Source organism: Podarcis bocagei (assembly GCF_964188305.1).
Source record: "Podarcis bocagei genome assembly, chromosome: 4".
NCBI lineage: Eukaryota > Metazoa > Chordata > Lepidosauria > Squamata > Lacertidae > Podarcis > Podarcis bocagei.
In genome coordinates this window covers 37,540,454-37,781,096 of record NC_138128.1, presented here as the reverse complement: position 1 = coordinate 37,781,096, position 240,643 = coordinate 37,540,454, and the positions used below count along the sequence as shown (strand labels likewise).

Below are 240,643 nucleotides of genomic sequence, written 5' to 3'. Positions count from 1 at the left end.
ATATAAAATCAAACAATAATTACCTCCTAAAAACAAGTCAGGATCAAATTAAAATCTAATTAGATGGCTTTCTGCAGAGTTAGGGTTGAGAGTGAGAAATTGAGGGAACTGAGAGTTATTCTTCTTCATTACATATGAATTCAAGCTCTGTAGCATGTCTCAGATACTATACGTACTGAGTCCTAGCCTCTGCCTGCAACCTCCACCAAGGGTTAATCAAACATGTCAAGGGAAGACAGGCTACATTCTCATTTCAAGCAGGCCAGTCACTGGTTGTCCTCTATTGCCATGTGGACCGATGAGATAGGCATGAGAAATTCTTATCATTGAACGTCACACAGGATTTGATGGACACAATCTCCTTCATATCTGTAATGTGAGAAAACAAAACGGTGGATTATAAATTTACATCCTGCTTATTTACAGACTTGAGAAAGCCACACAAACTACAATGAAACATTTTTAGACATAAGTGCATTCAGTGTACCTTCCTCCTTCAGTTATTTGGCACATATAATAAGAAAATTTTAAAAGGCATGCTTAGAAAGAATTATACAGTTACAGTTATTCTTCTGTGTACTGTATAAGACTAGTTTCCCCCCCTAAAAAATAATGTCAAAAATTGGGGGGCATCTTATACATGGATAGTGCCAAGGGTGGATTTTCTTAAATCAGAGTCCCCCAAAATAGGGGGTATCTTATACATGGGGGCATCTTATAGACAGAAAAATACAGTAAATGTTGACCATGCAATACTAAGAATGCCTCAGTGAGGTACATGGTGTGGGCTTCTCCAGTGATATCTTCTTTTTTGGTCCGAAGTTGTTATTCACATCAATTTTGTAATGGCAAAATCATCAATATTTTCAGATGTTCATTGTACTTTTAAATTATATTCATGTAGTATCGGGATAGATGTGAATTTCATAAGCCCTTATGGTTGCTAAGAGACTTTTACTTTTGAGCCTGGAAAGATAAATACCCACCATCTATTACACAACATTCTGAGGATCTCATGGCACTGGCCACAATATTTCATATTGATGTCAATTTTTTGTGGATACCTTGCTGGATATTTGGAGGGCTTATTTTAGCTTATATGTTTAAAATGTAAGCACTGCTGGTTATTGTATTCAGAATGTGAACTGATTGTGGCTTATTTTTTTCTTCATTAAATTAGCAAATAAATAATAATAATAATAATAATAATAATAATAATAATAATAATAATAGGAAAAAAGAAAGGATTCTCAAATAGAAAGCCGCATTCACCCCTCTCTTGTTTCTCCTTCCTTCCTTCCTTCCTTCCTTCCTTCCTTCCTTCCCTCCCTCCCAGGAGACTGTGGTATAAGAGTCTCTCTTGCCAGAGATCTGAACCCCATCATCTTGCAGCAGGCCTTTGATATTAAGCCAAGGGCCACATTAAATTGAACTGAGGGCCACATGCAATGCTAGGCTAACGTATTGCCCACTCCTGATGTAAATAAAGAGAACCCTCACACAGAGACGCTGCCCTTTTGTTTATTATATCTTTTTAGAAGGACTGTTCACCATGACTGCTGAACACAGGGCCTCTGGCTCATCCTGTTGTATAACATAGTTCAACTACTCCCCATATTTCTTGTTGGAATTCAGGTCCTGAGGGGGAAACTTGGCCACCCACATGGTGCTTGCCCTCATAACCGTGCACAAAGCCCCCAGGATTCCTAAGAATGTGACTAGATCAGATGAATCAGCTTCTTCTTGGCTTCTCTCGCTACCTTTTAAAGGCACAGGAGTGCCCTGGTGAGTTAATAACACAAATGAATGGAAATAACATGGAAAAAGAATAGCAAAGAGGGATATTAATACATCTTTCCCCCCCTTTTGCTTAGGACTTGAGGAATGCTTTTGGAAGTTACGATTTTTCTCAGTTAAGTTATTCCAGCATTCCTCAACCTGGTGCTCTCTTGCTGGCTGGTCACAAAATATCTGGAGGATTCCATGTTGGGAAAGGCAGACATATCTTCTCTCATTTCATATTCATAGACACACCGACATTTTCAAAATTGCATCTTGTTTTAATGTTGGAAGAGCTGACCTGGGGGAAAAACACTTGAAGAAGAAGAAGAAGAAGAAGAAGAAGAAGAAGAAGAAGAAGACAACATAGCTAAACAGGACCTCCTGTATGTGAGAGCCCTTTATATTATTTCTTATGATATGTTGGTATAAGAAACAGACAATTATTATTGTGCATGGAGGGTTGTTTTGTAGCTATCTTAAAATACAACATGTAATATTCTCTGTCACAACAGGGGCTCACATCAGTGGTGAACCTTAGCATCTCAAATTTCAGTGGCGCTCTGTGCAATGCCCAAATCCACCCTCCCTCCTGCCTCTCACCTTCCGTTGGACTTCATAGCTGTGGCATTTGCTGCAGTGCCCCAGAAGCTCTGCTCCCGGTATATCCAAACCAGTCACACCCCTACCTGTGCCTTTGCCCACCGCTTGTGAGGAAGACATATTTGAAGTTGGCAAACCCCTTCATGAGCCTGTTGTTATAGTAGATAGTGCTTCTGACATAGATGTGCACACATGAGATCACACATGCATGCTCCTTGCTTTCCCCATTGATCCCTTTTGCAGCTTGTAAAACACTACAACTATCCCTGTTTACCAAGGCAGGGACAATCCTCATTTTTGTTACCTGTCCCTTGGAGAAGAAATGGTGCCTATTTTGTCCGTATTTTGCCTTTGGGAGGAAATTATTTGTTTATTATTTCCACCCTACCTGTCAGTCCTCAAAAGGGTCGTGAAGTGGCTTACATTTCAAAACGATGCAATGCTACGTTATATATTTGATGCATTAAAATAATAATAATAATAATAATAATAATAATAATAATAATAATAATAATTTATACACCAAATATATAAAATACATTAAAATACATTAAAAACACAAAATCAAATGATTAGTTTAAAATACAATTCAAATCACATTTAAAATCAAAATAAAATTAAGTGGGAACCCACGAATCATAACCGTAGGGGTAAGGAATTAAAATTTCACCAGGCCCGGCCGCTCGTGCTGGTCATTGAGGCCTGGGACCTCCAAAGCATTGTTGTTTGTGGACTGTAAGGTCCTCTACGGGGCATACCAGGAGAGGCAGTCCCGTAAGTACAAGGGTCCTAGGCTATGCAATAAACATAGAAAATAAATGTTGTGGAAACCATCCATGCAGTCTGTGGAGTATTTCAGGTTTCAGGCTCCTTCTTTGGGGTATCTAAGACTGCAATCCTGCACACACTTACCTGGCACTAAGTCCCACTGAAATCAACAGGACTTACTTTCGGATTGGAGTGTGAAGGATTATGGTGTAGAAGTTAAATTTCTGAATATGGAGATGATTCCATCTTGATTCTAGCATGCACACATGTAAATGCTTGTCCATGGACACAAAATACCAGTCTGCTGCTTTCCTTCTAAGTAACAACCCATAGCTGCTTATTCAGACAGTAAATGTTGCTCAACAGGTTGGAGTTTCAGCTGTTTTTTAATAGATAGTAAGTGTGGAAAGGTCCTGTTTGTATGTAGGTATTCATATTTATTTATTATTACCTTCATATTCTACCTTTCCTCCAAGGAGTTCAAGGTGGCATGCGTGGTTCCCTCCCTCTCCTTTTTATCTTCACAACTGCCCCTATGAGGTGGGTCAGGCTGAGAGACAGTGACTAGCCTAATACAGTTGCGGTTTATTCCCTGCAACTGGTATTCAGAGGTATACAACATTGTAAACTGCCTTGTGATCCTTGGGTGAAATAATAATAATGATAATAATACTGCTTCTGACAATGAAAGTAGAAGAACATAGCCACCACTGTAATATTAATTAAAATTTAATTATTTACAATTTTATATCCCACTTTTTAACCTGTAAACAGGTTCTCATGGCAGCTTATATAAATTTTAAAATGCACAAAAAAACAAATATCAAAGCTATTATTATTTTTTTAAAAGAGCAGTCAAAATACAGCCATCTACAGCAACAATAACCCAGCAACCATTTTATGTCAGATAGAACTGTCTAAACAGAAACCTCTTAATTAGTCCTTGGAAAACACTTCTGTCCCAAAACACATGTTCTTCCACCATCGAAATAGAAAGACTTTGGGGCAGAAATCCAGCAGAAAGAGGCCCTCAAATGCACCAGGTTTGACTTGCCACATTTTGGTAAACATGTGAAGTAAAACACATTGCCATCTAAAGAGCAGAAGCAACTGAAATACATTAAGTTTAAATTTTGCTAATTGCAGCCCTGAATACATAGCTTAAGCATCAGTCTGGCTATGGGAGTGTTTTTTTATTGGTGTGGCATCCAGAACAATTTTACTGAAATAATTGCCTTCCACTCCTTCATCTCTGCAACTGGTCTGCATGGAGACAGACAGAAAGACGAGCTTTGAAGTGTGTGAAACCACTTGCAGAGGTGGAGATGAGAACCGGCTTCAAACCCATTTCTCTCTCTCTCTCTTGTCTGCAGGGGCAGCAGCCTCAGGGCAAGGAGAGGCAGCAGCTTTCCTCACTTCATGTCCTGGGCTTCTTGGCAATGTGGAGACAGGTAATTACAGTATTAATTTTTTCTACGTGGGTAGATTGTGTCAGCTAGCACTCTGGGGCATTTTCAAAAGGTCACTGCACAGGTGTGCATCACTGCACTCAGCACTCAAGGCTTCAGTATGAGACAGGTAGGAAAGCCCATGACTGTGCTGTTAAATTCATAGTTAAATGATGATGGCATATTGCATAACCACATAAGAACGTAAGAGCCTGCAAGATGCCAATGGCCCATGGAGTTCAGCATTCTGTTCTTCACCACGCCCAAGCCAATACCTGTGGGAAACCTGCAAACAGGACCCAAGGAGGACAGCACTCTCCTCTCCTGCGGTTTCCAGTAACTGGTATTCAGAAGCATTCCTGCCTCTGACTGTAGTGGCAGAGCACAGCCAATCCCATTAATGGAAGAACAAAAAGGAAGAATGACCTTCCTAGGAAGCAGGGTGGGAGACTGAATTCTGTTATAGCAGACATGTTCAACTGGTCGAGCACGACCGACAGGCAGATTGGCAGTGTGCTCCAGGTCGATCGTGGGATTAAGAAAAGTGATCGCGTGTGTGCTCCTGATCGATCACGGTGTGCTGTGCTCCCTTGAAAGCTAGTATTTCCTGCATTGGCATCAGAGTGTTGTAAGGAGGGAGGACAGCGTACTGTGTTGTGATCGTTTTTATGTAATCTTCCCCCCAAAAAGCTCAACAACTCTAGGCAATAATGACAATGGGTAGACCACTGCCAGTTTTATTATACAGTACTGGGAGTAGACTCCTGCCAATCTAGCAGTTCAAAAGCACCTCAAAGTGCAAGTAGATAAATAGGTACCTCTCCGGCGGGAAGGTAAATGGCGTTTCCGTGTGCTGCTCTGGTTCACCAGAAGCAGCTTAGTCATGCTGGCCACATGACCCGGAAGCTGTACGCCGGCTCCCTTGGCCAATAAAGCGAGATGAGCGCACAACCCCAGAGTCGGCCATGACTGGACCTAATGGTCAGGGGTCCCTTTACTTTCTTACTGGGAGTAGATCACAGTCTCTAAAGAGTTGGATGTACCTGTTTTATAGCATTCACCATGGCTTCATTGTCCCCAAAAGGTAGAGTCATCAGGGCCACAATGCTTCATTCCCCATAGGTCATATGCTTGCATGGAGTTGCTATTTATTTAAAATACGTATCATCAAAAGATTCTAGGGTAACAAATAAAACTATTCAAATAAATACAGTAAAAAACAACTACAAACAAGCCAATAAACATAGCACAAAGAACGATATAATAGTCTGAAAAAGTTGTCGCCGTTGTCTTGCTTGCCAGGATGAAAGATACAAGTATTTGTGTATATAGAAACCTCTGATCTTTGTGTGGCTGGAAGGTAGCCTACAGTACAAAGGTAGGAGTCATATTCATTGCTCTGCCTTCTTTTGCCTCTGGCAGTGCCAATCATTGTGACCCCTGGAAGGTTCCCGACAAGGGAATGTGGCGCTCAGTCTGAAAAAGAGCCCCGACCCCTAAATTACATGGAACATCTTGGACTACTTTCACTAGTTTCATTGGGTCATACACAGAATAAGTCTGTAGTGGGTTATGTTTCCCCTTTGTATTCTTGGTTTCAAACACTTTTCTCTATGGGAAACCTTATTGTATATAACTCTAGTAAGCTGAGCTCTCAAGTGAGGCATGAAACACAGTGATATTCACAACTTTGATCTGTGGATGATTGAGATTTGGGGTGGTGCTGATGAGGGACTACTGCCACCTGGAGGCTAGACCCAACCCTAGCAAACACTTGCAACCCAAATTAGCTTTCCGTTTTGCTGTGGATGAGTGATACCCAAAGCGTCTGGAACATGATCTTTCAAAGCTCATCATTCATCCATCAAACTGAGCAGAGGACATTTCCTCTCACGCAAGTTTATTCCCCCAACTGTATCCATGTTGGTAATCAGGTCCGTTGTACTAAAGACTTAGGGCACTTTCCGGCTGTCACTATTTTTGAGTGGGGTTCAGTCATGCATCAGCAAAGTCAGGTTGTTCAATTACAGTTTATTGGGAGAACCTGCAAAACAAACCAACTCCCCCCAAATATCAGACTTCAGTGAGAAGCAAAGTGACAGGAAAATGCACTGGAAAGAGTGTTTGCCACAGGTACCATGTTCGAGACTCTTGCTTTTGATGCTACTCAGCAAGATGATAATACAGTATATGTAGACTATCAATAGTCTACCTCTGATACAAAGTGCATTGTACAATATTTAAGTATGAGCCATACCTAGCTCTTTAGGGTTTGGGTTTATTTTTAATCTGGTAATTTCTGTAAGAATAGAGTTTCAGTACAACCAAAGGGCAAAAATGTGTTGTACTGTGCGTGGGAAGCTAATGCATTGCCACAGCAACCACTTCAAGCAATTTTTAGCTTCACCAACCAGAAATTATGAGGTCAGGCTTCATAGTTGGAGTCTGGAAGATGAAGAACTAATTATTTAATTTGCTTCTCAATTTGTCTTTTTAACCACAAAGAGCTGCACAAATTTTTATTTATTTCAATAATAATAATAATAATAATAATAATAATAATAATAATAATAATAATAGAATTATAGAGTAGAGTTGGAAGGGACCCAAGGGTCATCCAGTCTAACTCCCTGCAATGCATGAATCTCAGCTAAAGTACCCATGACAATGGCCACCCAACCTCTGGGTTCGAGTCCCACCTTCCAGAACAGGAGAAAAGAGCTTTGTTCCATCTTCCATGTGAACAATAAATTAACCTATCACTCACAGAATCATAGAACCAATGCATTGTAGTTTTCGAAGGAACCCCAAGGTGCATTTTTATTTCCAGGCACAGGTTGAGCACACAAAGGTGTGCCTGGAGGCGGTTGGAGGATGGATGGCGGCTAATGGATTGAAGTTGAATCCTGACAAGACAGAAGTACTGTTTTGGGGGGATAGGGGGCGGGCTGGTGTGGGGGATTCCCTGGTCTTGAATGGGGTAACTGTGCCCCTGAAGGACCAGGTGCGCAGCCTGGGAGTCATTTTGGACTCACAGCTGTCCATGGAGGTGCAGGTCAATTCTGTGTCCAGGGCAGCTGTCTACCAACTCCACCTGGTACGCAGGCTGAGACCCTACCTGCCCGCGGACTGTCTCACCGGAGTGGTGCATACTCTGGTTATCTCCCGCTTGGGCTACTGCAATACGCTCTACGTGGGGCTACCTTTGAAGGTGACTCGGAAACTACAACTAATCCAGAATGCGGCAGCTAGACTGGTGACTGGGAGCGGCCGCCGAGGCCACGTAACACCGCTCTTGAAAGACCTACATTGGCTCCCAGTATGTTTCCGAGCACAATTCAAAGTGCTGGTGTTGACCTTTAAAGCCCTAAACGGCCTCGGCCCAGTATACCTGAAGGAGCGTCTCCACCCCCATCGTTCTGCCCAGATGCTGAGGTCCAGCACCAAGGGCCTTCTGGCAGTTCCCTCAATGCAAGAAGCAAAGCTACAGGGTACCAGGCAGAGGGCCTTCTCGGTAGTGGCACCCGCCCTGTGGAATGCCCTCCCATCAGATGTCAAAGCGATAAATAACTACCTGACATTCAGAAGACATCTTAAGGCAGCCCTGTTCAGGGAAGTTTTTAATGTGTGATATTTTAGTGCATTTTTGGTTTCTATGGAAGCCGTCCAGAGTGGCTGGGGAGGCCCAGCCAGATGGGCGGGGTACAAATAATAAATTATTATTATTATTATTATTATTATTATTATTATTATTATTATTATTATTATTATTTGCACATCTCTGTGTGTGTGTGCAGCAAGTTCATCCCATGTTCAGTATATCTCCAACCTGTCTGAATTCTGACTTTTTGAGTGGAAACAAACATTTAGTAGGGATGTTAGGATTCTGGAAAAGCCAAGAATTCAGTAGCAAATTTGCAATTCCACCTATATCAGAATTGCACTGGAGTATAATTAAGTTCCCTGGTTGTGGCTGCTGTCACATGCAGACATCTTCTAGGAGCCATTGGTGACTGCTGAGTGCTGCAGGGTGGGGACCAAAGTACCCTAGAAGGAGCACAACATGTCCCCCACCAGAGGTACTACCCCTCCTAGAACCCCGTGTTTTTCTCAGCTGTACATCCCACTGTGTTAACTGTGGCTTATTCCTAGTTGAGTGGGTAAGGGACTGCAGCCTAAGGCACCTTGCTTGGCACCCATTAAATAAAGACCAAGTCCCATTAGAGTCATTAGGAAATTCTTCTGGGTAAATATGCTTAAAGTAAAGGTAAAGGGACCCCTGACCATTAGGTCCAGTCGTAGCCGACTCTGAGGTTGCGGCACTCATCTCGCTTTATTGGCCGAGGGAGCCGGCGTACAGCTTCCGGGTCATGTGGCCAGCATGACTAAGCTGCTTCTGGTGAACCAGAGCAGCGCACGGAAATGCCGTTTACCTTCCCGCTGGAGCAGTACCTATTTATCTACTTGCACTTTGACGTGCTTTCGAACTGCTAGGTTGGCAGGAGCAGGGACCGAGCAACGGGAGCTCACCCCGTCACAGGGATTCGAACCGCCGACCTTCTGATTGGCAAGTCCTAGGCTCTGTGGTTTGACCCACAGCGCCACCCGCGTCCCTAAATATGCTTAATATCCCACTAATAATAATATCAGGCCAGAAGTCTTCAATCTTTTCACTCTGGAAACTCCTTTAACCCAAACATACATATGGGGACTCACTCAAGCTTTTACTATATATTTGGACCAGAGTCTAGGGCTTGCCGATCAGAAGGTCGGTGGTTCGAATCCCCGTGACAGGGTGAGCTCCCGTTGTTTGGTCCCAGCTCCTGCCCACCTAGCAGTCTGAAAGCACGTCAGGTGCAAGTAGATAAATAGGTACTGCTCTGGCGGGAAGGTAAACAGCTTTTCCGTGCGCTGCTCTGGTTCGCCAGAAGTGGCTTAGTCATGCTGGCCACAGGACCCAGAAGCTGTCTGTGGACAAATGCCAGCTCCCTCGGACTATAGAGCAAGATGAGCGTGCAACCCCCCGAGTCGTCCGTGACTGGACCTAACGGTCAGGGGTACCTTTACCTTTACTGTTGGTGTCATGCGACTGGAGTTTAGTTGTGACCCAGCAATGAGTCCCAGCTCACCAGATTGAAAGCGAATGAGGCTGCAATCTTATGTCTGCTTATCTGGGAATAAGCTCCATGGAACTCAATGAGACTTTCTTCTGAATAGACATGTGACTTAGACTGCAGAAGTAACCCCAATTGTCTGGAAGTAAGTCACCCTGAATTCAATAGGCGTTATTTCTGAGTAGACATGGTGAATACAGCATGTGCCCTCTCATGGTAACTATGAAAAATGACACTCCTCTGAGTAAGATAGCACAGTCTATTATTCTACATAAAAACTACAACACATATTTATTTTCTTGCATTTATACCCCACCTTCCTTTCACTGATCAGACCCAGACCTCAGTTTAACCAAGGTTACCCTCACTTATGTTTCTGTAAACCAATAGATAAGAAGCAGTTTTTAAGATATTGGACAGTGCTCATAGATTATTCCATGTATATTCTAGACTGGTAAAACTGAAGCAGAAGTAAGTTTAAAGGCCTTTAAAGTGACCACAAGATTATCCCATATAACTCATGTAAGAGTCATGCATTTTCCATCCTTCACTTGAGCAATGTGACTTGACCCTACCCTACTTCCTTCTTTAAACTGGGGACCAGCAAGACCTGCTAAAGCTGCCAGCCAGCTAGGCATACCAACCTGCCTACACTTTGTTTTATCTAAACCAAATTTAATGTGCAAAAGCTTTATCTTTTAAGGTGATACACAATTCCATATATAAAAACAGTTCCAATACAGATGCAGACTGGGATAAAGATGTTCCCTCTCCAAGCTTCGTCTCATTTGCAAATCTGATAAGCATCCCCTCTATTCCTTCATCCAAGCCATTTATAAAGAGAGAAGCTGCCCTGGGCATGTTAGTAAAGTGAGGTACAAGGGCCAAAAGCATTTTTCTTTTTTAATGCAGATGACCAGGGATCAACTGCAGTTCTGCCCAAGAGTTATGTGGGAGAATTAGCTCTTATCTTGGAAGTGAGGACTCGAAACAGCTGTTAGGTGTTTTTTTAAAAAAAAATAACAAAATTTATTTACATACTGCTTATTAGAACAAAAGCAATTTTAAAACACACATAAGTACTAAAAACACGTGCCAAATCAATATGATAACATAGGCAACTGTTCTACCAGTTATGAACTGCCTTATGATTGTCAAAGGAAACAACAGGTTTTTCCCTATTCTAGGCCCGTCAGGGACTTCCAGGATCTCTGTCAGAAATGTTTGCTTGAGATGCAAGTCAGCATTTGTAAGGACGAATGGGGCAGAATCGACGAAATGCTGTAGATCACAGCTGATCCATAGTAGGTAACGGAGTTGAGGGAGCCAAGGGAATCACCGCACAAAGCAAAAAGCCTCGGCTAAGGGATCGTCGTGTGACATTTTGCTTTAGGCGAAAGCTGCATGATTCAACCCCCGCGAGCAGAAGGCAGGAGGAAAAAGAACCGGGAGCGCGCAGACCGTAGGAATGTTCACAGCAAAGCTGAACAAACTACCTTTCCCGGAAGCCCTCGCTTTCCCGGCTGCTTGCCCCGCCTTCTCCGAGTGCATGCTGGTTAAGACAGTCCCTGGCTTAGCCGCTCCGTTGTGAGACCGGGCTGCAAAAACTACCCCTCCCAGCAGCCGAGGCGGCGAGGGAAGATTCCTGCGCATGGCTGTTGGCGCCCTCCTCCCTGCCTCTCCTGCAGTTGCTGTAACCGATTTGAGTATTCCGAGGTGGTTGCGCGCGGAGCCGCGATGGGTCAGCAGGGCGGGACGGACCCCCGGGGCGCAGGTGAGGCGCGGAGGACACCGGAGCGGGGCTGCTGTTCTGCGGGGAGGGAGCCAGGGCTGCTCGGAGCAATGCTGGCGGCGGCAGCCGTTGCCATGACAGTTGTGTCTGGAGGTTGGGTGGAGCTGCTGTGCCCGGGGGCAGCAGGGGAGGGGGCAGCCTGCCCACCCCCCGGGAACCTTCTATTGGACGCACACCTTAAGGCCGGGCCGGACCTGCAAACCCACAAGCCACTGAGTCAGGATTCGGCTCTCGTGTCTTTGCAAGACCATTCATAAATTCGTAGGAAAGAGGCTCCCCCCGCACCCCACCCCTTTTACGGTCGGGGAAGACGGGGAGGGGTTGCCTTGGGAGTTGCAGCCTGCGTCGCGCTTGCTATAAAGTTATTCTGCATGGAGATAGAGGTGGACGACCTCTCGTGCTCCAGAGGGATTGGTTGGTGTAATCTGTTTAGGTTTTGCTCTCTTAAGGGGCTTGGTCACGCTGAGCAGTAAACTCCTTCGCTTGGGCTTTACTCCCAGTGGCTAAGTTGCTCTAGAAACTGTAAAATCTGTTTTGGCCACCTGTTAAGTGTGCGTTCATAAAATAGGGTGATGGTGTGTTTATCCCACCTTCCCTCCAAAGAGCTCAGGGTGAGAAACCTGGATATGGGCTTACCCACCTCATCCTCACAACAACCCTGTGAAGTAGGCTAGGCAATAAGAGAAGAAAGCGGGGGAGTGGAGTAACTGGGCCCAGGTTACCTGTGGCACCTAATGTGTTGTCCATGATATAAGTAGGCCAAGTCTCTTTATCTCGAAGAGGGTAGGGCTGCCTGTGGAAACTATTATTTGGCATTTATGGTGCAGTGGAGTCATTTCACAGGGGCTTTACAATAATAACTGGTTGCATTTTTGTTTTTGTTTTTTTAAATAGTTTAAGTGACCCGTAGAAGAGAGCACGTTTTTAATTACTGTGTAAGAAGATTGGTGAATGGGTGTTGTGCTGATCTTCAGCCATGGCCCACCTGAGGGAATTTGCCAACCAGGTAAGTGAGAACTGGAGGCTCTTTTTGAATAAACTTAGGGCTTGTCTACACTCCCACTTGATCAGTGCCTAGAATGCATGGGTCCAAGTAATTTCTGCCTGTCTCTTCCTTTTTAGGCATGGGTGCAAGAGGTTTTGCCTTTACCATTTGTTTCTGGAAAACCCACAATTTAGCACTAAATCAGAACAAATGGCAATCCACAGAAAACCCAATTGCCATTTGTTCTAATTCAGTGCTAAAATGCCGGTTTTCCCAGAGGAAAGCCGTAGGGCAAACGGAAGTGTGGATGAACCCTAAATTAAACTAAAGCATACTCCCCATGAAAAAGCTACCATACTATATGAGAAATTGACTAAAGGGAAGGCATCTAAGGTCACTGTAGTGTTGAATGATTTGTCAGTTTTACTGATATCAAATCAATGAATCAATAGAAAGGCAATGCCTCCAAATGATACTGTGAATTTTATTTTCTGAACAGTTTTCCATGTAGCCAAAAGGATATGTTAAGGTTATTACTGTATACTGTTTTGTAAAAAACAAAATAACAGTACCACTTTCAGATGTTGCCTCTTTTTTGCTATTTGGTGCAGCAGCACAATTTGCTGATTTTGCCCAAGTGTAGAATTTAGTATAAAGCACCACACTTAGTATTCTTAAAATCTTCGCTTCCATTGCATATCTGGTCTTTCTGGCTTGGTAGCCCTGGAAATCTTTTGAAGCTGAAGGAAGGGAACAGGATTTTTCTTGACTTCTCCCTATGATTACATCACCTAACTTCAGGATCTGGTGAAACATATTCTGCCTTCCTCTGCACCAGAGTGGAGGGCAGGCCAAACACAGATACTGTAGCAGGATTATGGAGCCAGTACCAAGATCCTTCTGCTCAGCTGCATCTAGGAGGAGTTAGTGGTGTGAATGGAGTGAAAGGTTGTAGCTGCTGAGAGAGAGGAGGAGAGAGGAATAGAAGGCAAGAGTGGTGGAAAGGCCTGGAGACAAAAGGTGACAGAACAAACCCAGCAAAGAAGAGGGTGGGGAGGAGGGGCTTGGAGCAGTAACCCAACTCAGGAAAAGCAGGCAGATGAGCCAAACCTAGAGTAGAAAGAGAGTTGATGGAGATTAAAGGGCCTGACTGAGAGGCTAGGCTTGGAAAGAGGAATTGCCCTTGAGACTGTATAAGGCAGCACTCTGTGCTCCTAAACATTTGCATAATGACTTGTTCTCTTGAAGCACATTTGGTCATTTTTAAAATGGAACATATTGTTCTACCTGGGTCCAATGTTTGTTACAGTGGTATCTTGATTTAAGAACAGCTTAGTTTATGAACAACTTGGATTAAGAACACTGCAAACCTGGAAGTAGGTGTTTTGGTTTGTGAACTTTGCCTTGGAATAAGAAGATGTTTCGCTTCCTGTTGAGTGTGTTCCATTTGTAAATTGAGTCCCTTGCTGCTATGGGAAAGCACACTTTGGTTTAAGAACAGACTTCTGGAACGGATTAAGTTCGTAAACCAAGGTACCACTGTACGTGGCAACGATGAGAGGTCAGTAGCCAAGGAGTATATTTGAGGGAAAGCAGCTGAGCAGTGTCAAGACCTGACAGACAGGCAAGAAGGACCATTGAAGTCACTACTGAAGGCATAATTTTTCAAGGTTCTTGTTTCTATTATTCTGTGATCAGGATACATTCTTTGGGTGATTCATCCAATTTGTTGGCTTGGCTGCATCGTGCTGCATCCTCATAAGTGACCTATTTGATGAGTCTTTATTTGCCTGTTGTTTTTCATAACAGATCATAACAATTTCCTAGGATTCCTTCTCTGACGTCTTTTCTCTAGCTCATGAGATGTTGGCTTACTTCAGCCTTCCCCAAGCTGGTGCTCTGCAGATGTTTTGTACTACAACTGCCATCAATCCCAGCCTGACCAGTCGTAGTCCAAGATAACTGGAAGGTTGAGGAAGTATGGTTTATTTCCTCTCAGTCTCTTGTGCTCTAGCTCTCTCCTACCCCCTGTTGCTCACATTTCACTTCACTAAATTGCCAGCAGGCATTCTTTCAGAGGCCTGTGCTGTTTGGGTGTTGCTATGGAGACAGGAGGATGTTTGGTTGCCCTCTTCTGTTCTGTTGACTGAGAACCCTATTAGAGTGGGGCTGAACTCAAAGCATGAGGCCTGCTCATACTTTGAGCGGGTAACTGCCGTCCTTGAGTAGGAGAGGTTGTTTATCTCTCGTACCCCGTCCAAAGGTTTCTTAATGGCATCTTATCAGTTTAATTACTAAAGATAAGAGGCTGTTGCCTTTGCCTCAGATTGAAATCTTGGGAAGAAGGGGAACTGAAACAGGTGTGGTCCTTTTCGATGACAGATTTATAAGCGAGTGTACTATTTCTTCCCTAAACAGCGCATGTACATGTACACACACACACACACACACACACACACACACACACACAGTGTGGAAAATCCATTAACAGGGACAGCTTGTAATCCGTGCTTCAAAAAACAATTCTGCACTGAAAAAAAGGTACACTGGTATAAGCTAGTTTTCATCTTTGGTGTAATTACATTATTTTTTTCCATCAAAGGTACTCCTAAGCACCGTTTACTAGAGCTTATCTTGGTTATAGGGCAGAGAAGATAGGTGCTGGGGTGGGCATGACATTAAAGCCTCTCCCCAACTTTTCTAGTATTCTTGTGGTGTCTGAGGCAAACCCTGGAGAAATAGCAACCCTTCTTAACTGTCATTGTGGGGTGAGGCTTCTCAGATTGATTGTGGCTCACTCTCATTACCTTTGTGATGGGGCAGCTTTGTGTATATGTTTTGTAAATGAAATCCTCTCACCAACTTTCTGGTATCTCTGCTGCTGTCATCCCATATCAGGTAACCCTAACAAATTTATGATGGTATAAGCTTTTGTGGGCTGGAGTCCACTTCATCAGATCACTTCCACACTTATGCCATAAGAAATTTATGAGACATTTAGGTTGTGCAGAACTTGTGTTGTTTTTGCTATAGCAGGCTAACGCAGCTACCCCTCTAGATGTTATGAATGCTAAGTTATTTTTAGCTCTTCTGTTTAGTGTTTTCTAACCCTAACAGGAACCATGGTAATGTGGTTCAGTGTTATCTCCACATTGCAGAGAGATACTAGCTTGTTTAAGGTTACCTAGCTGAGTGTGTGGATTAGGCAGTATTTGAAGCAGGCTCTTCCTGGTTCATGATTCATTCTTGGATCCCTTTGACGCACTAGATACAGATGGACAGGCACACTCTGTAATAGTTTGATAGCGCTGGATTGCATATCTAAATGACTGTCTAGTTTCCAGTACTTGTCATGGACATTTCAGATGCTGGAAGCTGACCGTATTTCAGTGGTTGCAGAAGCTTCAGGTTCATCGTGCAAGAATGATATCAATATGTGTGTGGTGGGGGGTGAGGCCTACTAAATTCCTAAAGTCTTGTTGGTACCACAGTGGAAACCCATCAGATTTCAGCAGATCTTAATTATATTCCAGTGCAATTCTGATATAGGTGGAATTGCAAATTTGCTATTGAATTTTTGGGCTTTTCCAGAATCTTAACATCCCTACTAAATATTTTTTTTCCACTCATTAAGTCAGAATTCAGACAGGTTGGAGATATACTGAACATGGGACCAACTTGCTGCACATACACAGAGGTGCAGATGATAAGCCTTTAGGGTACTTCTATCATGAATAACCCTTGTGTCATGTTGGGAAAGGCATGGCTTTGGTGTTGTCCTGTCAGGTACACTAGGGCAGCAGTTCTAAGCAAGTCTACTAAGAGCAACTTCTAATGAACTCACTAGGACTTTTTTCATGATGGAATGAGTTCAAGAATGAAGAAAACCCCTGCTCAGTCAGATTAAACAACCAGACCACCGAGCCTGGAATCCTATACAAGAAGTGGTCAAGCAGCAGCTTTCAGGAAGCCCACAAGCAAGTGCTGAAGGGACTAACCACATTCTGTTGTCCCCACTTCCCAGTAACTGGCATTGGGAGACACATTGCCCTATGAACATGAAGGTTCTGTCCAGCTATTACTTTAGTTCATAGTTTTATCCTCCATTAACTAATCTACTCTTTTAAAGCCATCAGAGCTAGTGGCGATCACAAAGCCTTGTGTTAGTGAATGCCATAAGTTAACAATGCATTGTGTGAGGAAGTTATCTGTTTTCACTGTCTTAAATGTTTATACAGTAACTTTTATTTTATTTGGTGATCCTCAGTTGTCCTAGTATGGCAGAAAGAGCCAGATTTATCTATCTCCACATCATACACACATTTTTGGGCTGAGCTCCCGTTGCCTTTATAATGAGAAGTGAGCCCTATGCTAGATGATAGAATGGCTCTAACAGATGAATCATTAAATCCCTGCTATTTATGATGATTATGTTTATGAATTACCCACCCTTAACCCTAAAGTCCCAGGGCAGGTTAACATAAAGTGCTACAGATTATTTTTTTGACTATCTCTCTCTTCTTCTCTTCACCCACCACCCCATTTATTCCTACTGACTCAGCACTCTCGGGTTGATCCAGAGGAACTGTTCACAAAGCTGGAGAGGATCGGTAAAGGCTCATTTGGGGAAGTGTACAAAGGAATTGACAACCGTACCAAGGAAGTGGTAGCTATCAAGATAATTGACCTAGAGGAGGCAGAGGATGAGATTGAAGACATCCAGCAGGAGATAACAGTGCTCAGTCAGTGTGACAGTCCCTACATCACCCGCTATTATGGTTCCTACTTGAAGGTAACAGAAGCTACCAGGGCAAGCTGCATCACAGTGCTTGTGGGACAGCTACTAGCAAACAAGTCTGCAATTTGTGTACTTAAACAAGGGAAATAGGTTCAGTTCACCCACTAAATCCATTTCTCCCCCCCCCCCCACCATAAAGTGTTTTCAGTGAGTTTTGTGGCTGGGACATTAGTGTGGCAGTGGGTGTGGAGTGAGCATGATAAGAGAACTTCATCTTTGGAGGCTTTTCTCCTTGGTGCAATCTGAAATGTTTAACTAAAAATTCTTACAACTGGCATGTATTTGGTGACTTGGAAAATTTAACAAATCTAAGTAAAATTCAAACTCCAAGAATTAAAGAGAAAACCCCTTCCCTGCTTATGAGTTGCAGACTCTTTATTAGTGTTGTCATGAGGATGCCAGAGTGTCATGATAATCAGCTGTTAGCAAGATAAAGAAGCAAACTACAACATTGGGCAATCTCAATGCTTGCATAAGAGTCCTGCTGGATCAGACCAATGGCCCATCAAGTCCAGCATTCTGTTCTCGCAATGCCAGCCAGATTTTTATGGGAACCCTGCAAGCAGGACACAAGTGTAATAGCACTCTCCTGTTCCTGAGCAACCAGTTCTGAGGCATACTTTCTCTGATACTGGAGGGTAGAATATAGCAGTCATGTCACATTTGAATTCTTTCCCACTCAACTTTTTACAACAAGTGTAATGGAGAAAGCTGAGCCAGAACCATTCACCCTGACCTGCCACTCTTCTCAGGGTATTATATTATTATTATTTATTAAGAAGAAAAGGATTTACAGATGTCCTTTCACCACAACAATCTACAGGCTGAAATGGAACAGTCCACCAAAAGCTGCAGCTTCTGATGTAATTCAACTCTGAGAATGACAAAAAATATCACTAGATATGTCTAGATATGTGGATCATGATGCTACCGAGCACTTCAGGTCTCATTGTGACATGCGAGAACTGAATGAGGAATACAGGGCTGACATGTTTCTTCCGCTGTTTTTAAGGCAAAACCCAGGGTGGCCTTAATATTGAAATGACTGTCACTGCTTTCACACAACACCTTGTCTAATTTACAGGGCACCAAGCTTTGGATAATCATGGAGTACTTGGGAGGTGGCTCAGCACTGGATCTAGTGAGTACCTTTTTGTCATTCAGTTCAGATACCTTAACAAGATTCAGCCTGGAACATAGAATTAAAAGTAATTCCACATTGGTTGCATGAAGTACCATCTCAAATCCACATTCAGAACTGCCACACCCTGTAGACTCCCCATATCATTCAACAAAATACGTTTGTGCCAAGTGGTTATGAATGAACAGCTCAATACTTAATCAGTAATCAGAGCCCAGCTTGGAGGTGCTCTCTGATCCTGCTTTAGTTCATGTACAAGTTCATGTGTGCATAACTGCATTCTTCTTTTCTCTCTTTTTCTCTGATCTACATGCAAATGGTTGTTCCTGACATCTAAGTTAAAGTTTGTTAAGCATGGAAGACTGAGGGACTTCGGTTTGAATGTATTAAATGTACCTCACTCCTTTACCGTCATTCCTACACTTCTCCTGTAGCTCAAGCCTGGACCTTTGGAGGAGACCTACATTGCCACCATTCTCCGAGAAATTCTAAAGGGTTTGGACTATCTTCACTCTGAGAGGAAAATCCACAGAGACATCAAAGGTCAGGCTTGCAAAATACATGTCTTTGTTTTTTCTCATCAGTTCTCTTATGAGGCAATTGAAACCACACATACTTGCTTTCACCGACAATCTCAGGTGTCTATGTTAGAATCCCCCCCCCCCATTTGCATTTCTGTGACCACTCCTTAAATCAAGAAGTATGAATTCTGGCAGTAATTTGTGCACTTATCAGAATAGTCTGAAAACTATTGGGACCACTAAGGCAGATTTAGTTCTGTAGCCAGGCCTGAACTCAGACTGAGAAGGGTCTACATCAAAGGTGCAGAACAGATGGTGGGAATTACTCTTCTGTATGCAGAGGGCTACAGGTTCCCCACCTGTGGTCTAGATAGTAGGTATCCTCCAGGACTGCCTGCAGCTGCTCTGTCACTACTTTCTCCAGTAGCTTGGCTATAAAGGGTGGACTTCTTGAGGAGCGGCTGTACCATTAAGATATAGAAAAGGGACATAAGGCAGGAGAATTTAGAACAAGGTAGGGGTTAAACAAGCTTTGGTAGTTCATGCAGGGTGAGAATATAACCCTTCTACCCTATTTGCAAAGCCATAAGGCATTGGGCTTAGCAGTAGCAGGGAGGATCAAGCCCGTTTTCAAGATGTTCTGCCTTCCTTTGTGCAGTTGCTAAGGCACAGTTACTCTCTTCCCCTGTACTAAATAAGGAATTAACACAAAAGATGTTTACCGGGGCTTCAGAAAGGCATCATTTCTTACTGCAAGATAATTTATTGTATTCCCCTTTGATTCAGCTGCCTTTATTCTTATTTTTTCTATGAACAGCTGCTAACGTGCTACTTTCAGAGCAAGGCGATGTGAAACTAGCTGACTTTGGTGTGGCTGGCCAACTAACAGATACCCAAATCAAGAGGAATACCTTTGTTGGGACTCCTTTTTGGATGGCACCTGAAGTCATCAAGCAGTCAGCCTATGACTTCAAGGTGAGCTGAGAGGAGCAGGTGAAAGCCTACTGGAACCCTAGCTCATAATTTAGAATGCATGTTACATTGCCTTATCCTGTGTTCTGCCTACGTTAGAAAGAAAGGTCATATAGGTGGGTAAAGTTTGCATGTGCTTCCGAGTCTTGCTATACACATCATTGGCCACTTAGTGCCCCCTTCAGTTTTCTAGTGAAGGGTGTGCTTTCTAGGCGTGAATGTATGTTTATGCACACATTTGCACAACTTTAAAGAAATCTGTTCAATGGGTTCTCCTAACCTTCTGGATTAGATTTGGGGAGGGCACTGGTGCACATGGGGGGAGGAGAGGGGGGAAAGTGCTGTCGTGCAATCAGGAATCCTTGCGCTAAGAGAATGTGTTAGTTGGATCCCATCCTAAAAGTCCAATTCATGATTAGAAATGCAGCCTGCTTTGACAGTGAAAAATACCCAGAACTGTGGTGCAATCCATTAGGTTTAAAGCTGTATTAAAACAGTCAGTAATATGTATTTCTTTAAGACTTCGTACCTGCCTTTCACTACAAGATCCCAGGACAGGTTACAACAATATAATACACAGTGACAAAGAAACAAAGAAACTGTTTTGCTTCAACTAGTATTATCATAATTCCCTATATAATTTAAATGCTTGCTATTCACAAGTTGTGATCAGAGCTTAACTGCACTCCCTGTAAAGGCAGCCACCTTTGTATAAGAAAATGAAGAGCACAAAAAACTTCTTGCACTTTACAAGATTTCAAATCTAAGAGATAGTTAGCTTAATTATAGGACTGCTTAATAAAAGATAAAAAGAGAGATTTTAAATACATGTTTAATCTCCATGTCTTATTGCTGTCCAACCTACAGCAGTCTGACCTTCTGGATTATCTTGTAAATCGTAGGCTTAGTAAAAATGTTTTGCTCAGACACACCTATTCAAGAACTTCTAAATCTGTGTCAACCAGAAATAACTTTACCTTAGATGTCGTTTACTTTTAGACATATGTATCACATATAAGCACATGATAAGCACACCAAGTTGTCACTCACTCATTCACATACAGAAGTCGGGTAATTATGGGAGGCAAATGAATGATTTGAGTCTCTGGAGGAGTCCCCTTTTCCTGTGAATCAGCATCAAAGCTCAAGTCAGTGAGTGTTGGCTTCTCTGTGCCATGGTAACACTGAGTGTTCACAGATCGTTCTCATTTTTCTTCCAGGCAGATATATGGTCCCTTGGAATTACTGCTATTGAACTGGCAAAGGGAGAGCCTCCAAACTCTGACCTGCATCCTATGAGAGTTCTCTTCCTGATTCCCAAGAATAACCCCCCGACGCTGGAGGGACACCACAGTAAGCCCTTTAAGGAATTTGTGGAAGCCTGCCTTAACAAGGACCCCAGATTTGTAAGTGTTGCTCCAGCCTCTTCTCATAAGCAGAGCCTGAGTGTCAGGTCAGAAAACCTGGCAGCTGCTAGCTAGCAGAGCTCTGAAATGCTTGTCCTTGGAAATGAGCCCACCCATAGGAATGTGCAGAGTAGCCCTTAGTCCTGTTCAAATTGAAAAGACTCCTTGGAAAGTGGCAGTGGTAGCTGTCCACCTTTATGGTCTAGTCCCTGCCAGCTAAAACACCTTATCTCTTGTATTTGTGCAGAGACCCACTGCAAAGGAATTGCTAAAGCACAAGTTTATCACACGTTACACCAAGAAAACATCATTTCTCATGGAGCTCATTGACCGGTACAAACGCTGGAAGTCAGAGGGGCATGGTGAGGACTCAAGCTCAGATGACTCTGACATGTATGTATGTTTCCATTTTATTTTAAAAACATTTGTAACCTGCTTAATATTTTTTAAACCTCTGAGACATTTGTCCTACTTTGAAAATCTTTCCTTTCTTCCTTTCTCCACACCCAAATAATCAGGGTTGATTGCTCAGTTAAGTTTCTACAGATTTTGTATTTGTACCAATAAAGCCTGTAAGGTGGACCAGTAAGATTTTATGTAGCTTGTTGAGAAGTACAGATGGGCACAAAAAGCAACGTACGATTTGTCATGCTACTGCTTCCAGTCTTTAAATAATTGCATAGTGACATGGAATATATGAATACCCAGTTCTGGGCTATGAGTTTGGTATCTGTTGGTACCAAGTACATTCTAGCCCCTTGATAATGGTTGGAAAATGCAAACACTGAGTTTGCGTTTAAGTAAGATTAAGCTGGAAAAGCCTGCTGTTGGGGAAGCCCTGCCCTCCAAATCTTGGCACTCCTCTACCCAGTGTTCTTTGATTGAAATGCACTTTCACCCCTCTTGTTTCTAGTGATGGAGATGCAGATGAGAGAGATCAAGGGCCAATCTGGACTTTCCCACCAACCATTCGTCCCAATTCCTTGAATAAGCTGCACAAAGGGATGTCTCATCATGGGTCCCAAAAGGTCAGTGTGGTGTCCATTACCACTGGGGAGCAGAGCCCTGAGCCAGCAGTGGTCACTCTGAGGGACTGAACAGCCAGTGTGCGGGAATTGTAGTGTTTCGCCCATTAACCCTGATACTGTCAGAGCAGAACGTATCTTGCTTTAGATTTTGGAGTCTGCTTATTCTGTTCTGTTTTTTTGTTCACTCATGGAAGATTCCATTTAATGCAGTGGAGCTAGAATGGAGGTCAGGGTTGGGATACTTTTTGTGGACTGGTGGACCAGATCATTATCTGTCCCCACCCGATTGACAGATGAGTTGTCCCTCCCACCTATCCAAGTCCCTTGTACAGTGCTTCCTAACCACCCAGTAACCATCTGGTTTCTAGGTGCTTGGGAACTGTAATGCACAAAGCTTTGCCACCTGCCAAGTGCCAAGCATAGGGAAATTGCAAGAAATACGGTTGGCAAAGCTGCTTTCTGTAGAGATTGGCTGTGTGATTGAGTTCCCCACCCAAGCTGTGCTTCTACCTGCCCCACACCTGAAGTCACATCTGATGTCAGGCATGGGGCAGCTGGGCATGGTTTGAGGAAAATGGCATTGTTAAGACACATCGGGACATGTAGCAGGCCAAATTTGGCCCATGGGCTGGAGGTTCCCCATCCCTGATAAAGGAAGTTTGCTACGAATAGTAATCCTGCTGTTAGTTGCTGCTGCAAAATGGTGTAACGCCATACGCTTTGCATACAGGTTGCTACTCCTGCCTGTGCCATTTATCTGCCTTAGGCTTCTCCTAGGGACCATGTAGGAGCAGCAGCACAAACTGGAAGATTCTTAACGGATGCTATATCTACTTTGTTCTTTACTGTTCCTGCTGGTGATGGTAGATTAATGCTGCTTGTCAAAGCAAAGCATTTTCATAGACAGGTTGAAAGAACTGTTCAGAGTCATATTGAACAGCATCCTTCTTCTCCCTCCTCCTATTAGCCTGCTGAGCCTATCAAACGGCAACCACGGTCTCAGTGTCTCTCTACTCTTGTACGTCCTGTCTTCGGAGAGGTGAGGTGGCAGGGTCTGAATTTTTCCCAATTATTATCTGTAACATATGAAGTGTTTCTCTGAGGATGTTGGGTTAGAATAATGAGTAGGAGCTGACAACCAAGTGATGGTAAGAAATGAGACCTTTCACACTTGTATGGTGATTATTAGAATTACCGGTAATCTTTTGCCCTGTTCTGCATCCTTATGATGTGGGAGGCAGCTTGAACTCTGCAAAAGAGGTTGATCCCTGGATTATGAGCCAGGATCTGTGAGGACAGCTCAAAGCCACTTAATTTGCACAGCTGATGAAGGGGAGAGTTATTGAACCAGACACATGTTAGGTGGTATAAGAGAACAATATATGGTACAGTGAGTAGGGATCAGACAGGAAGTAATATGTACACAGGGCCAGAGTACTCTAAAGAAGGACACGACTGCAAAACATAGACACATTGCTATATCCACAATGGATAGAGTTGTCCTCTGGCTTTCTGGTCTAAATTTGGTAAAATTGGGTCAGCAATTATGTAGCTGCATGTATTAAGAAAGCAATGTGTTGTTTAGCTGGAGTTGCAAGCTTCCCAGGGACACTGGGCATCACATAGTGAGTGAAGCATCTGGGTGCAGTATAGTGTTGGGTGGTTGATTGCATACTCTCCCCAACAGCCACAAGGCTGTTGGGGAGATTTAGTTCCATATATATGGCTTTAGGAACAGGGTGCAAGTTTCCTGATATCTAGTGTGCTTAGTTATTACAGCAGTGGCCCGCTCCAGTGAGCCTCGTCCAGCTCCGAATCATTATGTGTCACTTGAGTTTGTCACTTACTGTAGCTTTAGGCAATTTTTACAGCTAGGCAACATTGCTGTAGCTGCAGCTGATTAATTCTGTATTCTGCTTGTTCAAAGTACTGTTTAAATTTGGCACCATTACCAGCCGTCAGCAATAGCATGCTAACCGAAACTGTCTTAGGCACCTTTCTGAGTTTCCCTCCTACAGGAGCTAAGTTGCAACTTTGTGTGTCCACTTAGCCTTGTCTAAAAGATTTCTGTGATGGGTGGTTGTATGTGTTTTGGGGAATCAGACCTATGCTCCGATAGGGAAAAGGCTGTTTGTGTGAGAGGTTATTTCTGTTTATTCCCATTTCTGCCTCAGGCCCCTCCCACCTATGGAATGCAACCTCCAAAGTTAGAATTCAGCCCTTGGCATGAAAGAGGTTCTCCACCCCTGTACTACTACGGCCATAGGGGCTGTGGAACTGGCCCATATTCTAGAGATGCCTATTGTACTTCTTTATACAGCAAATGTTTTTGCCTCCTATGAAAATTGGCATTAAGGATTTTGTGCTGCTACTTAGAGCTTTCTCTTGTTCCAAACATTTTGCTTTCCTCTAATGTCTTGGCAGCTCAAAGACAAGCACAAGCACACTGGAGGCAACGTGGGCGCCATGGAGGAACTGGAGAATGCCTTTAGCTTAGCTGAGGAGTCTTGTCCAGGAATCTCTGACAAACTAATTGCACACATGGTAGAGCGAGTGCAAAGGTAAAAGTTCTGAGCGTTGTTAACGTGAGGATATGGGCTAGAAGGAGTAAGAGAAGCCAATCCTACACCTTGCCCCTGTACACCTTTCTCTAGTGCTGCTGTTCTTAGTTTGGGCCCAAGATATAGCTGTTTGCTTAGGACAACATACTCTGCCCTAGGCAACTGTCTAGCATGCTGGTCCTTTGATTGGTGGTTGTGTGGAATGATGAAATCTAAATTATTATTATTATTAACAACTGTATTTTGCTACTGTCCTTCACCATAAGGTCCCAGGGTAGGTTACAACTACAGAAACAGAATACAGGCAACGACTGATTTACATGTGTCCAATTGATGTGTGCAACACAGCGACCCGAAAGTGACTGGAAAAGGGGCCGGGCTTATGCATGCTCCACCATCGCATGCCATGACCTGGAACACAATCCCCACGCAAATTGAGGGTTGCCTGTACAATGAAAACTTAACCCTCAAAATACAGTTATTCTGGGCCAATTAATTTGTTAGTACATGGCCTGGGGCAAACATCCGCACCACCTGCCTTTTAAATTAGGACAGATGAGTTTTTGACACGGTTGCTATTCCTTGTTTATGCTTGAATTTGAAGAAAGTTGGTGTGAGGCTGACAGCAAGAATTTACTATGAATAAGCCTGAAGCATATCCGTTGTTCGTTCTCTCTCCCTCAGGTTCTCACACAGCAGGAACCACCTGACTTCAGCACGCTGAGGCATCATCTTTGTTACTCATTGAAAGGAGGGTGACTTTTCCCACCCCAGCTCCATAAGAACTGCATATTGAATCCATCGCCATCTGCTGTTGGATGTTAACATTGTGCTATGGATTCCCAGACATTTCAGAGCCTTTGTGTGTGTTTCATGACCACCCTGGATGGGATTTACAACACAAATGAACATGGACTACTTTGCAGAGCCCTAGGAGGGTAATTTCTACAGTGTACTTCATGGAGGTTTTTAATTATATCCCAATTTCTCTCAGGTCAGACCTTGTTTCAAAGCAAAATCCTGACTGCTGGAAAATGGAAATTCAGATAAACACATTCCAAAAGGGAAAAGGTGAGACTGTGTAGCTCCCTGCTTTGGCAAGAGGTATGTGTGAACATTGTTCATCAGCAAGGAGGGATTATCACTACCCAGTTAGGTGGGCATATGCTGGTGCTACTCAACAAGATTTTTGTTTAAGAGTTTCTCAACTATTAGAACAAGAAGATTGGCCTAACAGTTGCTGAGACAGGTGAAGCTTGCCTTCTCCTTCTCCTGTCTTTCTACTTGCTCCTTTTGTGAGGTAGATTTGACTGCTGCTTGCATTCTGCACTTAGCCCACGTTTCACCAGCAACAGCTTGGAAAAGATGTGTTCCTACTCAATCAAGGCCTTTTGCTGCTACTTATTATCTTTGAGTGTGAACACTCAGTATCATGGATACATTCATATCCAATTCAAATAGTTTATCAAGAGTATTATGAACTTGCTAAAGAGGGAGAGAAGCTAAATGCTTAACTACACCTACAGTGTAAAAGGATTGTGGTATATAAGTCTTCAAACTTCATGGAAGTTTGCTGTTCTCTGAAATGTGACTGCAATTCAGTTAAATTTAAATACATGTGTGGTGCCAACAGCTGGAGGAAGTTCTAGGTGATGTTTCTAAAACTTATCCTGTCTCTTCTGAACTGTTCATTCTATTGTGGACTTGAACAGTACTTCTGCCCAATTTATTTATGGCTATTATCTCTGGTTCTGGCTGAGAAGTGGCCTATAAATACCATAAGTATTTCAGACTTCCAACTAGTTCTTCCTCTTCAAGAAATGAAGGTCTAGAGTAGTCACACAAATTGGCAGTAGTCATATTGAAAAGAGTCACTTCCTAAATGTGTAAAACCATTTAGTCACTGACAGTGGTATGGATCTATTCTTTTGATAGAGTTCAGGGGTGGAGATGGAATTGCCTTTTCTACATACCCTTGCAAGTAATGTTAGGGGGAAAGTAATGGAAATGCTCTTTTCTTGGTATTCATACTTTATGCTAGAACCGTGTCTTCAGAGCTGCAGTTGCTGCATTCTCAGTTTTGCTCATGGATAGCTGAGTTGAGAACATGGGCAGGAATATGAAGAATCCATTTTCCTTTACCATTATCCTCCAGGACTGCTTACGAAACATATGGGAATGATGTAGAAAGGAAAACAGGAAGCTGTGAAGCTGCTACTTTGTGCTGTTCATAAAAGGTACCTTGCATTTAACTCACAATAAATCACCAGTAAAGCTCTCACAGTGTCTCTAGTATTCAAAACAACAATGTCTTAGTTTTTCAAATGAGCAGTGAGAGGGATCTGCCACTTTCAATAAAACTAACTTGTCAAGTAAATGCTGACTATATGGTTATTTATGCATTGCTAGAAACTCCAAAGCTGGACTGGAGTTACTCCAGGGGAGTAAGGACTATTTTCCGTCTGATCTAATGCAGTGTGGGATTTCAGTTGTGCTACTGGGTTGTTAGGGGTTGTTTTGCTAGAGTGCATCTAGCCACACACTGGTTGGGAGAGTTTTAGGCACTGCAGTAAGATAAAGCAGAGCAGGTTTTTTTGGTGGTGGGGGCTGGGGAGCTAAGATTGAAAAAAATGGGTAAGTTTAACCTGGAGAAGATACCTGCAGGGAAGGAAAAGGTGCCCCAAAGGACAGGACTAAATTTCATCTGAGGGGAGCTTTCAGTTGACCATTAGCTGAAACACCTTGAACGTAACAGCAATTCAACAGTAAAATTATTTACCTAGGGGCGTGGTAGACTCTCCCTTCCCTGGAGCTCTTCTAGCAGATGCTGTACAGCCATCTGTTGTGAAGGCTGTAGGATTTCTTACGACAAGCAGGGGCTTGAAACAGATTGTCCACAAGGCCCCCTTCAACTCTCCGTTGTGTTTTTTGTTGTGGGCAATTTTGGTTAAGCCTTGATCAGGATTCAGTTGTAGGCTAGCCACAGCTCACTAGAGGTCTTAAGTTAATAAAATAGGGAAAACTATGCATTTGAAATGAGAATGTGGGCACTACTGATACAGGAGTAATTTTTATATTGAAAATTCTGAACGGAGTAAGAATTAGGTTATGACAAACTGCTTGTGAGCCATCTAGAGATCTACAATAGTTTATTTCCAAAAACAGACACTAATAAATAAAAAAATACATTAATGTATATTGAATGGCCATAATAGTAGAGAAGAATATTTAGCACTTTGTAGCTTCCTTATAAATGACAATGTCAAACAAAAAAACGTAACAAACCTTCCCTTTGCCCTCTAAGTGGGAAACCAACCCCAACCTTCTACCTAAAAGACTGACCTACATAGTTTTAAGGGTCAATATGAGGAGTAATAAAGACATCTGTATTTTTCCCATGTCCTGCCCCTCCTTTAATTGCCCATACTTCAAAATGCAGTGTTCAATATATATTTTTTTTACCTCAGTTTCTTCTAAAGCATACTACCCATCACCACATTGTTGCTCAACACAGTATAACGTGACAAGTAAAGACCGCCTTCAAACCAGCAGACTACTTTCTACTACTATCCAAGGGTAACGTGATAAACCTTATCTGTCCCATGAAAGAAATATATGAACTTAAAAAATAAAACGCGTAGGCTCTGCCTCCATGATCTCGGGACAATAGCACTATAGAGAAAGGGGGGGGGGTTTCAATTATCTTGCCATTGTGCAGTACTTGTTTCAACTGATCTGCCTTAATTCCTGAATATGCACTTTTAAAGATATGTCTGCACCAGTTCTCATACTAAGTCCCTGAGTATTCCCCCCACCCTGGCCTGTCACTGTTAAAGGATCTAAGGAGTAGAGGTGTGTCATTAATGAAGGAATAAACCCTTTAACAGTCACCCCCCAAACACTACTAGGCTTTTATTACTGCTGCACATGCGTGCTTATTGGACATCTGTTACAATAGATGTTTTGGCTGAGGTAATAAAAACAGGGACTGGTTATTGCTGAAGCTGCCTTTCCTTTCCAACTCTCTGTATACATATAACTTTTAAAAGAACTTAGCCAAAACATAACAAGCACCACTCTCAAGCCCAGAACAGAAAGAGAACTCAGAACATTATCTGCAGCGGTACAGACACACTAAAATATCCGCTATCCTCATCTTTGCATACTTCAGTATCTTCTGTATACTTTTCTACCCCTTCAAACTGAATGTGGAATCCTCTTTTCTCATGCCCACTACCCAAATAAAAACTAACAAGGGTGAAGTTGCTTCCTGGCAATTTTCTGAAGCACTCCGCTCTACCGTGAGGAGAAATTCCATCTTAACATTAATGTGAACATTGCTTGCTGTATGTGAGGCATGTATGGCTGGTAGGCTGAAAGAACAAGTTGCACACAGATTATTTAGTTGAGACTGAGCATTAACAAATAATAGAAAACCACTTGAAAGCCAGAGAACTAACATTGGCCAAACCCCAACAAAAGAAGCAAGTCATGTAAATCCAGCAGCCACATTTTTTTCATGAACTGAATTCCCCAGAGTCTTTGCAGTCCCTTTGGATGATAGAGCTTTCTATACTAGCAAAATTCACCATCTTCCACGAGGCAGCTAACTTGGCCACAGGAGGGAGCAGATGGGTTCCTTTTACTACTATCATGCTCAGGCTCCTTTCCCCCATACTGCAAATAATTAACTTACAACAGAGACCCAGCTCTGCTTTTATCAGTTTGTGTTCTTTTCCTTTTCATCTTTAGGAAGGCAGAGGCTGGATCTCCCTGGAGAACTTGTGGCTCTCTTTATTACTTCCATCCACCTGACGAGAGAAAAAAAGTCAACTGTCATGGCCCTAGTTCGTTACCTACTCACTATCATTCTTTGAATGTGCTACATAATAGTTTTTAGTAGGAATATTAATATTTCGCTTTCCATTTTGCAGAGGATTTTAGTAAGATTAACACTCAGACTAACACTTAAAAGTTAACTTACTGTAAAGAAGGAGCCACAGTATCACAACAGTAACCTGATAATTTGAACAAAGGTCTGTACAATTATGCTAGGTTTGTTACTATAGTGCAAAGGGAGAGTTATAGAAGGGAGTCCTAACCCACAAGGAAGGGGACTGGCAGTTAATGCCCCTCTTTTCCACTGCCTAGATGAGTACAATATGCACACCAAATCACTTTTATGAAGAGCACAGAAACTCAAAAGGAAGGGTCTCCCCAAGTTAAATTTTAATTTTTAAAAAAATTCCTCCTGGTTTTCCTGCTGCCAATGAGCAGTTTTACTGTCTCACCCAGCCCAGATGGTGAAGACTCAGTAGAGTCAGTGGTGCTATTCATTAGTGATTTTGCACAGTTGTATCTTTATGGAGAATGACCATCAAGTTTGGGACATTAAGCACATCTTCCTAAAGAATCTTTATTGTAAAGCCTAGACTGGTCCCATCACTGATCGCAGTGCACGTTGCCTGCAACCACACACAACGTCTCAGTCATCAACAAGTTTTGTTGTTGTTAGCCGCCCTGAGCTCGGCTTTGGCTGGGGAGGGCGGGATATAAATAAAATTTATAAAAAAACAAACAAAAACTTTTATCAGTAAGAACTGGTAAAACAAGGCTTCACTCAGGCTTATTCCACTAAACCATATGGTATGTGTGAACACAGCCAGAGTATCTCTTTAGCCAAACAGAAATGGATCTGAATTGTACATATTTACAATATAGAGGAATTGCAATTTCCTAATGCTGTAAATAGTCCTCCCCTTACTGGAAAAATGGGAAAGGCCTTGGGGGGGATGCTTTTCCATATATATAGTTTTAGGCCTTCACTTCTCTACCACCTGCTCCAGGTGGGTGGAGAGAGAGAGAGAGAGAGGATTTCTCAGGTGATGTGCAAACTTCCATATATGTACAACTTCAATCTGAGCTACTTTTGCACAGAGTTCTTTCACTGACAGATTTTGAAGTTAGCAGAACCCACCAAAAGTTATCTCATTCATTAATATAGGCAAGGCCACAGAAAGCATGACTTCTGTGTGAAATTCCAGCAGTTTCCTCAACTCATTACCAGGAGAGTTAGTAGAGAACATTAACGAATTAGTTTTGCAAATTATGTCTAGGAAGCACACTTACCTCTCAAAGGTGTACTTGCTCTCAGCCCTGAAGAAATATACATGGGACTTGAACTGCAGTTTGAAGACATAATCCTTCTGAATGCCATCGGCCTCTACGGGTGTGCTGACAGTGTAACCAAGAAGTGGTAAACTGGCCAATGGATAATCATCCTGAAAAAACAGCCAAGTTTTATTCTTTATTTAACAGATGTCCATTCCACTCTTCAACCACCGTTTTCAGGGCAGTTTACAAAGAAAATACAGGCAGCAACCATTCCGCATGCGCCCAATTGCCACGTGACCACTGACACACAGGTCCTTTCAGAGCCAGAAGAGAGCAGAATGGAGGCAGAGCAGGCTTTTGTGCGCTCCGCCCATAGACGCAGGGGTCAGGAATGGAACGCCTGCACAAAATGTTCATTGCCTGTACTAAAACCCACCATGTACCACTGAGTTAATACATGAAGTTACAAGTAAAAACAAAAACCCTCGGTTCCCAGCCAGCACAAATATACCAGTCAGAGAGAACTAGCTCTCCCAAGTTCTAGGTATTGTATGCCGGCTGGAAAGCATAACTAAAGCCATAATTGGGAACCCTGTCTGCAATTTTCTCCAACTAGGTGTTTTTAAAGAGCACCAGACATGCCATTCATATTACAATCAATTTTAGTTTACTGTGATCTGGCGATGCCTAGTGAATTGCCAGAAAGATGTGCCAATGACTACTGGCTGAAGCTGCGCTGGAGCATTCAACTCGTTGCTGACAGCAGCAACACTCACAAAATGTACCAAAGAATGAAGAAAGCCTTTAGGAATGGATTCACAAGGCATATTGCATCTCATTCCTATGTATGCCTAACACCATCTTGAAGTTGTGCCACATCCATCTTACCTGGTGCGTCTTGTAGAAGAACAAACAGAAGTTTGTAAAAACAACCCACAGCTTCTGCCAGCCGTTACTGTTTTTGAATTTCCTCAGTAGGTATCCCGATAGCTGGTTCTACATGGAAGAGAGGAACATATAGTGTAAGTGACTAGTAGTCATTCTCCACAATTGCTGAACAAAAACCTGCCGTTAAATTTGCATTGCAGATTCAAAAAACAAAACTTTTTCTAGGGGATGACTGAATTTGAGAAAGACTGCTTCAGAGCCTTTTTGTACGATTAGATATTTTGTGCAAGAAGTATACAAGTTACCTTTTTATGGTGGTGATATAATTTGCCAAGTGCAGTTAGAAAAGTTCCTTATTTTTTCCAGACAGCGCAATATTGGAGCATGGGTGTGTAACACAGACATTTATTGGCTATTCCCTGTGATGAAGTTAATGACTGAGCAATATAAAGCCACCACCCAACTCCATGGTTCTGTAATTTGGAGCCATTCAAAATTACAACCCCCCCCCCCAACAAATTATTTGGGATTCTTTGAAACTACAACACTGGAGTGCTTGTCAAGCATTGTGTATGTTATATTTATTTTACTGGCAGACCAGCAAAAACACCCCATTGCCCGAACAGTCCTTTTATTTATTACTTTTTTAGCATTTGACCCCCAGGTTTTTAAGGAGGTGGGAAGTGAGACAGCATTATTTTTTTATTCAGTTTGTAGCAGTGGTTTCGAAACTTGAAAACCACTTAACTGGTTTTTCCACTTGTAGTAACTGTAATGTGCCGTGCCAGATGCTGTATGGTTTTTAATTGCATTTTTCTTGCTTTTATTTCTTATATTCTAGTTTATTGTATTACAATTTGCATTCCATAGAATGTCTGTTTAATATAGCCATGCTGTGGAACACCTGCAAAAACCTCATGGACCACAGGTAGTCCACAGACGGCAGTTTAGGAACTCCTGCTCTATGGCAGAGCTACCTACTCCCCATTCAGATCCACTCAGTCCAGATAGGATATTTCACTGTTTCCACTAAAGGTTGTTTGAGTCAGGCTTTTCCTGATCATACCAAAAAGGCTCTAAGGCAGGTGAACCCAATGTGCCCTCCAGATGATGTTGGACTACAACTCCCATCACCCCTCACCATTGGTCAAAGTGGCTGCGGCTGAGGGGAGTTGGTGTCTAGCAACTTCTGAAGGGCATCCTGCACCAAGGTGTCTTCTCTCAGGTATGCCAGCTACTAATGTAATGTCCATTTGTGCACACACCCCTTTTTCACAGTGATAACTCTGCGTACTGCATTTCCTCCTCTGAAAGGGTAGAACAATTATGGATGCAACTGATTCATGTCCGTGCTGTGTTAACTGTGCGACTTTAAGTCCCGCTTTTTGTTGTCTACAACATGCTAAGAACCAGTAAGCAACACACAGAGCTTGCATTCTTAGTTAAGGAGACAATACAACTAGAAGACAGAAAATGTTGAGGGAAAGCACACAGTAAAAAGCCCTGCAGAGCACATGGCAGCAATGCCACTTTTAAGTTAACATGCTGGTAAAGTGAAGAGTAAGCCCCACAGGAGGGAGAAGGAACCTATCTTGCTGTTATCTAATCTACAGGATAAATGAAATGCATCAAAACAATGGCATCTGTATCCAGGGTTCTTCTTAATAAAGGGATTAATTTGGCTGATTTCTGCAAGAGACTTAAAGGATGTCTTACCATTCATTCCAATATTTTAGATCCTTGTTTCTGCACATTAGAACAGTGTTTAAGAGAGCTATAACGAGATGGTACAAGTAGAAAATGACCGTCTTCATAGATCCTATCAATACTGAGAGTGAGTGAAGCAGCTTTACCTGAATCATACACAAATAATCAGACAGGGATAGGCTCTGGTTCCGGTACCAGCAAACATGGGTGATTGTGTTGGGCCGCTGAGTCTGGCCCAGCAAATAGCGAGGAGGAAGCTCTGGAGAAACAGCAAGAGAGCAGAAAACTGAGCAGAGAGGGTGCAGGGCAAAGAGAAAAAGAGAGAAAAAGGTGATTTAGAACAAGAAAGGGCAGTACACGAAAAGGTCTGTTAAAAGAAATAGTATGAAAAAAGAAAAAAAATGTTATGAAGTTCATTATTTGTAAGTCCTAAGATCAGCAGTGCAAGGGGCCACGGTGCTTTGGGGAGAAATCAAAGATTTAACAAATTTACCTAAAACAGGGTTCTCAGTGGGCAAGATCTCAAACTTTTGGTTTCATAACCCCAAAGCCGATTTATTTCATTGGCTTTTTAGTGTGAATGGCAGCTGTTGATATATCAAGGAAGGCCCCCCCTTTTAATCTTTTTTCTTCTCCAAAGCACACCCTTGTTGAGAACATGATGGAAACATGCAGTCACACATACAAAGAACATCTTCAGACGTCTTGTGGTTACTCATTCATTTGCTCTCTCACACAAGACCACTGACGTTATTGAAGGAAATGGGGGTGTTAAAACCGCACACATGTATACAGTGCAGAGAAACCAGCAACCAAGACAGACAGAGTGGTAAGTGAAAGTGATAGTGATATGTGCTCTGCTGCTGGGTACCTCGACGGCCACACTGTGATCTGTCATGGAGACACTGGTGTTGCGGTACCAGCACACATGCATGGTAGTATTGGCACGGTGGTGGCTCTGCCTGTCCAGGGAGCTACGAGAAGAATGTATGTCCTCTTCGGACTCCTGTTCTAGAGATACCTCATCTGAGGATCCTGAGGGGGGAGAAGGGAGCAAACATTTAACAGGCTGTGGCCACAGGGGTGGTGATAGCGGCAAGGATTGCTGACGTATAATAGCATCATCCCCTCACAAAAGGAATTGGCATGCATGGGTTACTCTCCTTCTGACACCCACAACCTTCATAATCGATCATTTGAAGGATAGGACACCTCAAAGTTATTGCATAGGAAAAAGTCCCACTCTGTTACATAGGGAAAATATTGAAAAGTTTGCTCAGAAGCTAGAAGGGTTTGATTTGTAGCAGAAATATATAATTTCCACCTGAGGAATGCCACAGTGTGCTTCAGTGGCCCAGTGGTGGGGGAGGATCCATAGATGATGAGACATTCAGGAGTACACAGGATATTATTTCAATGACTTCCACAGATTGGTAAGTGAACTGTGGTTTAAAAGGATGAATACTTTCCTATGTAAGAGGGTGGTAAGGAAGGATTACACACTATAAACTTCATTATTATTGCTTTAACAGCTGGAAGTTCTTATTTACCAAGCCTGAAATATCTGGAGCATCAGAGAGGGTATGGAATGTTACTTCGTGAAAAAGACTGAAGGCTGCGTAATCTATACCATTTCCATCTCAGAAGCCTGAAGTGTGCACAACTAGCCAAGAATCACTAATCACAAGTGGCACGAAAGCTACTCACTGTTAGAACGATTGCACACTGAGTTTTCTAGAAACATCTCTGATTTCTCAGTGAATTTCTTGGCCATTTCAATTGCCATATTTAGATCTTCCATCCACTTCCCCATTTCCAGACGAGTGCTGAAAAATAGAGACAGGAATGATAGCTAAGCACGTTTTCAGAGCTCAGCTGCTGTTTGTGATTTATGGTTCAAGAAAAGCACTGCTTGACCCATACTTAGAGCAATTTCATGTTTCCATAAATTCCCACTGAAATAACAAAATTTGCAGTCAATGTTACCATTCTGGCAACTGCAGAAGCTTGCCTCAACAATTTTAAATTCCACACAAATTCAGGTTTGATAAAACCACAACACAGTTCGGGATCTTTTTCTATTCCTCCTGAAATCTGAAGTCTCATAAAGATGAGAGGAAGCAACATATTATTGCACTTTAATGTAAGCTTGGAGCACTACCCCATGGGGAAATCAGGTTTTGCCTCAACAGATGACTGCATAATGACTCAGGGAGTGTGTGGTCTCCCACATTGCGTAGCCTGGGGTATAGTAGCATATACACACACTGAAAGACGCCTATTTTACCAGTGCTTTAACACTCCTACCTTTTCACAACTGACCACTGAGAAAATGCTTACCTTGCTGCTACTACTATGGTTTTTTGAGCTGAATAAATGGTAAAGCAATGAGGGACAGACCATTCGTTTTCGCTCTCTTCCACCTACAATAAAGGAAATTTATTCATCACTCAGTGAGCAACAACACACACATCTACACTAGGAACTAAAAGAAATGGTCTGACAACAGCAACTAGCTACATTAAAAGTATTTTGTTTCTATTTTGTTTCTAATGGGAAAACTATCAGCTACAATTGCATTGTCACTTCAGCAGCTGCTAAGCATAGTAGTCACTGTCATATTACTCACCGGAGGATCGAGGACTATCAGCTGAAAATCAAACACAGACACATAAAAAAAGTTCCATTAAGGAGTGGAAGGGAATGTTGCATTTTGGTGTGGAAGCAACACCAATTAGGACATCCAGCTAGCCTTGAAAATAGCAAAAGCACAATCAAGAGTTGTCTCGTCTTCCCAGCTACTCCAATGCCAAAAAACTGGCAGTGCTTGTTCTTTTGACTACTTAAATCTAACCCAAAAATCTGTGTCTACTAATGACTGGAGAAAACTACAGTAACCAGAACTGTTAACATTTCGCAAGAGTCCCTTAAAAGTTCAGTATAAAGAGGAAGCCCAGGTTAACATGAAACACATTTTATTATTTTGATGTTTGATTGCTGTGTGATGTATCACTCACCAGCATCCCATGCAGAGGGAGATGGCCGTGAATTTTGAATTGATTGGTACCCGTGACTCCTTTGCTGGTGTAGAGCAACATATCTGAAAACTGAGGCATGGAAAAGTTTACAAAATCATTTAGGTACTAGGGAAAAAGGCAATTCTATCTTTTGTCACAATCCTTGGGTTACACCCAAAGAGTGCATAAGTAGAAAGCAGCTCAAGCAACTATTGTCTTTTTCTCTTCTCCTGCTCTAGAGCCCCTGAGCTCCTCTGAAAATCCTCTCCATTGAATTGGGGGTTCCTCTGGAACAGTGAGGCTGTGTTGTTTGGGGCTGCAGTAGGAATTTGAAATTGCCTGGAATCAGGCAGACAAACCATACACAATTTATCCCTCCTATTGCGGTACCAAACAATACAGCTCACACTGTTCAGAGGGCTCCCCAAACCTTTGCAGAGGCCACAGAGAGGGAAGAGAAAAATAGCGAAATTTGTTGGCAAGCTGCCCTCCACACATACAACCATTGGATAAACCCCTTTGTAGCTTTATTTGCAAACCAAATAAATTTGCAAGCCAATTTAAGTTTTCTCTTTAAATTGTGCTCCAAGTGATTCACAGTAAAGCATAACAGTAACAAAACCAACTATCACTGTCTGTTATATTTCTCTATAAAAGTATTTAACTTTTATCCACTCGAGATATCTGCATTACACTATGCTTACAGTTTCTCATTGTAATTATAGGGCACAAATTATTACCAACCGGTTTTCAGTTCATACATGATTACAAAGAGTCCTTCAACACCAAGGGAAAAAACCCTGTAGTTTTTCTGTGCAGAATTAGGATCAAGCAAAGAGACTGCCCAACTAACAGAAGCCACTTTCTTTCCTTTTGGGAGCCCTTTTAAGGAACGGATCCTGACATCATCAAAATCTGATGAGGAACAAGCACATACAGCACATACAAATTAGCTGCCCACAGGGCAAACTGAGAATATGAGAACCACCCTGCTGGATCAGATCGAAGATGTATCTCATCCCGCAAACTGTTCTTAGAGGCCAACTAGATACTCATGGGGAGCCCACATGCAGTAGATGAGCACAGTAACGCTCCCCCACTTGTGTTACCCAACAACTGGCATTCAGAGGCATTCTGCTTTCAATACTGGATGAAGTACACAGCCATCATAGACTCAAAAGAATCTTGGAGTTGGAAGGGACTCTGAGGGTCATCTAGTCCAACCCCCTGCAATGCAGGAATCTCAGCTAAAGCACCCATGACAGATGGCCATCCAACCTCTGCTTTAAAATCTCCAAGGAAGGAGGGTCCACAACTGTTCCATCATGACAAGCAGTTACTGATCAAGGGCCATTCTGCTATCTATCTCTTGAGGATCCAGCCCCATGAGGAGGCAAAGAATCTGAGCTTGGATAAAGTCAGGGTTTGGGAACCCACCTATGCAACTGCCTCACATTTCCTGAAAAGTTCCATGCTGTATACAAAGGCTTCTTTATATTTTGGCTGTGAAACAACCGAGGCTCAAATAACAAGGCCGTACTGCTCAGAATATGTACAGGAAACTTAAGTCTTGACCAATCCCAATCAAACTACTACAGGGGAATGGGCTCCAGAAACCTCATTACGAGTTGAAATTTTGATCAAAAGCATCAGCTCACCAGAAAGAACATCCTTTGCTGTAAACCCTTTTTGGTAAGCTTGTATAAGCAGCCTTCCCGGATAAATTCCTGTGGGGAAAAATACACAAAACTTTAGTACATTTGATGGCTCTTCTGTGAAATGCAGCACTCTCTACTTCAGGGGTGGGGCTGTTTTTGGCCCGAGGACTCTCTTACAGTCACCCACCTCTCCAAAGCCTACATGCCAGTGGTGGACATGGCCAATGTATATACATGTACTAAACATACAGATCCCACTCAGGACACATACAGTAAGCACAATGCCAGACATACAGGCACACACCATACTCTTCCCCCTCTCTCACACATACCACACACACACACACACACACACACACACACACACACACAGGCTGCCTGTTACTTTGCATAGATTGGTTTGTGCAAAGAAAAACACAGCATTTCTCCCCACTTCAGTGTGTGTGTGCGTGTGTGTATGCACATGTGCATGCATGCATGGTAATGCTGCCATTTACTCTTAAAGAACAACGAGCAGGCAAAGGCTTTGTCTTTATTCTTGGTGTGGTGGTGCTTAGCACTAAGATTGCAGCAGAGACTTGCTTTGCCTCCTGACCACACCAGGATATAAATCTGGCCACTTCCCATGGATTGGCTGGCCAGATCTGGGCTGTGGGTTCGTCACCTCTGCTCTGATTATTTCCCTCATCACCAGCAGCACCACTTCCAGTTCTCTGCTGGAAGTGTGCCACTAAGCTACAAAAGCCATTTAGGCCACCAGAGCAAGCTTATTTAAAACAGCTAGGCTATTACAACTTGGCCACTCAGTTAGTGTTCTATTAAAACTAAGAATGACCAGGCTCACCACAAATTATGTGACCACCTCTTCCATTTATAAAATGTAAGCATCCCCCAACTTATGCAGGGGTTATGTTCCAGGCCCCTGTGCGCATAAGTGAAATTGCGTAAAGTGGAGAGTACCTTCTAAAAAGCCTCTAAATCTCTCCCCACCCCAAAGCCTCTAAATCTCCCCCCACCCCAATTCTCCAGCACTCACTCTCACTCTCTCTCCATACAATTCTCTCTTCAACGTGAGTTTAAGCTCTGGGGCTGGCAGGAGGTAGGAGGATGCACTGGAATGTGGCTGCTGCTGCGCTACCCCAGGTATCAGCCATTTGGCGTAGAGGCTGAGCAGCCTACACAAAGCCCTGCTGTGCCTCCAGTCTCCCCAGGGTTTCCTCTGTGCTATCTGATGTCCTCTTTGGGCTCCGGGGAGGGTTTCTTTACAAGCGTCAAAAACTCTCCAGCTGACTCCCGCCATTTGAGTCTATTTATATTTATTTATATTCATTTATATGAGTCTATTTATCTATTTTTTGGCACTGCACATATATGCAATCGCACGTGAGTGGAACATGCGTAAGTGGGAGGATGTTTGTCCAGTTTCCAAAGCTCTTTATAGTGCTGTGGTACACAACTAAGAGTCCTCAAAATGTCTAAGGGGCAAGTACTATTTTCCCTAGGATTTGTCCATGATGAATGAATACATGAAGAGAGCCTGCACACCCATGCATGCATCATACTTGTGCTGGTCCCTGTTACCTCTGTGGATCAGAAATTACCGTATTTTGCGCCCCATAGGATGCTCCGGCCCATAAGACGCACCTAGTTTTTTGGGGGGGAAATAAAGAATTTTTTTTTAATTTCCCCCCCAGGTGCGGGGCTGGAAGAACCAGGTCGGGGAACAGCGGGAAGGCGTGCTCTGCCTCCCCGCTGTCCCCCAAGCTTGTGGGGCTGGCTATGGGAAGAAGTGCGCTGATCCCGGGACTGCAGGCAGCTCTGCGCGGCCATCGGGAGCGGGGCGGGACTTTTCGTCCGGCTCCCGGTGGCCGCGCAGAGCTGCGCTGAGCCGGGGACTGCAGGCAGCTCTGCGCGGCCATCCGGAGCTGGGCGGGACTTTGTGTCCCGCTCTCGGTGGCCGCGCAGAGCTGCGCTGATCCCGGGACTGCAGGCAGCTCTGCGCAACCCTCGGAGCCGGTCTCCCGAGGGTTGCGCAGAGCTTCCTGAAGCCTGGAGAGCCAGAGGGATTGGTGCGCAGCGACCCCTCTCGCTCTCCAGGCTTCAGCGAAAGCCTGCATTCGCCCCATAGGACGCACACACATTTCCCCTTCATTTTTGGAGGGGAAAAAGTGCGTCCTATAGGGCGAAAAATACGGTAATTGAAGGACTGGAAAACTGAAACAATGCCTATGATCCCTGAAATGAAGGCCCTTCAAAGGAGCCTCTTCTCACATTGTTTTGCCAACCTTTAAAACATCTCGGTAAGTACATGCAAATACAATTTTTGAATGGTTATTCATGAGAGTTTCAATATTGAGATATATTTTTTGGAAATAACATACTGGATTTCCCTAGTTCTGAAATAAACCAGTAAAACCTCTAAAGCCATCATCCCATAAAGGAAGAAAGCAAGAAGAAAGGTCAGAAACAATTGAAGTACACGGGTCTTAAAATATGGAAAGAACTACCTACTCTGCCAGCTGCTACAAGGTTATCAATGCCAAGCAGGTCGTGCTGTAACTCTGTTAGCTTCTGGAAATTCTCCAAACGGATGAGACTGTTTTGAAGCTGTGATGTAATTTCTGTTATTTCTTTCAGTGCACCTGCAGAAGGGAATTACAAAAGAAAAGGTCTAGTCCAAACCAAGCAATCAGAGAAGCACGGACAAAAGTACAGGCCAAACTGAAGTAGTGTATGAACATTGCTTTTTTCCAAAAGGAAAAAATGGAACGTTACATGTACTTATTTAAGAGAAGATGCAATCACAGAAATCTCCAAATGATTGGTAAGTGGACAGACTAGCCTAAACATACACGACCATGCCATTTTAATTAGACAGCTACTAGTCACAATGGCAGTATTTCCTGCAGTATCAGAGGCTGTATGCTGCTGAATGCCAGTTTCTGAGGAACAAGAGAGGGAAAGTTCTACTGCACTCAATTCCTCTCATGGGCTCTATATAGGTTGGTCATTGTGGGAAAGAAGGCTAGACTAGATAGGCCTCTGATCTGATCTTGCAGGGCTCCACTTACATTCTTCCCCAGTGAGAACCATAAAGAGCCACTTAGACTCCATTTTACCTAATTTTGTGCTCAAAATAAACTCTGCAAAATCAAACATGGTTGCACTTTCATAATTATTATACCTTACATCCAAGAAACAGGTGTTCAAAATGCAGTAATCTATTTTGCAGAAGATGGTGGAAAAGTAAGGAATGGAAGACAGAGATTTTGGAAGCAAGCACAGTATATAAGCCCAGGGACAGTAACGGAGATATGTGTAATAACTCTATTTTGGCTTCTGAGACTGTAACCCACATTTCTCAGCTGTCTTTAATTTATTATTTTTATTATTTTTAATTTATTATTTTTATTAAAATAAGGTGTAATTAAATCACACCTAAACATTAGGAAGAACTTCCTGACAGTAAGAGCTGTTCGACAGTGGAATTTGCTGCCAAGGAGTGTGGTGGAGTCTCCTTCTTTGGAGGTCTTTAAGCAGAGGCTTGACAACCATATGTCAGGAGTGCTCTGATGGTGTTTCCTGCTTGGCAGGGGGTTGGACTCGATGGCCCTTGTGGTCTCTTCCAACTCTATGATTCTATGATTATTATTTTTTATTATTATTATTATTATTATTATTATTATTATTATTATTATTATTATTATTATTTACAGAGATCCTCATGGTGGGCAGTTTTACTCATGTACTGGGCTTTTTGTGCAGATTTATTTGCTTACAACTTTCACTAGAACAACTCTTCAAAGGTTAAGGCTGAGACTGTTCCATTATTCTTAATTGCTATAGTACTCAATTTCACAATAATTCCTAGGAGGCAGAATATGTGTCATTCACACATATGAATGCCACATTTATGTTTGACAGCAATGAGCTGGTCGAATGTCACACATTATCCATGATATCCAATTTTGCCCTGTATATTATATCTGCAGAATGCACACAGCCCCACCTATAAGAACTATGGCAGATACTCTTCTCACTTGTATTTTAAATGGAGATGTATGATGCAAAGCCAATAAGGATGAGTTTGTACTTTTATGTTCACAACTTAACTACTGCAATAGTCACAGCATTCACATGACTCAGTATTTTCCAATGGAGACAGTTCACATGACTAAGTGCAAGTAAGATGATGGTGTGACTCAGTTCTTGGCTCAGTGTCACACTATTCACAGAAAGTAGAACAAAATAATAGGTAGTCTCCCCAGAAGAAGAAGAGTTTGGATTTGATATCCCGCCTTTCACTCCCTTTAAGGAGTCTCAAAGCGGCTAACATTCTCCTTTCCCTTCCTCCCCCACAACAAACACTCTGTGAGGTGAGTGGGGCTGAGAGACCTCAAAGAAGTGTGACTGGCTCAAGGTCACCCAGCAGCTGCATGTGGAGGAGTGGAGACGCGAACCCGGTTCCCCAGATTACGAGACTACCGCTCTTAACCACTACACCACACTACCCACCCAACAGGTGGGTAGGGATGCCCACCAGTCAATCACTGGGCATCACCATGACATTTGCCAACCCAGGTCCTTGGGGATGTAGGACAGGATACTTATTAAACACACACACAAACAAAATTAAGTGATTTAACTTCAAAAGGAAAGTGTTTGGTCCCAATACAGTGGTACCTCGGGTTAAGAACTTAATTCGTTCTGGAGGTCCGTTCTTAACCTGAAACTGTTCTTAACCTGAGGTACCACTTTAGCTAATGGGGCCTCCCGCTGCCGCCGCACGATTTCTATTCTCATCCTGAAGCAAAGTTCTTAACCTGAGGTACTATTTCTGGGTTAGCGGAGTCTGTAAGCTGAAGCGTCTGTAATGTGAGGTACCACTGTACTTCCTATACACCCACAGCCTAAATTGAAGCTAGGATGCAAAAGAAGTTTCAAGTCATGGCTTGAACTTGACTTCACCTGCTGTCATATATGCCTGGAAAAGGTTGACATAGGCTAGAGGTTAAAAATAACTGAAACCAGATGAACTCGTTTTGTAGCAATACAGTGGTACCTCGGAAGTCGTATGGAATCCATTTCGGAAGTCCATTCAACATCCAAAACATTCGGATACCAAGGTGCAGCTTCCAATTGGCTGCAAGAAGCTCTTGCAGCCAATCAGAACCCGCAGAAGTCACATCCGACGTTTGGGTTCCAAAGAACGTTCACAAACTGGGAACACTCACTTCCAGGTATGTGGCATTTGGGAGCCAAAACATTTGACTCGCAAAGCATTCAGGATCCAAGCTACGACTGTACTGTTTCTACCAAGACAACCAAATTTCTGTCAATCAGCAACATAAAATGAGAATACAGAATGTGTCGAGTATTGGCATTGCAGATATTTGTCTGATCTTTCACTCACTCCTGCAGTCAGTGTAGTCCCGATGATCTGGCACGTAGTGTTTGCAAAGTCTCCCCAGGATCAGCTTGTAGTGCATTAACCTCTGGATGGGTTTCAGCAGGAAAGTGTTGAGTGGCAAGTAACAAACCTTCTGGAGTTCGAACTCCTTATAAACCATTTCCAGTTTCTTTATGCGCTTAGTTGCTTTCTCTAACTCCGACAGGACTTCATCATGTTTCTTCAGGTAGGTGGTATATTCCTGTAGGATCACAAAAGATGTGGCCATGAGTACAGGCTCTGGCAGCATTTACTTTCAGTTTCACATAATAATGGGCTGTCATTGCACACAAACCAAATCTTGTGGTTTAAAGCAAACTCTGTTACCCAAACAAGACACTTTCATGACCCAGAATTTGAAAGCAGCTTGTTTTGAAACAGACTGGAATTTGTTTTAAACCACAATATCTGGCTCATAGGTAACAAATCAGGATTCTATGAAAATGGAAGTCAAGACTGCTGAAGAACTCAGTCCAGTCATGCAGGAGCAGCAGGCTAGAAGGCGCATGCAAGAATTTCGCCTGGGCTCCTTCCTTGAGTACACATCGCTAAACAATGATTTAATGTTATATATTAATCAGCCCACTGAACATGAAGGAACACACAGATTCTTGGGAGTTATTTTTCTACCTTTAGCATATGCATATTTTTCAGTAAGACATCACCAATCCGTTGATAATCTCCTTTCGCGGGAGCGTTGGAACGTCCCTCCCTGCAATGAGAGTGTGAGAAGATTGTGCTACTGCTCTTGGGAAATTGAATCTTACAATTATTTTCCAGTAGGAACTGTTTTCTAGAAACTAAAGCATACTAACAATAACTATAAAAGAGTTCCAAAACTGTTTCCATTCATTTCTCAGCAAACTAACCATGTTTCCTGTTTCAATTTGTAGCTCAAATTGGAGTCTCAATAATCAAATAATCATTTTAAAAACGGAAGAAAAGGGTTAACACTGTATGCTATCAACTAAACCTCTCTGAAGTTTATATGTATTTTGCAAAAATAGGCATGCCAGACCTGGAAATTTAAAACAAAGAAACCATATTTCTTCTCTTTTTGACCAGATTCAAATGTTTGCCTTCACAATGATGTTAACACTTACCATAGTGCTAGCCGCTGTTCAAGCTCTTTCAGAAAACCTCTGTGAAATTCATAGATGGGGTCTATGTTTGAGAACAGCAAGGTCATGAGACCTTCAGGCATGGCATTTTCCTTGACAACTGCACTGCGGAACCACTGCAGAGGAGAGATAAATAAGAAGCAGATGTTTGGCTTCCTGTTCTTGGTATCAGCAATGTAAAAAGTATCAAAGAACCCAGAAAAACAACAACATGCAAACAAATTTCAACAATATCAAACAAGTCCTCTGGCAGCAGACACATACTCTAAACAAGATGCACAAGAGACGTTTTGCAAATATTCCATCTGGGAAATTCCAGTTTATAACCAATTTTACCCTGAGGCTAAGGGACTGCAATAGCACACAATTTACAATTCACAATTTACACATACAACTATTAAAACAACTCTTTTTAGGGAAAAGTGGGTTTAAATCACTTACTACAGTTAGGACTTCCAAGTCTTTTAAATAAGTTCGTTCAGTAGCAAGAATTTCTTTTGCAATGAAATAGGCTTTGTCTGCTGGGTACCTCTGAAAGATAAAAGCAAATCCCAAATAAATGAAACAGAAAATGTTTCTTATTAAGAAACCTTGGCTGAGCTATATAAGAAGACTCCTTTGACCATCCAGATGTGCCAATATAAAAGGAGAGCCAAAACCAAAGCCTCCTGCTCTAAATGGTTTTGAAGTGTGTGGCTTTTAAAGGAAATATTTGAATCAAATATACCAAATGTATTCTTCAGATGAGTCAGTAGGAATCCTGAACCTGAGATGTGAATATGAGTTTCGTTAAGCCACACCTTGATCCTGATCTAGAGTTAGTTGCTTGAAACACACTGTTACCTGTGACCAAGCAGATACGGTAAGAACTAACCAGCAGTGGCCCTAATTCACAGATTGGATTCAACTAGTAGTGCACATTCCTGACATTGATGGTAACTGGCATTGTCACATTGAGCCTGATGGAAACAGAAACATGGGTACAGGAAGCCACAAATTTGCTTTTTAATATACCTCATCTAACCTCAGATAAGGCACCAAACCACAACCTTGAGGTTTACTGTATTATTTTCAACAGAAAAAGTCCTAGATTAGGATTATGGAACATACTCCAAACACAAAAAATGCCCAACCCCAAACTTTCCCAAATTCTTCTAAGTGTAAGATACAAAGGTGCAAAAATTTCATGATTTTTGCAGTGGGAAGATAGAACTCCTAATTGTATGGTTGATTTCCCTCCTGCTTAGACATGCAAAATAAGGGTTTTGCCTTTCGTTCTAGTTAATTTCACGTTTACCAAAATTGATTTACCAGCATGATTCACCAGCAGTAATCAATACGGTTGTTAAATAAGATAAACTGTCTATGGGTTGAACTGAGCTTGCTAAACAACAAAACCAGCTCATTCCCACCTGAAAAATGTGTTAAAGAGAAGGATTTGTTTTTGACAAGAAATAGTGGATTATTAGACTGCAGAAAAGCACTCAGAGAGTTGGAATTAATGTACTTTCTATAACTGTCTCTAATGTTTTACAGTACAACTATTCCCCACAAACAGAAAGGACAAAAATGGTGCTCTTGAGGTAAAGAAAAGCATTTAGTTCATATCTCACTTTGAAACAGCTGGAACAAAGGATTGTTCCTTCTAGCAGTTTTATAGTAGCAAAGTGTCGTGTATTTATTTTAACACAGGTCAAGAAAAACCATTGTGTGGGAAGTTTAATAGTACACAAGACAGTACGATAGTATAGCACTGGCAGATTTGCACATTGCTAATATCTAAGGGCTTATGTACGCTTACCTTTTGCCATGCTCTTTCTATGCAGAGGTCTGCACTTTAACGCTCTGTGTCCAAGTGGTTTATTTTGTTTTGTTTTGCCCCAAGCTTTCCCTGTGAAAACCCACTCTTCAAAGTTTTCTGTGGATTGATGTTTCCTCTGATTGAAATTTAAAGAGTGGGTTTTTACAGGGAAAGCTCTGGAGCAAAAAAAAAAAGGGGGAGGGGGCAACTTGGACACAGAGGTTTAAACCATGGACTGTGTGTGGAAAGAGTAGAGGAAAGGTAAATGTGAATAAGCCCCAACAAAGAAATCAGAAACTGAAGCAGAGGCTCATGAAACAAACAAACAAACACAAATCACCCTCCTTGTCCTTGCCTTACCTTACGCCTTGCCTCATCCTCTTCTTCTATCCTGGCACCACCAACATCGCTCAGGACAGGACTCAAAAGGGGAGATGAGCCCTGGCCAGGTGTGTTCATATTCACATGAAACGAGGGGTTCAGAGTCATTGGACTCTTCATTACAAAGGAAGACAGCTGAGGACCTAAGTGTCACATTAGGAAGGAAGTGGGGAGGAGAAAGAGGTTAAAAATTGGTTTTGCTTCAACAAAATACCACCAGGCACATCACCAAATCGACATAACACTTGCAAGTAGTTGTCTCCCCTGGTTTGCTTAATTATTATTATTTTTTTAATGAGCCCACAAATATTTTAAAGCAGTCTTTGAAAATGTTAGGTACAATTTCTTGGAGGTCAAACTGGAATTAGCTAGGAATTTAGACTTTTGAACAAAAGCAACCTACAACAACAACAATCCCATTTCCTCTGTTATGGCTAAACAGATCAAGACCACAATATACTGCTTCAACATATTCCTCGTGGAGAGTTCGAGTTCTTACTACTTTCTGCAAATAGAGCACAAGAGACACAATGGCCCTGAAAAACAGGGAACGGAAAGCAGGAGAACAAAAATGGGAAAGCTCCATGTTTTCAGAGTTCAGCATACATTTGATTTCAGAAACTGTGTATGTACGGATAGGAAATACGAAACTAGAAATAGGGAGAATGCAGATTGCATGCCCTTCCTGACTTTGTAACCACATAGCAGCTTTTAAACAGCTACCCATACTAAATACAGCTTCCTCTACAGTCTTTAAACCATGTTGCATCACTAACTGGGTGGAGATAAGTTATTTCATTTGTCAAGTAATGTTTGAGGGTGTGTCCGGACAGCCGCGGCACAACGTAATTGTTATGTAGCAAGGAATGAAAAAGAAGCTTATCAAAACAATGTTTTAGCATTGTGAACATTACCAAGCTAGAGTAAATTTTCCATTTCTTGTAGCTTTTCTTTAAAGCAAGCAAGCTATTTCACAAAATACTGTTCTCCACAGAGAAGGTCTCTCAATTTTAATGCAAGCAAATTCCATGATCAGTATCATGTAAGAATATCAGGTTAGATCAGGCTGAAGGCCTATCTAGTCCAGCACAGGAGCTTTGCACAAAATGGGAACTAAACGGCACAGATCCGAATTGCAATGTTAAGCATTCTGGAGCCCTAGCATTGCAATTTGCTACCTAGAGCACAAAACTTCAAAATTAGGCTGTTCATCCCATTGTCCCTCACTTTCACAGCAAAACAGCTTCTCTATTTATGCATTTTGAAAGTTTCTTGCATTTGAATTATGGCTGACATTTCCCCTGTTATAATTAATATATATTATCATTATTATTCCAATGCTAAAGCTGTTTTGGACAGGGTAATGCCAGAAAGGGCTCCTACGCTGACACCAGTAAGTGCTGCCCCAGATATGTCTGCCACTCCCACTCCAAATTCCATTCTGTACAGCCTCAGAAAGACAGCATGAAGCTTTGTGCTCCGGCCAACATTTATTCTTGATTCCACTGTAAACAGCAAAAAAAAGTTCCACTGAACTGCCCCAAAGTATCCACTCAAAGTGATATTAAGGCCCAGTAATAAACAGGCACGTAATACTTTTCAACACTTATTTGAAGCGGGATTAAGAAATTGGAGGGCAGCCAGCTGCAAGGCTTCTGCTACAGTGCTACACTACTGAAAGGAACTGACTGCTCTCTCGTTTGACTCAGGAAGCAAAGCCTTTTAAAAGTAATGAATGCCAAAAGAAAGGGGAGGCAATTCAAAAAGGAGAGGAAGTTTAAGTGCATGCATTCCCACTGGTTAACTCAGGAAGCTAAACAGTGTTACACTTAGGTCACCTGGAAGAGATTCAGAATATCAGGGAAGTTAACTATTAACATTCTTTGGCCAGTCTACTGTGTATTGTATCAGCTCATGCAGTCCCCTGCTCCTCCTCCTGACTTTTAGTATCGTATCTGTAAGATCCAGCGTATTTGTTGGCATTTGTTCCTTGCTGGGAAAGCAGTTTACGGGAAATCTGCTTGAACGTACAAGTCAAATACAAGCAAGAAGCAGCTTGGACTTCCCCCAGAGTCTTTAGTATTTCATTTCCTTTCCAAAAGAAACCGATCTTTAATGTGTTTTTCTCTTTCTTTCTTTCTTTCTTTCTTTCTCTCTCTCTCTCTCTTAAAAAAAAACACTATTTGAAAATGCTGCTCGGTTTCAAGGCTAATATTCTTTTCATTGTGTGTATGAGATTGTGAGCAGATGGCATCCAGTACATTATGACCACAATTATAGAAACAACCGTGGGGGTGAAATCTTTCCTTAAAACACACTAAGTAAAGAAAGCTCTGCCAGTGTCTCGCATTGCCCATTAGCAGTATTGCATTTTAACAGGTATATGATAAAGGAATACTGCTACAGCTTTTTTCTTTTCTTTTCTAAAGATGAATTTCTTTTGCCCCACCTCTCATCTTCTGCAGGAAGCAAAAGAATTGAAGAGAATCATGGGAGTGGGGTGGGGTGAGATTAAAGATGGGAGTGGTTTTGAAACAATGCAAATCAGCATGATTTTTACAGTCAGTGACTATTAAAAGGCCTCCCATTATACATGGGAGTCAACAGACAATTTTGCAGCCTGCCTGACAACTGACTGGTTATTTAGAAGGGATGCCGCATCTACTTTTGATAGTATCATTTCACAAAGAGGGAAAATGTGTGTTTAGAGTGTGAGTGAAAGTTGTGGATATGAAAAGCACAGAAGGAACTTTAGAAACAAGTCTTTCGCCTTATAATTAGTGGTGCCTTTTGTGTGTGTCTGTAGATGAGCCTGTCTGACCATGTGTAAAACTGCACTTTCTTTGCCACTGAATCCAACTTCCGTGTTTCCAGAGAGGTCTGCACTTTGAAACAGTAGTTTTATATAGTTTTTCAGCTGCAGGTTTAATTTTAGACGGATGCAAATCATGTCACAGAAGTGGGACTAAAGAGACCACATAACACCGGTCTTGAAAGACCTACATTAGCTCCCAGTACGTTTCCGAGCACAATTCAAAGTGTTGGTGCTGACCTTTAAAGCCCTAAATGGCCTCGGTCCAGTATACCTGAAGGAGCGTCTCCACCCCCATCGTTCTACCCGGACACTGAGGTCCAGCACCGAGGGCCTTCTGGCGGTTCCCTCACTGCGAGAAGCCAAGTTACAGGGAACCAGGTAAAGGGCCTTCTCGGTAGTGGCGCCTTCCCTGTGGAACGCCCTCCCACCAGATGTCAAAGAGAAAAACAACTACCAGACTTTTAGAAGACATCTGAAGGCAGCCCTGTTTAGTGAAGTTTTTAATGTTTGATGTATTATAGTATTTTAATATTTTTTTGGAAGCCGCCCAGAGTGGCTGGGGAAGCCCAGCCAGATGGGTGGGGTATAAATAAATTAATTATTATTATTATTATTATTATTATTATTATTATTAAGCTGTAGAGAAGCTAATACAATGCACAACACCTTCAATTTAACAGCAGTTAAAGGGGGGGGTGTCCTCAAGTGTTGTGTCTTTTGAAAATCTACATCCAACAAGCATTTCCTAATTTGAAAAATTAGAAGTCAAACTACTGCTAAGTAAACTGATTTTCTTGAAAGCAGGTGAGTTTCAGTAGTACCGCAGACAACTTACATTCTACATTTATTAATACATACATTAGTACAGGTCACAATAATGCATAAAAATCCATTTGTACTTCCACCCCCACCCCTCATTCTTCAGCAATCAGATGTTAAACTCCTCAAACTCTTATTTATGTATATTAAAAGTATGACTTCTACAAAAGGTTTGTAGCCATCAGCCTTTCTGTTGGACACTGATGCATTGACAAGTTGTATAAACACATTACAAGTTACAGTATGCCAGGCTTTGTTTTTAAAAAGACGCTATACACTTAGCTGATATTAGTATGCATGCAATAAAATGGCAGCAGACACTATGGATAAGATTTCATAATAGTTTCAGACCTGATCCTACTTATGTGAATGAATGAAGGATAGAACCTTCCAAGAGTGCACAACTTAGCAAAAGTAGATTTGTGATTTATTCAAAACGACTTCTGAAAACCGAGCAAGTCCCCAATGTGCTTACACTATGGCTCCATAAATGATGCACCCAGTCTACGTGCCTCTGAAAACTGAGGGTTGGGTAGCTGTCTATTGTATATATACAATATCTTCTTTCAAAAATAAATGTGACAGCTTCTCAAAAAATACAACAGGCTAGCATTCCAATCCCACACACGGTTTAATACCATTAAAAAAACCCCAAAAATGGCAGATATGAAAAAGTGACTCCTGAATATCCGAAGAGTCTGATTTTTAGGACATGTTTCTTGCACTATTTTGAACAGCAATCTATTTTCTACAAGCTGTTCAACCTTTTGACATGAGTAATCAAAATAGGATCCTATAACCCCTCTAAAACTGAATACCCCATTGAAAAAGACTCATTGCCATTATTCCTCCTCTCCATGACCCTATTGTAAGAACAGAATTTACTACTTCAAGCTGTAAATAAACCTTGATGCCGTAGCCCCTTCCTATAAGAGGCTGAGGCCTTTAAAGAAAAGCAATTCATTCTTTGCCTCATGTCTTCCTTTTCTATGACTGCTACAGGTATAGACAAGTACAAAGGAAGGAATTCATGGTTGCACAGAGACAAAAGTAAATAGCATATCTGAGCATATCTGCAAGTGCCACACAGATACCAAGTAAGGAAACACCCAGATCTTGCTGTCTTTAGCAAAAAAGAAAAAAGAGGAATTGTAACATCTCCTGCTCTCACCCCTAAGCAGTATATGCTCATTGAAGTGCTTGCACACTAGAAAACTGAAATAGCATTTTTACCCATGCCATGTGTTCTAAGATGCATATTTTACTTACCTGCAATGGTAGTTAAAGAACTGGTTCTGTGCATTCATATTTACAGAACCCAATTCTCTGTATGGTTCCATAGCACGATACCAAAAGCACACATAGATACTCTCAAAGAGGTTACTAACACTCCCAAATAGCATTTTAAAATGGAACTTAATATTATAATGAGACGGTAGGGTGTATTTCCTTTCCCAAAATATGATGAACCTCTTTTACATTCTGTGTCTGAAAATAAAAAGGGCCCTTGATAATACGATTGTCATTACAGTACAGTTGCATCCAGTGCATCAGGTTTACTCCTAAGGATTAACCTTCTGAGGAATCATATTTCCAGGTAGTATAGTAAGCACTATTTAAATAAGAAGTTCTACCACTGTGTCAATATACTGTTTCCTACATCAGGATGCATTTTACTTAAATTTGAACTGTCAGAAAAATGATCCTCTTCAACTACCAAACTGGTAGCTATATTTGGCTTGGGAATCATTGACGGAAAACAATGCTAATTCAAACTGAGGGCCGGTGCCTCCGAATAGCCAGTGGTGGGGAACTTGTGGCCCTCCAGATGTTGTGGGAATAAAATTTCCATCAACCTTGGTCACTGACCATGATGGGAGCTCTAACTCCAACAATATCTGGAGGAAAGCAGGTGCCCCAACCCCTACAAGTAGGCATTACCCGTATTATGAATTATTGTAATCTGCCCTCAGTGACACCAGCACAGAGGAAAAATTGACTGGCTATTTGAAGATATCAATATTGCTAGGAAAGAGGGAAATGTTAATACTGGTGTCAAAATTTCAGCCAACTGGGAATGTGCAGAGCTCACAACCAAGTGCCAACAGTGCTTGACTATCAAGTACTAAATAGCGGGACACAGGGCACTTGAATATGTGTTGTAGGAACTTTCTGTCTGTAGAATAGTACTAAAGTGTTACAGCCTGCGTTGTAAAACAAAGAAATGAGAAAGATATGAAAATGTCAAAATGGTTGAAGAAATACTTTTTTATAGCAAGTTTTGAGGATTTTTGATCCCAAATCCCAGGTGGTTTCTTGTACGTAAGGGGTCCAGCTGTATGTAGTTCACTGTGCAAATTAAAGCAATATTGTAAAACAAAAATGCTAATCAAGTATGGATAATGAAAGAGCAGCTTTAAACAAGAGAGGCCATAAAATATTTGGATACGCAGAACTCCTTAATCTGCATAGGCTACTTAGATATTTCGTGGCCTGTCCCGTAAGTTAAATGTTGGTGAGCTTCACAGACTAATCTGCCTGAAACAAGCTAAGTAGATTTTTACTTGTGTTTGTGTATATAATTTATACTATAGATATTCATAGAATATGTAAGACTAAAGCAACAACTTATGATCATGGCCAGTTTGTTTTAAAGAAAGAACAGAGTAAAAATGGTTCAAGATAAATTCGCTGTTGTATTCCAGAATAAATCGTTGCATTATCAAGAGCTACTACACTTCTAAAGTAAGGCAGCCTTACAAAATAAAGTAGTAAGCCTTTTTTAAAAACAAAACCATTAATGAAAGGTAAAAGCAAATTTATCATTCATATCAAAGACTTCCTCATTTTATTGCATAAACAATTTCAAATTAGTACAAATTTGTAGATATATCATCAATAATTTCAACAGAAAACAAAAAGTATAAAACAAACATCTGGAGTATAAAAATGATCATGATCAAAAAGTTGTAGTAAGAATTTCCAGTCCAATAAATGTATTTTTTCCTGAATATGTATCAATTGTACTAAGAAACGAATCATACTAAGGCACAAATCATTTGAAGCATAAAGCTTTACTATATGTATGTCCAGTATGTTCTGAACCTTTGCAGTCAGTTGCCAATACAGAGAGTCTGTATTTTTTATGTGCTCCACATACTAAAGCTATGACTTGGCCCTAAATATGCCAAACTGTTTCTTATGATCTCACTCATACCGATTTTAAGTACTGATGAACCATTGAAAATCAAATTCTTCATTAAGTGGATGAACCCCCTAAAATTTCACAAACAAGGAGTAAAATATCTAGCTGGAGCTGAAGTTAAGCATGAAGAGCTGCAAAAAACTCACAATATTAATTTATTTAGCATGTGCATACAAGTATGTATATATATACTGCATTAATTGGGTGGGGGGTTTGACTATTAAAGATAAGTGACCATTGTGAGAATCAGTACTGAGACATTTGCAATGAAAGCCTAACTATTGCATGTAATACCTGAAAGCTTAAGACTCGGCAAAATGACAATAATGGGAATGAATTACCAACAGATTTTTAATTAATGCTCTTCTAAAGGCTTAACACACACACACCATCCATAAGAATATATCTGATAGGAATTTCATTAGTCTTTTAAGGTTAGTAAACTGAATTTAAAAGTGAACCAGATTGCAAATAAGCATGTCACTACTCAAGTCAAGTGGTAAATAATTATTAGAAAAAGAAATTGCTTTAATAGCAAATTATATACTTAATTCTACAATGGATACAACATTATAAATTATGTGTGGACAGTTCTGCCAAAGCTTAACTGTATATGTTTGTCAAGCTACAGCATTCAACCATATTCCATCAATCAACTCATCCTTTATTTTTAATTGGGTCAAAATAAATATGTTTAAATGCAGAATGATTATAAACCTATAATAATGTCAGTAAAGAATGCTTTGAGTATATCTGATTAAAATCTGAAGTATTTAATACTACATACCCATGTACCATAAAGTGCAGTCAAATACTTTATCAGTGTACAATGGAGCAAACTCACTTGCATGGATGTTTCTGCAACTATGAAAAAAGCTACCTATTATGTACAGATTTTTGATTTTCCCTAATGTATCTTAATGTCAGAGGAACATTCACTTTGTGAATTTGCTCCCCACCTGCCAGTTGACCCTGAGGCAATCAGCTGCTACTTGCTATAATCTGCAACACACATGCACATTTATTTTAAAACTGGAATTCTAGGCAAGTTTTTCTACCAACAACTAGGTTTGTACTAACAGAAGCGGGAAATGAGCAAAAAGTAAAAATAATAATAAAACTAGTAAAATTAACGATATCACAAGATATGACTAGGGTGAACAAAAATGTTCATCTTCTGTAGCATAGATGGTTTAATACTGAACAAAACAGACTTGAACTATGACAAGTTTCTCAGAAGAAAGTAGAATACACTATGAGAACTAAGAAAGTGCAAGAGATCTCCCCATGGAGTATAATAAAAAGGGAAATCTTTCTATACACAAGCCCAAGGTCTTCCGTGAGGTCTGCAATCAAGAGGCAGAGCAAATCTCTGGTTCCTTACAACTTCTAGATCAGCCCTCCATTGTCTACATTCTGAATTCTTTAAAAAAAACCACCACACTACTGGAAACTAACCAGCTGATCCAACACCTTTCTTTTCTGCTATGCATATCAGTCCCAACTTCAATCAACATAACCTTGTCAGTCCATAACTTCACAGCTTGGAGATAAACAGAAGCTGAGTATGGTATTGCGAAATTTATTTTTAACTATATTTCACTAAGAATAAATAACAGGTTCAGACTTACCTAAAAAGTTTGAGAGTTCAGGAACAATCTCATATTGGGAATGAAGGCAATTTAATGTGTTTAAAACAGAAAAACTATGATGCTAAAAAATACTATTTTAAAAAAAAATGTTAGATGTTCATAGGGAAGTACCCTACAAGTACTTACAAAACAGAAGGGCATGGAATCCAAACAAATCCTGAATATTTTATTTAATTTCAAAACATGCAACATATTTAAGCACAACAGCTACTAGAAAAGCCTCTGTGGAAGTTAACAGACACATCTAGAAAATGCACCTGCATTTGACCAATCTTGCATTTAATTATGATGGTCTTGAATAAAATATGGGTGTTGTGCAATGCTCCAAATGGAAAGGAAAAGGTTGTTTGATTTTAGTAACTGAACTGACCTATTCAATAGGAAGCTTTAACAGGAAATTAGCTGTACTGTGCCAAGAGTTCAGAAGTGGATTGCCATAGATATGTTGTTTCTGAGAAGAAATACAATTACCTCTCATTACCATTTATTAACCGAAGTTATTTGTACAATCTCGGCATGTACCACCAGTCATTGATCACGACCAATATCTAATTTTAGAACTCCTAGCCTGTATTAGCAAAGGTGCATGTATTCTTAACTTTAAAATCTTACTTAAGCAAAGTCCTTTCTGAATTATGGTTGGCAAAAGTGGGGGAAAAACCCTTTAATCTAGTAATATAACTTTATGGCATCACCGACATAGCTTTAGAATAAGCAAAGCAATACTTAAAATCAAAGTTAAATATAGAATATTTGCAGATATTCTCCACATACCCACATGAAGCACAACCTGGCCCTACAGAGTCCTGGTACTTCTCTGAAAAAGTAGAGGGGCAGAGATGTCTGATTTTTAAAAAAAATCTGACATCTAAAGATTGCATTCCATGGTACAGTAAGCCAGCAACTTGTGCACATCCAGCTTTATGTGTTTGGCCAAAACAACAACAACACTTTTTTAAAAATGGAAGGGATGTCCTGGGGAAAAGACTTTGGCAATCCCACCCGCATTGGAACCCAGTGTGTTTTGCCTTTATGTGATTTGGCTTCAGGCGCGATCCTTGGAACGTAACCCCCGGGTTAAGTTGCAGGTTTACTATATGTATTATTTAATGTGCTACTACCACAACTAGTATAAATTCTTGCTGATTTAACCATTTCAGGCACATGGAGCATATCACTACAGGTATGATAAACTACTAGTGAAAGTGAATCTTGTATGTGGAACGACTCAGAACAAAAAGCAAACTAATTGGCAGCCCGAAGGCAATCGCTCCATTATGCTGAGCTGCACACTGATAAAATCAGTCTAATAAGAATTTGGTCAGGAGGATTATGAAAGTGGTTTTTTAAAGTATGATAGGAAATCCACAGTGAAAACACAATTATCACAGAGTATACAAACCAGATGTGCCTGGTTCTCCACCACCACCACCACAGAAAATCTGGTGAAGTTCATATATTGCACAATCTTCCCTTTCACACAGGCATAATTAGGAAATTATAATGGAAAGATACACAAGCCTATTTAATTAACTCAAGATATAATCCTTTCAGACACAGGCCTAACAGTATTTTAGTTTATTTCCTGTACAAGGTTTGCTTTCCTGCTTTGCAACTTAAATACATTCTTCAATGTCTATCAGGAGACCTGAGAGAACCAGGTTTGCCAACTCTCTTACCGCCATAATGTAGTCTTTCAATACCACTTGTATATTCATAGTCTAACAATAATAAGATCATTTCCTTGAAGTAGTACCATCTTCAAATAAAAGCTCAAGCAAACCTTTCATATTGATTCAGTTAAGTTACAGCAGGGGTGGGGAACCTGTGGTCCTCCAGATGATGTTCTACTCTATCTCCCATGGCCAATAGTCATGCATGATGTGATTTGTAGTCCAACAGCATATGGGGGACCACAGGTTCCCTATCCCTGTGTTATAGGCTTGTTTCTGCAGAGTAATGAGTTAAAATTCTAACAAAGCACCAACAAGGAAGAACAAAATATGCCAATGGCCTTTCAAGACATTTACTGCTCATCAGCAGCGATGCTTTGTAGAGGGTTTGTTATTTGCAAAGTGTACCTAAGTTCAAAATACAGTGATGCAGTGGCCTTCACCACAGATGGTTTAAACAACTGCTGGGTGATAAAAAAATGCATAGTACAATACATTAGAAAAATTATAATGGCTAGTCTGCACCACTGACATCTATACTTCAAAGTAGCAACTAATTTATGATGGCTTGAGAAAAATTGGGATAAGGATTTAAAAAAAGGACATGAATTTGAAATCCAATCACTAGAATGAACCTGGTCAGAAACAATCTACATTATCTTTTCTCTTTCAAAACCAGATTCCCGAAAGCATAAATTAACGTAATATCAACCAAAATATTAATGGCTTGTGTGTGTGTCTTCTGTTTTATCTTCCTGGGTGAGATTCTTAAGATTATTCTGAAAATCAAGAGTGAAATTCTCTCTAGTAGCCTCAGCAAAGGGGTTGTTGAAAAAGAGGTTTATGTCTAATGGGGCTGCAGTTTCTGAATCCCATGAGTCATCAGTGCTACTAGAGTCTTCTGTAGTGGTAGGTGGATAGCTCAGCTGTTCCAACTGGTCAATAATGTCAGTGAACTGAAAAGCTGAACTTGACTCAGAGCGAACTGAATATGCTGGAAAATTCACCATTGAACTAGCTTCAGAGTGATTAGCAGAGCTATAAGTGTGCAAAAATGGCATACCATTTAATGTCAAATTGTTGAGAGAACTACTTTCAGAACGGTTGTTAATTAGTGAACTAGTTTCAGAAGGACTCAGAAGACTTTGCATTCTGCTTGCCTGAGCTTTAACTTCAAACAATTCCGAGGTATCTGATGGCTGTTCATTCCCATTAAAATCACTCTCTCCTTCAAATTCAAACTCATGGTCCATGTTCATATCTACTGCTTCTATGGAGCACCTATCAGGACTTGACTGAGAAGACATCATATTTCTTTGCAGAATTTCTTTAGTTAAAGCAGGTGACTCTGAGAGACAATTAGTTAGATCTGACTCCTGCAAATCTAAACCATCATACAAATAGGAAAATGCTTCAGAACCTCCAGCAAAAAAGGACATTTCTGCTGGATCATCATCAATGAACTCTTCTGAAACCTGAAGCTGGGAGCTAACCAGTTTTACAAGTGAGGCACCCCTACCTTGAGGCAGATGCTGTTTAGCAGCAATGGCCATACCTGTGGTAAAGTCATCCACATAATTGTCATTTTTACAAGTAATCCTACCTTCTACTACTACACCTAAACCACAGCTACTCTCAACATCAGTACAAGTGGGGGTGCAGTTTTCTGCAACATGACAAAGCCCAACACCTTGGAATGACTGGAGTACTGGTGATCCAGGCTGCTGTATCACTTTCTTCCCAGTTTCTTCTGATGTCCCACTATTTGCTTCTGCGGCCAAGCTCCTTGTATGGGATATTCTGGGCTCCAAAAATAAAGGCTTGCTCTCTGTGAAAGTGGGCAAGCTGGCAATGTTTGTGGCTAACGCATTATCCGAATGAAAGGAGGCATATGTACATGCATTAGGCCCAGAGGTTCTTAATCCATCTGTAAATGAGGCACTCTGAGGAGAAAAACAAGAGAGGAAGCTATTAGACAATCTGTTTTAGGATACATCTAACCATGTCCACTTGAATTGACAGATAAACATGTTTATGTTCATGAATTTTACCGAGATGACTTGGCTGTGAAGACTGTGGGACTCATCCTTGCCCGTTTTCAGTGTGAGAGACACTACCACATGACAAAGGTGGGTGAATCAGTGCCCTCTGCTCTATCTATGGCATTTTAAATCTGGCTCAAATGTTCAGTCATCCATGATTTGTATTAATTTTAGAAAAAAGCATATTGTGCCAACTTTTTAAAGGTAACCATTTCATTGAGTCTTGAGCTTTGAAAGCCTATTTCTTCAGATATGGTGGAAGGATACATGCAGTATGTGACTATTAGACATAGGCAGATTGTATTGATCACTCACTGGTTTCTCTAGATTTTTCATGTCTGTTTTGCATTCATTCCTTTATTCTTTTATGTAGAAGTGGCCCTGTTAGGTCTTTATAAAATGGCAGAGGGAATTATTGTGAGGTGATGTATCTTTATTATATTAAATTGAGGATGAATGAACTCTTCATAGTATGACTAATGATGTTTTCCAGATATAATGTTCGGAGTAGGTGAATGGAGAAAACTGGCCCTGGGTTTCTTATAGATAACTCTTCCTCCTAAGGTCTACATGAGAGCACTATGTTGGTTTAGAATTCTGGATTTGGGACCAGAGAAAGTTGATTCATTATATGACTGTGTTAACTGTAACAGTAATTATGCATGAAATCTTGACACTCTGAAATGGCATCCATAGAAAAGTTTTTGTTATTGCAACAGTAAGGAGATTTATTTTCTATACACTGGTAAATCATATCGATAATGAACTACAGCTCCTGGCTGATAAAGATATATGAATTATTTAGGACCAAATATTGATCTGGATCCAAAGAACTACACTGTTCCATGTGCCCAAAATAAGATTCATGCTTTTAGAACGGCGCCCCCACCCACCCATATATATTCCATGTAGCAAATTTCCTTTGCAAGTAGGTTTTATATGCAGTTTGCGATATGGCACAGAGCTCTGCCATTCAAAAGAAAAAAGCTAAAAATTCCTCGGGCAAACACTCAGGAAAAATTGTTTTCCTGTACAAGCTGAAAAATTCTGAAGTTGATTCAACAGTACACACATATTTAACATTACTACCAGAATTGGACAAGGCTGAACAAAGCAATGATTGAAAATATATATAATTTTAAATGCAGACGTCATTCACGATTTAGAATGAAAAGGCTGAGTTTCATAATCTTTCTGATAATTCAAAACAGGTTAATATCAAGACTAACCTGTTTGGGTGTATCAGCATGCAAGGTGTGAGCAGACATTCTAGTTTTACTATGCCTCCTGTAAAGAAAGAATATGCTGTGATACCCTGATCACGTCATTAGCTATATACAGAAAGCAAACAGGGAGCCTTCAGTAAGAAGCTATCCCTGAAGCATAACCTACTTCATAAGGCTGCTAGGTGTGATAAAGATTAATAGTAATAAATCAACGAGCCTCAGAATTTTGTCATTCATGGATAATTGTATCTGTTAGACACAGTGACTGCAAATTATAACTTTAACTAGAGAAAGAGGAAAGCTGCAAAAATGTATTTCCATATTCTGCAAATTTCAACACAAATATCTAAAATACAAATCCAGGATAGGACACATTTTTAACATTCAAAAAAATGCTTAAAATGTTTGTTCATGTGGTCCAGATGCTCAAGATCTGGTACACCTCTCCAAACTCTGAATAGCCAATTTTGGGGTGTGCAGGGGGCTGCAGCATGGAAGAAGAATGACCAGAAATCACCTCCCTCCCTGTTCTGCTGACAGATGCTTTTTGTCAGCAGAAGGGAAGCTCTGGATACCATCCGGTAAGTATAACAATGAACAAATGCAAGATGGTTTACAACATTGGAACAAAAAAAGACTACATGTCTCCAGTTGGCACTATGTGAAGGAAAGTTAAATTTCAGCCAACATATATTCATGCCATTCAATCAAATCACTTTTCTGAATTTGAAACATGTTAAATGGTTTGTCAATTACAGCTCCTTCCTACTCAACATAATTCCCAATGTCAAGTATCTAAGCATTTTAATTAATTAAATTTGGAATATAAAAATGTCAAATTCTGAAGCTAACAAAACTCCAGAAAACAACAATACTTTAACAGTTTACAATCTCTAGGAAAAAAGGACTTTCATTATTGTAGACTAGACTAAGGAAGATACAAAATAAGAACATTAAAGACTCTTTGCTTATATAAAAGAGCTTGTTACCTTTCATATGGGATTTTTTTCAACCCACTTTCTTTAACATAATCCACCAATTGTTTCTGTGTACGCCCACTGTGAAGAAATAAATGTGAATGTTACAAAAAAATCTCCAGGAAAAGTACATAAAATTCTGGGCTTCTTGTACTCAAGAAATAAAGATCCTAAACCTTTAATTTAAAAGGAATTACTTCCAAAGTTTTTCTTGGTTCCATTTTCTTGGATCAAAATGAACTGGGTTATATCATACCTGTATCTGAAAGATGACCCTCTGCTGAAAAAGACTGCTTTTGACTTTGGTTTTGGCTGATCAAACAGCCTGAAGAAAGTGTGATATTCAACACATATTTTCCAGAAGTTCTTGCACTCATCTCTACTTCCCAAAAGAAACTCCAGAGTGTCTTGATATGGACCCTAGAAATGAAACACAATGGGACTTTATCATGCTACCTCTACTCATTTAAGGTTACAATGAGAAAATATTTAATAAAACTTTATTCAACAAAAATAGATAGAAGTGAAGAGAAAAACAAAAAATAACAACAAATAATATATATTCAAGACAAGGAGCTTTTGATAATAAAGTCAAAAGAAAAAGAAAAAATCAGGAGTGAATATAATGGATTCGATTATAAAATTGTAAATGGGGTAGAAAAACACCACTTACATTGTACAATGAAGGAAACGGGACTAAAGAAAAAGGTCTTGCCTGTCTATAGAAGCCACCCAATAAAATCTTATTTCAAAGGGATTTGCAACCCATGTGACTGGGATGTCAATAATAATAGTAATTCCTATACCCGCAGGTCTCGGGGAAGTTCACAGGATAATGTCACAATATAAAAACACAGAATACATAATCAAAATAAAAACAAGAACAACCCAATAACCTCCCTCCATAAATAACCTCCAGAGGTGAAATCAGAAGGATCAACATCACTCTCAATGGCTTAAATATCCCATCTTTTTTTTTTTGAGATGGCAATGAACGTTAACTTTCTTGAACCAGTTATCTAGGGTACATCATGAAGCATCTTTCCAGCCCTGTGTAATAACTAATCAAGTGGCTACAAATTATACAATTAACTGTTTACATATAAGATCCTGATCACCTTTCTCAAAAATAGGCAAAATACATAGTCTAGGGTCCAGGGGCATATTTTTTTAATATCATGGTTCAATGTAGGTCTCGAGAACATGCTCTAGATCAGTGATTCCCAACTTTTACAAGTGTGAGGACCCCTTTTAAACTCCCCCCCCCCCCCGCAGATGCCCACATGGGCTCCTTTGAAAGACAAGTCAGAATTCAGACTTTAATCAAATATGGGTTTTACTAACATGCTTTTATCATAGTGCTATTACCTATGAAGCTTGTATCCAGGCATTAACAGTACTGAATACTGCATAATTAAGTCATGCTTGAAACTGTAGAAATGACATTCTAATGGAAGTACTTACATGAACTTCTGGATGAAGCTTGATAAGGAATCGTTTTCTTTTGAAGCTTATTTTCCGGACTTTGGACCAGTTGAAAGTATTGATTTTTGTATTACCCTGTGTTCAATTCAATATAAAATAACTGAGGTATATTATACAGAGGATTTAAACAGAACATAAGTTATAGACTTATACTGTCAAACCTTTTTTCTATCTAAATCATATCGTCTGGATCAGATAACTGATAATTTAAAACAACAAGACTGTTAAAGGAACCTCTAGTTCTGAAAGCAGCCCTCCCTGACCTTGCTACTCTGGCCTTTGACATTTGAGATATGTATTTTCAGGATCCACACTATTCCTGTGATTGCAACCTGTTTTAACTGTTTTTAATTCTGAAAATTAAATTGTTGTAACCCACCCTAGGACCTGCTGGTGAAAGGTGGGTAACAGATTTATTACAACTACTACTACATTTGGACTACAACTCCCATCAGCCCAAGCCAGCATAATGAAGGCAATATTACAACCACTCCCATTAGTCTCAAAGAAGAAGCTGCTGCAATAGTGCCCTACTAATCCCATCTGGGTTTAATAAAGAGTGCTGCTGCCACAAAGGCATTTGCAAACATCACATTGTCTGTTGGGACTGCAAAGACTGTCATAGCAAGGATGTAGCCATTCGTTCAGAATCAATTGCTACATGCTCTAAAGCAGGCATATGGGTCTATCCTCTGGGTTTAAAGTCTTCTGTCTGCATAACTACAAAAAGTTTCTCATGTTAAATATTGCTTTCCTACCTGGAATACCAGTACGCCCATGTTTGATACAGCCAAATTAATTTTTGTTCCCTCACGGTCAGATGCCAGATGAAATCTCATGCCATACATCTCCAACTTCCGAGCTATTTCAAGCACCTGGAAATCTGATTCAGCTGGAGTTTGGCCCCTGTGTTACCAAAATTGAAAATATTATTAATTACTTATAACACTATCCAAAGCTATGAAACAGGAAAAAAGACTCTAATATAGTTCAACAAGTTTAGTGAGATTATATCCATATTAGTAAGCAGTCACTAAGCTTCAGAGTTATTCAGGTTTACTGTGCCAGACCAAAAGAGAAAAACCAACTAGCATAAAAATATGTTACAAATGGAAGAACACATGGCAATCTAGTTGAAGTCATAATCAAACTCAGAGACATTTAATTATTCTTTAAAACAAGTGTATCCTTAATATGCCCTGTATTTCATAATTTTAAATGCAAAATGCTACGTATTCCATAATTTTGTAAAAGATATGCCAACATCTAATCTCTCTTTGTTTGAAAACATGAGAGCAAGTCAGTAAGCAGGCAAGCCCAATTGGACCAAACAGCTTTGCAACGTTCAAGACAGATGCACTACAATAGCATCTGTCTTTTTGTATATAGACAACTGGCTCCTGGTGGTTCTCACACCCGCCCATTATCTGCAGTTGATAGGTGTCAATCCTTAACAGGTGAGCTTAAGTCTGCCTTCTGAATGAGAATGATTGTATTATCCTAGTACAAGGGCAGATCCCCATTATGAATTTAAAGAATATCTAACACACATTCAAAGCGCATGATTTCATCCAAAGAATCCTGGGAACTGTAGTTTCCCCCTCACATAGCTACAATTCCCAGCACCTTTAGCAAACTTTGATCCCCAGGATTCTTTGGGGGACATGATATGCTTTAAATGTGCACTGATTGTTTTTTAAATGTATAGTGTGGATGTGCTACAGTTGTGTGCAAGTGGTGTTAGGATCCTCTGCAACATGCTAGGTCAATTCACTAACACCTTGGGTAGTAGCAGTCCTGAAAATGCAAACAGTCCCCCCAAGCTGTGGTTCCTCTGCCTGTTTGGGGATCAACAGTCATGGCTGTTACAGATTGCTTGTTGCCTTCTACTCCTCGTATCTCCTCCATCACACAAAAATGGAGAAGGGGGCATGTAAGCCACAGGCTCATGCTCACAGATTATAGAGATATTTATTACAGATTAAAATGGTCAACATTTCTATGCTATTCTAGTGACCAGAAGAATTCCCTGAATAAATGTTTGCCTAAAAAAACTGATCAACGTTCTTAAATAACCTTTTCCACGTACAGAAGATACTTTATTTCTGAAGTGAGAAAAACCGGTAATTATGCCAAGTGATTTACCCTATGCAAGCAAATGTTTACAAGGGTAAAGCACAGTGAGTAATTATCTTCAGATGTTTTCAGTCGACTAAGCCTCACAGACTGGCCTGAAAACAATCTGGTCTAATTTTGTTATCTGCTAAGCAGATCAATCCGCTTAGCCATCCTACAACCAGTGAACAGCCAATTTACAGAGTTTTCTCAACAATAAATATATTCCTGCAGTTGTTTCTAGGATTTTTTTGTTTTTTTAAAAAAAGTTCTGACCTTGTATGGACAATAAATATTTCAACGTTACTGCAATATTCACCAATAAATTAGGGTCAAACTGACATAAATGTGGTAAGATACTGCACAGTACTTTGAAAAGGCCATTAGGCATTGTTAATTGGCCAATTCTGCTGCTTTTAACTTGAATAACTTTACATTAATTTGTAAACTGCATAAGTGAACATAGTATAATTACTACATTGGCATTCATAAGGCCCAAGCAAGATTGAAAAACATAGTTCCAATCATATACTTGCCAATGGCAGGTGAAATAGTGATGGAGTAGAGAACACTTTTAGAGAATTGGTAGAAGGGAGAGGTAGTTAACCCCTCACATGTACACTAATTATATGCTGCAAATGCTGTCTCACTGGGTTACTTTCCCCTTAGTTAGGACTCATTTATGGTTTTGAAACCTAGCCTTGTGGGGGATTTAATATCCAGTTTGTAGGAAAGAATCAACACACAGAGAACGCCACACACCTCTGATTGCTCAACCTTTGCATTAGCACTATAAGAGGAACATTAAGTTGGAAGTCTCCTGTTTACACAGAGAATTTTGCTGAGCTGTGTCCACAATAAAATATATTTTATGTTAAGCACAGAGAACAAAATACATTAAATTGCACTGATAATTGGATTAGGGTTTGTTTTCAATGACCATTATGATAATGTGGCAGCCTCATACCCATTGTTTGGGAATTCTAAGAAACAAAAAAATCAGTGCAGTTTTGAAACATGTGTTTAAAATCAGTGCTATTTTGAAAGGTTTATTCCACCATCTTGATTCAAAATGATATCCTATTAAAGGAGAAAACATTGAGGAAAACATTATGTTTAAACCCCATGAAATCGGTTCTTCTTAAATTTCATTTCTATTCAAGAAAGCTTCAAATACCATTGTAAGAATAAAAGAGCAGATTAAATGATTATGTGGTCAGTTTCAGAGTCACACATCTAATAGACTATACTGTACAATAAGGAAGAGTATTAAATAAATCTAACGATTCTATCCTTCTAAGTCATTCTCTGAGTAGACCCACTGAAAATCAATGGACCAACACCAAACTCCTACTTTGAGGGAAAGCTGCCCAGCTTATAGTCTTAACTTACAACTTCTGCTGCAAACCTACCCAGTGGAGTGAGATATATTTCACCTTTGGGACAAGACTCCACCCTGGAAAGTCTACCTGCCAATCAAGCATATACTGTACTGATTTGCTAGCACTTCCCCTTTCTGTTTCTGTACTCAAAAGCCCCATGGAGTATGTATTGGACAACCTCGCATTTACATTACTTTTTAAAAATAGAACTTAGAAACAAGGTTTTCAAAAGAAAAGTGAGGCGAAGACTTCTGTCTTTTCCTTGATTTTGTCACTGTCTAAGCAATCAAAAGAAAGAATTTAAGATGTTTGTTGCACTGAGCATGAACATGGTCAGAAATGTGGAACCTCTAAAAGCAACATTTTTAAAGATTTGTAGTCCTGACATTTGTCAATGGATTCTTCCCAAATTTGGGCATATTATACCACTCTGCAAGTAAATTATAAGAGTCAAATTTCATGCCACAGACAACTTTTCTTGCTTTTAGGACCAACAGGTCACCTAGCCAAATTCTCCTTCTAGAATTACTACGAAGGTATAGGTGAAATAACTTATGTTTAATGAGAGATATAGACAAGCTTATTTTGTTATCAATAACAGCAACAAATAGTGCTATGTTGAATACCAGAAATTAAACATTCATTTACACTTACATGTGCTTCCTGTGAAATTCAAGTATTTTTCCTTGCAGTCTTTCTTGGTTTGGAAAGTACCAGTTGTTTTTAAGATGCTCTCGGTCCCCAGATTCATCAAAATCTCCTAACTCAGCTGTGATAGAAGAGAAAAATATATTTGAAAGAAAATATTGCTTCACTATTGCAATTGTTCCATAAAGTTAGCAAATGGATCCTTGAAGGTATCTTCTTCTTACAATAACCATTGGTTCTCAATAGTATATATGGGATGCAAATGACGAGATTTGGTACCCCTTTATAAAGTTTTCAAATGATCACCCTGATGACTGGCACCCACCAGATTAACAAAATGGACTTTGGTAAGACCTAATAGACGGATCTGTTTCATGAGGGGAGGGGTGTCGGGAAAAGGGAAAATTCAATGTTCCTGTGCTATCAGAATCAACATATGTATGAGTAAAGTTCCCAAGCAGGTTCAACATAGGCACATTTAACTTTTTTTAAAAACTAAACTTCTAAAAGCAAGCTGATAAGACAGAAAAGGGGAACATTATTCAGAATGTATGAAGGCTTACTGAAAGCATGATAACAGATATTGAAACAGAATGTATGCCTCCTATATTTCCCCCCTCTTTGTAAATGGTATTTATATCAGATTCAAAAGAGCCCAAGAAAGTCCAAGTAGATGCTTGCATGGTTAATGAGCAACACAAGTGCAAATCAATTATGTTAATCAAAAATGGCTTCTGGGAGCAACTATAACAGAAGCAGGAAACTAACCAGGGAAGCTGTTGTAACTGCTGGATGACAAAGAAGCAAAATAATTACTGATGGAAGGAAACTGTAGAGAAGTTGAATGGATTCTTTGCATCTGTGTGCTCAATATATAAGTGACATTAGATACTAACATTGCAGAAGGTGAGAGATGAGGAGTGCTGCTGTATTGTCGTTGCAGGTAAGGCGTTCCTCAGCTAGATCTCTCTTGATTTGCAATGCAAATAGATACCTAAAGGGGGGGGGAAATCAATAGTATCATATTTTGTCCATTTTACTGGTTGTTTAGCAGCAGGAAATGAAAAATGGCCCATGCAGGAGTACTACAGGCCAGTTAGTAGCTGCATATATGCACAATGCTGACTTTGAAGAAAATGTCTGAGTGATAACTAAGAGTAGTAATATAGCATTGTCTCCTCCGCCCTCATACCGCCAACCTGCTTAGTGACAGCCATTTACTACTACCACATCAGATCACCAGCTGTTGCTAGCCAAGATATATGCTGTCACCAAGCAACATACAACTGCACTACCTCTAAGACTGGCAGGCTTTGTATCAAATGTGGCTAAGACTTGTTCAAATGTGAGGTTCAGCTATAGCTCTTGCTACTGTCACAACCCTCTCTACCTACTAGCTTCCCTGTGACTGACTCATGTCCTGAAGAACCCCCCCCCCGAAAAAAAGCTTTCTAGTTAAGCAACATATTTAAGTTTTTCAAAGTCTATTTTAATACTTTTGTAATGCTATTACGGTATTTCTTCAGGTACAATCCTCCACAGAGCATGATAGAACATGCATCCTCACCCATTTCCTATGACTTAGGATAAACTATGAAATAGATACTTTTTCAAATATAGCAACATATCCAGTATACCCTGCAGCCATCAACGGCAGTCATTTAGGAAAGGAGGAGTGCAAACAACAGAAAACGGCAGCAAGTAGTTTTAGCAGAAACTCAAAAATCACAGCTGAATAGAAAAACTGACAAGCACAGAATCACTGATGGAAAGGTATGTAGGTGGGTTGAAGTAGACAATATGGGAAACACAAATGGCAGAAAAACAGGTATGAAAGGGCTGGAGTTGAGTAGATCTGCAAGAGGAAGACTTCAATGAGACTCATTAAGAACAAAGGAGACACCATTCATATGTACTTTCAACTCAAAGCATGTACACAAGAGAACACAACCAAATGGCACAGCAGTTGGGAGCAGAATGAGAAATATCAGATAAACAATCCTGAAATTCATAACACCCAAAGGCAACTAACAGAAATATGACTTGCTACCCTGAAGAACCAGTCCCATAATTTGTAAACTACCATAGCAGTGTAATCTTATAAATGTTTATTCAGAAGTAGTCCTGTTGTGTTTAATGGGCTTTCCTCCCGTGTAAATATGCACAGGTCAGGATAACAGCCTGAAACCACTGCACCAAGCAGCCAAACAAGTTCTTTATCTCTTGAGACAATTTTTAAACATGGACATTTTGAACACATCCTTGGCAAGTATATCCTCTTTGCACACAGCTGAAGCCGCATCACTGCCACTTGATTAGATCATGTAAAACTTGCTGTCATTCAAGGCTACACACGCATACCAACTCTGACAGTGAATTCACAGGTCTTTTGAGTTTAAAGATAATTCATTAATCCTTCTTTCCTATTTCCATTGTAAATTACTGCGGAATTAATAGTGTCACATTGTTTACCTGGTGTACTCCTCTTGCAGCTGACCAGGGTCAGGAGGAAAGAACTTTACTGCTAGACGAAGCAATGCATTCTTTGGTCCTAAAATAAAACCAATGCATTCTATTAACTTTTACCTTTATAGTTGAAACATTGGATTTGAATACCAATTGCCAACTCTCAAAAGTGAGGTAATAGGAATTAGGCATTTATTGAATGGATCACGAACATTTCAACTTAAATACAGTAACCGAACCAACCAAGTATACCAACATAATTCTGAAACATGGTTGTAATATGCACCCTAAGCAAGTGATCTGAAATACAGGAGAGGAACCTATACTAGCTAAAGTGCCAGTGGTAGGTAGCTGTTAAAAACTACTAAATGGTGGAAGGAAAGGGGTTAAAAGGATTATGGCAAAACTGGGAGCAAAAATAATACAAGAACACCAAAGAACAGTAAAATGGGCTGAATGAATGTGGGAAGTTGGTATAATCAAAAACTGAAATAGGACCTCATGAAGCTCCTAAAGTGATCCAAATTCTAAGGAAATTGCACCCAGAAAACAAATGTTGATCTGTGGAACAGTGGAATAGGTGCATTCTCTGCTAATTAAAGCATTTTAAAATGTTTTGTTTACTTTTGTTGTATTTTTATTTTTGATACAAGTCATTTTATTATTCAAACAGAAAAGCAGGATAAAACTAATTAACAAAACCTTCTAAAAACAAAGCATTTGAATTGCTGAATGAGCCAGTGGGAATGTAATTTTGTAAAGTTGCTTTAAAAAACTTCATTTTTTGTGTTTTCCATATGAATGTTCTCCAATTCCATTGATTAAGTGAACCTGTGTGTCATGCAAAACAGATTATCTTCATTTGCTTCAAATCTCTAGAATGGTCTTCCCCAACATAGTGTCCTTCATATGTCTTGGACTAAAATTCCTATCATCTTCACCATTGACCATGATAGCTGGGAATGATGAGAGCTGTAGCCCAAAACGTCTGGAGGGTACCAGGATGTGGAAAGTCAGGCAATCAAATTCCGGCTTAATAAAGTAGCATAGGCATGAGCTGCATGCACCTTACCACAGTTAAAAGTATGCTCCGAAATCCTGGCTTATTGGGAGACATGAACCATAGTTCTCAGTTCAGACTTAACAGGAAGCTACAGTTAACTCTGGCTTACTGGATGGTTCCACTGCTTGCACAAAGAGGCAGCAAAGGGGCTGCATGTGGGTGCACACAGCTCATAGATATCCTGCCTTAATCTTCCAAATGTGGCCATGTTAAGAATAGCACCAAAAAGTTGCTAGAATTCTAGAAAGAAACACTAATAGAAATAGTATATATACTTACTTCGTATTTGTTTAATTATAGGTTTCATAGGCTCAAGCCAAATCTGAACAAGGAAAAAAGGGCTTAGGTGAATAATTAAGCAAACACTGCAGCAGTAAATAAAACCACACAGCTAAAATAATTCTAGCACCTGTAAACCAATACTTCCCTACACCCCCATTTCAGTTAAACAAATGTTTTAGCTAAAGGAATAAACCTCAAAATGTCTATACATAGACACTGAAAAATATAGTGGAAAAGGTAGCAGAAGGAAAAGCATTTCCTGAAGCGAATGAAGGAAAAGAACTGAGTTCTAGTTATGGCAGAGCACCTTTTGGAAGGATCACAGGAAAATTCATTTACACTAATGCTTGTGCAACAGAGTCCCTTGCCCAAGAAACTTATGGCAACTCTTTCTGGAGGTTTCAGTGAGGAAACTGAATGAAATCTGCCCAAAATAAGCTAGAGGGCAAAGATTAGAATGAATGACTTGAAATTCCTTTCAACTATATGAATGCATTTATTCATGCAAACTTCAAAAATAACATCAAAGATATATTTTTTATCCACTGAGAAAAAAAGTTTTTTGCAAAAGGTCTAGATAGAACTCAACAACTAAATATGCAAATTCTACCATCAAATGAAGTACATCAGGCAAGTGTTGTTTGAGTACATTGAATGTCTAGATCAATTCAATCAGGGTTCAGGCCTGGTTTCATGATTGAATCAGTCTTTGTCACCCTCAAAAGAGGGACAGCGAAAATGCAACCCTGTTACGATTACTTGATCTCTCAGTGGTTTTTGACCCCACTGACCATATCTTCCTACATCAACTGTTCAGGATCAGTATGGGAGGCAATGTATTACAGCAGCACTGTTCCTACCTGTGTGGGTGAGTTCAGAGTGTAACAGTGGGACAACACTGTTCTATGGCCTCCTGCACTTGTGTTATGTGATTCTGCAAGGCACAATTTGGTTCCCAGTGCTATTTAACATCTACATCTACTACTACTCCTTAACATCATGATTAGGGAAGGATGTGCAAGTCCTGGACCTATGCCTGAATGCAGTGGTTGACTGGATAAGGGCCAACAAACTGAGTTTGAAACCTGGTAAGAAAGAGGCTCTGTGGGTAGGTTCTTACCTCCTAAAGATACTGCACTCCCTCCGAACAATCAGGTATGTAGTTTAGACCTTTGTCATTAGAGGTCCAAGTGAACTCTGTGGCTAGCAGTGCCTTTCACCAGTTATGGCAGTATATGGATCAGGATAGCCAATGTAGTCCATGCAACTTCACCGACACACAACACGTGCAATGGTGCACTCCAGCACATGTCTAGTTGACTTCACATGAAGCCTTATGCCATTTGTGTCATAGGTATTGTCAGGCCTGTTTCATTGCTCAAGGTTATATTATTTGATCCCAGTCATGGACTTCCTAAACAGCTTTGTTTGATCTACGTTTTACTTTTATCCCTTGTAGCACAACATCTTGATTCTATGTCAAAAGATACAATACAAATGCTGCTCAGTAGAAATGAGATTCCAATTTATACAGCACTCCATTTCAACTCTAAAAATGCTAATCAAGTGGTTTGGTGTCTTTTCTTGAAGCACCGTTATTTTTGAATCATAGCAAAAACTATTAAAACTCATTGAAAAGGAACTAAACACTCAAATTAAGAGAGCTCCATAATAAGCAAAGTAGGTAGTGCTTGTTTTAAAAATGGAAGGACCAAAAAAGAGCATTCAACAAAACTGTGTAGGTTATTATTTGAAACAACTGCAGCTGCATCACTATGGTGCAGCTTTGCTTACCTGTAATATAAGCCTCTTTCTCCTACATTAAAGGAATTTTTGTGCAAATTTAACCAGAGTAGAACTACCAAATGTCTTCCTTTAAAAACAAAGCTGAAAACACATCTATTTAAAGATGTTTATATTCAGATAAAACATATTACATACCCAATATGACTGCATGTTCTGGAATTCAATTCCAAAGTAGTCTGATTCAACCAAATTCAACCGATTAAATACTTCTGTCAGCAGTTTCTGGCCATAACATTTTGACTGGAAAAAATAAAGTGAAAATGTAAAGTTGAGTTTACTTGAAAAGTAATGGCTAAAGTTGGTTTCAAAGCTTAACCTGGAAACAAAAAGATAAAAATAGTTCATGCCAATTTAATGCTACGTCTGCACATATATCAACACAATGCATTAGAATTCTTCTTTCTTTGCCACTTCCATGTGGCCTGCATTCAAAAAAATGAGCCACAACTGTTAAAATTTTCATGCCATATAAAAATACACAGCCTATTAATAGATACACTGTTCTGTAAAGTCTTAAAGGCAAGCTGAGAAACATTACATGAACAAAAATGAATACATATCAAAAAGACTGGGCAATATCCAATTAGTCAAAGTCAGAATAAATGAGTGTGGATCTCACTCATTATCCAGTTCCAGGGGAACCTATAACAAGAAGAGGTTTCTCACCTCAGGCTGTTTTAAAGTTTTTAGATCATCTTGGAGTAAATATATACTAGATTCTGACTATATACAGAAGAAAGATCTCTCTTAAGTCAATATCTTAAGACCTTGGTTCTATCAGCCATCTTCAATCCAATGCCTCTTTGAATTCAATGCTTTGTTTTGAAACAAGCTAAAAGTCAGTCAAAGACTGTGCTCCCTTGTGGAGAGGTTTCTGAGTGCTATAGAGAAGCGGTTCCTTTCAAAATTTCAATGGCTGTTAGCTGGAGTGAAAAACGTGTACAGCTCAGTTAAACTAAGGAACATGGGAATATCTTTGTAACTTTCTCTCTTAAAGATGGATACTTTTTCAGGGGTGAGTCTGAGATAATCACCCAATTATATATTAAGGTAAAGGTAAAGGTACCCCTGCCCGAACGGGCCAGTCTTGACAGACTCTGGGGTTTGTGCGCCCATCTCACATCTATTGGCCGGGGGCCAGCGCTGTCCGGAGACACTTCCGGGTCACGTGGCCAGCGTGACAAAGCTGCATCTGGCGAGCCAGCGCAGCACATGAAACGCCGTTTACCTTCCCGCTGGTAAGCGGTACCTATTTATCTACTTGCACCCGGGGGTGCTTTCGAACTGCTAGGTTGGCAGGCGCTGGGACCGAGCAGCGGGAGCGCACCCCGCCGCGGGGATTCGAACCGCCGACCTTTCGATCGGCAAGCCCTAGGCGCTGAGGCTTTAGCCCACAGCGCCACCCGCGTCCTACCCCAATTATATATTAGAAACTCATTAAATCCAATACGAAATTTTAAAGCCATCACTTGATTAAAACTGATTCCATGATCCTCTAGCACAGGCATGTCCAACAGGTAGATTGCAATCTACTGGTAGATTGTGGGGTGTTCCTGGTAGATCTCTGGTCCCTCAGGAATCTCCCCCCCCAAAAAAAATAAATAAATAAAAAAGAATTTAAAAAAAGCTCAACCACTCTGGCTTCCTAAGAAAAGCTGAACAACTTTGCCTTTCCAAAAAAAGCTCAGCAACTTTTGCTTCCTAGCAAAAAAAGTGGACCACCAGATTAAGGTCCACTATTTGACTGCAGATTCAGGACCCTCAGCTGTGTGTTTTATATAATCAACTTTTTATTATGTTCTATGTATATTGCAATGCTCATTCAGTTTCATTCATTCATATATTCAGTTCCATTCATTAATTTGCTCCCTAAAAAAAAAAAAGCTCAACAACATTGATCCATCAAACGACAATGGGTAGCTCACTGCCAGATTTTTATACTGTGAGTAGATCGCAGTCTATTGGGAGTTGGACGTCTCTGCTCTAGCACACGTAATGACCTTGCTTGAATACAACACTAAGCTATGGTTTACCTGTGTGAGCTGGTCAAATCTCAGGATTCCATAATCCCCATAGTCTACTCTTCCAGCATAGCCACAAAATCATCAGATTATTTTGCTTCAGTTTTCACTTAACCAGTTTAACATGTTGTACAAATGTTAAACCATGGTTAATCTTAACTATAGTTAGCGAAACGAAGCATCTTCAGAAATTATTGTTTGAAGTTTGTTTGGTTCAGAAAACCAATTTTACGATTGCCCATAGTTTTTCTGGCTCTGGATGTCACTACAACCTGTGGCTGATCTGATGCTAAAACTTGCAATTTCCTCCACTAAGGAGTAAACCCTAACCAAACCAAAGTGGAGTCCCTTGTACACCTTCCGGCAACTCCTGCAGCCAACATAACTGCAACATCATCTGATGGGCACCATGATGTCTATCCCAACTCTTAGTAAACATTAAATATGTATTTATAAACTGCTTTTACATTTCTACAATATTGCATCTTTTGCTTCATGTATATCAGTCTTTAATACTCTAAATGGAAAATGACATGATTGTAAGTTGTGTGAGTGAGGAATGAATCTTTAGCTTTGAGGAGAACATTCTGCTAACAAGAACAATATGTTTGGAAGAAAGCCTGGCATTTCAACACCACAATAACAAAATGCCTGAGATACCTAAAAACCCAGGAACAGCACCTGGTCAGACTCCTGTGAAACCTTAGTCCAGAACAGCACCCCAAGATCACCACACCAGTGTGACTATCTTTTCTCTGATCATGTGGCTATAGCCTGTGGTCACAATAAAAGAGTAAAGGGGTGGGGGAGAAAACTGAGCAACTGGTACCCAATAGCTGGGGGGGGGGGAGTGTAAGTGCCTGGGCAGAAGACAGTATATTTTGGCAAGAGCGGAGGCAAGAACTTCAACCTTCACCAGCCCCAGCATGGTATGTTTGATGCCATAGTCCTAATCCCTTCTTTCCTTCATCACTGCAGACTCCTAGACAGGCCATGTATCAACAATTAATGCACAACATAATTTTCAGTAATTTTTCCTAGCTCTTGGCTTCGTGATTTGATCAAGTTTCATAATGAGCAAGACACATCCTTTAATAGTCAACTGAAAAAATGTGCAACTCTCTAATATAAAAGATGACAGTGCAAATGTGAACATGAATACTGACAGCTTTTTGGACTATTTGAAGTATCTTCAGTGTTTAGAGAGGGAAAATTGTCTTCAAATATAAACAACCATTCAATTTTATTTTTAAAGTGTTATGATATTGTTAGAAGCTGCCTCTACAGACCACTTTTTGCAGTAGAACAAGGGTGGGGAACTCTGGCCCACAAGGGGTCCAAGTTGGCACACAAGTCCATTTTCCCCAACCTACACCCACCTGTCAATCAGCTGGCATTAACGAGTGATGTCAGCTGATGGACTGGGAGTGCAATTCAATCCTGCTGGGGACAAAGCATACCCCTTGCAACCAGCAGTTTTGAATCATTTGCTCATCAGTTGGTGAGCAGAGGATTCAATCCTACTGGGTGCTATTTTGTCCCACCCCCATCCATGCCCACCCACCTATCAGTCACTGGATATCATCATGACATCAGACAATTTACAGATGGGTGGCCCCACCCATCAGCCAAAGATACCTGGCTCACCAACCAACAAAGTTTCTCCACCCCTGCTGCAGAATATATATTTTAAATAGATTTCATAAGCCTAAGATAGGAGAGAAGTGACTGACACAATATGTTCTATAGAACTGTGGTATATGTGCTGTTACTAAAAATGCCAAATGCTTATCTCTACCTAGATATATATAGGTATATGAATACATGTGTGACAGTGTATGTGTGTTGTGCATGTGTACACACACACACACAAGGATCTGAGTATTCATACAAACACCCTAGGATCTTTACTCAACAACCCTGCCAGCCCTCCCCCCCCCCCCGCTTTCCACTAGCTCAGACCTCTCCATACCTCCATGGCTTGTCTGAACCAGCTAACTACCGCATCATCTGGATCCCTCCCCTCCTTGCTTCACCTGGGCCACTACCCTAATCACCTGCCTGCATCTCAATCCACTACTTCCCTCCTCACATCAGCGGGACCTGTATCACCTGGACCTGCATATATATCCTCTGGATCCCTTCTCCTTTCCTCGACCTCTCACTCAATGGCCCAAGAGCTCATCACTGTAGCTTGCAGTACCACCTGTCCGAGGCCAAACTATAGCATGACAACATGCTTATGAAATATATGTAAAGTGTGTGTGTGTGTGTGTGTGTGTGTGTGTGTATTTTAAGTTGCTGAAGTTATTTATAACTACTGTACTGTGTTTTGAATTCTGCTGCTTTAGCTTCGCGAGAGATGTCTCAGCTGTTGTACACTGCTCCAAAGAGATGTACTATTTTCCAACTATAATCGGAAGCAGCCAAATTAAAAACAAACATGAAGAACTTCAAATGAAGGTTTTTGAACCCTGCAGAAGCACTGCTGAATAAAATAGTGATAGGCATGCAGCCTTGCTTCTGCTGACAATGACTTTAGGGCAAAAGCACCCAAAAAACCACAATTAACACCATGACATTACAGTGGGGGGGACCCACAGGAGCAGTCAATAAAGAAATATAAAATTAAACAAATGAATTTGGGGGGTCTTGAGAAGCGTCAAATAAGTTTGGGGACCATATACATGGCCATGGATTTGTTACTCCTGGTTTAATGCCACATCTACTTGCATTCAAGCTACACAAAGCAAAATTCTGTACATTCTGTACTATGCAGTCTTGACAATGCAAAATTCCAAAACATTTATTAGGTCATAAATATTTCAATAGTAATATCCGAAACCTATGTTGCCAAGGTTTATTCATACAGTGCCACAATTGTATGGTTACAACATTATGCTAGTACCACCCTTAACATTCCATAAATTCTACTTTCAACTAACTAAGAAGAAACAAGATGTGCTTTTAAATTTCAAGCTCTCCAAAATCATTAGAATAGAAGGTTTGTTAGGGCAGGTTTTTTTTTTCTTTATCCACCTGTGCATTTCATTTTTACTATACACTCTCATGGTACACCCTCATGAGAGCAGTTTCCATCTTTCAGATAACAAATAATCAACCTACAGTTGTTAAAGATATGCTTTATCTTTAAGATATAGACTGGTGAAAATTAATTAATTCAAATCTTTATGAATTCAAACGCAGCCTCTCTGGCTGTGTTACTTCCTTGGGCCTAGAACACAAACATACAGGCTCCAAAGCTGCTAACAGCTGAATTTCTTCCTGTCTGTAGACCCTATATGCCCTTATATGTAGGAAGTGCTTTTATTCTAAAAAATGTTTAGGGGTACTCTCATTTTCCTACTCATATTGAAATATTGCCCCTCAATGAGGCCAAACTTAGATTCACAAAATGTTTATGGGTATGTGTACTCCTGTGTCCCCCCAGAAAAAAAGCACTGTATGTAGGCCCTATCTTAATTCTCGCAATAGCTTGTTTCTCCTTGGCTTCTCCTCCATGATGTCGTTGCCTTTATTTATTGAAAACTATTCCTGACTCAATTCATTCTTAAATCAGATCTTGACTTTTTTCACAGCTAGCAGGCACCTTTCTCCTAACTCTCTTAATTCTGGGGTCTCTTTTCAGCTTCCCACACACAGCCTCCTGTCTTTTAAATTCAATCGGAAGAGTTTTCAGAAGCTACATTATTTTTAACATTCTACTCTAGTCAATTTCACACAGCAATTCACTCATTAGTCAGAATAAGGAGTGGATGGAATTCAGGCAACAGGAAAGCAATATATCCATAATGGAGTGCCTTCTGAAGTAATGGCAAGGGCTTAACTGTTAAATCATACAGAATAACGGACTCATGTGTAATGACAACATGCTCGTGTACATTAACCGGTATCTAGTACTAAACATATGAAGATCTTTAAGACTTTCCCAAATGCATTCCAAGCACGGTTTGCATTCTTAAGCACTGACCCAAATATATCAACAACTGTTATCTGTTATCGCTCTAATACTAGAGGAATGCAATGTAGGGCTTGCGAATAAGAATTCAGTATGAACTAGCTGATTACATTCAATCCAAACTTTGAACATCTTGAACGGGTTATCTTCCATCACTTGCCTTTTTAAGTAACTGTATATTAATTATAAAAGGGACGCGGGTGCCGTTGTGGGTTAAACCACAAAGCCTAGGACTTGCTGATCAGAAGGTCAGCGGTTTGAATCCCCGCGATGGGGTGAGCTCCCAGAAATCTCTTGCCCTCCCCCAGAGCAGTTACCCGGGCAACCTCCCACCTGAGGCAGCGGGGGAGGAGTTCCCTTGTACTGTTAATGGCCCTCTACGAACCGTTGCTCTGTCCCAGCTCCTGCCAACCTAGCAGTTCGAAAGCACCTCAAATGTGCAAGTAGATAAATAGGTACCGCTCCGGCGGGAAGGTAAACGGCGTTTCCGTGCGCAGCTCTGGTTCACCAGAAGCAGCTTAGTCATGCTGGCCACATGACCCGGAAGTTGTACGCCGGCTCCCTCGGCCAGTAAAGTGAGATGAGGGCCGCAACCCCAGAGTCAGTCACGACTGGACCTAATGGTCAGGGGTCCCTTTACCTTTATATTAATTATGCCATTTCCGTCTAGTATATAGGTGGTATATTTCAAAATACATTTTCATTTATACACTATCATTATAAGCAAATTTTACTAAAATGGAAGTAGAAGGTTTCTACCAATTTCAACCACACTAGAACATAGCAGGAGTTTCTATTAAGTAATTTTAAACAAAAGCTGGATTGTACAGTGCCTTCCTAAGATCTTACAGTAGTGTTAGAGAGAAGTTAGCCTTGACATTTCATGACTCTTCCAACAATCAATTTCATTATAGGGTTGGGATTTTGATGCCAAATAAATTCTGAATGCTAGAAAACACACACATACACACAGTCAAAACTCTCCCAGAACAGTCTCCATCAGCAGCTATTCCCCAGATTACATGGGATGGAGAGATTACTGTATAAAGGAGATGAAGCAACACCCTAAGAGGAAAAGTTGAATCATTGGGGCTTTTTAATTTAGAGAAAATGCAAGTAAGAGATGACGTGATAGAAGTGCATACATGGAGAAAGTGGATGGAAAACAACATTTCTCCCTCTCTTGTAACACTAGAACTCACTGACATCCAATGAAGCTGAATGCTGGAGGATTCAGGACAAAGTACTTCTTTACATACCACATAGTTAAACCATGGAATTCAGTGGCTCCTAGCTATGATGGCTATGCTCTACTTCCACAGTCAGACACAGTCATGATTCTGAATACTAGTTGCTGGAAACCACAGGAAGGGAGAGTGCTCTTGTTCTCGGGTCCTGCTTGAGGTTTTCTAACAGGCATCTGATCAGCCAGCGAGAGGACAGGATGCTGGACAAAATGGGCCACTGACCTGATCCAGCAGGCTCTTATTATGTTCTTATTTTACAGTCAGACAAAATCATTGTATTTACTGATCTGGGCAGGAAGGTAATGAATGTTCTCAATCTCACTCACTAGCCATAACACCTGGCCATTAAAACAATTATGTAGCACTATGCAAGATTGGTACATGAACATTTTTCCTCTTTCTCTCATTTCTTTTTCTTTTTCTTTCATATCCATAAGATTGTATGCCACTATTTTGAATTACATATTATTTTGAGTACACTTGCAGAAAAGTGATATTATTTATTTATTGAATTTATATACCAACCTTCATCTGAGGATCACAGTATAAAAATACAAAAATATATAACACAATAATGAAACAATATAAATGTAGTAGGTAAATGCATTTCATGATGCACCGATAATTAGGAAGTTCTGTGACCCTCTAAAAGCTCTGATTTGTATCTGACTCTCATATTAAGATGATTAAAGCAGCTCTACTCATATGATTTTAGTCAGATACAATCCCCTTTCAGTCATTAAAAAACTGAAGCAAAATGTAATTGAATTAATGGTTGTTCTTTATTTTTAGAAAGTAAATGTCTTCAATGAAACATAACAAGCAAGATTAAGTCAGAAGTATAATAAAACTGTTAAGAAGCATGACTATACACAAGCTGGACATTCTGCACAGAGTTCAGTCAAAAACAATCTTCATTTGCTCTTTTAAATATTTTAATAATTATTTTAGTATTCTTCCTGACAAACTGAGGACATCAATATGACTGAAGAACAATTGTGACAGGTACGAGGAACACTGTTTCCAGTCACCTAAGCCCAGAAAACTATTATGACTAGTTTTGCATGACCAAGAGACATGTTTCCTCAACAGCATCCCCCCTACAAAATCTCCTCTGAAACTGAAGGGAGTCTGATAAGCAGTTTGTGATACAGAATAAGCCTTATTCATACAATCACAAAAATCATTTCCACTGGCATTTGAAGAAATAAATATTTCCAGGTTGTGTTAGCTCTACAAACACTATTAGAGGTCACTTTAGGGTCACTATTAGAGAGTAATGATATGACTTAGGTTCAGTTGTACAAAGGGGGGGGGGGGAGTCAGGAATTCCACTGGACATGCAGAGACCCCTCGGAAAACCCAAAGTACTTCTCTGGATTTCAGCTTCTGCCATCAAAATTACAACACACTACAGTAGATACAATGATATAAACCCTTGATCTGGCTATCCTGGCTTTTCACACAGAAGACTGAAGAGGCCACTGCCCACAAAACACTGTAGATTGATACCATGTTAATAGCAGGTAAACATGTCCACAGGAAGATTGGAATACATCAGCAGCCTTATTTAAACAATCCATCTTGGCCTTGCAAGCTATGCTAGAAACTCTCAGAAAATCTTTAAAACGGGACCAGCACACAAGACATAATGCTAAGTGCTTTACTGCCCCAGTTTCTTCAAGCTTTTCTGATAAACTTCAAAATCTGAAGACAGTGTCACTCACACATTTACATGTAATCCAAGAACATGCTACAGACCCATTAAAATCTCATGAGAAAAAAATACATACATACAAATACATATGAACTACCTGGATACACCAGTTTACTCAGGAATTCAAGTCATCAAACAAGTCAGCTACATGACAGATGGATATAAGATGATGTTTCCGCTCAGCAGTTCCAACAGCAGCTATTAAGTTAAACATTTCATTTTAAAGAGTAATTGCTTATTCTTCTATTCCCTTCTCACAGTAAACTCATTAAAGTGAAATTATCAGCTTCAAATTGTAGCCCTGCTCATATCTGCTGTTCACAGACCAAACTGGTAGGTCCCAACATCATTGATCCCATTTTTATGATGCTGTGACATTTTGATGTTGTTTTATTCGGTTATAAGTCACAGTGATGCTATTAGGCTAAACAGCAGGATAAAAATAATAGAAAGCAAGGACAAATATAATCCTGCAACTTTTGAGGATTATTTATATAATATTCCTTAATATAGCACAGATGTTGTGAATTTATTTTAGTGCTATGACAAACTCATATAGCTCTTCATAACTTTCAGTAATGTGGAATTACTATTTTAGAAGCGCTATAATTCACTACCAGACAGACAATGAAACAACTATAAAAATTACACCTGTACATAACAAATTGGGAAGTTCAGAACTCCAAGAAGGTGGAGTGTGTGTGAAACTATTTTGCATATTTTCATGCTAAACCTATGTGCATAGACTTTCCCCAAGGTGTTCTCACTAGGACTGCTAAAGGAAATGGGATGGCAAGTCCTTGACTTATGCAATGTAAGAATTATCTTAGAGCAGTGATGACATGGAATGGAGACAGGAGTTGCAAAAGTGCAGGGACAGAAATAGCTGGTGAGGAAAAGCAGTACATGCTAGGCTTAACATTTTGAGAAGCAAAACAAGGTAAAAAAGTTTAACAAACATTTTCTTGTGCAATTTTACATTGTATAGCAATGTATTCTTATTTTCAGAAAAACAAAGAAGATTCTTGTCCTGACCTTCACTGCTTGATGAATAACTTGAACTCTTAGTTCAGTTTCTGATGAGCTATTTAATCAATAATTCAGAATGGTAAAAGGCAAGGTGCGGGTTAGAAGGTACAACAGATGCATAAAAGGTATAGAAACACGGCTAAGTGTAAACCAAGACACATACCCTGCATCTTCCTGTTGAAGGACAGTGAGGGTATAGTACTTAGCATGATGACCAGCCTAGTCCTGGGATGGGGCAAGCAAACAGGTACTTCTTCAATAGGTTGGGCTTACAAAGTTTGGCAACAACAGTACCTCAACAGTGGGGATGGAGGTAGGGTTGGGTGCTGGCTCAGCATCAGTTGCCTCCTCCCTTGAAGGAGACAGTGCCAGGGCTGACTCCACAGCAAGAGGGATCTGACTAGAGGTCCTGGTGTCACAGGAGCGTAAAGCTCCTCTGCCAGACCACTTAGTTTCTCCCCTGGATGCAGCTCTCCAGTCCCTTGATTACCGGCCTCTGCCTGGGCTCAGACACTTTTTGGGGTTCACCTCCCCTATCCTCCCAGGACCCTCCCCAGGGTTATCCAGCTTGAACTCCCTGAATTCCTCCCCTGTTTCCTCATAATCTGACCATCTCCATGACACTTCCAAGGACTATGTGTAAATTCTGGGTAAATGCAAATAATTAGAACAAGGAACTACTGTGTTACAGACTAGCAAGTGACAAAGGCTGGCACAATGTGGTCCACAAAACACCACCAAGGTCTCTACTGCCAGCAGGCTCTTAAGGGGCAGTGGTAGCAGCATCTTTTCTGAGATAGTGTCAATGTCAACTGAGTACAGAAACTGCTAATCTCAACCAGTGCTTTTTTCTTAAAAAAATGTTTAGGGGTACTCTCACTTTCCTACTAATATTGAAATACTGTCCCTCAATGAAGCCAAACTTAGATTCACAAAATGTTTAGGGGTATGCATCCCCTCCAGAAAAAAGGCACTGATCTCATCTATGTTCTTTTTTAAAAATGATTAAATTTTCCATTTTAACAATCCAATAAAAACCACATTAAAACATTCCAAATTATCATACAATCAAAAAAGCTGAACAATCATGCCAAATTATATATCGTTGGGTGACTTCCCATGCTCTGAAGTTCAGGGAGTGATGATCTAATATTGTACTGCATTCCTTAATTTGTCAAATAGTCCCAATAAACATTTCCTATGTTGATCCTTCATAATCTCAACTATGTTCTTATGAGGTCTGGACATTTATTACAACTAAAAAATGAAAGTACTTAAATGTGAATTAGTAAAAGCAGTCTTTCCAGAAAAAAAGAAAAAACCCTCCAGCAACAGAAGAAATGGGTAGAGAATGAGATGCAATAGTGCCAAAGCAAGTAATGCTTACTAAACTCAAAGCATGACTTCATGGTACTGCATGCCAGTTATGGAACAAAAAATAAAAGTGCAATTGCAGAGAAAAATGAAAAGTGTTAAAGGTACAAAGTATGAATATTTCTTGGAGGAACAAAGGGGAAGGGTAACTGTTTGACACACCATCACTCTCACAGCCAACCAATGGAAAGGGAAATGAGGCAATGTCAGCAGTTGGGCACCACAAAGGTTTAGTGGATGTCAGGTTGAGACAGCTGAGGACAAGAAGTGGAATAGGAGGACAGAATATGCTGAAACAAATTACAGTTAGTTTGACTGACTGCAGATCATCATTTAACTTGAGCCTAGTTTGTTCAATAAACCATTGTTTAAATAAACCAGGATTTAATACTGGCTTAACATGACATGAGAAGCAGGCCAAAGAGCAGACAAGCTACTGGCCAATGTGGTTGCCAATTAGGGCACTATGTCTCTGTGCTAGATAACAATTTTAGTTACCCCCCAAACGACTCAAATATGTTCCACTGAAAAATCAGTTATAAGGAAATGCCATTACCAGGAACAAATGAGTTCTTTTGTCAAGGAAACACAATTTAACACAACTAAACCAAGTGCTAGCTGAAGCCCAATTCTTGCTACTGGCTTGTAGTTCATGGGAGGTAAAACAGTTGTTCTCAAAAACGGTTTCAAAAGAAAGTCAAGCCATTAACAAAATAACAGGCTTAACAATATAGCAGTCCAAATAACAGGGAGAATGGAAATTGAAAATTGTTTTTTAAGAAGAACCTGTAATATCCACAGCCATGAATTATAGGTCTCTTCTAAGGACAGATAAAAATAAGCTCAAGGCAGTTAACTGGCCATATTTAGAGTATTCAGAGTCATGACAAACATCTGGGAATGATTCTTTCTGGAATTTTGTCTATTTTTTTCCTACTCAACCAACAAGGCACTGACTATCCTAACATCTTTTTGATTCTTATAGCACAGTATTTAAAGGGATTTGAAAGAGTTCATCCTCCCCCATTTTGCACATTTAAAGTGGTTAACACTTTCATAGCATACAGCTTCATGAAATAAAACAAATGCATTATGAAAGAATGACCAAAAGAAAAATCAGAATAAGGAAAAGATTGTCTCTGCCAAGGGGGAAAAAACAACAACCTTTTGAGTTAAGTCTATTTCCTTCTTTGGGAGCAGTATGGAATACTGGGCATTTGCCAGATGCTGTCCTAAAAACTGCTACATGCTACATGTGCATATTGTCAAAAGTTCACAGCACAAACTCCTACAATGTGTTTACAAGTAGTCAGCTGATGAAATTATTTTAACATCTTTTTCTTTCCATCAGTCCTTCAAATCAACAAACCTTCTTTAGCCTAACTGGGGTTTTGTTTGTGTATTTATGCTTTTATATTTCCCTTTAGTTAGCAGCTGTTTTTTCCTGTATAACCACAGGAAATCACAGGCTCGTGTAAAAACTTCCAGATTACTTCCTGTATAGCTCAATAAACTTTCTGAGTTCCAAAAACAGTTCTTTATTTTAGACCTCAGAATGTAGTGAGTCATGGTCAACCATATACAGATTTGATTTTAAGTAAATCAAGACATTAAAATACTGATTTAGGACAACAAGAGCAAAGTGTGCCCATTTTTATACCATGCCTGTTGAAGTGGCACATAAACCACACATGATAAAATAATAGAATCTGACTTGTCTAGCCCCAACTTAATGAAAGTTTGAAAGCAGGCCATTTTCACTTGTGGGATTCAGACCTTACATAGATAACTTATTGCAACAAGCCGGGAAAACTTAAAATGACTCAAATACCAAACAGTAATTTAAGAAATCTAAAGAAAAAGTATCAGACAATTATTTTAAAAATAGCTAAAGAGAATATTCTAATACTCAATAGCTTTCAAAAGAATTTAAGAATTATTTTTCCACTCTCTTCGTGCAACTGGAAGATGTGCCCTGCAACTGGCTACGTGCATTAACTAACTGCACCCTGATGGCATGTTAATATATTTTGTTAAGCAGTCGCAGGATACTTAAGTCACCTCTGGAAAATCCCTTCTAGAAAATCCTCTCCCCTAGTTGTATGAAGGTGGATTACACTGAAATACTCAAAGGAACATACTTGGTTTTCTTTTAATCAGGGTCAGTGATGGTCACAGCATCAGTTAGTGCAGGAGGAGAATTCACACAAAACAGTTACAGAACACAAAATAAAGTACTCACTCTATTACAGTGCATCTGAAAGTGTGGGCAACTAGTCTGTATCAAGAAGTGGAAACATTATTTAGTATGATAGCCAATTCAAACAGCCTACACCAAATGACACATTTGGGAAGCTCCAGTTGTGGGAAAATATGATTACAAGAGACACACATTCAAGATAAAATCTGAAGAAGATTTTATCTTGAATGTGTATCTGAAGAAGTGTGCATGCACACGAAAGCTCATACCAAGAACTAACTTAGTTGGTCTTTAAGGTGCTACTGGAAGGAATTTTTTTAAAGATAAAATCTGTACTTCTTTGGCAATAAAACTATATATCAAACTACATTAGATTTTCTTTCAGAAACTTTAAGCAAGAACTTCATATCTGAATTATGCAAGAAAATTTCACCTAGCAATGTTCTGAAGCATTTATGACTAAAGGAATTGTACAACCATTTGTAATGAAATCGTATCCTACATTTATGAAGAAATACATTACCTAAAAGTATCAGGGGTAAACGGCATAAAGCATTTCCCCCACTAGTTGCTTAATGATAATCTAGAATGATAATCTAGTTTTGCCTCTCTCCTCCAAGTGAAACTACAGAAAAGATTAATTTAGAACACTCCTAAACAGGTGCTTCAGAATTCTTGTTTTCTATCAATATGAGCACAGGCATGACTGGGGTGGGGTGGGGGGTGGGAACAGAAAAAGCCAATTTGGCCCTAGCCAAGGTGTACATCAGCGGTATCCTCAAGACTATCCTGTTTATATATTTCTTCCTCCAGGTTTCACAATATTTAGACATTTTGGCTGGGGGCACTTCTTATCAGTCAAACACAGAAAATGGAAAAACCACTTCACTTCCCCCATTTGCTTCATATCATCCCTTCACCCCATTTAAGAACAGGGCACTAACAATAAACCAGTCCTCCAAAAAAACAGGACACCTGCTTACATGGCCACATACAGACTATATGGGGAGGTAAATACATTTTTACCATGGTGGTTTAACATTATTTTAAGTCCCATATGTAATGGGGTTTTAGTGAGAAAATAAATAAATTAAACCATGTGTTTGATTTGATCTTGAGATTCTTATATTTGTAACATTACATGTTGTTCCTATATGCCTCACCAGAATAGCTAAAGCCCTTTTGACCTCATTAAGTGCATTTTCTATGATTCACTCCCTTTCTCAAATGAATCCCTTTTCCATGTTGCATACAGACAAAAATCCAAAGCTATACTGAAAGTTTTACCTCAATATCAAGTATCTCCACAGTGTTGTCCAAATGCTTTATCCTTATTTGTAGAGACCTCTCATGTGTTTTAGCAGGTGTTGAGGCTATAGCAGAGGAGAGGTTCTGTCCTGGTTCCAGGGTGCTCACTCCAGAATTTTTCTGGACTCCCAAACGAGAACCTGGAGTCTGCAGCACTCTGTAAGTGCCTTCTATCTCGCCCATTTTCCACCATCAAGCAACAATCCAATGAACTAAGAGAGAAAAATACAAATAATTTATTTTAATAACTTTTAAAGTCAGTACACCATGAATTTGTGCAAAAATATAACAATTAGCTGTTGAAAGTTGTTCTACAGCTCTGTACACTCACTACCAACAACAAGATTTTGGGGGCAATTCCTCCTGTTCAGCATGCATGAGTGAGTAACATAACAACTCCTCTGAACACTGAGATACAAAAATTAAGTCGGTACACATATTCAGGATAGAATTCTGAATTCCAAATCCATCTCAAGGAAGACACAACACAATAATCTCCCATGAAGATTAAAACATCCAGATGAGAATTGGTGCACACATTCAGGACGTCACTCTGTATTTGGGGCTCAAACACCAAATCCATTTTCAAAGAAAGTTGTAAAATAGATTGAAATTCAATCTTTGAAGTAAGAATACTAGAATATGTTGCTTTACTAATTACCGTATTTTTCGCTCTATAACACGCACCTGACCATAACACGCACATCGTTTTTAGAGGAGGAAAACAAGGGAAAAAATATTCTGAATGAAACAGTGGACGTATCATTTTTGTGCTTCATGCTGTGGCCACAGACATGTGATCTGATGGTGAATTTGGGGTGACCCAATGCAAAAATCCTGAGAATCCCTGTGGATCCATGCTTTGTAACCACGTTTTTGCACCATTGCAGCCCCAGGCAACAGTGGGTGCGTGATTTTTTTTTGGGGGGACAGGCTGTAGTCATGGACATGCTATGTGCTCTGATGGGGAATTTTGGCTGACCCAATGCAAAGATCCTGAGAATCCCTGTGGATCCGTGCTTTGTAACCACGTTTTTGCACCATTGCAGCCCCAGGCAACAGTGGGTGCGTGATTTTTTTTGGGGGGGCAGGCTGTAGCCATGGACATGCTGTGTGCTCTGATGGTGAATTTGGGGTGACCCAATGCAAAGATCCTGAGGATCCATGTGGATCCATGCTTTGTAACCACATTTTAAGTGGGGAGGGAAGGAAAAACACAGAAGGCTAAGAATGCAGGAGAGGGCTATAACGTGAGGAAAGGAAGGCAAAAGTTTCCCCCCACCCACCCACACAAGCCAGCCAGCGTGCGCTCTCTCTCTCTCTCCCTCTTTAAATGGAAGAAAGCATATTTGAATGCTGTGTGTCTCCAAAAACAAAAAGCAGGAAGTCAAATCAGAATTTTAAGCCGAACCTGTAGTCTCTCTTCCCTTCACAAACATTGTTCCTCCGGAGCAGGGACAGGATAGAAGGACGGACGCTCTGCTTTCCCTCTCTACTTGCCTGGAGGGGAGGGGCTTTCCCTGCTCTTTGTTCCGTTTGAGCAAACACAGCAAGGAAACAGAGAGGGCGGGCAGTAAGACCCTGAGGCAGAATGCAGGAAAGCTGCCACTTCCTGTATCACGGAGCTCCCTTCTCCCTGAAGCGCGGTTTGATTTTTGCCTTATTTTTCCACACATTCGCTCCATAACACGCACAGACATTTCCCCTTCCTTTTTAGGAGAAAAAATCTGCGTGTTATAGAGCGAAAAATACGGTACTTGTTGAGGATTTGAAGTTGGCAAGAGCCTCAGAGTTATGTCATCCCTCTCACTACCAGTGGCGTAGCGTGGGGGGTGCAGGGGGGGCCGGCCGCACCGGGCGCAACATCTGGGGGTTAGGGTTAGGGGGCGCAAATCCACGGGTTAGGGGGCGCAAATTACTTGCCTTGCCCCGGGTGCTGACAACCCACGCTACGCCACTGCTCACTACTTCATCTTGGGGCAAAACACAAAAAAGTTAAGTGGGCTGTGCAAGATGGATTTGAAAGTGGAACCTTCCTAAACCTGTACTCCACCCCTGGACTGAAGTAGGGGCAAAGTAAGGAATCAGGGAGATTCAACCTGTCCATAATCCAGGATTAATATGGGTGCCAGAATGATGCAGCAAGTGGGTACGTACTAAAGAGGGAAAGACAGAAACAAAAAAATCTAAAACAGATAAAACCTTCCATTTTTAGTAGTGAGGCTGCATAGCAACTTGAATAAATATATGGAACTGTCAAAGCATGAAACATATTCATTACAGCATACTGCATTTTGTGTTAGCTTACACCAGATAGTAGCATAACAAGTTAATTATGCCGTCTAAACAACTAGCCAATAACTCATGAATATGGCATATTATGAGTACTTCCAAACCTCCCTCCCAATGAAACTCCCATCTTCCAAGCTTAAGTCAATCAATATCACAAACCCATAACATTTGCAAAGATTGCTCTGGGTATAGCTTTCCAGAATTGAAAGCCAAATATAAGCTCTCTCAACTGTGGCAAGTTTGCTACTTCACAGACAAAATCTCTAATTCTGATTAACTTAGAACAGTGTTTCCCAACCGGTGTTCCGCGGCACACTAGTGTGCCGCGAGACGTTGCCTGGTGTGCCGTGGGAGGGAGGCGGGTGAGTCGGGCGGCGAGAGGCGGGGTGGCGGCGGCGAGGAGAGGCCGCCCAGCGCGGGGCTCTCGCCGTCTGCCTGCCTGGCTGCCTGCGTGGTGCTGACGTCACGGGGCTGTAACGTGCCCCACATAGGCACACGCGGGGCGGCGAGCGAGCTCCCTCCCACATCCCATCGCCGCTCGCTTCGGCTGGCCTACTGGGCTGTCGCAGGCGGAAGGCCTGCGCATGCGCGAGGTTTTCGCGCCTTCGGGATTCCCTTCACGCCTTCCTCCTCCCGGGTCCTTGAGAGCGCGGGAAGCGGCAGCGCGAGACCGGCGTTGAGCCTGGTAGGTATTGCGCTTGCCAAGGCAGTCATTTGGGAAATGAAAACTTGCAAAGCAAGCAACCAGTTCAATCTGAAGTACGTGTATGCTTAATATCCTGTATCTGAAACCTGTTCTGCCCCCTCCCCCACACTTGGTGCCATTTTCATCTACACATGCAGCAGAGTAAGTTGACCCAGAATAGTACCAATTCAGATGGCAGATGGGAGAATGACAGTGCTGAATGCTTTCCCATGTAGAACAGTCCCTGCAAATAAAAACCTAGCATATTTGGAAGAGGGATGCTAGCCTAACCATTACCTTCTATGCTGTTACTATTTATTTATTTATTTTTACATAAGTAAAAAGTGACCTTTCCCCATCTGGCATGATACAAGCCCATTCTTACAACTCAGAATTTTTTCGACTATTTCAGCTACATATGTAGAATATGCCTTCATTGATTCCTATTAAAGAGAGTTACTTTATATATAGTCAATATAGGCACAGAGTTAATTTTTTAAACATTTTCTAATGGTGGTGTGCCTCGAGATTTTTTTCATGAAACAAGTGTGCCTTTGCCCAAAAAAGGTTGGGAAACACTGACTTAGAAGACCAGTAGCTTGCAACAGCCAAGTCAGGAATGCCAGTTTTAGTTGTCCATTCAGTATAACTGAAACAATAGAACAGTGAGTATATTGTAACCAATTAATGCAGTGTGAGTTCTGAAGCAAGCAGTAATATACACTAGGTTGATTCAGACATTGAGGTTTGTCCAGTCATAATTTCTGTGTTCAACTGTGAGCTATTTCTTGGTGGATGTGTAGAAAGGCACTTTCAGTAACTTATTTTTGTAAACCACTTAAAGGAAAAAAAAATTTACACTCAAGCGTCATATAAATTCTGTTAAACAAACCAACAAAAGCATTTCCTCGCCTTTATTAGTTCCCATCTTTCAGAGCTTTACTGAGAGACATCCAACACTGTGCAAGCGGACTTCCACTTATACAACAGGACTTCCTCTTCTCTTCCCCCCTGAAGTCTCCCTAGAGCCCCCCAAATCTGTTCCAGTTAATAAAACCCCCTAGAGCAGATTTTGGGGCTGAACTGGGGACTACCCATTAAGTTCGGGTATATCTTCTGGGAACACTCTAGAGCAGGTGGGGGCAGGGGTCTACAGGATGTGTGTGGAGAAGTAGGAAAATCCTATTGCACAATCAGGCAGGCTTCTTTGGATGTAATCCATTAAGTCCAGGTCTATCTTCTGGAAACAACAGACACATTTATTATTTGGACAAGGGGATTGCAAATGGAGTTGTGATGGGTGAGTTTTAGTGTCTCTTTTTCAAACAAACGTATTTTTAGTATGTGTATTTAACTACTACCTGCCCTAAACCTCCTAAGAAAGAACAGGCTAACACAACATTCCAAATCAATAGCTAGAATAGAATCAAAGTACTTTAGCTAAAATAAACTGTTAGATATAAATAGCACGGCATGCTTGTAAATTTCCATCCTCAGAAAAGTTAAGTGTTAACTGTTGCTGCCCAAACCTCAGCAATAACTGATATAAACCTTTTTGTGCCTGCCTTGCATGAGACTTGGGGATAAGCAGCAACACAAGAGGAGTACCCTAGATGGAAGATAACTTTTCAGGCATTGTATCAGAAATATGTGGCAAGACAGCAGTTGTAAATAAAAATGCATTCTTTATCAACAACAGAAAACCCAGAATGGGTTAAGAAAAATATTAATCCTCATACCCTCCATGGGGGGGGGGGACACACAATTGTTGCAAAACATTATCAAACACAAAAAGTTATCAAAGGATATTGCAACAAATACTGTATACAGAATCTACTATTCCCCCAAGCCTACAAGAAAAATCCATGTGTGCCGCTGATACAGCTGCAAATGCAAATTTGGACATACATAAGCTTTACCACAGCAGTGCTACCTAACTGAAATCCCAATTATACAAATGATGAAAGACTCCAGCTAAAAAGCAAAGCAAACCCACTAAATGGATGGAACACTAACTCCCCAATCCATAACCTTGAGGGGGTTAGAACTTCACAGAGATGCCTTCCTACCAGCAAAAGGCTTCACTAGTCAGCGAGAAACCTCCTCCACAGAGGCTTCTGGCACACCTGCTGAAAGCTCTGTGGGTGTAGTTCTACTGCTGGCAGTGTTCCTGCTGGCAGTAGCTGGCAATAGGCTCTGAAATGGGGCAGAGGTGGCCTTGGATCAACTGCATGAAGTCTACTACAATATAACTAAATGTCTACAAGAGATATAATTTACTAGACTAAAATAACTTGGCAGAAAGGGGATTTCCAAGTACAGTGGTACCTCGGGTTAAGTACTTAATTCATTCCGGAGGTCCGTACTTAACCTGAAACTGTTCTTAACCTGAAGCACCACTTTAGCTAATGGGGCCTCCTGCAGCCACCACGCCGCTGGAGTATGATTTCTGTTCTCATCCTGAAGCAAAGTTCTTAACCCGAGGTGCTATTTGTGGGTTAGCGGAGTCTGTAACCTGAAGCGTATGTAACCTGAGGTACCACTGTATCAGGCCATTTTGAGACACTTACAAGCCATACAGAGTATTGATCCAAACAGAATATTGACAAGATCAATGCAGCAAAACAGGAACTGGATCAGTACACCTATCATCTTATACTATTAGATATTTATTTTTGCAATATTTTCCTTTTAATTCCATTTTCACACTATGAAACTAGATGCCAGAGAAGCTGCAGCCTGAACAATCCTTTCAGGAAGTTTCACATACTGCAGATTTTCAGGAAGACATCTCCATATAGCTAAGACTTAACTCTGAAATTCACATGTAGAGAATCTAGTTAGTATAATGATTGCACATGTAAGTATTTATCATTGTGTGTCTGCACACTGGCCATAGCTGGAGTATAAATAATGGCGCACACAGTAAGGTACCAGGAGGTTTCATGGGAAAGCTTGTACCAAGCCTGTAGGGTGGGGTCTGCGAGCATTATTTTTTTTGCAAAACTCCAAAGCATAAAGCACGTAGGCTCCTCATTAGAGCCAAACGCTATCAAAGGCTGGGTTGCATAAATAATTAGAAACAACTATGTGAGCATATGGCCACCTAATTACTGTCCTTTGAAAGTAGTTGTAAGTAAGTACTCTACAAGCCTTCTAGAAGTGGGGGGGGGGGGAGGAACCCTCAAGTATACCCTTTGAAACCAACGTCTTGGAAAAACTGACGTTATTTGCACCAAATCAACCATAATGAGAGCAGCATGCGCCAGGTGGTGTTAAAAAAACGCGATCGGGGGGAAGAGCCGCGTCTCATATTTAAGAACAGAGCTCGAACTGGGACGGGAAGGCAACAAGAAGTTCTAAAAGCACGCAGAACTACAACACACTTAAGGATGCCCCCCTGCGTATCTCAGAATTGCGCAGCCCACTTGTAACACACCAGGTTTGAGTCGGGCGAGGCAACCGGACAGCAGCCACCGAAAGCCGTTCCTCCAACGTCTCTCGGAAAGGGACTCCGCGCTGCTCGTCCTTGCCCTGCCGCGCCCCGCGGGGGATGAGGGACGCGGCCGTGTTTCTCTCCCGAGCAAAGGTCGTGTTTTCTGCCGCTGAATTCACGCCCCTCCCGTCCCCGACGGACTGACCTCCCCCTACCCTGCAGCTTCCGAGTCCCCTCGGGCCACGAAGCCGCCGAGATAGGCTGGCGGCGGCAAACCGAAGCGGGAAAAGGGGGCTGCTGAGGTAGCGCCCCCCACTCCAAGCAACTCCGAGGGAGGGTAGGAGGCGCCCAGCCCCGACTTCGACGGCTCCCGGGCGAGGAATGCGCCCTTCCCTAGCTCGCTTCTTTTCCTCCCTTGCCCGCAGCCCCGCTCTCACCTCAGACCGACATCTCAGTCGACGACCACACCGCGAGACGCAGCCGCCTCAGCTGCGCGCCCACTTCCCCGCTCTCGCGTGCCTCCTCGGCTTCCCTCCGCCCCCCCATCCGCCCCTCAGGAGGCCGGCGCCATCGCCGCCACCCCCTCGCGCCAGAAGCGCCTCTCTCATTGGCTGCCGCGGAGTTCCTCAGGGAGGGCCGTCTTCCGCGAGCCCCGAGTCAGCAGCCTCGGCGGTGGGCGGGACCTGCTTACTGGGCGGGGCTCTTCACTCCCGGCTACGGGTGGCTCGAAGGAAGAAAAGCAAGCGAGGCGCGGCGACGGCGTTAACAGCCTTTACCGGAGGCTATTAAACTGCCACAAGCGCCACCATAATAAGGGCACTGAGGAGTAATGGGGCCAAGCGAAGGACCTCTCTCCTGACTGTCTCGGTCAGAGGCTGCCCCATAACCGCCTCCGCGCTCGACCCCACGGGAGCTCTTCTCCGGCCCAACTGCCATTTCTGTCTCCGCAACCACACCTCGCTCGTCAGTGCGAAGCTGGATCGGGTTGAACCGGTGAAAGCGACGAGATTTTCCTGCCAAGCTTCTTTACGTGTAAGGGAAAGTCACGGCAGCCACTCCCCAGATGCCTGCAGCTCTTGGGGATGTGGGGGGTGGGGGAGAATGAGGTGTGGAGTAAAACAAAAGTAAACTAAAAAAAAAAATCAGACACGACGCCTCTCCTCGCAGCTGAGGCAAAACAAATAAAATTCGGGGGATCTCAAACGTGTTTGTTGTAATGCGTGGCCCACCCATACGTTCAAAAACTTGAGAAGGCAAACGTATGTGAAGTTGCGCTTTTGTCTTTCACAAATGCACACTCAAAGCCGAAGAGAAGTTGAAAAGCATTGGCAGTTTTTATATAGTGTCAGTTGAGTTTTACATGCAACTTGCGGGAGGAATACAAAAACCGCTTTAAATTAAAATCGTGAACGTCATCGGAAATAATTGCCTTCCTTATTAGGTCAAGCAGGGTATGATGATCCTTATACCCAGTTTTCTTTCTCAGTATTTACAGGTGGTATAATGCTCCTGTAAATGGAAAATGCAAGGACCTTTCTGCACAATTATTTCATATTAAAAACGTGTTTGACATGCGACAAATGACAGCATGGATCAGCCCTTCAATTTAGTTGTAGAGGAAGATTAAGAGGAGGAGTTTGTGGAACAAGTGGATTTACAGGAGCCTAGCTTTGTAGTTTGATCCTAGGTAATGCATCAACCCATACCTAACTGATAAGCAAGGGAAAATAATACTTATCATTCAAAATAATGTGGAACATTCTTCCTGTTGTGGATGACTATCCCTTTCCCCTAAGTGTCTCTGACAACATGTTTCCATAATCCTATTGCATAAGCAATATGTACTTTTCAAGGGTGGTGGCTTGATAAATTTATTTAAAGCTTGCTCTATATGTTCCTGATAGTGCTAAAGAGTTATTATCATGTTTTGAAGAGTGTTGCTCAATGTGTGTTGGGGAAGAAGGGACAGAAATCCCAGATCTAATGAAACAAGTGTGTGTTGTACTATTTTTGTTCCTTTTCTGAAGAGGTACAATGATGAGCATTTTATCCAAACACTTAATATATAAAAATCCATTAAAAGCTGGGCTCTTTTTTAAATCAGAGAAAAACTTGGTGACCCATATTTACATATATAAATGGAAACAATCAGGTTCTATCAACACACTTCAGATATGATGGCAAGATTGCCATCTTTCACATGTATTATGTATGATTAAGAACACAATAATAAGTCCAGACCAAATAAGTTTGCAATTCAAATTATTCTTACAAGTGTATCTTATTTTAATTGTTAATTAGCCAGTAGGCACCCAAAAGCTTATATAAACCAATGCATGATGTTAACTTTTAGAGGCGTCTATCAGATGTTTAGGGCAGGTGTCCTCCATATATTTTAGTCTATAACATCTATCTTCCCTGACTTGGCTGTGGGAGATGAGGCCAGTGGAAGTTATAGTCCACAGCATCTGGAATGCACCATACTGGTACGAGTGGGTTAGGGTGCCAAAAAGACAGTGAACAACTTCTGAAACAATAGATGGCTTTGTTTAGAGGTTTTGTCTTCTTCCCACACTGGCCAACAAGATGCCTACAGGTAGCGCACAAGCAGGACATGAATAGCCCTCTAATTCTCTTGTTCTCATACAACTGGTATTTATAGCATGTGGTATCTAAACTTAGAGGAGATTGCTTATAGCTATCTATATAGAACCATTACTACTATATCCACTGTCAGTGAGCCTTTCTTTGCCCATTTGCAGGTACAGTTTGAATCCAAACTGCATCTGCAGATGGACTGCAAAAAGGCTTGCTGAAATTACTGATCAGCTGTTCAGCGGTTACAGGGAGTCCTTTTGAATTATGAATTTTTGACAAGAGTTCTAGTCAAAGCCTTTTGAAAGTCCAAGTATATAATTTTTACCAAATTTCCCCTCGCCACATGCTTGTGAAGACTTTCAAAGAGCTCTAAAAGGATAGTGAGACAGAGCTTTGTAGAAGCCATGCCATGTTGATTCTACAGCAAGTCTTACTATTAAGTATGATCAATGATTTTATCTTTAACAAATGTTCAGCTAATGGGCCTGTAACTTCATAGAACCAACCTCTTTTAAACACTGGTGCCACATAGATTGCTTTCAGTTCTCTGACGGATGCCAAGCTTTGGGGCGAGTTACAGATTTTTGTTAGAAGATTGACATTTTAATCCTTCAGTCTTTTTAGAATGCTCAGGTGGATTCCATCCAGATCCGGTGATTCGTTTTCATTCAAGGATCATAGGAGTTTGGTGGTTGCAGCAGATGGGATAATCCAGACTCACCCGTATATCATTACAGCTTCCATTTTTTAAAACAACAACAACCCTAAACTATCTAAACCTTTAACTTACAATAGAGTAAGGGAAAACATGCAAGCTCTGTTCTGTCCAATTGCTGAGTAAGACAATCTCACCTTAGCTCTCAGTGTCATTGCTAATGAATGTTAAAACACCAAGGTGATTAAAACACTAAGGTGACATTTATTTTTAATTATTTTCCTTGCCCATAATGAATTATAATTCTAGTATCAATTTAAGTGCTTGCTCCCACCTCCCACATCAAATAAACGAGACTCTCTTGCCTGGCTTTGTGTCTGCATTTCCTGACTGATACAGCAGCTAATGTAGTAAACCTTCTTAAGTGTCAAGGTCACTGTCTAGGGCAGGCCTGCATAGCTTGGGACACACCTAGCCAAATGCAGCCTATTTGATATGTACTGTGGCCTGCCAGGTTTGATAATGTCCCCTGTTTTTGCAGTAGCATACTTTTTCAGGCCCCTGGTGGGTCACAGTACATAAATTTAATGAGCTGTATTCAGCTTGGTGGGTCAATAATGTAGTGGGCCAAGTTTAATTTTACTTCAGTTTGTATCATGAATTTAGTATTGTTCCTTTTAAAACTGAAGTTTAGGATCTAAATTGTATTAGTGGGTGGAAAGACAACAGCAACCATTAGAAAGTGAGGGAGGAACATGAACATTTGAGAGAAGCAGAATTCCTTAGAAGTGCTAACACCCTGTCATTTGTGCTGTTGAGATAGACTGCCCTTTGGCCTTCTGCCCACATGAACCAATGTAGTTTTCTGAACTTAAAAGAGTATAATCAAAAATTACTGAGGTTTATGTTACTTGCACTCAAAATGTCCAATTTAGCATTTTCTAAGGACCCATGTGCAGATGTCCTACTTGTGGTAAAAGCTTCCTCTCCCCATCACAGCAGCTCTATGTTCTTGATGAATGGCCAAGAACAAAAGTCTAAATTTTGCACACCACATGGGCCACCACCTCATGGTCCACACTGAGGAAGGGTGTGGTGGTATTTAAAGCAACACCCTTGTGTGTCTCTCTCTGTCTGTCTGTCTGTTTGTCTATCTAGCATGAGAGGGAAAGATTTATGCCCGAATTTGCTTAGTCTGTCTATGACTTGAGGACTCTTTGATACAGGGCACAGAGAATGAACTGAGGACCTATGGCACCCACACAACTGTGCTACTAACCACAACAGCCTTCTGTGGCAAAGGTGCAATTGGCTAAAGTGGCAAGTGTTCACTCTGTATACAAGAAGCATCAGTGCCTGCAGTGGTTCTCTGTAGTTCTGAAGATGCCGTGGAGCAATGCCTGCCAGTATTTGAATAATTTGCTTATCAAGAAGTGCCACTCTTCCTTGTGTGAGGCAGGGGCTTGATGCCTGTACTCTCAGCTTGATGTTGGGATGTCTTCTGTCCTTTTTCAGTTTGCTTTGACCTGAAAGAGAAATAAAGAGAAATATTAGAACCTGGGATCATTCAATGAAGCTGAATAATGGGAGATTCAGGACAGACAAGAGGAAGGATTTTTCTGCACAGTGTATTTTCTTTTTTAAAAAAAAAACAACCAGTGGAATTATCTACTGCAAGATGTAATAATGGCAATTCACTTTGGCTTTAGACAAATTCATAGAGGAAAAGGCTATCAGTGATTTGTAGCATGAACCAACTCCTACACACTCTAGTGGCACAGCCAGTCTTACTAGCTTAGGCTACCCCATTTCAGACGAGCTTTCAAATAAATGAATGGAAAATTTGTAGAAACTTCTGTAAACTTGTTGTTCCATTAGTCAGGGAGAAGTTTGCACAAGCAGAGCTGGGAGGGTCAAATTACTGAAGCTTGAATAACTAACATTTTTGCAGGGCACCAGCAGCCACTGGTTTTGAAAAACAAGAAATATGTCTATTCTAAAAACAAGTTCCCATTCTTTGGAGCAGGGATGGGAAGCTCACAGGCTGTACCCTTGCTCCTCAGATATTTCTATTATCTCACCCCCACATTGGCCTTTTAATAAAAACAAACATTGAAATCTATTTCTTGCCCATTCCTCATCCACACAGTCCTTGCTAGCTGATTCCGTCCCTAAATCAGGCACATCTTCCATTAAAAAGGTTCTATCCTTTCTGTCTCTTGGGTGCCACCATTGATGTCACCTTCCACCATGAACACCCAATATCTCCCCCACTAGTCTTTCTCAAGGGAAGGGCTAGCAACAGAGAATGGGCTGGGTAGGTACCACTTTTGGAAGCTGTTCCAAGCCCCTTACAGCAGTGGTGCCCAGCAACCTTCCCACAATGAGAAGAGCTGTGTCTATTAAATGGTGATGGACCATGGGGAAGTACAGTGGTACCTCGGGTTACGTACGCATCAGGATACATACGCTTCAGGTTAGAGACTCCGCTAACCCAGAAATAGTACCTCAGGTTAAGAACTTTGCTTCAGGATGAGAACAAAAACCGTGCTCCGGTGCTGCGGTGGCAGCAGGAGGCCCCATTAGCTAAAGTGGTGCTTCAGGTTAAGAACAGTTTCAGGTTAAGAACGGACCTCTGGAACGAATTAAGTACTTAACCCGAGGTACCACTATATAGGGAGGCTAGAGAAAGGGAGACCAGCCCCGCAAAAAAGGTTCCCCACACGTCACAATGACTCTCAAATCCATTATTACATCCCTTGCAACTTATTTCATACTAGACCAAAGCAAAGGCTAAAATAAGGCTATTTTTACACAAGCTTGTAAAGAGTAGGATGGGACCCGTTGAAAGCATCAGTGAGAAAATTAAGCAAATGCATAAATAAGAAGCTAGCACTGTAAAGGGAAGGGGTTTGGGAAGACTACAAGAAATGAAGGAAAAAATTTAATTTTTAAAGATGTAAGAGATACACCCCCTGTATCATATACATACATTATATTATAGTTAACTGTAAATATAGCTTGTCCTCTAAGCCTTTACTGTGCAAGTTAGCAACAGGGCTCATGTAAGAAGTTATTTTGAATTGTATTGTGTAGATACCAACAAGCACTACCTACTTTTATTCAATGCCTCAAAAAGTATATGTATTTTATAGCAGCACATAATTGGTTTCTTTTTAACCCTTTAAATACTGGGAGCATATTTAGTTATATTGTTGATAAAATAACACTATTATTGCAAACTAATTGATTTTAATTGTACTTACTGGTGATAAAACAGGTTTATTGTTTTAGCTAGCTCTTATAAGAAAAACGTCCTTCTGCAAATATACTAGACTAAGCATAGATATATGTTCAAACGCATACATGCTCTGCAACTTCTTTTTCATCAATTTTGAAGTTCAAACGCCTTGTTACTTCCTAAAGAATAAGCTTACAGAATATGAAGCAAAGAAAACAAGGCAAAAAGACCCACTCAAGTGATCAAATCAAAGCTAGCAAATAATGTATAAACAACTCTTGTTCAAAAGGAATAGACCAAACAGAAAGGGAGGAGCAGCAGCATTATATGTAAAGGATGTGTATATTGTGAAGAGATCCATGACCTGGAGCATGGAAGGCAAATTGATAGTAAATGGGTAAAACTTTTAGGAGAGGAAAACAGCAGTGACCTTACTGTGGGTGTCTGCTATAGATAGACCTCCAAGCTAGACTGAAGACTTCAATGATGTTGTTGTTGTTTAGCCGTTTAGTCGTGTCCTACTCTTCGTGACCCCGTGGACCAGAGCACGCCAGGCACTCCTGTCTTCCACTGCCTCCCGGCAGTTTGGTCAAACTCATGCTGGTAGCTTCGAGAACACTGTCCAACCATCTCGTCCTCTTTCAAACATTCAAAAAGGAGAAATATAGTAGTCATGGGAGATTTCAACTACTCTGATATCTGCTGGAACTCAAACTCTGCCAATAATGTAAGGGCCAACAAATTCTATTATTATTATTATTATTATTTGTACACCGCCCTTCATCTGCAAATCTCTGACAATTTCATTTCCCAGAAGGTGAAAGAAACAACAAGGGGATCATTTGTCTTGAACCTGGTCCTCACCAAAAGGGAGGAACTGATGAAGTGGAAGTTCCGGGGACCTTGGGAGGAAGTGATTGTGTCCTCTTGTGTTTCATGATACACAAGCAAAGGAAAACTGAGTGTAGTCAGACATGCATTCTGGACTTTAAGAAGGTTGATTTCAAAAAGCTTAAGGAACTACTGGGTGAGATCCCATGGTCAGAAATTATCAAAGAGAAGGAAGTCCAAGATGGTTGGGAGTTTTTTAAAGATGAAATATTGAAGGCACAAATGTAGACAATTTCAACAATAAATAAAAGTGGGATGCATCTAAAGAGCTGAGATTTAAGAATGGCATGTATAAGAAATGTAAGAAAGAGGAAATCACTAAGGAAGAGTATACATGAGTAGCCAACAGTTGCAGAGTGAAGGTCAAGTGAGCCAAAGCTCACAATGAGCTCAGGCTTGCAAGAGGTTGTTCAGCTATGTTAGGAGCAAGAGGAGGAACAAGCAAGTATGTAGTAGGTTCTCTGCGTGGAGAAAACTGAGAAAAAAACTTTGTGATAACAGAATAAATGATGCAAAAAGGAAGCTGCAGCCAAGATAGGAAAAGAGGTGGTAAAGGAACACCTAGCTACTTTAAATGAATTCACATCTCTAGGGCCTGATGAATTGCACCCAGGGGTATTAAAGGAACTTGTGGATGCAACTTCGGAGCCCCTGTCTATAATCTTTGAGATTTTTTTGGCGAACAGGTGAGGTCCCTGTGTCTATTCTGTGACGCTCATCCAACGAAGTGTGGTATGTTGCTCATGTGAATGAGGGATGTTGCAAACCAAATCTTTTTAAAATGTAATGATGTATCGCCCTCTTGTGGGAATGATTCCTGATTGCATGATGACAGAGGAATAAAACAGTATTTCATATTTACTCAGTTCCACTCTGCTCAATGAAGTTTCCTCCCAAGTCCTACATACTGTACATGTGTACAGCTAAATTTTAATTCTGGCACCAGTGTAAATTATCTATATTAGTTGGCATCCGGCTGTCTCAGGAGATAATGGAGGAGTGCGCCTTTGAGGGGTGAAGTTAAACTGTTGGAGAGCTACAGCGCTGGCTGTGGCTGTAGAGCTCAATATGGGACAGATGTGTTTTGTTTCAACTGGAGCAGAAGAAAGGGTCCAGTTGTGCTGCTGCTGCTGCTGTTTCAACTCTTATCCACTGTTCATATTCAGAGCTTGCACCATGCTGTGGGAGAACAAATCCAAAGTGGAAACTTCCAATTTTAAATCAAATTGTTGCATGCTAGCTATATATATTCAAATATTTGCTTCATCACTTTACTTGGGCTCCCTAACTTGAAGCAGTAAATACAATGCAAGTTGTTTTTTTCTTATTATTTTATCTCAAAACACTTGTATTTTGCCTTCATTTTGTCCTGCTTACATTCTTATCTGCACGCAGCACACTGGCTCCAAGTTCAAATATATTAAATTGGCACAAAATTGTGCGAGTTTTATTAGAATGTATGGGAAGGAGAGTCCTGTTATGAGAATAATACTAAGAACGGATAGCATAAGTTTACGTGACCTTGAATGCAGTTAGTACTGCTAAACAAATATATATATATTACCAGATTGGAGAGGAAGGCCTATCCTCCAGCTGAATCTGAATTATTTGTATCCATTGTTCAAAGTACAAGCTACCAATGAGTTCAGCTACTACCGCATCATTGGGTTGTACATAGGACACTGTTCAGCATACAAATATCAAAATTTCCAGAGAGGGAACTTACCTTACTGTTGGAATGTGAAATGCACCAATACCTCAATAGGTTCTCTCCTTGTTCACTCCCTTCCTTGCTACATTGTATTAGGGCATGGTTAAGGTGATAATGAGAAAACTGGTCAGTGTGTGAAAAATGAGCTCCTTGAAGCAGAAATACTGGGCAGAGCAGCAAACCTCAGCAATCCAGATTCACTTCATCTCTCATCACTCTAGCTGGATGGCATCATACCAAATGTACCCTTATGAATAGCTGTGTGGCACGTATATTTCCTAAACTTTCTGCTTGCACAAACAGGAAATGTACCATGCCAGTGGAGGTGACAAGAGTCGGGGCCTCATATGAACATAAACTCCCTAGGTGTCATGCATAATCATTTCAACAGCATGATCATTTCACCAGGAGCTTAGTCATACTGTACATTTATTTTGATCCCTCAGATTTCTACAACACCAGAAAAGTCCAGAAGCAAATTTACTGTTGCACGATAGGGTGCTTTTGCACAGTAATTGGGATTTATTTTTTTAAGAACAAGGTTCACACACCACTGAGTGCAACCTCTGTTGGCTCTTAACTGGCATAAGATAATCAGCTAATTAGAAGGCAGAGACAAACAGAAAAGGGAATGCCTATTTTTATGAATGAAAAAGACTGAAGTTGCTTCTCATACACAAATATTTGTTGGTGTGGACAACTCCTGTCTCATTTTACTGGGGTGGAAACTGGCTTAATAGCCAAATGCTCAAATGTGGACAAGTCCATACTCTCAGTTGAGTATAGGATTGTGGCCATAAGCAATTATTTACCCAACGACAGGGGAAAAAGATTCCACTGCTAAATTGCTTCCCCCTGTGACTATTGTTCAAGCTCTAAAGAAAAGCCTGGAGCGAGTTTTTCCATTACTTAAAGGCTGGTAAATTTTTAAAAGGTTACCTCATCTGTAGCTAGATTAAACTAAACAAACTTTTAATCAACTAAAGAGAAACATGTTTAAGCAAGGAGTCTCTCTAAACATTCTTTTTTCGCTCATTTGGTATAAGGGTCATGGAAAGAAAGAAAATTCAATACTACAAAATGTAGGTAGGATTACCAACATTTAACTGTGAGGTTTAACATTCTGCTCTAATAATCCAGGTTTAAAAACATAATGCAGACTTTCACCCCTTTTGTTGATTCAATATATGGTTGGTAATTGCAGGGCTATTACTGTGGTTTATTTTAGATATCAACATTTCTGCAATGCTAAGCGTTCTCTGCTGTTTGATATAACAATCTATGAAGAAGTAATAAACATGTGTATGTGATAATGTAATTGTTGAACTAAAGTTCACAAATCAATTTTGAAGTTTTTTGCAAAAACCCTTTGTTTCTTATATATCATATATTTAATTTATTCAGGCTGCAATTTAGTGTATCTTATTTGGGATTAAGCCCCATGACATATACTGGGGCATACTTTTCAGGAAGCAGATACAGGATTGCCCTATAATTATTTTCTATAGTTTTTAATTTAGTCATGAGATTCTGTACAATCGGAGTTCACTGAAATTCACAGCTTTGCCAATTTCCCCCCAACTTTTGATAATAAAAAAATATTAAATTAGAAACTAAACACTTTTCAGATGAGATACTAAAAATTATAAATCCTCATAAATTTTGGTCAGGGTGCTTGAACAAGAACAGATCTTTGAGGTAGGAAGATATAAAGGAACACTGATCAATGAACCACCTGCAGGATCAGAAATATTGGTCATATCAGCTACAGTTTAAACGCTCTGAAAAACTTGTTTTTCATTTGTGTTCCTTTAAGTCTCAAGCATCACAAAACATGCACCCTTTAATGTTCATGGGCTGCCTGCTTAGGCAGATCCCCAGGTCCAGGCAAGGTAATTGAGAAAGGCTCCCATTAATTTCCATTTTAAGTTTGTCCTCGATACCTCCAGTGAAAGCTACCACCTTTATTTACTGTTAAAACGAGAGAGTGAGATGGCTTGACTGCAGTAAAGGCAGGATGGGGAATCTGATTTGGCCGCTGGACCAGATCCTTATCCAAATTTGATGTCAATATCCTGATGTCACAATTCTATTTTCTGCTGCTGTTGATTGCACCTTTGCTTCCTGCCTTTCAGTATTTTTAGCCAATGGGTGAAGCTGGAGCTTTTGACAGGGACTCATGGCAGCTTACAGATAAAAATAATACATTCTGCTTGTCAGACACCTTACTGTACTGTGTAGCCAGATTTGGGCCTTCTACCACCACTTGCAAAAAAGCATACAAATACAACATAAAATACTGCAGCAGAGGGCCCAATCAACTTACGGTATAGTTGGCCCCCAAATTCCTGTTGGCATCCCTGCAAATACTGATCACACTACAGTGGTACCTCAAGGTTACATACGCTTCAGGTTACATACGCTTCAGGTTACAGACTCCGCTAACCCAGAAATAGTGCTTCAGGTTAAGAACTTTGCTTCAGGATGAGAACAGAAATTGTGCTCCGGCGGCGCGGCAGCAGCAGGAGGCCCCATTAGCTAAAGTGGTACTTCAGGTTAAGAACAGTTTCAGGTTAAGTACAGACTTCCGGAACGAATTAAATACCTGAGGTACCACTGTATTCTGAACATAAATGGACCTTGGAATCTAGCAAGCTGGTATTTCACCGAATGTGAACATTTTAAATAGAACTGTCTCTCTCAACTTCAGATGTATCAACTGTGTCTTCTCAACTTCTCTTGTGAACCCAAGAGCCTGTTGGATCAGTCCAAGGGCCCATCTAGTCCAGTTCTAACTGTGGCAAACCCTTAAGCGCACTTTCCCCTCCTGTGATTTCCAGCAACTGGTATTCAGAAGCATTACCGCATGACTGGGGAGGAAAACATAGCCATTGTCACTAGTAACCACTGATGGCCTGACACTCCATGAATTTGTCCCAATTCTCTTTTAAAGCCTTTCAAGTTGGTGATCATTACTGCTTCTTGCGAGAGTGTGTTCCACAGTTCAACCATGAGCTGCATGCAGTACTTTCTTTTATCTGTTCTGAATCGTCCAACATTCAGCTTCACTGGATGTCAGAAGAGGAAGAAACTTTCTCTATCCACTTTCTCCATGCCATGCATAACCTTATAAACTTTTCTAAACTGTCTCAATTGCTGCAACCTTTCCTAATGGGGTGCTGCTTTATCCCCTTGATGATTTTGATGAACCTTTTGCAACTCTATGCCTTTTGAGGTGCACTGACCATTTACTGCCAGTTTAAATCCCCATGAACACATATTTCCCCCCCAACGTGCATCACTTTACCCTTGTTTACATTTAATTCCATTTGCCATTTTAGCACCCATTCACTCAGTTTAAGCAAGTCCTTTTGGAGCTCTTCACAATCTTTTTAACAACCCTGAACAGTTTAGTATCAACAGCAAATCTGGAACTGCTCACCCCTAACTCTAGATCCTTTATGAACTAGTTAAGAAGCACAGGTCCCGATACCAATCCTTGAGAGGGACTCCACTTTTTACATCTTCTATTCAGAGAAATGCTTTTAAGTACTGAACACAAGTTATTTTATTTCACACTCTCACAGAGCTAGTTACAGAAGATTCTTTATCTTAAGCAGCAAAACAATTTTACATGTTTCATACAAGCATTTGTTCATTCTTAACTTATCCAATGAATTAAGCAGACACACGCATTATGATTTATTATTTTTATTAATAGTCTTGGCTAGTGTTAAAGTGTACAGGAAAAAATTATATGTTAATACTGTCATACAAAAATTAGCCCTTGGAATATCCAAATATTTTAGAAAAATCAATAAAAAGTGTAATAATATACTTGTAAAATTGTAACTATGTTTGTTACTTTTCTTAAAGAAATGGGTTCTGAAGTTCTGCAGAATGAATTTTTTTAGCTTGCTTCAAAACAGTCACATCTCTAAAGATACTCAACTTTTAATAAAAAAAAATCAAACAAGAATTTTTGTAACTATTTAGTAACTAAAATTTAGCAGTTTGGACTGTTACAAGTGATCATAAAAAGCCAAGACATTTCAAAATACAATTCCACAGGTAAAACCTTAATATGAAATGAGGTTCTAATCAAAGCAACCAACAAACACATGCAGATGAACATATGGAATAATTTCATAGATTATTTAATGAAAACAAAGGTATTTATAATAAAATGTTAGGCTTATACTAGTTATTTGGCACACACTACATTTTCACAACTTTTCTAATACTGGAAAATTACCATCTCAGTGCTGTATGGTTTATTATTGTAGTAACCTCTTATATAAAACACGGATATTGTGTGAACATGTTCTTGGCAAAATAAAATCCCTCGAAGTGTGTTCAAAATAAGTAGAATAATTTAACCCCAATAATATTTATGTAAGCATATATAATAGCAATTTGCACCAATTTCCCCTTCACCTCCTCCTATCTACAATCTGAACATCTACTCTGAAGAGTTGGTGGGAGGGGCTCTAGAACATAGGGGGAGGAATGGAAGGCTGCAGGAAGGGGAGAAATCAGCAAAAATGTCTTGTCCTCTGCCACACAGCCCCTTGCATGTAGGGCTGCTCTGGGTTTAGCCCTAGGCTTCTACATTTCTCTTACCTTTCTTACAAATTATATTTGTAACAAATCCTATTATTATATCTGGGATTTTAAGTTGTTGATGTGGAGTTTTAAGTAACAGTTTAGATAACATGGTAACAGATAAGAATTAAAGGGAAATTATATATAATGATTAGAAATAGTGTCAGAATTACATGACAATATCCACATTCAGCCTTTTGGCACTGGGTGTACTGTTTAGTAACAATATATGCTGCAATAGCAATGGCTGAATTGAGCAGTATGTCAAATAGAGCCAAAAATGGGCTGTTTTTTGTTTTCTTTTTTTAAAGAAAGCCAGTAGCATACTATGAGATTTTTCCCTTTTGCACCTCTCCTGCATACATTTTTCAGTTTGAATGTTCCTTCACTTATGGCAATAAAAACTAAGCTGAGAGTAAGATCTTGTTACCGTTACCAAAAACCAAGTAAATGAAGCCTTGCTTCAAGAACAAGCATTTTCTTATCTTACCTCTAGGATAAAGGGGAAATGCAATTTAATGATTAAGCAGGATCACTTCATTTTTTTAACTGCAAATATCTATTTCTGCAGAATTGTCAAAATAAGCCACCAAGTTCACATGGGGTATTTCCCTGCTTTACTTTTAATAATCAAAATTATTGCTACTTGCTGGGACCAGCAAGTTTTTAGGCTTACCCTGTATGTACATCTTCAGCTTGATCTGTCATTATCTGCAGACCCATACAAGAACAATAGCTTTCCTCTGTTCTCCTTAACATACTGTATATACATTACAGTATAAGGACATGAAACATATCAGATTATCAGAATAGGGGTGTGAAAGCAACCAAGAGCAGGGTGTCAGCACACAACCTACAGATTCACCCCAGAGTTCCTGTTGTTCCTTAAGATGAAGACTAAAAGGATGTGTTTGTTTTTAAGCACAGTGCCCATGCATGGAGATTTTGGGGCTGCAGATAAAGAGGCTACCAGCAGCAGCCATTCTCCTGACTATGGCATCCTGGCTCTCCCTTCACTTACAGAGTATGTGCCCAAGACTGGTCTATCATGCTACTTTAAAAAATATTTGACCTTTTTAAAGACAAAGTCCCTGAAATATAAGATTTGCTTTCTAAACTGCACAATGCCTTTAAAAACTATATTGGTTTTTCTTAGATAAAAACACAAAAGGTTCATGTGCGGTAGGTACTTGAAAAAATGACTATAAACCTTCGAAAGGTAGGGCAGTGCAGGAGTGATACAGGCACAGAGTTCTATATGCTACTAAATATAAGAAAAAATGGCACTGAAGATTTCCATTTTGTCACTTACATTGTTACTGGGTCAGCTACATGCAAAGAACTGCATCCCAGGGACCAAAAGTTCACTCAAGGCTTTAGTCACAGTCTTCTCCAGCAAAAGCTCCCAGCACTGATCTTTCATGTGAGCATTAAAAATCATATACTTGTGGGGATGGTGGTTTAAAGTAGTCTTAAAACTGTATGCACATTAGCCACACTAGGGTATCAGGGAAGGCTGTGGAGGAAATTCAAAGCTCATATGCGGACTTTGGACCTCAGGATTGTTATCATGGTCAGTTGATTCCTTCAGTGCAAAAAACAAACCCAAAATAGTGGTAGTAATCCATATTCAGATGAAAAATATTAGCTAGGAAGTATATATATCTTTGTAGCCAGTGTAGTAAAATCAGCTCAGTAAAAGAGTAGTAACCAAAGTTAAAAAAACTATCACGTTACACCATAACATTAAAATATTAACTATGTCTTAAGTTGTTTTCAAATGAGGCATTACAGAAATGACAATACAGTTGCACATTGAATGTGAATGGACCTCCCAAGTCACAGCAGGATAAGCTTCTCTCCTCACAAAATACGTCACTGTGTCACAAGTCTCAAATGGCTCCAATTCATGAAGGTATCTGCCAAAATGAAAATATTGAAAGGCACAACTGTTATTGAATTTACCTTTACATTTTGAAATTGAGCTGTAGTGCAAATATGAATTTTGAAATAGCTTCTCAGCCATGAATCTATGGGGCAGCAATTCTCAAAGTAAGACTCTTGCTACAAGTATTGCTTTTAAAAAGTAAGAGTGGCATGTATGTTATATCTGTGCTTTATGCCAACAAAGTGCACCACTATAGTTCTCTACTAAAAAGTTGTAAGCTATAGTACATGTAAACTCTTTTACCATGTAAATTCCTGTCAGGCAGGTTTCTTCCACCATTTTCACTATTCCTGCTTGAGTGAACCAATTTTTAAATAAGACTAAAACTGTGGCTATCAACCCTATTTTAGCTTTTGTCCTACCCCCCCCCCCCCGCCCAATTCCCTTGATTAACTATTTGATTCTTCTTCCTTCTTTCACCCTCCAGTTGCTTCATGATGACTTGTTAAGTAGATGCATGAAGTTGTGTGTCTTAAGCGGAGGTAGAAAAATAAACTGCCCCCATTTAGTCTATAGTACAGGGGTTTAAATCTTCTCCCTGTGTTGTAAAAGAAAAGTAACATGGGTTGTTCCATTACTACATATTCAGCACAACATATCTCTATTGCCTCAAAGCCAAAGACTTTCTTCACTTCTATTAAATGTAGAACATTCCCATGTTCAAAGGTAAGAGAGTCACTTATATTTCTGAACTCCTCTTTTACCTCCGTCTCTCCCTACTACTAGAACACAACCCCCAGGAGATTCCCTGCAAAGGAATGAGGCCCCCGGGACTGAAAAAGCTTCTGCCCCCTCCACAGCTCTTACAACATTTCCAAGTTGGGGAAACGAGGGCACAGTACTAAGGTGCCTCCATGTTTTCTCTCTTCCTGGTCTTAAAGGCCCGATTCCATGTAGGGCACAATGGGTAGTGGCATGTGCAGCCCTGCAAAATTTGCAAGGCTAACTTAGAATTACCACATTTCTGACACTGCAGCCCATGGGGGCTATCCAGGTGCTGCTGGACTGTAACCATCACCAGCTTCAGTCAGCATGGCCATTGATCAGGAATGATGGGAACTGCATCAACAGCATATGGAGGGCACTACATAGGCTTTGTCTAGAGCAGGGATAGTCATATGCACACCAACACAAGCATGTAGAAAGTACTACACAAAGACTGATGCAGAAGTCAAAATGTGTTTAAGACACACAACCCTGCTTTTCTTGCATAGCAGTATTTTACAGATAATGGCTTTTCTATTAAAATGTTTCTTACCAAATAATTTAAACTTTGTGCCCATGGATGCCATCACTGTCTCCTTCTCCACCATGCCTCTGCATCTGCATCTGTGCCTGCATTCTTGCAATCATCTCCTGCATCCGACGGAGCTAGAAGAAAATGATACAATCTTTACCGTGTTTTTATTCTGAAAATATGGCTCTTCTGCAGATGTTGTTGTTGTTTTGCAAAAGTGAGTATAACAAACTGCTTTCTTCTTCCTTCCTCATTACAACAGACTATGGTACTCATAGTCTCAAAGTATGGTACTCAAAGTAGTCTCAAAAAAGAAAAGAAAAGAAAAGAAAAGAAAAGAAAAGGATGCATTTAACAGGTAGCCAAATGATTAAAATCTGCTGAACTCAGTGCTATTTAATCACAATTAAATGTACATAGGACCACAGCCTTAATTTGAAATGTACAAATCAAAGCTTGCGGCTGCAAGCTGCAATAATGAAGGTTTTATTTATGTTTTTTGGAATCACAATTTCTAATGTGTGTGTCTGCACAGAGTGCACAAATAAAATGAATATTTAATTTAGCATTAAAAGAGCAAGATGGGAAACTTGCAGTTTTTAGCCATGGACATTCTAAAATGAAAATTGCTAGACAGAATAGCTATGCTCAAACAGAACACTAGGCCATGGTTTAGAATAATGAGAATGAGCTGCAGTGAACTCCAGACTAATTCTCCTCCCACTTCACCTCTGGCTTGGCCAAATGGAGATTGGAAGATTCTTTTTGTGCTCCATATTAACTACAGCTGAGCATGGCATTTGAACCCTTAACTGAAGTTAATTTTAGCAGTCATTAGCTGAAATAAGCTAGTTTCATCAACTCAAGTTTTTCCCCCTCCAACAAACCATAGTTAATATTGATTCTTTGTGCTTGTTTCAGCACTAAACGAAGTGTAGTGAACAGTAAGCACTGTACAAAGTACAAGATTTACTGGACTTTGAGGCACCAGTTAACCTTCTCTTCTGATAGAGCATTCCCCAACCCTCTGGCAAGATATGTCTGGGGCAGACAACCAGATATGTCTTGCATGGGTAATATATATCTGGGCTTCAATGGAAGTGTGACTGCCTTTGTCCCCTCAGGAGAACACGGAAATAAAAGAAAAACATCAATTGTGAGTTATTAGATGTATTTTAAGTAAAAATAAAATCCTTACTTCAGCTTCCTTTTCCAGCAAGATTTGGTCTTTGTTAACTTCTTCATCTTCAACCTTCCTATATACAGGGAAGGAAGAGAAACAAATAGACAGAGAAACAGCTTTTTATTAGATCTTTTTGAAAGAAAAGTATCACCACTGCACATCAAGGCAATTCAATGGAACTGCAGAAACAAAGAAGAGGTACCAACCTGCCACCTTTTTTAAGTCTTTCAGAACGGAAATTTTCATAGTGAAGGTCTTGAGTAACTTCCTGGAGATCCTGCATGTGAGTGCTGGAAAAACAAAGAAGCACAATGCTATATATAGTTTGTGACCAACAGCTAGAATGGATGTGAAGGAATTCTGGCAAAATATGCAGTGTGAGGGAAAGGTTGGGGAGTAGGAAAAGCTGGGAGTCTGAGGACTGTGCTTTTACATTCTGTAGGGGAAAATGATCCTGGACAACAGACCTGTACAAGATGCAGAAGTCTTACCCATGGATCACCAAGGCTAGCTTTTCGCACACAGTTCTGAACATAGTTTATGCAAATTAGCAAAGCTAATATCGCACCAACACTATAAAGTACATGGCCTCACCCAAAGAATCTTGGGAATTGTCATACCCCCAGCCCTGTCCAGTCCTTCTCAGAAAACTACACATTTGAAAACTAACTTTAGAAGAAGTAATGCAATGTAAACTTATAGAAATCTGACTGGTGAATGTTCTTTCTGGACAAAATAACCATGCTAAAGACAACAACATCAATATCATTTCCATAAACCATGCAATTAACCAAGAACACATATTCAGCTCATTTTCTTTTGTGGTCCAATTTCTAAACAGTCAGGAGAAAGGATAGGGCAAAACAAACCAAGCAAATTTATGTAAATTCAGCTAATGCTTTAAAAAGCACATTCCCTATATGGCTGTTTGACACTGCAGTATAGGGAGTTTCAATTTTTATATTGTTTTTCAAGATTAGCTAACTTGTGCAAGGCCCAAGCCAAAAGTCAAATCTAACAGCAAAATTTCTGGCAAGATTATTTCTAGAATTGCCATGTGGTATAGCATTTAAAGAGAGTGATGATTCTGAACACTTCTGCCCCCTGAAATTATTTTAATCCTGTTAATAATCAGGGAGAGATACTAAGCCTCCTTAAAAGTTCTTGTTGAATGTTTATGCGGGGAAGATGAAGTAACAACAGATAAAGTAATGAAGTAAAGTAATATGCTTACATTAGCATGGTTCTTAGCTTTAAGAAGTCATTATGCTCTGGGTTCTCCACTTCAACAACTCCCCAAGGATAGAGGCGACCTCTAACCTTTTTGCCTTTGGCCTCAATCAGCTGATTGGATCCCACTACACAAAATGGAATGCTGGTCTGAAATTGAACAGGATAAAATAAATATGTTACAACCATATGGTACTTTCCTATGCAAGTAGTTCCATAGCAATAACCACCATCTCAAGCATTCAAATGAAGTGGTCAATTACTTTATTAGACATGGGAGCTTAGGAGCATAAGTTGTGTAGATGAACTGCAATAGAGGACAAATCTTATCTGAAGGTGTTTCATTTACAACTTGAGGACAACTGGGAACAGTCTATAAAGAGGAGGACATACGTTCAATGCATCACTGTTTCTCCACCACTGATACAGGCTTTACCTTCAGAAGCCTGGTCTGTTCTTTAAAGTCCTCATCCTCATCTGATTCAGCATCAGGCAAGTGATATATCTTGATACTATGTTCTTCAATTTCATCTAGAATCTGAGCATAAACAAACAAAATTAAACAAACAAAACAAAATTAAACAAAAACAAAAAAACAAAGGCATATGGGCCAATCTCAAAGGCTGCAGGCTGTTATGCCAAGCCCTGACTTGGAGTGCAAGAAGTAGTAGCAGTAGTAGTAGTAGTAACAACAACAACAACAACAATTTTTATACCAAAACTTCAAACATTAAAAACTTCCCGAAACAGGGCTGCCTTCAGATGTCTTCTAAAATTCAGATAGTTGTTTATTTCCTTGACATCTGACAGGAGGGCATTCCACAGGGCGGGCGCCACTACCAAGAAGGCCCTCTGCCTGGTTCCCTGTAACCTCACTTCTCGCAGTGAGGGAACCGCCAGAAGGCCCAATGACTCCCTCGAGAACAAACTAGATCTCCCATTGACCAAAGACTGTTTCTAGCCTTAGATATCCCAATAGCCTCCCCAGAGCCCTCTCCGGGGTATCCCGCAGAGATGCCCTTTGCGTTCTTGTCATTTCAACCAGCAAATGAGCCATTAGAAGAGTCTGAGGGAGAGGTTGAGCCATCTTTGTCCTCAAGAGCTCAAGTGTCTAAAGATTCAAGTCCAGGCCACAGACCCACAGTGAAGTGTGCTTCTGAGAGCCTTAAGTCACCTTGTAGTAAAACCCCAAGTTGGGAGTAAGGATACCCTTAAAGACCAGCAGCTGGCCTGCAACAACCCTTACTCTGAGCTTCCTAACTGCTGGAACAGCACAGACCTCTAGCTCCCTGAATTATCTTGCCTAAACTAGATCTCCTTGGCTGCTGACTCCTGATTCCTTCTGATTCTGACCCTGGGTGATGTTTTGGACTTCAACTGATTACTCATGCCTGACCCTGTCATGTGTTTGACTTTGCATGCTTGACTTATCCTACCATTGTTTTGTAATTTCATAAACCAGATTGTAATCTCCTTGAACTCTACAGACTTGGGGCAGTCCACCCATAGACTGCACTTGCTAAAGCTGGGCAGAGGTACAATAGGGCTCCCCCCCCCACTGCATCCCTCCATGACCTCCAAGCAGCTACTGAAATTTAAAGCTTTCCTTGGATTCAACATGACACAAAAAACTACAGTTGAAAAGTTTGCCAAAACTTACTCTTTTCTTCAGTCTTTCTCGCTCCTTCAGAGTAAGAGTATCGGCTTTTGCAATTACAGGCACAATATTCACTTTGTTGTGTATGGCTTTCATGAACTCAACATCCAAGGGCTTAAGTCTAAAAATAATAGTGTTAGAATTTTGAGTTATTTACATAGTTTTTTAAAAATAAAAAGCCTAATATTATGCATAAAGATTAGGCCACTGTATAAAATATTTTTTTACTACAAATCTACAAGTACTGCTATACATACCCATGACCAAATGGTGAAATGAAATAGAAGCAGCAGTGAACTCTATTGTCTACAATATGCCGTCTGTTCAAACCACTCTCATCATGAAGGTAACGCTCAAACTGCTCATCAATATAGGATATAATGGTCCTGAAACTTAAATAAAATATCACATTTATGTAAACATCCCTTTTCTGCAATGCTGAGCAATAGTTGCTCATGCCAAATCAAGCAATTATTTAGAAAGAGCAGTATCAAAAAGGAATGAAGCTATTAATCGCTCTTTAAAGCCACTCCAAAAAAGTACACATGTACATGTGTGTGTGTGTGTATACATATAAACAAAATATGTATATCCACCAAATATAAGACTTTGGGTGGTATCCAAATGTATTGCTCGGTTGATGGTAAGGTTGAAAAAGGCCTGACGTATCCTCCTGAGGATTTTTGGGGGGGAGGGGGGACAGGGGAGCACTGGCAATTGATTCCTGCTGTTGCATGAAGGGAAGATTTACCATCAGCCGAGGAACACCTTTAAATGCAATCCTATGCTTATATGACAGAGGTCCAGGAAAGTTAGGAAATGATGAAGAGATGCATACTGAACTGTGGAATTGGCAATGAGCACAAACAAAAACACAATATTTCCAGCCAACAGATGCTAAAGAACAGAAGTAGAAGCTGTTTCAACACAGCATGCTGCACTATGAGGCTGCAAGACATTACTTACAGAATGAAATCAGGTTTTGAAAGAGGACTTGGTGGAGTGGGAGAAAATGGAGGTCCTAATCATAATTAAGTTTTTCAGTACCTGCCCCAAACAGACCTATTACATATAATCAGTCAGTAGATTTATATGCTCATTTTCCAGATTTGATCACAAAGTGGTTGGAGGAAAAAAACCCCATGCTAAATACACTAACCAATACATACAGGAATAATAGTTCAGCAAGTGACAATTCATTCAAAATATATCAAAGGAAATTAAGTTGCCAACAAGCCAATTAATGAATTCAAGAACTGAACATCTTTGAGTACATATTTTTGACCTATGGTCAAGTACATAACATACCAATCTCGACAATTGATGGCATCACCGTATCCTGGTGTATCTACCACAGTTAGACGGAGCTTTACACCCCTTTCCTCAATTTCAACTGTTGAAGCTTCAATCTGCACAGTCCTTTCAATTTTCTCTGGAAAGGCAACAAAATGTGATCTCAGGATGGCTGAAGGCAAAATTAAGAGCCTTTGAAGCAAGATCAAGAATCAACAGTAACTAAGTATCTAGCTAAACTACAGCTGAGCCACAAACAGCAAAATAATCTGTATTTTTAACCACAGTGGTACCTCCGATTACGAACTTAATCCATTTGGAGGTCCGTTTATAAACTGAAACTGCTCGTAACATGAGGCATGCTTTCGCTAATGGCGCCTCCCGCTGCCGCCGCGCGAATTCTGCTCGTATCCCAGGGCAAAGTTCGCAACAAGAAGCATCTACTTCTGGGTTAGCAGAGCTCATAAGCCACAGCGTTTGCAAGGAGGGTGGTACGTAACACGAGGTTCCACTGTATTGGTTATATCGTAGAATTAGAAAGTTTAAAGTCTCCAAGGCCTTCTCGTACAAAAGGAAAGACATCTTCTCCCCCACCCTAAAACAGATCAATCTATATGGCCTTGATCACAATTTGCTATGAGCCCAACAAGGTTTTCTGTTGAGCAAATACATGCAAGTGTCAAAAGCAAGAGACTCAAACTACAAGATACAAAGGAAGGGCAAAAGAAACAAGGCCTAACATCAAGGCTAAAATAGTTAGTAAATGGGGAATAACTCCCTCATGAGGAATACTGCATTGCATTCTGACTTTTGAACTTTATCAGTATTTTTTGAAGATCAAAAAGGGGAAAGATGAAAGGAAACAATTATAAATGATTTACTATAAAAAAGTAAGAGCCTTCATCAAGGACTATTGTGTCAGAAACAGTGGTCTTATTCACATGTCCAGGCTAACCATAAGGTTATGAGGATGAGTCACAGTGAGCATTGGATTCATGCCCTATCCCCTTGAGAGTGGATGAGAAGGGATTGGGTTGTTTTAGATAAAATTCAATTTAGTGTTATGCCTCAACCCTAAAATGTGCTGAATGCAAACTACACCGGATGAAAAATTCTAAGCTCTTTGATGCTGCACCAGAGAGGGAGGGAAGGAAGAGGACATGAGCCCAGGACCTACCTTGTCTCATTCATGCTAAACTACAGTTTAATACAGTGGTACCTTGGGTTAAGAAGGGACGCGGGTGGGCTGTGTGTTAAACCACAGAGCCTAGGAGTTGCCAATCAGAAGGTCGGCGATTCGAATCCCCATGACGGTGAGCTCCTGTTGCTCGGTCCCTACTCCTGTCTACCTAGCAGTTCGAAAGCACGTCAAAGTGCAAGTAGATAAATAGGTACCGCTCCAGCGGGAAGGTAAACGGTGTTTCCATGCACTGCTCTGGTTCGCCAGAAGCGGCTTAGTCATGCTGGCCACATGACCCGGAAGCTGTACGCCGGCACCCTCGGCCAATAAAGCGAGATGAGCGCTGCAACCCCAGAGTCGGTCACGACTGGACCTAATGGTCAGGGGTCCCTTTACCTTGGGTTAAGAACTTAATTCATTCTGGAGGTCTGTTCTTAACCTGAAACTGTTCTTAACCCGAGGTACCACTTTAGCTAATGGGGCCTCCCGCTGCCGCGCGATTTCTGTTCTCATCCTTAAGCAAAGTTCTTAACCCGAGGTACTATTTCTGGGTTAGCGGAGTCTGTAACCTGAAGTGTCTGTAACCTGAGGTACCACTGTATTATGTTCAAACCAGCCAAGCGGCTTTCATGAAATTGTTTTCAACTGCTCAGAAGTCTGCAAAAAGCTTTGTGTATTTTTATGGCCACATGGGGTAAGGAACAAGGCACTTAACTGGTACAAAACTGCATTAAGCACCCATGACTGGAAGTCCCCCCGCTTTTCAATCCTGACTTACACAAATTAAGTGTTTAATAAGATTCAAAAACAGAAGACACCAAAATTTCATGTTTACCAGCTGCTCCTGGGATTATTCTTTCTGGATAGAGATCTGTTAAGAACAGGCTGTTTATTAGAGTAGATTTTCCCAAGCCAGATTCACCTAAGAATCAATTTGAAAATAAAACCGTAAGAAAGTATTACATATTAATGAATCAGCAGAAGGTTGGACCTTTCACTATTTTACATTGTTACCTATTTCATTCCAAACTTGGCAACAGACAATGAACAGTTAATATTCTTCAGGCTTACAAAGCACACCTTCTAAGTAAGTTAGTATTTTGACAATTATTTTCAGTGTTCCCTGCATGTAGGAACAAGCTCTTTCTGGGAGAAACCCAGTTATGGGGAAAGCTTCACATCTTGACATTCTGCCTATCAGACATCTTAATACTTGTGTGTGTTCCCAGACTTATTTTTGGGAACTCCAAACCATCTGCAAAAGAAATTACTAATTTGCATATGGCAAAAAATGTGTGCAATTTTTTGTGTAATGTTATCTTGTTATCCTGCCCTGTTAACAGTATCAATGAGGGGCAGGCTATAAATCGTTTAAATAAATAATTAAGGAAGGCAGCATTGTTTCAGATGGTGGCACGGATCTAATTTGCACTGCAAGTTAGCATCACTATAATAATCTTTACAAATGTTTGGACAATTTTATCTAAAATCCCACATTAACTGTTTATTCTTTCATGTGCTGGAGCATTGAATGGGTTACCCAGAAGTTGCATGATCAACTTTCCTGATTCCCTAATTTTACTTCCCAAGAGGCATTTCCGAATCCTGCTATCAGAGAACCTTAAAAAAGATTTCAGCAGTGGAAGCTGGCCCACTATTCTATAACTGAGTTACAGATTCTTTAACAGGTTCAGATTTATACCTGCTAGTTCTTGTGAATAATGATTACTTCAGATATAAAGTCTATACAGGATCTTCAAGAACAAAATTATGAATAATTACTAAATTCTACTTCAATTTATTAAAATAAAAAGTGAGCTTACCAACCACCATAAGGGTGAACTCAAAGCCTTTTTTCACAGACTTCCGATGAACCTGGTTTGGAAGGTTTGCAAATCCAACATAACCAGGAGTTTCTGGATTTGTAAACTTTTCAGCAGGCTGTTGCTGAAAAGAGAAGAATGTAAATTACAGATTATTAGTTTAAATACTATTACATTCTGCTATTTTGAGGTGGAAAAATTGTTCATGGAAAAGCTACCTACTCTCTACACCTCCTCGGATTGTTCCTTCCTCTTGACTCCAATTGTGGAGTCTGGCCTGGCTCAAAAAAATCATTCCAGGCTTCTTACACCACAATTTATTACAACAGAAGTATCAGGACTGAAACCCTTTTTCCCTTGCCCCTCTTTGCCATTAACAAACTCTGGCTTGTTTTAAGACAGAATTCCCAACACAGGTGTACCTAGGGTCCCTTGCACCCTTGGTAAGGAGCTGTGTTGGCACCTCCCCTCCCCCATCCGGAAATATCACTTTACTGCAGAAGACAGGAAGCTTTTCCTGCATTTGATCTCACCATGACAGCAGCGTCACATTGTCACACACACATATATGTCATGCACTCCATAATCCAATATCCAATTTCTGCACTCCCGACAAGGGGTGGGTTTTGCTAGCCCCTAGGTACACCTCTGATTCCCAACTCTGACATAGCCATGATTTTCAACCAAAAAGGAGGGAGGAGTGTTTGGCCCAGACACAGGACAGAGGGAGTGCATCTGTTCCTGCTTCTAGGGCTCTCAGCAGTTTTTTATACTGTTGGCTACAGTATCTTCCTGGACTAGCTCTGTTGGATAGTTTTAGGGGCACTTTTTTAGTGGTTCTATTCCTACCTGTAGGGCTGTGCCCAGAGAATAACATTGGGGGATTGCATCTCAGTCCCATGATCCTTGTGCTATTGTATTCCGCAGGGCACAATCTTGTTGCCAATACGCTGCTGTTAGTAGCAGCTATTACAAGTTATGGGGCAAAGCATAATCAGTACACTGGTGACATGTAGCTCTATTTCTCCATAACATCTGAGTTAGGAGAGGCTGAACATAAACTGAGTCTGAACCCCAGACATTGGAGTCACTGTGAGTGAGTGGTTCCCCTGTCAGAGAAAATGACCAGTTGCTTCCTCTGGCTGCGGTTGCACTCAGACTGAAAGAACAGGTTTGTAGTTTGTGGATGCTCCTGAATCCATCTCTCTCACTTGAGGCTTAGGCAGTCTCAGTGCCTAGAAGAGCCTTTTACCAGCTACAGATGGTATGCAAACTATGGTTCCAGTTGCAGATAGGTAGCCGTGTTGGTCTGCCATAGTCAAAATAAAAAAATTTCTTCCAGTAGCACCTTAAAGACCAACTAAGTTAGTTCTTGGTATGAGCTTTCGTGTGCATACGAGTGTATCTGAAGAAGTGTGCATGCACACGAAAGCTCATACCAAGAACTAACTTAGTTGGTCTTTAAGGTGCTACTGGAAGGAATTTTTTTATTATGCAAACTATGGTCATTATTGGATAGAGATTAACTGGCCATGATGATTCATGCATTGGTAACTTCAAGACTTGATTATTGCAAATGCAGTCTATGTGGTGCTACCTTTGTGCTTGGTCTGGAAGCTCCAGGTGTAAAGTTATGCAGCTAAACTTTTGGTGGGGAAAAACTACTGTCAGAACATAAATTGAGTGCTTAAAATTCTGCATTGACTGCCAATATGTTACCAGACCAAGTTAAAGGTTATTGTACAAATATACACTGACTTTTGGGTCAAAGATACCTTAAGGAGTGCCTGATTCTTTATATCTCAGTTTGATCACAGAGATCTTTGAGGGATGCTTTGTTTGTTGACCCCCATATGGCTCAGATGCGCAGCTCATGTCCACCAGGAGCTGTGCAATCAGTTCTGCACAACTTCACCTTGGCTAAGATCAGACAGGCATCCTCCCTGTTGAAATTCAGGTGCTTGATAAAGGCTTTAAAGTAAATTTTATTAGGCCTATTTTCTGTTTACCTGTGGTTTCTATACTTTTAAGCAGCATATTATTTGACTTATCCACTGCTTTATTTATTGTTCTGTAACCTGCTTTGAGACAATTTATGGTGAAAAGTGACGTATAAGTATTGGAAATAATAATTAAAAAATAATAAATAGAAATAGTACTAAGTGACATGGTAAAAAGACTGCGGGAGAAAACATGACTCTTCTTATTTCCATAGAGGTAGAAGTAGTTTTTAAAAATCCATCCAATCCATCACCTAACATGGATTAACATGGAGATTTTTTTAGAGAGCATAAAAGCAATGTGATTATATTCCTTCATTAGTTAATTTAGCACACCAGTATCATATAAGTGTTTATTCAAAGAACAAACCATCAAAATAGTTATGAGCAAAGGCACATCTTACCTTGGACATGTTTATGGAGGTGAAGAATCTGGGGGGAGAGATCAGTTTTAATCTGAGATATTTAAAAACAGGTCTTTGAGAGATTATACAAAATTTGAAAAAAAAAACCACAGAAAATTGTCGTTTAAAATTGATAAAATCTTATTACATTTCTGTGAAAAGGAGCAAGTGAAAGAGACTTTGGTAAAATGGCAAAAACTGAAGAGATGTCAACCATGTGGTTAGTACATGACCCTGTACTAAAACAGTACTGGGGGGAAATAAAAACTTTAACTGAGAAGGTAGTGTGTTCTCTCTTTTAACCTCCACAAAAGATCATCTATCAGGAATTGACTAGCTAGATAGTAACTACTAGGTTATAATAAATGCTGGTAGTAACACAAATACCAAACATATATGAATGGGTAAATTATTAGCAACAGCCAAACTGACATCTTTTATAATAAAAGAAAATGATCAAAATGGGAAAAGTTAGTAATTTAATAATGTCTGTCTACATGCTTGAGTGTAATTTTGGGAACACATTTTGAAGTTGTGACTTAAGCACCAACATCCATAATATCCTGCAGAATAGGAGTGCGAAATCCGAGTGGAATTCCTAATAATTAAATACTGCATATGCCTGTTTCAATAGGAAATAGCTCTCTGTGGACATCAGAATTATGTATGGAGCTGAACCCGCCCACGACTGGAATGTGGGTCCCCTGAGAGCTTTCCACCCAGCATGTCCTCAACCTACAAAGGTTTTGCCCCTACAGCTCATACATGCACAAGTGGAGAACTAATGTTGGGGGAGAATTTTCATTTCGCTCGTAACTCAACTTTGCAGCATAAGCGCTGAGGAAGTTATCCAAACAGATGCAGGAGTCGGGAGAACGTAATCAAGACTCCCACTCCGTAAGCGAGAATCGCACATCCTCTGCAAACTGCCCCCTAGAAGGCCCACCCAGCACGTCACCCCTGCTCTTTCAGTACACACGACACATCCCCAACCTCCAACCGGAAATCTGTCGCTATACAGAGCGAACACAGCTGTGCTGTTCTTCTCCGCAATGGCATTTTTGAAATCCTCCTCTTTCGAGGGCAAGGCGCCCCCGCGCGCCCCCCCCCGCCTCTCTTGGAGGAGAAACACCCACCGGAGCTATGAACCCTTCCCAATTCACAAGCGATCTTCCTCCTTCGCCATCCTGTACTTGACTGGAAGCGTGGGAAGGAGCACCCGATGGTCATCTAGTCTCCACCCCCCCCCCCACAATACAGTGATCGCAAGTGTTTTTGAGAGCCCCTTTCCCCGATGCATTTTCGTCACGTTTGCAGTCAACTAAACTTGCTGACCCATCTGCCTTTTTGGCGGCGGAGAAACAGCGTCAGTCGCAACCCCTTTCCTCCCCACACACCCCTTTCCCCATTTCCTTCCAGCCCTCTGTTTCCTACTCCCATCCGCTGCCCTGCATTTCGTGGCGAAAATGCCGCCCGGGAGACAGCGGAGGGGCTGAAACCAGAGCAAGGGATGGCGACGGGGGGGGCGGGGTCTTTCTCGCCTGAAAAGCGAGGTTTCCCCTCTCCCCTCACAGAGAGACAGGCAGCGGCTCCCAGCGGGCCACAAGAACGCACGCGGGCGCGCGCCGAGGGAAGGAGCCCGTGGCCACCATCCCCCCGCGGTTGCCCAGCCCCAGAGAGAACCTCCTCACGGGCAACGCCTTACCTGGCAGCCGCGCCCCGTCCTCGCTTGCTAAACCGCCGCCGCAAATCTTCGAACCCGCCCAACCGCTTCACGGAGTTCAGCGGCGCATGCGCGCTGACGCCTTCCCACCCCCTCCCGCGGCCTGTGTCCTTAACCCGTCTCCATCCGCAGCGTGAGGCAAAGACAAGCCTCTTCGCGAAGAGCGCCCCCGCCCCGCGGCCCAGCCTTCGCACGCGACAAAGGCATGGGGGGGGTTGTAACAAAGGCGCGTGCGCGACTCAGCCAATACTGGCTCGCTCAGCCCCGCCTCCCCCAGTTGCTATAGTGATACCCGAGGGCAAGGATGGGGGGGAGGAGTTTCCCCCTTTATCTTGGCGGGTCACGCACAATCCCTTTCCTTTACCAAGATGGCGGCTGGTCCTTCGTATTCGGCATAGCTGTGCTGCGAGCCCATGCGAGGTAAGAACGTATGCCTCCCGCAGGCCAGCCAGAACGTAAAGCGTGGAGCGGTAAAGGTATACACGGAGCAATTTGCTAGTTTGACCTTTCTTTTCATGAAGGTTTTGTGGCTATGGCGAGATCACATTACCGGAACAGGGCCTGCAACGCGCGGGAGCTCCGATATTAACCCTCATTAGTAACTCTATGGTGTCTTCAATTTCAATTGGCTGCTGAAGGGCACGTGGTGTCACTTGCCCAGTACCATAGAGAGTGCGGGAATGAGAGGTCGTAGGGGGGATAGTCTAGAGGTGACCAGCTGTGGGGGTTCCTTTGCATTACTTCGTATTAGGTTCCGAACGGTGAACCTTGCGCTTGTCTCTTAACGCAGTAATTCATTGCAAGCCGGGAAAACTATCAGTGATCTCGAGCCCGTCTTTTCCACTCCCACAGAAGCAAAATCATGTGTGTAAAATGTTCCCTACTATAGTTTAGGATGGTCAGATACAATTCTCACAAAAGGGATGGTGTCTTTCCTTATCCCTACATACCAACCACCTAGCAAATGCCATATATTAAGCTACTGGTAATGTACAGAAGCCCTGCTCTCCTTTGCACCTGGTGACCCTGTTATGTTCATAGACTACTGAGACCCATACAATGGAGAATTTAGCACTTGTTCATACTATTTTCTGCCAGGCTGACACATCTCTGGCTTTGAAAAGCCCTTCATCTCGGTTTTGTGCTGTGCTTAAATTACAAAGGCCAGCTGTTTTTGTGAATTTGATGTTGGCCCAGGCTACAATAGCTTCCCCATTTGCCACTTTACAGATTTTATTATATCTTTTTATAACATTTATTTAATTTTTTTTGTTATACGTATCTGAAAATAAGTCTCATTGAACTCTGCAGGACTTACCTTAGAGTAGCCATGCATTAGAGTGTACTGCAGCAAGACAACATTACCAGTCTTATTAGTAGTCCTGGGTTTGCATGTTATGAATTGGTAGCTTGCTAATGAATAAAAGAATAGATGCAGAAGAGTAGAAATAAGCAGGATATTTTTGCAACAAAGGTAGAAACTTCCAAAGCTCTGTAATTAGACAAGAATTATTTAACTTAGTAATAAATGATTAGGAACTGGTATGAACTACAAGATAACCATTTGCAGAATTTGAGTTGGTGTGATCTCAGCAAAATATGAAGAGCTTGAAATGTATCTCTTCAAATCAGGATAGTGAGTAACAGAAAATGCAGATTCAGTTGCTAATCCCCTGCAAATTTACTTTAAAGCAATTCTTGTTTTGCATGATGGGACATGCAACACAATCCTGCGTGTTTTTACTTAGAAGTAAGGTCTACTGGCTGAATGACAGCTTTCTTCTGAATAACTATTTAGAATTTCATTCCCGACACTGCTAAAGTTTGGTCTGCAGTCATATCCCCTACTTGCATTCTTCCTCAATGAAGCCTAAATGTGTAACAGCATTTGCTTCCACTTCTCTCTTACTACCAGTTCCTATCCTGTTCCTAGTCTCTGTCATTTATTGTCTCAAATACCAACAGAATGTAGATTTCAAAAATGCAAGGAACTGGGCTCTTCACATACTCAAAATACAGCATGCATATTTAACAGTATTTTATTTTTTAAAAAACTTGTATCTAGTATGGTCTACATCAGGGGTCAGCAAACTTTTTCAGCAGGGGACCAGTCCACTGTCCCTCAGACCTTGTGGGGGGCCAGACTATATTTTTTGGGGGAAATGAACGAATTCCTATGCCCCACAAATAACTCAGCGATGCATTTTAAATAAAAGCACACATTCTACTCATGTAAAAACACCAGGTAGGCCTCACAAATAACCCAGAGATGCATTTTAAATAAAAGGACACATTCTACTCATGTAAAAACACGCTGATTCCCAGACGGCCAGGTTTAGAAGGTGATTGGGCTGGATTCGGCCCCTGGGCCTTAGTTTGCCTACCCATGGTCTACATGGTGAATTATGGTTTTTTTGAATAATTCAGTATTCTTCCTGGTCAGATAGCACGAATTCAACTATTGCCTTATAACTTTTTTGAAGAATACTGAGACAGCCATTTTTTAAAAAATGCTTTTTTTTTGTCCCTTGTAGCTTTTCACTTCTCTTAAGCAATGCAGATAATTTAAACACACATCCATAAACATTTCAAATGAAGGAACCACTCTTAATATTAAGATTGCTTAGATAATGGCCTAGTTGGGATGATTTTATCTCAGTTTAATAAGCCGAGATACGTACAAGCCTTTTTCATGTACACAGCCCCTTCACTCCTCCCTTTGTGGTATGAGTAATCAAACTAGGAAGTCTCACTGATTAATCTTGGTTTCCCATTTCATCTGTACCAGGGAACTGTGATTACCAGCTTTTGAACACGTCAGGCTAGTAACTCATAGTTACTGAAGTTAATAGCCAGAATTTCCTGACTTTGTTGAAATGATAAACCATAGTTAGAGACTCCCTCACTTGATTGCTGAAGCCATAATAAAGGAAGGTGTGAAGGAATTGTGTGCGTGGACAAAATATGAAGTATGACCCTCTGAATGTGGTCAATCAGTTTAACGACAGAAGAAGTTCTTAGCTTCCCTATTTGGGAAATTTCCTTTCCCTTGAGATACTTACTGGTTAAGTTTGGTGTACAGATATTTAACTTCCAGCTACCAATGAATACTGTGGGTGAAAGGTGTATGTACAGTGTATGAAAGTTTTCATATCACTTGAAACAACACATTTACACAGTTCATATTGAGCAGTTAAATCATATTGAGCACAAGTAAGCTAATAGATCCCAACTGTAGATAAATTTGTATTGAATTGCAGCTTTATGGTGAAATAACCATCAAATGTGGCAGAGGTCCACAAATGTTGACTTGGCTAATGAACCAGCTGTCATGTCTGGCCAATCCCTCCCTTCTCCCAAGGCTTCAGACTTTCACCCAAGAGAAAAGTGAGAACTTATTTCATTTGCACTGGCATATGGAGAACGTATATGGCAGGAATATCTCCTCAGAAGAAATCCCTGTTATTTTTGTCCAGACTGCCGCACAAGTGAAAACTGTCAGGTGGGAATCTTGTGCTGAGTGTCCTGTATGCCAGAGGGCCTGCAGTGAGTTGGCAAGTGGAGTTATGCAAGCCTGAACCCTCCGGTATTAAGCCTATCTTGCTGCATGGGCTGGGCCAGCCTTCCCCAAACTGGTGCCCTCCAAAGATTGTTAGACCTAAACATTGTTAGTCCCTGCCAGTATCACCAGTTGCTAAGGATGATGAGAGTTATAGTGCAAAACATTTGGAGAGCACCAGGTTGGGGAAAACTGGATGAGACACTCTAGTCACTGATGGTATTATCATGCAGCATTCTATCTTCAAATGTAATTACAAACTCTGAGCCATCTTTATGGTCACAAATTCCTTGAATGAATAAATTAATCATACCATCATATTGTTCATGTGGATGCCTACAAATCTAAATTCTTTGAGACTACCAGAAACAAGTTTTGCAAGATTAGATAAATATAATACCCCCTGGTCTTATATGTAGACCAGGGGTCCCCAGCCTGTGGCTCCTCAGCTGCAGGTGGCCCCAAACTCTTTCAGGGCAGCTCCCAAGCTGCTTGGCTGCTGCTGTTACCCTCCTGGCTTTTCCCTTCAGCCCTACACTGTTCCTCATTGTCCCGAGGGACACCATCTACTGCCACTGTCCTGTGCTTCCCCTGCAAATATACACCAGCTTCATTGTTTCTTCTGGCCTCCAAGTAGCACCTCTGTATATAGGAATGTTTCCGAATCCATTTGAAGTGGCACCGGAAGAGGCAAGTGAATTATTTTCAGATGAAATTCGTTGATTTGCAAGCCAATGGTAATCCCCACACCCAGTGACATATACAAAGAAAATCGTTTTTATTCTGGCCTACCTGATATATTTACCAACCTAAAGAAATTTGCTGCAGGCATACTTATAGTCTTTGGCACCACATACATTTTTTTTTCAAAGATGAAAATTGTCAAATCCAAGTGTGGGTCAAAACTTACAAATGGACATTTATGTGGCATTTTAAGAGTGTCTGTCACAGACTTTAACTTGGACATCAGTGCCTTGGCTAACAGAAAACAACCACAGAAATGACCAGGTAAGCATGTGTAGCTATATGAGGACATAGATTCTATAATACTTAGATTGTTTCAAAATGGATTGAGTTCAGGTTAACATTTCTTCGTTGACCTCTGGCTTTTTACTTTTGACCTTGATTAGCAAATTAATAATGTTGAGTCCCATTTTTATTCAAGCTGCCACCCTCTTTAGGCATTGGAATCTCGAATGTGGCCCCCATGTGTCACAAGGTTGGGGACCCCGATACAGACAACCAGTTCTCTGAGAACTTTAATAGTCATTTTCAATCTGAAGAATGCTATAGTCAGCCCAACATGATGTTACAGACAAGAGGCTTGATGTGTTATGATTAACCTTCGTAGAGGTAATGGCTTCCTGAATAGTAAACCATCCCTTCACTCTTTGATTGAAGACATCATGTATTAGGATATGTGATGAATGCTTTCTGGCCATTTTTGATTCTGGGAATAGTTGGATTGGGTTAGACATCCTTCTTGGATAACTGGGATAATCCTGTTCTTCCAAAATTAGTAACAGAATTTGATTTCTATTTGGCACACTTAATAGATTTGTTTTTACGTTCTTTAGACTGGCCATTAAGAAATAAATGCTGATTTTTTTAAAGGGCCTAAGTGAAACTACTCATTGCAAAGTTTTGCTTTTTGTGAATCCACAATGCAGACCTGTTTTCTCCCCCCCCCCACCTACTAAAAAGGTGTTGTGCCTCTTGTAAGCTCACTTGCTTGAGTCTTGTGCCATCCTAATAATCTGAGAATGGTGAGGGCATACTATAAACACCTTTTCCTGTGACGAAAAAAAACGTGAGCGAACAATGGCAAATCAGTCTTACTGAAGCTGTTTTATCCAATGGGAGGGTAAGCAGGTCAAGACAGACCTTTTGCCTTCCCTGAAATTTCTTCTTTATCCTCCTACAGGATATGTCTGATCTTGATGTGTGGGGGAGGTGCAAGTTATGACAAGCTGTCCTCCCCCATTTGGAAACTTTAATTCCTGTTGAAGTCATGCTGTGACATGTTGGCACAACCAGAAATTCCTACATTAGGAGCAGAAAACAATGGGATGCAATGGAACCCTTCCAGAATATATTTTATCTCCAGCATGGAGTTGGTGGCATGTTAGGTCACATCTCGTATTGCAACCGTATATTTTGAAGGATGTAAAATATCTGCTTAAATGTCAGGGTGTTTTTTTGCACAGACAACAGAATGAGATCTAGTAGCCTGTTATATACTGTGATGGATTTAATCTTGCTGCAGACCATCTATTAGCAGTACATGTGATCGATTGTGTGGTTTATTCTGTAGAATGTTGCAACACGTTTAGTGAAAACATTGCAAGGAAACACGGTGAAATGGAGATCTGGCTGAGAAATGCCTGGAGAGGTTCAAGAGAGTATTTGATTCTCACGAAAGTTTATGGATTGCTGTTATTGCTGTTGTAGGGGCAGTTACCTGGAAAGGAAGTTATATTCTGCCTTGGCTTTTAATGTTAAAATTGTTAAAAGCCAAGGTGGAGAAGGCAGTTCCTGTGAAGTAGCCCCTCAGTGTGACAACATGGGTCTCAAGAGTGTTCTGTTTTCAGTGTGGACCAGCATGCGTTTAAGACCCTAGTGGTATGGTTGCGCACCCAGCCCACACTTTCTCTCATAATTGCAAACTTTAAAAGGCGAGAGAGGAATAACACATGCTAAGCACTTTGAACGCATGAAAACACTATACTCATGAGGATTACTAATACTACTACTATTATTTTTTTGAAGTGAATATGGAGATGCAACATTGTCTAGCGTCAGAATGCTGCACTTCCCTTCCTTCTCGCATGTTTTGACATTGATAGACCTAGTGACCTCGGCCATTGAGAATGGACAGGAAGAATTGTGAAACACTTTTTCCAGTTGAAGATGATTGTACTATGTGAATCAGTTAAAAGAATTCTCACCAGGTTCCGAGGAGCTTAGAACTAGCTGGGTGGTGGTAGTCTAGCAATGAGAGAGTACAGTGGTACCTTAGTTCTCGAACTTAATCCATTCTGGGAGTCTGTTCGACTCCTGAAACCATTTGAAAACCAAGGCGCAGCTTCCGGTTAGCTGCAGGAACTTCCTGCACTCAAGCAGAAGCTGCATCGGATGTTCGGCTTCCGAAAAACGTTTGCAAGCCGGAACACTTCCTTCTGGGATTGCGGCGCTCGGAAGCTGATTTGTTCAGCAACTAAGCCATTCAGGAACCAAGGTTCCACTGTACTTCTTGAGGGAGATATGGCAAGGTTCTAAGCACAACTTATTTTGATTGCATTTAACTCTATTTGATATTAAAGGATTTTTCTATACTTGAGGATTTTGCTTTGCAATATGGAAGAGAAAGGGGACGTGTGCAGTTTGGGGAATTAAATTATGTACTGTGAGCCAAGCTCTATGAAAGGCAATACAGGCTCCCCCGTTACTTATGGGGGGGTACGTTCTGGGACCCCGTGCACATGAGTGAAAATTGTGTAATTGGGGAGCACCCTTTAAACACCCTCTCTGCCACTCTTTCTCCAATCCAGATCAAAAATACTGGATCCAAAAATATCCAAAACTAGAATTGAAGCTCTGGGGCTGGCTGGAGGTTAGAGGATGTGTGGAAAAGTGTTGGCTGCTGTTGCACTACCCCACATGTCAGCTGTTAGGTGGGGAGGCTGAGCAGCCTAAACTAAGCCCACCTGTGCCACCAGTCACCTCACTGACATTATCTTCGGGCTCTGGGAAGGGTGTCCTCAAAAGCCACGAGGACTCTCCAGCTCTCCCCCGCCATTTCCAGGCTTGAATCCATTTGTTCATTGATTTCCCGGCACCATGCATATACAGTGGTGCCCCGCAAGACGAATGCCTCGCAAGACGAAAAACTCGCTAGACGAAAGGGTTTTGCGGTTTTTGAGTCGCTTCGCAAGACGAATTTCCCTATGGGCTTGCTTCGCAAGACGAAACGTCTTGCGAGTTTGTTTCCTTTTTCTTAAAGCCGCTAAGCCGTTAATAGCCGCTAAGCCGTTAATAAGCCGTGCTTCGCAAGACGAAAAAACTGCAAGACGAAGAGACTCGCGGAACGGATTAATTTCGTCTTGCGAGGCACCACTGTATGTGGTTGCCCAGGAGTTGGTCTCGTGTAAGTGGTCATCTTTATATTACTTAATTCCTAACCGTTTCTTTCTTCCTGACTCAAAGCTGTGAACCTGAGTGAATAGGGAAGACTGACCACAATAAAAAGTTGCTGTTCAACACAGTGATATTTGACTGTTTTACTAGTCTAAACACAGCTTTGTTCTTTCTGATTTTTTGTCATAACATCACACTTTCTGAACAAATAAAAATGCAGCTGATATGCATTTGGACTGTGTCTTTTGACGTGTAATATGATTCTTTTGATGTTGGCATCTGTCTGTCTTGGGAGACAATGGAAGAGTACACCTTCGGGGATAAACTCAAACCATTGCAGAGTTACAGTGCTTGCTGGGGCTGTAAAAACTGATGCAGAAGAGGCATGTTTTATTTTAAGCATGTGTAATTAATAGGACTTATTCCTTAAACATCCTAAAAATGACAGCCTTGGTCTTTCATTACATTATTCAAGAAACCTCAAGTATGTTGTCTAGGTTAAAAGACAGGTTGATACTGGCCTCATTCACATGATACGGTAAGCCAAACTATGGCTTACCAGGACCGTGCAAATGTGTGGGCTCCTAAGAAGCAGTTTGCAGCCACTTTGCTCTTTCATGAATTTATTTACACCCATGCCATGCTAAGCTAAGTCAGGCCCATTGTTAAGCACTCTCCTTGCTGACAATTTGCAATAAATATTCAAGAATAATATATTTCGGTAATACTAGGTAATGTGAATCAGGGAACAGACTCCGTATTACATAGAGAGAATTGGGCACCTATTTGTTTAGCTAGTGAATGCAAGGTTTGCAACAGGTGGATCAATATCAGACTATAAAGAGAGATCAAACCATGTCCTGGCAGTGTTCCAGGATCTTCTGCAAGACTTGGACAGAGCAGGCAACATGCTTATAAAATCTGCAGACGATACTGAAGGGACTGAGAAAAGGAGACAGATAGTTGCTACCATATGAAGTATTACATGTAAGAAATAATAATCAGATGCACAAGTATAAGGAGATGGCCAACTAGCAGCATTTCGGATAAAAATGGAAGAATCATAAAGTAGTGGATGAACAGCGAAAGACAGGTCTGCAATATGATGCAATGGCACATAAGACCAAACCTGTTTTAGTCTGTATCAACAAGAACATCATGTCTTGTTGACCCAGAGCAATAGTACTGTACTACTGCTCTGCTTGGTGCTTATAAAACCACATCTGAAGTTGTTTTCAGTTCTGTGTATCCCAGTTCAAGTAGAATGTTGTCAATTTTGAATTAAAAGAAAATCTTATGAGAGCTACACAAACGATAACTGTTCTAGGAAGCATATTTAGATGAAGAAATGCTGAATAACGTTTGAGGGTTTAACAACTTAAAAGATGATGTAGCGGGAACAGATATGCTAACAGTTCTCAGATACTTTAAACATCAGAAGAGAGGGTAAATAATTGTTGTCCATCTTCTGAAGATAGAAATAATGGTTTTAAAAGTCAAGGGTAGATTTAAGTAATTATTGCATTGTGTGATGTGGCTCTTAGATTACAGTTGTTTCTTTATTTAATTACTGGCAGAGGAAAGTTGATGGTTGAAAATTAAGTACAACTGTTTACTTCCTACTCAAGTGGTTGGTGCAATATGGCGTACTGCTGTTCCATACACTCCCCTACTTTTCCCCCAAGAGCACTATTTTATCCAACTCCACTTGTAAGGAAACCACCTATGAAATGTAACCTATGTGCTGTGTACAAGAATCGCTAGGTTATGGTGACAAGGCATTCTCATACAGGTATCTAACCCCTAGAGTTTTTCCTGCCCCCTTAAACTACAACTCCCAGAATTATTTGAGGTAAGCCTTGTGCTTTAAATGTGTTGGATCGTATGGTGTGGGTGTGGGCGGTTTCTGCCTCCTGTGCCGATGTTGAAATTATAGGCAAAGTATTTTGATTTGAACACCTGAGGTCCACGATTAAAACTGAATATTTGTTAATAATAATAATAATAATAATAATAATAATAATAATAATAATAATAAATAATTTATTTGTTATTTATACCCCGCCCATCTGGCTGGGTTTCCCCAGCCACTCTGGGCGGCTTCCAACAAAATATTAAAATACAATACTCTATTAAACATTAAAAGCTTCCCTAAACAGGGTTGCCTTCAGACGTCTTCTAAAAGTCTGGTAGTTATTTTTCTCTTTGACATCTGGTGGGAGGGCGTTCCACAGAGCGGGTGTCACTACCGAGAAAGCCCTCTGCCTGGTTCCCTATATTTCTCGAGCATATTCACTCCGACTCCGTGTTAAGTCTCACCGAGTTCCCGGGGCTTATTCCGTGGTGGTCTGCGAGTTTAGGATTGCAGGCACGCGGCACGATCTTTTTACACGTTTCCTCGGAATACATGCCGAAGGTTTTGTTTCTGAGTAAACGTGCACATGGTCGCCACGTTTTGCTATGGAGGAGGTGGCAGGGGGAAGAGTTATTTTTTGGAACCCTTCCCTTCAGTCAAAATGGGAGAATTCGCCTCCCTTGGCGGCGGGGCTAGTTGGGGGACTTGCAGCTCAGGCGGCAGCGTCGGCGTCGCTTGACCCAGAGCCTCTCCGCGCCTCCCCAGTCGCTGGCAGCTGGGCCGGGCCTTCCCAGGAAGGGAAAGGGAAGGGGCCCGGCTCGTCTGACGTGTGAGCCTGGGATTGGCAGCCTCTCCCCCATATAGCAGACGGGAAGGTGCCTCGCCGCTTTCCCGGGAGCGCTTCGGGGCTTCTCCAGCAGAGCGAGCTAAGCAGGCACGGGCCGGAGTGAGTGCCACGTACGGGGCAGGAGGGCGGGCGCGCGGGCCGGGTGCGGCGGGAGAGCAGACGGGGAGGCGGTGGCTGCGGGAATGCGGGGCGGGGGTGCGGAGCGGGGGCAGCGGAGAGAAAGAAAGGGGGGGTTGGGAGGAGGGAGCGAGCGAGCTGCTTGCCGACGTGGAGGCAGAGAGGAGGCGCCGGCACGGGCTGTCCTCCTGCGTCCCCCCCTGCGGAGCTGCCCCTCTCTCCGCATTCCTCCCCCTGGAAGACGGAGGGCGACCCGAGCGGGGCGCACGCTTCTCGCCGGTGCTCCGTCCCCTCGGCAGGGAGGCAAGGAGCAGGAGGAGGGGCGGGGGAACCGATCGGGCTACGTGTCACAGGCGCGCGGCAGCCGGATCTCCTCCCCCCTCCCAACTCAGCCGCAAAACTTTGCACCAACTTTCCTGGCCAGGTTCTTCCTGCTCCTCCGAGGAGCGACGGGGGCGGAGGAGCAGCAGCGGCAGAAAAAAAGAAGAAAAAGCCCACTCCTCCCTCTCCGGGCCGGCGCGTCCTAGGCTCCTGACCTTAAAAGAGCCAGAAGAAAAAGCCGGGAAAGGGAGGGGGCGAAATGAGAGGCTTTGTACTCTATCCTCTCCACACACCCCGCTCCATTTTGCAGGAGGGCCCCAGGCAACATTCCTAATCCTGTGGCTGATGTGGACATTGCAGAGGGCAAAAGCGGGACGCGGCCCTAAAGCCTGCTGGACTATTCTCCCCCCTGAGGGCTGGTTGCAGGTTTTTGGCGGGGGTGGGGGCGACAACCTCCTTCCTCCCAAGTGCATCCCTGTCTACTACACGAACGAAGCAAGAAAGAGTGAGCAAGTGGGCATAAGATTGCACATGTGTGTGTGCGCGCACACACACACACACACTGTGGGCAGGATGGCTGGAAGGAGTGGGTACCCTGGCACTGGTCAGGGAGAGAGAGAGAAAGTCTGGGAGCTGCTTCTTGGTCGTTCCTGTCTCCATAGAATCACAGAATTGTAGAATTGGAAAGGACCACAAGACTCATCTAGTCCAACACCCTGCAGTGCAGGAATCCTTTGCCCAATGTGGGGCTTGAACCCACAACCCTGAGATTGGGAGTCTCATGCTCTGCCAACTGAGATATCCTCTTGCCCAGTCCCCACCATTGTGGTCCTCAGAGGGTAAGCATAGGCTTGCCAGGGGCCAGCTGGTGGCAGTGGAAGAAGGGGCCACCTCATTTCGCACTGCAGGGAGCTCAGTCCTCCTTACTGGGCCAGGTTTCAACGCTTCCACTTGACAGGTTGGCCGCAATGCGTGTGGCACTGCCCTGTGGCAGGCACGATGCCTGCTTGAAGTTGCTCCCAGCGCCTTACACACAGCAGCACCCTTTCCCAGCATTTTTGGGTGATTCTGTGCTTGGAGATGTTTGGCTACCCTCAAGCAACAGCAGCACCTCACCTGGTGTGTTCCTCACTGGCTTGACTGAAAAGGCCAGATTACTATGCATCCACCACCATTGCAGCACTCAGAGCAGAAACATAGGTGAGCAAACAAGAGGATGAGGTGGCCGCTCAGTGAGTGAGCAGTTTGCACCTGTGCTTTCTCTTTGGGCACCACAGTTGTGGGGATTTGACCCAGCAGGTGAAATCCTCTCTGCAGCAGTGTGTAGTGAAAGAGGGCAAATGAGTGGCAAGGGCCCCTTCACTGAGTCAGAGAAACAAGGAGTGATTAGAGAACATGGCAGCTGTTCCTTGCATCCACCACTCATTCACCTGCTTTTATGAGGGGGGTGGGAATGCAAGCAGCAACTGTTCTGTGCCCCCTTCGCCCTGAGTCTTAGGTGGGAGCAGGTGGGTAGAAAGTAGTGGTGCTTTTGCTGTACCCAGCACAGAACAGGACCACAGCGACTTTGCAGCAGCTTATCAGGGTCTGCGTTGTTGGGGCCTCCTGAGGCATGGGCTTGTGAGGCTACAGGTAACTGGGGCAGCACCTGCTGCCTTGCCCTCCTTGTGTGAGCTTCTGCACCTATTGGCAAACTCCAGACCCCACAAGAAACAAAACTGCCCTGTAAAGGACAAACTGTAACTTTCTGTAGGCTGCTTGCTGATCTTAGGTTTATATGGGCACCTTTCCAGAGATTATTGCAAGTTGCTCAACTGGATCCAGGAATTTTGAATCACTCATAACACACATGCCTGTAGAATTCATGAAAACCTCACTCTTCTCTCTCCCTTTCTGTGTTCACCGCACCAGTAACTTTGAGGTTGGCTTTGCCTGCAGTTCTTTGGTTGTCTTTCAGTACACTGGTGCCTTCCCAGTGAGACTGGTTCCCTGGGTTGGTAGGTAGGCCTGGGAGGGTAGGGCAGGCTTTAATTACAATTACCTTGTTTCTTAGCACATGTAAGAAAAGTGAAGTAATGGCCATGAATAAAAGCAAGGCCCAAGGAAACAGGAGCGGGGGGGGGGGGAGGTTTCAGAAGCTGTATTCTACTCTGCAGTTGCATGGGAATGAGGGCGGTTGACTCACAGAGCAGGTCTTAATCACTCAAAATTGGTTCATGTGCAAAGGTGGCGTTGAAGTCTGCCATATAGAAGAAGAAGCCTTGCTGTGCTTTTGAAGTTCTCGGGCTGGGTGTTGTCTAGCAAGGGTGTGTGTATGTGGTAATAAAGCGTTAGTGTCACCATGAAAGAGTTGGATACTGGGAAGACGTCTTGACCCTGATCTTGCACAGTCTGGCATGTGTTTGTGGCTGTCCGAGACTTGGAAATGCTTTGATGTCAACAGACTAATCACACCTTTGAAGGCATATTTAGGCTTTTGCAGAATTGGTGAGTCTCCGCCACCATGGATTTGATTTGGGGATGGGAACTTGTCTAGTTTGGCCTCCTGTTTTTTGTATGCATGTTCTCCTACCCCACTGCTTTTTAATTATGGAACTAATGCTAGGGTTTTCCAAAAACCATACTGAACCAGTGGGATATGTCTGAGATTTAGCGTCTGCTGGAGATATCCTAAGGATTTGTGGTAGAGAATATTGAGTCTTTTGTTTCATGCCATGTGCCTTATAAAAATGCTTGTTACTCATTATTTCAATATATTTAGAGTTATTCAAAGCCTTCCTATCTGAATCTCATAAATTTTTCAAGCCAAACTAATTTTGAAAGTGTACGTTCCAAATAGATATAGATTAGTAATTGTTTTGAATCTATTTTATACACACCTAACACTTCTTTTAACAAAGCCAGCTACTTTAAACCCAATCAGTGGGATCATTCTTCTGTAGATGTCTTCAAATTTAGGGGTACGCATGCATAGTAAATGCTCACAGTGAATTTATTTCTGTCTGAAGGAGTTATTTAAAAAACCTAAACAGCTGCTCATTATCATAAAGGAAAAAGTGTATCTTTCTCTGTTTTAAACTCTTCCTATGGGTGATGATATTCAGAATTCTATATTCTGGGTAACTTTTGCTAAACGGATTAAATGGAAGATCATTTTTCTGCTGTGGAATTAACTGGTGCCAAACTTTCTGCTGTATTCCACTAGAAATGTGTGGCTAATCTGTCTGCCACAAATGTGGGTCTGTGTGGTGTTGGTTTTGTGTGGCTTAGCTGCTGTATCTGTACAGTTACCTCCTGTGTTAAATTATGGTTTTACAAGTGTAATTTTGCTATTCTTGCTCAGCCCAGGTTTAGTATGGCTTATATCACAAATTATGTCGGCTGTGGAGCGGAGTACCTCTGTGTCCGTGACGTGTGATTTAGAATGAAACCCCGGGTCAAAAACTGTTGGCTAGTTTTTTCCGGCAGGCTACCGCAGATCAGGAGATGGCATCCTGTCGGGCCTTGCTGGTGCTGACAGACAACTTTTATGAGCCAGTCAACAAATAACAAAACCCTGGCAAGCCAGTATAGAACTTGGCCTTGCCCGAGGTTTTGAGCTTCTAGCTGCAGCAGACAAATGGGGATTGCTATCCTTGCTCATTTCTGTAGCACCCTTTAGCATACAAGGATGCTTTTCGATTCTTTTTCTCAGAGGGTTGCTAGCCCTTTAAGATTATCCTTTCCCCTCCCCCTCCAAAGCTGTGAATGGTCTCTGGTACAGGCAGTGCTGAGGTGGCATTTGTGAAAATTACACTTGGCTCTGTGCTGACACTGATACGCTGCAGGACCCTTCTGAAGCTTTTCTCCCTCTAAATAACAGGCGGCTTGGGAGATGGGCATACACGCTTTCAGGTGTAAAAATGTATTAATTTTAAAATGAGCTTTCTTGGGGCGGGGATGTTAACCAGAGTTTTAAGAAATACTCTCCCCCCCCTCAGGTTATTACATAAAATAAAAACAGGCTGTTACAGTTTTTACATTTTTTATATCACAAAACAAAATTCCTTGCTCCTACCATTCATTCCAATGTGGCTGTTGCAATAGAAATAACCTCCATATTTCCATTAATAATTACTTGTAGATAGGTGATTGAATATGATTGGCTCTTAACAGAAAAAACTCTGTTTTTCATTTTGTATCCTGCATTTTAACTCCTAGTTTTTGTGAATGAATGAATAAGTTGCATGAAGCATTTTCTTTTTTATTAGAGCTGTAACCCAACTACATTGTGAAAGAATTCACATTTACCTTGGGGTAAGCTGTACTAAAGTAGATTTACTTCTGAGAAGACACATAGACATTCACTGTTTATTTGGTGTGGGGTTTTTTTACTATCGGCCCTCCGACCTTGCATGGGAACTGGTCCAAACTGCCAACCATACTACTTTATCGGGGATTGGTTGCTAAAATGACCAGTTATTTCTTACTAATCACCATTGTTTCGCATAACTGAGCCTTTTTACCCTCGTAGACCCTGATAAGCTTTTCCATTTTGTGACAGGGCAGACACCCCCAAACTCGGCCCTCCAGGTGTTTTGGGACTACAACTCCCATCATCCCTGACCACTGGTCCTGTTAGCTAGGGATGATGGGAGTTGTAGTTCCAAAACATCTGGAGGGCCGAGTTTGGGGATGCCCGTGATAGGGTTACATGACAGGAAACTGAAAGTCTTAGGACCTATAACTTTGGGCTGTGAAAACTTATGTGACATGGAGCCCTGGTTAATCCCATGAGGGCAGAATGTTTAGCAAGTCAAATCTTGGAAAAAGTAGACAGGGCAACTATTTCATTAACATGGCAAAAAGCCTGCAGCCCAATCCTGAGCATCCATAAGCACTATTATCCCTTTGATGAGATGGGTGTTGAGTTCGGATCTAGCTATGTTGTCATTTTTTGACTAGCAGGCGTGCATATAAAGTCAAGGGGTGGTGTATTGGGAATACTAGGTTTGGAGGAAGTAAGGATACAGTATACAGTCGTACCTTGGTTATTGAACGGCTTAGTTGCCGAACAAATTGGCTCCCGAACGCTGCAAACCTGGAAGTAAGTGTTCCGGTTTGCAAACGTTTTTCAGAAGCTGAACTTCTGACGCGGCTTCCACTTGAGTACAGGAAACTCTGTGCAGGAAGCTGTGCCTTGGTTTGCGAATGGTTTTGGGAGTCGAACTGACTCCTGGAATGGATTAAGTTCGCTAACCAAGGTACAACTGTACAGGAGGTGGTGATCGACAAAAAACGGAGCTGTTGCTTTGTAGGATGGAGGTAGATGCTTTTTTCTGCAAGATCATGTACTTTGCAGTTGAAGCACTGGTGTTGTCTTGCATAGCTATGAAGCCTTTCTTTACTATAATAAATAAACATTGGACTTCAAGAGGAAACCTATTAGATGGAACGGCCATACCTGTGGTCTCGCACAAGGGGGCTGACATGATTTCTGGCTCTATTTGCTTTAATATCTATCTATCTATCTATCTATCTATCTATCTATCTATCTATCTATCTGACTTAAAAGTGAAGGTTTGTTTGTTTATTACATATCTATGCCACCTTTTTCCTTCTAAGGAGCTCAAGGTGGTGTACATGGTTCTCTTCCCCATTTCATCCTCACAACAACCCTGTGAGGTACCGTATTTTGCACCCCATAGGACGCTCCGGCCCATAGGACGCACCTAGTTTTTTTGGGGGGGAAATAAAGAAAAAAAAATTATTTCCCCCCCAGGTGCGGGGCTGGAAGAACCAGGTCGGGGAACAGTGGGAAGGCACGCTCTGCCCCCCCGCTGTCCCCCGAGCTTGTGGGGCTGGCGATGGGGAGAAGTGCGCTGATCCCGGGACTGCAGGCAGCTCTGCACCGCCATCCCGAGCGGGGCGGGACTTAGCGCCCCGCTCCCGATGGCCGCGCAGAGCTGTGCTGACCCGGGGACTGCAGGCAGCTCTGTGCAACCCTCGGAGCCGGTCTCCCGAGGGTTGCGCAGAGCTTCCTGAAGCCTGGAGAGCGAGAGGGGTCAGTGTGCACCGACCCCTCTCGCTCTCCAGGCTTCAGCGAAAGCCTGCATTCGCCCCATAGGACACACCCAGATTTCCCCTTCATTTTTGGAGGGGAAAAAGTGCGTCCTATAGGGCGAAAAATACGGTAGGTTAGGCTAAGAGATGGTGAATGGCCCAAGGTCACCCAGTGAGCTTCATGACTTAGTGGAAATTCAAACCCTGGTCTCCCAGGTCATAACACTTAATCCAAAGACAAGTCCAAGTTTGATGACATAAGGCTTTTAAAACATATTCCAAAACCCTTGATCTGGCTCTTTTCACTGCTGCTGCCTCTTTAAAAAGCTTAAACTTTGATACAGTCAAGGAATGGCCAGAGAAATGTGTTAAGCATGCTTGGGTCTTTTCAGTTTGTGGAGAACAAATAGTTGGTGAATTGGAATGTTTGTTCTGTTTGACCTTGTGGTAATCAACAGGACTTCGAAGTGTACTGTTTCAGCCCTTTTTGTTCTGCATTTAATTATATATAATGGCTTCTATTAACAAAATGCTAACCATTTAAATTAAAATAGATTAAATTGCCACATGATTTGCTGTTGCTGTCTGAAAACGCCGATCTTGTTGAAAATTAAATTATGGCTAGACATGTAGGGTGCATGCATACTTTGTGTTTTGCACAGAAACCATTTCCATGGAATTAACAGGAGTTTGCTGCTTGCTCAATACATGTTTTTTAAAAAAATAATTATGTGGCTTATTCGTTATTTTCCTCTCCCCCAATAACGTTGGTCCAAACATGTGTGCAGATCTACTTTTTTCAGTTTTCTTTATGAGGCATTTGCAGTTTGCTACCCAGAGCTGAATTCTTTTATGCTTCCCTTTGTTCTGCTGGATTCTTGCTCTTCAACTTGCTGCCAGTGATGAATGCTCCAAATTCACTGTCCTCTTTCACCTTTCATCTCTCTGGTTTGATATCCATCCTTATCCCCATATCCATCACCAGTTTCCTTTGCCTCTGGGAGTCTCCTCCTGTTTGTGTCAGAGGAGGGAAGGTCATACACAAATCTTCCTTTTTGCTGCAAATGAGACAAGGGATGCAATCCACCAATATGTTTCCCAGCATAAACCCATTGAAATGCAAGAGCGCTGCTGCCTGTTCATTTCTTTGGGACTTATACAGGAGAATTTTGTGGTGGATTCATCACTGGATAACCTAACTTTCTTTCTGCAAGCGTACTCTTAATTCTTCCTGCTGACCATTCTTTGGCCAAAGTGGATAACTATTCCTGCAGTGTAGTTCTTTGGCTAAAATGGAAAATAAGTGAGCTTGGTACTGTTGCTTGTTAGGTCTCTGTAACCTTAGGAGTCTGCCTCTCCACCTGCTGACATCTCAGCTTTTGATTCGTGAAGCATTTCTCTTTCAGCTGGCTGATTTTAAAAATCCACCTCCCATATGTTTTGGTAGCTCTCTCTCTCTCCCTGGGTAGTTGAAATAGTATAAGACTTTGGGTGGGGCGATTCTTGCAGTTCTTTATTATAAAATGAACCATATTTAACTTACTATTTTTATTACAAAATTTTAAAAGTTTGACTTTTAATTGCAAAGGGAAGTTAGAGAGTAGGGTGTGTATAAACAGGATTAGAAATAACAAATGCATGGCTATGACATGTTAGGATTTACCGTATTTTTTGCACCATAACACTCACTTTTTTCCTCCTAGAAAGTAAGGGGAAATGTCTGGGCGTGTTATGGAGGAAATGCCTACGGGTGGCATGCCTACGGATTTTCCTCCTCTAAAAACTATGTGCGTGTTATGGTCGGGTGCGTGTTATAGAGCGAAAAATACGGTATTTATTTTGCTGTTTGTAACCATTTCTGAAGACAGGAGGGCCTGGTGTGCTCTGGTCCATGGGGTCACGAAGAGTCGGACACGACTAAACGACTAAACAACAACAACCATTTCTAGTAGCTAGCACTGGCAGTATCCAGGCCTTTGGGTTGCAAAGAAATTGTGGGAGCAAAGACTTGTTGTATAGGAGCAGGGTGTCCTTCTATAAATGAATAAATAAACAGGTGAGGCACATACTGAAAAAGTAACATGATAATGTTGCAAAAGTAGCGCTAGATGGCTGTCTCAGTTACGTAATACTATCTATTATTTACTTATTTTGCTGTGCCACCTGAGAATTTCGAAGTGAAGAGTTATTTGATCTCCAGTATTGGAAATGTACCTGTCTCAGGGGACAGGATAAAATACATAAGGTTATATCCAACATTAGTCAAACTCAGAGTAGATTGCTTGAAATGGATGGACTTAAGTGACTTAAATAACTTAATTTCAATATGTCTGCTCTATGACTAACAGATGTCACACAGTCAAAGAATTTACTCTCTCCCATTGAATAATGTTAAAAGTTTTTTATTGTAATGACTTAAATGGTATTATGATCCCCTATCAATTATATTGAACCAAAGGCTGCTTTTACATTGGTACCTTGGGTCTTGAACTTAATTCGTTCTGGAGGTCCATTCTTAACCTGAAACTGTTCTTAAGCTAATTGGGCCTCCTGCTGCCACCACCGTGCAATTTCTGTTCTCAACCTGAAGCAAAGTTTTTAACCCAAGGTACTATTTCTGCGTTAGTGCAGTCTGTAACCTGAAGCGTCTGTAACCCAAGGTACCACTGTATATGTATAAAAACTGTTGGGGAGGAGTGAGTCACAAGTCATGTGCTTTCTGCAACCACAGACTAGCAAGGAGGTAGGAGATGCGGAACTGTTTGTCACTTGGTTTATGCATGGAAGCCTCTATGGTTGATATTTGTACTCCTATTTTAAGTCTTCCAACTATTTGAACTTTGCAGTGTGCTTCATTCGAAATTACGAATATTTATCTTCATTTTACTAAGCAAATAAAATGGATCAGCTGTGTACAATTATTTTGCATATATTAAATATTTCCCACTCTTCTTTAAATATACGTTCTTCTTGCAAGTTCTGCATATTCTAACATCATAAGTGGCCAGTCCTCTTTACAAGGGACTTCGCTCACTTTCCATTTTTGGGCTAACAGAACACGGGCCACTGTTGTTGCATACATAAACTCTTCTGGCTTGTTTATTGTTTCCCATTCTGATAAGAAATTATACATTTTAGACAGAAGTTTATCCTTATTTTGTAAAAGTTCTTTTTCAAATTGTGAGCTTTGGTCCAAAAAAACATTTATTTATTTTTTTGGTCTACCTTAAACGTAGCATATATTTGGTGGTATTGTAACCAATCCGTTACTTGGCTTCTTAAGTTCTCCATAGGTTTCAGTCTGGGTTCACCCCCTGCAAAGTCCAGCAGTTCCCTGTAAGTTGCCCATTGTCTGTCCATATTAATTCTCTTAATTGTAATTGCTTCGATGTGGGGTGTTTTTCTTTCTAGCAGATTTTTATATTTCTCCCAGACTCTATACAAATTCTTCCTGAGAATGTGGTTCATAACGAACACATTCATGCCTGCCAAAGTTTAAGTCTTGGCCTTCCAAGTCTAAAATATCTGCATTATCCAATACAATCCATTCCTTTAACCAACACAAACAAGCTGCCTCATACAATTGCAAGTGTGGCAGAGCAAAGCCCCTCTTCCTTTTGTATCTATCAAAATTTTATATTTTATTATTGGCTTTTCAGGATTGTATTCTTAGACTAAAAGTAAATTATTATTTGCGCTGTAGAATTACATTGTGCAGATGTAATTCTACAGCGCTTGTTGCACATATGCAAAAAAATGTTTTGAATTATGCTCCTGGGCTCTGCTCGGTGTTAAACAAATGCCTTTCACTGTTTTTATAGCAGCCAGGAAACACATGAATTTCACAGTGAGAGACATTATTTTGGATGAAAAATTGAAAAAGAACTTTCATTTCACCTTGATTTAAATTAATCCATGCTGCAGCACTTTGCTTTTTTGCTCCTTTTTTTGGCAGTGCTTGCATACTTTTGAGATAAAATGTTTTCTTTGTTAAACGTTGATAAGCAGTTGATCGATGAAGTGATCCTAATCTTAAACAACAGCCATCTGCGTTTGGCAGTGTGCCACAGGGCATAACATAACTGAAGATAGCAATATTTTCACTAATTGTGGCCTAACATCCATTATGTTAATGCAGATTTATTAGTAGTATAATTAGAATGCACACATGAGTTTGCATTGTATTTTCATTGTGGCCCCAGGATTTGAATAAACTGGCCAGCCATTAATAATGATCTAGGAAGAGCCTGTGGAATCAGGCCAGTGGTCTATGTAGTCCAACACCCTGTTCTCACAGTGACCAACCAGATGGCTACAGGAAACCGGCAAACAGGATTCAGGCCCAAGAGCACACTCCCCACCTATGGTTTCCAGCAACTGGTGTTCAGAAGAAGCATTGCTGCCTCTGAATGTGCAGGCAGAGCTTAGCTATCATGGCTAGTAGCCATTAATGATATTATTCTTCGACAGGTACAACCTGTTTAGCCAAGCTGCCCTCTTATTCCAAGAGCGCCATACTCTCTTTCTGAAAGATCACACATGAAATAGCTGATGACTTGCCCTCCGAAGCTAGATTGTATCTTAATTTCTTACTTTCATTGCTTTCCCTCATAAGATGCTTGAGACAGACTTAGCGGTGTCCTGCCGTAGTTTTCTTGTTGTTGTTTTAAAATAACTTTCTGCACTTCTGTCTTACGTAGACACGGAAGCAACAAGAAAATGGGTAAAGATGACTGGAATGGTCAGGCATTAGTCTAACATACATGAGTCTTTTATTCTTTATCTCAGTTCCCCCATGCATCTTGTACATATACCTGAAGGAGCTTCTCCACCCCCATCATTCTGCCCGATACTGAGGTCCAGCGCCGAGGGCCTTCTGGTGGTTCCCTCACTGCGAGAAGCCAAGTTACGGGGAACCAGGCAGAGGGCCTTCTCGGTAGTGGCACCCGCCCTGTGGAACGCCCTCCCACCAGATGTCAAAGAGAAGAACCACTACCAGACTTTTAGAAGACATCTGAAGGCAGTCCTCTTTAGGGAAGCTTTTAATGTTTAACAGACTACTGTATTTTAATACTTTGTTGGAAGCTGCCCAGAGTGGCTGGAAAAACCCAGCCTGTTGGGCGGGGTATAAATAAAGTATTATTATTATTATTATTATTATTATTATTATTATTATTATTATTATTATTATTATTATTAGGAAACAATAACTGACATCAGAATTACCCCCAGCTGTTACAAAATTCTGGCATTGCCAAGTGATTTGCAGCTATTTCCCCTCCCATCTGTCTGTCGCCTTCCCTTGCCATTCTTCACCTTGCCCAATATTATTTTATTATATTCTGCTAAAGCAGTGCCTTGGTCTAATCTCCATAGCATACAGCAACGTTTCAGACCGTTCCTCAAGTCACCTCAGGGTGCCAAGGCACACTGGTTGAAAACCAATGATTTTCTCCCCCCCCCCCCATGTTGTAAGCCTCCTTGAGCATGCTTTGAACATGGTTTTTATTCCATTTCATTGTTTTCATAAGTAACATTTTCTCAAGCCTCTGCCATTCAAATCTGCGCAGCTTCTGGGGGCATGATGAAACCAGCAGCTGTGCCACGAGGTTACATTCCTGTCAGGCAGGCACTAAATCAAGTTACAGCACCCAAACGGTCTCAACTTGAGCTCAGCCTTCCTGGAACAAAGTTAAGCCACTAAACCCATACCCAGCTAGCAGGAAGTTCTGAGCAAAGGGTGTTGGGGGCCAGAAAAGGTGGCAGAGCCAGGAGAACGGCTGCCTTGAGAATAGGGCCAGATCAAGGGGAGAACATACATAATTAGTCAGACCTCTGTATGCTGGTGACAGTAAAAGTAAGGAGACCACTGTACCACTGTTCCTGTTTTGCAGCTTGCTGTGCCTGTCAGTCGTGATTAACCCTGGAGTCCTCCTAGTACCTTTTTCTTCAGAGCCAGTATAGGAGACCAGGATTCAAATCCCTGCCTGGCTGAGATGCTCACCGGGTGCAACCTTGGGGTGGTTGCCGTCTTCTGTCAGCCTAACCTAAAACAGAGGTTGGCTGGCCGGCCATCTGCCAGGGATTCTTTAGCTGCGATTCCTGCATTTCAAGGGGTTGGACCTGATGACCCTTGGTGTACATTACAATTCTATGGTTCCACGAAGCTCTAAAGAGTTTGATAAAATAGATGGGAAGCATAGTTAACATGAACTCCTTGACAATCTTCTTCCGTTAAGGGTTGTAGGACAGATTGTTTGTTTTTGCAGTCTGAGCTGTGGCCACATGTGCCGGCAGATGTACTTTCTGTCCCACAATAGTGCATATGCCACACTGGTTTTCTGTTAAGCCACCTTGTCTAAAGCAGTGACAGGCCTTGAATAGTGACATGAATATTCAGTGTTGGCTCATGCAGAGCACATGCTCCCCTAGTCTATCCCAGCTTGACCCTGGTGCAAGAAACACTGTGTTGTACCCCAGTTTTATTCACAGGAAGTCAGTTGTCATGATTCGGTATATATATTCTTGATTACCATTTAAAATCTATCCACTTTTATTTACCAATACCAGGCCTAGATCTGTGTCATAGAGCCTCCAAATTCCTGATGTTAGTGCCCTGTGTTAATTCTGTAAGCTTTCTGAGTGGCAAGCATGTTGGCCTTGCTAGTTTGTATTTATTTTTATTAAATTTTCAGCTCTCTTCCTTCTGGGTCATTTCCCAACAATTACAGTTTTAGGCTCCTATCCTTGTCCTTCATTTTTCTTCTGGAGCAGCGATTACATGCTTCTTAGGTGATTACAGTTGTGCATTTCAAATTTAGTTTTAAAAGCGAGGAAATACGAAGATGCTCCAGCCTCATTCAAGCTGACTTTGCTGGGATTGCACTTGTTCCAAGAAATGTTCAAAGTAGATTATGGCCCTACCCATAAATGCTGACTGTCTCCGCTGCTGCTGCTGCTGCTGCTGTTTTTCTAAGCTGGTTTGATCAGTTTTACCCAGTAGCACAGGTATTTGTAGTTAGACATCTAACTCCCACTGAACTCCTTTTGGGATGTTGGAAATATGTTGGCAACTTCTTTGTTTTAAAACAAAGATCTCTGGTCAAGTTTGGAGCTCTTGCCTCTTGTAGAGTTTTCAAAATGCCAGTCACATACACATGTGCACAAGTTGGGCATTGCTGGTGTGTGTGTGTGTGCGCGCGCACGCACATATCAGAGCTTAGAATTGCCAGGAGCCGATTTAATAAAACTCTGTTCTTTTCTCAGCCTCCGATTGTAAGAAAGTGCATGTTTTACCCAGGCTCCACTAAACTACATTCCTATCTTCTGACTGATGTCCGTTTTCTTGGCAGGTTTTTAATCTGTTAGTTTCTCTGCGTGTCACCCAGTTGGAGATGCTTTTACAGCCATGAAACTTCAAATTCATATCTTACATCTGCTATTTATTTACTGTTTCTTAGCCTAAAATTACGTTGGGTAGTTTTGTGCTGGAGAATGGACAGGCAGTTAAGCCCATAGTCCATAGGAAATCTTAAATTACTGTATGCAGTTGAAATTGATGAGATTATTTGGATGACGCAGAACACTATGCTGTACTGTTGCACCCAAAATGCTAGTACAATTTTTGATTTTTCTAGAAATAAAATACTAAGTGTTGCTGGTATAACTTTTGATTGTATAGATTCATTATGTTCAGATTATATGTGGATGAGTGGGTTAAGAATGTGCTGAAATGTGGATATGAACAGTGACGTTTCCTCCTTTTGTGTGTTGATTTTAAATTGTTTACTTGTCTGTTCTGTGTTTTGCTTTTTGTGGGGAAGTACACTTGTTGTAAGGCAGGTTGCAAATTCATTATTGAAAAATAATGATTTACATTTCGGATCCTAATTCAGGTTTACCTGGGTGATTTCCAAACTCGTGAAACTGTATTGTGATTTCAAGGAATTTTAGCACTCTTAGAGCAGAGTAACGATTGTTTCTTTCTTTCCCCAAAGCAGAAGCTGGCAGGCTGACAAACAGGCAGCTCACAGGACGGACTTTCTGGCTACTGACCATTTAGCTGGTAAGTATACAGATCTATGTGGTTAAGTTTGTATGTCAGACTTCTGGCCCACGGTCCTATTGAACGCTAGGAGTTGTATTCAGCGTAGCGCTAAAAAAATTCAACCCGTGAAAGGAATTCTCTTTGCTCAATGGAATGTTCTCCACCTCTCCTCCCCCCACCCCATGCAATCTGGTTTCTCTTCAGATAGTATAAATCTTTTGCCTTTTACCCATGCAGTCTGTTCTGGTGGTCTCCCCCTACCCTTGTGAGCAGTTTTGGGGGTGTTGCAGGGGAAGGAGAGGGGGGGAAATCCTGTTGCACTAGCAAAGCTATTGAGTTCACTACCACCCTTGTTTTTAGTAGTGCCCATTAATTACACTGGGCAACAATTTTTTACTTTTTGAATGTTGTCTAGATTTCTACAACTGATTTAGGGTATTTTTGCACTGCTGAATCAGGAAATGGCATCCGCTTCTCTCCATCAGGTCAGGTTTTCTGTAAACTGAATGGTGGGCATTGATAAAGGTAAGTACACGTAAATTGCATGTTGCTTCACCATTTTTCAAACTTCAGGGCTTGAACTTCTGTTTCTTGGAACTCCTGGAATGCTCAGCAGCACGGAGGTCTCTCTTCAGAGTCCAACAGTAGTCAGCCATCATTACTGCGTCCCAGCGACCCTGATACCTGGTCTCTATCTCTTTCATGTCCTGATGGAATCTCTCCCCCTGCTCGTCACTCATTGAACCCAGGTTCTCAGGAAACCGGTCCATATGTGAAAATAGGTAGTGCATCTTGACGCTCATGTTGCAGCCCAGGTTTCTGAAAGCAGTCAGCATGTTGTTGACAAGTTCTGCGTAGTTTCTGGCCTTATTGTTGCCAAGAAAGTTCTTCACTACCAGAACAAATGCCTTCCACGCTTCCAGTTCCACTTCGTTCATTGAGTTTCCGAACTCTGGATCTCTGATGAGCTGACAGATCTGAGGACCGTCAAAGATGCCAGCTTTCAACTTCTCCATGGTCAATCCTGGAACAGCCTGGCACAAGTAAATGAAGCAGTCACCATCCTTGTCCAGAGCCTTGGTGAACTGCTTGATTAAGCCGAGCTTGATGTGCAGCGGTGGGAAGAGTATTCTGTCTCTGTCCACCAGAGGGTCGTTGATGACGTTCCTTTCTTTGCAAGGCACCAATTCCTCCTGCACAGGCCAGTCCTTCTTCGTGTAAAGCTGAGGACGGTCCCTACTATCCCACATGCACAGAAAACATGGGTACTTGGTGAAGCCAGACTGTTGTCCCAACAAAAACTTCACCATCTTCAGGTCAACACAAATAAACCACTTATGCTGATCATAACCAATTTTCTCCAGCACATACTTCACTGCTTCATAGTTCTCCTTTAGTGTACTCGAGTGAGCCAGGGGTATAGAGGCAAACTGGTTGCCGTTGTGTAGCAGAACACATTTCAGTGATTGCTTGCTGCTGTCAATGAACAGTCTCCAATCTTTGGGTTCGTACTGTGGCACTCCAAGCTTGAGCAGAAGCTGCGCAATATCTGCACAGTACACCAAGTCCTTCTCATCCGAGAAAAAACGGAGGTACTCTTGATGCCTTTTGCACAAGAAGCTGATGCGAGCACTGTCAGAGAGGAGGTTTTTTCCCTTCAATCTGGATGCCAACAGTTCGGCAGAGTCCTTTGACAAGCTGAGGTCGCGAACTAGATCATTCAACTCCTTTTGGGAAAATGGATGTGGAGCATCATCTTCTTCAAGAACCACCACTTCTTCTTCTTCATGTCCTTCAACACTGGAGGCATCTTCGTCACTAATGTCAGGAAGTTCTCCGAAGATAGGCACTGGAATTTCATCACAATGAGCTACAGGACGACGTGCTGATTGAAGATCAGGATACTTTGTGGGGCGGCTGCCCCATTAACTTAGTTTTGATTCCCCAACTTTATGCTTTGCTGGACCAATTTATGGAAGATTTCGAGGTTTTATGACTTCAAACTGATCCCTTTTCGACATAATCACCCAGAACTATCGGACCTGAATACTTCTTGTCATTAAAATAATCATTTCCAATCAAAACAATTATTTGACAAGGCATTTTACCCCCACCAACTTCTTCTAAAATGCTCCACACAACCGTACATGTGAACAAAAATGTAAAAAAAGACATGTGGCCATAGCTCAAAAACTTGACCTGATTGAGCAAAACCAATGTGATTTTTGGATTCAGCGCATCAGATTCATCCTAAATCAGCTGAAAAAACGCAGACAACAAATTTGTTGTTGACCAGTGTTATTCATAGATTTCACACGACTTGCCTGAAATACTCCTGCAATTACCTGTAACAAAGAATGGTTCTTCAAGGTGCGTGTGCGCGCACGCATGCTTGCACTTAAAGGTGGTATTTTAAAAGGAAACTATAGCCCACACAGTTGAATATGGTCCATGCCCAACGCAGAATGAACTTCAGCTGCTGTTGCTGCTTTTAAGAATTATTGTTTCTAGTGTTCCAGTAAGAAGGAAAGGGAAAAAATAGTTTTTCTTGCTAAACCCGTACCTTGAATATGCCCATCTCCTCCTAACAATAATACCCAAGTTAAAAGTAGAAAAAGTGATAAAACAATTAAGGGGAGAAATTCTGTGTAAATGCTTAAAATACCTAGATTAGCTCCGAAACAAGATAATTAAGGGGGACAGAAAAGAGGTTTACAATTGTGTAGATAAAGTGAAAAGGGATTATGTTCCCTTTTCTCACAAATTGTTTCCTAATTCTTATAATTAAGAGGCAGCAGGGCTAAAAAGTAAGTACCTTTAACATGGCACACAATTAACTTGTTCTCTGGAGCAGCTGAAGGCTAACTTTGTATAACTGCATTCAGAATAGTGCTAGAGAGTTTTGTACGTGCCCAATTAACCAACATGGTTGGGGTTATATGTCCCAACCTCCAGGTATTCTTTACTTTCTGACAATCGCAAAGTGATTATTGGCTAGATTGCTCTTTCAAGGAAATCAGGCTGCTCTATTTATTCTAAGGTATCTAGAATTGGCTGTTGCTGTCAGACTGGTAAAGGAACTAAACCCTGCATGTGAAGTAATGTTGATGCACCTAAATCCCTGATTTAGGTTCTGGTCATATTAAAGGTTCTGTGTATTGGGGAGAGCATATAAGACCAATGTTCGCTTCTCTGCCCTACAACGTGTAAAAATACATGCTGAGGTTGCATGTGAAGAGGACTAGAGTTACATCTATAATAGCCCACTATTTGTGGCAGATGCAGCAAAGGCAGACTGATTTAGTCAACAATTTCCCAAGATAACATCTTTTCATTTTATATTTTGTAATGTTAAAAATTCAACCAACAGCTCCTCATATTAGTGCAGCTTACTGTCACTGACGTTTAAGGCTCCTTGAGGAGGCGGTGGGCATGTTGCTGTTGCTTCTAGAAGGGGAATAAATGCTTTTGCAGCAACCTTTCCCAGCCTCAAAGGAATAACTGAAGTAATACCATGCAGCAGCGAAAGCAATGGATCAGTGTTTTTCCAGGCTGGCTGGGAAGAAAGGCACTGCTTCCTAGCCACAACTATTTCTCCTAGGGCTGTAAGAGGTACTCAGCTAGGGACAGTTTCAGCTTGTGCCAGGCAAGTCGCCAGTCACGCCACTTTTACTTTACCTCTCTATTTAAATGCATCCTGCTAGTAATTATTACGGTGTTTCCCCTTTTGCGCTACCAGTGGCATACCCGGATTGTGCGTGGGTGGGAAATCGACCATGAGCTCCGTGGCAGTTTTGACCCAGGAGAGCTTTGCTGAACATCGCAGCGGCCTTGCTCAGCAGCAAGTGAAAGGTAAGACTGCAAGGCTACTGGAAAATCCCTTTTTGATAACTTCTGCATGAAAATGGCATATTCAGCTTCTACTACATACTCAAATATTACTTTGCTGGCAGTGTTCAAAACTCCCATTGTTCTAGGCACATTTTGCGACTGGGGATTTCTTTAGTGCACACATTTTTTGAGCTCTGGGTGCAGTACTGTGCCATAGATTTCAGAATAAAACTGCAGAGTGGAAGGAAAGGAGGACCTTTTTCTGCTTCCCCACTTCCAGCTACTCTCTGAAGACTGGATAAGAGACCCTCTTAAGAATATTAGGGGGGTGGGCAGGGGAAGGACTAGATCATGTGAAAAATGAACATAATATTTTAGCTACGGTTCATTCATTTTCAGCTTTGTATTCTTTTTATAAGAAAAGAGTGCCTAGACATTCTGTTGTTGCGCCCAGAACCTAGCTTTAAGGTGCCATTTAGCTCCTAGCTTTCATATCTCAGTTTCTAACACTGTTTGCTGGGGAGCCACTAGCCTGAGGGCTGGATGTGGCCCTTGAGGCCTCCCTACCCAGCCCTCATCATCTGCTGCTTTTCCTACTTCCCCTCCTTGAGGAAGCTTTTTTCAAGCCTAATTGTGGCACAGGAGGGGGTGGGGGTTACAGCTGGGAAGGGAAGAGTTAACATACCTCCAGAAATGCCCCTTTCACCATATTTAGGCTAGGGGGGAGCCTTCTAAGAAGGCCTTTTCTAGTCTAATTATAGTGGGAGAACCATCCCGAGGGTTCAGCTGGGGTGTGAAAGCATTTAAACCTTTTACAAGGCGTGTGTGTTTGTGTAGATATTGTGTGTGTGGCCTCGCCCACTTATTCCTTGACCATACTCCTTTTGGTGATGGAGGGTTGGCTAGGCTACCATGGAGTTGGCCAAGTAGAATGCAGTTCTCAGGCTGAAGAAGGTTTCCCCACCCCTGTTGTGGGAGGGAGTGCAAGCCGGCCTTCCTGGGGTCTTTGTTGCTTGAATGAGACAGTAAGTTTGATACTCGTGTGGCAAAGGGCTAACAACAAAATACAAGGTAAGAGAGGTTCAGAATACAGTGGTACCTTGGGTTACATACGCTTCAGGTTACAGACGCTTCAAGTTACAGACTCCGCTAACCCAGAAATAGTACCTCGGGTTAAGAACTTTGCTTCAGGATGAGAACAGAAATCGTGCAGCGGCGGCACAGTGGCAGCAGGAGGCCCCATTAGCTAAAGTGGTGCTTCAGGTTAAGAACATTTTCAGGTTAAGAACGGACCTCTGGAACGAATTAAGTACTTAACCCGAGGTACCACTGTACGAGTTGTCTGACCTGCAGGTTCTTTCTCCTAGTTCTTTTCATTCTGTCAAGCTGTTCCTTAATGTGCACCCTCTCTCCATGTGGTGTATTTATATACACTTCATCACATGGGTTAATGCTAGGTTAATCAGGAGAAGGGGGTGAGCTAAACGATCTTTTGGACTTTCTTAATCCTATTTTTCTGTATTGGAAGCCTTATCACAACCACCAAAACGATTAAATATTTGTTGTTCTCTGTCCTTCATAGTACTGTGTTGAGCAAGTTACAATATATGGGCAGCAGCCAACACTGCTTAAATTTACCGTGTTTAATCATTCTTCCATACAATCCTGTTAGCTGCTCTTATCAAGAAAATAGTATCTAACTATTTTGTCACAAGGTAGTGTAAGTAATAGGCAGGTGTAAATTGAATAATGAATGTGGTTTAATAAGTGTGATCAGGTACCAGGTCAGTTTAGTTTGTCAAGGGACTCCCAAGTCAATGCATGAAGCCATGTGAAAATTGCCAAAATGAATTTTGTAGATGGTCAAGGGCTCCTTGAAGTCAAGCAGCATCAATGGGTCAGCCTGCAAGCAAAATATGTCCTACTTCCCAAGTAAAACATTAACAAAAGAAGCAGAGGAAGATCAGTTAGTTGATGGTCCTTCCTTTGTCAATAAGAAAATAATTTGCCAATTCAGCAAGTTGTTAAGAGGTCAGCTACACAACAGCCAGTGTCAATAAATGGTTTGGAATTAACTCTCAGGCGGGGTCATTCTGACACCAGAGGTGACTGAACTGATCATCCACTTGTTCTTCATGCCAAACCTGCATCCCATAATTCCATTGGCTGCAGTAAGAAAAAGGGTGGTGAGGGTCCAGGGCATGTGTGTTAAATGTCAAGATTAACTCTGATTTCCACAAAAGATAAAGGTTTCCTAATTGCTTGATAGACAGAAACAACCACTGGTGGTTTACCAAAGAGAAAGCTGCTTAATTTTGTTCACCAATTTTGTTCTCTTAATTTCAGTCATTTCTTTTAAAGGTTGTGGCCTTTGTTTTCTGCCGCTGAACTCGAGCATGTTTGGAAATCAGCAGGGTGAGCACTATTTGTGTATGAAATACTTCATTGTTTCTTTGCTTGCTCAACTCTAGTTGCAGCTTTAAATGCTGAAGAAGAAAATGACCCTCCAACTTACAAGGATGCCTTCCCTCCTCTCCCTGAGAAAGCAGCATGCTTGGAACCAGCCCAGGAACCTGCTGGTGCCTGGAGCAAAATCCGACCAATCAAGGCTTCTGTCATCACTCAGGTCAGTACAAAAGAGGATTTCCCTCCTCTTTTACCCAACACTTGGTTTTCTACTGTAAGCTTTGAAGACAAATGCTTTTCAGTATCCCTCCAGCATGTTGTTGCAGGGGAGAAAGTGTTGCAATAAAGATAACTAAGTGACCAGAGCTAACTTAAAGACTATTTTGGAGCAGGACGGCATTTGCTTGACCAGTCAGTTTTTGGAGAATTCTGTCGGTGTAGTCTGAGGCATTCCCAGATATTGACCTTACTCAGTTAGTGACATCAGAGCCCTGAATGCTACATTAATGCTGTTCGGATGTGAGGGCGATCTGGCTGCGACATCTGTCACCCCATTGATCGCCATTAATGCTGTTCGAAACTAAAGGGGTGGTCAGGGTAGCTGATCTCCTAAAGTAGTCTCCACTCTAAAAGTTAAGTATCTTTTTGTGTTGAAATCTAAGGGTTCACATCATAGAGAGTTGTGCCCAGTATGTATTTATCAGTTGAGTGCTTAAGTGTCTTGTTACAGCAGAAGTGTCTCTGCTCATCTGCAAAAGGGGAGTAAATTTAGCATTGTTCTAAGCTGAACAAGACTTTCTTTTACCTGAGCAGGTGTTCCATGTGCCGCTGGAAGAGAGGAAATACAAGGACATGAACCAGTTTGGGGAAGGAGAGCAGGCCAAAATCTGCTTGGACATCATGCAGAAGACGGGAGCTCACCTGGAGCTGTCTCTCGCAAAGGATCAGGGACTCTCGATCATGGTCTCTGGCAAGCTAGAAGCAGTGATGAAGGCTCGAAAGAAGATCGTAGCTCAGCTTCAGACACAGGTGAGCGACTTGGTTCTCTCCTCTTCCCACTGTGTGACCTTCCTCAAGGTGTGGGTGCTCATAAAACCAAACATAGATTTTAGTAGGCCAGCTCACCTTTGCAGTGTAACTTAAGTGCATGGAAGGTCACTGGAGTAATGCCATGTGTTTTCAACTGAGCTTCGAAAGCTAATTGCAGTTTAATTAACCATGGCCTCCCTACGTACTTTTCTAGCAGCCAATGTTAGGCAAGTAATCTCTCCAGAAGCCAGAACCTGGTGATTGTTATTGATGGTGCATTCATGGGTGTTAACGAGGTACAATGGGATCAATTTTTATGGTGAACAGTAGCACTATGTACTCCCCAAAGTTTTTTCTTCCGAAAGCTCAGTGTTCCCTGAGGAGGGGGTGGGGAAATACATTGAAATTGGGATCTCTTCCCCACTGCTTTCTGTGGCAAAGCACTTGGCAACATTAGAGGAGAGATGCTACAGCTACCTTAAGAGAGGCAAGGCATGAGTGATGGGCAGAACAGCATCCCAACCCTCTTACTCCCTTGGCAAGAGAAAGTGGACTGAGTCCCCTACATCATTTTGTGGTGGGTGTTGCATCCCTTAAGGTGGCTAATGCCCATTGACCCTAAGCTGTTGGCTAATTAAGTACTAAAGTACTAGACTTGGCTTGGACTAGAAGGCCCAAAGAATTCTATGAGCCAGTTTAGAATGGATTGTGTTTAGAAAAAAGTGGAATGTCAGTAAATATGTAGATGGGGTGATCATGAAGACATCTGTCAAAAGGTTTTGGTAGGTGTGTGAAGTCCCTCAAAGGTAGCTGAGTAAACATAGCAGTTATAGTATAAGACGATGGATTATCTTGTGAATTGGTAACTGGCTAAAACGGGCAGGGAGCTAGAACTGGCTGGCTGGGGCCAGACCCTTATCTCCAGGCACACTGTGGTCCAAATTTTGACAGGTTGGCATGGCCACTCACTTGATATCACAGTGACATTAAGTGACCTATTTTTTGCCTGCCTGGTCTGAAATCCTGCTATGAAAATAAGAGGCCTCTGTCTCCATCGCCAGGAAAGAGAAAGTGGGTGCATGGGCAAGTACATATATTCTCAACTCTTCTGTAGCCTGTCTGCCAACCACCAGAATTTAGCTTGCAGTTGAGAACTTCTGTGTTTGGATAAATGAGAACCTTGAACTAACTCTCTGTATTTGTGACAGCATGACTAAGTTTTCGAGTGGGACTTGGTCAGGGCTTTAGAGCATCCTGATTTATTCCATAAGCCCCCCTGGCAATGGAAAACTCTTACTTGGGCATTATGCCCTCCACCAAGGGAAATATTAATATCCCGTTCTATCTAAAATTTAATAGGTTCAGAAAGGACATAGGAAATAGCTTGAGGGGTATGTTCAACATAATTATGCTTAATCTGTGTTATAACATTAGAGTCTAGAGATCATACAATCAGGCTAGTCTGTGTGGTTGAGCTTGTTCTGAAGTGTTTCCAATTCACACGGCAGCTGGGAGTCTTTTGTTCCAATGAAGACTGAGAAATTTAAATGAAGATGGGAGTCTGCACGGCTGAATGCTTCCTTCCACCGTCACTCGCCTACCCACATAACTTTACTGAATGAAATGCTATGTTAGGGAGGGAGAAGGCTAGGTTGAGTCTTAATAAAGCTGAGTGGACAGAATGTGTGCCTGGGAGAACTTGGCAGGGACTTTTATTTTTCTTAATTTGGGGAAGCGGTCAAACATATATTAAAAAAAATAATAATGTAGGTACCTCTAAGTGGTTTACCAGAAATATTGGAATGATCAATAATTAATAAGTAAAAGATTGTAATTTTTCAGCATCTATGTCTCTGGATAGGCTTGCCTAAACAAAAAATGATTTAAGCAGGCACTGAAAAGAGCTCAGCAAATGTGCCTGCCTGATGCCAGTAGACAGAGAGCTTTTCTACCTGAAACCTCAAGTAGTACAGTTCATGCAAATCTCTTTATTACTTGATTCTGCTGGATAAACACCTCCTATCTCTGATAGGTGTATACAGTGATGAACTTGGACATGCACAGTCCCCCGCCGCCGCCTCCCGCATATGGTGGGAGAAATTGCACTGCTGAAATTCTGTCCTCCATTATGACATTCAGGGCAAAACAGCTCTGTTGGATTGGTCAACCCAACCTTTAGGGCTGGAATGGAGAACTGTGTGTGTGTGTGTGTGTGTGTGTGTGTGAGAGAGAGAGAGAGAGAGAGAGAGAGAGAGAGAGAGAGAGAGAACAGCCATTTTCTCTTGGCGATAAGTTGCTGGGTACTAGTGGTGGGCAGACGCACTCCCTCACACAGCAGTCTGCTGGGAGAGAAGCAGATAGCTCTTGACAGAAGTCTCTATCGATCAGTTGCTGAGGGTTTATTCCTCCTCCTTCCATTGTACCATTCATTTCAACTTCCTTCTCCTCCTCTCCCCTCACTTCTGCATGAAATTAGGCTGAGGGCTACAGGTTTTCTCATCCCTGCCTTAAGGTGATAGAGACACATCCGTGTCATGGACCTGGCCTGCAGCTTCATCCCGCATCTTGATGTCTGTTGTAGGCTTCAGCAACGGTGCCCATTCCCAAGGAGCATCATCGCTTTGTCATTGGCAAAAGTGGAGAGAAGTTGCAGGACCTTGAGCTCAAAACTGCCACTAAGATCCAGATCCCCCGCCCGGATGACCCCAGCAACCAGATCAAGATCACCGGCACCAAGGAAGGGATTGAGAAGGCGCGGCATGAGATCCTGCTGATCTCTGCTGAGCAGGTAAGCAGCATTCCCACCCTTACTGCTTCTGAGGAGCATTGCTGTCGTTACACCTTTTCTGAGGGGAGTACTTTTAAGACAAGCTGACTTTGTCTTGGCCTCTGCAGAGCAGAACAGCACCTCCCAGATTGGGTAGTTTTATAAGCAACTATATTGAGCAAATAAGGCATTACAGGTACTGCTGTTCTACTCTTCCAGGCGGTTAAAATCTATGGCCCTAAACATGCACATCTGAAAAATAAGCTCCATTAACGTCATTTGGACTTCTGGGTAAACAGAGCACCAAGATGTTTTGTATACGAAGCTATGTAGGATTGGGCAGAGCAATCCAAATGCCTCTTTCATCAGCACAGTGATCAGGTCTGGATTGGGACAGATGCTGTCTGGTGATGCCTGTAAGACCAAACAAATGTGGCTCGGTCCCACACCCTCCCTGCCCTTGGAGCACCTCATTCTGAGGCTTTGAACTGGTGGGGATGCTATCTGCAAAGGGGCATACAAGCACTGATAGGCCAGATCAGCTGTGAGACCTGAGCAAGACTGCCGGAGCATCTTGCCTCCCACCCCATGGCTAGAGTGAGCAGCCAGGCACCAGGTGCAATGGTGGCTCCCCAAAGCCTTAAGGGTGGATTGGATTCAGGTTGCAGCCCAAGACTCTATATGCTGTTCTCTACTACCTACCATGTATATGGAATGTGCAGGTCCAATCATGCTGAGAAGCGACCTATGTCCAAATAGTTTTGGGTTAAACTCTAGGTGGCACCACCTTTTGATGACAACTCCAGGAAATGCACATATAACACACCCATTTTTCCCACAACAGTCATCAATATGTAGAGCGGCCCTAAGGCATGAGGCTGGTTAGACAATTGGAGGGTTTCTGGGAAACAGGTTACTCTTGAGTTGGGTTCTCTGGAATAGGGAGATCATCCTTTACCTCCCAGGCTTTTTGGTTATTTCAGTTGCCTTTCCAGATGCCTTGCACCTGCACTTTCAACCACTGCATATGCAATGCTGCCCATAGACTGTCCAAAACCAAACCAAGTCCCCTATTCCATTCCCCATATATTTGGGGATTACATGGACTGTTAAGAATAAACACTGATGCAGCAATCTCTGTGAACTGTATCATATAATAGTCTTCCCGCACCCCACTCTTTTCCTTGTTCTTCTGGACTCTTGTTTTGAATTCCCTCTGCCTTCAATGTCCTTCCTTTATCCCACACTCCACATCACTACTAATAACCTTGCTGATCTAGGTTCTGCATTTAACAACCCACATGTCTGCAGCCCGGTCAGGTTATCCAAGGTGCCACTTTTGGGGAAGGGAGGAATAATGTTTCAGGAAAAGCTGGAGGCATGTGAACATCAGTCTCAAGAGCTTCCCACTAAGGAGTATAGCAATTTCAGTGAAATTCCTGTAGGCTTGACATCCTTTGGTAACATCTGCTTGGAACACTTCTTTCCTTGCAATATTAGGCTTTGCTGTGTAGGAAAAACAATAGAACGTGCACATATTGCTTTATTTCCCAGGATAAGCGTGCAGTTGAAAGGTTGGAGGTGGAGAAGGTATATCATCCTTTCATTGCTGGCCCTTTCAACAAGCTGGTCGGTGAGATCATGCAGGAGACAGGGACACGCATAAACATCCCACCTCCCAGCGTCAACAGAACGGAGATAGTCTTCACTGGAGAAAAGGAGCAGCTGGCCCAAGCAGTTGCTTGTGTTAAGAAGATCTACGAGGAGAAGGTAAGGTTCTTCGTGGTCTCTGAGCAGTTCCACATTGCACAGACCAGCCCTGAGCTGTCTTTTCCCTCTGATTGGTGGGGTGCTCTTCCCTGTCTTGTTTTCCCTTCACCTCCACAAATGTGAATTGGGACAGACGTATAGTGTTCTCATTCTCCTAGCATCTTTGCAGCTTGCGACAGATGCTCACCAGGTGAGGACACTACCTACAGAATCATGAGACTTGCTCACTGGAACTTACGCACAAACACAGATTCATTGATGGCTTGATTAGCTAATCAAGATTATGTAGCTGTATTTAAAGTCGTAGCTGAAGCAAAACCACAGGAAGCCTCTATGGCGGACTGAACTGCTCACAGATGTGGTCTTTCTGTGTCTTTCCTATATAAAAAGACAGAGAAGATAGCTTGTGGTCTTAGCATATTTCATGGTTTGTTTGTTTGAAAATCCAGCCCTTCCTTTTAGAGCACACACAGACAAGTTTCCTTTTCTGGTCTACCCCATTTCTAATCCTAGAGATTTCCTGGTGACTTCCCCAACGCACCCCCTTTCTTTTTCCCTAGCCCTTATTACTGATGCCCTAGCTCCTTTCTCCCTACAGAAGAAGAAGACTACCACCATTGCTGTGGAGGTGAAGAAGTCCCAGCATAAATACGTCATCGGTCCCAAAGGGAACTCCCTGCAGGAGATCTTGGAAAAAACTGGAGTCTCGGTCGAGATACCACCCACAGACAGCAGCTCAGAGACTGTGATACTGCGTGGCGAACCTGAAAAGCTTGGGCAGGCACTGACTGAAGTCTATGCCAAGGTAACCAGGTTGCCACGCAGCTAGGCCTTTCTAGTAGTCAGTACGTTTGTTAGGATTGCTAAATTGCTGGAATGCAGCATGGCTCAGAATGCATGCATATAGTGTGTTCAGGTACAGTCAACAATGGGGACAACATTTTTTGCTGCATAAAATGGGGGGCAGTGGATGTGAGTGAAGCGGGTGGTGTCAGCGGGCATTAAGTGGACACAGTTTCCACATCCCTACCCAAGACACATAAACAAAGAGACAGCCTTCACCCTTTCTCTGTGCAGGGATGGGGAGGTTCTGTCATGTGCTTACCCCCTGCTACTCAGTTGTTTAGTGCTGGGAACAGGTGAGGAGAGCTCCTACTGGAGTGCTAGTCAGCTATTCCTAGGGCTAATTTGCTGGGCAGTGTGGGGGGTGGGAGTGGGCTTTGAATTCAGGTGCAGTGTGGGCCTCATGGCATTCAGGTGGGGGCCACGGTTGGGCCTTGGGCAATTGTTATGTGATAATAATCTTCCACAAATGCTGCATAAAAATGCTAATAGATTGCTGTTATAATACAATAATATTATTAAGCTGTTGTGTGTTGCTGAACGCTGCAACGTCTTGTCTGGTACCTGACAAGATCCTTCAGCTAAGGATACTGGATTGTGATGGGAACTAGAGTGATCCAGCGTCTGAGTGCTTTGAGTTAATGCATATTGCTAATTGAATTTTTAAATTTCTTCATAACAACACTGTCCTTTTTCAGGCCAACAGTTTCACAGTCTCCTCTGTCTCTGCCCCCTCTTGGCTTCACCGTTTCATCATTGGCAAGAAAGGGCAAAACCTGGCCAAAATCACCCAGCAAATGCCAAAGGTATGAGCACCTCAAAAGTGAATTCTCACCTATTGGCGTTGGAATTGAGGAATTGTTAGAGTGCAATGTCTCAAAAGGTGTACGTGCACATATATATCATTAGCTGTGAGGCAGACTTGTAGTTTGCAAAGTCTCACCTTGGTCTTCTTAGAAGGAATAGAGAAATTGAAACCTTGAAAGCCCTTGTGGCTTTTTACCATGCTTTGGGGGCATTCTGAAACATGAGCCAGAGATTCCAAGTAACTCTTGTGAAATTGGGAGAAATTAAGTTTGTAGCAAGACAGAAAATGAGAAAGCAGATTCCACTTGTCACCGTCTCCCATTTTAGACAGCATTAGCTTTTCAGAGACACTTGAATTTGTGGTGGTTGTGTTTTTGTGTTTATTTTATCTTAACAGTTAAAGAAAAAACAATTTCACCACAAATAGGGACAAACAGCAGCTAAACACAGCCAGTGAAAAAACTTAGTGCTCCTCAAAGTTTGCATATAATTTTCAACTAATGCCTAAGTTGGTTTCTGTAAATAACCTATTAATTAAATATTTGATGGAAAAATGCAGTGTTGAAGCACCTTGTTCTGAACATTCACTAAAGAGCTTCTTTGAAAATTATACATAATAAGAATATAAAAACCCCAAAAGGTTATAAAATACAGAGAAGTGTACTGATGAAGGCCATTCCATACAGTTTCTAAAAAGACGAGTAGAGCAAGATACATTGAAATCAAATATTGATATACATCGTGGAAAAAGTGGAGCATGGTTTAGTCAAGTATATTTTACTGAGTCAACCATATTATTTTAATATGTACAGATTTAAGCTGTGTGAATCATCATGGACATACGAAATAAAGCCACACATCCCATATCACAAAACTTCTTTTGCTTTGTCCTCTTCCAACTCCTAATTTGTATGTAAGCTTTTCTAAAAAGACTATATCCCACACTTCATTATACCACAATAAAAGATTGGCACCTACTAGGTCTTTCTGGCTATAATGGCTCTGACCAGCTGTTAGTGTGTGATACCATCTGTAAAAAGAGGGTAGCTCATGCCTAAGGTTTAGTCAAGTAGATGCTTGTTGAATGAGGCTGGGGAGGGAATTCCACCAGTGGAGTGCCACCTCAAAGAAAGCTTTGTTCTACTAGGCAACTGTCTCTCTCCCAAAGCTTCAGTTGGCTAGAATAAGGCTTCAGCACATGTTTCTAACCATGAAGTAGTTCCCTAGATCCTACCCCTCCTTCCCATCTTTAGAAAACACAAGTTCAAGGGGTTTCCTGCAGTATCTCCGCTTGCAGGCAAAAGCCACATTGCCACATTCATTCCCCTACCATTATATGGATTCCTCTTCAGTAGTTTCATGCTGATTTTTCTCCCTTACTGGAAGGTTCACATAGAATTCACTGAAGGAGAAGATAGAATCACTCTGGAGGGACCCACTGAAGATGTCAACATGGCTCAAGAACAAATCGAGAACATGGTCAAGGATCTGGTGAGTTAAGAAGCCCTAGTTTGATTTTGTGTGGCCATCTTATCAAAATGGAAGGTGTAGATGCAAGCCATCACTAAAAACCATCAAGCCTCATATTGTGTCCTCCTACTTAGATTAAATATGCAACTTATATTCCATAACAAAGCAAGTGCACCGAGTTCAGTGGAGTTGACATCTGGTATGTGTGCTTAGGACTGCAGTTCTGGAGACAAAAGGAGGCTGTTGATTTTTTTCAATGGAATGGCCATAAAGGGAACAAAGAGCTGTGTTAGAAACATAATCTGGGTCAAGTGATGGTGAAACTGCTGAGTGTCCCCAAGCTGTGTGCTCTTTGCTCAGGCTTGAGCTACTTTCCTCAACAGAACATCTGGATCTAATAGTGGCTAGTTATCTATTGTGTCATGGCTGATGTTGCTGTCCTGTTTTTGTTCTTTGTTCCTCGGCTAGAGGAGTATGTGTTTGCTCCTGATTCTGTGGCTAACTGTGGCGTGCTCTTTGCAGATTAACCGGATGGATTATACTGAAATCAATATTGACCATAAATTCCACAGACACCTCATTGGAAAGAGTGGAGCCAACAGTGAGTTAAATGCTTGTTCAGTGTCTCCCTGTGTGTGTAATATGCGTTGCTGTTGTCCCTGTTAGAGATAACCTACAGTCTCATCTCTCTGGGTCTCTAGCTGTACTTCCGGGTCTCTAGGACTGAGGTGTTCTGAAGAATTAATAATGTGCTCTCTACAAAAATGGGGAGGTCCTTCTTGAGAAACTTTCTTAATTTGTTTCTGGTTAGAATAGATAACAGAAAATGTGGAGGGGGGGAATCTTGGGGAAATAACCTCTGCATGCATCATCCCACTCAATTCCTAATTATTCTATTGAACAGTTTCCAATGGCAAGATATGTGTGTCTTTCTTAAAACATCGTGTTGACTAAGCATTGAAATCCCGCTCCCCCCTCTACTAGTTTGTCCTCTGTGAATAGGTCAGTGTCTCCTACAGCGCAAGTAATCCTTAAAGGAGAAAGCCTCTTGTTCTGAAACTCTGAAGCCTTGATTGCAGAGCATATGCAGTGGACGAGTGTTCTTAGAAGAATCTTTTTGATTTGCAGTCAACAGGATTAAGGATCAGTACAAAGTGTCTGTGCGAATCCCTCCAGACAATGAGAAGAGCAACCTCATCAGAATTGAAGGAGACCCTCAGGGAGTTCAAGAGGCCAAGAGAGAGCTGCTGGAACTTGCATTGCGTATGGTGAGCCATGGAGAACTGGACTGTGTCCAGGAGAGAAGTGTTAACTACTAGCGAGGCTTCCTGCCAAACTTTCCCACACACCAGGGAAGCGATTCTGTTTTATCTCTCTACCTGGGTGGTGGGTCATTGTGGTGACGTTTGTGGGTTGTCAAACTTTGCAGCTTGACTGGTTGGTAGATCTGCCTGTTGTGCAAGTGTGAATGAAATACAACATGTGTTTCAAACATGGGGACTTTTAATCATGGAGACTCCCACCCCATTTTTCCTCCCCAGGAAAATGAACGCACAAAGGACCTGATCATTGACCAGAAATTCCATAGAACTATCATTGGGCAGAAGGGTGAACGGATTCGGGATACCCGGGATAAATTTCCAGAGGTAACAAAAGTCTTTGAAACACACACACGACAGAGAGACAGATTAAAATGTATTTTTATATTGACTTGATTACAGGCATCTTCCCGCTTGGACGTGATCAGCATGCATGTGACCGCTGACACTTGCACCATTTTCAGTGCCTAAAGGGTGTGGGGTGAGGCGGTCTTGCGCATGTCCTGCTGATGCATGCGGTGACCAGGAATGGAACCCCCATGCAATTGGGGGTTGCATAGTGCTCTTAAATGGAGCCCCTAGTGGCTTCCTATTCACACTCTTCAGCAACTCTAATGTCCTAGACCATTCACTTGGCCCCAATATTTCTTTATTTAAAATTTAAAAAGGCATCAGGTTGGCAGAATCGTTGCCTATTTGGTACATCCTGTCTGTGGTTTTTTTCTCCCTCAAAATAGTTTCAACTGTTCGTAGGAGGCTCCTTCTTTCATGCTTTTCTGAGTAAAACAGGCTTTCATTGAAGTCAGGACAACACTGTCTCTTTCGACTTACATAGCGGGAAGGAATTACCCAAAAGTTTACATTTGACTTTCTTCAGTAATGTTTTATTCTGGATTGTTTTAATTGATGTCTTAATGTGCTGTAAACCGCTTTGAGATTTTTTTCTTTAAAATAGAAAGCGGTATAGAAATGAAATCAATAATATAATTTAGAAAATCAAAGTGAGGCTTTGTCTTTGGTTCAAAGCATACTGGGTCTCGCCTGAAGTGGTCCAAAGTAAAGCAGCCTCCTATCCAGGTTCTTTCTTTCTTTCTTTCTTTCTTTCTTTCTTTCTTTCTTTCTTTCTTTCTTTCTTTCTTTCTTTCTTTCTGTGCCTCTTAAGAAATAATGTTTGGAGGTGCTGTTTTAGACCCATACAAAAAAGGGTGGCTGTGGGTGTTAGCCAACTATTGCAGCAGAGTGTGTTTTTGTTTTACTGTTCCTTCTCTTTTATCTACTTCTCACTCATATTACATTGTGCTAATTCACCTATAGCAAGAACATGTCATATAGCAATAACTAGTATAGGGCCATGTCTTGGAGCACAGAGGAAAACTCTGTGAGTTTTGAATTCCACAGTATGGAAATAACCTCCTGGGACTCAGTAACCTGTTTAACATTATATTGGATTAACTATTTATTGCAGGTTATTATCAACTTCCCAGATCCTTCACACAAGAGTGATATTGTCCAACTTAGAGGACCCAAGAATGAGGTGGAAAAATGCACAAAGTACATGCAGAAGATGGTGGCAGATCTGGTAGGTGATCATCTCTGCCTCTGCTTTCGGTTTGGTTTGCAAATACAGGGGCTTTGTTAGTGCTAAGCATTCCACTAAATCAGGCATGGGGAACCAGCAGTATATACACCTCAATGAGATCCAGCAGGGTTATTCATTTGGCTCATCAAGCTGTTTCCTGCAAGCCACACTTACCTGTGCATCAGCTGGTGTAATTTAGGACATGGAGTGTGAGTCAGGAAAAGACACAGCTCCCTGCCAGAAGTGGGGTTTGCTGGCACTGTGAGTCAGAGGATTGGCAATGCTTTCAAACCTCTGCCACTTTTCCTTTGTGGCTTGATTTCAAACCACGTGGGCAAAGGAAGACTTCACCAGAGAAATGAGTAAAACATAGGCAAAGTCACATTTGCTCATACAACTTTGTGTCTATTCTTTATTCCATTCATCCATTCTTCCTTTCTTCCTTTCTTTCTTGTAAGGTTGAAAACAGCTACTCCATTTCAGTTCCCATCTTCAAACAATTCCACAAGAACATCATTGGGAAAGGAGGTGCAAATATCAAAAAGGTGAGACTTCCTTGATTCTTCCTTGTTATCCTTGGAGTTTGTTACTTCTCAGTATTTCTGATACCTCCTGTTAGATATTTGGGCCAGAAGGCAGCCATGTCTGTTCCTTTAACTTTTTTTTTTTGGTCTTTGCTGTAGATCCGTGAAGAATGCAGCACCAAGATTGATCTCCCAGCAGAGAATAGCAATTCGGAGACAATTATCATTACAGGGAAAAGAGCCAACTGTGAAGCTGCTCGCAATCGGATTCTCTCCATCCAAAAAGAGTTGGTAAGACAAACAGCCCTTTCAGCATAACAGCTATTACCAATTTCAGTAAAAAAGTTGCATGCAGATTGATTCAGTTTCCTTAGAGAAACCACAACTTTCTTGGGCAACGTCTTGGTTTTCTTGGGGGCATGTGTGTTAGTTTTCCCTTTGGCTTTATCAGACATCACTCACCAAATATTCCAGGTGAACTGCCATCCAGAAATCAAAAGATCTTGGTTGCCACTCAATTGTTCCTGATAAAAGCAACATAATCAAAAGGTCACAATGCTGGGAAGATGTTTGGGCTTGTATTACAGTAACCCTCAAGTGGAAAGGGATTCTGAAGTAAATTCCAGAAGTCAAGTTTGAAGAGGTAGCAGATCTGAGAAATAATCACACTGTTTATTTGCGAGAGAGATTTTGTGGTGGTGGCTTTGTGGGAGGTTTCTGTCAGTTACTGATTTAGAGTTGCACTTAAGTCCTTGAATCATAGCAGTTTAGATTCTGTGGAAGCTTTTTCTCAAGGGATTCCCCTCCCGATCTAGTACAGTGTGTGCTACAACTAAAAACAACAACCCACTGAACACTATATACTAAGGAGACCCTTGTTGACTGACCATAAAGTAAATATGTTTATATAGTACATATTCTACAGTAAACATGTAGAATGAACATAGAGCCAGAAACTCTTCCATTCTGAAAATCTCAAAGTATATCTGAAACACGTTGTTTTGGCACAAGGATGGGGGACCTATAGCCCTCTGATGCTGCTGACTACAGGTCCCATTGGTCCCAACCAGCATAACCAAAGGTGATAAGGGATGATTAAAGTTGTAGTCTAATGACATTTGGAGGACTGTAGCTTTCACATCCCTGCATTTTCAGGATGTCCTCTTGCCTGCTTTCCCCATGCTACTGGATCAGAAATCTTTTGCTGTATTTTTCGCTCTATAACACGCACCCGACCATAACACGCACGTAGTTTTTGGAGGAGGAAAACAAGAAAAAAATATTCTAAACGAAACAGTGGATGTATGATTTTGTGGTTCATGCTGTGGCCACAGACATGTGATCTGACAGTGAGTTTGGAATAGCCCAATGCAAAAATCCTGAGGATCCATGTGGATCCATGCTTTGTAACCACGTTTTTGCACCACTGCGGCCCCAGGCAACAGTGGGTGCGTGATTTTTTTGGTGCAAGATGTAGCCATGGACATGCTATGTGATCTGATGGTGAATTTGGGGTGACCCAGTGCAAAAATCCTGAGGATCCATGTGGATCTGTGCTTTGTAACCACGTTTTAAGTGGGGAGGACAGGAAAAGCAAGGGACAAGGAGCACGCGTGGGGTGGGTAGAGAACAATGCTGCTAATAATGCAGAAGAGGGGTTTAAGGGGAGAAGAAGCACGCATGGGGTGGGTGGAGAAGGATGCTGCTAACAATGAAGAAGAGGGGTATAAGGGGAGAAGGCTCCTCTCCTCTCCCGCTTTGCTCCTTTAAAGCAAGCAGGCTCTCTGTCCCTCTCTCCTCCCCACTCAGCGGCTCTTCTCCTGCTTTGCTGTGAGCCACGGAGGAGGGAAGGAAGGGGAACCATGGATCCTCTGCTCACGACTGCAGCAGATCCCACCCCCGCCACCCGTAGGCATTCCCTCCATAACATGCACAGACATTTCCCCTTACTTTCTAGGAGGAAAAGAGTGAGTATTATGGTGCAAAAAATACGGTAACTCTCATCGCTGGCATGCAGAAATTGAGCAGCCGGCCAGATTTTGTGGCTAGCTCTTTAGGTATTTGTTTGAAAGCAGCAGAGGTACGTTTTAAGCGATGTGCTATTGACGCTTCAGTTCTTCTCTCCGCTTCCCTTCTGCCGCTTTCACCAGCAGCTAAGAAAAGAGAAACCTAAACAGGTTGTTCTGTGCGCATTTAATATGCAATGAATTGGGGACCTCTGTAAAAAAGAGGGGAAAGGGCAGGATTTTTCAACTTACATCCATCTGATCTGAGGTTTAATATGAAGGTATCTCTGAATAACAGCTATTCCTTTTACTGTGAGGAGGACACTCCCCTAGAACTCTGTGTTGAAGCACATAGGCGTGCTTCAGTGGGGGTAGTGCTGCCTGATGCAGTCAGTGACTGTCGTTTGCTGACACATCCAGCTGGTTCCTGGCACGTGTCCCAGATTCCCTCTGTCAGTCTTAGTTTTGAATAAGAAATAATGGGGGTGGGGGGACTTCCTGAGCACATAGTTGGGGAGAGGGAGTTCTTTGTGCCTTCCTACAATTTCTCTGCATGAGGCAAGAGGGGGGAAAAGCCTAAATACCTCTTCTTTTCTGTCCGTGCCTCTCCCTGCCCCCTTGCTGTTGCCCCAGGCTAACATTGCAGAGGTGGAGGTCTCCATCCCTTCCAAGCTGCACAACTCGCTCATTGGTGCCAAAGGTCGTTTCATCCGCTCCATCATGGAGGAATGCGGTGGGGTTCACATCCACTTCCCCACAGAAGGCTCTGGCAGCGATACAGTCACCATCAGGGGCCCTGCCCAGGACGTTGAAAAGGCCAAGAAACAGCTCCTACAACTGGCAGAAGAGAAGGTAGGAACCGTGGAAGTGGAAAAATAGGTGCTGCCGGCACAGTTCCTGTGGATAAGCTTTGAATTTGTGGTCACAAGGAAATCACTGTGGCAAAAATTTACACATTTCTGGGGGTGGGGGGGGATTAACTACTAATAGGAAATAAAGTTGGCAGTTGCTAGCCTATTATGCCAAACTCGGCTTCCATTTTGTGGCTGGCTGTGCCTCATACCGTCATATTGTGACTGATGGGCCTTAGAAATTTTCAGCTCTCTCAAGTGATCCCTGGGGATAGAAAGTTTGAGAACTCCTGGTCTCTTCTAACTAGAATTAGTGCTCCAGGGTCTCAGGCATAGGTCTTGCCTAGACCTGCTACCTAAAGGCAATTTAACTATGGATGCCAAGATCAGACATGTAATACATTTACTCTGCCACTAAAATATGGCTGCTCCCTAAATTTATTCCCTTCCTGCAAATAGCTAATCCAACAGGGTTGCTAAAGGTGATTGAGAATTTATTGTACGTCACTGTGCTATGAAAAAGTTCTCCCTCGCTCCCTTTGTCTGGTGTTTGGAGCAGGGGATCATTGCTTTAATAATTGCAGCTGACTATATTTATACTTGAAAGGGGGAGCAACTTGAGCTGCTCCTTCCTTCTGTTGGAGACTCAGCTGGGTACGAAAGAATATGCAGCTTGTCTGGAATTTTGGCTTCTCTTGGAGCCTTCAGAGCAACTTCCTGGAACTTTACAGGCCCAGGCTTCATCCTGAGCTACTCAGAACTGACTCTCTCTGTCTACTAACTAAATAAACACCCTTTACGTGCAAGTTCTTAGGTGCTGCTTTGAAAACAGCATGTCCTAAATCTGCAGAACAGGTGGAATCTGCCTACGCTGCATTTAATGGCAGGGCGTTTGGCCCTGTCAGGTTACTTAACAGCGAGCTGCTGTTGGGCTCCTCTGTCTAGCTATACCGTCTCACTCCATTTGTCTGCAGCCCTGAGGCTGGTCTCTCCACTAGAGGCAAATTCAGAGCCAATGCAGAATCTCAAAGCACTTTCTTTGGCATACTTTCCTGGTTTCTAGCAGACAAAGCATTTCATTTGTGCAGCTCTCAGTTCGTTCTTTGGTGCAGTTGAAGGTAGCCCTCGTAGCAACTCTCAGGGGTGGTTAAGAGTTGAGAGAAAGTGTCTTGTCCAAGGTCACAGTGAGTGTCCGGGATTAAACAGAGATTTGAACAGAAGTCTTCTCCTCTATACCACTATTTGAGGGTGTGGTGGAAGAGTGCTGAAACGATGGGGCAGAGTACTTTCTTTGCATGCAAAGGGTTCCAGCATCAGTTCCTGGCATCTCCAGAGAGGGCAAGAAAGAGCTCGTTTCTGAAACCTTGGAGAGCCACTGCCACACAAAGTAAATGATACGGAGCTAGGTAGACAAATGGTCTAACACTACATCAAACAGCTTCCCATGTTTAATCATTCTAACTTTTAGAAAAAGTATTCACTGTACAGTGGTACCTCTGGATGCGAACGGGATCCGTTCTGGAGCCCCATTCGCATCCAGAAGCAAATGCAACCCGCGTCTGCTCGGGTCGCGATTCTCCGCTTCCGTGCATGTGTGTGATGTCATTTTGAGCATCTGCGCATGTGCGAGCGGCGAAACCCAGAAGTAACGTGTTCCATTACTTCTGGGTCGCCACGGAGCGTAACCTGAAAATGCTCAACCTGAAGCGTATTCAACCCAAGGTATGACTGTGCATATATTTAGGACATGATCCTCTCTAATGTGAGCACCCGCTGCACATGCATAGAGGGATTGCTTATAGAGCCATTGGAATATTTCCTGTGACAAGCGAAGTAGCTATATGCAAACTTATCCAATTTAGCATGATTTGTACAGATAATTTGACTTTTGCTGGACTGCAGTGTTTGTTTGTTTAAGTATACAGGGCAGGATTCACCTAACAAACCACGTCAGCAGAAACCCTGTTCAATGGTGCTTCCCCCCCATGCCCCTCCCCAACTGAATTTGGCTCTGGGGGTGTCATGAAAAACCCCAGAGCAGTGCAGAGACGGACCATTTGTTCAAGCTAATATGCTTGTGACAGATGGAACGTTTGTAATAGTGCAACCTGCCCACAGAATTCTGCTTCTGTGTATGAACATTGCTTAACTCCTACCTTTCATGCCTTGAAAAGGGCTTTTAACCTGATTTATTCCAAGCATCTGGATCTCAAAGCTGTTAACCTCCACAGATTTTTCAGTAGGGCTGTCATATTAGTTTTCTCCAGTAAAAACGGCGACAAGAATGTAAAGAAATACCTCCAAATCCTGATGCGTTTATTTTTATTTATTCCTGCTGTTTAGCAAACAAAGAGTTATACTGTGGACTTGCGTGCCAAACCAGAGTACCACAAGTTCCTGATTGGCAAAGGAGGCGGTAACATTCGCAAGGTGCGTGATAATACTGGTGCCCGGATTATCTTCCCCACCTCGGAGGACAAAGATCAGGAGCTGATTACTATCATGGGAACAGAGGAAGCTGTCAAAGAGGCCCAGAAGGAGCTGGAAGTGCTCATCAAGAACCTGGTGAGGAAAAGGATCTTTTCATTTGTCAATATTTGTCAAAAGGGATATCCTTTTGATGTTGACATATGGACTTAAGGGAGATCATTGCCCTGGAGAATTTTCAGGCAGTGACGATGCCTTGTGTGTTTCAGGACAATGTGATTGAAGATTCCATGACGGTGGACCCTAAGCATCACCGGCACTTTGTCATCCGGAAAGGGCAGGTGCTACGGACCATTGCAGAGGAGTATGGGGGTGTGATGGTCAGCTTTCCACGCCCTGGCACACAGAGTGACAAGGTCACCCTTAAAGGAGCAAAGGACTGTGTGGAAGCAGCAAAGAAACGCATCTTGGAGATCATTGATGACTTGGTGAGTGTCCATGTTAGAAGAACCTCTCTTCCCCATGGTCACTTTTTTTCCTAGTCTAGGTGTTTTTGTTTCTGGTTTGGTCTAGCCTTTATTAAAAAAAAACCACTGGGTGTATCATAAATTCTCATAACACCTGAGAAACAAGCCTCTTTAGATTCTGAGCTTTAGGTAAGAATTCTTAATTACTAATCATAGCCTTCTAATTGCAGCCAAAGTAAAGAAAGGGTTTGCTGGAACAGTCAGACCGTGACGTGCAGGAACCTGTTCTTTGTGATTTAATTTCTTATAACCCTGGCATGTATTTCCTAGCAGTCATACTTTTCTTCCATTATTGCACACATTATAGTCAACAAACAATTCATAAGGGCAGTACAGCATGCAATCTGATCCTGGCAGATTGAATACATAACCAAAAACCCCATAGAACTTTGCTGTCCTAAGGACAGAGATGAGATTGTCAAGGAAAACAGAGACATTCTAAAACGGACATTTGGCAGTATTGGACGGCATGCCCCAGAAGGACACTGTGAGAAATTGATAAAAATCACAGTAATAAAAATGGTATACCACACGTATCATCTGAAAATATTGGGCAGGATTCACCCCATCAGCCTCATCAGCCGGAGGGTGTCCTTTTGCCCATAGGGCTGGGCCCCCTGAGATTGGCTCTGGTGGGGCCAGGTCATACCCTAAAACAGCACACACAGGAAGTGAAGGATCATCTCACCCAGTAGAGTTTAAAATTGATGTTAGTTACTTTGGGAGGCAACCATTATCTGGAAATTGGGATAAAATAGGAATAAATTCTTTTCTTCTCCCCCTAGGAAGCCCAGGTGACAATAGAATGCACCATTCTTCAGAAGTATCACCGCTCTATTATGGGCCCCAAAGGTTCCAGGATCCAGCAGATCACCCGTGACCATGGTGTTCAGATCAAATTCCCAGACCGGGAGGAGAACGTGGGTACGAGATCTTACAGGCCTGCCAGTAAAAGCAGGCACCCGTGGGGGGCGGGGAGCAACACAAGTGCCTCATATCTTCTGAGATGCTATTTTTCCTAGGGTTTTTTTTTTTAAGCAACACAATTTCCTTAAACCCAGATGTGTTGCCTTGGGAGTCAGCTAAATGTGGCCTCCATTTACTACAGACTTGTCTTAAGGGCAGCATACTTTCAGAGTTGGTTAATCGTCTTCCAAAAACCTAGGTAGAAGGGGAAACATGGCAAACTCTTAATGATTCTGTGCCTCTCCAAATAAGGCTATCCCACCACACATTGAGAACTGACTATTTAGGTGGGTAATTCTTTGTAGTTCATTTATGAGCAGTAGGCCACATGGAAGATGTCAGCCAGCCAGGCATCACTACTGGGAAACCAAATAAACTTGGTGTGGAAGTTGGCTCTTGCATTTTTAACAGAGGATAATGATAGGTGGCAGTTCAGACATGGCTTTTCTATGATCTGCCTAGGGCAGGAATTTTACAGTGAGAACAATCCATACCCCTGGGTGCCCTGGAGATAACAATCCAGCAACTTCCGGCTAACCAGTTGAAAATGTAGTCACTCTTCTCACCTCTGTGATCATAGCTCCCACTGCAGAGTCGCCAGCCCAGGAGAATGGCAAAGAGGGTGGAGAAGGGAAGGAGAGCAAAGAAACAGATCCTGGCTCCCCAAAGAAATGTGATACTATCATAATCTCTGGTCGTCGAGAGAAGTGTGAGGCAGCAAAAGAAGCCCTGCAGGTAAGATTATTTGTTGGCTGCTGTGCCCTGAAAAAAGACAGCTTTGCTTACTAGGTGCTGTAAAATGGCCCAGCCATATTTTGCTCATAAGGATCTTTTAATTGTACATGGCTCCCGGGACCGCTTAAGTGACTATTCAATAATTTCCACTGAAGAAGCAGGCCTGAGTGGAAAAGGTAAATAATTGACCTCTTGAGGTGATTAGCTGTGATTGGCTGTGGGACATGTTATGCAGCACCCACACTCAGTATCTTGAATATTATTTTACTCTACGGCTTTGGTTTGACAGCTTCACGTGTTGCTGGGGTGAGAGTTTGCTTGGTGGGCTCTGGACAAGTACTTGTTGGCAAAGTGATTCTTTTGCTTATAAGTTCTGCAGCTGGTGTAATTTCAGCCTTTCCTCTTCAGGCACTGGTTCCAGTTACCATTGAAGTAGAAGTTCCTTTCGACCTTCATCGTTTCATCATTGGTCAGAAGGGCGTTGGAATCAGGAAAATGATGGACGAGTTTGAGGTGAGCAGGCTCTCTGTTGACTCCTTCCGTTTTTGGGCTTTGGAGAACAGATAGGCCAAAATATGAAGACCACTCTTACTGATTATCATAACGTTGAAACAGTCTTAAGACCACTGAGGAGGTCAAGCACAATTTTTCATCCATATGCTTGCACATGCACCTGAGATGTACAATAACATATTTCCTATTGTTCATTGTAGTGTTTTTTTTTTGTGCTACAGAGAACTAAAGTAGCCTGTATAAACCCAGCAATGATACATTAAGGGTGGTGTTTTTTGGTGAATTTTTTTTTCAATTTTAAGTACTTGAGAATTCCAGTTCTTTGAAGAAATATTGATTGTGAAGGTTATGGGTGGCTGCAAAGATGCTCCTGTACAACAACTGCCCAGTCCTGACATAATGATAGCTGCCTGGAACTTTTTGTAGGTGAACATCCAAGTCCCTGCCCCAGAGCTTCAGTCTGACATCATCTCTATCAGTGGGCTTGCTACTAACCTGGACCGTGCCAAGGCTAGACTTCTTGAGAGGGTGAAGGAGCTGCAAGCTGAGCAAGAGGATCGGGTATGTGTTGTGCCAGAACCATTGTGATTTGTCAGTCTCTCCCAGCTGCCTTGTCTTAATAAGAAATAAATAAATCAGGAATAAAATATAGATCTTTTAATTAAGAGTGGTGCTGTGGGAAGAGACTGGGGGATCTTGTCAGCAGCCTTAAGCAGGATGAGTTAATGCAGACAATGCTTTAATGCCTAATGTTGGAAGGTGAGGGGTGGCTCTCCATAGTTCTGGGGTAGTAAGTATTCCAGCCATGCGGTCACTGTTGTTGTCTTAGCACTGCCTCCATTGGCAGAACTTGCAGTTGTAGCTTAGACTGAAGTCCCAGACCATGTACCAAAAAAAGATTTCTGAATCATGAAATTTTGAGTCTGGAAGGGAAAGCTTGGTGTGAGCATGAAGAGATGGTATGAAGCAAAACAAAGGAGGAAAAGTGAGGCAAGGGCTTTAATAATTTGGAGCGTGAGAATTAGGAGTAATAAGATTTAAATCTATGGGACGTGGGTGATGCTGTGGTCTAAACCACAGAGCCTAGGGCTTGCCGATCAGAAGGTCGGTGGTTCGAATCCCTGCGACGGGGTGAGCTCCCATTGCTCAGTCCCAGCTTCTGCCAACCTAGCAGTTCGAAAGCACGTCAAGTGCAAGTAGATAAATAGGTATCGCCCCGGCGGGAAGATAAACAGCGTTTCCATGTGCTGCTCTGGTTCGCCAGAAGCGGCTTAGTCATGCTGGCCACATGACGCAGAAACTCTCTGCGGACAAACGCCAGCTCACTCAGCCTATAGAGCGAGATGAGCGTGCAACTCCAGAGTCGTTTGCGACTGGACCTAACCGTCAGGGGTACTTTTACCTTTACCTTTTAAGATTTAAATCTAAGAGGTTTCCATCACATTACTGCCATCTAGAAGAGAGTGGAAGGCTAAAGCAAAAATATTCTCCCAATATGGGAGAGACAGCAGGAGGCAGGGATGCTCTGTGGGCTTGTAAGATACTTCTTATGAAGACGCAGTGTAATACAACGCAGGGTGCAAGTTTTTTGTGATTCAGGTCCAATATGTTTTCTAAAAAGTAAAACCATGTGAGCAAGGGCATGATATTAAGGCATTATCAGCTCTAGGTGACGGGAGTTAAACATATTTTTTACTATCATATGAGGACTCCCCTGTTATGTAGCTAAATCTGACATTTACCAAAGTTGGATACAAATAATTCATGTAATTAGAGGCAGCAGCTGTGCAGATCCTTAAAAGCATCCCTCTTGATCGTTCTAGGCTTTGCGGAATTTTAAGCTGACTGTTGCTGTGGAGCCCAGATACCACCCTAAAATCATTGGCAGGAAAGGGGCTGTGATCACTCAAATCCGCACAGAGCATGATGTCACCATACAATTTCCAGATAAGGATGATGAATCTCAGGTGAGGAACTCTGGGAGGGAGGCTGGTGTGTGGGGGGAGGGGGCTGTTTATCCACAGAATGGAGGGAGCTTTTTTTTTTGAGCAGAGCTCCAATGAGCACCGTCTGCTCAATTTCCATCATGGCCTCTTGGGCGGCCTTGTCGGGCTATTGGCCCTTGCTTGCCACAGAGACCTATGCTATGTGCTGCTGTCTTTAGGGGCCTGGGACTAACTCTTCAAACTTCCGCCTCAGTCCCAGGATCAGATCACCATCACTGGTTATGAGAAGAATACTGAATCTGCCCGAGATGCCATCATGAAGATTGTTGGTGAATTGGAGCAGATGGTATCTGAGGACATCACTCTGGACCATCGTGTTCACGCCCGCATTATCGGAGCGCGGGGGAAAGCCATCCGCAAGATCATGGATGAGTTCAAGGTATGTAAAGGGCACATGGTATCTGATAGACAGATACCATTTTTGCTGAGTGTAATGAATGCATTCAAGAACCCTGGCACTTGGTTGATTGCGCAGTGAGAGTATGAGTACAGTCATGCCATGGTTGTTGAACGCCTTGGTACTCTGACGTTTTGGCTCCTGAACACTGCAAATCCGGAAGAGAGTGTTCTGGTTTGTGAACTGTTTTTGGAAGCTGAACGTCCGACAGGGCTTCCGTGGCTTCTGATTGGCTGCAGGAGTTCCTTGCAGCCAATCAGAAGCCACGCTTTGGTTTCTGAACGTTTTGGAAGTCGAACGGACTTCTGGAACAGATTCCGTTCGACTTCCAATATACGGCTGTAGTGAGAAAATAACTTAGTGGCTGCACAGACATGCATCCTTGCTTTTAGGAGTAACTGTAGATGGTCTTCAAACACCTTTAAGAGCATGTCAGGAAAAAATGTTGATGATTCAACTGAATTGCACAAGACAGGGCTTCCGCTCAGTCACCGCACAGAAAACAAAATCTGTACAACTGTGAAAATACGACTACAACTTGATTTATATGCCAGGGATAGGGAATATATGCCAGGGATAGGGAACAATTCCCATCGTCCCTGATTGTCCCATGCAGGCTGGGTGTGATGGGAGCTGTAGTTCAACAATGTATTGAAGACTACAGATTCTCCCATCGCTATTATATGGGGACCTAAACAAATTCAGCCAGGCCCCTCAATATTCTGGTATTGTCTTCATCACTCTGCTTTCTCTAGTCTCTTGGTGTATGGCATGCAGGGAAATGAGACAAGCAAAGACCTATTTTCTCTTAATTTGTTAGCTGATCTGAGATCTTTGTCATTTCAGGTGGACATCCGCTTCCCCCAGAGTGGAGCTGCTGATCCAAATTGTGTGACTGTGACTGGACTCCCTGAGAATGTGGAGGAAGCCATTGATCATATCCTGAACCTAGAGGAGGAATATGTGAGTGTCAGAGTTCTTAAACCCAGGTAGTTTTTAGTACTTGAGAGAAGCCAGTATGTGGACCTTCCAAACTTCTCAGCTTGCATCTTATGTATACACCACATATGGGTGATATCAAGAAAATACTGCTCCTTTTGCAATGGGGGGGGGGGATACACATGAATTTGTGCTGCAATAAACATCTCTAACTTGGACCACACTTGTTTGTATGGTGTTGCAGCTGGCAGATGTGGTGGACAATGAGGCAATGCAAGTCTACATGAAACCACCTGCTCATGGGGAAGCTAAGGCTGCATCAAAGGGATTTGTGGTGAGAGATGCCCCCTGGACACCAGGAAACACCGAGAAGGTAGGTGCTGCTTCCTCGATAGTTACTCTTTGTACCGAAAGGATGGCCAGGACTTTGGCCAGAGAGATGAATCCTCTCATTATGAAGTTAAGAGTCAGTCCTCTTATTACTGTGTAGAGTGAAAAAAGGAGGAAAAAGAAAAAGGGGAAATGGAGTAGTGCGAGAGACTCTGCCACCACTTCTGTTGTCATAATGTTTGTATCCGGTTAGGGGGCCAGCACACGGGTGCAAAATGGACTATGGAAGTTGATACACACCTGACCCCTGAAAAACGTAATACGTATGCCCCTCTCTTCTGTCATCCTTTCTTTTTATTGTCCTTTTTCCTCTCTTCCCAATACCTGCCCTCCAACAGTGTCTGTTTCCCCCTAGCTGTCAGGAATTTTTGCACTACAACCTGAGACACTAGGCCAGATACATCTTACCTAGCCAATTACTCCTCCCAGCGCCACTCATAAAAAAACTGTAAATTGCCAATGGGTTATGAACACTGGTGTGGATTATTGCAACCTCCACCATCCTGCTCCTGCATCATACTACTGTAGAACTCTATTCTATATCCTCATTCCCTGCAGGCAGGGTAGCTGCCACGGAAAGAGGGGTGCAGGGCAGTTGGGCCTGATGCTGTCACATGACGGCAGTGAGACCAAGCCATCTTTAGCCTGGAGAGTTCTCTCTTTCCAGTCCAAACCCTCCACCCAGCCCATTTGAAGGGGGATTTGTATTGCTCTGTCCCTCATTCTTGAGTGGGTGCAGCTGGGTTGTTGTTTTTTAAAGGCTCATCTTGGAAGAGGCTGCTTTACTATTGTTGGAAAAATCTTCCCTCAAGCTAGCTGTAGTAGCAGTGGATGAGACACTACCTTCAAAGCTTATCATTCTTGGTGCATTTTCGGGGCTGGTGGTGATGTGCAGAGGAGTTAAGTTCCTCTTCATATACAGTCAGTGATGTTGTTTAATGCAGCAGAGCACTTGTACTAGTTACGGTTTTGGCTTTTGTTTCCTTACAGGCCCCTGACATGACCAGTTCTGAAGATTTCCCAAGTTTTGGAGCTCAGGTGGCCCCCAAAACTCTACCTTGGGGTCCTAAGCGGTAATAGAGTGGAAGCAGCAATCTTGTCCAGCCACCTGCCACAAGGTTTCCTTTCTGAATTCTGATCTAGTGGCTGGATCCAGTGCAGATTGCCCATGGGGGGTCTCTTAATGAAACTAGAGTGCTACCCCTTTTGAGGTTCTCTGTTGTCCCTGCGCTTAGGCCTCACTATGCTTCAGTTTGACTCTTTCCTTTCTCCTTGCCCTGGAAGAAACTTTCCACGTAGATTCCAACCTTAAAACACATACATAATTTTTTTTTTTTTTGCCTTTCAACTTTCACTCAGTCTCATGTTGGCCATGGTGTAGTAACCAAACCTCCCAGGTACACCTTGCAAAAAGCACTCTAGGCTCCATTAGGAGATCTCCTCACTGCAGCTAGGAATCTACTTCCTGTCTCTCAACCTCAGGAAATGCATTTCCTCAACTTTCTACAAAGCCAAAATATTTGCTCTTTCCCCCTCCTGCCCTGTTTCTCCAAGGCCTTACCTTTGTAGAGTGCAATCAACTTTTCCCTTTCAACTGCCAAACAAAAAACAAAACACGCACCCATCTAATACTGCTATGGGAAAGGAAATTGGCCAGAATGGATAGGTGGAGGAGGTGGTTCAGCCTGGAGATATGGCCCCAGGAAGCACTAAGAGGGGCATAACCCTTGCTGTGTTAGTCTGCATCGCTGAGTGTACCAAAATTCTCCCCTTGTTGGTGTGAGTATTGAATCGCGGCTCATCACCAGTGTTTGGACATGTACACTCTTTTTTGTTCTCCCTTTCCAGCAGTAGTATGGCTGAGCGGAACCAGAAAACTGACAGTATTATTGGGTCTAACAAAACTTGGTTCAACCAAAAGTGCCATGGTAGCATGTCACAGAAGGTGGTGAGCTATTAGTGTGGTGTTAGAGGGTACATTACTCTTTCTCCCTCCCCAGGCTTGATAGTGATGGCATTTAAATACCAGGGTTAAGAGTGTGTCTTTTTTGCTTTTTACTATTGCCTTCTTTCTACCTCAAGCCGGAATGACAGTGGCCTGCTTCTTCAGTCAAGCCCCTCTCGCTTCCTGTTATCATGACTGTTGTTCCTCTGTGAGCAGAGGGATCTGTGTGTGGCTTCAGCCTGGCTACATGCCATCAAACATCCCCTCCTACTAAGATGGTCTTAACCACCGTCACATAATTTGGTCTGTAGTCTTGTGACAAAAGGTTAGGCCTTGGGGAGGGAGGCAGGTAAGGAGTGGCTCTCACTTAAATTGAAGAAGCTGGATTGCAGTTCAGTCTTAAATCAAGCCTCTCTTGGAGGGGAGGAGAGAATACCTACATTCAGCAAAGGCCTTTCTGTAGTCTGGCAGCAAATGTTTTTGTCCTTTTGTCATGTCCCTCATACAACAGTAGTTTCTGCATTCTAGTTGCTGCCATAAACCGATACAAGGCTGCTTTTATTAAAGCTGCTCTTCCAGCCATTACATGGTATATATATATATATCTTTTCTGCCGAAGGTGCTGGTGCCAGGGCTGGTCTGGTGCCAACTCTGCTCTCTGCCTACTGCCTCCCTTCCCCTCCAAAGAGCTTTTCTGAGCCATTAGCTAAGAACCGAACCCCAGGATTGCTTATGCCCCCGTTAATACATACTGGGAAAAGGTCTGCAAGGCTCTTGTCTTTCTTGACCGCTAGCCCAACAGGAAGGAAAGCCTCTTTCTTTCAGTAAACCTAGCTGAAGGGAGGAGAGATTTGTTTCTCTATGCTAATTCCACTCGGGGCAGGACAAGCCCTCTTACTATCTGAGCAGGAGACAAACAGGGTAGTAGTGTTTTAATGTATTGCCAGTAGTATACCTGGTGTCTGAATGTCAGTCACATCACTTGCACATGTGTTTTTAGGCTTCAACTGCCATTGAGCATGGCCCCCCAACCCAGCCATTTGTTCAAACTGTTGAGAGTACTCTACCCCCTCTGTCCCATGTAGTCTGCAGCAGATGCTCTGCAGAGGTGTGCTCCATGTTCTCTTAATGTCTTCCATATTATGTTTCCATGGCAATGATCCCTTGGCCTTAACTTTGGAATTTGGAGATTATATGCAAAACATGTATAAAGGCTCATGAGTATGGATGACACTGGAATTTTATAAATTCTAAAAAAATAAAATAAAACCTGAAACAGCTTTTGAGTGGTTGTCTTTATTTTCTGTATACTTTAGTGTGTGTTTTTAAGAAGTCACTAATTCAAAATTTCTACCTGCCTTCCTAATGAAATACTGAACAGCTGCTAACTCAACCTTTCACAATTAATTCCAAACAATTGTAAAAGAACTTGGACTTTTTAGCTGTTCGTACTGAATGTTGGACAGATTCTGCCCATTTGCTGTCAGCAGGGGTACTGTTTAATCATGATTGCAATCACTAGTATTTGGCATATGCCACATTGCAGCTTCCAGCTAAAGCAGATTCAAACTGATGTGCAGAGGATACTCACAGTCTTGTATTGCTTGTGTGAGAGGAAGAGGGGAGCAGGCAGCTTGTGAAGCTCAGTACCAGCTCTCAAATGGTTGCCTTCTCAAGCAGTAATCTTCTGTTAAGCTGGCCACTGCATGCTAAGCAAAGTGCACAGCTAGTCTCCAGTAATCTGCCCTTAGCTCATCAGAGCAGCTCTCACTCTTATAAGCCATCCAAGTGATGCAGCTTCTTCCCTCGTTGGAAGATTCCTTGTCGCTAAGCAGTACTTCTTCACAAGTTAAAAAGCAGCCCTCCCTCTTTGTAAACAGGAATGTAGGACTCCTCTGTGCTCACTGCTAGACTATAACTCTATAAATATCAGTAGAAGTCACTTCTTGGGCAGTGAGGACATGGAAAGCCTGACAAAGCTGTTCAGTTAGGCAAATGATTGCAGAGCTGATGAGTGGGCTGGTTAGATTTATCCATTCTCCATGTATATCTTGTCCTTTGCCAAGTTAACACTTCTCAAAGTCCTTAAAGCAGCAGCTGGATTGATCAAATTCCTGAAGCCTTTAAAAGCTCCAAGTCTCCTTCTACAGTACAGCACTAGAGCAGAGAAGTGTCACTTTTTGTCAAGTTCTTCTAGGCTGCTCACCTCCCCACCCCTTGCTCTTCCAGAAGCTTGGCAACTTGGGCTGCATCAAAACCAGAATGTCTTTCAGCATCGTGAGCCTCCTACTATGGTGCTTTCTCTGCCAGAGGGGTTGGATTTCTCACATCTATCACTTCGGTGAGGGCCTGTCATAAGAGAAATCAACAGTCAACAGGGTAGAGAAGCATTGCTTACCTGGCTTCCCAACATGGAGGTCGCTGGTGATAACCAACAGGCAAGACAATGATGGTGAGGTCAACACATTGTAGGTGGAATGACAGATTGGCCCTACAGTGACTTCTGTGATGGGAAGCCAGGTAAGCGATGCCACTCCACTGACAGCTGTTATACCACCTAAAGATACATAGCTCTGTCAGTTCTACACAGCTTACGTTTCAATTTGCTTATTACCCAAACCTCAATACTGCCACCCTTGAGATACAGTAAAGTAATTGGAGCGTTCAGTTTAAGCAAAGAGCTCACTCAACCGTAACACACCGGCCGTAAAGTTGCTTCAAAAAAGTAAGCCCAAAATTCCTAATACCTTGAAGTCCACACACCTGAGACCAAAAGAGTTGAAACTTGGCTTGTTATTAGAAAAATTCTATGGAGTTGTCCATAGATTGTTGGCACAATATGCTTTGAATGATAACAGAGGAGCCGAATGTGTGATCAAAGGGCGAGCCAACTTCCAGAATCTTACTTTGCTTTGACACATAATAGGAAAAATATAAGACCTTCCCCTAAAAGGTATGTGTCAGTTTTGAAAAATAGTGGACAGGGTTACAAATAGAAAGACAGGTGTTGACATACAGGCTGGAACTTAATGCAATCAGCAGCTGAAATTGCCAGTTCTTGATACCAGCTTCCAAAAATAAGGTACACCCCCTACAACAGATAGACCGGTGTCACTAGTCATCGATAATACACGAAAATTACTATGCTATTATTTTAACACAGTCTTCCAAATTTGGGTCTCCAGCTGTTGTTGGACTATAACCCCCATCATCCCTAGCTAGCAGGATCAGTGGCCAGGTATGATGGAAATTGTAGACCAAAAACAGCTGGAAACCTAAGTTTGGGAAACACTCTGGGTTTGTATCTAATGAACGTGTCCAATTAGTGCAAGGACTTCTGCTTGTGCAACAGAACTTCCTTGCCCCGCAAAAAAATCTGCTTTGGAGGGTTGGGGGAACCCCCAAACATGTAAGGAAAGGAGTAAGGCAATTCTGTTGTGCAAGCAGAAGGACAAGTTCACCAGATACAACTCTATAATACAGTATCAAGGTAAAAGTAGGTTATTTGGGGAGGAATGTAGGTAGGGTAGAGGAGCTACTCTTGTGTGTTTGAGCACTCTTGTTCCCCCATCATGGTTCACAGTGTGGGTACAGGGACTTAAGATTCCCTGACAAAGACCAGTGGACGTATACTCATGTGCCAGACAGGAAATAAAGGTTATATTTACTCTTATAAGCTGCAAGGCTGCTTACTGAGAGAGGGAGGGAAATTGACATCCTATATTTCTGACAGCAAGTGAACCTTGCTGCTTTACCTAGTCCTGTAAAAGGAAACCCAGGAGACAAAGAAGGGGATTCAGCACAGGAACAGTGTGACTCAGTTTAGGTTAAGGTTTATGGCATTAAGCACTTTAGATGGTCTTTGGAAGAGAAAATCCAAGTACTGATTCAAAATAATATTTAAAAATAAACAATTACCTTGTTCTCAGCCAGAGCCTCTTTAGCTAGATACTGCTCTCGCTTCACTTTGATCTCCACCACTTCTGGGATGTCAGGCACCATCATATCAATCAGACGTGCAATGAAGAAGACCACGTGCTGGGAAGAGGAGGCAAGAAAGCTGAAGATAGTCAGTGGCCCAAATTGCCAGAGTGGGAGCAAGTAAGTCAGGATCATGCAGCAGCAATCTGGCCCAGCTGTTCAGAACTAGATGGATGGGGAATCCTGCTGCATGTCTGACTCCAGTGTATGTATTCTCTTCACCCTGCCAATTATATGTAATTGCGAAAATATGACTGGAGCCTATCTCACCAATTAAGGGGTGCTTTATCAAAGATAAGGGATCCCCTGTGTCCCAGGAAGCAGGACTAGTGCACATGTAGCTTTACTACAGTGGTCTGAAAATGTGACACCTTTATTACATGTAATAGTCGAAACTCAATAGAAAAGTAGCTCGTGTTGTACTACGTACAGATCAGCACGGAGCAAGCTACCCATGGGATATAGATTGCTCTACTATACAAATTCCATTTCCCTTTGAATAAGCTGGGATAGAGGACTTCCACAAGCACCAAGAAGGTGCATTTGTAGATTATTTACAGAACAAGGCACATCCTGGTGGCACTGTCAGTAGACTCTTGACCAGGATGTAGCAATGACCTCATCCAGATGGAGCGATTTAACATCTTGCGTGGACCAGATCTGCAGTAGCTGCTAAATTCTGCAGAAACGGCTCCATCAAAACCATCTCAGCACCAGTTCCTGACATCATCATCACCTGCCGTTTCCCCCCAGACTGGGACTGAAGGCAGCTAAATAGCTTCTTTGCAACCACAGCTGGCTCCTTTTTTTTTTAAGGTCCTACACACTAACAACAGAGTTGCCTACGTGCCAATGTCTGAAGTAAATTCAGAAAGAGGGGGTTATTTATTGATTACATTTATATCCTACCTTTCCTCCCAGGAACTCGAGGTGTAGTACATGACTCTATTCCCTCCCCATTTTATATTCACAACAATTGTATGAGAGAGGTTAGGTGAAGACACGGGCTGGCCCAAGATCACCCAGTGAGTTTCATGGCTGAGTGGGATTTGAACCTTATCTCCGAGGCTCCAGTCAACATATGACATATTGTACTGTAGGACACTAGAGACGCAGGTGGTGCTGTGGGTTAAATCACAAGGCCTAGGACTTGCCAATCAGAAGGTTGGCGGTTCGAATCCCTGCGACGGGGTGAGCTCCTGTTGCTCAGTCCCTGCTCCTGCCAACCTAGCAGTTCGAAAGCACATCAAAGTGCAAGTAGATAAATAGGTACCGCTCCGGCGGGAAGGTAAACAGCGTTACCGTTCGCTGCTCTGGTTTGCCAGAAGTGGCTTAGTCATGCTGGCCACATGACCCAGAAGCTGTACGCCAGCTCCCTCTGCCAATAAAAGGAGATAAGCGTCGCAACCCCAGAGTCCGTCATGACTGGACCTAATGGTCAGGGGTCCCTTTACCTTTACCTTACTATAGAACACTGGGTCTTTATAAACAAATAATGGCATTAGGGCTGCAAACAACAAGTGAGCCAGTTCAAAAAGTTATGTTTTGGGGCAGGGGCATATTCCAGTAACTATTTCATCTCCCCAACCCCTTTTTCACAACTTTTTTTTTTTTTGTCCTTCCACCATCATGTGATGTAATCCAAATAGGACTGCCCAAATATGGTAAGTGCTGTAATAGGTGGGTAGATGTAAATGGGACCTCTTGTTTGTAGAGCAGCATTCTGGGGACACTCGGAGGGAAACAAACCTCAAATACAATTATGAAGCCAAGGCGGATTGCCAGTAGATTCCAATAAGCTAGTGAATACCTGCCACTTTGTTCTCGATATGCTCTGTACCTGTGGAGATAGAGCTGTACGTTAAAGAGGTGTGCTGAGTAGCTCTGAAGTAGTCAGCATAGCAATCATACATTTGCAGGAAACAAACTAAATGTCTATTGCTTCTCTCCATTCCTTCCTGTAAGCCACCACTAAATTCCCTTTAGTTGAACTAACAGAGACCTGAGTAGATTTGCTGCATTTGGGACCTGGTTGTCATTCTAAAGATTAAGTCTCCTGTCCACTTGGTTATAGCAAGGGGGGGGGGGAGCCAAAAGATGCTTATTTTCAGGGCTGCAATTCCTATGCATGCTTTTCTGGGAACAAGCCTGGTGGGAAGGAACATAGCTCAGAAGCAGAGCATATGCACTGCATGCAGAAAATCCTAGGTTCAGTCTCTGGCATCTCTAAGTAGGACTGGGAATGTCCCCTGAAACCCTGGACTACTGCTGCCAAGTCACTGTGAACAATATTGAAGCCAATGGTCGGACTCTGCATAAGGCAGGGGTCACCAACACAGCACCTAGTCCTCCTAGAAAGAAAGTTATAAGACAAAATGTGTGGGTACCCTCTAAGCAATTTCTGTAGAGTGGTGTGGCTACCTTGTATGTTTTTCCTTGTACAGTGGTACCTCGGGTTACAGATGCTTCAGGTTACATACGCTTCAGGTTACAGGCTCCGCTAACCCAGAAATAGTACCTTGGGCTAAGAACTTTGCTTCAGGATGAGAACAGAAATCGTGCTCCGGCGGCGCGGTGGCAGTGGGAGGCCCCATTAGCTAAAGTGGTGTCTCAGGTTGAGAACAGCTTCAGGTTAAGAACAGACCTCCAGAACGAATTCAGTTCTTAACCCGAGGTACCACTGTACTGGGGTAGTTGCCTCTGCGTCCTATACCATACTCACCATGGTAGCCATTTTTGTTATGCCCCCCCCCCATGGCAGCCATTTTGAAACTGATGGCCCCACCATTTTGTCAAAATTTGAAATATGCCCACTAGTTCAAAAGGGTTGGTGACCCCTGATATAAAGTAACTTCCTATGTTTCCCACAGAACATATAGAGACGTACTTCTGAGTAAACATGCTACACATCTCACTGTATTTGGTTTCTTGGTGAATATTATACCAGTTTTCCCACAAGGGATGGTTGCCATACCATATGTTTATGACAGTATGTGGTATGTTATTCCATGTGCCGTGGTCCATGATTCTCCCCTCCAATTTTTTAAAAAATCCTGCACTATCTGATTTTCTGAGAAAACACTTTGTCCCAAAATAGGCAAGCTATTTTTCAAGAACCTGCCCTCTGTTTAATTTTTGAAGCAATGGACCTGTCCAGTGTCCCCCAATGAGGAAGACAGCTGAGACAGAAAAGTGGGAGATCCTACCTGCATGTGACATTGTGCTCCAGGACAAAAGATTTTGGGGCATAGGCCAGGGTGAAGTCAATGTAGCCTTGTAGATCACTGGCATGAGTGTACTGGTAATATAGCCGAGGGAGGAAGTCAGAGGTGAAGGCAATCAGAAAGGCCTGGAACAAGATAGGCACAATAATAGTCTCTGTCTAAAGAACCATTTCGTTTCCAGGTGTTAAATGGAACACATCCACCCACTTTTCTGTCTTACTCCAACTTCTTTACACAACATGCGTATCAAGTTTCTGCAAAGTCATAGCAACCCAGGAAGCTGCCTTCTATTAAGTCAGACCATTAAGTCAGCTCAGTATTGCTGCACGCAGAGAACCTTGACCCAGCGCTACTCACATTGCTAACGACTGCCAGGTGTGTGATGACTTCCAGGATAGGGAACCAGATGCCCATGCCTTGGGCCCGCTCAGCAACCGGCCGCCTGTATTCACAAACAAATTTGTGAGCATCCAAGCGAATTTCCACCCAGTTGTTGAGCAAGGCAAAGAGAGGTGCCAAGGGGCAGGCGGCCACAAAGATGGTAATGAAGCCAAACTGCAGGACTGAAGAGGAAAGAAAGAAGATATTATAAGGGAAGGCAAGCACAAAGAAATCCCGCGCAGGAGATAATGTAGGTGAGCCCATACAAGAATTCTGTCCACAGGAACTTTGGATAGCATTTGCTAAGTTGTTCCTTTTCTTAGGAGGTTATGCACACACTCTTTTGACCTGAGTAAAGCTTTTGATCCCATGTATTCTAATTGTCACTCCTCTAGGGCTACCAACTGGTGGGTGAGTGGAGCACGCACAAGTGCTCTTGAACCAGAACGGTTGACCTGAGAACATGGTATAGTCAAAGCGAGATACAGGACTCAGTGTGCCTCACGCACTTACACAGACTAAGCCCTCAACTGTCAGGGAACTGTCCTCAGTTGCTCATCTCCTTCCTTCCCAAATGATTCGTACCCATTTCCAGGTATTCGTTAAAGAGCCCTTCATAGGGCAGCAGTTCGTAATCACTCTCCCAGAGCTGCTTCGTGGAGCTTTCCTGGCCCTCGTTCCTTTTAGAGTGAGACTTCCGCTTCTGCCACCATGATTTCAACTTCCTGTGGAGAGCAAGAAGACACAGTTAACATGTTCAGGTTTTGCCCTCTTATTGTTCAACAAGAGACGATCAATTAGTGGCTACATGTCTGCATCTAGGCCTAGACAGAGTTTTGATCTAGCCCCAGAATTGAATCTATAGGGTAGGAGTAACTAATGTTGCATCTTTCAGAAGCTGTTTGACTACAACTACTGTCCTCCCTGACCACTGGACCATGTTGGCTAGGGCTGACAGAGGTGTAGTGCCACAACATCTTGAGGTAGGGATGGAGGAGAAAAAATTATTCAGTTTGCATTTAAAGCAGCATATCAAATTAGCACTTCCTGAAACAATATGAGAACGGAAATATAGCCTTCCTTCAAAATTTGCACTTATCCAGATTTTATGATGCAGTTCTCCAACCAAACCTTTACAAAAATGTATATTATGTTAGGGGGAAATGTGCACAAAAATTAATACATTAGTGAAAATCTATATATTTTGGGGGATGATATGTCTGTTCATCTTGTTGATTCTCTACAGGTCTGGCCATGTCTGGATAGTCCATTGCAGCAAAGCACAAGATCACAAAGACTCACGGGATGAGGAGCTCCTGCACATTATTAATTATTTGCTTTCCCACCATGATGACAAGCAGCTCTTGGGCAAGTTCAATGAGGCAGCCACCTGGACCACACTGGAGAAAACAGAGAGAGGCTTTAGAAGGATGATGCAGCAGAGAAACAATTATATGGAGTCTAGAGACAGGTTAACTACTTCATTTGCTGCTGGTGAAAAGGAAACCTCAATTCTCTGCTCCCCTGGGAATCTCTACACCAAACACTGGGGTCTCAGAGCACATCATGCCTACTTAAAAGATTTCCACCACATTGAAACATCGGGGAAGGAAAGAATGAATGAGTCTTTTTAATTGTATGTCCTTAAATGTAGTTGCTTTCAGAACGTCTAAATCTGTTTCTGCTTTGTTTTGTTTTTAAATGGTATATCTGTTTGCTGCCCTGTGCTCTTTAAGGATAAAGGGTGGGATATAAATTCAATAAATAATAATAATAATCTGGCTAAAAGCACTTGACATTGGATAGATGGAGCTAGAAGAGGGATAGATAGATGGAGCTAGAAGAGGGAGCTAGATAGATGGAGCTAGAAGAGGGATTATTTTGGTTTTTAGAGAAACATCCACTCCCAGCATTGAGCCTGATGCCCTCTTTATCTGGCCTCTGCCTTTGGAATGGCTGACCCTGTTTCCTTGGCAAAGAGGGTGCCTTCTTTATTTTATCGCTGCATTTATTATACAGAGTTTAACTCCAGTCTTAAACGTACCTTACGGGCTGCTAATGGTGCCAGCCACTCTAGAACAACCCCTAATCAGCTGTTATTTCTAGAGTCCATGTCCTGCACTGCTCTCTTTTTAGATACTTACATCTTCATTGCGGATACCCAGCAATGTGGAATAGCGTCCTGGATAGCCTACAAACCTGAAGGTGAAGAAAGTATAAAAATAAAAGGCCAAGACAGTCAGCTGCAAGGTCTTTCTTTACACGAGGCATAAACATCCTACTCTGTGCATAAAGAGAAGCCACAGGAAAAAAGCTGGCAGTGACCAGAATGCCATCTACTGTAACCAATCGCAAGGCGCCTTCATACAATTTGCTGCCTCAAATGGCTCAGCCAACACAACCCTCAGACTCATAGAAAAGAGGAGTACAGTGGTACCTCTGGTTACAAACTTAATTCATTCCGGAGGGCCGCTCTTAAGCCGAAACTGTTCATAACCCAAGGCGCGCTTTCGCTAATGGCGCCTCCTGCTGCTGCCACGCTGCTGGCACATGACTTCCACTCGCATCCCAGGGCAAAGTTTGCAACCAGGAGCATCTACTTTCGGGTTAGCAGAGCTCGTAACCCGCAGCATTTGCAAAGAGGACGGTACGTAACACGAGGTTCCACTGTACAGCAATGATCCTGAAAAGCACTAACTTCAGGTGGTCCAAGCACATTACAGGGAAAGGGGGGCAGGAATTCCCCGCTCTCTCTCCAAGCATGTACATAAGAATCTGCAACAGTCCCTTGCTGCTTTTTATTTTAATGATTTCTAAACTGTCTTTCATGCAACAATCACAAGGTGGTGTGCAAAACAACATTAAAACTTATTTACAGAATAAATAACATGGCAGCAAACATTGGGTTGAAATATCCATGTCCAACAAAGGCTTAAAAGAACAAATGATTTTTAGCAGACACCAAAATACCATCATTGCTGGTGCCTGCCTTAATTCAATAAGAAAGCTTCCCTACTGAAAATGTACAAAAAGATCTCTGCAGGTTGCAGAACAACCAGAAGGGCCTCATCTCCCCCCCCCCCCTTTTCTTTTTTAGAAAATGTCAGTTTGGCCAGGGACAATTTGAAGCAGAGAAGCCCTGAGAGGTGCTTAACCTTTCCCCTGCCTGTTCACCCCCTCACAGGTAGCCAGGTTTTTAGATATGTCTTAAAGATGGTCCAGTTGATTTTATTACACACATTTATATGCAACATTTACTTACAGGTCAAGATCTCCTCCAGGACTTCTCTACTTCCAACCACTACCTCCTAATAGCTTCTTTTTCTTCTTTTAAGGTCTGTAGAGTTTTACTATTTATGCATAATATTTAGTTTGACCCGAAGAAACCAGTCTTTCCACCATAACCTTCCAGCTATGCCTGGATTCAGGATCCCAAGGTCATTGCAAACATCACAAACTAACATAGCTGGCACATTTGGTCTTGTGTTCACCTACAACCAGTCTGACTTTTTAATACTCACCGCTGAGGATTCGCATTATAAACTATAACTACTTCTGCGCAGTAGATGGCAACAGGGCCTCACTTTTTCCTCAATGGCTATCAATAGCAACCACTTGCAGCTAGAATTCCTGCTGAATTTTGAGTTTTACTACATCTGAGACTTGGCTGGATCAGAAGAAGCATCAGTTTGCTACTGAATTTAACTTGGATGAGGGTAAGAGTGGTGGAGCAAGACCACACCTTCAAAAGAATGGCTAGAAGTCCTCACCTCCTTGAGTTCCACTCTCTTTCTGTGTGGCCTAGACCACTGCTCTTCAACTTTGGGTCCCCAGATATGTCTGGACTACAACTCCCATCATCCCTGGCCATTGACTAAGCTGACTGGGGATGATGGGAGTTTCAGCCCAACATCTACACCATAGAGAAATATATATATGTGTAGATTTGGTTAGGCAGTTTAATGATTTTTCTAAACACACCTGGAGACCCAGTGTTGGAAAATATTGCACAGAGCTTTTTATTGTTGCGGGGGGGGGGGGGGCAGAACTTAAGAAGAGCCTTATGGATGAGGCCAATAGCCCATTTAGTCCAGCATCCTGTTCTCACAGTAGCCAACTAGATGCCTGTGGAGAGTTCCATTGGTATGTGCTACAGTAAAGTCAGAAAGCATGGCACAGCCAAGAGATAGGGCTCTCCTCATAGTTTGGCCATGGTTAAATCACCTACAATAGTATGTAGGCAATAGTGTGTCTGTATTCTTCCCACACTAATGAAAGTAGTCCTGTTCTCTGAATTGAATGCAGATGGGATATCATGTTATGGAAACAGAATTATGGGGAAGGAGGATACAGAATTATACAAATGTGAGCGTGTAGTAGGGGCATATTTCAATGGTGCAGATGAGTCTTTCAAGTATGCCTAGGCCACAGAGGAAAATGGCATCCACTTTAGAGAAGCTGCCCATCTCCAAAACAGCTTACCTGCCCTTAAAGAACGCAATGTAGATGGGAGAGGAGTAGAAATTGATGAACTCAAAAACAAACACCTTGAAGGTGAACGCATCTTCAAACATGGTCTGTGTACGATGCATCTCTATGGAAGAAAAAACATAATAGAGTACCACAAGAATGGTGGGAACTTCCAAGCCCTCTCAGTGGTAAATCACAACAGGAGCATCCTTAGTGCTTTAAGTGAACAAAGGTGACTCAAACTCCACCCCCAACCATCTCAGTGTCACAGAATTCTAATGCACATTGTGGGTTACAAGTACCTTCTAGTTTAATGAAATACTGTGGCTGAGATGGACGAAAAACAACTCTTGTAATTTCTGATTTAAGCCATATTCACCCCTTTATTTTACATGTAGTGGTACTGTATGGAAGGAGAGTGAGGCTGTGCCCCCAGACCCACTCAAACCCTTCTCTGGATGCCTGTGAACTGAGTGCAGATGTCTGTAGAGGGTTCCCTACTAATGAGGGAGATGCTTATGCAATCAAGATCCCAAAATTTAAACATGAAAAATATGCAGGAAAAATAAGAGGCAGACTTTTAAACAACTATAAAGATCAGAGCAAGGCAATGTTCCAAAATGTCATCCAAAATTCACAGCAAAGATTTAAACTAAGCCCTAAGAAGATAGTAAAAAAATCCTCTTTTGGGGATTCCAGATTCTATACACCACCATAAAAACGTTTAGTGCCACCCACTTTAGCTGGTGCTTTTAGAAGACTATGGCAAGGCACAATTTAGTTAATATTAGGGTGAGTTAGGAAGTAAGGCTTGTGGATTTCAATAAAGATCTTCTATTTGCCTGCCCCTGCCCCTCTCCCACAAATTCAAGTCCCGGTTTAATGTTTTGGTTTCAAGAAGCCGCACCTTCAGGTTGAGAATCTGCTTCGGTGTTTCCAGATACAGCCTACTTACCCCACTTGGTAAGAAAAAGTGCCAGTGAAGTGTAAATTTTTGATAGGATGAGGATGAAGAGGAGGTTCACCACTGAGCCAGTGAGGCTAGCAATACGAGAAGCCTAAGAGGGGGAAACAGGAGAGAATGTGAAGTCCAAATGCAAACAGCACACCTAAGGTAAAGTGGTAGAGAGTCATGGAAGTGTCTTACCGAAGCTACAAGAAGGTATTTCCCAGACTTGGCTACAACTACGGCAATGATGGCCCGGTAAAGGATTATTGAAATCAGGAACATCACCACCACAGCAATCTGAAGACAGAACCAGGCTGAATGAGTACTAATAATATGAGTTTGCTGTCTTATTATTGTAAATGGATCTGTTACTATGACTTGGGGAGGACTTTTTTTTTTACTTATTTACTTACATTTATATCCATCCTTCCTGTCTCCAACAAGCTCAAGATGGCATGTGGCTTTATCTGATTTTTATTTCTTTTTATCTGTTTATATTTACATCATGTCTTTCCTCCATGGAATCAACTTTTTATCACAACCACCTTGTGAGGTAGGTTAGGCTGCAAGACATAGCAACTCGCCTAAAGTCACTCAGTGAATTCCCAGGATTCTTTGGTGGGAATCGTCTGCTTTCAATGTGCATTGGATATGCTTTAAGTGTGTTGTGTGGAACTGCCCTTAGTGAGGCAGAGGAGTGTCAGTGAGGAGTCAGTCATCAATAATGACCATAGAAGCCACAACAGACATAGAAACCGTGATTTCCTCCCTTCTGAGTGGCTTTTTCCTTGGCTTTTGATCCAAACAAAAAGCAAGAAGTAGTAATGGTAACCAAGAGAGAGGAAGTGAGGGCAAATATAACATATTGTTACACGCCATCCCAATCTCCCTGAGTGATGTGAGATTCAAGGGGTACCAGATGCACTTACCCAGGGTATGTGTTTCCTTTTAGAAATGAAGCACAGTAGAGACTGTAATGTCTTTATGATATATGGTTTATTTACACATATATACAACCTGAGCCTATGATAGTGGGGTTCACAGCATTAACACCCATGAGGTTCTGGCTTCTCCCACAGCCACAGCAGACTTGGACTTAGACTTAATATAATTCATTTTTATGTTCACTAATATATTCAACTGAACACATCTTTTACCTAATGTATGCATTTTTGTAAACATTGGTTGGAGCACTGCATTGCAAAATTCAGATAAGTACGAATGTCAAATGATGCCTGTGTTTCAGTTCTCATGCTGTTTTTGAAAGTGCAGATTAGATAGATTCACCACTAAATGTGAACTGTATCGAATTTCTCCCCTATCCCTACTCAAGAGTCCATCCTATTTTACGCCTCCACCCTCAAATAGCAGCTCCCTCACCATCATGATGATGACCATTGATCCAGCCATGATTCTTTTGAAACGGCTCCGTGTGGGGAAATAGGGCTCCTCCGCTCCAGTGATTGGATTTGTGGTTGTCATGGGTGCCATAGCAGTGAATTGGGGCCGTGGACGTTCCTACAACAAAGGAAACATGAAGTGGGCTCTGTGTCACTGTTGGGCTTTTGTGGTATTAGAGTCCCCCCCCCCCAAGGCTAGTACCTCAATATCTTCGAAGTCTGAACAGTCCCAGCGGTATGTCAAGGTAGCATTCAGCCGCTTCCAGTATTCAAGGAATGTGACTGCCCATAAAGACATGAAGATACTGAAGAAGACAGTCCCACCATGATCAAAGAGGCGACCAGCCTGAAAAGAATAGGGGAAAAGGGGGAAGGAGCTGCACTTAAGCATGGGCCAAAACACTCTTAGACTGGGACAGAGGGGCGATGAATTTTGTATCAAGGGCAAATTACAGATAGCCCAGTTTTTAAAATGCAGTTCTACCCAAATCACAAAGTGAGGAGCAGGGGTGTGGTTTAAAGAAGCAAAGGGGGACAAACACGGTTCCTGCTAAACCTTCCCTGCCCACAAGTCCCTTTAAATCTCAGTCACCCACTTTACATGCATTTAAAGGCAAACCTACATTTTAAGACATGGGCCTGCTGCCATTGCATGTAGTTTGGCCCCAAAAGATAAAGGTGGAGCTAGTTGCATTATGCACTAAAAGCAAGACCTGAGTTCGAAAAGTTGTGTTACGCAATGTGAAAGATTGAGTATCAGTTTAATGCTGGTGAACAAGTGCTACAGGAACAGAGGCTGGATCAAATTATTTTTTACGTGGAAGCTGACAGCACATAGCTGATGTCTTGCCTTGAGTCTCTGGACAAGTACATAGGCTCAAGGCAAAGTAAGCATGGAGGAGGCTATCTGAACCACATGGAAGTGTAGAAGATCAGCATATCACAGTAAATCCAATGTACTTTTCTGTGTGACCCTTTATCTGAGAACACACAACGTACTCCTAATCTAACACATGACTTTAATGAAGTGTTGACAAATGCTTCACCGTTATGCTTGAATCAGTGCTGTCCCAGAGCCACAAACTGTACCTGAAACATTGGGCAAATGGTGGAGAGGTTCCAATAGGGGCAGACTTTGCAGAGTGGGCACATGTTGTATTTCCCCTCACTGGTACAGATCTCCTTCCTGTTGTGCAGATGGGAGCAAAAATAAAAGGGCAGAAAAAAGCAATTAACCCACCACATTAAAATTACTGACTCATAGCTTCTCTTCAAAAAACACTTTGTTTTACTGGCCTTTGGGCTCTTGCTGTTCCTAAGGCCACCTTTCCCATTCTTGCAAGGATAAGTATGGCCACATTAGGTACCACTTAACACTAGCTGCATAGGCAAAGCCACCATTCACATTCTATTGATATCCCCAAGGAACTTATTTCTAACGAGCAGAAATCTCTGCCACATTCTGCTCCAGATCTGTGAAAAAGCCGGGGGTTACAAAGCCAAATGGCTTGTCGGTGGTTTTACAAGCAGAAAAGTGAGAAAGAAGAGAAGAAATTAGAACTTACGTAGGGATGTCATCAAGCATCATAAATATGCCTATTATGAAGACTAGTGTCCCCACTACAGCTGCTGGCAAAAGCCATCCAGTGTAGAAACCTAAACAAAGAGAGGTAAAAGCATATTAGAACTGCAGAAGGGGAGCCCTGGCTACCTATGTCTAGCTGTTGCCCATCACCAACTTGCTTTCCAGAAAGCCAGAGCCAATTAAATTCATTTTGTGGAAAGGACCCATCTTACAAAAAAGGCTTATATTTCCAAGCATAGCAAAGTGCTAGGACTAGGGATGTGAATGGGTGCATTCTGACTGCAAGAAAAGCACTGATCTATTTCCTCCATGGGCAAACTTTCTTAGTTGCATACAGCAAAATGAATCACGTTTTTAAAACACTATTCTACACTACAAACTTATATTGGTTTTATACTACCCAGTCATGCCTTTTTCCATAGAACAGTTGACAACTATATTGTTGTCAGAGATTCCAGATCTCTTCCTCCAGTGAACCATAATTCCTTTAGTTCCAGGGAATGACTACAAAACCAGTTAAAGTCTGTACAGTAATGCTGAAATGCCCCCAGTTCTCCATTACCTGGCTTACTAAAATGCCCATTTTTGCCAGGTTGGAGAACAGGCTAACAGTTTGTACTGACTGACATGCCCATGTCAATTTTTCCCTTTTCTTGCGAGGAATCCTATTCGGAATAAGGGAATTTTCCTTAAAAAAGGGAAACATTGACAGCTATGGCCTATGGAGCAAATAGGAGGGGCAATCCATTTCAAAATAACCACGCTGGGCTCAGTTTGGCACTAGAACAAGATGCTAGGGAAATGGACATAAGCGGCGTTTTACTCACCAAGCCAGGCAAAGTAGAGAGCAATCTTCTCCCCAAAGTACCTGCGGATGTGATCCAATGGCTGGTACTTCTTCCACTTTCTCCACTGGGCCCAGTAATGGAAAAGAATCTGCCTCTGATTTAGCTGAATATGGGGGATCTCCTTCTGGGGAATCTTGTAGGGACCCTTTTGGCAGAAGAGGGAAAGTACCCATATCAAGTACAGATTTGTTTAAAATGTGCTGTGTTTTATATTAACTTGCAGAAATTCCCCGATAAGAGTTGAAGAATGTAACTTTTAAAAATAGAATAATCAATTGCAGCCTTCATGAATAGGTCACAATTTTAACATGTATTTAAAAACAAAAACAAAAAACCAACGCTTCTTCATTTGTAACAGAGAAAAGGGGGTGCCCAATATTAAACCTATTCACTCTTTCACAGAATCGCATGAACAAAATCCAAAACTGTAAGTATATTGTTTGTCTTCCGAACAATCAAGGAGATCTGAAAGGAGTGGGTTCTTCTTGCCAAAACTCAGTCAGATGCTCTACACTCAGCTAGGGATGAAGGAATCTGTCAAATTTGGTTTCACTCAGTTTTTAATCTTTCCAAGCTTAAGTCCAGTTTCCCATTTTCCCACATCAATTGCAAATTTTGGAGGACGGCTGCGTTTTGGTTCATGTATTGCTTTGGAAAGAACAAACTGGGTAAGCTCGCATTATGATGCAAACCGAACTGAATTTCTCCCCCCAACTATCTACAGTACAGTCAGAATAATTCATGAGCTGTAAAGTCAGGGTTCTCAAACTCCACTACATCAAATTTACTTATTTTTAAAATAAAGCAAATAGCTGTTTAGCTCCCAAAGTAGGTCAGAACTCAGATTTTGAAAGCTCAGCAAGTCCTGCAAATCTTTATTCCATTTCAAATGCAGACAGATCAAAGGCAAATGCAAGCCAAATAAGGCCGGTGTTTTTAGGCTACAAGGAAAGAATCCAGTATATCTATTTGTTTGCATTTGGTGATGTTCCGTAACATTTGCCTAGGGCCAAAATAATTACTTTAGTTTCACTTTTCCTGTGCCATTGCAGATACCTGAAGAAGCCTCACCTTGGGTTTAATGTTCTGTTTGTGAAATTACTACAGTATTGTAAAGGAGCAAAATGCCTACTTAAAAGACCTAGCTGAAGATTTAAAAGAGATCATTTGATTCTTTGCCATCTATGGTAATATGTAGGCACAACTGTCTAGCCAATATAAACAGCATTCTGTAGCAAAGAAGTGCACTCTAAAGAGGAGCTCATTGTATACAACTCCCACTCTAGACTTTACATAGGATCCTGTTCCCTATATACATAATTAGCACATCCTGTATTCTGCTGTTTCAGGAAGATTGTATACTTGAGAGTGAACAGTTTTGTGATGTCCTTGGAGACATACATTTCCACAAAATCAGTGGCAGCGTCATTACCATGCAGAAGGCATCCTGGCATCTCCAGTTAAAGTAGGTGTGGGGAACCTTTGGTGCTCCAGTTGTTGCTGAACTACAACTCCCATCAGCCCTAGTAAGCATGGCCAATGGACACAGCTGATGGGATTTGTAGTTCAGCAACAACTGGCAGGCCAAAGGTTCACCACACTTATGAAAGGGTCAGGTAGCAGGTGATGATGGAAAGACCTTTGCCTGAGGCCACTGCCAGCCTGCTCATGTTTTCAAATCTCCCTGTTTTCTATTTCAGTGTCACTATGGGCTAACTAACCCATTTGAAAGTGGAATAGGAAAAGCACTTGCCAACTTACATCATGCAATGGGAATGCAGCTGTGAAGACCTCCTCATTCAGCAGCCTTTCTATTCCAACCTGCCCTGCCTTTGGGTTGCCATATGACGTGGTGGCCAGGATCTCATACAGCTAAAGGGAAGCACAAAGAGGTTATTTTGACTTCTACATCATCCATTATTATTTTTTTTAAAGTAAATCTGCAATAGTACCTCTCCACCATCATTCTGATTAACTGTTCATATTCTGCTTCTCACTTTACATTTCCTTCTCTCATTATCAGGAGTCTGGCTATACTTTAATTTGGATGATAGGACTTGGTTTTTCTTTCTTTACCTTTTTTAACATAATGTCATCACAGATAAATCTACCTGCTACGCTCAGTTAAGAAGTAGGAAAGGGAATCTTGAGACCAATGAAATGGCAAAACAGGCCAGGCGTTGTACAGAGAGATGAATGGAGAAAAAGTGGCAACCAAAGGAGAAAATAGCAGATAAAAACTGAATAAGGAGAAAGAATAAAGGCCAGGATGAAGTTCCAGTTCCCATTGCATACTTCACCAGGCTTGCATTCATTTCACCATGTGGACTTGGGACTTACTATTCTGTGTCGCTGTGTGGTATTGAAGAAGGTATCATGATGTTCACTCCCAAGAAACCTTGGAGAGAAATGTTTAATATTAACAACAACAACAACAACAACAACTTACTGAAAATTCAAAGCAGAGCTTGCACAATAGGAGAGAATAATTGCTTTTAATCCCAAATAAAGTGGTACATCAGTTTTCAAATGTCTCAATTGACGAACATTTTGGTTTTCGAATGCCGTAAACCCAGAAGTAAATGCTTCGGTTTTCGAACATGCCTCAGAAGTTGAACATGCCATGCGGCTTCCGCTGAGTGCAAAATCCTGAGGCCTAGCTGTCGGCTATTGAGTTTTCTGTTTTCGAATGTTTCAAAACTCAAACGGATTACGTTCGAAAAGCAAAGTACCACTGTAATAATTTTTAATCCTTAACGAATATGCAGAATACTGCATGGTATAGACTATAGATCTCTGATCAAAAAAGACTAGACACATTTGCAGATCACCAGGAATGTCAAGAGAGGCAGCCTCAGAAATTGTAGGGCCTACCACTTCTAACACCAAGGCTGCATACACACTGAAACTTTGAAGTGCATTCACAGCACATTTCCCCCCTCAAGAAAATGGTTGTTTGTTAAAGCTTACTGGAAATTGTAACTCTGTGAGGGGTAAACTACAGTGCTCAGAATTATCTGAGGGGAGAAATGGAGGAGTTATTGGTAAAATATAATGTGTGTATTTAAAAAACTTCTGAGATAATTAGGGCTTATTCACACTTAGCTTTTGCCACACTCTTTCCAGGCAGAGGTCCATGCTTTAATGCTCAATGTCAGAGCGTGCTGGGGTGCATTGTGTTGCCCCAAGTTTTCTCCACAAAACCTGCTCTTTATAGTTGAATTGGAGCAAACGTCAATTCAGGTTTTCTGTGTATTGACGTTTGCTCTTTAAAGAGCAGGTTTTTGCAAAGAAAGCTCCAGAGCAGAAAAAAGGGAGTTCGGACACAGAGCTTTAAATCTCAGAGGATATCTGGCCTGGAAAGAGCAGAGGAAAGGAAAGTGTACATAAGCCCTCAGATCCTCACATATAGTTTGTGAGGCACTGTTGACCCCAGTTACTTATTTATCAGCCGCCTCATGCAACAAGTCTCTAGGTGATGTATAATAGAATATAAAACAAGCGTCAATATACAGAACATTTTAGAGAAAGAAGGATGTGATATTGAAGAAGATGGCATCAAAGCCCGATTCAGTTGGTCTCCCCTCCCCAACCCCACTAGGCCATTCTATCACCAACTGCCTTGTTGGAGGGATCCTGATTACTTCTTAATATATTTATGTTGTTCATTGTGGTTTTTAAGATTAAAGTTTAGTTTAAGGTTTACTGTAAGCAGACTCGGAAGGAGTTGTATCCTAAAAGATAAGTATTTGTAATACAAGAAAAACAAAACTTCTGCGTATATTGTCTTCTTGGAAAAGGGAAGGTCTCAATAAAGGCATGATATTTTTAAACTTGCAAGTGGGGTCATGCCTAATAACGTCCATGAGGTATCTTGTTCACATGGGTTTACTAAGGTACACTTGACCCCCAAATATGACTGGTATTGTGACTTTTTTCTATCCACAAACTGCAGTCTTAACCATGTCAACTAAGAAGTCCATCCAAGTTTCATGGGGCTTACTCCTGGGTAGGTGGATATAGAATTGTAACCTTAAAGCCGGTAGTAAGATGTATTTCTGAAAATTTTGCCCTGTTTTTCCACATGAAAAGCTCCTGTGGGAGCTTTCCAAAAGCCATCTCCCAACATCAATAAAAGCAACGAGAAGGTGCTACATGAAAGCAGCAGATAGTGGAAAATCAAAAACAGCAAATAAAACCAAAATAGTGACATTTATATATAGCTGAATGTCTGTTCTAATTTGGGAAGAGGGTGGGTCAAAGAATAATTAATTCCAAATTCTTACCAGGGTAATTTATTTGCCTTGAAATGACAGGTGTAGTAATCCAAGGGAAAGTTAGGAACCTCATCATACAGCATATTGGGGATGCCCAGCTTCACCAGCAACCTGTGAGACCAGTTAGCTACAGCCTGAATATTGGGCACAACCTGAGGGATAAAGCAACAAATAGCTCTACTGTCCATATGCTAAGCAGGTGCAGGGAGGAGGACACTCTTAACAGTCTGCATACAAGTGAGGGAGGAAAGAGAAATAACACAGGCAAGACCAAGCAGAAGGTGAAAGAACCTGAGGTTCTGTTAAAGCAGGGCTTGGCAAACTTTTTGGGCCCATTTGTGGGTACTACACACACACACACACAGAGAGAGAGAGAGAGAGAGAGAGAGAGAGAGAGAGAGAGAGAGAGAGAGAGAGAATCTATTGCTATGGATCTAGGAGGGGTCCCCACTAAAGCCTAAGAATGAATAAATACTAGGATTTTGATTAATGGGGATATGTACCAGACAGGGAATTCCTGGGCTGGCTTATGCAAACTAACCTGGCGAGCTATGGCTATCAAGAGAACAATCTCTTCTTCTTTGGCGATTACTCGTAGCTGAGTAAGATTGTCTTCCATAAATACAGTTTAAACAATGAGTCTGTAACTGCCCAGGTAGGAGAAGTGATCAACATTTTCCAACATTCTGCCATTGAGTTGGATTTGTGGTGTTGCAGAGGGGTTATTTTGTACTTGTTGGTGCAGCACTTTGGTTTTTTGGATGTTGAGCGATAGGCCAAGCTTTTCGTAAAAGGTAAAGGACCCCTGACAGTTAAGTCCAGTCGTGAACAACTCTGGGGTTGCGGTGCTCATCTCGCTTTACTAGCCGAGGGAGCCGACATTTGTTCGCAGACAGTTTTTCTGGGTCATGTGGCCAGCATGACTAAGCCGCTTCTGGCGAAACCAGAGCAGCGCATGGAAATGCCATTTACCTTCCTGCCAGAGTGGTACCTATTTATCTACTTGCACTTTGATGTGCTTTTGAACTGCTAGGTTAGCAGGAGCAGGGACCAAGCAACGGTTCATAGAGGGCCATTAACAATACAAAGGAACTCCTCCCCCCCCCGCCCCAGGTGTGACTAGAGACTGGGAATTTGGAAGGTTGCCAGGGTAACTGCTCTGGGAGAGGGCAAGAGATTTCCGGGAAGAAGGAGGAGGAAGAAAAGCTGGAAGGGGATGCTGGCAAAACTGCTTACACAACTGCTTCAGGAAAGGACCATACTATAAGATCAGTGCAGACTTAAGGTGAAAATAGATGATTAAACCATATTTCTTAAAGCCAGAACAGTCTCCACCGTGTCTTCTATCCCCCAAAGGGACATAGACCCTGTGTGTGTGCCTGGGACCCCATGGGCTCTTGCCACCACTCGGCAGAGAGGGGCAGGCACCCAGCTTTTGTAACACTATTCTACTGGCTACAACAGAATGCTTCTTTCAAGCCCAGTTTCAGGGAAGAGGGGACCCATGGGTTTTTGGTGAAGGACCAAATGACACAACCTTTTTCCTAATAAAAACAAAAGACTGTGCACAGAAACTAGATTCCACAGTCAGATTCTTTCCTACTCTTGTTTCCAACATAGAATGTTATAATAATAATAATAATAATAATTTTTTATTTATACCCCGCCCTCCCCAGCCAAGGCCGGGCTCAGAGCGGCTTACAAGCAATAATAAAAACAAGATGAGTGATTATAACTTAAAAACAAAAATAAAATACAACATTAAAATAATGGAACATTAAAATATTAAAATGGAGCCTCATTGCAGGAGAAGGAAAAGAAAAAAGAAAAAGGGGGCGGAGGGAATCAAATTGGCTCCAATCCAAAGGCCAGGCGGAACAACTCTGTCTTACAGGCCCTGCGGAAAGAGATCAGATCCTGCAGGGCCCTGGTCTCATGAGACAGAGCGTTCCACCAAGTTGGGGCCAGTGCTGAAAAGGCCCTGGCTCTGGTTGAAGCCAATCTAACTTCCTTAGGGCCTGGGACCACTAGGGTGTTGTTATTTATGGACCTTGAGGCTCTCCGTGGGGCATACCAGGCGAGGCGGTCCCGTAGGTACGAGGGTCCTAGGCCGTGAAGGGCTTTAAAGGTCAAAAGCAGCACCTTAAATCTGACCCTGTACTCCACCGGGAGCCAGTGCAGCTTGAAAAGCACTGGATGAATATGCTCCCATGGCAGAGACCCTGTGAGGAGCCTCGCTGCAGCATTCTGTACCCGCTGGAGTTTCTGGGACAGCTTCAAGGGCAGCCCCGCGTAGAGCGAGTTGCAGTAGTCAAGCCTGGAGATGACTGTTGCATGGATCACTGTGGCCAGGTCGGGGCGGGAAAGGTAAGGGACCAACTGCTTGATGCGGCGAAGGTGGAAAAATGTCGCCTTGGCTGTTGCTGTGACTTGCACCTCCATGGAAAGGGAGGCGTCAAGGATTACACCCAAACTCTTAACGGAAGGCAATGGCACTAATTGGGCCCCCGCAAGAGAAGGGAGTTGGTCCCTCATCCCCATGCTATCCCGACCTAGCCATAGGACCTCTGTCTTTGAAGGATTTAGTTTCAATCGGCTCCCACGAAACCATCCAGCCACAGCTTCCAAGCATCTGGTCAGTGTGTAAGGGGCCGAGTTGGTGTGGCCATCCATCAGTAGATAGAGCTGAGTGTCATCAGCATATTGATGACAGCCCAGCCCAAAGCTCCGGATAATCTGGGCAAGAGGGCGCATAAAGATGTTAAAAAGCATTGGGGAGAGAATTGCGCCCTGCGGCACTCCACACACCAAGGAGTGGCGTGACGACATTTCCCTCCCTAGTGCCACCCTCTGTCCCCGACCAGAGATAAAAGAGCACAACCAGTTACGGGCTATGCCCTGTATCCCCACGTCTGCAAGGCGATGGTCCAGAAGATCATGATCGACCATGTCAAAGGCTGCTGACAAATCTAAAAGGATCAGCAGTCCTGACCCGCCTCGATCCAGTTGTCTACGAATATCATCTGTTAGGGCAACCAGAGCCGTCTCCGTCCCAAAACCAGGACGGAAACCGGACTGAAATGGATCTAATGCCGATGTTTCCTCCAGAAACCTACCAAGCTGTTCAGCAACCGCTCTCTCAATTACCTTACCCAGGTATGGAAGATTTGAAACTGGGCGGTAATTGGATAGGTCTAAGGGATCTAATGAAGTTTTCTTTAAGAGTGGACGCACCACTGCTTCCTTCAGTTCCCCTGGGAATGTCCCCGTGTCAAGGGACAAATTGATAATTTCAACCAGGGGGGTCCGCGCAACATCTGGACACTCCCTAATCAGCCAAGACGGGCACGGATCAAGGAGGCAGGTGGTGGGCCTACCAACTTGGAGGAATCTATCCACATCAGTAGGGAGTATCCGATCGAAATGGTCCAACACTGGACCTGAAGTCAGTCGAGGGGCCTCCAGTTCAGTCACTGTGTCTAAATTGGCAGGGAGGTCACGGCGGAGCAACAGGACTTTCTCCGCAAAAAAGCTCGCGAATGCCTCACAGCTGTGGGTTGAATTTGTGCTTAAATTTGGTTGTCCTCCTAAGGACGTTATTGACCTAATTATTCTAAAAAGTTGTGCCGGGCGAGAGCTAGCGGATGCAATGGAAGCTGCAAAGTAAGATTTCTTAGCAGCTTTCATAGCCATCTCATAGGCTTTCATAAGCGTCCTATAAGATGTTCTTGAGGCTCCGTCACGAGTCCGTCGCCATACTCGCTCTAGCCGTCTGAGATCCCGCTTCATTTTCCGGAGCTCCTCAGTAAACCAAGGGGCCCGGTTTCGACGGGGTCGCAGAGGACGCTTAGGCGCGATCTCATCAATGGCTGCCAAGAGCCGGTTATTCCAGTCCTCAACAAGGTCATCTAATGAGTCGCCAGGAGGAGCAGGGTTCCGCAAGGCTTGTCGGAATCTATCAGGATCCATCAGTTTTCGCGGACGAGCCCAAATAGGTTCGCCACCCGAGCCGGGGAGGAGCGGGAAGTCAATCTTGGCTTTTAAAGCGTAGTGATCAGACCATGGCACTTTCACAGCAGGGAGCATGATCACATCTATGCCAGCCCCAAAGATCAGATCCAACGTGTGGCCTGCTTGATGAGTGGGGCCCAAAACAAACTGGGAGAGCCCTAGTGTTGCCATGGAAGTCACTAGGTCTAGAGCCTGTGAGGAGGGAGCGGCATCGGCATGGACGTTGAAGTCTCCCAAAACCAGTAGGTTTGGGAACTCCAAGGCCCAGCCCGCCACCACCTCCAGCAGATCTGACAGGGTGGCCGCAGATGTGCTGGGTGGTCGGTACACCAGCCAGACAGCCAAGCTCTCCTTGGTGCCCCACACGAGACCAACACATTCAATGCCAGAGATCGCCGGTGATGGCAGAGCTCTGAAAGAGCAATCCTCCCGGAATAACAATGCTACTCCTCCCCCCCGACCTACAGTCCGCGATTGATGGAGGACAGAGAAACCTGGGGGTGTTATCTCATGTAGGGAGACTACTTCGCCTTCCCGTACCCAGGTCTCCGTCACGCAAGCCAGGTCAATCCCCTGCGAGACAAAAAAGTCACGCATGGTGGCAGTTTTGTTGCCTATGGACCTGGCATTGCACAGCACCAATGACGGAGGTGTGTAATCCTTGTTTTCCCTACCCTCATCCCTTGGGATGGGGCGTAGATTGGAAGGGGTTCGAGGATCACTGCATCTCGAAACCCTTCGCCGATAGAGATATCTAGCCCTACCGCCATTCCTCCCTAGCCCTTCAATTGTGGAAATCCTAGATCCCATACTAGCCTCCCCAATAGATGGGTAACATCCCCTCAATAACAAGTCATCCTTGGGCCAGGACTCCTGGGTCAAAATGGTATGGGAAAGAGGTGGAGGTCTGATAGGGTAAGTATCCCTAGAAGATAAAACCCAACCAACCGCACCCCAAGCGGGGGGGACAGTCCCATGGTGTTTCATTAACTGTCAATCCCCCTCTCCCTCCTGGGTTAATTGGAGGATTGTTGGTTCTATCTGTGGCTGTGGAAGTATTAATGAGGTATGTGTTATAAAATGTGGATCACTGGCCAACAAAGAGCCAGATTCGAATTCGGAAGATCTGTCCATCCTGTCTTGCCAGGAGTACAGTAGAGAAGGCTGATCATTCTGATAAGTTTTTGGAACATTAGGCAAAGGTCCAGATGTAGAGTTGGTGCTGGATATCTCCAGATTGTCAGCAACATAGAATTCTTTAGGTGTTGTTGCCATAGAAATGTCGGAGGTGCCAAATTCCTCATCTAATTTGGTGTCGTTTGAAAAGGGAACAGGGAGTTGCACTGATGTCTTTCTATGGGATAAAGAGCTATTGGACGTCTTTAAATATTGTGCTCTAGGCTCTACTGTCCTTATATTTTGGGTAGAAATCTCAGTCTTTATACTCATTAGCCTCTTCTTCAGGTCTTGTAATTCTAGGCTTACAGAGTTCTTTTCTTCCTTCGGGCAATTAGTATTTCTAGTGTTGAGCTTGGTTTCCTTTATCCGCATTAGCTTTGACTCTATGCAAGGGACCAATTGCCTCCTTGTTTCGTCTTTAAATACCCTCACTGGGCGGAGAGAGTGGGACCACCATAGAGTATCCTTTATCTCCATGAGTCGAGATGGGAGGGTTGATGACCTAAAGGTCATAAATAGGCGCATGGTGTTTCTCAAGGTAGGCAGGAAGTGGAAATTTTCTAGATCTACATTTCGGTAATGGTAATTCAAGAGCTGAGACAAGGACATAGTAATTTGTCTGCGGTTCATCCACCTATGAGTGTATCGGTGAATCTCAAGCATTATCTGGTTCGTTTGCAAGACTTGACAGGACCTCACTTCATCCATAGTTTGAGTTGGTGAGTTGTTAACAGAGTCATTTCTTATCATCCCTTGGGCATTTAAAGGGGAGGAACTAGTATCCAATTGTTTCTCAATGTTAACTATTCTGGTGAGGATTTCATCCAGTCTTTGGAGAACCAGAACCATAGTATCTGCAGACAACATGCAAATCTCTTGGTAGGGGTGCGTATCCCGAATTGGTTGAAAGCAGGCTCCTCTGCCTTCTAGAGGCATGGGTGGGTCAGCGTTAGGAGTGGGAGGAATCCCTCCTGCTCCTGTTCTTGCCCTCTTGGACGGATTAGCTTTCTCAGGGAGGAGGAGGGTCGGGTCATTGAGATCCTCCTTAAGGGGGGGTGAGGTTCCCCCAACGTTGTTACTCACTGTTTGTTCTATTTGCTCCAATTTCTCGGTTTCCTCAACCCGCTCTGTTTCTGAGCCAGGGCAGATGGTGTTGGCTCTCTGCCGATTCTTTGTTTTAGAGGAATTGTGAGTCTCAATAATGGTCTTCTGGCTCTTTGCACCTCGTTTTCTCCTTCCGGCAGGCATTCTCAATAAGGAAGTGACAGTTGGAGGAGTGTCACTCCAATGAGGAGTGACAGTTGGAGAACTAGGCCTCAAACCTTCCGGCCTAAAAGAGCAGGTTTTAGCAGGGAAAGCCACACCTCTCCTTGAACACACTCAGAGGTGGATATTTAAAGCACAGCCTGGAAAGAACTGGGCAAAATTTAAGTGTGGATAAGCCCTTAGATTTTAAAAGAAGGAGATGTCCTGCCTCTCTCATGGCGTTCAACCCTTCTGGGCTGCCCTCGGAAAACCTTTTTAATGGGGTAGCATTTAAATATGCAACCCCCCACCTCCACCTGCAGTCTGATAAGACACAGTCTAGGAACAACAATCTTACCACCCCATTTGCTGTTTGCATTGTTATGGGTTTGCAGGTGGAAACTTTCTCCTAAAATTATTGGTTGCCAGGTTCTCCCCATAATTTCTGGTATTAGTAAATGTGGGGTTTGATTAGTGGATTCAGCAAGACCTAAAAAACAAGTCAAGCCAGCTTCTGCAAGAGATTGGCTAAGAGAGTTGCTGGACTTACGCTGTCATGCCAAGAACAGGACTGGGCTTCTGACAAGCACTGCAGGGACCTGGCTTAGCTAGTACAGCATACTGTTTGCACAGTGACCGACCAGATGCCTGTGGGAAGTCACGCACAAGAACACTCTCCCCTCCTGTGGTTTCCAGCAACTGGTTTTCAGAAGCATTGCAACCCCGAAACTTACAACCTAAGCAGAGAACAAAGTTTGACCTACTGGCATTTAAGCTCCATAACATTCTCACCTGCAAGGGAACCCTCAGCCTGAGGTCTTCAGCATAATAACAGAGCACACTCCAAGGAGCGCTCAGCAATATAAAGTGCACCAGCTTCCTTGCATTCTGGGCAACGTGCTAGAAAGGAAAAAGGAGATGGGATCAGCCAGCTGCATGGAGTTTCCTTGCAAGACAAGTATTTTTTTAATGAGGCACTCAAGCAATCGTCTACAGCTGAGGACAAATGTATGTGGCTGTCCCTCTGCATCACAGGGCAGCTGTTTCCATTACTTTTATACAGCTATACTGTGCTGAAATTAATCTCAACTTTTCCTTTCCCAAAAGTGAGTTTGCTAGATTTGATCCCATAAAGCAGCGGTTCACAACCTGTGAGTCCCCAGATGTTGTTGGACTACAACTCCCATCATCCCTGAGCTCTGGCCTTGCTAGCTAGGGGTGATGGGAGTTGTAGTCCAACAACATCTGGGAACCCACAGGTTGAGAAAGGCTGCCATAAAGGTATAGTCATATCCACAGTACTGAGAGACACATTCATAAACCAGTGATGCAGTAGGGAAAAAATGTCTGAAACCATGTCATTGCATTAGTGTAGTCTTCCCCAATCTGGTGCCCACCATATGTTTTGGACTACAAAAAAGGCAGGATGTAAATAATTCTATAAAATAAATACACAAAATGCTGGTATTGGGACCTCTGTTTGCAGAAAGGATGTAGATTGACCCACCCGTATTGTTATGCTTTAATTTTTAACCTTGTGAGTAATCAAACAATGCCACAGTTTTGACCAGTGGGACTCTGTTGATGAGGGGAACTGGAGCTGAGCTTACAGTTGAGTTTGTTTTGCCCTCTACTCTTCAGGTACAATTTTGAGCAGTGGAACTTTTAAAGGGTTAAATAAGAGGAGGGCAGATACATCAGTAACAATCAATAAAAAGCTAAAACAAGAAGTCTCTCTCACCCCCCACCCCGCTACCAGCACTTAACCAAAACAAAAACCACAAAATACTAGAACAGAAGAGTCCGGTTACCTTTTCCATTCTAATCCCTTTCTTCTGGAGTTTCTTCAGAAAATTCTCTCGCCACACACTATGTATTTCAAGCGATCTCTTCTGCCTTCGATTTGATTTCTCAGCCACATCACCTTGTCCTTCCAAATTCTGGTAATCTGATTCCCATACCAGAATAAAGTCTGAGACAAAGCACACACAAACACACTGCAAATATTACATCAGCAGTAAGCCAAGTAGGAAGGCAATTAGTCACTCTAAACATCTGTCACATCCTAAGAATGGGAAACAGCATGGAGTGGAAATAGGGGAATCCTAGACATAGGCGCCGACTCCATGGGGCTTGAGGGGGCCCGAGCCCCCTCAAAAATTCGTTTGGGGGGGCTCCGCCCCCCCAATAATCTTCGGCGCCCCTCCAGCAGAGCGCCATCGCCGCCCCTCCCCCAGCCCAAAATGCACAGGGTCGGGCTGCATGCCTCCTGCCCTCCCTCCCGAGCAAAAGCTCCACCCAATTTCCGCTCCGGAGCTGATTAATAGGCGCAGCACGCTCTCCCCTATTCGCTCACGAGGAGGCGGCGCCACTTTATTTGCATATTCATGAGCTTATTTATTATTCATGAGCTTTCCCGGGCCCCCCCAATATTTTTTATAAGTCCGCGTCCGTGATCCTAGATGACACTGGGGTGCTACAGGAAAGATAGGAACAGCCTGGGGACTTGCTCTTGCTGCACTACCTATCACCTTTTCCTGTTGTCCAATTACAGCACGTAAATGCCCAGAAAATCACTTTTTTGTTTTGTTTTTAACTGATTTTTTAAAGAAAAGTTGTGAAGATGGATCGACATTACAAAACATCAGCCTTTCAATATCATATATGGTTCTAAGAACAGAACAGAAAAGAGAAAATTTGGTTTTTTCCTTGCAACATCTACTTTGACTATGTTGAGAAAAGTAATACTTCAGTAATTAGGAGTAGGAACTCATGCACAAATCAATTTTCTAGTCACTGTGTTCCTGAACTTTTGGGGGCTTTATATGCACTTGCTACAAAAAATTAAAACCTGAATAACGTACTTAAAGTTAAAATCTGCAAAAAGAATAAAACTTGTAAAACGTGTCTAAAAGACAATTGCAGAGTTCTCAGAGCAATGGAAAGGAACTGAGGCAGCATTCTGTCAAGAAGGACCACATCCTAGTGGTGCAGCAATAAAACTGCTAGCACATTGGTAAAGCTAAGTAGGTTCTGGTATGGTTTCAAATTGGATGGGGAACTACGTGTTCAGCTTCCTACATTGCAGGGGGTTGAACTAAATGACCCTCGGGTCCTTTCAACTCTGCAATTCTATGCTTCTATGATATCCTTTCAAAAGGGAAGTCCTGCGGATCTCAGAAATCTTTACCCAGCTTGTGCATTTAGTGATGAACTGTGTTCTCTTACCTATCCTGGCTGTCTCATCACTGAAGAGGTTCGCAGTGCTCTTTACAGCATGGCTTAATGGCGCTTGTTTATTCCTCTGTAAACAAAATGTTAGTAATGAATGAAAAGGTAGATAGGGTCATATTTCTCAGTCCAGCAGTACTAGCTGTCTAAATGAGATTAGAATGGTGCCATCATTTTTGGTCAGTCCACATCATCACCAAAATACAAGAAGCAGGAATTTGCTGCTCCAGCCTTGAGTGCTGAATCTCTCAGTATGGCAGTGTTTGCCCATAATGCCAAAGCAAGAACCTTGGCTTAATATACTGTGCTTTGCATGGGCTGCACACTACACCGTCTGACCACTCCTAATCTGTTTCACTATACCCTTCAGGCAAGTGGGTAAATCATCTAGAAAGGAAAATCCTGGAATCACGGCTTGTTCTCTCTAACAAGCCAAGATGGTTAGCCTTGCTGTCAGCCAAGGTTTGCTGTTGGCTTATGAATCCTGTCTTGCCTAGAAGAAACAAACCACAATCCTGGATTGGGAAACAACCTTAAGCTATTATAGATTGTTTGCCCACTCACATGAAGTAGAAACAATTAGGCTGCATGCAAGTTTCATGGCTTATCATTTATGTGCTAATACAATCAGTGGCTCTCCTCAGCCCTCCACAACTGTTACCATAACCTCAAAGAGGGTCCTGTAGCTGAACGTCTCACTTTGCAGAGTTAGAAGAGGGATGAAACAACCTATCAATGTTGGCTTGAGCCATTGTTGCATCTGAAACAGAGCACCAAATGGCACCATCACCTGCTAGCACTTGAAAAAGTCTCCCTCCATGAGACACCAAATACTAGCATACCTTCATCTGCTCCCCTAAACTCCACTTCCTAAAGCCACCAGCATCACTTTGTTGCACAGTAGGGCTGACCCAACTACCATTTAGCTTTTCTCATGCCCAGTTTTACCACCTTGCACTACTACATCCAAATCTGCCTATTCCCCTTCCTTCCTCAATAAGGACAAGCTAGTTTGAATAATATACAAGTCATATACAGTAACCATGAGTTGTATTCAAAGCTGCGTGCATGAGCAGAACAGATTTCTACTTGCTTGGCAGAAATTCATTTTTTTGTCCTTCCCCCCGCCCCAGTGCCCCTCAAAATCTGCTCGTGAGGGTTTGGGAACTGTTACTAGAGCAGCCTTTTGTGAGACACAAGGGGTTTCAAGGGGGAGAAGAGGAAGTCCCTTTGCATGAGTGGAATCCCACTCACATAAAGTGGGGTGTAAATCAATCTAGGTCTTGTTGCTAGAGAACAGAGGTTTCTCATGTCAGGTCTGATATCACAATGCTGGCTGGTGGAGGGCTGGGTTGTTCCGCCTCAATACAGTGGTACCTCGGGTTAAGAATTTTGCTTTAAGGATGAGAACAGAAATCGTGCAGCAGCAGTGGGAGGCCCCATTAGCTGAAGTGGTACCTCAGGTTAAGAACAGTTTCAGGTTAAGAATGGACCTCCAGAACGAATTAAGTTCTTAACCAGAGGTACCACTGTACCTTTCTTCTCCCAACAGTTCAAGTGTGAGGGCAAAAACACCTTCCTCCCCATCCCTGCTCACCTCCTCCACAATAGGGCTCTATAGAATTATACTGTTATAGAAATGGGGGGGGGGGACTCCTCTAAACCCTAGAAATTAATAAATGCTAGGATTTGGGGTTCTTTGTGATATGAAGGGAGAATACGAAACTGCAGGGGGATTCCTGGACAGCCTTATGCAAACCAGTCTGGCTGGCTGAGGGAAGAGCAGAGCTGTTAGCATTACAGCAGACAGCAATTGAGGGTCAACAACTCCTTGTCCCAGGTGTGACAAGAGACTGGAGAGTTGGAAGGTTGCCAGGGTAACTGTTCTGGGGGAGGGCAAGTGGCTTCTGGGGAAAAGAAAGAGGAAGAAAGGGGATATTCATCTTGGTGAGGGTGAAGGAAGGACTGCCTGCAATGCTCTGGGCCAGGGGCCAGCAAACTTTTTCAGCAGGGGGCCGCTCCACTGTCCCTCAGACCTTGTGGGGGGCCGGACTATATATATTTTTTTTGGGGGGGGAATGAACGAATTCCTATGCCCCACAAATAACTCAGAGATGCATTTTAAATAAAAGCACATATTCTACTCATGTAAAAACACCAGGCAGGCCCCACAAATAACCCAGAGATGCATTTTAAATAAAAGGACATTCTACTCATGTAAAAAGACGCTGATTTCCAAACCGTCTGTGGGCCAGAGTTAGAAGGTGATTGGGCCGGATCCGGCCCCTAGTTTGCCTGCCCATGCTCTGGGCCATGCTGTAAGATCTGGACGCCCTCCATGCAGATGGAAGGTATTAATAGACAAATAAACCCTATTTCTTAAAGCACGGCAGCCTCCACTGTGCCTTCTGTTCTCTGAAGGGACACAGACCCTGTATGTGTGCCTGTGACCCCATGCGCTCTGGCCACTGCTTGGCAGAGAGAGGAGGCAGGCGCCGGGCTTTTGTAACAATACTGTCTAGAACAGTGGTTCTCAAAGAGTGTTGTGCACCACACTGGTGTGGCAGGAGAGGGTGGCAATTGCGGCAGGAAGATTCAGAGGCAATCAAAGAAATATTTAAACATATCCTATAGGATAGGATAGGATCGAAATATTTTTATTTTTATTTGCAGGGCATGGATCTTTAAAAGCACTGCTAGTTGTTTCTTTTTGTTTTCCAATGTATCTTATCACTTTAAAAATGTGGTGTGAGCAAATTTTTATTCTGAAAGTGTGGCCCAGAGGAAAATGGTTTGAGAATCCCTGCTGTAGAAGATGTGCCTCTAACTTTAAAGCATGTGGTTTTCAGTGCCTTTCTGTCTGGCCCTTTGAACTTTCCCTAAGTCTCTCTTCCTTTCTGGGCCACGCTTCTCACTGGCCCTGGAAGATAGGAAGGGGTGCGTGTGTAGGAGGAACTTCTAATTTTTGTGTGACTGGAATGTAGTCTACTGTACAAAGGATAAGAGACATTATCTGAGTCCAAGGACAACTTTATGGTGAGGCAAAAACACTCAAGGCAGGGCTGGTGAGGGGTGAGTCCTGAGTCCTGGGAATAGGGGGTTTGGGTGGAGATTGGCACATTTCTACTTGCTTGCCTCTGAAGGCCAGTCAGAGAGGATTAGAGGGCTGATTTTGGCCCCAGGCCTGAGTTTTCCCACCCCTGCCTAGAAAATATGTACCTAAGTAGCCAGTTCTTCCTCAACCCTAAAAAAGACAAGTAATTTTTTCTTACCCGTGGGACCTCAGGGTAACTCATGGGTTGCCTCCCACCCTTGGCATCCTCTATATTCTGCCCATAGTTATCAGCAAAGCTTTCATATGTGGTCTGCTTTGAGACTTTCTCGGGGCCCAAGGTGATGAATTCATATATGTAGTCCTCTGTGGTCTTTAAGCTCCCATAACCGGCCTCCTGGAGATCCTGCTCATCTGTGATCAGAGTGTCATCCTCTTTGGTCTTTCTCCGCTGCATCTTTATTTTTCATGCCACCATCAAGCCGTCTAGGAGGAATTGAGCCAACAACTGAGTGTGCAGGAAAGCACAGAAGAGTCCAAGCATGTGTGCTGCAAGAAGAAAATTTCCCACCCACCCCCTTCTCCTCAGGAAGACAGCTTGAATGCAACCACTACTGCTGGCAATCTGCTCCCTGTCTAACCAGTCCAGCTGCTTAAAAAGGTAGCAGAACATCCTGGTAAAGTCATATGGGAAAGGGGAAGGAAGAGTATGGTAAGCACACGTGGCCACAACTCCAGTTGGAGGACTGCCCTGCAAGAAAAGCAGGTAGACGTAGCTCCTTCAAGTCATGTCTGAAAATAGCCAGTGTTGTCAAAGTAGCCACAGACACCCGCTCACTTGCTTAAAGCTTCCACCTTTTAGGAATGCAACCTGAGTAGCCAGAAAGAAGGAAATGGCTCAGTGTAGTTCACTGCCAGAATAGTCAACACCACACCAGATGTACTGAAGCAGCCTGCTAAGCAGCAGAACTGACATTTCCTTTTGCTAGGCAAACAATGGAAATACCTATGGATTTGACTTTCAAATGTTGGGGAGCAGGCCCAAAGGCAGTTTGAAGGGCTTTTCCCACAAGGAATTTTAACCCTTATATGCACTCACTGACACTCGTGTTCTAATTTGAGCCACAACTTTTAAACACTTAGACTTGGAACCTAAGAAAAGTTGACTTAAGGAAGTTAATGGAAGGAGAGCTGAGAAAGGCTCTCTAGCTAGCCAAACCCCTTAATGTAGCCTCTTGTTCCTCCAGCCAGTAAAGGCCAGAGTTATCAACATGCACATGGGGATAGCTCTTCCATGTGGTTATTTGTTTGTTAGTTTGCATATGCTGCCCAATATCCTGGAATTCTAAACTCGTGAGAGCATAGGAGATCAAATGGGATTAGATGAGAGGAACTACCGGTATGTCTGTCTATCCAAGCTATGGCTGGTCCCAGAACTCCCTTTGCTCTCTACAATTTTCTCCTCAGACATTGTCATGAGGGACTTAGTTGCGGGGGTGAGGGGAGAAATAAAAAAGGGAAAGGCTGCCTTTTAACCACAGAAGCCCTCACAGGATGCCTCTGCTGAGATTACAAACTTCTTCTCTATAATTTTAGAATAGTCGTACCTCGGGTTACAAACACTTTGGGTTACAAACACTGTTAACCCAGAAGTAGTTGCTCTGGGTTGCGAACTTTGCCCCAGGATGAGAATGGAAATCGCGTCCTGGCAGTGGGAGGTCCCATTAGCGAAAGTGCACCTCAGGTTAAGAACGGTTTCGGGTTAAGAACGGACCTCCGGAACGAATTAAGTTCGTAACCCGAGGTACCACTGTACTATGTATGTTCCTATACATATTAAAAAGGCTATTGTCATGCTGCAAATTGCGTGACCACCAGTAGGTGTCCATGCCAACTCTAGCATGATAGCAGAGTGGTAGGCAAGTGAGCAAGCAGTTTGGGCTCAGGTGAGCTGTTTAGTGGAGGGGGAGAGCCACTTCACAGAGGGGTTTGGCAAAGCTATGAGGGGAGGGTCAAGCTGAGAGAGGATAGGCAAGGGAGTAGTTGAGGTGTAAAGGGAGGAGTGCCCGCTTGTTTGCTCACTCCAGAGATTCCCATTGCTTGCTGCACTAAATGCTGTGCTCGCCCTGCCCTTCAAAAAGTAAGGTGCAGGGGGGCATGTGGCTTGTTGGATCAATGGCTTAGCATCTGCTTAGCCATATACTGTATCTATAACTCTTGTGTGCCTCCTGCACCTTGTAATTAATCTGTGCTTTACCTCTGCACCGATCTGATTTATGCATTGAAGACTTTGGCAGAAACTGAACTGGGAGCTTGAGTTCTTTGTTCGGCAGGGAGGGCCAGGACAACGGCTGTAAAACTCTCTTCTTGAACTGCCCTAGTGCATATCCAATATAATGAGTGATACGCAGCAGCAAAACCATGCCAGACTATTTTACATAACTGAAATGTTGAATATATCTTTTCAAAACAACAACAGACATGCAGATTTTGTGTTTGAGCTCTTTTACACCTTGGCTTTGAAATTCAAATCAAGGGTCCGAATTAGAAACATAGGAAGTGAAAGCAAACTTCACCCTTAATTCACAGCTTCCTGAATTTGCCAGCTGGCAGCTCAGCTGGGGTTGTGTAACTATGGTAAATGAGCAGTATAAACCTGTCTGACCAGAAATGATTCAGGAAAAGGACAAGAGGCTAGTTGTGGTTATTGGCTCTATTACTTCAGTTTGTGTGTTGACTGGAGGGTGAAATTAGAAACAAAATGTTAGCTTCCAAGAAAAAAAAAGCCGCATTCACTGCATGGTGAATTGATAGCAAACCTGAACTAATTAATGCCTTTCAACCATTTGGAAAAAAACTTCCTAAATGGACTTCAAATTCTACACTAGGCTTCCTAATTATGGAATCCTGCACCAATGTCCAGCTCTTTTTCACAACCGATGCAAACCATTTGAATATAAATAACTGAAGATTGTCTTGGGGACAGTATCCAATTTCTCTTTGGAAATTTGTTTTTAACTGTTTTATTTATTGCAGTTGTACAACAGGATGGTATTTGGTAATGTTTAACAGTTTTTTTTGTTTTTTGTTTAATTATTCTTATTCTTATTTGAATTTATATACCGCCCTATATCTGGAGGTCTCAGGGCAGTTCACATAAAAAGATCACAGTATATAAAATAAAAATAAAAGCAATAACCCAATAATAACCCCCCCCCCAAAGAGCCACATTTTAAATGGGTATGGGATGTTGATCAGGTCAACCAAAGGCCTGGTTAAAAAGGAACATTTTTGCCTGTTACCTAAAGTTGTATAATGAAGGCGCCAGGCGAACTTCCCTGGGGAGAGCATTCCACAGACGGGGAGCCACTACAAAGAGGGCCCTGTTTTTGTGTTGCCACCCTCTGGACCTCTCAAGGAGGCGGCACACGAAGGAGGGCCCCAGAAGATGATCTCAGGGTCCGGGTAGGTTTAGAAATATCCCATATAAATTAATAAAGTAGGTATTTCTTCTTACTTCTCTGGAGCAGGACTGCAATCCTGCTCACCTGTGGTTCTCTGAGCTCCTGATGCTTTGGTACTCCATTGGCTCCAACCAGCAATGCCAGGGCCAGGGATGTTAGTTGTTGTCATCCACCAACATATGGAGGGCTACAGGTTAGTCACATCTACCATACACAGTTACCTGGGGGTTAGGTCCTATTGAACGCAGTAACACTTACATCCCATTAGACAAACACAGGATTGTACTGCACTGGAACTAGTGATGGAATGCACCTCTCTGATGTAGACGTCCACTAGTGCAAGTGGGGGAAAGGCCATCGCCGAGTGGTAGAATACGTGCTTTCTATGCAGAACATTCCCAGGTTCAATCCCAGCATCTCCAGTTAGGGCTGGGAAATACCCCCGTCTGAAACCCTGGAGAACTAGTGCTAGTACCAGTGGCGTAGCGTGGGGGGTGCAGGGGGGGGCCGGGCGCACCGGGTGCAACATCTGGGGGGCGCGCGCTCGCACTCGCAGCTCTCTGCCCCTACCTGGCTCACTCACTCTTTCTCACTGCAGTGCTGGCTGTGCGAATCCGATCCGAGCCGCTGGGTCGCCGCCCACTGTGGAGGGCGGAGAGAGAGCGAGGCACTATCTGGGGGAGGGACAGTGCAGCAGCCACCCAGCGCAGCGCTGAGCGCGGGAGAGAACCACACCAGACCAGACCAGGCAGCAGCAAGAAGAAGCTGGCAGCGGCGGCAGGTTAGGGGTTAGGGGGCGCAAATTACTTGCCTTGCCCTGGGTTAGGGGGCGCAAATTACTTGCCTTGCCCCGGGTGCTGACAACCCACGCTACGCCGCTGGCTAGTACAGATCAGACTCAAAGATGAAATCCAGAGAAACGTGTGAGAAGATGTCCTGCTGCAAGTCTTTCTCCCTCCCATCTCCCGCCACCAGGAAATATGCTCAGCCCAATGCCAAAGGGACCTGAGAAATAAATAAAGCAACATCCTACCACTGCAATACATAAAAGCCTTTGTGTTTCACAGCTAACACATCAGGGGGACTTGCACCCCAGCAGTTTCTTTCAGTGGTGGCCACAAGTTCAAAGTTGGGTTGGGCTGACCTGTGATTTGAGTTTCTGGAAGGATTTCTTCCTCCATCCCAGGCAGATTAGGTTAGTGAGTTTGAGGTTTTACTCTGCAGTTTGTGGCATTGCTTGCTTGCTTGGGGTTTTAGTGCAGGGATAGCCAACGTGGTGCCCTGCAGATGTTGTAGGACAACAACACCCACCAGCCCATTACAACGGCACAATGATGGGAGCCGTAGTCCAATGATACCTGCAGAGCTCACACTGGCTACCTGTTTTAGTGGATGGTGTTGAACCAACACTTCATTAGACAGATGCAGCTATTGTAATGAAGCTACGTGCTGCACTCCAGTTGTTTCAGACTGTGGATGGTGTCAAATTCTATCATGGCAAAAAACAGACATATAAGACAAGGAATCTAGGCAAGATCTAGGCTTGACTGGAGCTGAGCTTCCCAGTTCAGCTGGGGTGAATGCAAGGTGGGAGGGACTTTGAATCTGGTCATGGTATGACAATCAAAGTTCAAAATTCCCAAACACCCCTGATGCCCAAACACTACTTTGCATTGCTTTCCAATTTATATGCAGAAAGGTTTGCTTGTAAAATACCTGGTAAGGTTGATGAAGTTACTGTGTCCATACTCCCTCTCCCTCTGCTGAGTTGCTATCAGATAGTGGCTCCATTTCACGTATCCCGTGAGATTCCAAGGAAATACAAAGGATGCTAAACGTACTGTTATTCTCCTCCTCCTCCTGGTCTTTCTTCCCTTGAGTTTTGAAGTCAGTAAAATGCCACTGCTCTACTTTTCCACTCTGTTGCTGTTCACCATCCACTCCAAGAGATTCCTGGGTGTATGCATAAGGTGGAGGAATCTGAAACTTGCAGGCAGGTTCCCAACACCGTTCCTGTTTAATAATTTTACCGGACCTTGCCTTTGTTTGGTAAGAGGGTGTGGATCTGTAGAACCGAGCATAAACGTAAGCAGCCACATTTTGTCAGGTTTTAGCATGTCAAGTGAGTCTTTGTCTGATCAATGGGAAGGAAGGGGAGGTGGGAAGAAAAAAAGGGAGGAGGGACTACTGCTCCTTCACTCCATTGGATGCCTCCCGTTTCCTAATAAGAGCCCTACTGGATGTAAATAAAGGCCTCTAGTCCAGCATCCTGTTCCCTACAGTGACTAATCAGTTACCTATGGGAGGTCCCCAAGCTGGACATAGGCAAAATAGGCCTCTCTTCTGGAGTCATTTCCCAGCAAATAGTATTCAGAGGCAAACAGTCTCCAATAGGAGAGGTAGGACACATTCCTCATGACTAGTAACCATTGATAGCCTTTTCCTCCATTAGCTGTGGTGGAGGGCAGCCGCAGTCCAAAGCATTTGAAGGGTTCCAGGTTGGGGAGGGCCTAGACAACAATCTGTCCTACGGAGAGTTGTTAAAACCTCACCTGCTGCTGCTGACGTGAGAGTTCTGAAGCCGTCGCCTATGAGATCATAATTGGAGAGTGATGGAAAGCTTGGCATTCAGCAGCTCTGAAACCAACAAACCTAACTAACTTCTAAGCTCAGTCTTCAGACAACAGGAAAACCTTCAGGCAACTGGGGAAAACACAGGCAAGGAAAGGACCAGGAAAACCAGAGTACTTAATTTTACAGGATATGCATTCCTCACACCTACAGGTACCCGGGGATCAATCAAGATGGGTAACATTTAGGCGCAAGTCATACACATAGTGGAGCATCAACTTTTTTCACGTCTACCTTAAACTCTACATTTCTATAGGTTCCATTTCCCTGTGGTTTGTGTCCTCAACTGAACTAACATTTTATTTCCAAGATAAACTTGAAAGGTATTAACATTAACACTGCTCCCCCCTCCCAGTTCTTTCCTCTAGATGCCAGCTGTTCCATTGGCTTTTCTTCAGCTTTCTGATTCCTTCTCGTGACTAGTGCATACTGCTGCAGGGGTACAACAGAGAGGTCAATTTAGAAATCACTTCAACATGCAGAGAAAACTCTTAGGTAGCCGATCAATAAAGATTGCAATGTCTGTGGTGCCAAGTTCTCAGGAGTGAAATCTCTTTACTCAAGGCCAGTACAGCACCACACATTACTCTGCTTAGCTTGAGCGGAATTGCTTTCCTGAAGAAAAGTTCGGCACTCTCTGCAGGAGAGCCATGGGATAAGTTGAATACAGCATTGCACTAGGTCGACCAAGAAGACCCAGGTTCAATTCACTGTTCAGCCATATTGTTACAATGTACTGCCCTCAGTTCTTCGGAGAAAATTGTTCTGAAAAGACGATTTCAAACCGATATATTCTGACTATTTGCCGAGGGCCCTCTCAAGAGTTGCTGAAAGATAACTTCGCAATATGGTGCCTTCCAGGACACTTGTTCAAAATAGAGGACCGTTCACCTCCACTGCGGGTATATTCATGAGGCACAGTTAAAGTAATGTCCAACAGTCCCTAAGAAAAGGCATTGGCTTCAAATTTATGCATACATTTAGTTGGTTACTCCTAAATGACAAAGGAGAGTCCTAAATAACTTAGCGTTAAGAGATATAAAACTGTGCACTATCTCACCCTGATCCCTTTCCCTACTCTCTTGCCCCCTTTTCCCACCAGGATAATCTACCATCAACTCTTCCTGCATGAAGGCTTCTAGGAACGGGAGACAGGAGAACACCCCACCCCTAGATTTGCTCCCCTCACCACACGGTGATCTACTGCCCTGCTGGAAGGATTCTGATGTATTTTAATATATTATTATTGTTTATTGTGTTTTTGAGGTATGCACTTGAATATTACTTGTAAGCTGCCTTGGTAGGATTTAGATCTTGAAAGGCGCATGAGAAATATAACTAATTGTAATAAATAAAACAACTAGTTGGCAATAATAGTCACAGTTTGATCATTGATAGAATTGCTAATTCTTCCCTCATCCCCAACAAATTAACACCATATGAATTTCACACACAAGTGGTGCAGCTCGTTTTGCCACTATAAAGGAGTCTGCCTTTATAAATCAGCAGGAGGAATGCAATGTATTCATAGAATCATAGATTTGGAAGGGACCCCGAGGGTCATCTAATCAAACCCCCTGCAATGCAGGAATCTCAAGTAGTTCAAGTACATGTAAACAAATGGAAACGTCATGCTGCTAAACAGCATCCCATCAGAATGCACGCCTGCAGATGAGAGGGCTAGAATGGCAAATAGAAGCATATGGAATACAGGCATGCTTGCACAATGAGAAGAACCAGGATGTGACCTATCATTTCCAGTGCAAATATTGACAGGTACAACACCCAGCTGTTACATTATGGAATGCAGATCAAAGTGTAGACTGGAAGAAGCTGCTAAACTACACAATAGAGGCTGGCTTGCAACTACTTGCTACTATGCTCATTAGACAGGCTATCCAAGATGGTCCTGCCTCCTCAGTTTAGGAAAGGGAACAGAATTACAGATTGCATTCCGCAGTGTGAGCATCCTTTCCCTGTCCCCATTTCCTGGGCTTATTTCAATATGTAAAACAATGCTGATGCTATTCAGCTCTGAACAGTTGTTTCAGGGGCTATTACTACTAGGTGTCAGTGACAGGGAAAGAACTTAGGGGACCAATGGGTCACCATGCAATTTTGCAAGAACAGAAGCGCCCAACACTTTACAGACAGAAAATGCTCAGGTTTCAGAGTACATCTCTGAACATGCTACTAGACTGCCCAGTAGGAACAGACACTGTCACAACCAGGAAATCTCACACATTTAAGATTTAATAATAATTATAATAATTATAATAATCAAAAAACAACAAGTGTGTGCATTATACGCAAGGTCTGTTATCAGTGCTCTTGGTTAGCCGTTTGCTCTTTAAGTGTCAGAGGGTTGAAGACAGAGGATGCAGTGTGGATGAAAATCCCATCTGTGACACTCTGAGAGGGAGGGAGGGAGGAAGGAAGGAAGGAAGGAAGGAAGGAAGGAAGGAGGTAAGGGACTGGAGAGGGTTCAGAACCGGACAAAGGTGGCATCAATCTGCCGGACAGATGGAAGGGCCAGCATGATTTTGCGTCGGTACTGGGGATCTTTTTGCAGTGGGTTTCGCTCCAGGTAGACTGTTTCCAAGTTCTTGGCTCCTTTCAGCTCATCCAAGTCGCTCCAGCTCTCAATGAGGTTATCGTTCATCTGGGTAAAACACACACAAAAGAAAAGTGCCAGCAATTTTTGAGAGTCGGTAAAGAATAGACTCTTAATCTCAGGGTTGTGGCCCTAGATGGGCCAGGTCTTTTCCTATTAAGTCAAATGGCACAAAAGGAATCCTTGCTGCTGCAGCTCCCACATGACTGGTATAAGCTAAGGAGCAGTCCTAAGGCCCAACAAGTGGCAAGGGTGGGGACAGGAAGATGCATGCTTGTTCCTCCTTTTGACTGGATTGAGAAGCACGTGGTAGACTTAATTATTCGAGCCCAGTGCTTCCCATGCTGTGGCTCTCACACACATGCAAATTCAGTGTATGGGAATGACATCCGCTCTCCCCAAAATACAGTACAATAATTTTGTTTGAGCGCTGTATTAAAGGTGCCTTTCTGGATCCCCAATTTCTGACCGCTTGGCAGGACAGCCTGGAATTAAAGTTCTGTCACTGCAGAACTTTAGAGAGTTGGAAACTCTCTCACACCATCAGCGACTGAGTACTAGATCAGGTTATCAGGGTCTTAAGCCACCATTCTAAAAACTTAAGAACAGCCTTCTGATTCAGGCCAATGTCCCACCTAGCCCAGCTCTTCCTGTTTAGAGAGTAACCAACCAGATACCTATGGGAAGCTTGCAAGCAGGACATGGGCACAACAGTACTCTGCCCACCTATGATTCCCAGACAAACACTGCCTCTGACAGTGGAGGCCAAACATAGCCATCGTGGCGAAGCTGCTGGTCCGTAAGCATTTCTTGGTCTCCCTCTCATAGACTTACCCAAAATTCTTGGAGCTCTGTTAAATGGGTAATATTTTCAATCTTTTTGATCCTGTTGGCTGCAATGTCCAGCATTGTCAATTTATTCTGAAACAAGCATAAAGAAAACTTTAGTCTCTATTTTCATTCTTGTCTTCTTGCAAATTGTGCATCCTTGGACGAAACAATAGGCATAAAGGGACATGCCATGTAGCAAAACAGCCAAAGTTCATCAACCATACATACTGCAGAGTCAACTGCTCTCCCTAAGGTATTTTTACTGTATTTTTGGTTTTTATGGAAGCCGCCCAGAGTGGCTGGGGAGGCCCAGCCAGATGGGCGGGGTATAAATAATAAATTATTATTATTATTATTATTATTATTATTATTACTAAGGTATAACCCTACTTGACCTTTAGAATCTAAACATCAGGATTGGAAAAATTTACTGAACTGGCCAGAACTAGCAGGCCAATTTTGGACATAAACTCATTTTTTTTTTATAAATATAACGCCTCAAGAGAAAAGCACAACCCACTTCCCAAAATACTACTAGTGTGCTGGAATTCCCTCAATATTGCTTTATATAACCAAGCGTGGCTAAATACTCTATGCTTCTCCTTTTCCCACAGTACAAAAAATACAACCTTTTGTTTGTTCCCCTTTGGCAGAAACTCACGTTCACATTGCGCATCATCCTTGCTGGTCTTCTGCTTCCTCACATTGGTTTCCCTACTTCTACCCAGTACTGTTGCCAAAATTATTTACCTCTCTTGTAACTGACCACATTAACACCCTTTCCTAAATCCTCACACTAGCTTCCTCTTCACCACACAAACTTCTTTTCCTTAACTTCAAACCCCTCCATGGCCTTCCTCACTTTATCTCCACACACTTATATCCAGACATATCCCTGCCTGTGGCTTATAGTCTTCTATCTCCAGTCACCTTCAGTAATCCAAAGGTCTCCTGCTCCCTCAAAAGACTCTGCTTACACAAACACACACACATACAACTCTGTGCTCTCCTCACTGCTGTCCCGTATCCTTCAGCTGCCATTCCAGGATGTCTCTATGATGCAACTCCTTCCTTCCTCAAAACTCACCCGTTCCATGAAGTCATTAGAACAACCACCTAGTCCCAATGCTCTACTGAAATTAAGCCTATACATTAACTAAAATAAATGTGTGTTCTTTCCATATTCCCCCATTTCTGTCCCCTTCCTCTGTTGCCTCCCTTGAATCTGTGTCTTGCTTATAAGCCTCTTGGGGTAGAAACCTGACTGCCCATTCTTTGTAAAATGGCATGTACAGTGGTACCTCGGGTTAAGTACTTAATTCGTTCCGGAGGTCTGTTCTTAACCCAAAACTGTTCTTAACCGGAAGCACCACTTTAGCTAATGGGGCCTCCTGCTGCCGCCACTGCACAATTTCTGTTCTCATCCTGAAGCAAAGTTCTTAACCCAAAGTAATATTTCTGGGTTAGCGGAGTCTGTAACCTGAAGCATATGTAACCTGAAGCGTATGCAACCTGAGGTACCACTGTACAAGGATGGCGCCAAATAAATAGCAATAAATAGGCAACTCACATTGTTTTCCAGTCCTTCAATGACTTCTATGCCATTATGGCTAAGGTACAGCTCCCTCAAGTTCCCCAAATTCTGCAGCCCTTCAATCTTGGTCAACCGATTGCTCTAGGGTGGTGATAAAAAATGGATTAACATGACAGAACCAGATTTTTCAGGTAAAAAATTTACACATCTCTCTACTGAACTCACTGTATTTGCACGGCACATTTTATACACATCTCGGAGTCATTGTGCAGCTGCACAATATCACATGTACACCTTGACCCATGCACATTACTTTATGTTTTCAGTAACCCTTTGCAGAATTTCTGATGCAGTTCGAACAAACAATGTATTAAAAATCATATATTAAGAGGAAAGCATGCATAAAAATGCAAATATTAGTGACAATATCATACCAAAAATGCATTAGGAGAAATTGCTTGTAAAAATCTGTACATTAATCAAAACTGTATACACAAATGTGTTTATTAGAATAAATTCACACTAAGATGCTGAAGAATTTTCATTTTTTTCAATTGCAAATTGCTGAAGAAATGTAGAGAACTCATTTTAAGACTGGAAAATGATAAGCTGAGAGAACTGGTTGACAGTTCCTTCCTTCCACAATCTGAACTATAACTATAATTGCCTCCCTTCATTCATAGAGGTTACTGGTCTTTTTGTCATTCTAGTTTTGAAAGGTCTAAACTGCTGCAAAGTTCATATGATGGAGGGGGGGAAAGCAGACATGATAAATGAATAAATAAATGGAATGGGAAGTCCAGGGCTGATACCTGTATACTAAGCACTGTTAAGTTTGTCAATGCATCCAGGTTCTGAAGCTTGGTGATTTTGTTCTTTCCCAGAAACAGACTGTCCAGATTAGTCAACGTATCAATATTCCGAATTGCCTGCAAATTGACCACAGTAAACATTACAATCCTTGATTCTAGCAAGCAAACCTCTTGAACACATTCACTACTTAGTAAGACGGTAGCACAGTCAATTACCCAATATCACCCCACCCACTCCTTTATCACAAACTTGTATACTGAAGGTGGCTCATGAGATGATTCAGATCAGAAGTCTCATGCTGTATGACTGATGACTTCAACTTTGCACTGGTCAAGCAAGCTGAATTAACACAGTATCCATAGTTAAGCTGTGGGGAAATGCTGCAGAATAGCAACTTTCAGTTTCAAGTTTGAGTTCTTTGTCATTTGGACTCCCAAAGAAGCTCTAAGAAGAAATTCCTTAAGAAGGCAGAATCTTTAGGGTGGCTCACTCAGAACAAGTGGCCTACAGAATCCCATTAGCAGGATGTACCTTCTTAATTATTAAGCACCTGGGGAATCCATGTGAAGCTGGAACAATGAGATAATTCCACCTGGCAGAATATTCAGGGGTGGAGACAGGGTCAGCATTATCAATAAAAGAAAGAAAAATTATCTTATGTTTAAAAGTATTTTTCAAAACAAGCGATTACATGAAGGGACTGGAAGACAGCATGCCGACTACCCAATATAAATAGTTATTAGTCATATTATTTCACTGATGTTTGATTATTATGTACTGGAACAGAGAATATTCTGCTTATTTGTGTCTCAAAATTTCATTTCATCTTCTAGCTTGAGTTGCAGCTTTCACATAACTAGTTCCACTCAACTTCTTGTTGCTTATCAGATGTTTACCCTACTTTCATTATCTTTTTTTTTTTTTTGGGGGGGGGCTTGTTTCCTAAAATCACAGTTTCTTAATGTACTATCTGATCTTGCCAAGTCTACAGTTTGGCTTTCTTCCACCTTCCAATCTATGCTGTCAGTAGTATACAGTTACAAGCCTTTGTTCCTCCAGTACTTTTCAAAGTCTGGGTTCCCTTATGTAACAACCTGAAGTTGTCCTTCGGTGTGCTGCTTGAAAGAACCATGTGCCAGCCACAATCAACACTGTGATGAGTTTCCCTCTTGCATTTTAAAATGTTTTTCTTGAGTTATTCTCAGAAGGGGGAGCAACACATTTTTTAATAGACAACAGGGAGGTAGCCGAGGAAAGCATTTGGAGGCCAAATGGACACTTCTTCCATGCTTCTTAAGTCTCCCTCTGGAAGTCACTGTTGTAGTCAGCAGCAGCACATTTGCAACCTGAAAGTTTTTACCTCTCCCCACTCCTGTCTGATATGGCTGATTTCTCAGTTATACCAATGACGGATCCTTACAGACCACCATCAAATACCTACCCTGATTCGATTAGATCCCAGCTCTAACATCTGTAATTGCTGTAAGTTGCTTAGGTTCTCAATTTCGCTGATTTTATTGTTCACAAGAAAGAGTTTCTTTAACTGAGTGAGCTGGTCCAGCCCCTCGATGTGCCGTAGAATGTTAAACGAAATATCCAGGACCCTAAACAGGAAACAAAGGAAAATGCTTTAAAATGCGATATCTTCTAAGGCATACCATCCCAATCTTGCTCCAAAGAGCTCATAATGCTATATATGTAGCTGGTTCCTATTTTACCTTCACAATGACTCAGAAGTGGGGTATGATGAGAGAGTATGGGACTGGCCCAAGCTTCATGGCTCACTGGAGGTTTGAACTTGGATTACCCCAGTCTAAATCTGTAACTTCTCTCTTTACACCAAGGGTGTGTGTGGAGGGAATCTGTGGCCCTCCATATGTTGTTGGACTCTAATGACCATCACCTCCTCCAGCAGAATGGCATGATGGGGATTGCAGTCCGGCAACGGATTGAGGAAATCAAAGAGCTTTGTATATACTGGCTGAAAGAAGCTTCTGCAGGTGGGACGATAGCTTGTAGTCTCTCTTTATATGAACAACAAATTTGGCCACTCAACCAAAAACCATGTTTTGTACTAAGTATAGTTAGGCACAATGTCTGAATTAACAATGGAATGGTGCCTGCATGAAGTCATTGTCTTACATAACCATGCAAGTTACAATAAGATCTATGATCCAGGAAAAAAAGAAGCATGTTACAATGAGGATAGCCATTCTGAAAGAGGGAGACTAACATGGGAACATCATCTCTCACTAGTATTGAAATACCTTTCCTGGATTCCAGTCCATTTCCAATAAAATTCAAAGTGCTGGCAATTACCTTTAAAGCCTTTAAAGCCCTATATAGTCCAGGTACTCACTCAAGTTCTGTCAGGGCCTCCAAGTTCTCAATCTTTCGAATCTGATTGTCATAGAGATCCAGTTCTCTGAGACTTTGCAACTGTTCCAGATTCTCAATGCACTTAATCAAATTCTGACGGAGACAAAGAGTCTGATGCGTAGAGAGAAGATAAACAAAGGATGTAAAAACAATAACGCACAAGTCTCACTCCCAACAGATGCACTTAATACGGTGTATGAAACAGCTTTGAAAATAAGTTCTCTGCAGGTGGATGCTGCCCTCACTCAAATTATTTGTTCTTCTCCTGCTCCTCCACCAATTCTTAATATCTCCACCTATTTCCCACCAGATGAAGATTCCTGCTGTGGCCAAAACGAGTTACTGTGCATTTTCACTGGGGGGGGGGGGGCGGGGCGGGGACACGTTGTTGCCAATCCTGGCAGTCTTTGGGCCAGGAGAAAATGAAATTTGATCTATAGCACACCACTGCAAAGCCCAGCTAAGGAGATAGTGAATCAAACTAAGTGGTACAAATTACTGGATCTTCCAATGTCCTTTATAAAGCCTAAAAACAACTGTGTTCAGGTCAATGAGGCTTGCACTCATGCCACTTTCCAGCTTAAAATTGCCCTTGAAGTGGATATTAGCCCCACTTGGGAAATATTACAAGTATCTGTATTGTGTCTACCTTTTCTCATGGTGAAACTATTAGTAGCTCTGTGTGTGCATGAGAATTTGAATTGGAGTAAATGCTTAGGGTATGGTGAAGGGTTGAACATTCCTGCACCCAAGCACTGCTCCCTTGAGTTAATTCACTCGGTGGCTGATTTCAAATTTGCTTTTTAAAGAGTTTGGGAGATCCAGCCATGGTCCTCCTCCACATGGAGCTGCTGGGTGACCTTGGGCTAGTCACACTTCTCTGAAGTCTCTCAGCCCCACTCACCTCACAGAGTGTTTGTTGTGGGGGAGGAAGGGAAAGGAGAATGTTAGCCGCTTTGAGACTCCTTCAGGTAGTGATAAAGCGGGATATCAAATCCAAACTCTTCTTCTTCTTCATATGTAATTTGACCCACAGTGGAATGCTACTAGTGTACTTCTGGGTGCCCTCTGCTTCCCTCTTCTCAAATGCAGCCTTTATTCCATTATGCTGCATCCCTCTAGCAAGAGAAATATAGCAAAGTACTTTGGCTGCCCTGCATGCTCTCAGTTACACAACCATGGCAGAGCCATATCAGCTCATCTAGAGAGGGCTCCTTAAGAGTCTCACCTTCACTTTCTTGAGCACCTCAAACCCTTCAATCTTGCCAATTCGGAAATGATTCAGATCAACATCCTGAAATGTAATAAAAAGCCACAAGCCGTCTTAGTATTCACCCAAAGGTTTATTTCAATATTACTTCTAAAGTAGCATGAAGGTAGATTGTAGGCCTATAGCATGTGGGTTGCAAGGGTGGGTGATACCATCACAGTGTGCAGAAAAGCTGGCTTTTGTTAACTAGATGGGAACCCTCAAAGCCCAAGGGCCTTCTGCTTAGAGAGAAACAAATCAGCACAATTGCTGTGAAGGACTCACATCTCTTTCCTAAAAGAAGGGGCTCTGTGCTGAATATATTACATTTTTTTCAGCAATCAGAAACACAAGGATTTGGCCCTATTTTTCTTCTGTGGGACAAGCCCAGCTCCTCAACTTTGCCATGAAAAGTCATATGTACACAGTGATGTCAATGCTCCCCATGCATCAGCCAAGCAATTTGGCTGCCCCATCCCGTTTTTAAAAAGCACATGTAAATTTATGTAAATATGTAAACAAATGTACATCTGTCAACACACAAAGCCACCCAATTCTTCCTTCTGTTTACATTACTACCATAGTACAGTGGTTCCTCGGTTCTCAAACAAAATCCATTCCAGAAGCCCATTCGGCTTCTGAAACGTTCGAAAACCGAGGTGCGACTTCCCATTGGTTGCAAGAGCTTCTTGCAAACAGCGGAAGCCACACCGCACATTTGGGGTCTGAAAAACGTTTGAAAACGGAAGCATTTACTTCCAGGTTTTTGGCGTTCGAGAACCGAAACGTACGACAACCAAGGTGTTCAAGAACCAAGGTTCCACTGTAATGAAAATCCTGTGGGGAAAGTGTCAGTTACATGCTTTGCAACTATATGCTTATAAATACACCGTGTGTGCCACTTGCTTTTGCATTTTGGGGAATGAGACACACAGAGCAGGCAACTAATTCCTTTTTATAGTCTTCTATAGGGAAAGTGGAGCCCTTTGACATGCTGTCTAATCAAAAGTTTTCCACCATACCAACAGATCTGAAAACAGCTTGACAGTGCAGATCTTCAAAGACAAAAAGGAGAACGGCCGATGCCTCTATCCCTTTTTGTATCAACTTTCCATCAGCAAAGTATCTTGTTGCCTTTGAAGCTCTCTTCCCCAATTTCTCTGCTGTTGTGATCCAGCTCTTCTCATACCAAGTACCTGCCCACCACTGCCCTAGATCTCAGCACAGAAACAATATATACATTTTAAAGGGGGAAATCTGTTAACTCTTGGAAAGAAATTCTTGATCACTTCCTCTGTCGGCCCTTCCCATGTATTGCTACAATGTAAATTAAATCTACATTACCTCTGCTTCCGGATCCAGGCTAATCGTCTCCATATCCACCGGCGTCTCGGCTTCAGCTGCAATAGAACAAATGCACTCTGCTTAAAGCCCATGCTGCTCATCAACTGAACTCAAGCTTGCAATGTCAGCTCTCCCATAGGAGAAAGGATGCCTTCAAAAGAGAGAGGGAACACCTAACGTATTCAGAGTGGATTAGGCCTCCTAACCTGGTGGTCATGTTGCCAGCAAGAAGTGTGATATACAGTGGTGCCTTGCAAGACAAAAAACTCGCTAGACGAAAGGGTTTTGCGGTTTTTGAGCTGCTTCGCAAGACGAATTTCCCTATGGGCTTGCTTCGCAAGACGAAAACGTCTTGCGTTTTTTGCAAGTTTGTTTCCTTTTTCTTAACACCGTTAATACAGTTGCGACTTGACTTCGAGGAGCAACTCATAGAACGCGGTGTGGTAGCCTTTTTTGAGGCTTTTGGTGATTTTTGAAGCTTTTCCAAAACTTTTCTGACACCGTGCTTCGCAAGACGAAAAATTTGCTAGACGAAAAAACTCGTGGAACAAATTAATTTCGTCTTGCGAGGCACCACTGTACACTGAAGGAAGCAATACTGATGAACCCTTCAAAAAAAAAAAAAAGTACATTTACAACATTGCATTAACAGAAGTTGTGCTTCAGTGGCTAGAGGAGGAAAGTCATAGCCGGCAAAGTGGCTAATTGTACAAACTGTATAACTGTTACCAGAAATGTTAGATTAGTTATCGGCCATATTTGCAGCCTGCTCCCTTTGGGTAACATGGCACAGCTCTTGGAATGGAAGAAATAAAAATCACAAAGATTATCTGATGGCGGAACACCAATTTCTTGGTCTAGCCACCTGAAGAACTACAGCCACATTCTTCATGATTAAAGTCAGCCAGATATATCTGCAAGCTGTATTATTAGGTCTCACTTTTTTCATTAGAGTACACTGGGAACCTGGTATTACCAGCTGTTTGAAGAAACTATTTTGCTGCTTTGATTTCCCCCCCTTCAAAACCCAACCTCGTTCCTAAATGCAATTCTCACTCTGTATGCATGGAGTGGAGGCGGACTTCAGAGATTTGTGCTGAATAATTCATGCAAGCTTTCCATTTGGCAGGTGGGTGGATTCTCTCCTTCACGTAATGTTCAGCAACATAAGCCCTCTTCAGGCGTTCAAGCCTCAACACAATGAGCAGGAACAAGCAGGAAAAAAAGGAACTCCAGGTGTATAGCAATTTCCATCAAGTTCACCAGCCACTATAGTAAATAGAAGCAGGTACTGTGATTCAAGTACTTAGTGGAAATTATTATATAAAACATGTTCCCAATGAAGGACGTTTCCATAATGTAGCAGCCAAGCAACTGAAGTTTCTTTCTCTTTATTTCAAAACGTTTGTCAGCAGTGCTTTTATTGGTTTTGCGGCCTGTTTTTGCTTTGGGAGAAGAGTCCAGGGGCTCCAATTTCCTCTGTCACACCCTCAGTTTCACCACCTTTCAAGTAATTTTGTTGTCCCCGAGAGGGGGCAATGACAATAAAGATATTATTATTATTATTATTATTATTATTATTATTATTATTATTATTATTTACAACCCTGAAATGTCAAGGTTCTTAGTTGTGCACAGGACCTGCACAAGTAAAGGGAGCTTCCTACTATAGATGTTGCTTTCCCAACATGTGGCAGGAGAAGCAAGCAGGGATGCAATGGAAGGGACGGGACTAACAGGCTCATGGCAATCTCCCCCTCAGACAATGACAAACTTGTGAACAAATAATGACCCAGGAAGGCTACAGAAGCCATTTATTCCAGCACACAGGATTTGCTGACACCCACCCAACTGTTCGTTCCCCTCCCCTCTTGAGCCCCCTTGCTCTGTCTCAGGCAAGGGGAATCTTTAGCTCCCCAGATTTTGCTGAACTGCAACTTCCACCATCCCATTGGCCCCATTGGGGCTGAAGGGAGTTGTAGTTCGGCCAAAGGTGCCCCACACCTGCTCTCTTACGTGCAAAGCCACCCTCTCTCCTCCAAATCCTTTTCTGCAAGCTTCCGCTCACAAATCATCAGCTACAGCAAGCAAGAAGGGCCAAAGGAAAGAAAGGTGTGGGGAAAACAACTGGATGCTCTTGCCTATTTACTCCGCTACAGTCGACTTTTATGCCCCCGAATTCCACACACATTCCCACCACCTGATAAGCACTGGATGGCTGATATGAACTGGATTTAGCTAAATAGTTGTGCTAGCAGGAGCCAGCATGACAAATCCTGCTTACCCACTCCCTCCAAAAAATGGCTCCGGGGTGTGTGTGGGTGTAAGGTTGGGAGAACCCCAAAAGCAGTGTGTAGGGGAAGGAGAGGGGCATGTTCCCACCGTCAAGTAGAAATGCTTGTGCTGACAAATACAGATAGCAATCTGATTAAATAAGAGTTGCCTTAGCCACCAGTGTTCTGAAATCCAGTAAAGCAATAATTCTTGCATTTTAGGGATGAGCAGCGTGCAGCTCCAACACTAGTCTACAAGCCAGCAGAAGAGACACTTTGCTGTGAAAATGTCATCATTCAGTTAATACTGAAACACATACAAAGCAACCACCTGCCCACCTCGCTTATTATTAATTTAGCATATATTCATGATCAAAGTGGTTGTCACAATCTGTTGGGAAGTCAGCTGACATTTTTGCCACCATGTGGTTGAGGCTGAAAGCAAATTCCCTCTGAGTGCACCACAGGGACGTAGGCAAAGTAGAATAAAGGAGCCCAAAATTGTCAGAATGCCAAAACTGCACATGTGCAGGAGATAAAATACAGGCTGCAAGTCCTCAGCCCAAAACAAACTGGGCTGAAAGAAGCAGGCTGCTGTGCCAAACTTGCATGCCAGATTATGAACCCGCCCCAGGCCAGGATTAGAAAAAACCCAACAGTGGTCTTGGCAATTAATACAAAACTAGTCATTTGTGTAACAGTAGGCTATCTCAGCATTAGGAACACAATGCTAGAGCTTGTTCCAATCATCTCAGTTACTCCCAGTTGCACCCATTGTGGCAAAGCAGTTTGCTCAGGAAGTTCCTGCCAGACTCACAGCCAGAAAAAATGCTGCCATTATGCCCAGATTGTTCACAGAATTTTCAAAATGCATGATAGGACTGGGCAAAATATTGTCCAAAACTGGTATGAAGTTCACATAGTGATAATTATAATATTTGAGGTGGCAATATATCACAAATCACAACTTGTGTAAGAGCTAGGCAAAATCTGGTTTTCAACATCGTGATAACTCACCAGCTAAACACTGCAATGTTATCAACAGCTAAACCTCACATTATCACCAGCTAAACATAATCATTCCACCTCAGATATTAATTGGTGCATCTGCCATATTATTAGCATGATACTCTAAAAAACTCTCGCTCTCCTGTTTCACAACTCCATATAACATATGCCATCTGAAATAGATCCCAGGAACAACAGATGTTTCTTATGAAATAGTTTGGAAACAATGGGCAGGATTCAACTAAGGCAGTGATCGCCAAAGTTGGCCCTCCAGCTGTTTTGGAACTACAACTCCCATCAGCCCTAGCTAACAGAACCAGTGGTCAGGGATGATGAGAATTGTAGTCCCAAAACAGCTGGAGGGCCAACTTTGGCTATCACTGAACTAAGGGATCACACATTGGGGCTCCCCCCACCCCAAAATTGGCTCTTGAGGGTGCTGGGGAAACCCCAGAACAGTGAACGGGGAATGTTCCATCTGGTAAGCTGATATTCTTATGGACAGAACATTTGTAATAGTGTGATGTTTAATTCCACCCCAAATGTTGGATATCTCTTTAGCATACATGGGCTCCTTATGTAGTATTACCTAACACAATCCAGCTTTATAACCCCTTCAAGGTGGGTAACTATAATTTGGTATGACTTGAGGCCACTGCAGGAATATGCCTCTATATTGAAAGGTGTGCATTCATACAAAAATATCCACATTTTCTTTGTGGATATGTGTGTGCTATAACAAAGAAAAATGCTTCCAGTTACAGATAGGTAGCCGTGTTGGCCTGCCATAGTCAAAATAAAAAAAAATCCTTCCTGTAGCACCTTAAAGACCAACTAAGTTAGTTCTTGGTATAAGCTTTCGTGTGCATGCACACTTCTTCAGATACGGTATCTGAAAAAGTGTGCATGCACACGAAAGCTTATACCAAGAACTAACTTAGTTGGTCTTTAAGGTGCTACAGGAAGGATTTTTTATATAAAGAAAAATGCTATTAGGGTTGGCAAGAAGGGTGTATGACATTTTATAAACTTGCATGGGATGAGGACGAAACATTCTGTTTTCCATTCAGTAGCAGATTGAGAAAAGGTATATGCAACAAATAGATATTTTTACCCATGCTTATGCTTTGGATTCAGACAGACCACAGTAGGTTTAATTTCCAGCATGTTCTAGTCTCGTTTGTTCTTATATGACTCTGCAAGTTATCCAAATGTAGCAAGTTGAAGCAAGCAGGGAAGCTGTCCATCTCTGCCTTGGATGACAGAGGACTTTTAATAAATGCTCCAGTCTGACTTTGCCTGGAAAAGCCCCAAATTAAACTTCACTGAAAAAGGAGCATATTATTACACTTGGGTAGCTTATTCTTGGATTTCCAAGTCAAAACAGAATGCCAGCAGAAAGTTCTAAAACATATTATGGGTACTACACTGAATCAGAAGGAAGAGGTTGGGTTAGAACAAGCACAGCTTGGATGAGTGAAACAGCCAAGACAGTTTCTCCAACAGTTTGAACTCTAACCCAGCATTAAAGTAGGAGCTCTCAAATCAAGCCAAATACAAACAATTTTTCTGCAAAGTAAGAATTTCAGCAAAATTGATTGATGGCCAATATTAGATTTCACAACAAAAACGTTACAGTAGCCTAAATACAAGAAAAGGTACTGAGCTTAAAGTATTAACCATAAACATCTTTTGTTTTGTGTTTCAATTTCAATTTAATTTTAAATCACATAAAAAACTGAAAATTAAAAAATCAGAGGAGACTTAATTGCTGTTCATTGGTCACAGGCATGCCCCAACACCACTGTTTGCCTCTAAAAGATGGCATGCTCAAACATGTATTCCTGTAAGACTTTGAGGGGGGGAAATTACTGAGCAGACCCATTAGAGGTCATAAGCTCAAACTTCACTTTCAACAATTGTGAATCCTCTTGTGTTCAGCTCTTTTGAACCATGTATACTCTGCTAGGCAAGGAACTAACCAGCCACTTCTCATTACAAAGAGGCCAATGTGGATGCTATATGGAATGACAAAGACAGAAACAAAAATAAAAAATCTTGCTCATAGGAACTGAACAGCTATATTCTACAACAGCCCAGAACATCTTAATTTATATCTATTAAAATGAATTAAGTTTTTAGTATATCAAAGAACAGCAGCAGCACACTATCAGAAAATGAGTAACAATGCAGTCCAAAACATACAAAAGCATTGCTGGAGGCAGAGATACAGTGCAGTATAAAAATTGCACCCCAAAGCCTGCAAGTATAGAACACTTTAATAAGGGGTGGTTAACCTATGGCCCTCTGGATGTCAGTGGACTCAAGCTCCTATATGTCCCAGTCAGCATGGCCAGTAGTCTGGGATGATGGGAATGCTTGTTCAACATTTAGAGAGTACCATGTTAGCTACTCCTGCTTTAACTCATCTCCTAAAGCTTTAAAGTGATGGGTTATGATATGTCTTCAAGTGTATACCAGCATATGATCTCTCTTTCTTGAATAACAGTTTACCTGTTGAATTCTCGCCATTCTGTTCATCCCTCAAACTCTGCTGACTGAGGTCTGTTACTATGCAAACCGTTTGCTTCTTCCCTTCATCGTCTCCCGACTCTTCAGACTCAATCCTCCTGTCAACTGTGTAAAAGAAACACTCTGTAATTAAGTTTTATTTCTGGAAGGAAGCAAACAATGAGACACATATAAACTACTAATGGTATTAAAGCAGGTGTGGGGAACCTGTGACCGTCTTGCAGCTGCTGGGCTCCAACTCCCATCAGAACGAGCAAGCATGACCAATGGTTAGGGATGACGGGAGTTGTAGTCCAACAACATCTGGAGCGGCACAGGTAACCTCTCCACTCATGCTATTGGAATTTCTATATTTGCAACATAAGGAAAGGGCAGCCTGCTCCTATGCATGCTTACTCACAAGTATGCCCAACTGAGTTCATCTGTTTCCAGAGAAACAGCCATGATTCTTTGTTGATTTTGCTGCAATAGACTAATATTTTATTATGGCATGTAAGCTTTCAGTGATTAAAGTACTCTTGTCCAAAAAGCAATTTATGTCACAATAAAATTGGTTAGTCTTTAAGTTGCCACAAGAGTGTAACAGGACTCGCCCACAGGTATTATGCAGAGATGTCTACAGCCTTAAAACAGGATTCAAAGAACAGCATCGCTAGTTGGAATGCTCAATGCTACCACAAGCTACTAGCTAACTGGCATATTCACGCAGTGTCCAGCTAAAAGTAAGACATGACTTGTACAGTGGTGCCCCGCAAGGCGAATGCCTCGCAAGACGGAAAACTCACTAGACGAAAGGGTTTTGCGGTTTTTGAGCTGCTTCGCAAGATGAATTTCCCTATGGGCTTGCTTCGCAAGACGAAAACGTCTTGCATTTTTTGCAAGTTTGTTTCCTTTTTCTTAACACCGTTAATAGAGTTGCGACTTGACTTCGAGGAGCAACTCATAGAACACGGTGTGGTAGCCTTTTTGGAGGTTTTTGGTGATTTTTGAAGCTTTTCCAAAACTTTTCCGACACCGTGCTTCGCAAGACGAAAAATTCGCTAGACGAAAAAACACGCGGAACGAATTAATTTCGTCTTGCGAGGCACCACTGTAATTGTTCTCTATGGATCCAAGTGGGAAGCATAGAACTATCATGTGTATTTAGCTTACATGATCTTTGTTTTTATAAATTACTACATTAGCCCAAACAAGGATTCCTCTTCTCAAACCTTCCTGGAAGAAACCTTATTACCAGATGCCCGAGGACTGTTCTATGGCAACTCAGTGAGAAGGAAAGAGCACCCTGCCAAGATTTTTGTACATTTTTCTCCACCCAGTCTGCAGGTATAGATTATAATTACTTCATGTAACACATGGCATGGAAATCTTTCCAAGACACTACCACAGTCTTCAGGACTGCTTCAGATGTTATGAATTTCCTGCACATACTGTGTATGTGAGAAAAAGAGGACCAACCACACACAGATCGCCATGTGTGATCACTGCATACACATCTAGTTTGCCATATGTATCCATATGTATCCAACATCACAAAGTCTAAACAGATGTTAAAGAAAAACAGTAGCTGTACAGAATCTGACAAAGTAACCTAAGTATATTAAGCCTACATGAAGCTTACTTTAAAATCACCTGCTTAGGGACCAAGATGGCTCATTTTTAAAATTTCTTTGCTTAATCTATATCATAGTAGATTTGATTACAGGAGGGAACTGGTACAGCAGGTATGGGCAAAAGGCATATCTGTATCTACTAGTAGATCTCAGGATGATTAGCAGTAATTCAGGTAGGGTTTCTAAGTTCCAATTGTTAAATAAGAGAAACAGCAAAAGAACTCTGCCCCAAATAAAATAAAATATTGGGCTGCTAAAATGAAGAAAGCTAACTAGAAGTGAACTTTTGTGTTAAATAACTGTGAGCTCAGTTCAGTTCTGGTACAGTACTGAAAACCTTAGGTTCAAAATGTGTTCAGAAACACCCTTTAATTATAACTGTACATCATTTGCACTTGCTTCTTGTCGGCAGATTTTGGGGTTCCAGTAAAAAACAACAACAGATCCAACAAGCGTGAACTCTGCCACCCCTAGATTAGAGCCTGTCCTAGGATGTTTTTGATTCAAATGTCAGATTAGCTTGCATCATAAACTTTCCCCCCTATTTTTTGGCACATCACTTAATGGCACAGTCTTAATTTTGCACTTGTAATACAGGCATAATATCCACCTACCATATAGAGTTGCTGTAAGGATTACTGAAACAGTGCATGTGAAGAAATTTCAGCTCTTAATATTTTTTGCTCTCTGCAGAATAGAATTAGTAATGACTGGGAAAAGTACTAAGATGCTAGGATGACTATTCCTACTGTTTTTCAACAGAACATAGAGGGTCAATAGCAGTGCTCTTTTGCACTACTGATGGAGCACCCATTGTGTTTTGTTTTCCTGGCCTCATGCCTTAATATGGTTACTGGCCTTTTGGATTAAAAGCCCCAGAGTAATATTTTTTCATAATTCATAACCCATCATTCTAAATACTAACAAAACCAGCAATTCCTCCTCAAAGGTCCAAGAACAGAGTTCTCCTAAATAATTTTCCTGTCCCTACAAAAAGCAGTCACACATTATTGTTCACAGTACAAGAGATTCATACATATTAAAATTTCAATTCCTACACTACCATAAAGAACACCTCATTGAACTATTTTCCAAGGTAAAGCACTGAAGGGGAGGCAAGAGGCAGCATGTGAAACAACTAATGGGGTCCTAAAGAATATAAAATATCCCTCTGTGTGTCAGTTTAAACTGCGGACACCAAGGATTCCAGTGACCACTTAGTGGTACCGCTTAATCTGGTGGGAGGAAGGATTATCAGATACCTCTTCTTCGAAAAGATGTCACCCATTTAAAATTATATTAGCAGTGTCACACAGATAAGGAGGGATATATTTTGTAGGTCACGCTAACAGCGTAACAGAAGTCAGGCACCCAAGTGTTTTTTGAAAAAATAAATTTGCGGGGGGGGGGGGAGAGAGACCCAACAACCTGCATTAAAAAGAACATGCACTGGATATGGATTCGGGGAGGTTCTTACAGTCCCCCCCCGCCTCTGCTTTGCACCCCCCCCCCAGTTTCCCCTGCCCAATACCATAATTCCACCATGCTTCCTCCCAATGCCCCCCCCTACACCTCTCGCCCCATAAGTAGGTTCCCCGCCAACACACGGTGAGCCTCCTCCACAGCGCCCACCTCCCGCATAACGCCGACGCCCAACGGCTCCTGAACCGCAGCCTCCCCGCAACGGCCGAAGCCAACCTCGCCCGCCCCAACCCAGATTCGGACACCGCGCGCTACGGCCCGGCCTCTCACCCTCCATCATCTCTTGCACGCCCTCCCCGCTCTCCGTCTCAGCTACCGTCGTCGCCATAACGCTTTCCACCCCCTCCCCCTTCCGGCATCGGACACAGCGCTCGGGACAGCCAATTGGCAGCTCGATCGGAACCGCCTTCATCCAATCACAGGGCCGGTTTCGCCGCAGCGGCTCCCAGGGGGGTTCTTGCGCCTGCGCCTGGACCCGCGGCCTTCTGGGAAATGTAGTTCTCCTTTAGGAGACTCGGCGGCAAGCCAAGGAAATACGGGTGGAACAATCTCAGGGGGGTTGGATGGGCAGCGGACGCCCCCCGCGGTGCTTGTCGGTCAGCTGTAGGGACGCGCTGTCATGGTCGCCCCTGGATTGGGATGTGAAGGCTGGCTGTCTCCATGCCAGCAATCTGGCTGACAAAAAAATAAGAATTT

At 42.3% G+C, this 240,643-nt stretch overlaps 6 protein-coding genes and 4 long non-coding RNA genes across 23 annotated transcripts; 6 read left to right on the top strand and 4 right to left on the bottom strand.

Moving 5' to 3' along the window:
• The first annotated feature begins 11,308 nt into the window (after positions 1-11,308).
• STK25 (serine/threonine kinase 25) lies at positions 11,309-27,293 on the top strand. Of its 2 annotated transcripts, XM_081192681.1 has the most exons (12): positions 11,309-11,486; positions 12,399-12,510; positions 17,051-17,281; positions 18,372-18,428; positions 18,863-18,971; positions 19,767-19,924; positions 21,142-21,327; positions 21,575-21,720; positions 22,241-22,355; positions 23,323-23,394; positions 24,780-24,916; positions 25,601-27,293. In XM_081192681.1, the coding sequence occupies exons 2-12, from the start codon at positions 12,481-12,483 to the stop codon at positions 25,638-25,640; spliced, it is 1,281 nt and encodes a 426-aa protein (XP_081048807.1). In that variant the 5' UTR covers positions 11,309-11,486; positions 12,399-12,480; the 3' UTR covers positions 25,641-27,293. The 2 variants fall into 2 exon arrangements, with proteins under 2 accessions (XP_081048807.1, XP_081048808.1); XM_081192682.1 differs by lacking the exons at positions 11,309-11,486; positions 12,399-12,510 and adding an exon at positions 14,560-14,849.
• A 755-nt stretch (positions 27,294-28,048) lies between these two features.
• FARP2 (FERM, ARH/RhoGEF and pleckstrin domain protein 2) lies at positions 28,049-94,549 on the bottom strand. 6 transcript variants are annotated; one of them, XM_081192568.1, is made up of 28 exons: positions 94,434-94,548; positions 87,563-87,795; positions 72,844-72,948; positions 70,900-70,942; positions 69,564-69,642; positions 67,988-68,085; positions 67,098-67,212; positions 63,705-63,852; positions 62,926-63,021; positions 61,718-61,881; positions 61,474-61,542; positions 60,488-60,545; positions 58,907-59,159; positions 47,032-47,195; positions 45,312-45,401; positions 44,853-44,986; positions 44,380-44,461; positions 43,714-43,951; positions 40,812-40,942; positions 38,301-38,369; positions 36,643-36,732; positions 35,966-36,048; positions 35,333-35,451; positions 34,497-34,660; positions 31,919-32,026; positions 31,046-31,197; positions 29,613-29,727; positions 28,049-29,289 (listed from the first exon to the last, which is right to left on the bottom strand). In XM_081192568.1, exons 2-27 carry the CDS (start codon positions 87,764-87,766, stop codon positions 29,637-29,639), a joined length of 3,147 nt encoding a protein of 1,048 aa, XP_081048694.1. In that variant the 5' UTR covers positions 87,767-87,795; positions 94,434-94,548; the 3' UTR covers positions 28,049-29,289; positions 29,613-29,636. The 6 variants fall into 6 exon arrangements, 5 of the variants coding, with proteins under 5 accessions (XP_081048694.1, XP_081048695.1, XP_081048692.1 ...); XM_081192569.1 differs by lacking the exon at positions 34,497-34,660 and adding an exon at positions 33,772-33,911 and having other exon boundaries at positions 28,049-29,727; positions 94,434-94,549; XM_081192566.1 differs by having other exon boundaries at positions 28,049-29,727.
• LOC308586334 lies at positions 50,526-56,975 on the top strand. Its single transcript, XR_014007823.1, has 2 exons — positions 50,526-51,579; positions 51,622-56,975. It is a non-coding gene; the product is annotated as an uncharacterized lncRNA (long non-coding RNA).
• A 104-nt stretch (positions 94,550-94,653) lies between the features above and the next one.
• LOC308586317 lies at positions 94,654-101,399 on the top strand. Of its 2 annotated transcripts, none has more exons than XR_014007802.1 (2): positions 94,654-95,028; positions 101,308-101,399. It is a non-coding gene; the product is annotated as an uncharacterized lncRNA (long non-coding RNA). The 2 variants fall into 2 exon arrangements; XR_014007803.1 differs by having other exon boundaries at positions 101,305-101,399.
• Positions 101,400-109,443: 8,044 nt separating this feature from the next.
• On the bottom strand, positions 109,444-123,862 carry SEPTIN2 (septin 2). Of its 3 annotated transcripts, none has more exons than XM_081192706.1 (13): positions 123,740-123,862; positions 121,653-121,680; positions 119,249-119,372; positions 118,261-118,347; positions 116,261-116,384; positions 115,210-115,344; positions 114,956-115,073; positions 113,732-113,833; positions 113,300-113,445; positions 112,272-112,355; positions 112,081-112,138; positions 110,904-111,016; positions 109,444-109,616 (listed from the first exon to the last, which is right to left on the bottom strand). In XM_081192706.1, the coding sequence occupies exons 2-12, from the start codon at positions 121,659-121,661 to the stop codon at positions 110,912-110,914; spliced, it is 1,092 nt and encodes a 363-aa protein (XP_081048832.1). In that variant the 5' UTR covers positions 121,662-121,680; positions 123,740-123,862; the 3' UTR covers positions 109,444-109,616; positions 110,904-110,911. The 3 variants fall into 3 exon arrangements, with proteins under 3 accessions (XP_081048832.1, XP_081048833.1, XP_081048831.1); XM_081192707.1 differs by lacking the exon at positions 123,740-123,862 and adding an exon at positions 123,358-123,503 and having other exon boundaries at positions 121,653-121,704; XM_081192705.1 differs by lacking the exon at positions 123,740-123,862 and adding an exon at positions 123,358-123,503.
• Positions 111,025-112,089, top strand: LOC308586324. The gene is made up of 2 exons (XR_014007810.1): positions 111,025-111,150; positions 111,197-112,089. It is a non-coding gene; the product is annotated as an uncharacterized lncRNA (long non-coding RNA).
• HDLBP (high density lipoprotein binding protein) lies at positions 123,659-181,625 on the top strand. 3 transcript variants are annotated; one of them, XM_081192526.1, is made up of 28 exons: positions 123,659-123,795; positions 148,254-148,318; positions 152,040-152,152; positions 154,603-154,757; positions 155,351-155,566; positions 158,148-158,354; positions 159,888-160,103; positions 160,702-160,908; positions 161,645-161,752; positions 163,140-163,244; positions 163,746-163,824; positions 164,352-164,491; positions 164,765-164,869; positions 166,008-166,121; positions 166,580-166,666; positions 166,805-166,936; positions 169,285-169,503; positions 171,846-172,067; positions 172,199-172,417; positions 173,242-173,380; positions 174,003-174,157; positions 174,566-174,670; positions 175,097-175,231; positions 176,494-176,637; positions 176,870-177,055; positions 177,920-178,036; positions 178,257-178,385; positions 179,393-181,625. In XM_081192526.1, exons 3-28 carry the CDS (start codon positions 152,077-152,079, stop codon positions 179,477-179,479), a joined length of 3,804 nt encoding a protein of 1,267 aa, XP_081048652.1. In that variant the 5' UTR covers positions 123,659-123,795; positions 148,254-148,318; positions 152,040-152,076; the 3' UTR covers positions 179,480-181,625. The 3 variants fall into 3 exon arrangements, with proteins under 3 accessions (XP_081048652.1, XP_081048654.1, XP_081048653.1); XM_081192528.1 differs by having other exon boundaries at positions 123,712-123,795; positions 148,251-148,318; XM_081192527.1 differs by lacking the exon at positions 123,659-123,795 and adding an exon at positions 133,777-133,872.
• A 2-nt stretch (positions 181,626-181,627) lies between these two features.
• On the bottom strand, positions 181,628-220,092 carry ANO7 (anoctamin 7). Of its 3 annotated transcripts, none has more exons than XM_081192585.1 (24): positions 219,361-220,042; positions 214,401-214,666; positions 211,126-211,201; positions 209,709-209,869; positions 208,690-208,797; positions 201,472-201,614; positions 199,526-199,583; positions 198,947-199,057; positions 197,165-197,330; positions 196,318-196,408; positions 195,842-195,938; positions 194,955-195,098; positions 194,733-194,870; positions 193,551-193,649; positions 193,359-193,461; positions 192,416-192,527; positions 190,078-190,132; positions 189,236-189,333; positions 188,519-188,658; positions 187,910-188,115; positions 187,535-187,677; positions 186,078-186,168; positions 184,266-184,385; positions 181,628-182,696 (listed from the first exon to the last, which is right to left on the bottom strand). In XM_081192585.1, the coding sequence occupies exons 2-24, from the start codon at positions 214,635-214,637 to the stop codon at positions 182,637-182,639; spliced, it is 2,757 nt and encodes a 918-aa protein (XP_081048711.1). In that variant the 5' UTR covers positions 214,638-214,666; positions 219,361-220,042; the 3' UTR covers positions 181,628-182,636. The 3 variants fall into 3 exon arrangements, 2 of the variants coding, with proteins under 2 accessions (XP_081048711.1, XP_081048712.1); XM_081192586.1 differs by lacking the exon at positions 219,361-220,042 and adding an exon at positions 216,438-216,573; XR_014007761.1 differs by lacking the exon at positions 181,628-182,696 and having other exon boundaries at positions 186,078-186,182; positions 219,361-220,092.
• Positions 220,093-220,274: 182 nt separating this feature from the next.
• Positions 220,275-221,663, top strand: LOC308586305. The gene is made up of 2 exons (XR_014007781.1): positions 220,275-220,428; positions 220,631-221,663. It is a non-coding gene; the product is annotated as an uncharacterized lncRNA (long non-coding RNA).
• Positions 221,664-222,510: 847 nt separating this feature from the next.
• On the bottom strand, positions 222,511-240,373 carry PPP1R7 (protein phosphatase 1 regulatory subunit 7). Its single transcript, XM_081192704.1, has 10 exons — positions 240,218-240,373; positions 236,835-236,957; positions 231,040-231,095; positions 229,675-229,740; positions 228,427-228,557; positions 227,509-227,671; positions 226,067-226,183; positions 225,291-225,395; positions 223,724-223,810; positions 222,511-222,937 (listed from the first exon to the last, which is right to left on the bottom strand). The coding sequence occupies exons 1-10, from the start codon at positions 240,357-240,359 to the stop codon at positions 222,761-222,763; spliced, it is 1,167 nt and encodes a 388-aa protein (XP_081048830.1). The 5' UTR covers positions 240,360-240,373; the 3' UTR covers positions 222,511-222,760.
• Positions 240,374-240,643: the final 270 nt, after the last annotated feature.

Bases quoted from the DNA above. Each gene is read 5' to 3' on its own strand.
- HDLBP (XM_081192526.1), top strand. From the start codon at position 152,077: ATGAGCTCCGTGGCAGTTTTGACCCAGGAGAGCTTTGCTGAACATCGC. The intron at 166,667-166,804 runs GTGAGACTTCCT...TCTTTGCTGTAG, and splicing joins GAGGTGCAAATATCAAAAAG to ATCCGTGAAGAATGCAGCAC. The intron at 173,381-174,002 runs GTACGAGATCTT...CTGTGATCATAG, and splicing joins AGACCGGGAGGAGAACGTGG to CTCCCACTGCAGAGTCGCCA.
- FARP2 (XM_081192566.1), bottom strand. From the start codon at position 87,766: ATGGGCGAGATAGAAGGCACTTACAGAGTGCTGCAGACTCCAGGTTCT. The intron at 59,160-60,487 runs GTTAGTCTTGAT...TTTTCTCCTCAG, and splicing joins ATGCTGATACACCCAAACAG to AGTGCCTCATTTACAGATGG. The intron at 36,733-38,300 runs GTGAGCTGATGC...TCCATGCCTCAG, and splicing joins AGCAAAGGATGTTCTTTCTG to TTTTCAGATATGTTGCTCTA.
- SEPTIN2 (XM_081192706.1), bottom strand. The intron at 115,345-116,260 runs GTATGTTATGTA...ATTTTATTTAAG, and splicing joins GCCATCAATTGTCGAGATTG to TTTCAGGACCATTATATCCT. The intron at 112,139-112,271 runs GTTGGTACCTCT...CCCTGTATATAG, and splicing joins AGACTTAAAAAAGGTGGCAG to GAAGGTTGAAGATGAAGAAG.
- STK25 (XM_081192681.1), top strand. From the start codon at position 12,481: ATGGCCCACCTGAGGGAATTTGCCAACCAG. The intron at 18,972-19,766 runs GTCAGGCTTGCA...TTCTATGAACAG, and splicing joins AATCCACAGAGACATCAAAG to CTGCTAACGTGCTACTTTCA. The intron at 23,395-24,779 runs GTGAGGTGGCAG...ATGTCTTGGCAG, and splicing joins TACGTCCTGTCTTCGGAGAG to CTCAAAGACAAGCACAAGCA.
- PPP1R7 (XM_081192704.1), bottom strand. From the start codon at position 240,359: ATGAAGGCGGTTCCGATCGAGCTGCCAATTGGCTGTCCCGAGCGCTGT. The intron at 228,558-229,674 runs GTGAGACTCTTA...TCTACGCATCAG, and splicing joins AGGTGCTCAAGAAAGTGAAG to ACTCTTTGTCTCCGTCAGAA. The intron at 222,938-223,723 runs GTAAGTCTATGA...TGTTTTACCCAG, and splicing joins CAGAGCTCCAAGAATTTTGG to ATGAACGATAACCTCATTGA.
- ANO7 (XM_081192585.1), bottom strand. From the start codon at position 214,637: ATGCAGCGGAGAAAGACCAAAGAGGATGACACTCTGATCACAGATGAG. The intron at 190,133-192,415 runs GTAAGCTGTTTT...CTTCACCTTCAG, and splicing joins ATTGCGTTCTTTAAGGGCAG to GTTTGTAGGCTATCCAGGAC. The intron at 186,169-187,534 runs GTAGGATCTCCC...CTATCTCCACAG, and splicing joins GAGCACAATGTCACATGCAG to GTACAGAGCATATCGAGAAC.